The sequence below is a fragment of the Apteryx mantelli genome, chromosome 1 (genome assembly GCF_036417845.1).
Source record: "Apteryx mantelli isolate bAptMan1 chromosome 1, bAptMan1.hap1, whole genome shotgun sequence".
NCBI classification, from domain to species: domain Eukaryota; kingdom Metazoa; phylum Chordata; class Aves; order Apterygiformes; family Apterygidae; genus Apteryx; species Apteryx mantelli.
Genome location: NC_089978.1, coordinates 17,428,961 through 17,717,318, shown reverse-complemented (window position 1 = coordinate 17,717,318; position 288,358 = coordinate 17,428,961). Strand labels below are relative to the sequence as shown.

Here is a 288,358-nt window from a genome sequence, read left to right as displayed (position 1 = left end):
TTGAGAACTGAGGTGAACTACCACAAGTAGAGAAAGCATACAAAATTTTGGATTAGAGTCAAGGTTACTGAAAGGAGACCTTGTTCTATAACAAGAATATATTGTGTAAAGTGACATTTTCATATGTCTCAGTTTCTGGTACATACTTGAATACAGTCATTACTTTATACATATACCAAGTAAACAAAAGATGCTTATCATATTAAATAACATTTATTTTGCCTTTTTGTATGTTTCTTTAAATCAAATCCTTATTTTCCACCTGGTAAAATGTGTTACACTGACATACTGCATGGAACATTTCAGGTTTATTTATGCGATGGACAGCTTGTATGAAAATTTGTCTCATAGACCCAGTCTGTGCATTTTATTGCTCAGGTAAGAAGGAGAAAACACAGAATGACCTTTGAGCATTGTGCCTTCTTTTAAAGTCAGATTGATGGCTTCTCTTCTTTTCACTCTCCTGTGCCTTTTTCTCAGTAATGCATAAAAGCCTGGAATAAAATCTCCAATGTGTAATGCATAGCTAATTTTATTTTTTTTACTCCAAACCCTAGCAATTCAAAGCCAAGTAAACACCAGCAGGCTGCATTCACTTACACTATGCATGTTGATGCTAATTGCAGTTCCCTAAGCATTTTACATTGTTTGCACAAAATAGCATTGCTCTGCCTTCAAACAGTCAGTTCAATGACAGCTGGAATGAGTTTATCTCATACTGCTTAGTGTCAGGTGCATTCGTACAGCTTTCCTGTCTCCTTTTGAGGGCTAATTAAGGCATTCTTCTCCCTTGTTTAATATTTACATTTAAACAGCTGCATCTCATTTGGATATAATGCAAAGATGGCACCTGGCTTTCTTCCCCTGAGTTAATTCTGGGTGCTTTTTTTCCTCCCCGTGCCTTCACTAAAGTTCTGAAGTGGTTATTTTTGTGCTTATGTAGGGAAATGAACTGAAGCGGCTGTAAATGGAAAGAGCTGCTATTCATTCACAAACAGGGTGCATCTTCCCAGGATCCTTAGCAGCCAGTTTCCTTAGGATACCCTGGATGAGAACAGAATGAAAAACAGTGTCCTTGAGGCTTTTATCAGGCGGCTGCCTTTGTCAGGCCCCATTCTCCACTGGGGCTTGTTCGTTGTTCCAGGCCATTTAAGCATTATTTTTTTTTCCCCCTCCACATGAAGAAAGAGTTTACAGGAAAAAAGAAAAAACAAAGCCTAAACATTATGGCACTGGCTGCACATCACAAATGTACATGTAGCAATTCCTTAAAATATATTATGTCTTAGCAGGAAGTGGTTCAGAGATGCGGTCTGCCCTGTCTTCAGAGGTCCACAAAGGACCAAGTTCTCCAGTGAGAGTTTCTGTGTACAGAGATCGGGTTGGGACTGCAGTCCACGCTTAAGGCACTAAGCATTGGAGCAGATTCAGCACCACTGTTCATGATGATTTAGGGACAAAGTAAGAGTATACCAGATGTATCACCTTTTCTGGTGCCTTCCACTTTTGCAGACCTCCGCCTCCACCAAGACTTCTTCCTAAAATTAGGAAAAACAAGGCAATAATCTTCCCAAGAAGCTTTGAGAAGATCCAAGGGCTCCATATATTTCTGTGTGATAAACAGAGGTCTTTTTGTTCAATTTTATATAACTTCTTTGTCAGTAAAGAACAACTGGGGACAACATCTATGAACTCTATGTGTTTTTAAGCAATAGTGTGCTAGGCTGTGATAATCCAGATGGTCAATAATAATGGTGTGAACGCATATAAGAGAACTGGTGAAAGAGGAAATATATGTTGTAGTCATACATTTCAAGGCCATACATTTATCACCATAAATTAATTATGTCACTTTTTTGTACTTGATTTTGTCTCTAAGAGGGGAGGGGAAAAGAAAAGGCTTTTACCCTTTGGAAAACATTAAAATGGGAGGCAAACAAAACAAGGAGAAATACTCTTTCTGCCATGTCCACACAGTTGTTGACAAGCTCATGATTCAGAAGCCGGACTGGACTGTAGTTTTGTAGCTGTAGCCTTCCCGTGCTTGAGACAGCGGAGTCATGGGGAGCAGCAGCAGCTCGTCGTTGCGCCTGAGAACCACTGGAGGGCAATGGGAGACACAATTAGCCAAAGAGTTTCACAGATATTTGATGACGACAGGGGAATTCTGATTCTCGGGGCTATTCCTGGGGACTGTTCCTTGCTCTGCCGGGAAGAGATCAGTCTGGAGCTTGATCCCCCTCTATTTTGCCCCAGGCCTGTCTCTCTCCTTCCTCCTTTCCCCAGGAAGAACCAGAATTAACCACCCTGCCCACTCTTCTTCCCATTCTTCTCCCATTCTCACGCTTTTTATACACATCCCTGTCCTCTGCTTTGTCAGCCTCAGTCCTCCTCCTGTGTGACAGTTCCTCAGAAAACCTGTCTTCCCAGACCAACACCTTTTTGCTAGTTCAGCTCAATGACTTCACCTTACCTGTCCAGATCTCCCTTTCATTCTTCACCTTCCTCACCTCTGCCAACATCCAGACTGTTTGTGCTGGTACACACACTTCCTAACAATGTCTTATTCCCCTCTAATTTCAGTGAAATTTTTTCTCCTTTCTTGCTTCCCCAAGATGAGTTTGCAGAGCTTTAAGACATCGACAACTGATGGGGAGAGATGGGATCCACCTCACTAAGCGGGGCACCTGTGTCGTTGCCAACAGGTTGGCCAGCCTGGTGAAGAGGGCTTTAAATTAGGAAAGATGGGGGAGGGGAAGAGTTATAGACAGGGTAGTCAGCAAAACGCGGCTCAAGTCGGGATGCCTCCAGTGGGTGTACGCAGCCAGGGAAGTGCGTACGGGACATGACTGAACCAGAAGAAGGAAGTATACAGAATGTGGAAAGGGGGACAGGCCACTTGGGAGGAATATAGGAACATCGTCAGAGTATGCAGGGATGAGAAAAGGAAGGACAAAGACATTTGGAATTAAATCTGGCTAGAGATGTCAAGGACAGCAAGAAGGGCTTCTTCAAATACACCAGTAGCAAAAGGAAGACTAGGGAAAATGTGGGCCCTTTGCTGAATGGGGTGGGTGCCCTGGTGATGAAGGATACAGAGAAGGCAGAATTACTGAATACCTTCTTTGCTTCAGTCTTTACTGCTCAGGCCAGCCCTCAGGAACCCCAGACCCTGGAGGCAAGAGAGAAAGTCTGGAGAAAGGAAGACTTTCCCTTGGTTGAGGAGGATCGGGTTAGAGATCATTTAGGTAAATCTGACATTAACAAATACGATGGGATGCACCCATGAGTGCTGAGGGAGCTGGTGGATGTCATTGCTGAGCCACTCTCCATCATCTTTGAAAGGTCATGGAGAACAAGAGAGGTGCCTGAAGGCTGGAAGAAAGCCAATGTCACCCCAGTCTTCAAAAAGGGCAAGAAGGAGGACCCAGGGAACTACAGGCCAGTCAGCCTCACCTCCATCCCTGGAAAGGTGATGGAGCAGCTCATCCTGGAAGCCATCTCCACGCATGTGGAGGACAAGAAGGTGATCAGGAGTAGTCAGCATGGCTTCACCAAGGGGAAATCGTGCCTAACCAATCTGATAGCCTTCTGTGATGGAATGACGGCTGGGTAGATGAGGGGAGAGCAGTGGATGTTGTCTACCTTGACTTCAGCAAGGCTTTTGACACTGTCTCCCATAGCATCCTCATAGACAACCTCAGGAAGTGTGGGTTACATGAGTGGACAGGGAGGTGGATTGAGAACTGGCTGAATGGCAGAGCTCAGAGAGTTGTGATCAGCGGTGCAGAGTCTAGTTGGAGGCCTGTAGCTAGCGGTGTCCCCCAGGGGTCAGTACTGGGTCCAGTCTTGTTCAACTTCTTCATCAATGACCTGCATGAAGGGACAGAGTGCACCCTCAGCAAGTTTGCTGATGCTACAAAACTGGGAGGAGTGGCCGATACACCAGAGGGCTGTGCTGCCATTCAGAGAGACCTGGACAGGCTGGAGAGGTGGGCGGAGAGGAACCTCCTGAAGTTCAACAAAGGCTAGTGCAGGGTCCTGCACCTAGGGAGGAATAACCCCGTGTACCAGTACAGGTTGGGGGTTGACCTGCTGGAAAGCAGCTCTGCGGAGAAGGACCTGGGAGTGCTGGTGGACACCAAGTTAAGCATGAGGCAGCAATGTGCCCTTGTGGCCAAGAAGGGCAATGGTATCCTGGGGTGCATGAGGAAGAGTGTTGCCAGCAGGTCGAGGGAGGTGATCCTCCCCCTCTCCTCAGCCCTGGTGAGGCCACATCTGGAGTACTGCGTCCAGTTCTGGGCTCCCCAGTACAAGAGGGATGTGGCACTACTGGAGCAAGTCCAGCGAAGGGCTACAAAGATGATTAGGGGACTGGAGCATCTCTCTTACGAGGAAAGGCTGAGAGAGCTGGGCCTGTTTAGCTTGGAGAAGAGAAGGCTGAGAGGAGATCTTATTAACGTGTACAAGTATCTGAAGGGAGGGTGTCGAGAGGATGGGACCAGACTCTTTTCAGTGGTGCCCAGCGATAGGACGCGAGGCAAATAGGAAAAAATTGAAACAAAGGAAGTTCCATCTGAACATGAGGAAAAACTTCTTCACTGTGAGGGTGACAGAGCGCTGGAACAGGTTGCCCAGAGAGGTGGTGGAGTCTCCTTCTCTGGAGATATTCAAAACGCGCCTGGATGCAATCCTGTGCAATGTGCTCTAGGTGACCCTGCTTGAGCAGGGGGGTTGGACTAGATGATCTGCAAAGGTCCCTTCCAACCGCAATCATTCTGTGATTCTGTGATTCTGTATCTTCCTTCTCTCTTCATAAGGACTCAAACAGGATTAGGTCTGCAAAAAAATCAACTAAAAAGATGTCCTGCTTGAGTCCATACCACTCAGTAGAGAAGTGTACTCAGGACAGGATTTTTCAGAAGATTTAGTTGTGAAGCTATAGCAAGTCTCAACACATGTAAATTGCATTTTTTCCCCAAAGGCTCGTAACTAGGCAGGTTTTCAAAACTGACAAATGGCACATCTGGTTTTGGAGGGCAGACCTCTCCAATTCAAATTTCAAGTCTGTGTATGAAATCATGGGACACTAGAGTTTCTAAAGAAGAAAAGCACCAAGAAACCATCTGTCTGACTTCATATAAATGTCTTTTTCTGAGCTAGCAATCACTGAGCATCGACAACACTACAGAGAGAAATAGACAGGCTTTTCTAAGATAATAGCCCAAATACCTAATGAAGATTCTGCTCATTATAAAGGCATCCTAGTAAGAATACTTCAGATGCAAACCTCTAAACTATAGATATCAAAAATTACGTGAGATGAATCTGATATCAGTATTCAACTTAAGCAACCTCTTTTCCAAATTGCTTCTCAAAAACACCTGATTTACTGAACATTCTACATGGAGAAATTTGAGTCATGAATATTGAACATTACCAAAGTTGTGCTCAACTCAGAACAGCATCCTATGGAAAGTGTCAGGCAATCCTTAGAATATAAGCTGCTACTTACTATACAGGATTTTATTATTCCTCTTTTCAACTGGAAAACATCAACCTTTTATGTTATAACATAAATATACTGTCTCTGAGGAACAGGATTACATTGAGCCCAGTCTGTTCGTTCTCATAACCCATTCTGCAAACTCAAATATTAAATATATTAATGGTATATACAGGAATGATTTACATTATTCATTATGTAAAAACTGAAGCTATTTAAATAGCCTATCCTTGCACAAAGGCTTATGACCAACTTGGACTATATAGCAGAGTTCGGAACAAAGAGTTGGTGTTATTGATCAACTTTATCATGGGAAAAAAAATGAAGAATAGATGAGGTGGTTGTCATTTTGTTCTGGTTTTAATGAAACTATTTTCCACTGGAAAAGTCAGCTCCATCAGAACCTCAGCTTGCCTCAGGAACATATTGATTTTAACAAACAAGTATCAAAAGGCAGTCTTTAAATCTCTCAGATTAATTCAAGTGATCTTAAAGTGTTTCATGGAGAGTAACTAAATAATTTCACTGAATTTGAGTAATTGCATTCAATAAATGTTTCACTGAGAAAGCAAAAGCATTTTATTTGGGTTTGTAAACTTCGTTCCACTTCAACTTCTGGATTATAATTTTTATACTATGTCTGTACTTAACATTTTCCTCTATGTAGGTTGGCTGACATCTTTCACTATTAAACCCTCTTTACATTTATTAATAATGGAACTTGACTTGGTCTCTCTTTAAGGAACAGTTCAGTCCTCACCAAGGCTGAAATTGGGGGAGATAACACATGTTTTGAACGACATTCAAAAAATCATGGTGATGTTTTCTTTGAGCAGCACAAAAGCCATTCCACAGGGCAAGAGATAGCATCTCCAGGAAAATATAACCAAAAAAACATCTTTTGAAAAGTTGTTTTTCACATATACTAAAAGAGGCATTCTTGAACCTATTGCAATGCTGTCCAAACTGTGTATCCTCTCCCTGCGCAGCAGTCAGTGAGAATTCATTCCTCTCACCAGCCATGGGGCATATGAGAAGATGTCAGTGCCATAAACATGTAGCAACTGAGCATATTCAAGGACACAGGCGTATAAGAATGAGCCAGGCACTGAGCTTGAGAGGTATCTTCTCCTCTCTGTGACTGTCTTTCAGGCATCCAGGCTGTACAAAGGGAGAACCAGTTTTATTTGAATACAGAAGAGCAAAAGCAAGATAGGAAAAAGGAAAAAAAAAAGAAGGATACTGGAGTGCACAGACAAATAGTGAATTGGACTTGGGTAGGAGAGAAACTATTAGAAATTGGACAGAGAGAGAAGAGGAGTAAATATTGGATATGAAAACTGGGGCTAAAAGTGCTGTTGGTAAATGTACAGCTATCAGCTGGTGAAGGTAACAGGAGATATATGTGGTAGTGGGGAGATAGGGCTAAAATCTCTAGCAGCTTGTCCTTTCTGATAAAATGCATGGACAAATGGTCAGAGAACACCAAGGAGGTGGAGTAAGCAGAAAAGATGAAGAGGGTACAGACAAAGAATTATAGGACTGGGACTGTGCGAAGGGCAGAAGACACTAAAGTGAGTGACAACACTGACAGAGTACCCTGAGGGGAAGATGAAGACTGAGCCAGGAAACCTTCATTGGAATAAGAAGTTTCAACAGGCTTATATTGGGGTGGTCTGCAGGGAGTTTCTTGCAGCGTGGCTGTGTTGGCAGAGCTGTATCAGCAGTGCTCCGGTGTTTTCTGACACTGTGAAAATGCCACCTCCCTGAACAAGGTGAATGAAGAAGACATGAGCACTCTTTTATCAATTTAGTCACATCTACCCCAGTTCTAAAAGTCTAAATCTGTTGGCTCTTAGAGGGTGCAGGGATTTCCTCCATTCTTTTGAGTGCGTAGATCTGACTTTGCAACATAGATCCAACCTGGGAGTGGGTAGGCAAAATGAAAGGAGTCTGGAACAGAGAGCCAGAAGAACTGGGGAGGTAAAGTGAGACAAAGACAGAGCAGAAGGGGACAAGGCAGAAATATCACACAGAGAAAAGCTGGGTAGAGCAATCTGTGACTACTCACACACTCTCCTCCAGAACCTAAAATAAATCTCCTAACTCCAGAGCTTCCACATCATTTTCCTGCCTGCTAAATGCCTGAAACATTCTAGGACAACACCTTTTTACCTTTTATTTCTTGTCCACATGAAGGTGGCAACCTCATGCTAAAAGGATGATGGTCTGTGTGGAGGCAAGTTTCTTGCTTGAAATTATATATTGAGTTCTGGTCATCCTGTAGGAAAAAGGACATAACAAAGAGAAGATGGTTCCAGAGAAAATGACTTACAAGAACTGAAAAAGAATGAAAAATGAATGGGGCTGTTTATTTTACAGAGAAGATAAATTAGAAGGGGCAAAATAGAGACATGCAAACTAATGAGGCGCGCTCAAGTGGTAAATTGAACACTCCTGTATATTTTCTCCATTACTTTACCATAACAGGGGGACATCTGGGGAAACAGAAAGGCAGCAGATTTAAAGCCAATAAAAGGAAATGTGCTTTTCCTGCTTAGCCTATAGAACATCTTCTCATGAGGCAGAAACATAGCCAGGAGCTCAGCATGAGTCAAAAAGGGACTGAACATTTGCATGGATGAGACCATCCAGAGTTACAGGCATATAAACTGTGAACAAACGTAGAAATTTGGAGAGGATGAAAGCCCCTTGCTTCAGGATATTTACCAGCTTTTAAACAAAACAATAAGAAAAGAGCTTCTTCCTTAGGAATAGCCTGTGAGATTTCCAGCCCCCTATTACTCAAAGCAACTTTATTACCTAATCCCATTAAATGACTCTTCCCTCTTTTTTGTGTTTTCTATATTTATTGTCAATAATCATATATTCTTTGTGCAGGCTGTTCCTCATATGTACACTTCTATCATCATCTATGTTTGAACAGTTCTCGTGGTGTGTTGGTGCCTGGCAGACAACTGTTGTCTAAACAGATGTCTACAGAGTCTAACGACTCCTGGTGATTTCTGTTAGTGATGGGCCTTAAACACAATGTGCAAACTACTTTTGTACCCAAAGTTAGAACTGCTATTGTTAGCACCCTGAAATAGGTGTTAAACATCATGCTTTAGTTCAAAATCTGCTCTCGCTCACTTAGATTAGGTCTAGAGACGTCATGCTGAGAGCAGACTGTTACACAGCCGTCCACAGCTATAGGTTCTTCTGCCCTACTCTAAGGAAAGCTCAACACTGCTTCAGGCATTGGCCTAAGCAGCCTCCAGGTTTGTACCCATATGGCAACTCTTGTGGCAAATTCACAGCATAAAGTGATATTTGAGGAGTAACACAAGAAAATGTTATTGTCAAAACCCCAGTCTTTGTGACTGTGAACTTTCAGAGGTTCTGATTCATCAAAGAACCAGATAACATGAGTTCTAACAACTATACACATGCTTAAACACTTTACTAAATCAATGTCTTTTATTCCAGCTCTCTCACCTCTATTTTCAGCTTCTGTTCACAAATCAAAATGAAAGATGAATATTCCCTTCCCTTAAAAATAAGGCAGTCAGCGCTTCAAAATGATATACGGGCTCCTCAGTATGCGCCAGGACAGGATCTTCAGTTGAGTTCGAAACTTCACATTCCACCTGAGTCCCAAAGGGATGCCTATATTAGTCTTTTGGTTCAGAGACAGAGTGTGATTTTGAGGAAAATTTTCTGATTATCTCCACTTACTGTGCTTTGGTTTGCATCACAGAATGGTCTCAGAGTGCATGACCTGGATTCCTTTTGTATTAAACTAAACCGGAAGAAGTGCTCCTGGGAGTCCACTTAATGCACTCCAGCTACAAAAGGGCACTCAGTTCATGGGACCAGTTTAGCCCTAATATAAAACCTCTGAAAAGTGCATAATGTGGGTGTCAGGTCATAAAAACCAACAGTTACTTCTACAGATTCTATTTGTCCACATTATTCAATAATGGAGATATAGCGAAAGTCACCAAACTACCCAGACCAAGACAGACATAACAGAAATGACTACATAAAAACAATTGTCCAACTGCTTTTCCAGATGCAAGATTCTTAGGTGCTCAAGCAAAATTACAACATACTGATGGTCTGTTTTTCTTCAGAGGTACCAAGGCATTTATCAACACGATATCTAATCAGTGTAAAAGAGGAAAAAAACAAGTGTCCTTTCAAATTGCTATTTTAAGTACTATTTTAAGGTACTATTTTAAGCATCTAGTTTTTCTTTTCTTTAACTTGAAAACACTTGTACTTATGATTGCTATCAGCACTCGCTTAGCAGGTAGTTATATGCCTAACTACTAAATAGGATCCTTAATTTTGGTACAGTGCTTGGGGGATGCAAGGCATTATGTGACTGCTAAGTATTATTAAGCTGAAGAGAAGACTGATTAATGAGGAAGTCATTCTGCCTTTTAGCTTTAGGATGCAAGGAGCTGTATTAGCTTTTCATATAAAAACCTTATGGGGAAATCCTGTTTTTGTGAATACCACAAGCTTCTGCTAATTTCCTTATATAATGGCATGGCACCAAAATACCTTCCCTGTTCATCTTTAAAATAACTATATAGTTTGCTGTAAGAAGCTGGTGTAAATTGGATGGTATAGTACTTCATAAGATAAAAATGGAAGTACTGATTCTCTGGAAAATAGACAAGAGAGCCTTGATTTTTTCTTATTTCTCTATTACTAGCACTTGTGATTTTTGTTGTAACATTATCAGTGTTTGAAGTTTGTGAACAACACTGTACTGTCAGCTGGCTGTAAGGAAAGCATTTGAATTACCTGCTCACCTTCTAACTTGCCTTTTGATTTCTAGCATGCACAGGTCTGATGCAGCTGAATGCTCAGACCACTTCTCACCAGTTTTACAGCAGTATGATTCAGCAATATCTCAGTATGTTGCAGTGGCAGGTCAGAACCAGACCCATCTGGGACTGATTCTCCATCACTATTCCAGTTTGACCCCCACGTTTTGGGGTGGCACTGTGGAATTGCCACTGGTGTAGACTGATAACGGAGGGAAGGAGCAGGAAGAGATGAGCTGGGCTCTGCTTTAAAATTAAGGCTTCTCTACACTGATAGAAGACCTTTCACAGAACATAAATATATGCTTAAATGTAAGTCTAAATTTAGAGACAGCTTCACGATATTTGAATGAAGTGAAAAGTTCTCCAGATGTGTCTGTAGAGAGAGCTATGGAGGACAACTATTTGTGAGTTACTCTATGTGCAGACATACTTATTCAGCATGGAATATGATACATACACATTTTATTCTTGAATACCTTTGTGTAGGTAAGACTTTCATGTAAAAAAGAGGAAAGTCCTAGTATCTCAAAGGTAGAAACTACCAATGTTCAGATTTAATGATGACTCAACTTTAACTCAGTGCTAATAGATTTGAAAAACAGTCCCCAAAGAATATTGCTTTAGAAATGAGCAACAGCAAATCTTTCAATTGAAATTGAAAAACAAGCATATTTTCACAGATTGTGAGGCCACAAAAGGCACCTTTGACACAGTCTTCCAGTAACACAGGGCCCAGAATTTCCCCAAGATATCTTGCATTATGACTTTGACTTCTGATATTTTCCTATCCTCATTGTAAAAATGTATTTAATATTTTTAGCCTGAACTGATCTGACTTCAGCCCAGTAGGAATACTTACAGCCTGTTATCAAGTTGTCCTTAGAATTTCTCTTGAATAGGCTAAATAGGGTGAGTTTATTATGATTCTCACTGAAAAAAATCATTACTAAAATCATACTCCAGATCATTCATAGAGCCCTTTACTGAGTGGCTTTCCTTTGAGTTTTTGGACACAAAATGGTCCCTGGGCACCCCATACCTCACTGCGTCCCTGTAGGGTAGCAATACCAGATTTGTGCTCCTGTTCAGTCATAGCTTTCCTATGCATGTTAACTCCCTCAGCTATAACATCACCCTGACTGTTCATTGATCAGCGTAAGCCTTTTTCCAAGGCTACTGCTTTCCGCAGCACAGTCTCCCACACGGCAAGTACAATCTGTGTTGCTTGCAGATGTGTGATCTTGCACTGAACAGTTACAAGTATTCTAAACTCCTGACAATTTCCTAGCTATGGCTTCTATATCTTCTTCCAGCTCACTCTGTGAATATTTATGGGAATTAATTTTTGAAAATGGAATTTAATTTACTTTTCCTTAAAAAAGTTCTATATGACCTCTGACCTAAAACTTTTTATTGTTACTGTAGAAATAACTTTGCAAGTAAAGCATTTGTGCTAATGTCCCTCTAATGCTGCCAAGAAATATATCCTTAAATAAATACAGGTTTCATTCCAAACCTTGTTTTGGGACCTCAGAGAGCCATGAGTCAGATTTTCCATGTTACTAACATTCCGGCTGTTCCAGGGTGCCAAGATGGGACACTGCTATTCAGCCCAAGGACTAAGTCATAAACTTTGCGGTTTGCAACTAGACCAGTTGAAACTATATCATTTCCTAATGTCACTGTCCATCAGAGGCCTCCTACCTGCCACAATGCTGATATGTTTTTGTGCAGTTTGCTGAAATGTTTTTTTGTAACAGAGTCTCGTTAGGCAGCATAGCTTCTGAATTTGCAGGCCTGATAAGACTTGCTATTGTGTTCTACAAATGGCTTCTTCTGGCAGCAGCTGCTCTCAGTCCTTAACTGTGCTGGCATTCAATTAGGCAATGAGAAAAAATGTTTCCCGTCACCCACATTAATACAGTAAGGTATTATAACAGTGGTAACTTCCTTTGGGCATTCCTAGCAATAATTCAAAAGAAATACCAGCTATTTTCTTTGGGTACTAATTGCATTGATCTAGTTCTGATTACCAGGATCTGCAAACAGCTTCTCCAGTGTTTGGAGGATCTAATTATTCCCAGAAGACACAGTTATGTAAATCTGAGATATAGTAAATATGTATATGGACTAAATATTCCTGCAGTTCATAAACCTGTACTTCTCTCCTTTTATTGTAGAAAAATGAACTGAACCATCAGAGCTCTCTGAAGCATGAGCAGAAAGAAAACATAAGAAATAGGGCTTTATCTGGCAGACAGATATACTGTGTGTATATCTGCTTCTCCCTGAAGCCTAAAGATGCTACAAGAATTCATAGCAGTATAAGAGGCAGAACAAGGACACCGAGGCACTGCAAAAAGCCCCTGCAAAGAATAGATGGTTAAAAAAAAGAGCTTCCAGATTATCTCCTGTTTGACACAGACAAGACTGTTTTGTAAATGCAGCATCTAATGCTGTGTGACTGGGGATAAAAACACAGCAATTGTCATTGCCACAAATAGCAACTCATCAGCTTTCTCATATTCATGTCCAGTCCTTCAATCATTATTCAGATACCACATGCATACAGCTTAATGGAAATTCTGCTGAAGTATAAACTGTTGGATTAGCTGCTGCAAAATCCTGAAAAATTAGAAAAAACAGCCTGTGCAGAAATGGTAGTGCACAAACAATATCAATAACATTTGCATTGTCAGCTGAGCCAGAAAAGCTGGGAGCGAGAAAACAATAGGGAAGGCACTTGATGATCATGCCGTTTACATCCTCAGTGCACTCACTGCTGCATGGGATTTTTCTGAGCTGTTCCTGCTGTGTTACCTGATAAAAGAAACCTTTCTGGGCACAGTATCCACTACCTCCACACTCAGGATAGAAAAGAAACAGATTCTTGAACTTGTCAGGATTTGAATAGCCAGCAAAAATGTTTGCTGATCAAGGGATTTTTTTCATAGTTTACTAGTATGTTATTGATATGCCTTCTATGGTAGAGTTTATATAAAGCAGTACTGCATTTCTGAATTCATTAGTGTATACTGTAGTGGAGGAGTGACTACCATTCATGACCCATGAACCTCATATCAAAACCTTAGGTGTCTCAGAGGCATGTGTCTCCAAGACTTAAGGGAAAAGCACATCTGGTGGTAGTTCACAAGTGGGTGATGACAACTGCTTCCCAAATTACTGACTCTCTATTGCAGAATAAGAACAGCTGAACATTCATCTGGGATCCCAATAATACCCATCTCATCACATCTTCACATGGTTTGCTTCTTCCTATAACTGAGATTCAAATTTGTTCCCATGCTAATACAGTCCCAGCCTCCTCCTCAGCTGTGAATGACTTGAAAGCCATAGGTTTTCCAGACTAACTTAATAAGCATGCAAAAAGACAGACAAAATAATGTTCCTATTTTAGGAGCTTCCCTGCTATGCTTAGAACAAATAATACCAATATTAATACTACTAATAATAATCACAACAATCACAGGGACCTAGGATCTTACAGTATTTGTAAACTGCCAGTCAGTTGACCTGCAGTGAGCCCTCTCCTCTCTGTGCTCTGGTGTGCTGGATCACTGTGACCAACAAAGAGAAAACTGGTTTTCTGAAGCATACATTGGGAGAATCTACCCATAGCAAGCTAATTCTAGGCATCTACCCTCCCTTTATAATCAATGAAAGACAATACACACTTTTAGAAGTAATTCATAGTACATAGACATCTATTTTAGGCTTGGATGAATTGTACTCTAGAAGTAGTCAATTGTATCTGCTGAGTAAAGGGAGTTTAGCATGACCAGCTGAGATGTTAGCAACTGTATTTAAGGTGTCTGAAATTAGGTGAGAGGAATCCCTCTTAGGAATCCAGCTCTTTGCCTGCATTATTTGTTCCTAAATGTATGACCTAGCATTTAACTGTATTAAATACATACTGTTCAAATGGGCCCAACTCACAAAGTGGTGTGAAACTCAGGGGTGGTCTGATTGACTTGTCATTACTGCTTATTTAGTTTCACTAGTTTCTGAATTGCTGTATATATTGGCTGTATAAATCTGTGCAGAATAGTACTGGAAACATCCCATTTGGTGATGACTCTTTATGATTTTGCATTAAGACATAACATCGCTTCTCTAGTGAATCCCAGCCAAAAAGCAAGTTTCCTCCCTTGCTCTGTAACGTTAAGAATATTGACAATGATCTTGGCAGCTGTCCTCCTTCAGAGTGTTTCATTAGTAAGATACATTCAAGGATCTCTCTTTTCAAGAGCTTCCACACAAGGTAGCAAAATGGGACCTCTAGGAGTTATTGCAGTCCCATCACAATTACCACAAAACCCATCGCATGAAAGGTAGCAAGACAAAACAAGCTCCCTAGCATAAGCAACTATTAAATTTCTTCTAAATAGTTTGCAATGTTTTTCAAACATTTGTTCCACTCTTGGTGATATTTCACAATTTCTAATACATAAAAGCTGTTACTCCTAATCAAAGCTTTAAGCCATTATTAATGACACCAGTATCCTTTTGTTTCCAGTTTGGCTTTGGTTCTGCATCCCTCAGAAACACTGTGGAATGTTCTTCTACTTAGGCCCCAAAAGAGAAAAGGTTCAAAGCAGACTTACAGCCCTGAAGTCAACAGGAAGTAAATGCCTAAACGTCTGGGTCATAGGTTTCAGTAATAAAAGTCATCCCCGAAGTGTTACCCAGTGCAGGCTGACCTTCTAATGTCTTCATAGACTGGTAGATCCTGAGAAGCCTTGGAGTAATCAAGAATTGCATGTTTCCCAGCTGAACCCAAAGTATGTGAAATAACCCTGAGGTTAAGAACATTTGGCCAAATTCTTCCTTAGGATGTCAGTGGAAATACAGTATAATTTCATTTAACTCAGAATTAAGAAAAATAGAAGCACCCTAATGAAATTCTCATAAAAACATCAAAACACAAAAACACAAATACTATTGCAGCAAAACAAAGTTTCTTGACTGTTTCCTCGTGCTCCAGAGGGAAACAGTTTAACAAGCTGGAAGCAGGTCTTTTCAGCTGGGGGAATATACATGATATTTTCATGTTGTAGAGATCAAACATGCAACAAATATATTAATGAACATGACCTATGTAACTGCAGGAGCCTCATTTTCATTTATCAACAGAAGACAATGTACTATTGCTTCCAGACCTATCTGTGCCATACCCATAGCCATCACCAGACACAGCAGTGACAAAGAGATCTGAACAAGGGAGGCACAGAGGAATTAATCTAAATAAGGGCCTGTTTATCAATTTCTCAGTACCATTAGCACAGCATGCTGTTAATTTTGCTAATTTTGTTAATTTATGGAATTAAAAGGACCATCTTCAAGTGGTCACTAAATTGGTCAAACCACCTTGCATAACTCCATTGTAAGCACCTTAGAGTGTTTAGCACCATCCAACAGAAAGACCCTTTTATCCTCTGTTTGGGCTACATTACATGAGGTTTGTTTTCCTTTTTCAGAGTCAGTGGAGAGAGGAGTAAAAAGACATAGGCAGAGCTGTTGGTATAGTCAGACAATGCTGCTTCATGCCACTGCTTCGTTGAACCTACCCTAACACTCAGCTTCAGCACTCTGTCTAGGTATGACTGGGCCATGGCTGAGGTCAGCCCAACTGTAACTCAGTTCAGATAAAATTAGTTCAGATAAAATTGCCTGAGTAGAAGAGGTACTCCAAGTTATGGTGATCAAGAGCTTAGTAAGTTATCACTAATGTGACTGCTCTTCTTCTAATCAATGAATAGGATATCCAAAGTTTCAATATAAAGATTTAAAAAAAAAAAGAAAGAAGATTGTGCGGAATATAAACCATCAAATTTAGAATATAGACCGATTTTAATTAATGGTTTTCATGTGCATGACACTTCCTTGAAGTGTGTCTTATTATATTACATGGTAGAACTGAAACCCCAGTATGTAAACAGGGTAACACATCTCAGAATGATATTCAAAGGCCTCAGGGCTAGGAAGCCAACGTCCTGGGAAAAGACAACCATTGAATCAAAGACCTTTATGTTACATTCACAACTGTACATGAAGTTATTTGTTATTACTGAGCATTTCAGAGGACAGGGTTCTGAATAGCTTCCATTACAGAGAGTTAATTAGGAAAAGCATCAAAGAAAAAACAATGAGTTTTGGGAATATTAGTTTACTGGTAGAATACATATGTTTGGTTAAGCATGTACAGCGACCATGCATGAATATGCTGAAAGGGAATTTTTACTTTGCATCTGTTATCTATGCCAGTGCCACCAAAACTGCTGGCAAGAACATTTTTAGTGGTATCCACTCTGAACAGACATCTAAATTTGGGTATCTGCATATAAGTGTCTACATTTGGAGTAAACTTCCATTATAACCAATACAGATCTGGAGTTCAATAGAGTTTCCAAAAGATAGGTATTTAGTGCCATTCTCAGGTGCCAAGGTACCTGAGATGTCCACATAGATAGTAAAGACCTATTGGACACCCATACCTCCTTGACTGGTATTGAGAGCCACGTGGGTACATCAGGCACCATCCCGAATGGTCTGGGTGTAGGCAGGTAAATCACACCCTGGATTTCCACTGACTATAATGTGAGCTTAGTCACTTCACTTACATGCAGACAGCCACATCTAGCTACCTACATTTAGTGCCATAGTGGCACATTGAGTCTCATGCCTTTCATCCAAAATCTAATTGTGAGCTTGGATCCTCTGCATTCAAAATGTTACAGATATTTTGCAAGTATGGACAATGCTATTAGTGATATGCACCAATGTGACTTTGCCTTTGTCACACCTACTGTGCTGGACACTTTAACTAATAGGTAAATGAGGTAAAAAAGTTAGTGAATGTGGAGGCAGCTATCAGCAGATAAGCAAGAAACACCATCATTTGTTACCAGTGGATAGGGAGAGACAACAAGGATAACCAGGGATTTTGGGGTTATATCACACAGCATTACAGCACCTTTTTAATGGTTACTGACAACTCGCAGTTTAAAGTCTTCTTTAATGGTCAGTAAAGCTTGAAGTCTTATTTTGTTCTGCATAGCCATGAGTTTGCTAATATTAAGCTACCTGCTAACAATAAATAATGTAAAATTCCACAGAGATTTTATGCCTTTTTACTGCCTGAACAGTCATTTGACAACTTGTGAGGTGAGATCAGCATATTAGTGGAACAGAGAAATCCTGTGATAGCAACTGGAAATGTGAAGAAATTCAAAGGAAGTCTGTAATGATCTGAGAAGAAGGTACCAGGAAGAGGTGGTAGGTACCTTTAATATGGCCTGCTCAAGTGCAGCTGCCGTGTCTACAGGCTGGAAGCAGCCTTTACTTCAGCTTATGGATTCTGGGCAGGCTGGCAAACAGACAGGTTAGGATATATGGTTTAACAGTGCAATATGAGGTAAATTAGCGTACAGACCTAGGACTCTGATTAGGGCTTACCATAAAATGGAAAAATCTCCCACACAATTTGGTATTTTACAACCATTCAGGGGCATCTGAACATCATATCTGAGAGAACCTTTACTCCATTCCACATGAAATACTGGCTTTCTTCGATATGTTTTCATTCCAAAACAGAATATATGCTTTTAGTACTCTATGAATTGCTTACTACATTATTTTATGCAATAGATTTTGAAGAAATAGTCATACTGTAATAATTAATGTGTTTTCACTTTCTGTGAACACATGATTGGATCTTTTTCCCAAAGTAAAATTCAGTGGAAATGGACATTTTACCATATACTTTTTTTCTGAAGAAACTTGCATGTCCAAAGGAAAACTATTTCACTTAAAGTTTATGATCAGTTCTTGAATTTTTATAAAAATGTGTCAGAACATTAATGTCAATGCCCAAAGAAGTACAGGCATACCTTATTTTATTGTGCTTTGCTTTATTGCACTTCACAGATATTGCGATTTTTACAGATTGAAGGTTTGCGGCAACCCTGCGTCGAGCAAGTCTATTCGTGCCATTTTTCCAACAGCACGTGCTCACTTTGTGTCTCTGTGTCACATTTTGGTAATTCTTGCAGTATTTCAAACTTTTTCATTATTATTATATCTGTTATGGTGATCTGTGATCAGTGATCTTTGATGTTACTATTGTAATTGCTTTGGGGCGCCACGAACCACACCCATAGAAGACGGTGAACGTAATCGATAAATATTGTGTGTGTTCTGACTGCTCCACTGACCGGCTGTTCCCCCGTCTCTCTCCCTCTCCTCAGGCCTCCCTATTCCCTGAGACACAACAATATCGAAATTAGGCCAATTAATGGCCTCTAAGTGTTCAAGTGAAAGGAAGAGTCGCCCATCTCTCACTTTAAATCAAAAGCTAGAAATGATGAAGCTTAGCGAGGAAGGCATGTCGAAAGCTGAGACAGGCCAAAAGCAAGGCCTCTTGCGCCAAACAGCCAAGTTGTGAATGCAAGTAGAAGTTTTTGAAGGAAATTAGAAGTGCTGCTCCAGTGAACACACGAATGATAAGAAAGCGAAGCAGCCTTATTGCTGGTATGGAGAAAGTTTTAGTGGTCTGGATAGAAGATCAAACCAGCCACAACAGTCCCTTAAGCCAAAGCCTCATCCAGAGCAAGGCCCTGACTCTCTTCAATTCTGTGAAGGCTGAGAGAGGTGAGGAAGCTGCAGAAGAAAAGTTTGAAGCTAGCAGAGGTTGGTTCATGAGGTTTAAGGAAAGAAGCTGTCTCCATAACATAAAAGTGCAAGGTGAAGCAGCAAGTGCTGATGTAGAAGCTGCAGCAAGTTATCCAGAAGATCTAGCTAAGATGGTGGTCTGGAACTGAACCCGCAATATCTCCAAGGTATGCCTGTATGTTAGAAAACAAAGTCTTTGGCATATCAGCTACAATCCTTAGGCAGAAAAATAGATTTTCTTGCAATGGAAAGCTGCCAGCGATAAGAAATTAATTGTGCCAGTTCCTGAAGTAAATCTTACAATAGTACAGCATTCAGATGGTCTGGACTTAACTAGCTAATCAGTTATGGGCAATGTTCACCTAAAGGTTTTATATAAGAGTACACTTTCCTACAAGATTCATGGATGAAAATGGGTTCTGCAGATTTGGTAATAATGTATTCATTGACCTCCAGTAGTGTCACAATTTCTATCTTTTTATCAGTTCTTCAAATGTAAGTATTAATTTTCTATCATGTAAGACACTTTACATGGTTTCTTCTTGCCATTAGCTTTAAAAATTATTCTGCAGTGAAAATTATATTCAAGCTGGTACTTCCATTTATACTCTTATTTCTAGGCACTTAAAGCTCTTCAAAGCTGCTATCTTTGGGACTGAAATCTTCAGAAATCTTTTTAGCCCCTGTCCTTTATAATATTTAGTGGGAAATACTTGACCAAAAACATTCTGTTACTTTTGCTGTTGACTGCTACCCATGCCTTTCTGGAAAAGCCTTTTTTAAAACAACAAAGGTTTTGGACTTGACCATGTAATCCTGCCCTTAAACAGCACGTTACCTTCCATCACTTTTGCAATAATGGGCTGTTCTGAAACTGTCAAAATCTCATTCTCACTTCCAGCTGGGTTAGACGAGGATATTTGACAATGTGTCTGCTGGTGTATGTCTTCGTAAGCTTGAAAAACGGTGAGAGGCCAGTCCAGAGAACCTTTGCTTGTAGCTATAGTTCCTTACAGCCTGCTCTCTCATCTTCCAGAAATAGTCAAGTGCTTGCTTAGAGTTTAATAACTAGCCTTAAAATAAGCTACAGAAAGGCTCAGTGGGTGAAGAAGGAATGTTGAATTGCTCGACTCTTGGGATTTTATGATAATTTGTTATTCAGTGCAAAAGCAAAATTTATAATAAAAATGATTCACAAAGAATAGTTTGATTGGTTCTCTTCCTAACAGTGACAGGTGTGATCTGAGTTCAATTTACATAAATCATAGCAGTTTCAATAAACACCCAAACAATAAAGGATTTCCTGTTCTGTAGCAATATCAAAGAAGTGTCTAGTTCTGTAAAGTAAGGACTCATGCTCGTGATTCCAATGACTTTAGCAGGACTTCCTGCAAAAGCGATAGCTTGCAGAACAAGATTTTAAAGGTAACCCCATGATTTCACTCAGGTTACCACTGCTATATTCCCACCCAATATTAAATAGCCTGTCTGACAGGAAGATCCAAGCAATTTTTCTTTCCCTCCCCAGAAGCAAAAACATAAGGATGTAAGTTATTCTTACAAACATTTTTAAAGACATATAGTTTGGTATATATACATACTCTTCCTTTGAATAGTAACACAGTAGTATGATTGGTGCATACTGTTCTGTTTCTTAAGCTTTATTTTGCCTTTAATTCACCTGTCCTTCTGTATTACAGTCTGAGTCCTTCAATGTTTTGTCCTAGGTATGCATAAGTTTTAAACTTACATATCTGATGGATGCAAAACCTACTTAGGATCATTATCTTCCAAAACATTTATTCCTGGATGAAGGCAACCAAGTGCAAATCCCTGCTCAAAAGGAAGAAAACCAGCTTGCTTTAAAGGTGTTTGACCCACATATCTGCACAGAACAAGGTCCAATCAACTCCTTTTAAAATAGCATAACCCTAAAATTGCTCAGATCAGTGAGCTGTCCTGAAGACTTTATCACTTGTACTTTTTTTCTGCAAACAGCAACTGGAATGAAGAATCCAAGTCTTTTGGGGACAAAATTGGGATGTTAAAAGCAGGTAGAATAGATTTTGTCCTTTCTGCACAGAAATGACAAAGCGCATTCATTCAGAATATACAGAAGGCAAAAAGAAGATTGGAAGGGCCAGACACTTGTGATTTGTGCACTCATAAAGAGTTTCTGAATTGTCTGATTCACTTATAGCACCTCACATTAAACTCAAAGAGGCAAAGAATCTCTCCTGACATGTCCTCTCACCTCCGCAGAAAAGTGGGAACAGAACTTTTCACAGAAAAATCTGAAACTTGGCCCTTGACATATGAAAGCATTCAGGGCTAGGTTAACTCACGGCCAGGCTAGAAAGAGCCCACTGGGCTAGAAGAACAGATCCACCGGGGCATTTGCTGCCCAGGTACACTACCTTCTCTGCCAGACTTATCCTGTGAGTTTTCCTCCTCCCCTTGGAGGAGGGAAGCTTCACTATGGACAGAGATGGTATATTCATATCACATTACCCCATCCTGCCTTGTTTTCCCTTCTGCAAGCTCTGCCGTGCTGGCTCAGGAGGGAACGTTGCCTGTGCCGGCAGCACCAAAGTTCAGCAGTCCTGACACCTTGCAGGCAGAAAGTCAAAGGCAACACCAAGGCTTCCTTGAAATCAGGAGACCTTTGCTATTAACTTTGGGGAAGCCAAGATTTCACCCTAGAGGTGCAGAAAGATACATACACGCATATATGTAATGATATGCTTAGATATGCCTGTATGTAATTCCTGCATAGGTCCAGCTTTTTTTCCTTTACATCACTAAAAAAGCTTTTACCTTCTCCGACACAGTGCCCAGTCAGCCCTTGTCTTTTGGTGCCCAGACAGATGTAGTGTCTGTAATTCCTAATGTGTTTCAGCTTTTTATATCTGCAGTGAGAACTTTTAAAAACAGAAGATAAGCTCAAATTCTAAAGGCAGCAAAAGGAGCAGCTGAATATCCAAAGGTGCAAGGAGAGGCAGAGCAAGAAAAAGAAAGAATATCTGGATTCACAGCTGCGTGCTTTTACTTGTTCAAGAAGTGTTTGCTTTTAAAGTTGTCAAAAGCATATCATGATGGCCTAATGGAATTTCAATATTACCCTTAAAGTCCTCAAATATACTTTGAAGCAGAGTAAATTTTCTTTATAAACTATCAAAATACATTTTTTTTTTTTAATGTGTATATGACTTGCCAGTGTACAAAGATTTTTCAGGTAGGACAGTGCCTCCTGACACTGCCACTCTCTGCTGTTGAGAATTTTCTTTAGAACTGTGTTCTCAGAATTCACTTTTTAAAAGACTCTGTCAACAGTCCTTTTTCTTATCATGTGGCCAACGAGGCTGTTTCCACCTGGACATCCAGAAATCCCTTAAGTGTTCCTTTCCCATGATGGATTTGTCAGGTTGCTTGATTGAGAAGTTCCACCTGAAAATTTGATTTCTTGGCTTCACAGGCAAAATCTGGTGTCTAAAGTCTAACAGCTGAATAGCTCGCGTTGACATCAGTCTCCCTATCACTTCTGAAATTTAGTCAGCTAATTGTGCCTTTTTGGTTAATACACTTCCATTGGACTAATAACATAATCAAACTAAAACACTGAGAGGTTCCATGTAATAAAATATATCCTGCCTCACTGTGTTTTTAGGATGACCTTGACAGTGAGTTTTTTGCTTAAAGTAATTATTTGGATGGCTACTGTTCCCTCCAGAAATTCAGTTCTCTTTCCTTATCTGAGAGATGAAGTATTGCCTCAGTCTTTTGTCAGCTTTGTAAATCATTGTCACATTGTGCTTTTCCTTTTCTTCCCGGGTTCTAGTGGAAGGATGAATGCCTAATGCAGACGAGAGCTCCTGATTGAGGTGAGCAGGATTCATATGAATAGTTACCAGAAAACTGAAGTCTTATTGAACCAGGACATATGAACCCTGGAAGAGGCACAGACACATCAGCATAACAAAAATAAGAACCTGGGACACAATCAAAAAGATGAAAAAACAGGACTTTCCCCATAGCAGCTTTCTTTTAGCCAAAATTCAAAAACTATTATGTTGGCCAAGAACACAAACAATCCTTTTAACTTGTAGAGGTTCTTATGGTGATTCAAAGCCCTTGCAGGAAAATAATTCATAGTCCCATTTTCTTCCACAGTCTTGACTTCCAAATTGGACCACACTTTCCATGAAGCACCATGAGAGACAACAGTGCCCCGCAGGCCATCGTAGTGTGATTTGGTCACTGAATTGGAGAGAATGTTGGAGAATGCAGATATAGACAACCAAACTACCACCCTGAGGCTCTGTGGCAACAAATTATTTCAACACCTCTATGCTTCTCTATCGAGGGTATTTGTTTTTGCAATGGAAAATAGTGAAATTTTCCATGGCAAAATCCAATTTTGCTGTTAAAACAGTTTCATCATATTTTTGTCTTCCTCTACTCCTCCACCTTCTCTCCCATGGAAATGTCAAATCCTTCAGGAGGAAAGGGCCTTCAGAAGGAAGAAGATTAGAAAGACTCCTAAGATCCTGTTCATAGGACCTGGCAAGATGCACACAGTACATCTTGAAGCTCCCATTTATTTTTTGCTTATTTTTAAGCTGCTCTCTTTTCCATTTTCTACAATAGCTGCTACTACTTCCAGCTGATGAGTTTTTACAAATATGTTAGACCTCAAAGATGCTGTAGGCCCACACAAATACCTCTGCGAGTTAAGCACAATACTTTACACCATTGCAAAAAAATTGGCAAAATATTCAGGGTAAAAAGGGACATCTTCTAAAAAATCAGATTTATTAAGCATCAAGATTCAAGCTTGTAATTTCAAGAAAGTCAAAGTGCGGTATATTAGAAAATCCTAGAAGGCTGGAGTTAGAAGTCAAGAAGCAGTACCTTTCTTTTGCAAAACTTAGGGCAAAAAAGTACATCTCATTCCTTTCTTCCTTCTTTCTAAACTTTTCTATTTTGGGGATAGATCTGATTTCTTGGCTTCACAGGCAAAATCTGGTGTCTAAAGTACATCTCATTCCTTTCCATCGTCTAGTGGTACATAGTCTGAAACTAGCCCTTCTTCATATTGAACTTTTCTAGCCAAAGACTTGAGGACTACTTCCTGCTGTTAAATCTGCAAGGTGAATGACCATTTTTCTTTTCCTGAGCTGAATTTCTGATACAGTTGGTCCAAGCTCAGTGCAGATAGGAGAACAGTGAACTGTTTTAACAGAAAAGAGCAAAAGCTGCTGAGAGAGGAAGGATGTTTTTCTTATCATTATTTACACGAAAATACTGTGATATTAACAGCAGGATATGTTAACATACTCAACAATTTCAACCTCTTTAGAATCTATGCTTTGCAAAAACATCTTTGAGAGTTGCTTTTCACCACTGAGCCTTTTTGAAAGGATCTTTAGAAAGTAAATGAAAGAGAGGAAGTAAAAGAGTTTTTTCATGTATTTTGTAGAATATAAGATTAAGCAAAATTCTGTATGCTGCTATTTCATAAAAGGCAATAAAGTCCAGTTCATATTCCCAGCTTTTCATTAAAGATATATAGAAACAAATGACACTAGAGGGTTGTATAAGAGTTTTGCCAGTAAAGCTTTTTTCTGCCTTGCTCCATCACTTATGCTATATAGGCCATATATTTTACAGAAAACAATTTGTGAAATGTGTCAGTTCTTAAAACATTTATAGAGAATTTTCATATCCTTCTTCATACCCAGATAGACATACCTGGTACCATGGGTCTGCCTAGGTACACCTCTGGGGGAGGGAAAGACAAGACAAAAATGTAACTAATATGCTTTAAAATTTGTAAACATCTATCAAAAAGCTTGGATTTTGCAAGGTACATACATATTTGATTTTATTACAGGCTTCCATGAGATAACTGTAGCATCAAGAAGTTTTTGAGATGTTTCATTGTACAGAAAACAGTCACAACTTTAAAATCTCCGATGGAGGCAAATGATGACTATTATTGCTACGGTGCTCACAATACACAGCAATACACTGTGCAATAATGCTGGACTAATTCATACTTCACATTGCTGTGGTCAATGCTGGAGCACAGTGGCTGAGCAAAACAGCCTAAAACTAAAGCTAAAGGATAATGCCAAAATCTTTTCCATGTGAGCTTGAGATCTCTGGAGAGGCCAACACGGCAAAATTTTGTGAAAGATACCCCAAACCATTGCTTTCCAAGAGGATTTCAATTCCTTTCAGAATTTCCACAACTTCATAAACACACTTTATGGAGCTTCTTTGATTGATTGTTTGATTTCAGCTTTATGCACATATTTGCTTCACAGCCTGCCAGTCTACGATCACCACATAAAACATTAACTAACTAATTCTTTTTCAGCATAGTTCCTGGCTAAGGACCTCTTACTGTAAAAATGCCTAATTCCACTGTCCCATTTGGCATGCAAAGAGCAGGTTATCAGTTCCAGAGACAGATGAGATGTTCACATTATCATCACTGCATCTCCCAGATCTTACAAAGGATACAAACTTCAGGAAAGAAAAAAAATATATAAAGGTCATGGAAGAAACTCTGAAAACAAGCTGTGGCTTGCTTGTTTTAGAGGTGATGTTGCCTCTACACTAGCTTTAAGTCATCCATTTTTCTTGTGTTGTACATGAAGTATAATTCACAATACAGAAACACCTAATATTGCAAAAGTCAATCCCAGAATGGGATTAATTGACTACTTGCATGCATCTAAGGCAAAATGTACTCCTGGCCCCCCCAAAATTTCAAATTTAAATTATCAAGACAGGGCCATTAATCAGAAAAATTATTCCCGTGGAGAACTGAAGCAGAATGAACTGCACAAAGCTAGGAGTCAAGACCAGCTGTTCTCTAGCACAGGCTTGGGCCTACATCACAAAATTATCTTCCCTTTCTGACCCTGGATGTAAGGTGATGTGGCTGCTGCTGTAATGTCAAGTTCTGATTAATTAGCTTGAGAATTTTGTAATTCTAGAGGCTTGAGTAAGTTCACTTAATTTGTACATAGTGTGCCAAGTGAATAGAGAGTACACAGAGCTCAAGAACAGGCACACATTATTGTTGTCTAAAGCTATCTAAATACAAGGTTTATTTTTCAGTTCAGCATTATTAATGCCTTCCCTATTATTGCTTAACAAGAGGAACAGAATGCCTTTGTCTCTATTGTTGTCTTCAGGCTTTCAGCAGGGTTGGAACACATTCTCTGTTCTGCAAGTACATTCTGGTTCGAGACTAAATGCAAACAAATGAAGGTTGAAAATATTTTTTAAAAGGAAACTTGACACATCAACCCTCCTGCCCCTCATCAGCAAATCAGTTCTTAGCTAGGACCTGTCGGTCCTTGCTTTCCATCACAGACGTTGTAGTCAGATCTCCCTCTGCCGCAGCATCTCCTGCGTCTCTGTGCCGATATGTTGAGGACTTCTTTTCAGACACATCCTAGTATGTTCTGCCGTGGCCATACCCTGTGCAAGCAGACCAGAAGCCCCACACACCCATCAGCTGTTCCCACCACACTGACCAGAGGGGTGAAGGCAGCAGAACAGGGCCCCAGGCCCCCTGCCCTGTTCCCCCCACAGGCATTCTCCGTTAATGTAGTGCTAATCAAGCTACAGCGGTGGGTGAGGGTAGGAGCAAGGCCAGAGATCTTTGGTAGTCACTATCTGTGAGTACTGTACAGGCCAGAGGGAAAGCTCTTTGGGTTGCTCAGAAGGGAGGAAAATGGGGAATCCTGCCTGCATGACAAAGTAAAAGTGGGGTAAGATGCACAAATGCTTTTTGAAAAAGGTTTCTGTCCTTCCCAGAATCCCTTCCTGAGGCTTTTCTACTGAAGAACATCTAGATTTGAAGGCTGAACCTGGATGGCTTTTTGGCAAAGACCTTCCTGCGAGGTGGAGAGGCCTTGTGTTGCTCTGACCAGCAAGTAAAACTAAGTTATACAGGCATAAACCTGGAGTGACTATGTTGATAACAGCAATATATGTGAAACCATGCATTAAACTAATTTTAACCCACCTGTGACCCTGCCTGTTCTCAGTGGAAGCTCTCTCTTTGCTTAGAGAAGTATTTGGCTAGAGAACTCTGCAACAAACCACACAATTGCTTAACTTGGCAAAAGGTATGGGACTTAAATACCAATGGACATTTTTCCTCAGGCCAGAAGCATAAATATCTCCCTCTGCACACTGAAATACACTGCACACTGCAATATACACTTTAATTCTGAACGTGTTTGGTGAGCACAGATGACTTAGTCTGTGCTGTAAGAACTGGAAACGGTCCTGGTCGCATATGGTCCTGAATAGCCAGCAAGCTGTCTGCCATTTCTGCATTGGCGAGAAAATGACTCAATGGGCTAACGTACCTTGTATAGCTTTGCATATTATGTCTTCAGACTTTATTTAGCACTTTAGGTACACACAGAAGAGTAAAGAGAACAGAATTGTAGTATGAAGCTCTTGCAGGCATAACTTGTGCTTCTTAACAGGCTTGTTTACGAAATAAAAATGCAAATGGCCTACAGGATACTATTTAGCAAATAAGAGACTAAAAAGTGGTGTGATGATTTACTATTGGTCTTCTAACAAGGAAAACTGTCCATTATTGTATTCTTGTATGTTTTTTCCCTAACACTTTCAGTCTATATGGGCTATTCAGGACAACAATCACAAACTTATTTTAACCCTATGTCACTTTCATTTTACTGGCCATGAAATCAAAACTCAGAATCTTGCAATAGCTAGGTGAAGTTAGTAGAGAATCAGGCCCAAAGCATTTCAGCATTATCTCATTTAAATATCTAATGTTCTGAGATCCGTAGATGTGCTGTAATCATTGATCAAACAACTTGCCAAACTGCAAATAGAGATCAAGAATATGTACTTTCAAGGGAACTTTCTCACTCAAAGTTTCATAGGTGAGAGGCAAAGGTATATGTGTATTTTTTTGGTGGGGGGGAACTTGAAGATATCTTTTGAAAACTAGAATTTTGCCTCATTCCCTCCTCCATGGTGAGATTAGAGCTCTTATTTCTTTCCATGTGACTTCCAGCAAACCATGATAAGAGAATTCTAGACAATTTTCCAGAAGAGCTACATGTCTTTCTTCCTCACCTCAGCCACACTTATGCAGATAGTTCTCCATCGTTCAGCGAGTGTAGTAATATCATCTTTTTTTTTTCTTGACTCACTCTGGATGTCTGCAGCAAAGGTGTCTACAGCTGAACTAGTCATCACAGGCCTTTTATAGTCAATAGAGATCTGATTAATAGAGTCAATGGAGTCTAGATTAAGTTCTTTGTTTGTTGAGATAGTCAATAAAGTTTCTTCGACTAGAACTTCACTGTTAAAGGAGATCAGGGTGATTACTTCACACATAGATTCCTAGTGCACAATTCAGTTAACTAGACATAGATGTGTAGTGTCATTTTAGGTGCTGTGGAATAGCCCCCTTGACCTCCTGCTGCCATTTCAGAAAGGCATGAGTCTGCTATAAGTCCCATGTCATATACATCAGCATTCTGCAGATTATATTGACGCTGTACAACATCTCCAAATAGGCCTAGACGTTTCTGCTTTGGCAACTGGACCTAGACCCTAAGGTCAAGTGAGATGAATCGTACCTGTCAAGTCAGGAGAGCAAGTGAAAATACACAGGGCTCCAGCTGATCTGCCAACCCAGGGACAGAGCCTTTGTGCCTCACAGAGTGGTAGTCAGACCCAAGTCCATGTCATACTACCTACCTCTGGGAATATCCATGGCAAAGGTAGGAAAAACTTTTTGAACACATTTGTTTATTATTTGCTGTTGTTCTTAGTCAAATGTGTACTGCTGCATTGCCTACCACCCCCAGTTATGAGAAGGTGGTTTTTTTTTGTCTTTGGCTGTGTACAAAGAAACAGCTCTTAGGGCCTGCCACTGCCTTCAATATTGTCTAACTACAAAGGGAGATGAAAGAGGAAGAGAAACAGAGGCACAAAGACATGATGAATCCAGAAGTAAAGTAGTAGATCAGCAGTCAATGTAGAAGCAGATATTGGCTTTCCTAAACTCAATCTTAAGCCCAGGTATTGGGCCACAGGGCTGCTGTACCTATCTCTTTTCCACCAAATTCCTATCCTTACCCTTCTCACGCCCTCCTCCCCCCTGAAACAGTAACGGAGATTGAAGCCAATTCTTTACATTTTTTTAATTTTCTTTCCTGGCATTAGCTGTGCATATACATCCACTTCTTGTTTCCAGGCTGGGACAAGGTTTTTTGTGAAGTAGTCTAGCTCTCTCTCTGAGCTGAGCCCTTGCAGGCTGCCTGCTGTACGGTGCTTCGTTTGCCTGTTAATCACACTCTTCCCTGCTGTGAGTCCCAGCAGGCTAACTGCTGGCACAGATTTTCACATTTTCTGTATTGGATGATTACATGGAAGGACTCCACACAACTAAAACTGACTTTTTAGAAAGGTCCTGTTCTTCCTGGGGTGCTGCAGCTGCATGGCTTCTAGCCATGGGCCCAAAGACCAGAGACTTTGTCCTTCTCCAGTGCCAGCCCCTCTGCAACCTGGGCTCCTCTCGCTGAGTACCAGGCAGGTTCCCGCAGCTCTAGATCATGCCAGCAACCAAATAATCCCCTGACACTCCTACGTGTGGAGGGATGAAGGAGCCCTCATACACTCTGCTCTCTCTCTACATTAAAAGAAACCTGATTTCTTGTGTGAAATTGAAAAATTCACTAAATAGTCAGAAAAACATTCATTGAAAGTTCCCAGGAGCAGCAACAAGGGTATTTTAGCATCCCACCCCACACACACTGTCATAACTGATCTCATTACTGGGGCAATGCATGCAGATGAGAATTTCATCATAATTATGGAGGTGGAGTATGAACCAAAACAATGAAGGACTGAAACAAAAGCACCTTAATCACTGTTATATTCCTAGGTTTACCCATGACACCTAATCTGCACAGACATTGTGTACAGAGGTTCAGGGAGAGAGGAAGAGATGTTAGGATAGGGGTTACTCTGGAGAATTTCCCCATCCCAGAAGGGAAGCTGAAGCACTTGTGAGACTAACAACCATACTACTAGACAGTATAGTGAATAATAAGAAAAATACCTCGGACTTCCAATAATAAGACATCCGATACCTTTTTATGAACTATTTCTTTGCAAAAGACATAGAACTCATTGGAAAGGGGTTGCTATTCTATTTGTTTTCAGAAATAACCTCAGCTTCTGAGTGCACTCTGGTAGTGCAAGGAGCGACAGAGGACAATACAAAGTTGTGTCTGAAAGCAGAACAGGAAGAAGAGACTGGAGGAAGTGGAAATATTTTGTAGCCACCTCCACTTAACATCTCATGAGAAGCATGACCTCTGGATGTGCACAACCTCTCCAGTAATGCACTAAATGGATCTGAGCCAAAAACTTGCAGTCCCAGAGGCAGAAGGCTATCCACTAAGTCACAATGACACTAACGCCCTTCATTAGGACCTGGGATTTTAAAGGCAGAAACTGTTCTCTTCCAAAGTACAATGCACTCCATTTTTTAAATGCTTCCCATTACCTCAGTGTACTGCTTTCTAATCTTTATCACCATTTTTAAAGACTTCTCAGTTTTTTGTTTTTTTTTCTTCCCCCTGTGTTTCAATGGGTTTCTAACAAAGAGAATTTTGGCTGGAAAAACACAGTACTTTTAGGTTTTAATATTGCATGCTGTAAGTTGCGTTCAGTGCTGCATAAGAAACGCTAACAGGTCACTTGACTTAAGAGTTTTAAAAAGTAGTTATTAAATAAGCCTTTCTTGTGTTAACCTTAATTGAGCAGATTTAGACTTTATGTGTAAGACAGGATCAATGATATCTAAAAAAGTGGCAAGAACATATCAGGAATATTCTGGTATTTTGTAAATGAAAAAAAAAAACCTATCCAGTTGCCCACTTGTGATAACTCAAGTAGCTGCCTTCAGTTTGTCCCAATTGTATAAAACAAGCAGCAGAAGTAATAACCTTGAGTTATTATCAGAGAACCCCATAGTTTCTCTTCACCCTTTCTTTCCCTTCCTTTGGCATCACTGAATTTGGCCCTGCCTGGCTGTCAGATTGGTGGAAAGTCAGAGGGCTATGGCTGAAGTTACCGTAGACTGGAGTACTTGGCTAGGGCTCTTGTACTTTTATACTGTAGCATTCTATACTGTATACATTCTATAAGCATGACGCAACAAATAATACACTGCATATCATAGTAATAATAATTGTGATATAATCTGACATCAGGTACATTTAGAATCATGATATAGTGCCTTTTTTCAGTGTATTGCTTATTCTTGTATGAAGCTTTCACTCCCCAATATAGTGAACACTTAAATATATAGAAGAAAGGCTCAGTGTTAGCAGAAAACACAAAGGACACCACTCCGGAAAGCTCTAATTGCTTAGCAGCCCCGGTGCTCCCTTGAATGGGGAACAAGGTTTGCTTCAGACTCTGCATGTTGAGGTGGGAACAGAAGCAAAGTGCCTCACCTCTTGGATATGCACTCTAACCACAAAGCTATTATAGAAACAAGGGACATCACCAGCCTCTCAGTCTTGTGAAAATTTCACTTTCGTTTTTTTTTTTTTTTCTGCAGCTGTCTCAAGTGAGCCACATTGATCAGATTGTTTCATTTAATTTGGAATGGTTTGAGCAAAATCCAATTTTTCAGTTTTCTTCTTTGCAATAAGGGAGGAAAACAATATTTGGTTCAATCTAAACTGCTTCCCCTTCCCCCATTCATTTTTGCTACCCTGCTTAGATATTTATTCTGTAACTAAACCAGAAAAAAATGGGTTTGTTTTTGGTTTTTTTTTCTTTTTTCCCCCCACAACTCTAGTCATTAGTTAATGAGTGGATTATATGAATTAATGAGCTTAAGATGCAGCAGGGAAGATTTCAGATGTGGGAAAATGAAACCAAGAGAACAGACAGTCAAGCTAAGATGTTATTGTATAAAATGCCAGTGGGATACAGGCTCTTGTTTGTAGCTGAATCTCCTACAGCTAAGCTTTTCCTCACCCACCTGGAGTTAATTTCTGTGCACAGTTTAAGTTCATGGCAAAACAAATTTCAATTTCATGCATCTAAATTTGCTTCTGTAACTGTTTATTTGATAAGTGCTCACATACTTATCCAATAAGAGAACAAATATGGCCTTATATCATTTCCTTCTGGCCTATGAAATTAAACGGTACTGCTTAAATAACTAAAATCTGATTCATCTGATCATCTGATCATCACAACATACAGGCCACACAAATCCCAGTGAAAAATCTGAATTTCATGTACAGTAAACAGGGAAAGCCAGGCACCTAAAGGACCTCCAATGTAAACTTTCTGTGTACTAGTAAGAAATGCCCAAAAGAGAATGCAGTTTTCCTCTTTCTCCCAGAACCTATATGAGAGAGAATTACAGTCTGAGAACCCTTCCTGAATTCACAAATCCCTTCAGACTGCTGGGCTAGCTCACCTTTCTCTAAGGGCCACCCCGACCAGGGGAACGAGAGTCTCACAACCCTCCAGAACCTACCACAGTTTCTCACCAGAGCCCCCCTGCAAAGGGCTGTAGGCAAAGACTAACTGGTCCATTCTCCATTCAGAAATGGAAATAGAGATGAGACAACACCAAGTTTGATTTCATAACTTTGTAAGGGTGAAGCTACCCTCTTACAAAAGGGTTCCCTCACTACCCCTGCCCTAGTTTGGTATGTGAAACTTTGACGCTGTCAGCTGAGCAAATGCAACAACCCCTTGCCTGACACCAGCAGCTTCAAATTTCCTTCCACCTTTAGATCCCTTTCTTCAAGGAGGCTTGACAGGTCACTGTGTGCAATATCAGATACTAGGGGAAAAAAAGGAAGGGAGTGGCAGGAAAGGAGGTGCCCAAATGGACCTCATCTATAATGTAAGTTTCTTCCACAGAGAAGGCAATGATACCTACCCTTCTGATGATGCTAAAACATACAAAGCTGGAAGTGGTGCAAGGATAACACCAAACAGGGAATGTCTTGCACATTTCCAGGGCTGTAAGTTCATTTTCTCAGTAAAGAAGGGGCTGCTAGAATTTCCAAGGGTGTGGTGATCAAGTCTATCATTGATTCCAGTTGTATGCAGGATAGAACATACCAAATCTTTTCCAAGAGATTTAAATTATCCTCTGTACTACTGGAGTTTCGACTGCTATTCTTTTTCAGAAGAATTTTCTTCAGCTGTCCAAATTCTACACTGTGTCTGTGTGAGTAGTTATGGCTAGATGGCATCATTGTTCCCAGTGCCCTTAGAATCTATGAATTTTAGCCTTTTTATCATGGACTTTGCAGATAACTGTTGCCAGCCTTATCTACAGTTTGGTCAATACCTGTAGTTCTAATAAACCACTCAATATGGCACTTTTAATATAACATTATTCTCTGCAGCATTTGTTCTTCAGTTTATTTCAAACATTTCAAATGCAGTGTCAAGATGAGTGACCAACCTGAAACTCTTGGAAGCAGACTGTTCAGCTGGGTGTGATGGTCAGGAAATCAGGATGCAGGGTTCCTGCTGTATCTTAGGCTTTGACTGATTTTGGCACATCCCCATTCTCTGTCATGGTCTTCCGTCAATAAAAAGAGATGGTACTTTCTGAGAAAAACAACATGATAGAGTGTGAGATATTCCAGTACCTGAGAGCTATATAAACACCTAGGGTAGGTCACTGAGAAAACAGCCTAATAAGGAAAACACAGCTGTCACTAGTTCTTTCTTAATGTCCAAGTCAGCTTTGAATTTATAAAAGCAGAAGGAAAAAACAGACCAAGTATTAGTACTGTAAAATACTGGGAGACATCAACAGAAGTGTTATTCACTATCTGAAGCCAAGCAAGGTCTGGAGAGATAATATTTTTTATCAGACCAACTCATACAGTCACAAAAAAAGAGAAGAGAATGGACTGTGGGCATGTAATGTATTTTTCACATCTGGAAAAGAAGCATGAAACTTCAGAGCTACATAGGAGTTGAGAACAATTGCTCTGAATTGAGCCAGTTATGTCAATCGGAACATCTAAGGGAAAGGGGAGTTGACACCTGCTGAACAAACAACAGGAAGGCTAAGGAAGGGGAGAGGTGATTATGGTCATTTCCATAAAAAAAAATGGTTATAAAAGCACTCTGTACTCTTGAAAGGACTGTTTATACTATGAGGAAGCAAGGTAAAATGAGGGCAATTCTATAGACAACAGCAGACCAACGTTTTCTGTTTTGACCAAAAATGTTCCCAGCCTGCAATGAGGAGGAATTCAAATATTTGTGCCTCTGCTTCATTGTTGGACACTGCTTATACTGCACTCAATAGGACTAGTAACAGAGTATGATCTGAAAAGTAGGAAATGCTTTGTGTATTTGGGATTTGATGGCAAACACATCTTTCTTCATCTCTTTCCTGATGTAAGCATATTGGCCATGTGAAAAATGAATCTCCTGTAAGTTGCCCAGTTACATTAAATTTAGGAACTACTTAACATAAGAGTCTTCTTTATAACAGTATGTTAATATAGCTTCTCCTGGGAAAAGTTACAAAAAGTTACACAAACTGTTAATATTATATTTTTTAAAGCTGTGCAAAAGATTTGGTTTTAATTTATTCATTAGTGAAGATCTTACTATTTTTCTTTCCTTAACTGGCTTGCTCACTATTAGAATGTCACTGTTTTGTAAACATCAGCCTCTATAAACCATTATTACCATTATCACTATCATCATCATCTCATAGCACAAGATCTTCTAGTCTCAAATATACCAATTAAGAGTCCTGCCACATTAGTGCAATTCTACAATAAAACTTACTGGAGTCAGAGAATGTCTCTCAAGCAAATGGCTGTAGTCATTTGGGTCAAGTAAGCAAAGCACTAGCACAAAGCAAGAGCACGCTTAAATAACAAGGAACGACATCTAAAGAAGACAAGCAATGTTACATGTGCATTGCTCTAGTCTGTGTCAAAACTGTAGTGAAACTGTTATGTAAGTAGGGAGGTGGTGCATATAGCGAAAAGCCTTACCAAGCATACAAATTTTCTATGAATTTACTGGTGCATACTGTTCCACCTTTAAAGGCAGCTTTGACCTTCGAAGCAATCTCAATATCTTTTGAGCATTTTTCCCACTAGCTGTTCTAATACATCTATTTTTGTCCCTGATTGGCATATGTGTTGGCCATGCCAAAAGACTCTCACTTTGGGTTATAAATACTGGCTGCTGATACTATCTGATTCCTACTACTATTCTGCATCATTTACACTGGTCTAAGACAGAGAAAATGAGAAGTATTTATCCATATCAAAAACATATTACTTAGAGTCATCTAGCCTCCATTTTCATGTTCAGAAGTTTCTTTTTTTCTTTATGCCTCCATGAGCTAAGTGAGCCCAATAGGATGTAGCTAAATGGTGTTATCAGGTCAAACAGACTAAATATAATTATTCATGGACCAGATAATTGTTCTGAGAAAATTTCATTGACATTAAGCCTGGAAGCTTTTACTTTCCATTCTATTTACTTCTGTTCTGAGTATAATGGAATAAATGTTATGTACTGGCAGAAAGCACCACTTGGGTGCATAGCACTCTTTTTCATGGAGATATCATTCAGAAAGAAAAGGCATGTAACACACAGGGTTACTGCTAGCCCTGTGTCCTGAGGCATCACCTGAACTCAGTAGGTTACAATTCAGGATGCAGTGCAGCCTGGATGGGCAGAAATAAGCCACAGCTTGGTCACCCAGCCCTGGCAGCTATTGTAACAGGATGCAAACTGGAAGAGAAGAAGGCAGAAACTCCTCAAGCTTCACTGGTAAATCCATGCAGAGATTAGCAGTTCTGAAAAATGGAAAGGAGCATGACCTGTAAGTCTGCATCATCAGAGAAGGAAGATCCCCTGCAGCTCCACTCTGCTTTCTTTTATTTCCAGATACATTAATATGGCCCCTCCATAGCCAAATACTGTCACTATGCAAGAATTCTTGCAAGTGTGTTGACATCATAAATTGTATTATCCTGAAAGGGCTACACTGCCCATGCCCACCCCCACCACACAAATGCATACTCTCACTCATTCACTACCTTTTTGTCTGCCTTAATTGCTTGAATCAAAACTGCAGCGCAGAGCTCTTAGAAAGCAGCAGCAGCTAGGCAATAGGGTATTTTTCAAGATTTAGGTCCTTCTGTTCCCTCCCACAAAATGTAAGGAGAGGGAATTAGATGGCTGTCTATGATCAGATCATCTATGTTTTACTTGTCGTTGTATTTTACTTTGTGATCAAAGCATTTTTTTGCTTGTTTATTATTCCTAATATTTTTGAGAAACATCCTTTTTCTTGAATATATGTTTTTAAAGTGAGGTACTAATCCCTAAAGTCAGGAAAAGGAAGCTTTGATAGCCAGAGACAGCTAGAACATAACTGATATGGTATGGTCATTATGAGTTTGTTTTAAGCCATGCATTAAAATTCTGTTGATTTAAGTAGCCATGTGTGTCTAATTCTGCTGTTTGAGCCAGAGAGTTTTCAGGCATCTGCGAGTAATATGAATATAACTTTCTATTTATTTTCCATGTGAAACAGTTTATCAGTCTATGATGCTGGAGTTTGTTTGTTTGTTTGTTTTTTCATGTAATGTTCTTTTTTTTTTCCTTTTGCCATGTGCTTATGTCTATATACCACTTTTCAATCCCACTCCATTCTGGCATGGAAATAACCTTGACTGCCATTCACAGAAGCTAAGACTACCATGGGCACTGCAAAATTTCAATTCCCATCACACAGAGCTCTTGGAAGCTTTAAAATTCCAACCTCATTTGAATCAGATTTCCTGAACAGTAAATAAAATTACATGATAATTAAGGTGGTCTCCCACCTCCTGTTAGGCCCATGCAACTCTGAAAAGGCCAAAGTAGCTGCCCTAAATTTAAATCAGCTGAAACCTTGGTCCTGAATTTTTCTCTTAAATAGAGCTAAGAAATGGGATATCAGACATATGTTAGAACAGATTTCTTCCACAAACAGACAGAATTTTTAACCTTTAAATTCTCTGGGCATCTAGTAAATCCTCCATAACTGCATATAATGCACCTATTTCAGTAGGAGTGGTGACATGAAGTAGCTGCACTGGTATTGCATAGTACATTACAGGATTCACCACATCCTCCAGCTGTATCTTGTCATTTGAGAAATGACATTTGAGAAAAATGAGCTTATCCACATATCTAAGATTTCATGCTAAATTTCAGTATATTCCCTCTGAAATCAGTGCAATTATTGGCTTTGATGACTGCACAATGGGCTTTTATATAGACAACAATTTCATCTCTGTAGTATGCAGCATGGACATATGTCTATCAGATGCCAGTTGGCTGAATGACATCTGTTGATATACAAATAATTGCTAATTATTTATGATATATTTAATACAGCATTTTACATAACATTGGGTCACTGATCTTTAGTAAGGTTATGAAAATTGAACATGAATTGAGTGAAACTATTTATCAAATAGTATTTATGATTTCATACATGTTAGAGAGGACTTTCAGGTAATGAGAATAAATGCGAAAATATAAAGAGGAAGAGGCAATAAAAGATGGAAATAAACTTTCTAATCATCACTGGTTTTGTGAGAAATAGAATTTCTTTGCATAGCAGAGAAAAAAAGGTCACACGAGAAGTGAAAAGGCTATAGAGGAGAGCCTTGAAGTGCTGTTAGATGTCCAAAGGGAAGTGAGAAGGAAGTGAAAAGACAGAACAAGTGCATGTGGCACGCGATACTTTCTTCAACACTTTGCAATTGAACACTCTACAGCCGAAGCAACATCTTACTGAGGATGTTCAATCAAGGATTTAAAAAAGGCAAACATGTGAGGCTAAAGGACTTCTCTTACATAGATTTTGCTTTTTTTTAATTACATTTTTAATTGACTTTGACTTTTTATTGTCTGGCATTTTGATGCCTCAAGTGACTCTCTATTATCAGATTAAGAAAAAGCTGTGGCTTGTGAGGGAATGTCTTGGAGTCACAGTATGCCCTCCCAGGAATATCCATCACATGGAAAGATCACTGCCTCTTTAGAAGACAGAGTCCCAACCAAAGACTTGGTTTTTACTTCCACTTCCTCATTTATGGTACAAAAGAGACACTAAAGCACCACTAAAGCAATTATAGTACATGGGAGCTTGCTGTTTCAACAATATGAGATGGTACATGATTTAATCTTGAGATGTCTTTGATACTCTGCTGAAGTAATACAGGATTATATTCATATGATGCAATTATCTGTAGCAGTTTCCAGCAACACTACTGTTGCCTGAATACTACAGTACACTGGGCTACTTTGTACTTAAGAGCTCGAGAAATCTTTACAAGTTGGGGGCTGTGTTTTGAGTGCAAAGCACAACCAATAACTGGAAGATAAAAATGACAAAATTGTACCCTTAGTAGAAATGCATGTTAAACCCTAAACAACAAAAAAAGTCTCTTTGAGAAGTTGCTAGAGGAAGTATTTTCCTTTCTTCAAGAGAAAGTCACATAAATATAGCTGTGAGTAAATGTATTGGATATTCTGTCAGCACAGTAACATAAAAGTGGTTGTTTTCCACATGCAGTTTGGAAAGGGAATTATAACCTCCGCCTTCATGTTCTTTCAAGAACTGCTGCACCAGAAGATAAAACCTCAGAAGGTCAGTCTGGTCCAAGGAAAGACCTCCAGCCCTCTACTGAATAAAGGCCTTTAATGAATCAAGCTCTTATGCTGAATTTTCAAAAAAACATGAGACTTTCATTTCTTAAAATGCTCAGTCTTCTTCTGGCTGCTTGATTTCCTGCACGCAAGGCTGTACAGATATGTATGTAACCTATTAATGTGTTATAGCGCATTTACCTTCTGCGTTGTTTTCTAAAAGGTGCTCAGCATATGGCCTACTTCCAAATCACATGGTCAATGTTTAAATTGTGGAGTAACCATATTAATTTTGTTTTAAGAATGACGTCTATAGGATTTAAAGATAAAATATATTTTAGTATGCAGACCTATTTGTTGTGGCCAGTAGAAATTTTATGCATCCATCCACAAAAGCTGGAAATTGATTTTCTACTTGAACTCCCAAGGTTGCTCAGTAATTGTAAACTATTGTAGAAAGATAATTTCCATTATATTTCCAAGCTAAAGAAGAAAGTGGTTTGGACATCCTCTCACCCCCACCCCCACCCCCTTCCCCCACTTTTTCTAAGGAAGCTGTGAATTTTCTCTTGCACTTTGGAAAAAAATATATAATAAGCATACTAATTAAGTACTTTTGTGTGTACACATATCTATGCAACTGACTGTGTAAGGCTAGAGATCAATGATTCCAAAAGAGATGGATTACCTATTAAACATGACTGAATTACATAAGGATCATAGAACTGGGCCCGTAATTTTGTGTGAAACTGCTCAGGCTTTGGCATTCTCAGTACTTAGCTGACATTATTAAGTCTGTGCCAATATGCATGTCAATATGCATCTTCTTTTTCCAGTTCCCTTCTCTTTTTCTCAATTTGCTGTATTCAAAACATCATTAGACAAACGTTTACTTATTTTTCCTGCAGCACCTTCAGGCAAACATGCAAACTCCTTCACACATATAAACAAAGCCAGCACTACATAATCAAACTGCTTCTTCAGACGAGAAAGTGACAGAGACTGCCACTGCAAATGTTATTAAAATATTTCACAGGCGTGGGGAGAGTGTGGCAAGCGATGCCAAGTCATTGTCTTTTAGGACAGAGATGGTGCCTACATGCCAAAGCCAACTCTACATGAAGGACTGGAAGCAATCTAGCCACTGTAGCACAGTTCTCTGCATAAAGCTTTTCACTTGGATTAATCAGTCTGGATATAACCTTATGCCGTCTTGGCTAAACTGCTTTCAACTGTCCAAACTAGTTTAGTCTGATGTTCAGGCATCTCTATGCAGTGTGCAGTACAGTCCACCTTTAGAGGAACTAGACTCAATGAAAATTAAAAGGACCTGCAGGACTTGTTTATTTAGGTGATTTGTAAAAGCTCAGCATAATTAAATTACCGTGTAATTTGTTCACCGTACATTTGAAATGCAAGTGTTTGCAGGGGGGGGTTACCTTTTCAGGGAAAGATGTTATTTACAGTCAGAGAAATCAGAAATTACTTCTGTGATGAAATAATGAGTCTATTATTCAAAAAGGAAAAGATCATTAGTAAACAGACTGCTTCCTGTAATGATCATTTTGTCATTCAGATGGCTCTAAGGTCAAGCCTATACTTTTTTCTCTCCCCCTCCTCCCTTTTTATATAATTACTCTAGCAAGGTAATTTTTCTAAAAGTCTGAAATCCACCTTAATTCTTTAATTGCAAGAGTAAAACAAATTAATTTCCATGCTGAGGAAAATTACTTTCTTAGCTTAGATTCACAGCAATGAAACTATTTAAAAATTGCTTTTATACTAATCGGTATTTCCTTTTTTCTCCTCTTGCTACTGAATGGCTTAAAATTTTATTTTGCATATGGGCTTGTACATGTGAAGCATTTGTTCTGCTATTGATAGCAAATCATTCAAGTGAGGATATGCTGCCAAAGTCCAGGGCAATTTGCATACAAAATAAATCAATACAATAACTTGCAAAAGTCTGTCCTGGGAAAAGTGGCAGTCCAGCAGCTATTCAAAAGCCTTTTTATGTATCCCCCTCTCTATCTATTTTAGTTTACAGCAGTGCTTGGTAGAGTTGCAATGGTTAAGTCTGTATCAGCGTTTTCATTTTAAATCTCAGTCTTAAAGGGATGAGAACTCAGATACAAAAATTCCCTCTAGGCTGGTTTGACATACGGTTTCCGACAATATTGCCAGTGCAACATGATGGAAAAAAGAACAGTTAAAATAACTCAGGCTGAATCTTGTATACACCTAACTCCACCTAGAACTCCAAGTCCCTGTTGCTAATGACTAAAGTAATTAGTCTTATACTTCTGGCATTGCAGTAGAAGTCCCTGTCGGAGTCTCAGATCCAGGACAGGATTTCACAGTTGGAGAAATGGCACAAACCCAGAAGGAAGAGGTGACTCCCTGCCCCTCAGAGCCTCCAGCTCAGTCCCTGGGAATTTTCCACTGTAAAGAACCCAAGACTTATTCCCCAACACAAACAAAGCCCCATTTGAAAAAAATGAAGTAGAGGAGACAGTGGAAAGACAACAGCAGCACAGCACAGAAAAAAATGAGAATAAAATGAGCCTTGCATTGTAGCATTATCTTGACTGGATCAACTTCCAAAAGTGTGTAGGTGCCTACACACTAGATGGCACCTAGGGAAATTTTCAGGGCATGCAGGTGCTCAACACACAGCTCCCTTGCCTCTAGCAGGCACTGCAGATGGGACCAGGTGCACTTCCCAGCACTCTCTGGCTCAGGGTGGACATTGGAGGTAGCCAGGACCCCTCTGTCATTGCTGGGACCCTCCTCCCTTTCAATCCACACTCTGTTACTTTGCCCAAAGCCGACCAAGATCTCCTTTCTCAAGAACAGCAAGATACCTTCCTTTGTCCAAATCTTGCAGGTTCACTTCCCCCCACATGGCTGATGTTTGCAACTCCCTCTTTCTCTGTTCCACCAAACAAACTGCCCATCTTCATTTTCCATATTCTCCAAGATGATTTCTCACTACATTTTCATATGAGCATCTTCATGCCTTCTCCTGTGCTGCTATTCACTCTTGAGCAGCATTTCCTACGAATGTTATCAAAGCAATTTCCTTATCCTTAAAAGTTATTTCCTTATTCTTCAAAGTTTCAAAGTCACACCTGAAAACATGTGACAGTGGGTTGGTATCCACTCAGTCTACAGTAAAATTTCACTGCTTTCTTGCACTCTTTCTCTTCTACATTGCATTTCAATATTATCTGAAGCTCTTTGGAGCAGGAGACCTCCTCTTCTGTGGCTGCACAGAAGCGTGTTGGGATCTGAATCTGTCAGTAGGTGCTCAGGTAATAGCAGTGCCAACAACATATCTTGCAGGCTAAACAGCCTTGTTTAGGAGCTTCTAAGCCTTGTGGAGGAGTTTCTAAGGCTTCTAGCTACTACTGTGAGGTCCTCAGAGCCATCACAAGCACAGAAATATCACTTCAAATTTACCTATTCTGCCGATCCTGCTCAAAATGAACATGCACTTTGCTCCCTGTACCTCACTGAGCTTATCTTGACATGAATACATGACCTTAGCTGTGTAGTTGATGCATTGAGAAAAAAAGCTTCTTTTAACCAGATGAAACCATAGGAAGTTGAAGTGAAACAGATTAAACCATCAATAATTACAACTTCATATCTCATTTATCCTAGAATACCTAATGGCTCCTCAGTCTACTATAGTCTAATAAGCCTTCAGATTGACCTCTTATGAGTCAAACCATGACTTTTATTTCTAGTTCAGTTATTAACTTGATCCTTTTTATTGTATTTGTTATACCTGGAACGTTGCCAAAAACAGTTATTGTTTTAGGAACCATAACACTGTAATCATCAGCATGTTCTTATTGCAGGACCTCAAAATCTCATTGAGATATTGAGGTCTCACTGCATTCAAAGAATAACAAGAGGCCACCCCCTGCCCTAGACAACTTTCAAGGCAAAGAAAAACAGAAGACCACCCCCTGCCCCAGACAATTTTTGAGGCAAGTGTCAGAAAGGAGAAACCAGTTGCAGCAGGCCAAAGCAAACAAGCAAAAGTTAGGGGTAGTGTTCTAGCGCTAGGGAGCAATTTGTAGCAATGAGGAGTTTTAGAAAGAGAACAAGAGACTCGGTTCATTCTGTTCCTGCCAATGCCAGACAGCAGCTGCAGCAAGATCAGTGACAGCAGGCAGAGAGGTCCTGGCAAGCCCCTTCTGCACTACCTGGTTCATGGTGTGGTTCACGGATGCCTACACTGCCGCAGTACAGGCTGAACCAGATACCCTGCCACACTGAATGTTTCCAGACCCAATCTGGTGCGTTCATGCAGCCCCACCATGTGCCCTGTGACTTACTGGCACAGGTGATTTTTAGATGAGGGACACTATACCATGTTTCACTTTGTGTAGCCATATGGATATCAATGCAAAGCCTTGATATCTTCCAACACAAAGTCTGAAATAGGAGCTTTCTTTCTACCCACTATTCTAGGGAAAATATTTTATGAAGTTGACAAAGCTGCACAGAGGCTGATCAGGTCAGAAACCAAAGGTCCTGTCCAGTATTTTTCCCCACGTTTCTTCCTTTTTTTTGAAACCTTTTTCTTTGAAAGAAGAATATCTCCCTCCCCCCTAAATAAAGTCTTCCACCTGACAACTAGGGGAAAGCAAGATAAAATTACAATAAAAAACCACAACCAAAACTTCTCTATATTTAACCATACAAAAATTAATGCAGTTGTAACCATGAGAATTAATTCCACACAGCATAATTCCACTAAGATGTTCTCCACACATCAAAAAAACGTTCAAAACCACATGGGCTTGGTTGCCATTTACACAAACACCACTAATTGCCACTTTGGCAGTATAAAGGAGCTTTGAAGTGGGTATAAATTCTTATTCTGCATTCTTATTAAGGCTCCTTTCATCTGTCAGAAAGGTCTAAAAAAAAGACAATAGTTATGTCTCTACAAACTTACAATCTCACTGTAAAACACATTCAAACTCACATTAGCTATTTATCTCAATGTAAAATTCAGGGCACTTACAACTTAGGAAATTGCATGAAAGTAAAGACTATCTATCTCTTGCCTGCTCCAAGATTTTACATTTAAGTACCTGTCTTATAAAGAACACTCTTAACAGTGAAACTAGTTTTCACATAAGGATATAAAATCTTGAATCTCATTTATTTTGTTACATTTCAATAGGGATCCAAGTTGTTATCCCCAGGTTTGGCAGTAATGATCACTTCACTATACAGTGGCAGGCTTTTTAATAGTAAAGGGCTTTGGTAACTCATCCTCATTTTGATCCTGCTGGCCCCAGTTCAGAAAAGCAGTTATACATCTTAAAGAGGAACATGTGATTAAATCTTTCTGAAGCAGCTCTGAATCAGAAACAGCAGTAAAGGGATTCTTGTTCTACAACATATGGTGCTGGTGAGGTGCAAGTTTAGGTAAACACCTATATATGTCAAAAAACTTTCAAATGAGGCAGGGCAAAGAGGTGAATAAAAGCTGCCTATGCCTTTAGAAACAGTTGGTCCTGACTTGCAAGGACAAATAATTGGTCCTGCAAGAATCACTGGGCTGACTGTCCTCTGACTCTTCTCTCTTCCATCCTCACTTTGTTCTCTCTTCAGCAGATGTCCTCCTCGAACCACCTTGAAAAGTCCCCAGGTGCTTCCAGGTGTCACTCACTGCCAAGAGGAACCTTTGCCGGTTTTACTGCAGCCCTCCACCTCTACTCAGCCACAGTTTAGATATCATTGAAGTGAAAAGAAGAAAAAAGGGGGAAAAAAAATAAGTTACTTTGATTGATCCTGAACTTCAACAGTAAAACTTGCTAGGTAAATTGTCTAAAAGGTACTGCCCTAAGACTATCAGGAAACCACAAAGCAAATCCCACCTACTCAAAATGGTCAGAATTTCCTGACATCACTTATCAGATGCATAGGATCAGTCCATTTAATTTAAAAAACCCTCAAAGAAACAAGATATAAATTGAGTAACAGTCACATCTGAATAAATCCTGACAGATGCTTCCAGTTGATGAGTTAGTCAATGACTGCATTGTTGGAAAGAAAGTTCAGTCTTTGTACAGCCTGGGGAGGATGTCACCAGCCAAAAGAGTATAGGGAGAAACAAGAGAAGTTACTTCAGAAGGCAATTCAGAGCACCTTAGATTCTGTCTCCTAGACTAGTCTGTCTGTCTGTCTCTTTCCCCTGACCGTGGCTAAAGATGGAGCTTCCTATGCCCATGTTAGTCCTTGTTGGTAACCCCTCCCTAAGTGTTCATTGATTACTGCTTTGAACATGATCTAATCATAGCTGGCCACTTGCCGTGTCTGGCTAGCCACTTGCTATTGCTTCCATTTCCTCAACAAATGTTTTGAATCCAAAGAAATTTTAAACTGATTTTCAGCTGTGTGCCAATACAAGGAGAATATCTAGGCACACAGATATTACTCTGTGTGCACAGGAAAACTCTGATGTGAATATTCTATGAACTTGCTTGTCAAGGAAATTGTTTTTGCTTGAATCTTAATTTTAAGCGACTAAAGGGATCACAAATATCATCTTGGTGATTGGCTTTGTATCACTCTTGCAGCTCTATTTCTCATTATGTGTCCCTGGATAACAGTGAACAATTCATCTCTTTCCCAAGAACATATTTTCCTCAAATAATACTTGTAGATCGTTATTAAAGGCAGAGTAATTGTAAGTTAACCAAGCAATATACATAAAGTTATTTTAATCTTTTTTTCATAAATCATTTATCCTGGCCCTTTAACCACTCAGCTAGCATTCCTCTGAATACCTGCCAATTTGAGAAAAAACTTTCTGGTATAAAGATATTTAGAGCTCTATTCCTCTAGATACTTTCTTAGCAGACATGGATTGAAAACAAGGGTTATCTCTACAGCAAGAATACTTTTCCATACTACTTGCTGGAGAACGTGGTTGAATAGTTCATAGCTACATCACAGCAAAAGAAAGTAAGCAGGAACCGTAACAATACTGTGTAATTGGGAATTGTGATCTTCCAACATTAGCCGTTAACAGCAAATATATCCCACTGGTGCATCACTAGTGATAATCACTGCAGATTTCAATTCCTGATCCCAAATGAGTTAACTGACTGACTGTACCTACATTTTCTTCTATTGATTAGTAAAACCATAATCTTATTCCTGGAAAATACTTTGTCAAGATATACTGAATAAAATTAAATGACTATTTAAACTATTCACCCATCTTTTCTTCTCTAGATTTTCTAGCAAGGCTAGCCTTTATTCATAGAGACTATATAAATGCAACATGACAATGCTCATCATGGTGAGGGTAAGTTGGTTTTAACAGCAGTGTTGAGCTAGTCAGGAGAGAAAATTTTAGTCTATAATTAAGGGAAAAAGAATTATTTTCTGTCATAGCAGTCCTGGAACATTTCACATCTTAAATTTAAACAAATGCCTGCCACTCATGTCACAGAAAATTTATCTTCCAGTTTTATCCCTCTGGATATTTGCCAGCATGGAACCTGAGGACTTAGAAAGCAGATCTTTTAGTGGTACGTAATCCTGGCACCTGGTGTCTTTTAAACCGTTGCTTGTCACACCAACACAAACAGATGTTCTTGTCTATTTGGCAGTGCTGTTGTAGCAGGTTAAACTGTCTGTATCTGTTTTTATAGGAAAGAAAAATCTTTATCATTTTTCTGATCATTATTTTTCCAAGAATCATTAATCTGCTTGGCAGTTTATGTAACACAGAGCAATACATGATCTCTTCTCCCCAGCCACCCATGTCTTATAATCTAGATAAATGTGCTGCACATAACTTAAATTAATTACCCTGGCTGCTGGTAAGAAGAAGAGACTTCAAACAATTTCAATATCTCTCATTATCTTTTTTTTTTTTTTTTAAGGGAGTGACTTTCTTCAAGTTCTTGGGTCAATCAAGGTTGCCAATCAGGGGTTTTTTTAAGAACTGTAGGCTCAAAAAATCATGATGGAAAAATCCATTAATTTCCATCTCTGGCTAATCAAAAGTAGCTGTCCTAAGAAAAGTAATAGCTACAGACATGGCAACCAAAGCATGTAAAATCTCTGTGCTTCCTTATTGTAACTGTCTTAATTATTACAGATATCTATAACACGGAGAGCAATCTTATCCTCTTTCTGCCTTTATTTTACTAAGATAAAGAAGCCACAGTGAAAAACTCTGACTGGACAGATGCTCCACTCCCCTGATCGTACCAGTAACTCTTTCCAGCACTTGCCCCCTTATGAACGAACAGAATTGTGCAGGAGACTTTTTGGGCAGCCTCACCAGGACCACAACCTTAATGCTTTCCTGTCTTTCCTGAAAACAAAATAAACCAAGCCAAACCAAACCTCTTCTGTTATGTTCTAGACATAAAATTGCATTTTTGTAACATCATCACTTAGGGATAAAGGGTTATCATACTATCAACTTTCTTCCTGATGTTTTTCATCTTTTGAGATCCATTACCCCCAATAACATCCCGGCTTCTACTAGAATTTTGTATTAAACCCACATTCATTGGCCTGATAAAAGTCATTGTAGGATACTTAAAAAAAACGGTTGAAGCAATTTCAGAGACGCTAATGATTATCTTGGGGAATTCATGGAAGGAAAGGGTGATGAAGTACCAGGAATGTGGAAAGGCTGAATATAGTGCTGATCTTTAAATAAGAAAAAAAGTAAGAGACAAGGAATTGTACACTGATCACTTTAACTTAAATTCCCAACAAATTACCTAGTAAGTAATTAATCATCAGGCTACTTGTAAACACTTAGAAAGAATAAGGAAATGAAAAATGGCCATCATGCATTTGCCAAGAACAGCCTGTGTTAAATCAATCTAATTTTCTTCTGCAACTGTATATACATAAATAGCAGATGCTCCAGTCAAACATGAGCTATCTGCTGTTTGAGAATTTTGACTCTAAGTATCTCATATGATACTTTTCACAATCAAATTACACACATATTATCTAGACTAAAATATCACAGACTGTTTTTTTACCATGTCTTGAAAATAGTTACCAGTAATCAAATGAAAGGAAATTTGCAAGAGACATGAAAATGGGAATGACTGCAAGTACACCAGAGGACAGAATAAGAATTCAAAGTGGTTTTGACAAACTGGAAATAATAGATGAAATTCAAAGGGGGATAAGAACCAAGTTTACACTTGTGCAGGAGTAATCCACTCAATATGGGATAGAGAACAACTGGTTAGGGATCACATCTTCAGAGAAGAGCCTGAGGTTATAGTAGATGACAGCTGGACATGAGTCAACAGTGTCACACTTGTGAAGAAAAGCAGCGTCCCCCAGGAGGCACAGAAGGGAACACAGTCCGCACGATGTGAAGCAATCCTTCTGGGCCTAGGCAGCTGCAACGCTGGGACCGGGTTAGAGGAAAACCTTTTAAACAAAGAAAACCCAAAGGAGAATGACAAGAAAGATGAGAGGACTAGAAAACTGGACTTAATCAGGAAGATTGAAAAAAATTAAGCTGTTTGGCATAAAGAGGAGAAAGCCAAGGAAGTATCTGATAATAAATGATTGCTGCAACAGAGAGGGGAATAATCTGCCTTGTGTGCTAATGACAGCTAGTATAACAGATACAGGGTTGAAATTGTATCAAGAAAAAATCAAAGATTTAAAAGGCATTTTTCGCTTGGTGAAGATAGCAAAGTACTAAAATAGACTGCAAGGAGGAAGGGAAGAAGTTGTTTCAGAATGGGCTAAATGAGCATATGTCAAGGTCCATCTTTCTTAGGGAAGACAGTGGACTACATCACCCCTCTCCCCCACAGGAAGTTACTCCTAGTCCTATTTTTCCGTTATTCTAAACGCATCACTTTCCCCTTGTACTATTCCATTTCTTCGCATTTCCATTACTCCAGTCTTCTAGCAAATCCATTTTCCATTATGATATCCCTGTACTATTTTATGTTGACCATGATTCCCACCTTTACGCAATCAGCAAAAATCAGCTCCTCTTTTATGTACCAAGGTTGTTAACAGCACAAATGGTAAAAAAAAAAAAAAAAAGAAAAGAAAAAAAAAGAAAAAGAGGTTAAACAAGATCAGTTACAAGACCAAACATTCTCTGTGATCTGGACACATATAACTAAGAGTAGAGCTGAAAGAATGATAAACTGATGATATATGAATTGTATCAGAAAAAATATATTTATTTTTCATATGTGAGTTATGCCAGTGCCAATGAGCCTGTTGACAACAGCTCTTTGGGACAGAGTCAGTTCCAGATTAAGACACCTAAACTGAGGTAATGTGTGCTAAATATCTAAACTGCCATTATAACCAGCTGAGATCTATGGCACAAGTCTGTGACCCATGGCTAGGCAGCTACAGTTGTCTGAGACACCCTAAGGTAACAGAGCTGTTTGCACAGGGCTTGCAGATATGACACAAAAGCTATGGGAGACCTGCACCCCCCAGCTGGCACAGAAGGCTGCCCTGTGTACGAGGGCAGCTCACAGCCCACGAGATGTCTGTACTTGAGCTCTGAGGCTTCTGGTAGCATCTAGGATGGAGGAGGGCAGTGGGAGAGGGCAAAGCAGCTTCTGAGAGCAATTTTTTGTCAGAAGCATCAAGCAGGGAGTACCTGAGATTCTGGAGACATCTCTCCACCGCTCAGAGAGGGAGCCTGGACAACTAGCTTAGACTAAAACAACTAATTTTCGGGTACCTGAAGACAGTAAGATGAACCCCAGAGTAGATGTTGAAACAGAAACAAAGTGACAGAAGATAAGAGGTGTCAATCTGGTAGAGTTGGCCATGGCTTTGAAAACAAGGACAACAAACTTGAACTTGGTGTGAAAGAGAGAGACAATTAAGAGATGTAAATCTTTGACCTTTGTGCTCAAGGCCTTTGAACTGAATAAATCTTATACCCACTAAGCCAACACCGTTAAAAGTCATCCCAGTCAGAACAAAATATCTATGAAATAAAAGTTACCCAGACACTACTGCTTTTGGAAATTATGAAGGAGGAAACCATATAAATAGGAAGCTGATATGATAAATGCATAATGTTTCTTCTTTTTTTAATCTTTTCCTCTTCCCTATCCTTTTTTTTTCTCTGGATATGGACTAGATTCTTTTTCCCATGGCATAGAAAATTTTTATATTAGCTAAAACTCATGAAATCATCCCTTAGAATGGATTATCAATAATAGCATCAGCTTCTGAAAAGTTAATAAAATGCCCATTTTCCTTCAGAGATGTATTTCCAGTTTTAGAGTTAACTGTCCTACTTTTGAGCACTGGTGAGCTATTTACTGCTGTATCTTTCAGGATTTGCTAGACTGATTTAATTTGATAGATGACAATTTATTCTTTCAGCATCTCAGTGTTACTCATTTAACTGGAGTAATACAATGGATGTGAATTAAAATATCAGTGCCTTACACTGCTGCTTGAATGAACTAATACTTTCTAGCAAACCACATACTTGATGTAAATAGAATAAATTATTAATATCAGTTCCAAGTTTCCTAATCACTTACAGAATATATTCTGTTTTGTGATTTACATGATGTAACTCTAACAAGCTTTCAGTATCTTATAACCATTTATAAACAAACAATAGACTACTAAATGTAGTTCATAATATGCAATAGAAATGCCAAGCTGGAAAAATAGCTACCTTAAACAACAATTTTAAAACTAGATCTCATACTTGCACAGGAGTTTGTGATCTGGAATAATTACAGATGCAGTTTTTCTCCTTGTGCAAATCACTTCATTCAGTATCAGTTGTTAATTTAATTCGTACAATCACACATCAATGCAAAAAGGTAATGATATAATCAGTTACTTATGCCTATAAATACATGGCCATAATGGCTTTAGAAAGGGCCAACTATCACTCAGGCAAGCTGCATAACATGTAGTTTGACATGAAAATGTAGCCATGAGCAGCATTTAAATACCTTACTTCAAGAAAAAGTGACCCCAAAAGCCTACACTTTGGTGGTTGCCTCACCATAGAAGCATTTACCACGTCATTAGCACATGTCACATCACTGCTGAAAGCTTTTGTGAGATGGAAAGACCATGTGTGCGCAGCATAACTGTTCCCTGGGGAAACAGTAGCCAAGCTCTTGCCTAATCACCACCAAAAGCTAGCATAACTAACTGCCAGGTAACTCCTCCGGAGAGCCTAACATGTTAAACATCCTCAGAGCATGCTGGCTACAGCTCTACTAGTAAAGCAAAGGAGCCTCGGCTTGTTCCCTGGCACTGAAGCCAACTAGCATGGAGCCGCCCACTTCCGTATAACTAAACTCTCTTACCTCCCACAAACAGGTGGTCACATCTGAACTGCTTCTTGCAAATGATCCCCAGCCCTTGCTAACCCCCAGACCAGTCCTGGGCTCTGTCTGGAAGAAGGCTAGTAGGCACAAGCCAAAACTATAACTGGCTTTGTGTTAAGTTACACAGCATTGACAACTTTGGGCTGGTGCTCGAACCAAGCCTTGCTACCGGCATGGCTACAGCCTACCTATTCCAGGCTTCACTCTGTCTCCTGTGGTACCTGTTAGGAAAGGACAGGTCTGGCTTCTAATTTTTGATCTCTGGACTGAATCCAGTTTAAACTAGCCATTCACTAGGGAAAAAAAAAGGATGAAGAGGCCTTACATACAGCCGTACATGGTCACATATACTCCAGGACATTAAAAGAGTACAGACGCTAACGTACAGCTATCATTTCCTTTTAGTTAGCTGTAGAAAGCCGCCAGCTCAGCACATGGCATCTCTGAACCCCCCAACCCTCTCCCCTGACTGCAGTGGAAGGTCAGGCACCTGTTATTGATTCTCTAAAGCATCTTGCTATGCAGTGCCTGAGCTGGAGGCGCTTAAGAAAACACTCTAGTTCTTCCCTTAGAGAAATTATAGAAGAATAGTTATTTAACAGTTCTGAAACAGCAGGGGAGAATTTGCTTTCAGGATTACTCTCTGGAGTCATGAAGCCATGGCAACATTGTTTACTGAAGCTTATAAAAAGTTATAGTGAAGCACTACTGAATGTTACTTTCAGGCCAAATCATGCAGTCCTTCCTTACTGTTTTCTGAGGCCTCAAATCAATAAGCACATGCTTAATTCCATCATTATTAGGCAGATAAACCTAACCTTAAAAATGTGCATACACACCTCCTAAATACAGTTACTTTCTCAAACAGAGATCATGCTGCAGAGCTGTGATATCACACACATGGTTTCACAATGCCTATGTGCAACTGCATCAAGATTTCTAACCTTTATATATGAAGTGAGATTAATGCAACCTGTTTGTGTAAAAGTCAGGCACCTTGACACAGCTCTTCATCAACACACAGTCGACAGTCAGCGGTGGGAGGCAGGCTGCAGCCAAAACCTGCTAAGGGGCCCTGTCGCCCACCTCCTGGTCCCAGGACCCTGATCAGCCACATCAGGGACTTCGGGCAAGCTGCAGTCACTGCCCAGGCTGCATGCCTGGCTCCCTTATTGTGGGGCTGGGATGCAAAGCAAGGCCTGTGCAGGATTCTCACCTCTGACAGCTCCAGGGCATAGCCAGGGCATGTGCCAGACCAGATAAACTGGGAGCGCTCCCAGTATACTGACACAGACACAGGAACCCACAGAAGTGGCTCAACCGTTTTGACTGTAAGATATCTGGGATACAGAAACAACTGTCTGGATGTGCTTCTCTGTCTCCAATAACTACAGAAAGATATTGGACAGTTTTAGACCAGACAAATTTTAAATGACTGTGTCAGATTAAATCTATCCCATGTTATGGAACAAAAAAACCCAGTAAATTTAATCCCTACACTAAGGCCATGTTCTCCCTATTGTGTCTGTACAAACCCCATCTGGCACCCCTGGAAGATTTGTTATGGTCTCAAGGGAATATGAAGAGCAGAGTTGCAGAGAGCCTCTTCTGAATCACTGTGAAACCCCTAAATTAATGCCATGGTTCCAATTTTCTCCTGAAAAAACTCTGATTTAGCTCAGCTGAATTCAGTGGAGTTATACCTAATCTACTTCAGCACTTGAGAAATGAAGCCGCATTTCTGAGAACTTCCTAGTACAGGTTCAGTGTTGCAAACCCCACACTTTTCAATCCAGTCTTATTTTACACACTGCTGAATATCACTTTTAATCACCCAAATATTAATAAGTCACAAAGGGTCTTCTGCTATAACTTTGTTTTCAAAATGGAAAATAAATTGTTTTAAAATCTGGCCTTTCTTTGTATGCTTCCCCTTTAGTCAAAGCTCATATACAGATGCTATTAAAGCTCATCATATTATCCTTCCAGACTAATTTACCTGTGGGTACATGCAAAGGAAAAGTACTTCAGTATGAAAAATGAATGCAATATACAGTAGGAATGATCTCAGCATCTCAATTAACTTGGCTTCTTCAGGGCTGTGGAGCAAAATCAAATTTTATTTTATTTACTTATTTATTGCCTATGGTTAGCATGTGCTGTTCCAAAATGCCCTGGAATTGCTGTCAATAAGATATGAAAAATCTATGCATATGTCCATATGGTTTATTTAGGCAAAAGTGTGCATGTTGTGGGAGATTTTTTCCTAACAACATGGTCACACTGGCAAATTCATCTTTTAGTTTTCTGAATAATCTGATGTATTATTCCATAAAAATATTTAGGAGAAACTGATAACCTGATTACATCCGTCTGCATTCTTCCCATCCTTGATACTGCTATAAGCCCAGATCCCACCTCTTCAGACAGACCATTAATCAGAGTGACTCATGATCATATTTGCAGAAGTCATGCAATTACTTAGGTGTAGATTTACTCAAGGAATGAACCCCTCATTAAAAATGTATAAGGCTCTAGAAATACAACAGACAACATTGCTAACAATTTTACGCACGATGTCAATTTGATATGGCATGAAACAGCCTTGTAAAGAAGATTCACTGCTGATTGGTTTTAGACACCTTTTTACCACCAGGTTTGCAAATAAGCCTGGATGCAGTACCAGCACACATGACACAGTGCCAGCAGCTTTTCATTTTTATTCTTTGCTTGATGAAGTTTAAAGATGACAGCAAAAACTCTAAAATGCAAAGACATGACAGCCACACGGGAACAATCTAAATCATATGTACAATGTGCTAAAGTGATCTGAACCCACCTACTTTAATACTCTACCAGACTTTTGAAATACTGCAGGAAATGGGAAAACCACATAATAAACAGCGCGTGTTCTGTTGTTGTCTTGTTGATCCACCCCCATTCTCACTGTTAAGTCTTTCAATTCTGCAGGTGTCTTTGTGAATCTCTGTATGCCTTTTCATAAAGTTGAAGTTAGGGATTTTTCAGGCTCAATTTATCATGCAGTTGAGTGTGAGACATTGGATTTTTTCCAAGAAATTTATAGCTAGGTGACTAATAACTTTTTAGTTTTCAATGACCAGCTCAAACTCAGCCCAAATAGGAACACAGTAAGTTATGACTACCTGAAAGCTGGATACAAGACTGCAAAAATGATTTGATGGTTTCAGCCCAGTTCTTAGTAGACCACTGTTCTCAACAAACCCCATCACAATAGGCACTAATAACTCAAAGATTAGACTGGACTATGAAAATTATTTTCCTTTAGACAGTCATCTTAAGAGCATGCATCAAACATACCAGACTAGTTCTACAGATTTGGCAGGATATTTCAGGTGTCATGGAAGTCCTATGAAGATGTGGTCTTTCATCATCTCATAATCACTGGGGCTTTTCATGAGCAATACTCTTCAAAAGATAGAGTCTAGCATACATATCTTGTTATTTCTTTTAATACTGATGTTATTTTGCTATCTCTTTGGAGCTCAAATCATAAAAAGATTTCCATGGCCATGCCAATACACAGATATCACCTCCTTAACAGCCAGGTATGAAATACTCTCAATGTGTGTATTCTCTGTGTTTTACAGCTACAGTTTATATGCATTATTAGAGATGGCTAAGAATATGTTGTGTATTATTAAGTGATTGTGCAGTGCTTTACAGAGTTCTACCTAAATTATCTTATGTGATTACCAAGTTAGTTATAGTTAAATGCCTACACTACTGGGGCATATCTTTTTTTTTTTAATTAAAAAACCTTGGTAGATAAAATACTGAATTTTGGCTTACACTAGTGTATGGCACTTAGATCTAAGAGACCTGCGTTGTATTCCTGACTCTGCTTTTGACTGTGTGATTTTGGACAATATTTCTTAAAGCTAAATCTTCATGAGTGACTTGTGATTCCAGATGTCTCATAGCATATGTAGACCTTAACTTTCAGGGGCAATGAGCTCATCTGGCTGCAAGTGCCTCTGTAGATGTTCAGCGCACTGGAAAATTGGGCTTAAGTCATCCAGCACAAAAATTGTGCTTGTATTCCTCCTACTGCCTCATTTTACTCCATTTGTAGTTATCAGCATTTAAATTCCACAATGACAACCGTTCCATGTTAATACATGATAGCATACATTTTAGTACTAGCTGCAAATGGGAAACCTATGTTACCACACACAAAAAAAGCAGAAAAGTGTTTTCAGATGGCTCTAAGTCAACAGAGAGAGGGTCATTATATTCAATGGGTTCAACAGGAAGCTTTGTTTGGCTCCTGCCTTGTAGACTGTTCTACTCATCACCACAGACAATTGCTTTTACTTTCATGTTACAGCATCCTGCAAAGGTGTTTTTATTCAGAGTCTATTCCTTTTTCTGTTGCTGTAATACTGTGAAACCCTTTGCGTCTGAAACCTGGAATTTAATAAGTGCTGCCCCAGAAGTTTTCCCACAGTATCCTATTAGAGTTAAGATACTGAGCATTAAAAATAACATGGCCATAGACATCAAGGGGAAATCATGCAGGCAACAGGGAGTGGTAAACATACAGGTGGGATACTTACAAAGTCTAGATTTTTATCAGTATTTTCATCCTTAAAAGTTGCATACCTTAGCTAATTTAATCATTTTAGTGCATTTTGTAATATTAGTTGTATTTTTTAAAAAAAATCTTTTTCCAATATGTTTCTTTTAGAATCTGTCCAGTTTTGCAGATGAAGAATTAAACTTCTGTTTCTTTTTTGCAGACTAAAAAATTTGCCTGACATAGTTTTTGTTCTCTGAAGACACTAAAAGTGTCACACTTTTCTCCCTTCAAACTCATTCAGTAGATAAAATGTTTTGCAGACAACTAGCATGAAATCTAAAGAGGTACTTAGTTGTCTGAAGTGCAACTTAAGCAGACATTAAGTGCCTATGTTCAAAAGAGCTTCCCAACTTTTCCTATCTCCTTCTTATACTTCTTTGTTGCATATGGCTTATCAGTTCACCAAGCTCTCTGAAGCTCAGGTGCTTGAAGTTCTGCTCCTAAGGACAGTCAACAGCTACGAAGCATATCCAGCAACCAAGCTGACAGATTCTTTGCTGAGAGAGTAAGAAAGAGACAGCCTTGCAGCTGAATGATGTAGGCATCCGGTCCCAAAGTTAGCCGCCTTCTGCCTGTTCTCCTCCTGTTCCTTGATTCTTGTATTTCCAGCTGCACTATGGGCTTGGCTTTGGTGGGAGGGGTGAAGGATCCTTCCTGCCTTTGCACAATGCTAGAGTTTGGCATTCTTCTGAGAAGTAGGAGATTTGATTCCAACCAAGCAAATGCAGGAATTTTGTTTCCTAGAGGAAGCTCTAACAGCAAAGCTCTCATGCAAAAGCAGAAAACAAATTGTTCTCTTCCACTGTGTATAGAAGAGAAGACTTTACACCCAGACTCCTGACTGTAGTGACATGGAAATCCAGGAGAAAGGTGGTTTATCAGATACAGTGTTCTCTTTGGCGTTCCCTATCCACTGATTTAGACGTTCTCCTGCTTAGTCTATTCACTGTTGCAAATCCCATTTTGGGGCATCCACCTGTACCCATTCACTGTGCTTCAGCTTTGTGAACTGCCCTCCTGAACCTGGGCCACTACATCTGCAGTGCTGCAACACCGACTGCCATGGCACGTAAGTTCCTCTGGGGGATCTACGCTTACGCGGTTACATTGTCTGTATTGTCTGTCTCTCCCTTTTAAAACCCCAATAGTTTTTCAGCTCACTGACTGCTTTTGACCACATTTCATAGAAAGGTAGACATCTTAAAAATAATTATATCTATATATGCACAACTGTAGGAATAAATGACCGAGTAGAGACACCCTATAAACACCCCAAGTAAACACTATACTATAGCATGAGCTAAAGATTTGATAGATACTAGAGAACATAGAAGGGATGAGATTCCACCTTCCCTCCCCTCTCCCGTAGCATACCAACCACAGGAAAGCTTCATTTGGATGTCACCTTTTCTTAGACATGAAAAGTAATCAATCAGCCATGTGATACAAATCCTCACGAAACTAGGCTTCACTAGTTTCCCATAATCAGAGCACTTCTTGTAGCTATCTGTTCCTGATATTCCTTTTTCACCAGAACATGAGAAGTGGCCACCATGTAGGGTAGAAGGAATAATAGTCAACAGATAGTTTATCTGAAGGACACTGATTCTCTGTGCTCACACACTGTCAGTTCACAGCTGGATTCCAATTAATGAAGTTTTTCACCAGTTATTTTCACTCTTTAAGAATGTATAGGAACACAGGGTTGTATTTTTTAACCCAGACTGTGGTTGCTTGTTTGGATTGGGCCAGCAGAATCAATTCTTATGCGATCTGTTTTCAGACTAAATTTAAAAGGTTCCCAAATTCACAGTGAATGACTTGAAAATGCCTCACTGAATATTTTCTCTCTGTCTTAGGGCTAGGGAGACAAAACATGCTGGCATGTAACTGGGAGGCTGATGGCCAGCACTTATATCTTTGTGTCTTGACTCCTTATAAACAGGTGTTCTAGGAGGAAGTGCAGAGTTCGTAATCCTAGAGATTATCAGATTGATTGGAAAGCAGCACACGCTGAGAAAAGGGGTAGTACATATAACAAAAAATATATATTGTTTGGAGTGATGGAAAGCACAAATTAAGTAGAGATGCTTCTTCATTGTCCTGCTTTGCTTGTGAAAGTATTTAGGAACTATATACTCTGCCTCAGATTCAAATGAAACATCTTTGTTAGATTTTCCTCAGCCAAGAAAATAAATATATTGAAGATAAATACTTGTTTACTTTGATTACCTAGGATTTTTTTCCACTGTTATCCATTAGTAGCTGCCAGGTGGGAACTCATCATTGGTTCCCTGTGAAGACAGAAAACCAGCCCTTAAGATGTCTTTTTTCTGCCATTGTCTTTGCCACTGAACTGAATTCTCTAGAAAAACACTAGTAATACAAACTGATTTTTCATTTAAGTGGAGCAGTATGAAAAAAAACTAAGGAGGTACTGAACCTACTGTGGTACTGTCCATGCACAATAACTGTTGTCTGTCTTTTTTATTTAAATTGAAGTGGGACATGCAGTACCATGTATTCTTCCAAAGTCACAAGAAGGCATGCTCCTGCCTTTGAGAAACCTGAAAAAAATCAACAAGACAAGGTTCCTCTGACATTGAATTACATTATGCTGGCGGTATATTACTGTTATTATGAATGACTAATCAGACTCATTAGTGCATAATGTGATGACCATTCATGGTGCTCATACAGAGACTGGAGGAAAAACAGTGGTCTGCTACTTGGAGTGCAAATCTGGGAGGTCAGAGACCAGCATTAAACTCTGCTCTCTGACAGTTTCATGTAAGACAAATCACTAATGTCTCTTGCTATCTAATGCCCAACTGAAGTGGTTGAGGCACTGTTTCACACCCTGAAGCCAGGTGGATCCAACCAGATCATGTGTACATTGCTTAGGATCAGCCTTCCTATTTATCTAGGATTGAAGTAGTTGGAATAGTCCAAAACCGGGCCATGGAGTGAGCTAAGAGTTAAGCTGTTAACAGGTCAGCTGTGGCTGATCAAGGTCACAGCACTCAAACTAATTTTCTGGCTCTGTTATTTAATAGTGCAGACATATGTCTCTGTGCCTCAGTCCCTGTACATGCAACAGGTATAACAGTGCTTTCCTACCCTCAGTGAATGGTGGCATTAAATGAGAAAGAGCGTCTGTGAAGATCTTAGACATGTATGGGTCCACACGAATGACCTAAATCAGTACTCCTCAATTTACTTTGGTCCTGGGGTAACAACACCAAACACGCTACCATCAGGCTTTTCTCTCCCTGTCAGCTTCAGTTCTCACCTTTCTACAGCCACAGAAACACTGGAAGATTTTACAGGCAGCACGTTAGTTATGAGCAGGGACTGGAAGCTATGACCTTAGACAGGAATTGCACCTTTTTCAGCATGCAAGTAGAAAACCACCTCTGGTCTGTGGGTATAACAGCAAGGGCAGATGTGCAATTACATACTTTTCCTTAATTCTGTGTTACTACTGAAGAACTAATTTTTTTTTCTTTCAAACATTCTTCCAAAGGAGTTATGCCTTCAGTGTTTCCTGGGAGGAAACAAGAGGCCTGCTAGCCTTTGATAAGAAGTGGCCTATTGAGGTGAAGGGAGACAGTCCTGCTCTCCGTAATTCTTTTATCAATTTACAGCTGCTGCTGTGGAATAGAAAGCTTCCCATTTCCTGTATCAGACATCCCTCATTCATAATTTGTTCCAAAGTTATACTTAGCAAACACAAAATGAAGGAAAAGAGGCAAGAGGGCAAGATCTCAGACTTGGGAGATTACAGTGGAGAGGTCAAACCTCACGGCGCTGGCTCCCTGGGTAAAGGGCCCCTGAGAAAAAGCACTCCCAAGGGAAGCTCCGGCCTCCCTCTAAGAGAAGTGGCCATCGGTCCCTGAAAGCCTTTGCCTTGGGCTTGCTTGACAGCCCTGTTCTTTCTCTAGAGATCTGTTGTACAACACTGAAGAGGTCATTTGACCTCGGCTCTCCATGTAAGATAACACAGGAGTAACTACTAGCCTAACTCATACAGGCAGCAGAAAGAAAAGTGCACGGTGAAGTACTCAGATTCTATATGATCACGTAGAGAAAGGCAGGGAACAAATTTTGGCTTCTGTTGTCGAAAAGCTGAGGTTTGTTTTTCTTGTTTGTTTGTTTGTTTGTTTTTCTCCAGTGACAAAGCATTTACCACCTCCTTATAAAATTTCCAAAAAGACGAAGCAATGACGATCATTGCAGTGGCACAGCTAGGCAAGCTCAAACTTGGTAAAAATGCCGACCTGTGTAGAAACCAACTGTGTCTTTTCTCTATTACAATTTCACAGTGATACAAATAATGTGATTAATGATCTTACTGAAAACCACACCTTTTTGGCAGTTGAATATATAGCCTTAGAGCTTTCAGTTTTAAACAATTTGTTACTACTCTGACATCCTTTCCTGGCAACAGAGTTGGGGGTGGGTGGGCACATATTTCTGAAAGAGAGATGGCTGCAGGTGGCAGAGATACCAGAAGGGAAGAGTCAGCTGAGCTCAGACAATCCCTGTCCAGATGTAGCAGCATGACTGAAAAATACCGACAGTCTTATAACTCAATTATAACTTCTTAGCGTTCTTTTCCGCTAATGCATACTAACATACCAGACCTAACTTTTTCATGCCAGAAGCAGAGTTCACTCAACAGTTATTTTCAAGTTCTCTGCATAGGGTGTGTGAGTTTTATTCAGAGGATTTTAGGCTGAACAGTAAGTGTTTGGGAGAAGGTATTTCTAAATACTTTACAATGACTATCTTATACTGTTTTTGTTTTATATGCAATGCCACCATGATTAGATCTAACTTTATTGATTTCAGTGAAGATTAAATCAGAAATTTAGCCCTTTGGAACAGATCTTGTGATTCAAGTTTGGAATGAACACTTCTCATAGTTAACAATACATTGTTTTCAGTGGATTTGATGTCCGAGTTATTTCTCACTCAATACAGGATGACCTTGGCTACCAGATAACAGTGGGCCTTGCCTACTTAATAGAGCAGACAAAAGGCACATAAAGACACTGGAATATATATAACATGTATTAACAACGACTAAACCACACACTGCACAACTACAGGAAAGAACACTTGTGTTCTGTAATCCTTCATTATGACTGAGGGGTTTTATTTCTTCTAGTGGGTCAGTAAAACTGGCATACAAAGCCTCTGTCTCTGTGGAGTGTATAAATCTAAATGAAGTTTCCCTGAAGCACTGAGAGATTACAAGCCAGAGAAAAATGGAGAAAACAGACAACTAATGTAATGGAAAAGTAAAACCTACGCCTACAAGAAAAATGGAGAGTGTAACTTTCGGCGGCATTTAAGAGAACCAATTTATGGAAACGATGCAGAACCTGGAGTAGCAGCAGACAGGAGGCCACACCACCACTGCTGGCACCACAGAGGCACAGGAAGCCATCTCCACTCCCAGTTCCACCATAATGGGCATGAGATTAGAAAACTGGAAAAATTTGACCTATACATGTAAGAAAACTACTCAACAACAGTGGAAGTGACCTGCTTTGTGAAAGGAAGGATTAAAGCATTTCTTTTTCTTCTACTCTTCTCCACATTATTTGTCTGGTAACACCAATACCTGAATAAGTGCACATGGATATCCCATGGACAGCATTTATGAAGGTGAAATCAGTCTTTCAGATATAGTTATGTCAGACACAGGAAAAAAGGGTATAGCAGTACATGACCTGGTTTCTGATTGTAGAATGGGGATAATAACTCAGAGACACCACATTCTTTACAATTCACAATGCTGCAACTGAAGAAATTATTTCTGATCATTCAACTTTTGGTACAGCTTCCCCGAGCATAGTGAGAGTAGTCTTTTATAATCTGAAAGGCTATGTACAAACTCCAGAAGCGCTGATGATATTATCTGACCGACCTGAAGTTGCTTCGTTTGAGAGAACAGTGCGTAATGTGACAGTCTTCCTAAGCTGTATTTTCTAGACCAAAAGATTTTTCAGACTTCAAACAAAAGGGGAGGAAAGAATTTATTACATCCAAGAGATAAGATGTCTTTTCTAAAATATGTTCTTTCTACTTGTATGTATGTTTTGCCCCAAATAAAGGGGAGAAAATCTAAATTATTTAAGTTGCAGTAAAACCAATATAGTTTGCTTCCTTTCCCTGGAATTTATAGTCAATGCAAGGTAAACCTGAAGCAGGGAGAAAAAAATCAAATTATTTTTAACAAAGCTGTATTTAAAGTGAAGCTGCTGTAGCCCCTGGTGACATGGCAGTTTATCAGCTAATGTGAGCTGGTGTGTAAGAATGTAGCTCCACTGATTCCAATCACTCCAGTGAGTGAGAGAACACATTCTTATAGGTTGATGCATAAACTTAAAAACAAGCAGTTAAAAAAGTATTTGCCAGAGTAAAGACGTACATTACATGAAGTTCTACATAATAATGTTACAAGAGCTCAGATGTGCACCCAAACTGTCGTTGCAGACAAGCATCTTTATAATGTCTATTAAACACAGGATCACAGAATGGCTGAGGGTGGAAGGGACCTCTGGAGATCATCTAGTCCAACCCCCCTGCTCAAGCAGGGTCACCTAGAGCACGTTGCACAGGATTGCATCCAGGCACGTTTTGAATATCTCCAGAGAAGGAGACTCCACAACCTCTCTGGGCAACCTGGTCCAGCACTCTGTCACCCTCACAGTGAAGAAGTTTTTCCTCATGTTCAGATGGAACTGTCTGTGTTTCAATTTTTTCCTATTTGCCTTGCGTCCTATCGCTGGGCACCACTGAAAAGAGTCTGGTCCCATCCTCTCGACACCCTCCCTTCAGATACTTGTACACATTGATAAGATCTCCTCTCAGCCTTCTCTTCTCCAGGCTAAACAGGCCCAGCTCTCTCAGCCTTTCCTCATAAGAGAGATGTTCCAGTCCCCTAATCATCTTGGTAGCCCTTCGCTGGACTTGCTCCAGTAGTGCCACATCCCTCTTGTATTGGGAGCCCAGAACTGGACACAGTACTCCAGATGGGGCCTCACCAGGGCTGAGGAGAGGGGGAGGATCACCTCCCTCGACCTGCTGGCAACACTCTTCCTCATGCACCCCAGCATACCATTGGCCTTCTTGGCCACAAGGGCACATTGCTGCCTCATGGTCAGCTTGGTGTCCACCAGCACTCCCAGGTCCTTCTCAGCAGAGCTGTTTTCCAGCAGGTCAACCCCCAACCTGTACTGGTGCATGGGGTTATTCCTCCCCTAGGTGCAGGACCCTGCACTTCCCTCTGTTGAACTTCATGAGGTTCCTCTCCGCCCACCTCTCCAGCCTGTCCAGGTCTCTCTGAATGGCAGCACAGCTCTCTGGCGTATCAGCCACTCCTCCCAGTTTTGTATCGTCAGCAAACTTGCTGAGGGTGCACTCTGTCCCTTCATCCAGGTCATTGATGAAGAAGTTGAACAAGACTGGACCCAGTACTGACCCCTGGGGGACACCGCTAGCTACAGGCCTCCAGCTAGACTCTGCACCGCTGATCACAACTCTCTGAGCTCTGCCATTCAGCCAGTTCTCAATCCACCTCACTGTCCACTCATCTAACCCACACTTCCTGAGCTTCCCTATGAGGATGCTATGGGAGACAGTGTCAAAAGCCTTGCTGAAGTCTAGGTAGACAACATCCACTGCTCTCCCCTCATCTACCCAGCCAGTCATTCCATCATAGAAGGCTATCAGATTGGTTAGGCATGATTTCCCCTTGGTGAAGCCATGCTGACTACTCCTGATCACCTTCTTGTCCTCCACATGCTTGGAGATGGCTTCCAGGATGAGCTGCTCCATCACCTTTCCAGGGATGGAGGTGAGGCTGACTGGCCTGTAGTTCCCTGGGTCCTCCTTCTTGCCCTTTTTGAAGACTGGGGTGACATTGGCTTTCTTCCAGTCCTCGGGCACCTCTCCTGTTCTCCATGACCTTTCAAAGATGATGGAGAGTGGCTTAGCAATAACATCCGCCAGCTCCCTCAGCACTCGTGGGTGCATCCCATCAGGGCCCATGGATTTGTGGGTGTCAAGTTTGCTTAAATGATCTCTAACCCACTCCTCCTCCACCAAGGGAAAGTCTTCCTCTCTCCAGACTTTCTCTCTTGCCTCCAGGGTCTGGGGTTCCTGAGGGCTGGCCCGACCAGTAAAGACTGAAGCAAAGAAGGCATTCAGTAACTCTGCCTTCTCTGCATCCTTCGTCACCAGGGCACCCACCCCATTCAGCAAAGGGCCCACATTTTCCCTAGTCTTCCTCTTGCTGCTGATGTATTTGAAGAAGCCCTTCTTGTTGTCCTTGACATCTCTAGCCAGATTTAATTCCAAACGGGCCTTAGCCTTCCTCGTCGCATCCCTGCATACTCTGACAACATTCCTATATTCCTCCCAAGTGGCCTGTCTCCCTTTCCACTTTCTGTATACTTCCTTCTTCTGGTTGAGTTTTGCCAGGAGCTCCTTGCTCATCCATGCAGGTCTCCTGCCTCCTTTGCTTGACTTCCTACTCATAGGGATGCACCGCTCTTGAGCCTGGAGGAAGTGATGTTTGAATATTAACCAGCTCTCTTGAACACTCCTTCCTTCTAGGGCCCTCACCCATGGGATTACTCCAAGTAGGTCCCTGAAGAGGCCAAAGTTTGCTCTCCTCAAGTCCAGGGTTGCGATCCTACTTGGTGCCCTGCTGCCTCCTCGCAGGATCCTGAACTCCACCATCTCATGGTCACTGCAGCCAAGGCTGCCCCCGACCTTCACATCTTCCACCAGTCCTTCTTTGTTTGTTAGTACAAGGTCCAGCAGCACACCTCTCCTTGTTGGCTCCTCCACCACCTGTGTCAAGAAGTTGTCACCAATGCTCTGCAGGAACCTCCAGGACTGCCTGTGCCTAGCTGTGTTGTCTTTCCAGCAGATATCGGGGTGGTTGAAGTCCCCCATGAGAACCAGGGCCTGGGATCGTGAGGCTACTTCCAGCTGTCTGTAGAAGGCCTCATCAACTTCCTCTTCCTGATCAGGTGGCCTGTAGTAAATACCCACAACAGTGTCACCCATGCTAGCCTGCCCTTTGATCCTTACCCATAAGCTCTTGACTTGCTCTTCATCCACCCCTAGGCACAGTTCCATACATTCCAGGTGCTCTCTCACAGAAAGAGCAACTCCACCACCTCGCTTTCCTGGCCTGTCTTTCCTAAAAAGCACGTAGCCATCCATGACAGCACTCCAGTCATGCGAGCTATCCCACCATGTCTCTGTAATGGCAATGAGATCATGGCCCTGCGACCGCACACACATCTCTAGTTCTTCCTGTTTGTTCCCCAAGCTGCGTGCATTGGTGTACAGGCATTTCAGAGAGGTGATCGAGCATGCAGCTTTCCCAGGAGGGGTAAAAGAGGGTCCTCCATAGCCACATCCCATGAGCACTTCCCTGGCTGCATTCACCTGCTGGAGGCATCCTGACTTGAGCAGTCTTTTGCCAGCTACCCTGTCACTATAACTCTCCCCTCCCCCATCTTTCCTAGTTTAAAGCCCTCCTTACCAGGTTGGCCAACCTGTTGGCAAAGACCCGCGTGCCCCGCCTTGTGAGGTGGATCCCATCTCTCGCCATCGGTTGTCGATCTTCAAACAGGGTCCCATGGTCGTAGAAACCAAAACCCTGTTGCCAACACCAGCGGCGCAGCCAGTCGTTAACCTGGAAAGTCCGTCTCCTCCTCCTCTCATCCATCCCCCTCACTGGCAGGATTGAGGAGATGATGACCTGGGCTCCCAGACCCTTGACCACCATCCCCAGAGCTCTGAAATCCTGCTTGATGGTCTCCACTTTGCCCTTGGTGTCATTGGCGCCCACATGGAAGAGCAGCAGTGGGTAATAGTCCGAAGAATGGACGAGCCTTGGCAGTCTTTGCATGACATCTCACACGAGCCCCCAGCAGGCCACAAACCTCTCTAGACATGAGGTCAGGTCGGCAGATAGATGCCTCCATCCCCTGCAGCAGGGAGTCCCCCACAACAATCACCCGCCGCTTCTTCCGGGCGTTCCGGCAGGGCACAGGGTCTGTTGTCCCAGGTACTTCCCTTGCAGCCATGCCTATCTCCTCCTCATCCTGGAGGGCACTAAACTTGTTCTTCAGCTGCAAGTCTTCGGGAGGAGTAGGAGCCTTTCTCCTCCCACGAGCAGTGACCAGTTTCCAGCCTTCTTCTACGATGTTATGATGTACCGTTCACACGGCACAGAGCCCTCCGGCAACTCCACTGCTGCGGGGGGCTGGGACTCCCGAAGCTGCACAGTCTCCAAAAATACCCTGTCTATCTCTTGCTTGACTTCTCGGATGCTGCGCAGCCTACTGACCTCCTCCCGTAACTCCCTTACCTGATGACACAACTCATCAACAGCAGCACACCTCCTGCAGGAGAGCTGGCTGCCAGCCCAGGCCTCCTGGAGAGGCCCCAAGCACTCCCTGCAGCCTGAGACCTGTAGAGCTGCATCTGCTGTCAGAGGGTCTGTCTGGGTCCAAGTCTCTGACACAGCAACCCCAGCAGCCACTGGGGAACGCGCTGTGCGGTGTGTCATGACCATACTTGAGGAAGCGAACACCACAGGGATCAGAAACGAAGGCACCTTCGTGCGCCCTTCTGCGCAAACTGCTGAGCAAACTGCTGCATCTGTTTGCTGCCTCTGTTCACTGCACTCAGACATTGATAGTGGGAAAAGGCCCTCGTGTAAAGTGAGACAGGACATTTTCCATGAAGGGCATAGGTTTAACAAAAGCATTTTTTTAATTTCCATTCCCATACAGATTTCACCTTGTAGCATGCTTAGTTATGCTACATGTGAACATGGAAGGTATATTTTCCCTCATGCTGTTCAAGAATGGTATAGCTACAGGTTTAACTTCCACTCTTAAACTGACACAAATTGCTTTATCATTACTATTTTATTTTTACAATCATTCCAACCTAAAATTTCCTCTCAGCAGTGTGGCTCTTTCTTTATTAGCCTTTTGAAAACATCAGGTCAGAAAATTCAAACTGTAAAGCAGCCATTACTTGGTTATTGATGCTAACCCTTTGATAAGTCTGGGGAAGTCAGGTACATTATGTCTGGGCCTTTGAACAATTTCTTTTCCTTTTCATTCCAGCAAGTAATAACATCAGAGAGATCGAGCTAATTCTTCCAGTTTCTAATCAGTATTGCGGACACATTTATTTCAGGGACGGAGCCTTTCTGCAGCTATTGAGAATTTCAAGTTGAAAAGTTAATGATTACAAAAATGTTACCGAGATGACATAGAGCACCGTTCTGCTGCCTACAGTTTTGCAGGAAAACAAAGTTACTGGAAGTAGCAGTTGTTCATCCTGGTGAAGTAAAACATTATTAAAACCATTTAGTATGCATGAATTGACATTTTACAGAAGAAATTATGCTTAAATGCTACTAGTCATAATCAGTATAGATTTGTCTGCACTGGCCAGTGCCCTTTTTCCTCATCTTTCAGAAAGCGGGAGATGGCACATTTGGTGTTGAAGGAACTCTCATTAACCTATTCCTCCAAGGGTGTGCTTCCCTCATTCAAGTAAGAAGCTCAGACCTCAAGGCTATCCTCCACATTAGCCCTGCCTTTTCCTAGGGTGTTATTTTTAACTCCTCTGAGAAGATAATTTTGGTTTCCACCAGTCAGTTCTCACAGAGAAGGCAGAGAGAGTAGAAAGAATAGTTATTTTCTGTCTGAACATGTGGAAAGTCAGCTTTTACTGTTAAATGATTAAACTTGACTTTGCTTTCTGTTCCTCTTCCCTTATGGCAGAACATCATGGAACAACTGAAAAAGTTATTTCAGTTTGCTTTCTGAGCTCCATGGAGCTGTTAGTGATCACACTCCAAAAAACTGCCCTTGGTACAAGCCAGGATTTTCATATAAGTACCTGGTTCCCAGAGCTCAGACTCTAAGGAAAAAATAATAATTAAAAAAAAAAAACAACCAACAAACACAAGACTTGACAACACTGGAAATTTTACAAGTACTGTACATTAGGGGAGCACACTAAAGAGCTTAAAAGCTTTCCTTCTTTTAAGAAAGAAGAAAACCTCTCTCCTCCACCTACAAGACCACCCTGATGCAGGGTGAGGGAAGAGACAGCTATTGATGCTTGAGAAATTTAAATGAAGCAGAGCAATTCTTGCATCTCCCTTCTCCCAGCATCAAAATAATTATGCAAAAGGAAATGGAAATAATCATTGACCAAAACTTCCAAAACCTTTAACCAACCTCAACATTTTACTATATTCAAACATTGGTTGAATATTTTTCACTTACTAGATCTTTTCTTCTTTATTAGCTCCAGAGTACTTCAGCAGCAAAGGAATTTCTGAGCATTTTGGCCAACGTGTCTAAAATTATATATGCAACTGAAATGTTTTTCAAGGTTCATGCAGAGGTACAGCAATGCAGATCTTAAAGACCATTACAGAATTCTATCAGAAAAAGTTTCCAGTAATTTCATCTGTAATCCGTGCTGATAAAAATACAAAAAAAAAATCTTTAATAATCACTCAGCAGACAAACACAGAAGTAAAACTATTCTTTATAATTCTAACACAAACTCATTGAGATTACATCTGCAAAGACATGTTGGAGTGATTTATACCTATCCTGAGCATTAATAAGCAAAGACAATATTAAACCTATCCCTCCAGTAGACTTCTATACAAGGACTGCCATGCACCAGTGTGTGCTCTGTGAGAATGCCCAGAAAAAAGCCAGAAAAATTGGCAAGAGGGTTATCTGCCATATTCCAGCTCATTTTGATACACCAAGGTTGGTTTAAACTCTGAAGCATGAGGTTTAGTATCCCTTCTAAAATTTCTGTTAGCATTAACTGCTATAACTCTAAATAAGCAGGTCCTCTTTGTACCATTCATTGTATTATAGTTTATGAACATGTAGGGTTGAAATTCAGTATTTCTGGAACTGCAAATCAGATGCAACTCCATTAAAGTCAGTGGGTTCTGGGGTTTCATTCCCTTCCACTCTAAACTTATAGAGTCACAACTCTCTTCATTCTGTTTCCTCTTCTCGTTCTAGGCAGATGATGTGATTACTTAGTCACGAAATCTGAACTTTCCCATCATTTCTGTAGAAAGACTGCAGACTTGTCAACAAAATGTTCCTTTTTATTTCCCAGTCTTTCCTCTTTTGCAGTAATTGCAAAGGAAGGTGGGCGCACAGGCCTGAGAATCAAATTGCTTCTGCCTGGTGATGTTTGCCATTGGAAAAGTCTGCTGTGGATAGAATCACAAGTTCTCTTCCTCTAAGCAGAGGCAGGGCCAGTTTTCCCAACCTCCTGCAAAGCACAGACTGGATCTTTCTGGATTCAAAACTGGATCCTTCACTTCTCCGACTTAGAGAGCTGGTATTAGACAGAGCTGGTATTTTTCCTGAGATGGCTACTGTCTGATGGCTTTTTATGCCATCACCTTGTTCCTGTCTTCTTGAAGCAGTGCATTTCAAGGGCTTTAATTAGGTACATAGCTCCAAATAGTGACCAGCTTTGTCCCCCACAAACATTTTGAGAATATTATTTACTTATTTACAGCCTTTCATTGTTCCAGCTTTTGAATTCCAGTCATTTAAAGCATCAGCCTTTTTTGCAGAATACGAAATTCAGTATTAACATCTGTTTTATTCTTTTTTAGATACGGAAAACAACTTTTTTTTTTTTTTTAAAGATCTCTACTGACTAAAGTTTCCAAAATAGTGTTTACTTTCTCATGTTTGCAGTGAAATTAAAAGTCAGTACTATCACAAACAATAGTTTGCCAATAAGTATAAACTACTTTGGCCTTTCCTGGTCCTTCTAAGACAGCTAACTCCTAGAATAAATGACAGTAGCATTTTCAAAGCTGCTAAGTTATTCTGATCCCACTGAAGCAGATACTGTCTGGCATGAAGGATTTTAGAACTGGTGAATCTGAACAGACATGAATAACTGAGTGAGCAGAATTCACTGTTAAAACCTTGATAAAGAGCTTAAGATAAAAAGGGAGATTTATACTGAAATAGAAGCTTACAGTAGCAGAGCGGTTTAATTTACCCTGCCATGTAGTAAGCAAAAAGGAATGTAAAAGGTGAGTAGATAGATCTGACTTGTAGATAGATCAATACTTTGTTGATCTCTGGCCACAAAACAATTAATCTTCGAAGTGCAGGGCAAAAGTAAAGGGGAAATTGATGTCAAATCAGTTAACCACAATCTGAAATTGAAAAAAGGATGCAGTATTGATAATGATGGCTAACACAAGTTCCCCCTATTAAGTGACAGCATCCATTGCAATATATTAATTACACAATGTAGTCAGTTTGATCTCCCAGTCTAACACCATAGCAGTCAACTGCAGCAATGTTTCCATCATTCTCTTAAGAACTTCATTTTCTTAGCTGAGGCTGAACAACTTTTTAGAGAAAAAAAAAATCATTTCAGCTATCAACCATAAGCTTTGTTTATCTACACAATTTGCTTTATGAGGGGAACAGAACTGTTCAGGAAATAAATGTAGGCACAACACTATCGCTATGTTAATATACTTGGAAATTCAATTTGGAAACTATCTTTAACTGTCATGTCTCCAGACAACAACCAGTAAGCTATAAAACCCGTATGCATTCAAGGGTAAAAAAGAAAAAAAAAAAAAAGTGGGGGAAGGGGAATAGCAAAAAGGAGAAAAGGAAGGGAATCAGATAATTAAACTCTTCCAATAATATGTTATTCTTCCAGAACACATATGAATACTGTATGTGTATTAAATTGATAATGGCATTTATTAAAAAATGCTACTTGATTCTAAAAGAAGAACTGTATGAAATGACAGGAATATTCCAATAGACTGACATTTTTCTGCCTTCCAAGCATCTCCTCAAGCAGTTAAAAGTTTCTTTAAGGAAAGTAAAACCTAGCAAGTCTCTCCTGATCCTTTGCAGTTTTACCACGTGTTGCTCAAAGACTAGCTCAGACATTTTTTGCTCCTCATCAGAACACAAAAACAAGACTTTTCAGCATTCCTCATGAAACTGGGAAGATGAGCAGACACACTGACCATCCTGGGCTGGGATTCACCTCCTCTAATTTTAGGCACCTACCTGTGATACCCAGGTGAGAAGCATCACCGAGGCTCCAATACCACTCAGGGAGATCAGTGATTGTGACCCGTGTTGCAAAGTGTAGTTGGAGGCCTGTAGCTAGCAGTGTCCCCCAGGGGTCAGTACTGGGTCCAGCCCTGTTCAACTTATTCATCAGTGACCTGCATGAAGGGACAGAGTGAACACTCAGCACATTTGCCGATGATACAAAACTAGGAGGAGTGGCGGATACACCAGAGGGCTGTGCTGCCATTCAGAGAGACCTGGACAGGCTGGAGAGGTGGGCGGAGAGGAACCTCATGAAGGTCAACAAAGGCAAGTGCAGGGTCCTGCACCTGGGGAGGAATAACCCCATGCACCAGTACAGGTTGGGGGTTGACCTGCTGGAAAGCAGCTCTGCTGAGAAGGACCTGGGAGTGCTGGTGGACACCAAGCTGACCATGAGGCAGCAATGTGCCCTTGTGGCCAAGAAGGCCAATGGTATCCTGGGGTGCATGAGGAAGAGTGTTGCCAGCAGGTCGAGGGAGGTGATCCTCTCCTCAGCCCTGGTGAGGCCACATCTGGAGTACTGCGTCCAGTTCTGGGCTCCCCAGTACAAGAGGGATATGGCACTACTGGAGCAAGTCCAGTGAAGGGCTACAAAGATGATTAGGGGACTGGAACATCTCTCTTATGAGGAGATGCTGAGAGAGCTGGGCCTGTTTAGCTTGGAGAAGAGAAGGCTGAGAGGAGATCTTATCAATGTGTACAAGTATCTGAAGGGAGGGTGTCGAGAGGATGGAGCCGGACTCTTCTCAGTGGTGCCCAGTGACAAGACACGAGGCAACGGGCACAAACTGAAACACAGACAGTTCCATCTGAACATGAGGAAAAACTTCTTCACTGTGAGGGTGACAGAGTGCTGGACCAGGTTGCCCAGAGAGGTTGTGGAGTCTCCTTCTCTGGAGATATTCAAAACGTGCCTGGACGCAATCCTGTGCAATGTGCTCTAGGTGACCCTGCTTGATCAGGGGTGTTGGACTAGATGATCTCCAGAGGTCCCTTCCAACCTCAGCGATTCTGTGATTCTGTGAGACCTTGTCTCACAGATACATCACACCTTGGTTGTGCTGAATCTTCCTGTAGAGATGTCTATGGTGCTGGATACTGAGGTAATCTACAGCAAGCTTAATTCAGACACCCTACAAGACATCTACGTTTAGACAGAATAAATAAGGCCTGAATATTCATGGCATCAGCTCATCAGATTTGGGATAAAACACTCACTGCATCACGGTCACTGTTCTAAACCTAAGGCAATTGGCAACATTGGCTCATGGGGTGGGACACCTCAGCAGATGTCTGCTGTGAGGCTAGTTACTCAAGACTTCCTTTATGTAATCAACATGGGGGAAAGGGTATTTTTTAGGGTACAGTTCATCTGATCCATTTTAGCTGTCTACTTCAGCATGAAACAAACCAAATCTGAGCAGCTCCCACTTCTCTCCACTAACTATAAAAGGAGGTTCAACAACCAGCTTAGACGTAAAGAGATACTGTTTTCTTCCAGAACATCTCTCTTTCCAAAAGGACACCATCTCACTGACATCCTCTATGCATCCTCAGTAAGCTGTCATTATTCCTCATTATAGACAGTACCCTATACTCTAAGAAACAAGAGCAGAGAAAGTATGATTTCCTTTTCTTTTTATTAAAGGACCAGTTCTTTAACTGTTGCCTCTATCATCACTGATCCTTAAATTAACACCTCTTGAGAGGAACAGGACAGCGAACTATTACTTCAGGCTGGCTACAAATTCAGGAAGACTTTTTGCATCAGATACATTTTTTTCATGTTTTGAAACTGTGCTTCAGACACATCAGTTAGATCTTTACAGACTAATGAAATGCTTATTAACCCATCACTAGCTCATTTTATGTCTATAATCCACCTTGAGGAAGAAACAAGAAATAACTACAGTTAGCATACTTGAAATTTGCAGTAGAAAACCAGTGGAAAGAAAAGAAAACAGACAACAGAAGCGCATAAAAGGCCAATATCATCTATTAGAAATTACTTCTTAATGTAAAGGGCAATTTTTTCAATGTAAACAGCCACAAGAAAAGATGTACTACCTCAGCTATCAAAAAGGGTATGTTTACAAACATAGCTCATCTGGGAAAGGTATAGAAGGAAAACTGTGGAGCCATCATCTTGATCTACCTTTATTGCCTGGACAGACTTATTCCATCTTAAAATACTTATCTACTTTGGCAAAACTCTCCCTGGATGAATCACTGCACTAGGAATCAGGGAACATAGGGTCCAGATTAAGTTCTGTTTTTGCCTGCCTATATGACCTTGAACTATTTAATTAAGGCCACTTGCCCAGATGCAGATAAAAACTCTTATCAGTGATTTCTAAACTGAAGCATATATTTTAGCCAAAAATTACTTCTGACAGGGATGCTACTGAGTACCTTCCCGACAGGAATATTCTCAAGTACCTCTATGTACTTGATAGTGATAGATACAGTGATAACAAGATCCTGTTCCTACTTCAGAGGTACTTACTGCTGAGCCCCCGTGGTGCATCCTTTTTTCCAGTTGCCATAACATGTCAGAGGAAGTGCCGAATGTGTGAATACCTCCTCTGAAGTGTCAGAGCAATTGTCACTAGGCGGGTTCTGGAGTCAAACAGTGACAGAACACATCAAAAAGATAGACAAATGCATTAATCAAGTAATCAGATTACTCAGCCAAAGGGTAATGCCAAACTGAAACCACTTTACGCCAACTCTTGCTGGATAGTCAGTGGTGATTAGCTCATCAGTGGTTACAGGCGGTATAAGCTTCAAAGCAGCTACTCCCATAGCTCTGCCAAGGGGACTTTTGAGTCAGAGACACACAGGGGATGATCTGGTCACAGAAGAAACACAGCCAGAGCAAACAGCTCAGATAAATGTTAAAGACTGAAACCCTATTTTTACACTGGATCTCATGGTTTTTATTACTTGCAGGTTTTCTTCCATGGGGTCACAGTGTGAGCTGGAGACTTGAGAGACCAGGCAGTTTACTCAAACGCTCAATAAATGATGAACAATAATTTCTATTCTCTCAACTATGTACCAAACCATCTATAAATTTGGGGTCAGATTCTTGGCTGCTGTAAATTAGAATAGTTCTGCTTAAGTCCATAGAGATGCACCCATTTACATCTGTAAAACAATCTGACCTCCTCTAGTGATGAGATTTTGCCTGCATATTGCTCAGGTCAGATTCACTTGTCTGTATTTTCTTGGTTTCTGTCTTTTAATGGTTGTACTTTGCCCTTTTAGCCAGAGGGAGTTAGCAAGTGAACTCAGAGAAATATGTTATTTTTGAATATGAATCACATTTATGTCCCATCAGTTCATCAACATTTCCTTTTACACTAATAAGCTATTAAAAATCTGTGTTAGAAGATCACTAATCTTTCAAGGGATTAATATGTAGCTCATCCAATTCTATCACTTCCATGACAGTGGAATTTGGGAACAGAGCACATTTCATTTAAAAGAAAAAAGGAAACATACATGCAAAGAGAAATGTATTGTCAAGACTTGCAAGGGCCTATGTTGTTATTTCAGATATTTATTTATTTCACTGTGACCCCATTCTTTCCACTGTTTTGCCCTGTAATGACATCAGGCTTTTGACATGATTACAGCCTTAAAACTGCATAGCGTCATAAGGTCAAAGAGGGGGCAGAAAAGCAAATGTTAATAGTCATTACCCATCACAACAGCACTTTGTAAGAGCAGGTCATCTGCTGTGTATCTGTCAGATGACGGGCATGAACAGGAGAAGACCCACTCTGGCTGAATTAGAAGAGCCTTGCTTGGGTCAAGTGATTTCTTGTAGACTGACGTTGTGAGACTGGTGCTCAGACTCTGTAACCGAGGTCTTAGCTACCAGAAAGAAAATAAGTCCATGTGCATAGCAACATGGATTTCAGAGTGTTTATGAAGTACCAGAGCCTAGCCAGGGGAATGCATGTGCCCTTAGCAGCCATGACAGAGTGCAATGAGAAAACTGAATCCTCTCCAGAGATAAAGGTGAATGAAGCCCTTGCTTTCAGCAGAGAAAAGGGAGTTTTGGTTTCCCGACTTCTTTGCTTTAATACTGCTTTGCACCCTTGGTGACCTTGGTGGGTGTATTTATCTATAGTCAGTGACAGCTAAACCAGCCTTCAGGTTGCAGCATCCCACGTCAAGTTAAATGCACTGAAACCTCCTTTCTCAATTGCAATCTTTGCTGCTTCAGATACCTTTTGTCCTTCAAGATGGATCTTTCCATCCAAACCCCAGTCTATGATGTTCACAAGTTATTCACAATACACAAATGGTTCAGGAAAACCATCCATGCAGCAGCTTATATAAGAGAACTGAAAAACAAATAGGCTTACCAAACATTAGTAGCCGACTCTGCTCTTTACAGTAATCCATCAGCACTATTACTCTGGTGAGAGGCAGCAGCAGGAAATACCTGGATGCTGCCTGCTCTGCACACTGCTGGGACCTGATAAAACAGTACTTTCCTTGTGGTACCAGAAAGTTAGCTGGACCACAGAGGTGAATTCTCCAAGGGATCTGCAAAATATTAGCAGCCTCTTTCTGAGACATTTGGAACCACACTGAAAAAATAATTTAATGATCTCCTGCTGCCTTCAGCTGACATACAATTCTGTGAGCTCTGCAGACCCATAGAGAACAGAAGCATCTCATTTGTTTCCTCCTACTGCCATCCTAACTTGGCCATATCGCTGCAGCAAAGTAATAAAAACCACACTGAATAGGAAAATGGGCTGCTATGGAGATTATTTTAATGCATTATACACAGTATTCTCCGATAAACTTTCAGCTCATGAATTATCCTGAGCAGATCATAGTTTTCCCAATGGCACAGTCATTATTCAAAGTTCTTTGTCAAATCACACCCAATAATCTAGCCTGAACAGCAAATTAAGAGTGTTCAAAATTGGAATAGTTTTGCCTGGACACTGAGCACACATTCTGCATCAGTTCCCAAACTGTCTGCATGTAACTCATTGCAGGCACTCATTAAAAGGAACTGGATATTTAACTCCCTCTCAAAACTCTGTAATTTTAGGGCATAGCCTCGTTTATGAAGAGGCAAAATAAACCTCTTTCTGTTATTGTGCAGAGAGACAAAAAACATAACTCCAAAGGCCTCTGTCTGGACTTTCCAAATGGGCATGGCAGTGCAGGGTTAGGTAGAAATGTGGCCTCTGTCAAGCTGCTGTCTCTCAGTTTCTAAGAGGAAGCAAAAGCACAAAAGAACAGTAAACAGTTCAAGAGTCTTGGAAACTCATAAAGAAGAAAGAATGAGACAGCTTATCTCAGAAAAGAGAGAAACAAGAGGAAGGTGTAATAAAGTGTATAAAAATCACAGTGGGATAAAGCAGAGAGGATTGTCTTCCAGGCAGGAGGACATCGTGTCATCAAATCCTTGGAGTGTACATCTTTCCTCACCATGTGGGCAGGACACCTGAGAGAACATACGGGGGCTTCAGAGGCCCCTTTTGGTCTGCCACCAGACGCTGTGGCAGCAGGCTGCCCTTCGCTCTGGCCTCCCAGCAAAACCACAAGCCATTGTTTCTGCAAATGTCCTAGCACAGAGACGATAAGTGAATACACATGAATTTTCAGAACCAGTGCTTTGCAGCATTTACCCGACTCCTGTGGCTACGTTATATTGCTGCTAAGCAGCTCAAGTGAATCTTTGCCAGGTGCCCAAAACAATGAAAAAGTTTTGGGGAAAAAAGTCACAAAATAAAACAAAGAAACAAAACTTCCTCAACACTAAGCAGGTGCCAAAGAATTTTGCCTCCTTTTTTAAGGGACGAGCAAGACTACTTTTCAAGCAGAACCACCTTCTGTTTGCTGGTTTACTACAGAAATATTTTCCACAGAGCAAGCAGGAATTTCAACTATTTCTTATCAGTAACTCGAGCTGGCTGAATCATTCAAAGAACATCTGTTTTAAAACCATTCTATAACATATTGCAGATTTTAATGAAAATAAAGTATGAAAAATCAGTTACAACTGGATATCCAAGACATTATAAGGGTAAAGAGAAGCCTATGAGGGGAGACAACTGGCAACTGGTTTAATACTGTAGCTAATTTTGTCAGACCAACTGGACACTTTGTTTGACACATTCTCTACTAGACATTAATATTGAAGTACTGCCTTTCCAGTATTTAGAAGTGGAATGTATTTCCAATCAAAGGGTTCTTTAAGTGTATTTCACTCCAGATGGCATTCGTGTGGGAAGACTTTACCTTCCGTGTATCCATGTGACTACAACAATGATTAGTCACTTGACTATCTGCTCCTGATTAAGCAATGGTTCAAATGCTATTCTTACTCTTATACTTTGCAAACTACCAAAAATTTTAGGAAAAGAATATCAAAAAAGTTTTTAAAAATGGGATATAGAGGGGGAAAAAATAGGTATAATAAGTCTAGAATAAAGACAAATATGAGGAACTGGTAACAGCTTACAGTGCAACTCCATAAACAGAGGACATGAAGAATGGTATCAATTATTTGTCAAGAAGGATTAATCCATACAAGATGTGTACAGGCTGCAGCTGAGGAAATTTAAGATCAACTATTAAAAATACATTTGTAACTACAAGAGTAGCTTTTACTGAAATATAAGCATCAAGAGATCCTCTTTCCCCCCATGAACAGAGAAATCCCAGACCTGTTACTAGGTCTGAGATGGTTCAGACTGCCTAAACCAGTTCTTCTGTGCTTCCATCAAATGGACTAAATGAGACCCAGGAGCTGCTCCGAGCTCAGACACATCTGTATACTCACCTAACTAGCAGTCCTAATTAGGACTGCTACAGAAGAGGCTCAAGCTGTATTTGATGCATTGTCGCAATGGAGAAAATACTCCAATTTACTAAGAATCACTAGATATTTATCAAAAGCATGCAACAAACAGACTCAAGCAGCATGTGATAAACAAGGAGTCATTATGAATGAATGGAGTTAAAGCCAGAACAAAATATAAGATCACATAATCCAACCTCCTCTGTAACAATGCCTATAGTATTTTTCCCAGTTATTCACCCAATAGAAACATGTCCACCAGGATGTTTATCCAGGCCATATCTGAAAATTCAAAGAGATGAAGAACCCATCACTCATCATGGCAGTTTGTCCCAGCCCCTCATCATCACTGCTGTCATCATCATTGCTGTCAGAAATGCAAGCCTTAAAATATAGCTGGCTTTCACTAACAGCCTCAGGTTCTTGCCTCTTCCACCGATATTGATCCTGCTCTGAAGGCGTCTGCATGATGTTTGTTTCTAAACCATGAGTAACATACCAACATCAACAGCTTACCTCCTGAAACATGTTTGAAACTGAAATTTAAAACTGAGCACAAACATCCAGTTTTATGCAACAGCAAGCCCCAGAGTGACAAATGTCCAGAGCTGGTGCCACTGGAACCACCTGGGGCTTCCCGACGGAAGGTGCCTTGAAACTCTCAGGCTGCTCTCACTGGGACTGAGGCCAGTGGACTCTGCAGCTGGTGGGCAGTCTTCACCCTTGAGTTCCCTCCCGTAGCACCCCAGGACCTGCTGAAGAACAGCCGGTCAAGTTGCAAAGAAGCATCTCTGAGGCTTAAGTGCTCCCTATCAGGGCAAGGACGTACAAGACAAATGTGGTTTGGGGCAAGACTGCTAATTAGAAGTATGGCTTTTTGCTAAATATTCCCGCTTTGTGAAAAACCTATTGAGAAAGAAACTAAAGTGCTAGACTGCAGGGGAGCATTAGAAGTACTAGCCAGAGTCACCTTTAAATTCATGATGTTTATGCCTTCCTTAATGATAATTATTCTCATCCCTCTCTAATACCCCTGTGAAAACATTGTTGGGTTACACTGGTGTTATGTCTGGACATTGCCATTCCATTCTGCTGCTATTCTTACTTTTTCATGTTGTTCTAGTAATGCAGATAGAGCAAGCATTCCTTGTTTTTAACATTGAGCAAATAACTGCATTTCCTGGGAAGAAAAAGAAGGGAAGAAGAGAAAGACCCACATCACCAGAATGGGGGTGGGGGGAGAGAAAAAAAGGAGAGAATGAACATTCCTTTGTTTAGCAAGCTTAAAAGAATGCACTTACATGCTTGTAAACTCTCAATCTTGATATCTTATGGTCTCAATATAACAGACATTAAGAGGTTCAATTGCAGCCGAGTTCTAAAATCATTGCTGTGTTTCTTAAGACACTTGTCTATGTCAGGCAGAAACGGGTGCACTCTGAAACATCCCTGAATAAAAACAGCATTGTTAAATTCAGTCTGAGATGCATTTTAACAAATGAGATGAGGATTTTCCCCTACTTTTCTGTTTAGTTAACTGTATTTTGATAACACAGCTTGTCTCTTCATAAGATGTATCATGAAGTCCTCAGAGGGATAAACACATTCAAATCTATTGCAGTCACTAAGATGAACACATCTTACTCAACAGCTATATAGCAGCTTCTCTAAACACAATCCAGAAATGCAGTGCTGGGCACATGCAAATGACTGTAAAACTGGAATAAACATCATTTGATAGAGGTAAAAGCAAGATTTGTCATGCTGGGTATTTATTGCTAATACAAAAATAGGAGTTATTGTGTGAACAACACACAAAAAGCCTGACACAAAGCCTATTAAAAAGTAATAGAAAGATTCCTAATGTCGTTAATGGGCTTCAGATCACATCTAAAGCACTTTTGAAGTGCTTGATCAGCTTCATCACTGAAATTCTTAGAGAAAGACAGAAGAAGTACAGCTTTTATAAACACATACAGAACAGCACAAACTCTTCAGCCTTTTTAGCCAAAGTGTTTTAATTAGCTGCTTGTGCAAATTATTGTGCTGCCTCTCCAAAGTATTTATGAAATACCAAAAATTCTGCTGGTCATGGACTTTCAATGAGATCTTCCAAAATAAAGAGAATATTGATACAAACTTCAAGATTACCTTTGGGAACAATCATTCTCCATATTCATTTGATTCCTGGACTCCTGCAAGGACTTTAATAAGAGACATTTGATCACATAACTCCCAAAGGGAGGTAACATATTCCATGCTTCTGTCCCTCAGTACAATCAATTCTGTCTACACCATTCTTGACCATTGCTTATCCAACCTGTTTTTAAGAACTCCAGTGATGTTGTTTCCACGGTTTCCCAAAGCAATCTATTTCCCTTACCATTAAAGGTACTTTCTGTTTTCTAAACTAAGCCTCCCCTGTTGCCATTTCTGCCCATACATCATCTCTCCAAGTCCACTGTTAGCAATTTATTTCCCACCTCTGTGCTGCAATATTTTCCATAGTTAGAGTATCATATTTCTCCTCTGCTTTCACTTCTCTGGACTAAAAGAATACAACTGAAGTCTGTTTTGGGGAATTTTTTTTTTAATATTCCTATCAGCATCATAAACTAATTTTAGCTGCTGGATAGTAATTACCATACTTGGTTGGATATGGATTCCTGGGCATGAGATTCATACCATACATGTATCTTATCAGTAATTTTTAGTAGCATCCAGCATTCCAAAATACTTGAAGAGATTCATTTGTATTGAATGGATACATGAAAAAGGTGAAATAGTGGAAGATTCATTTGATCTTCTAGTGGTAGCATAATATGATCCCTATGCCTTGTATCACAAAAGCCGTCAGCAACAAAGAAATGAAAACACACTTTATTGATGCTAATGGCATCAAACATCCATTTTTAAATTCTTTGCAAATGTTTTCCTGATGAAGAATTATGAGTCATTGTTTTAGACCAGGAGAGAGACAAAGATGCCATATCACCAAAGACACGAAATCAATTTGCCGCTAAATCAGTTCTGCATTCAATGAAGCTATAATAAATTAGCAGGGGGAAAAAAAAAAATCATGCATTGGGGGGCTAATGTATTAAATAGGTCACAAAAAGAGTCTGAGCCTATAATTCAATTCAGTTGTAGCATAAAGGTCAAGCAATGAGATATTAATAAAGCACCTTTAATGACTGTTAGATGGCTTGAATGTGCTTTCTGTGGCATTTAAAAAAAAAAGTGGATTCAGAGCAGCATGTTGTACACATACATATCTGAGTATATGAGATCTGATCAGAATGTCTCCTATATTTTGGAGGCTTATTAATCTTTTAGTGAAAAATATATTAGATTCATACTTCAGACTGTTTTCAGTTTCATTATCAAAAATCTCCAGGTATAAGAAGAACAGACTTTATATATTAAAAATGTGCTTTCCTATAGTGTTGCATTTTTGCATATCTATTAGACGGATGCTCTATTCCATCTGAAAGAGGATAACTATTAGGCTCCTAACATTTTTTTCCTTTTCGCAATTTAGTCTATGAACAACTTATATATGTTCAGTAAATCTAGTCTGACTGTGTGTGGTATGCATGTGTGCATGCATGTGAGTATATGGTAGGCTTTTTTATGGAATGAAGTAACTCATGCACAGATAAGAACAGATTAGTTATAAGTAAAGATCGGTAAACTCAGATTTGGGGGCCTACTCTCATCCTCCATTAAGGTTGCTTTGCACAGCTGTACCAAACCAAAGCAGGAACTATGCTCTCATCGTACAGAAAGTGTAGCCAGAGAAAGGTGGAACTGGCCTGAATGCTACTGCCCTAAATACTGCCCTACATACTGCCCTACATGCCCCTTCATCCTGGCAGCCTGTATTTTTTGTTGTTGTTTTTCTTGCCCACTAAGACTGGACAATGACTGCACTCAGCCCTGCATTCAGGGCTGTTTTGTGGAATGCAACACTTGACAAATACTTCAGATTAAATGTTTCTATTGGGATCAAACAGCAGCAGGCTCAAGGCATACACCACCTAGAGCAACTCAGAGCTTTCCTTCTTTATCAGCATCAGCTCAAAGCTTCTTCACAGTAACCAAGTTTTGTTCAGCATTTGCCCCAGAAATCAGGGATTGGAGGCAGACAAGGGTCATACAAGTGAGAGAAGGAGGAAGAGAGGGAAGGGATGAAGCTGAGATAAGGAGTTAAGAAAAGACACCTGAAGAGCCAGACTCATTGTTTTGGCTGTGGAGGAGAAGATGGATAAGGTGATGCCAGAACCTTCTGCTTTCAGGAAACATCACATCTCCAAGGCCTTTCCAATGGTGGAAAAAGGAAGAATTGTTAACCTGGCTTTCAAAGCTCTGGCATAAGTTAAGTAAACAGTTGTGTCATGGCTGTTATCTCATCCATGACTGGCAACTGTGGTAAGCTACTACAGGTTTTGCTTGTACACCAAGCCACTTCCTGGCAGCCAAAACATGCAGAGTTGTTGTTCATTCTAGTTAAGAACTGATAGAAGGCTCTAAGATGCATCCTAGTTCAATAAAAAGACAGGTCCCTGCCCTTGGAAAGCTTCAGAGGTTAAGACAAAAACAGATGAGTTACTTCCTAAGGTCTCAAGAGTTAAGGGATGAAAAGAAACTCTTAGATCATCAAATGTAGCCCCTCCCATTACAACCAGCATACAACCCTTTTTGTATTTGAGGTCAATCTGAAAAGCAGTTTGGTTCCTTCTCCTCCTCCTCCTGTGTATATACATAGTGCTTCTAAGCCCTTGTTTTGCTGGGTTAACAAAGACATGGTGGTTTTGTCATTTAAATATTTCATTGTCTCTGCTAAAGTACCTCCCCCAATGGCTCCTAACATTTTTGTCCTTTTCATAGCTTATTCTATGATCAACTTACATATGTTAGTCCATTTCCTTCTCAGTTCTCTGAACTTGTGTTTCGCTTTTACAGAGAAAACAACACTAGTTTAGATGATACCCTACAGTGACAGAAAAAAGCAGAGACCGCAGCTGAGCACCTTGCAAGGTCATTCAGAGAGATAATACAAACATTGGGAACTTATCCTCTGCACAAAACTTGAGTCTCATTTTAAAATGAATCTGCAATGGAGTTCCAGTCTTATCAACTCCAGCACACACACCCTTTCCCATTTTGCCTTATCAAGCTAACTTTACTATTGACTCTTTAAATGCTGGGTCACTGCTAACTAAGACTCTAGAGACATCTTGACCTAGAAAGGCATGCTCACAGATGAGGCACTTTGACCATGGTGAGGGATGTTAATCATAATATGCATTCATAAAAAAGAAGACAAAACAAAACCCCCCAAAACATTGCAGATCTCTAGACTAACTTCTAAAGGTGTCACCTAATGACAAAACATCCAGAGCAGAAAATCTTCCTATAACTCTCCCAGAATTGACATTCTTCTCTTTCTTCTTTCTTACTAGTTTCTTGAATGGCAGGAATAAAATTCCATAAAGGTAAAGATTTTGAAAAAGTAAAAAGCTGCTTAAGTGAATTTTCCAAATAATTTTCAAAAGATACCCCAAAAAACCCCAAGATGCTGAAGTCTTTTGGAATTTCAATTGAAACTGTGTTCCTGCTGTCTTTTGAAAAAATCTTACCAATTATCTTTGTATCTAGAACTGTAGAGCAAGGAAATAGCTGTTCCCTTTCTTAAGTTATCCTTCCACTGTAAACTATTTTTAACATGGTGAAGAGAGACACTGCTCCTAAATTCATCCACTATCTTTCTATTGAATTCTCTCTCACTTTTATAATGGAGAAGGTCTGAGTCCAACTGACAGAGTACAGATGTTCCCATTAAAGATGTTCCACAATCCAGACCTTCCCTGCTCCCTCTAGGGTGACATTACCTCCAGTGTCACAAGGTCTATATATCCACTATTTCAGGAACCTGTTGAATCAAGGCTCTGCAAGTGTAGATATGCAGTTTTAAAGTTTTTTTTTTTTTAATATTGTGTAAGACAGGTAGCTACTAGACACCTAGGAAAACTCACCTATTTTCTACCTTTATGATTTTTATGGCTTTTGGATCTCTGTCATCTTCCCCCTAAATAAAGGTCCCTAGATTAAAGCCTGAAGGGCTTTTTATGAGCTGCTGCCACTCTATGCCAACTGCAGATAGACTGGATGTGCCTTGGCCACCCTTTGTCTGGAACAGTTTCTACCAGTTAAGGAGACATAGGGCAGGGTTTCCTGGAAACAACACACACACTCTGCACTCCCCAAATTCTTTTTTCTCACTGGGAATAAATGAAGAGGTTCAAGAAAGAGCAGTAGCCTGGTATGATTAAGGAAAACTTGTTTGCTTCAAATGGAAAAAATGATTTGGTGGGGTGGACACCAAGTGCTCTCATGTGTGCTGTGCTCTGGACCAAAACACTGACTGTGCCTAGATTTCAACATTTTTATAAGAAGAACTCAGACTTTCAAAATAAACTCCTTCTTAAGATTGATTAAATCTTGAGGAGAAGTTATTTTAAACTTTTGGGCCAGAGAGGCAAAATTATTTGAGGCTAGGTCATACTTTTGAGATGCAGATGCTGGAGCTGATTAAACTTCATTCATTTCCTCAGCAGGAGGTAGGGCAGACTAGAGAGGTAACAAAACCTTTGTGCTGCAGGTGATGGGGGTGGGGAGGGGAGAAACTTGACTGTGGCTCCACCTGCTTGGGGGAAAGGCAATGGAGAAGCCTTGTCTCACCCAGCTGCAAATAACTGGCTGAATGCCCAACATCGCACAGAGAAAGTCCTCCTCATTCCAGAAACTTCAGCTGCATCAGATTAAGGTAAGGGACATTTAACAATACCAGTATTTGTCTAGCATCCTAAAATCAATCACATGGTCCCAGGCCCACAGAGTGACTGGTATCTAACTTCCGCTGAGACACTGCGGAAATGGCTCTTTGTATTCTTTTCACAAGCAAAATTATTTCAGGACCTACTGTTAAAATATACTAAAGAATTCCCTAATTATAGTTTGTCATGTCAATAACCCTCAGAGTTACCACAGGAACACCATATGGCTGCAAATGAGAGAAAGCCAAGGGTTTGTTCCATCCTGACATGATAGTTCCTGAACTACTTTCTGTTGGAGTACATCCTGCTCTGAGTAAAATGCCTGTAGAGATCACCTTAAGTGTGCTAATAATGACCCATAAAGCAATATTGCAAAAGCAAGCTACACCACCACCAAAGCTTTGGGAGAGATCTGTCCCTTACTTTTCTTTAAAAATAAAGTCTCAGAAGGGTTTGGGGCCTTAAAAGACAGGCCTCACAAGAACAAAAACTACAACATGCCTTTTACAGTAGCAAAACTCAGAGTGACTACGTAAAACAGAACAAGAATAAAGGGGCTGTAAACAGCTCTTACCTATCATCCATTATATCCTTCCCTCCAGGCTTCACTTAGCTCAACAGCTTCCTGACTTGTGACAATTTACATAGTCCTCTCCTGACTCCACAGGGAATATCTCTTTCCTCTTGTCACTTCTGCAGTCTGGCTCTATGCTTAATCCCTGTCTCCTCAGCAAGCTCTCAGTCCCTGCTATACTGCATATAAGTGAATACTCCTTTCCACAGCTCCCTCAACTCACACTAGTCAACCATGATCCCCTGACCATGATCAAGTGCATCTCCTTTGCATTACTACATCCTCAAAAAAAAAAAAAAAAAAAAGAGGAGACTGGCAGACTATAAATTCCTTATATATAAAAAATTGTCAAGTAACACAACATACAGATACTGCTGATCATGCAAGAATTCAGAAGCTGGGAAATTTCAGAAAAAAAAAGGTCCATCATGTAACCTGAATTTGCTTTCCTTTTTTATCTGCATGATGACACGGTCTTCAGTGAAGGTATCCCAAGTTATGGGCTGTATTTCAGCTTATTTGTTACACAGGATGCATCACATTCAGTTAAAGAAGAACAATGTCAAAATGTTGTTCAGTATGCTGCCATCGTATTGGTTTTTGCATGGTACTCATGTTGTGACCCAAAGATCATGTACTTGTTTTCCTCTCTGGCTTTTCTCCGATGAATGTCACACTCATATAACTTCACAGACAATCTTTACAAACCCCTTACAAGGTAAACCAGTAATATTTTTATTCCCAGGGAGAGACAGGATCTTTAGGCACAGAAAGTCAAACATGTCTGCAAAGTCGGGGTGCCCAATCTGAGAATCTTAAGACCTGGTTTTGCAGGTCTCCTAACATTATACAGTATTTTATCTCTTATATCTAGTGACTTTATTTTTGTAATATTTGTGTACCAAAAAAATCCTTAGGGGTGGTATTAGTCTCCTGTCTATGCAGGCAACTACACTACAAATACATTTATAGAGAGAGATGTCTGTCTACATAGATATATAGACCACTGGGTCAGTGGAGAGTGATCAGTCCTTCTACAGCAGGTGACCCCTTAGGCCTTAAATGTTCCTGTTTCTCTCCACTGACTATAATAGGAGCTTAACATGATCAGTTCCAAAGGAGAAAGGATGCTTCTTTAGCATTACAGCCGGGTGGTTGGGGCAGCTGCTCAGAAAGCTGATGAACTAAGCTCAGTTCCCTCATTGCCTGAAGTTTGCTACCTCCCAACGCTTCGATCCAGTAGACTAATATTTCACATACTCATGTAAGAGGGAGAAGTCCTGGGTGTCACTAAGGCTATTTCTGAAGTTTGCCTGAGACATTTATTGGATAATACACATAAACAGTACCCCTGAAAGGTTTTTTTTTTCTTTAATTTATCATTTTGTATTCTATCCAACATGATTCCGAGTCCTAAACAGCAAAAATACATTAGTACTGTTTTTATAGCCCCCCTGGGCTCTTGTACCATGATGTAACACTCCTTTGTTAGGATAAAATCTGAGCAGGAAGGGAACATGTCAGGACTTTAATATGAACAGACTTCCTTTCTGCTTTATTCTGAAAAAAAAAAAAAAGTGCTTTCACACAGCAGCAAGGTGAATGCAAAGGTCAACAAAAATAAGCAATAGATTGTTCCTCAGACTTGCCAAATCTACTGTTTTCCCCTTATCAAGCCCTTGCCTTAAGAGAACTTTCCAGGAAACTCTTCCAGGTTTTCCAAACCAAATTCCACACACAGAGATGTAATATGAAATGTAAGATATGTGTCAGTGTTTGTTAACGAATACCTTTGGCCTCAGAAAGTTTTAGTCATTTTTTCTATGACTTCCTTTCAAAAATCACCATTTAGATTGTCCAAAACCAAATTTCATAGATTCTTCTACACATGTCGAGCAAATATAGGGTTTTTTTCAGCATTTGTAATATGTTAATCCTCAGGCACCAAGGAAGTTCAGGACCCCTTCTTTCTAGGAGCTAGGACATTCTCTGACAAGTCCTGGTCCAAACAGGAAACAAAATATGCCAGGCCTTTACGTGGCACAAAGTATGCCACCACACAGGATGCAGAGCTGCAGCTCTGTCCATTCCCTTTCTTATCTGTCCCTGCCTTTCCCATGTATCTTGGCAGAGAGGTCTCTGCAAAACCTGCTTCCCTGCTGCCTGTCATCTGTCATCTGTTCCCTTGCAGAGGAGCACCAGGCTAGTAGTCATGGTTTGTAGCCTCTAGCAAAAATTACAACAGATATTCAGAGATAGTGTATGTGAAATACACTACTTTACAAATATATTTGCTAGTAGACCTTGATACGGAGGCTGAAGACCCCAAAGATGATGGGGAAGAAAGGGGAATAGTGAGATGAGCATGAAGTGAGAAAGAAAGGGATGAAGATACATAGTATGTAAACCAAGGAAGGAATTAGGGTCATTCCTTTTTCATATCCTTGCCCCTCAGTCACATTGCCTTCTTCGTAGGACAATGTAAGATATCCATCAAAAGCTTCTATCAATAAAAATAACTAATAACATCTATTCCCCTAGTATCTAGTTCCCTATTATTCACTATTCCACACTATTCCCTAGCATTTTGATATATCATTGCAGGCCAGAAGCATATAGGCAATCAAAAAGACTGTATTCTCCATCTATTCATTAAACTCTTTTGGGATACGTGCTTAAATTCTTTCATTCAACTTCTTGTTCTTTCCTGCCACAAGGTTATGATTTTTAAGGGAAGAACAAAACAGCGCAAAACTAATTCATTGCATTAGTAAGTGTCATCCAAATATCATTTCTTCTTCTCTAGCAATTAATCTGTGCCACTGAATTACTTCTCCTAAAAGTTTTTCTCATGGCTTTAACATAAATGAGATTGTACCACAAGCATATAGGTCCTTCTGAAAGGGCACTGTAATAATATATACCAAAAGAAATATCTGATTAACACCCAGTGATGTTCCCAGTGTTCCCAGTTTCCAGTAAGGAATGAAACCAATTGTTGCTAATGCTTCCGTGTTATCTGGTACTCTGTGTAACTATGCTTCTGTAAGGTGACTCTAATGTTCTGACTAATCAGAATTCTCCTGTGTACTTTTCTGGTTAAATACATAGATCTATGCAAATCATTATCTCTTTTTCCTATGTTCCCCAATTTCAGCAGTATTCCCAGATTCATAGGCTGTGTATGAATCAACTTATGGTTATAAGGATGGGAAGAGGAAGGACTCTCCCTTTGAATCTCATTTCCAGTTCTCCAGACCAAACTCTTAACTCAGTGGAATTACAAAGAATATAAATGAAGAGGGACAGGTGAGATGGAGAGGAGAAAAGGCGACTAACTACTTCTGCCATCATATCTTTTAATGTAAAGAGTCTTTAACAAGATTTAACTGGTTCCATTTCCCTATAGAAATAAAATAGTTTTGCCTTTTGATTTATAACATTGCCTGAACGGGCATAAATGACCCCAAAGCTATGTTTATTTTGTCTTATTCTGTAATATTTCATTTAAAAGTGATATATTTATTAGCGTTTCAGCTTTACCAAAAGTCCAAAAAAAAAAAAAGAGTTGGCTGGAAAGGATGTTGTTGTTTTTACTTATTTATTTGTTTGTTTGGAATTTGACCAGTTCATTAGTCATAAATCTTGCTAGAGTGCTATCACTTATTTTTAAAGTAAGCAGTTCCACCTGACGCAATACCAATGCTAATAAAAAAGTCCAGTTTGTTGGGTCAAGGCGATTTCAGTTTTCTGGGATAGGTTCCTTCTGATGAGCACTTTGTAAAGATGGCTGGAGTGCAACTTTGCAGAAAAAAAGCAAAAGAGAAGTCAAGTTTCTTAGTCATACAAATGGCTAAGCTTCTGCAGGGGAGGGGATTGCGATCAGCCAATGAAAATGGCCAGCATTCAGACCATAGTCAGCTATAATGTGCCTACCCTCATCTCAGCATTTGATATAATGATCATCGTTGAGGTTTCAAGACACCAAATTAGTTATTTTTGTGTTCTCACACTACTTATTACAAGCACTCTCTCTCCCTCTCTTTCTCTTTAATAGCTCTTCTAATCCAATATTCACATAGTTTTCAATCTCATATACGTGGTAAAGGAGTTTCATGTACCTTACAAATTTTGCCACTGTATTTCTGCACATGAAATTTTGGGTTTGATCACACATTTTCTGGATGCTGCTGTGCTGTTCAAGGTACAGTGAGTCAATTCTAACTCTGCCTGTCATGGGTTGTGACCAAGTCCCTGTCTAGAAATCCATTACCCATTTAGAAATGTTAGTACACAATTGGACATAATGCAACTTAGCTGCCTCTCAGAGGATTCAAAGGTCAGTACCTAAGCTTGTTCAGATGCACAAACGAGGAGTCCCTCTGTCCCTCTCATTGTGAGTGTTGAGCTGGCAGAAGTGGGAGGTTTTGGAGACATATATTCTGAACAAAGTTTCACACAAAGCATTGATAGTGGTGTACATTGTGGCAAGAAAAAGCCCCTGAATCCACAAGCAAAAGGTTAGAGCCTTTACCTACAAGACAGATCTGGATTACAGTTCACACTCTTTCAATAATGAAATGAAACTCTGGTCTATCTATTGACATTTGAGCTTTGTTACTGCTAAACAAAATTCACAGATATTCCAGGTCTTACCCATAATTTACCTGCTTATCTCAGGTGAAGTTAAACAGCTTCACTACAACAGCTGGAGAAGCCCCCATCCTGGAATATCTCTAATCCAGGTAAGCAAGCTAGTGCTGCAATTCCCTTGTATGGAAGAATAAACTGAAACTGGAAGTGTTTTACACATGTTGGATGAGTATATTAATCATTGGATAAAAATAGGTGGATGCAGTCCTTCAGGAGATGTTTCAAGATTATGAGTCCTTTTCTTCAGTATGGAGAAAGTTCCCTACATTCTTGGGAAAAGGTGTAATTTAAAACACATTCCATTCTTCAGAGAGTATCAGATTCCTGTTTTCCATTGGCAGCTTCCTACTCAGATACTGGCTTTTGTAAATCCCATTGCTTTCCACCAGTCACTACATCTAAGTCCTGATCTTCTATGGATACTTACAAAATGTATGGAAAATATGAGCCTGGGAACTAAAATTCATAACTACTGGAGCCACAGACTGAATTGGTTCACAGCCCTTTACAGTTTTCCTCTGTCACTTCTCCCCTCTGCTCCACAGGTGCTAACCAATGTTTTTTTTCAGTCTGTTTTTTGTTGGTGACTAAATTACATCCATATCAATTGTTCCCAGATTGCATTTAGCTTGATACTTGCTGTGTTTCTGCTAAAGAAAGGCTCGTTCCCCTGAAATCTTGTCTGTTTTTTTTTTTATTATTATTATTATTATAAAAGATAGGCAAGTTAAAAAAAAATCACTGATTTCCACAAACTTTGCTTCCCTTTTGTATGGGGATCTACATATCTAATGTAAGAATTTGGTAGGTATTCCTGTGCAAGAAGATATGTGCTTCAGTATCTTTTTGCTAGGGGATTGAAGCTAAGCCCATATTACTTTCCTCAGGGATGTTTTCAGATTACAGTTCTCAGTATCTCATTTTCAAGCTGACCCTGTATCAGGCTATAATTTGGTCTCCCTGGAGTTCTGGTTTCTGCACATAGGGTATTTGTGTGGTGCAGAGAGGAAACCTCTATGTTCTGGGGTTTCGACCTCTGTGTAACCCATGACTTTACACACTGGCATCACTTTGTTTTCTGTTTTCTTCTCATATCAATTCCTAATAATTTCTAGAATTTGATTTTTTTTTCTTTTTTTTTTGGCCAACTGCCAAGCACTGAGCTCACTTTTTCATGGACCTATCTATCATAACCTCAGATGTCACTCCTGCACCCTTAAGGGTCACCTCAGAGCCCATCATTTTATACATGAAGCTGAGAGTCGTTTTCCCTACATGTATCATTTGACATTTATCTACACTGAATTTCTTCCTTCATTTTATTGCCCAGTCACTCAGTCTCATAAGATCCTCCTGCAGTTCTTCATAGTGAGCCTCTGCCCTTTTTAGTTTCAAAAACTTCACATCATCAGCAAACTTTATCACCTCAGAGCTCACTCTCTTTCCAGCTCATTTATGAATATGTTGCCTGAAGAACAAATGTCTGCTCTCTAGAGCGCAGCTCTCAGTGGAAGGCACTGTGAACCCTTCAACACTTTGACTTTAGAAAAAAGGCATCCACCTGAGATTTTCATGGTGGAAGTGCCTGCAGAATCCGGGCACTGCACAGGGTGGAGGACAACGCAAGCCTTCGCATGGGTGGTCCCACACAGACAGGTGCAGTGGGCTGCAGTGACTCAGGCAAGAGAAAGGGTCTCCACACAGGCGCTTCATAGGAGATGGCAATGTAATAATTCCCAGTAATAATTCCTAGATAATGTGGAAGGGATTGCTCAACAGCGTGACTGCATGCAGCTTGGTTTAAATGCTGTGCTCATAAGGAAGATGCTCTGGCCGCTACTACAGAGGTCAGAGCCATATACATGGCCATCTTGTTTCCAGACTTTTATTTGAAGGTAGATCTCTCCATTCTTTGAACTATTTTCACTGGGGATTAGACTGGGTTTGATGTTGTTATCCTGCTGTCCCATTGCCTCAAATCAAATAATACAAATCTAGGAGCAAAGAGCATGTGTCACACTGAAATGGAACTATTATTGGATGGAATTATTATAAAATAGCATCTTCATTATCATTAGGGAGATGAATTGACACTTAAAAAAGCAATCAGTCATGAAGGTGATAATCAGCTAAATGTATAATCCCAAGACAGAGCTGCAACAGCTAATGAGCAAATGTAAACTTTGTCTCTATAAGCAAGACAATAGCAAATATGATTTTACCTCTGTCAGGAGATGACAAGGCTACTTGTGAAAGGCCCCTAATGCCTTCGTTTAAAAATATATGTTGAAAAACTGGCATGAAAACCTTCATGGTAGTAAAAGAAGAAATTCAGTCTACTTCATTTATCTAAAAAAAAGAGTAAGAATCATTTGAAAATCACAATATGCAGAATTAAAAAAAAAAAGAGAGAGAGAGAGAGAGAGAAACCCAGAGATTCAAGCAAGAGAAAATTAAATCCAAAATAAGATGAATGCTTGAGCTTAGAAGCAATTCATTGCTGGAACAAATGGATGTGATAGATGCTATCACTTCATATCTCTGTATCATATCTATCACTTCATATATTTCAGTTGGGAGTAGATATTTTTCTAGAAGTATACTCTAATTCAAACAGAAGTTATATTCCTGTTACACAGTCTGTGTGGCTGATGTTGCCTTTGTTATGCTTACTACTGGCCTTAAAATATGCAAAAGTATGAACTCTGCTTCAGACATGGGAGTGATGTGTCTAAACATTAATTAATGTTTTGGGGAAGCTGTTCAATTAGTCAGAATATATATTATCTAAAACTAATTTTAGAAGCAAAAAGGTAATTATACTACATTTACAGATTCTCTAAAGTGATGAGGCATCCACAGTCCTTTATTTCTATGTCTTTGTGTTCAAACCCCAAAGTCTTTTTCTCAGAGTGGCAAGAAGCTCTTTACCCATTTCAAATCACTTGTTTGGGAAAATGATTCCTATTAGCATGAGCTTTCATGCTATAATTTTGATATCTCAGAATAACTTATTGCATAGTATTAACTCTCAGGTATACTCCAAGTTAGAAATACATAACACAGAAACAGTCATTAGTAGTGTTTACTTACTTCTTCTCTCAAGCACCAATATGTTCATCTTCTGATCAGATGATAAGATAAAGTCATTTCTGAAGAACTAGATTTGAAGGACAGTAGTTGGTCATAGTGTAAAGACTTATCCAAGCAGTGACTGAGAGCTTCATCCCACATTCTTCCTTATTTTTTCAATATTTCATAGAGAAAAAACAATTCTTTCCCTGCTGGCTGAGATTCAAACCAGCCCCCCAGAACCAACATTCTCATATCTTTCACAGGTAATCTGATTTGAAAGACATGTTGCACCCAACTACTCTACCATTGTAGCTTTAATTATTTTGGTACAATTTCGTAATGTAGTCCATAACTGTTGTGTTATATGGTGTATTTCTCCTGAAAAAACTTTTATCCTGAGGGATTTTGATATTTGTGTTCATATAACTGAAAAATAGTGCATAAGTTTTTCTTTGATCTTTTGAGTTTTACTGAAAAAAGTGCCATTTGGGAATGGATTGATTAGTTTTAATCACAGAGATGGATCTTTAGATATCATATATCTAGCATAAACAATTATTTTGCCACTTGACTATTTTATGCGAGTCATTAATAATAAATAATTTGGAACACAAATATAATTAGGACACCAAAGGTATGTACTTCATGTATTTACCACATGAAGACAGCTGACTATACTTTTCATTGTTGTTATTAGTACCTGCAACAACACTTCAGCTCTTATTTTTCCTTGTGAGTTTTCAAATGTATCTAATATCTACTGTGTTAGGTCTTGACACAGCTTTTTTTTGGTTCCGCAAAGCAATCATCCACATGATTAAACCTACATGCTTAATTTTCCAGTACATCCAAGGGCTTTCAGTATTATATGTATTACAGCATTATACTTCAATGATTACATTTAGATGCTAGCTTGTGTTTTGCCAAATCAGGGCCTTCCTTACTATATGCAACATCAGCTTCCTAGAGCTAGAACTTCAGTTGAGGTAAACTAGCATTGCTCCACTGATTTCAGTGCAAAATTTTTTTTTTTAATATAATTAATTTTTATTACCTGAAGCACTCTCTCTTACTGTTAAGACTTAGAAAGGTCACATAGTAAAAAAGATCCCATATATTAACCCATTCTCTAGTACAGTTATCAAAAACTAGGGAAAAATTTTCCTGTAAAAGATGACTGGTTGACTCTAGCTGTTCAGAAAACCATTTGTTCCCATTTGATTAGGTATCATCCCCAGGTTTCATCTGTGAACATAATGCATTTTTTTTAATGTCTGTAACAATCCAACAGTAAGTCCCCTCAAACAAATTCCACATTACATTTGAGAATAATGTTGCCTTACTAGGAAAATCTTACCATTACATGATTTTCCTCACAGTTTATGAATATTTTCCTGATGTCTGACTTTGATTCTTTTCCATTTTATAACTCCAGACTTATAGCTGTGAATTTTATGCCTTTGTTCCACCCTGCCTATCTTTCTCTACTTCTTTCTAATGGTGGATTACAAAGCTAACGGCACAAAGAAGACCACTGCACTGTCAATTATTCTTTAGGAAAGGCTGTTAACCCTCAGAGGCAATGATCAAATGCTTACTTTTCAAATATTTGTTTTTTTTCCATCCACTCTATGCAATCCAGTCTAGCCAGGATATGATTCAGTAATGGGTGGTGTTACAGTCAAAGAAAGGCTTTTTTCCTTCTTCTTTGTATGCGGATTCTTCTCCTAATTTTAGCTATGCTTTTCAGTGCATCCAACAGTTTAAGTATACATTTTTAAGGGCAGATGAAACATATCTTGCTTCTCTTAAGTCAATGTGATTTTTTTTTTTAGAGAGGAATAACAGAAGGTTCTCTATAAAACATATACCAAACTAATCAAAAGAAATGGTTAGTTCAACAGATATAAGAGCATTGGTTTATTTATCTGTTGGTTTTGCAGGACTGTGTACTCACAGCATTGTCACGCAGTGCCCTTTAAAGTATTGAGATCCTCTGTCAGTTATTCCCAACTAGTTATGTGGCTAGCAATAGTAAGATCCATAATACATAAAATAATGCCATTCCATGGAAAGATACTGGTCTTTAAAAAAAAAAAAAAGCAGTCTCAGTGTGCATTGATAAATAGAATGAAAGTCCCACATGTGTTTTGCTAACAAATAGTATAAGTGGATATTATGACAATTAAGAATTTTTCAATTTTTATTATTATTGTTGTTTTTGTTGTTGTTATTATGAGGGTAAATTTGATTAAAAGAAGTAACTATCAACTTTTACACTGCTTAAAAAATTAATAATAACGGGCTGGATGTTTTGTTCCAGAATCTGTGCTATGGAGTGATGTCTTAGTGAAGTGCTAAGGATGGATTAACTTGTTTAGAGGAAGGTATCTGGTGCCATTTGAAATGCCCTTGGTATCTTGCCAGGCCTTCAGATGCCACTCCAGAATAGATGGTAATATAAATAGATAAATAGATGGTAAATCCATAAATAGATCATAACATGCTATAGCAATATTTCAGTTAAAAATGTCATAAAACAAATTACTGGACTTAGATATTTACTTGTTTGCATTGTCCATCTTTCTTACTAAAAAAAATTCATTCTTTTATAATAGACTGACTAAGTATAAAGATTATGTATCTGCAAATTACTGTACACTCTCATTGCTTTATTATCTGTTCATGAACTTGAAAAAGGTTGAGTTTTCCTCCTCACTGGAAGTCTCTGTTATTTGAAGAGATGGTACTTAAAATTCTGTACATGCTCTGTCTTCCCTTTCCACAGCAATGAAAATGAAGAAATTGATCTATAAAATACATTCCACATTTAAAAAAAAAAAAACAAAAAAACTTTTTTCTGCCACCTTTTGCACTTTACTTGATAACAATCCCTTTTCTATGAAATCCTTCTTCTCATGCTTGTAAAGTATGATAATGTGAAACGATTAAAGTAATTACCAAGAATGACATCTTAATTTTCTAAGTCCTGTCTTGTTTCATATTTTAGAGGGAATGGAGTTCTTACATTTTAGGGGTATGTATACTTAAGCCGCTGTTTCAAAAAGAGCTAGGTCAATGGATAATATTTATTATGACTACTTTATGACCTGCATTAGATATATTTCTGGGGAACATTATTGTGTCGGGAGGAACCATCTAGGAGCAGCCATTTGTCCCCTTATACCCTTGGCCACAGCAGAAGTAGCCTGCTTTACTTCCCAGGGCTTTCTGATCAGGTTTTATTTCTTTTCACCTCCTGAAGCAGTTCTAGCTTCCCCATACAGGTCAGGTGAGAGGTTCTCTGTCTGGAGGGAAGGATGGGCCAACAGTTGATGATCGAATACCCCAAGAAGATGGGGGAGGTGGGAGGGTATTGGTGAAGGGAATAGGAAAGAGGTTCTCACCCTATGGCCCCATAGCACCATTTCTCCCTTTCCGTTGGCTCCTATACATACACCTGATGGACATGGGAGAGATCGCAAAAATAGCTCCTGGTGCAATGTCTGAACCCAGGTCTCTACCACCCTGTTGAGTGCCCAGTGACTCAAGGTGGTGATTTGGGCTTTTACTTATTCCCTAGTCCTGTGTGTCTCCTGCTCAGTAGCAGAGCTTCACAAAGGAGTAATTAACACACACACACACACACACACACACACACATGCACACACACATGCACCCCCCCCCCCCCATCTAATCTGCTGGATAAGACAGTCTCCCAGTAATTCAGGGATGTGGGCTTGAACTGCACAGCTGAAAAACATTCCCTGGGGAATATTCCCAGCATTATATTCCCTAGGGGAATATTTTGACCAGTGGTTATTATACACAGTATGTGTGTGCAAGGGAGCAGAGAACTCCCTCGTCTGGCAGAAATATTTGAAAAGACACTATTGAGAGAACACCGTATTTATGAGGACTCCAAATCTCTTAGGCAGTCTCTAAAACTCCCCACTCAACTGGACCTCCTAGGGACTCATGCGGTATCTACACTGCAGTTTTCAATGGGATCTACAGATGCGTGGGCTAGTTTCCAAGTAACTAGTTCAGGCTCCAAAAGCAACTTAGCTGCAGTAGTACAGAACTCAGGATGTGCTTGCTTATCTGTGCTCTGCCACTATTTCCACTGTTCACACACTCGCAATCAGAGATGTGTAGTCTGGTTTCTGGATTATGAATAAATATAGGTGAAAGACAGCAGGGAGTGCTGAGTTTCTGCTTCTGATGGAAACAATCCCTAAAGTACAGGTCAGAATCCAGGTCTCATATTTTCCCACCTAACATCCTAATTGCGCTCTCTACCACCTAGCAAGTTCTTTTTTTTTTTTTTTCCCCTGCATTCAGCAGAAAGAGTGACGAGGTCTCCTCACATACTTTGATACTTTGAAATAGCTTACAACCTGGTGATCACAGGATTTTCCTGGCTGGTAGTGACTGAACCTCAAGGAGTCAAAGGAATTGAACTTGGGTCTTTCACATGTTGGGCAATGCTTTAATAACTAGGCTGTTGCACAAAGGGAAAACTAGTACTTCTTCTTCTCAAAGTCTGTTTGTTTGAGAACAGTCATCATTGGGTTTAATGCTGTGCATGATTCTGTAGGTCTTCTTGAGGCAGGTTAAAGGCACGCCTACTGGGCTGGGACACTTACGAGTATTGACTGTGGGAATACCTACTGTCTGGAAGAGCTTACATTATGAGTCTGATGCCAAACCTTGCAGCCCCCACAAAAGACTGATGTGTCTGGTCATGCACAGAAGGAGAACTTAAAGTATGTGGAGAACCTTACTGCTGAGAGGGATGAGGTTAAAGTCTGCATTTCTGCAGTTCAATGTCTAAATTCCACCAGGTCCCAGTGGAGCTGCCTGAGCCTCTTCTATGGATTTGGGCCTTAATATTTCCAAATATCAATTCTACCTGAAAAATAAAGTAATCAGGCTCTCCTTCTCCATTAGAACACTCATATTCCATCAGAACCCCCTGAAACCAAGGGCCAAAAATTCTACAGGTTCAATAGTGACCTGAAGCGATTCAAAACAAAAGTCAACAAGGATGGGTTTCTGACAGCAGCAAGGCAGCACAAAAACTTGTCTCTTTACAATGGCATCACTTAAACCCTACAAAAGTTATCTCCTTATACCACTTGGCAAATTTGGTAAAAACATCTATAGAAAGAGTAAAGGGAAAAAAGAAAGAGAGATACAGTTGGAATATCCAAAAGAACATCTAGTAGATTTTTAGAGGAATTTTGAGTTGGTTTATCTCTTTGCAAATAATCTATTTCTAGTCACTGCATTTTTTTTTAAGGCGAACAGTATGGCACTCTAAATACATTTTCAAAATCTTCATATTCTTTAAGACAACTATATTAGTTCAACCTTTTAAAATTTACTGTTTTCTGTTTTCAACCAATTACAGACAGCAAGCCTCCAGCAAATGTATTGTCTACCACTGTGGTTTAGCTTGGTGCTATTTGTTGATGCTCACTTTTAAAAATAGTTTGAAAGTCCATCAGAACTTGGCTTTTTACACAGCAATGTGTGTATGGCTCTGCATGCTTACAGTAATACAGCAATAATAATAGTCTAGAAACTGCAATAAAAAATTTGCATTGTGGCATTAAAAGTTGTCATTGTAAATGTTCGTACGTTCTTTTCACAAAACAGTACCATATGTCTTTAAAAAGAGGAGGTAATTGTGTATACTTTATGGGTTTTGACATTTCTGTTAGAAAAGTTTTTTTTTTCCTTAATTTCATTAAGAAACCTTCATTGTTTTCTTTTTTTTTTTTTAGTGTTTTTTTAAACCATTGGTGTTAAAATATGCTGAGGAGCTGGGACACATAGTAAAGCACTATTAAAACCTCTTGAGTCAGATTCCCCTCTTCTATGCTTCTGCGGCTCATTAACATTCCCATTCAGCAAAAAGGTTAAGTGTGTGCCTAAACTTAGGCTTGCAAGTGGTTTCATTCATTTCAGTAGGGATGCTGCAGGGTTTAAAATAAGGCTGAGGCCCTTTCTCAGATTCAAGACCCCATTAGTTTCACTGTTTTGCAGGTATGCTGTACCAAAGTGCCCCAGAACAGCTTCTAGCAGCAGTGCTGTAATCACAGCCATCTAAGACCATAGACAAGGTCTGTAAGTGATCGTAACAGTTTTTATTCGTTCAACTAGGATAGCTGGAAAAGTAGTAAAGCTTTTGGACACACAAGCTGAAGAAAAGCCTTTAGATACAAACATTTACTATAGTATGGCTTGCCAGTATTACAGAATTTCTGCCTGCCTTGAATGAATATGCAGTGAGAAAACTGAGGTGACATCACTGATAGGATGCAAGTTACTACAGCCCAGCTGCAAATGCTCACTCAGCAAAACATATGGACTCTTTTTGCAAACTACATTTGGCTTCTCTTTGCCTATCCATAAAGTTTTAAAATTTGTATTATAAAACTGTCTTATATCTCTTGTAAAATTTATGCTACTATAAATGCAATTTAGCATTCAATGATAAGGTACTTTATATCTGACGTAATTTGTAATATCTGTTATAAAGCTACAAGTCAAAACAGATTTTATTATCTTTCCCATTTCTACTTTGCTGTGAAGAAGGCGGATTTTGCCATCTCTAGCTTTTGCAATGTCTTTCTGCTGTCATCCATAAAGCAGCTGCATAAGACAATAACATATTCTTCAATGATAAATATTACAAAATAATTGAACAAAAGACTGAAAAATACTCCCAACAACTAACAAATAGCAATGAAGTCTAGTAGCAAGACGAGCTTTGGAAAAATTCCACTTATGCCTTAAGAATAGGGAGTGTATCTATTTATACACCGTCTGCCTAGACCTCTAGGAGACAATCCATATATTGAATCTCAGGGAAAACACAAGAAACAGTAACATTAAAATTGCACATTGCTAGGACTTTATAAGAAATGTAGGCAACTTTATAAAAAACTATTGAAGGTAGAGGACTTAAATTTAAGACTGCTAGGTACTTGACCTAGCTCTTCTATTCATGTGCTTTATGACTTCAGTCATTTAACACCTTCAAGCTTGCATGTACCAATCTGTAAAGTGACTGTCCTGAAATCTGCATAACTCACAGGGCCCCGTACGCTTCATAAATAGTATTTGCAAAGTAGATTGCTATCTTAGGATAGCAGGTGCTTGATAGGCGAATATGACTTGATTCAGAAAGGCAGCAGAACAGATGATGCTGAGAGTTAGGTGCCCAAACACCCTTAACAATCTGTTCTCTGTACTATAGGTCTATTTGAACTTAGACACTTGCTTATACACTGTCCCAGACTGGGACAGGGATGGTTTTGCTAAGTGTGGCAATGTCACTTCCAAAAAAACCACAATCACGCTAAACAGTATATAAAGAAAGATTAAGGAACCTCTACTTCAGAAACACCAATTCTCACACTGCTCTGTTTTTCATCGTATGTCCCCTTCGATACTAAATCTGAGCTAATTCTAAACAGAAATATTTCCTAAATGACTGGTTCCATCCAACACATTTTTTAACCTGTTTCAAGGCAGGAGATTGGCCTAACTGATCTTTTGCAGTCATTTTGCCCTTTTTTTCTCTGACATCTAGCCTATCTTCAGAGAAGATTCAGTTCAGTCTTGCATACTAATAGCAGATGAACTCATTCGTGAAGTGAATCAACCATCTTTGACTCAAAACAGAGCCAAATTCATCACCCTTTTAAATCTTGAATAGGAAACTAAATGCATGGCAAATTTGTTCACATAAAATACTGTGGAAGCTACTTTGGGAGAAAGATATAACATTTATCCTGAAGTGGGCCTTACTGCAATGGTAGCTTCCATCTGTGCTGGTGGGAAAAGCTTAGGAAGATGCTATACATCAAACTTTGTAGACATTCTGTTGGATCATGTTGCTGTTCTGTAACTTTTATTAGTGGAAAACACAAAAGCTCATAATTTTGAAGAAACTGTCATGGTGCAAGAATTTCCCACTTTGGTGTTTATTAATGGCTTTTATTCTGAATATGGAAGCATGCCTATACATTTAATACTCTTTTCTCCAATGAAAACTGCTTCACTCTTTGGTCATTTCAGAAATGAGTAGGAGCAGTTTCCTTTTGGCCAGTATAGTTCTCACTTCCCATTTACACAGCCAACACTGTCTCCTCTGCACTCTGCCTGATCCTTCCCCTATGAAGGAAGTACAGCCACGGAATAATTTGACCACAGTAATATTCTCTTGTTCCCATCATTCTTCAGGACTGCTGAAACCCTGGATATTTGCACTATTCATGAAGCATCCAGTGCTTTCTGTTTGCTTTTAAATTCCTAGCTTCATTATATTTTGTGGCAACGAATTCCACAGTTCACTTTCTTATCTACTCTTTCCAATATCATCTTTACTGTTCTCATGTCTGCAGCTATGCTTGCTCTGGTATCACTGAAAGTCCTATGAATTTGGAGTCAAAGTCTGAAAAAGCTCCTCAGAGCATGAGATTAGGCATCTACAGATTGGGGACAAAATAAATTATACACAAGAGCATTATATTCTTCTCCTATACATAATAATGCTACCAGCATGAGAGGGAAACTAGCTTACTAATGTCATCTTAAGTCTAAAATAGAGTTTCAACAGAAAGCACAACCTGGTATCATATTCTATTCCTCTTTTATGCTGAACAGACTGTCTCCTCTGATGTAATGCTGCCAATCTGCCCTTTCCCTTTTAGCCAGACTAATTTTTATGCATACCATGCCCTTTGGGTCTAAATCTGCTTAGTAGTACTTAGAGGCCAAGTTTCTAGGTGCCTTTGAAATACTAGAGAAGAGAAAACCAGATAGATTGTTCAGGGTTCTATTTACGTTGTATCTATTTTAAAAGAACATTAAATCAAGGATTTAAAACACCCTTGTTAATTACCACTTTTTTATAGTTAATTATAGTACAAGAAGGCAAAATAGCCTACTGAGTCATTTGGAGAGATTGTGTGAATTTTGGTCTTCTACAATGCTATGTCATGAACTGTAAGTAAGTTAAACAGAAAATTCAAATTTATGATCTGCATGCATGTTCAATGCTGCAGCCTTTGCGTTCATGGCTAGTACCTGTGTACACAGGATAATAGTCTCCTGCCTTCTAAGAATTTCGTGAATTCTCACTAGTTACAGTTTGTATAAAATTTTGAAGATACAAAGTCCTACGTGACCGGAAAGCATAAGTATTCCATAGGATAGAAGGCTATACACCTGCAGTACTGTTCTGGCATATGGAAATAGAGAATTTAATTCCCTACTTTACCAGATACTCTTGTGTGATCTGGGGAGGTTACCTAGTCGCAGTGACAGTGTCTATATTGTACCTGAGCTGCCTGGTCACAGGAGTGTCCTGATGTGCTCATATACTCCAGAGACCTTGTTCCTGGAATTTACCTCGTCCTTGCAAGCAACCAGAACTAGGACTGACTAAAAATCCCATCTGTCTTTGCAAGGGTTGAACCAGCTCCTTCTAGAAAAAAAATTGGGCTCTCTTGCATGCACCACATTAGTCCTGTGATGTTACTGCAAAGGCAGGCAAGAAATACGAAAATGGCCAGGCACACGGTGCTGGGATGGATTCTTTGTCATTGCAGAGAAGGGTGCCTTTGGGTGCACTTTACAGTGCAGAATGTACTAGAGATTTTCCTACTGTGTGCAGTAGCTGGCTTACCCTAAACCTGGCCCTAGTATCACTCCCTGTAGTAAACAACATGGTCAGTTGGTGAATCTGGGTTCAAATCAACACTGCTCTCAAAAAGCAGTGTACACAGAGCCTATGTGTTCCAGTTGTCCTTCTGTAAAATGATGATAGATTAGAATTAATAATACCTCTCAGAGATATTATGGAGATGAACATATTTTGAAAATTGTGAGTGCTCAGCTACTGTTTTAAATGGGGACTGTAAATGTATATTAGTGATTGCAATTACATCAATTTCATATAGTATACTACATAAAATGTACAAAGGAAATAGGAATTCATTGAAAATAAAAAATAAAAGTGGCCTGTTACAATGTATTTATCTGTAAATATAACTATTTGCATAATGATCCAAGAGGAAATATAATGGTAGTTTTAAAATGCATCCAGATGGTGTCATCTCTAAAGCACTCAAACATTAATCCTTATAGTTGATAGAGTCAGATCTCCAGCTTCTCCAGCATGTTCTCCTGTGCTTACAACTCTAAAAACATAGTCACCAAAATCATAAACCTGATTATAAAAGGAATATAATAAATCTTCTTTTTCCATTCCCTTGGACAGCTGGGATGCAACCGGGTTCATCCATGATGGCCTCTCCCTATGCTAATCAATATATTAAGTCTTAGCATCATAAAAGATGAATCACTGGTGATTTCATGAATTGAAGATAGGAAAGGATGGCTACAAGGTCTTCATTAAGTTGGTGACGGGCATCTGGCTGATCAGATAATAAATCCAGAAAAACAAAGTTTGTAAAGCCCTGTTCTGTAGCAAATGTTTAATCTATCAATGCTAACCTTACACAGGGGCCTATTACTAATCATATTAGTCCCACTGACTGTGAATTAGCTACACATTTTGAGCTAAAGGAATGGTAATGCATTGTGCTGAATAGGGATGCCCTAATAATCAAAGGACTGATGGCCTGATCCACAGACCACTGAAATGAGCAGAAAAATTCCCTTTGGTTCTGTTGGGATTTGAATTAAATGCTAACAAAATGTGTATTGAGGAAATTGGTTATATATGATTTTGTCTTGGTCAGTAATTGCAATTGAATTTTATACTTCTTCCTCTGTAGATCATTGTTGATATTTTATAGCAAGGTACCAAAGAAAATTACTTTTCTTCCATACCTTTTAGAGAAGAACTCATTTTGCAGCAGATGACACATGAAGAAAGAGCTAGACCACATAAAGGCAATCAAATATAACCACAACACAGGAATTTCCAGTTGTCTAGGGACAGTTTTTGTCCTTTAAGAGAAGTGATATACATTACAAGCCTTATAATGAAGATGAAAATGTAATGATCTCCAGTATAAAACCAAGTTGATTTTCAATTACATTAAAGCTCATTATAAATCATCTCTTTTACAACATGTTTTACAGCAATCCAAAAGCTTAATGAGAAAGCTTTATGGGAACATGGTGATGGTGCAGTGTTTTGATTCCAAATCACATTATTTTCTTTAATGAATCAAATACAGAGTGGAAAAATTCGAAGTAAAATCCTGAGGAAAAATGAAGGCACTAGAAGGAGATTCAGTGAAGTACTAAATGGGAGTAAAATGTATGAAACCTTTAAATGTCATCTTATTAAGTAGGTGAATGCAGTGCAACAACTGTCTTAACCAAAAAGAGTTAGAGAAAATATCAGAAAGGCCAAGCATTGAGATCTCAGTATTTGGAAGGTTTGCCCTCTGTACCTTTTACTCTACAAACGTGTGGGATGAAGGGGCAGCGTTCAAAGGCTAAGAATACTATCTCTCAGCACAAAAAGAGCAAAGGGATAAAGAGAATTCAAAAGATGACAGCCTTGGATGAAAGCCAGTCATATAAAGATATCAGTGCAGAATAGTAGAAGAGACTGGCAGACATCCCAAATCAATTAAGGAAGATTACTACGACAAAAGCCAATATACTTGTCTTCAGAAAGCCTAAAATGTGGATAACAGTATGAGAACAAGACAAGAAAATGGAAGAAAATATGAATTTCGGGAGCAGGGAGGAAAATGAAGGGAATGTGAATTATAAAACAAAGAAAGGTACAAATGCACTGTGATATTACAAACTCTGTTTGACACTTCTGTATGACTTGGGACAGTGTCTCAGATTGCTCGTGACAGACAGGAAATGCTCAAGACAGACAGGAGAATAACTCAACAGGTGTGGTGCACATAGAGACACCTGTACCTGCATCCACGTAGACTGTCACTTGAGGGTTAGTACTCATGAAAACATACAAATTGGTGTAATTCCTCAAGAGCTTATTCTGCTCAAACTGTGAGATACTCTTACCAAATCAGACATGTCCAAGATGTGGATTTCCATTTGTTTTTAATGAATAATGTTTAATGGAGACTAACCAAAAACTGCAAATAAACTCTTGCTCATAAATCAGTTCTGCTTGTAAATAAACCCAAGGATACTTCCATCACTCCCTCCGGGAGGAAAAAATGATCATGTGGGCATCTTAAAGCTCAGGATAAGAATAAAGTAGCCTGTAAATTCTGCACTTGATAGTCCAACATATGTTAATAATCAGTTCTACTTACCTGGGCTACAGTTGATGGTTTGCAATCATATTGAGACCGTATCTGAAAATATAAATCAGTTGACAGGAAGTAAAGATACAAAAATCATCTACTGTTTAACTTATCGTGAATAGTGGACTAACATTCCTGATTCAGTTCTTTAAATCATAATTTCTTCCACTGTAAGCATAAACCGAATTCCAGCTTAAGGAAACACTTCTTCCTTGGGTTTGCTTTTTCCTTCATGCTTCTCAAATATATAATATAAGAACAATGCTTCTCAATTTTCACCCAAATCTCTGTTTACACTAAGTGTAATGGACTTATAAGGGCAGGCAAACAGAGATTGTCCCTTACATTTAATTTGCTTTTTCTTCTGTGCCTTCTGCAACAGAATTTAGTAGGGTACAATATTACTCTGTCTGTAGAAAGTTATTATCCTTACTTTGTATACGAAAATGCTAGGAAAATATGATATAAAAACAGTCAGATAGTAAATCATAGCTGGCTACCTGTCTCACAGTCACAAAGCTTGGTTACCAGAACTGATTTCCTATTCTTCGCTGACTAGATCAGATGATGAAACATAAAATGGGATCTCTCTCTTCTCTAAGTATATTAGCAGACAGAATGTATGAGTTCAGCTGTGTACAATAAATTAGTCTGCCAAACAGTAAGTAACAAGTACTGTGTGGATAGATAAAATTGTGTCAGTCTTAAAAATACAGTCAAGATGAATATGTAATTTCCAGTATTGAATCTTACACAAACACTGCTTTTTTTAGTTATTTAAATAAATTCCTCCTCTGTCAAAACTGTGAGGCTTTATCAGAAATTATTGTTCAAATGCTTCTGTAAAATCTTCAGTAAAACTTTTAAATCTCTTTTTATTCAAGAAAGAAACCTGACCATTTTATCCTCTAAAAACTGTTCTTTTCAGATTTCAATGACACAACTGATTTTGTTCCAGATTACTTTACTTTGAAATCTCATTAAGACTGACTGAAGACGAGTATAACGTATTCCATAGTCCTGAGTTTAAACAAGGATATTTCTTTCCTGGGTAAATATTTGTAGGTTTCTTTACTGCAGTTTTTGCTCGGTGTTTTAGGTTTTGCACTGGCAATGCAGATGTGCTCGGTCTAAAATAGCTGTGTATAGAGATCACTCTGTGGAAGGCCTTGAAATCTTGATTTCTGCCATTCAGACTTGCACTGGGTAAGATCAAGTGACAGACTGCTAAACACAATTCTTTCCCACCTACACTGACTTTTGATACAGGGCAGCTGCCAATATACACATAGCAGATCTACTCAAAACATCTTTCTCACACAGTGAGCAGCCCACAGCCCTTATTTAAACTGAGAGTGTGGAATGGTAGTAATGCAAATGTGTCCATATGAGATATTATGTAATTATGTGCTGAACTGGCCAGTGTTAATGGAGTGATTAAAAAGCTCATGGTTCATTTCTCCTCTCCCCTCCCAGGTAAATTTGCAACTGCAATACACATACAGTTGTAATGCATGAATATCTACAGTGCCTGCAGATGACGCACTCCTCTGAATCTAATGTTTTAACATTTGAAATTTGGTTACCCAGAATTAGTAGGCATTTTTGGAAATACAGATCTAAATCAGTTTTCTGGTGTCCTCCATTAAACTAAATTGAAGCCAAGCTTAAAATTCACATCTACAAAGTCAATTTCTAATATATTAGATGTTAGTGCCCTGCTTAGGAAGGTCATCAAATTCTCTTAGGTCTGCTCATACAGTGTTCAGCGAGTTCATAATGGATAATAAGAACCTCACATGATTTTCCCCTGTTTAATGGAAGTTTCCACTGCAAAGAAGCCAGAGTGATCCTACAGCAACCTATGCTAGCTCTGCTGCCTGCCTCTGCTGCCTTCCACCATCCAGTGCAGCTTCAGAGTAAAAGAAGTGCAGGACAAAGGAAGTTAGGAAGGAAAGGCAAAGGTAGCTAATGCTGTTTGGTGAGACTGTAACACTCATTGCTAACATAATATCTCCTAAGACTTATACCAGAAGGACACATTAAAGGTGCCTGGTAACTTAGACCTAAACTCTACCGGAGGAGCCTATGACCCAAGGGGTACAGCCACCTCCTGCCAGACCCTGCAACTGCTCTGCTGTACCTGAGTTTTTTAAGTGACCATATTCCACAAGCATTTTAAGTGCACCAGCCCCTAACACCAGCATGCATAGTCATTGTCATACATGTAATGGTACAGTACAGCTTTGCCAGGAAAACTCAGAGACAAAATTTTGCAGACATTTTAGCCCAGTGAGTTAAATATTGCATTGGGTTGCCGTTTGTTACCCGATACTTACGTGCTGTGTGACACTGCACAAACAATCTAACCTATCTTTTCCCTATCTTTAAAATGTGAATGTTAACACCTAAATAGCTTCCAGAGAAAGGCTATAATGACTGAGCCATTTTTGTAAACAACTTGGAAAATGAATTGTGCTTATTAGCTCCAGAGGAATGCTGAACAAAGAACTAGAGCTGAGAGGTGTACAGGCATACAGAGGGTGACATACAAGCCCTTTGCTTGCCACAGAATCTGCAAAGGTTGGAAATTTCAGAGGCAGAGCTGGTAAAACCACCTATTACTAATTTGCCCTCCTTTCCTATTATAAGACTGTCTTTTCAAACTTTAGCTGTTTGAATTGAAATGTAACATTCCAAGTGTCTGCCTCAGGCTGATGTCTTTTCATTCCCAGAGAATAACGATTATACTGCTATTAAGATTGCCACGCCAAGCTTCCAAAAGCCATTCTGTACCTCCTTAATTTGGTCCCTTGTGCCTATCTATTATGAAGCCATTAACAAAATAGCATGATCGGAGAAAGTTTTTTTCTCATGTGGTCTCTGCCTCATTCAATAGAAAGGAAGTCACTGCGGATGTAGGGATTCATTTTGCCAGCCTTCAGACATCTGCAGCCTTGATGTCTGCACCTGAACTAGTCATGCTGGGCTTCTTTTCGTGTCAGCAAAGAAAGAAACAGGTACTTCTAGGGTGCAACTCAACATATTCTTAGATAGACATCTAAAACAGATGAACTACATTCAAGAAGTGTCAGTTCCTGTCCATGTTGCTGACATATCTATGGTTAGATGCAGGATCTTATTTGGCAGAATATACCCCAGGCATTTAACTTAGGTGTTACAACGTATAGTGAAGTACCAAATCATCTCCTTTCTCAGATGGGATTAGGGTGTAGAAAGATTAAAGTAAACAGTTTCCACTAGTTTTAGATACTAAGATTTATAATACTTGGAGTTAATAGCACTACACATATTCAAGAAACAACTTCTGTTAATTTCAAATACAGCTATGTGTGCTCTGCACTTCTTCAAGTCAAACCCTACTGTTCCCAGCTGGGCACCTAGAAAATGAGAAACACAGTGTCAGAAACCAGCTTTGAGAAGTCTGGTTAACATCATCTGTGTGGCGAAACAAACAGGCAGGCACAGAAATCCTTTCCTCAGTAGAGGACTCAACTGTTTTAAGGATTCAGTTTTCTTTTCCTGCCACCTCCTGCCTCACTCACTTCATAACTTTCAATTTCTGCAACTCCCAACTTCTGCACCAAATGAAGCAAAGGTTCTACAGACAATCTCCATTTTTACTGTAAAATCATGATTCATCTTCCTCATTCTGTGTACTGAATCTTCTAAAAAAAGTAGCTTGCATATCTGATATTTAAAACTTACATCCTGCATATGCAAAAGGAGGCTGAATTTCGATACACAAACCATTTTATTTCTGACATTTTTTTACTTCTGATTGCTGTGATTGCTTAGGTTGAAATTCATCTGCCCTAACTTATGTTTCCTGAAGTTAGACATCTACATCCACACTAATCACCCATATCTGTCTTATAGTCAGTCGGGAAAGAGAAAAGCCACTCCAGTGGGGGAATTCATCACATCCTGAGGTACATATGAGTAAGACGTGTTGGATGACTCACCCTCTGGTGGCACCTGTTTCTCCCACAGACTACAGAGGGAGCCTATAGTGTCTAGATCTGATTTAGCCTTCTAAGTTTTAGATGTCTATGTTTAGAGAAGATTATGCCTACCATTATTAATACAGTATATAAATACTTTAAAATGCCCACAATGACTGTAGGTGTGCACAAATCTTTCCCTTGTTTGTCTTTTTCCAACGCATGTTTTTATCTTGTTTCTCTGTTCCAGAGGCCTATGGAGAGGCCTCGGTATTTAATTTGGAAAGTACTCCTGAATGAAAATGGAGCTAGATAAATGACAAAATATATTTTACTGCACATGATACTTCCTGGAAATACATTGAATTAGCATGCTTTGTTGGGTTCTCTCCCAGGAGACTGATTTAGTCTAATGATAGTGCAAGGTCATTAGCACAGTATCAGCATAAATTCTGCTTAACCAATGCCAGGTGGCTAACTAGTTTATGTTAATGTATGGTGTGCATAAAACTGTGAACTTAACTCTTTTGTACTGCAATGTGATCCAGAAGAGTTGGGTAGCCTGAGTGTATTCCAACTAACTTGGAACCTGAGGTAAATCATTCTCACTGCTGCCCCTAAGATGAGCTGAAGAGTCTCAGGCATTGCCATCTAAAGCTGATTGGACAGAAATTTTCCTGAACAAGCTGATTTACAAACTGAAGATCTTTAAAAGAAACAATTTAAGATATGCTTAGGGTGCTTTCTCCAAGACTTACAGATCAAATCTATTTCAAAATCTGGTCTCTTATATATTGTACTCTGCTGTATATAGTTTCTATTTTCAATCTGATGTAAAATTACTTGTGCTGTATATTGCTTATTGCAAGCCTGAATTTTCCCTATCTGTAAAATGATGTTGGAAAATTCTTGAGTGGGAAAGAAGAACAGAAAACACCAAGACTGAGATTTTTGGAGAATCAGATTTAGTAAGTATTTCCACTGCACATGGGCACCCAGATCTCAAAGAGGAATAAAACTATCTGCCAAAGAAAGAAAGAAAAAAAAACCATAGTCATGACTCAGAGTTTCAAAACACTGTAGACAAGAAGATTAAGTGGTCTTTGGTAAAGCTGAAGACAAAGGATAAAAGGTAAGCTGTAACTGAGGACCAGAAGAAGATTTACATGGCTAGAAGGTTCAATCATTACAAAATCCCGAAGATCTTAGACTAAATCTCTGAAGATCTAGAGGTCTGAATAAAACAGAGGTCTTTGTACAGGGCACACATGTATGATGGCTGCTCAAAACCTCAACTCTCAAGAAACCAAAGGGGAATCTTTAATCACCAAAGGGAGGCATTTAATCTCTGACATATCTTCTCAACTGAGAATATACCGCAAAAGAGTATGATAGAGAGACAACAAGCTCATGTGCCATTTTGTGGAGCCCAGACACAAGTTATTGCTCTGAGGTTCCAGGACTGAGGTGCATTTCAGTCCTTATGACATTGCTTCATACAGTATGTTCTAGATTATTTACAAAATAATGATTTGAGAAGTTTTAAAGTATTTGCAGGTACACTGAAACTGTGGTGAAGAAGGAAAATGCTCAAGTCACATTCACTTCTCTCCCTCCTGTCCGAGAGGAGATGACATAAAATAGTCTAGAGGTGAATGTCTAGGCAGGATAACAGAGAAAACTATGCTATACTGTTCTCTGTCTCTCTAAAACAGGATGCCTTATTTCTTAAGTAATATCTACAATATTCCAAGACAGAAAACATGAATTATCATGAAAAAAATCAGTCTGAAACCTCTGATCCTACAAGTCTCATGCTACCAGTAATAAAACATTCTTGGGATTTCTTAAAATTTTAGGTAACAGTTTATTAACTCAAAAATATTATATCCAAGACAAACAAAATCTGTTTGGCCTCATTTTGACAGATGAAAGAAATAAAAAAGAGTGGTTAGGTGGAAGTGCTTGTGACTTGAAGACAGCTATTTTGTAAAGTGCAAATCATCAGTAACACGCACTTTAAAACGATTAGTTTCACAAAACTGAAAACAAAAGACCAGTCACATTGCTTAGAAAACAAAGCTTAAACACAAGTATGCACTATTATTAGGAAATGTTTAAAAACATTTTATTAGATAACTCACAATACCACTAGAACCACTATTCCACAGTTAATGACATATCGCATATAAAATGAATCCACCTTAAAAGAGAACTGAGAACAATTGAAAATTATTAAAGGGAACAAGAGCACACAAGGAGAAATGAACAGCCAGGAGAGCTAAAGACATAATAAAGACTTTTTCAAATATTCAGGGAACAAAAGTGATCCTAACAATGATAATGATGCTTATTAGGTTGATATGACAGAGAAAACACAGATCTGTTAAATAGTTGAGAAAAAAAAGCAGATTATATAATTATATTGTATGAAGTGTTCATAAAATACTTTCCAGTTCAATAGTAAGTAATGGGGTAACAGTAACTAGTCAAAGGTAGATGTTTTTAAAGTAGTAGGTTCGGATTACTTATATCCAAATATATAAAAGAATGAGCTGAGGATCCTGATAAACCATTGCTTTTATACACTGTACAAGATCCAGAGGAAAAAAGCAAATCTTTAAAAATAGTCATTAATCACTTAAATTACTTAAAAATGATGGTGCTGGATTCTCTGTCTCAAGACACTATAAAATTGAGTTTCTTCCTATTTTAAAATCAAGTTTTGATTATTTTTTTTTTCTAAAAGACACCAAGCGAGCTCTTGAGAAATTGAAGCAGGTCAGACAGCAAAACCCTTTGGCTTATTTATGCAAGAAGTCAGACTATATCATCTCAGAAAGGTCTCTTCTATCCTTAAAATGTACGAATCTGGGAACTGGGATACAGAGGAAATTCAGTCTTTTTGAAGGTTTTATTTTCTTATTAAGAAAAACTTATGAGAAAGTCAGCCCATGATTTAGAATCTAATTTAGATCTAAATGCTGGCTCTGTTGACAACAATGGAAAAATTCTTATTTAACCTCAGGAGGGCAACATTTCTTCCTTCATTGTGGTTTATAGTGTGGTTTTGGAAGTATGTCTCTCAACTTTACGTGCACACTACACTTCCAATGGCCCTGTCACTACTACCACTGGGAGAGTTTGAGTGATATGGCAGTTTCTCGAAAGGTAGTAAATGAGCCTGCTCAGCTTTGGACATCCTTTTGCCCTCCCTCCCTATGTGTGTGTCAGTGGTGCAACATTTCTCTCTAACACTTGCAGTGGAGAACTAGCCAGAAGTTGCATATAGCCAGCAAAAAGTCATTTAAGAGCTGGGAAGGGAAGCAGGGGTACAGAAAAAGGGAGACAGGCACAGTATCCCATAACAGCGCAGACACAAGAAGGAAAACCCAACTACTGCATGACTCGAAGCTGCCTGCAGCTGTTCTCAAGAATGCACCAGACTAGGGATCATGCATAGCTGGCTGCCAGAGGGAGGGCGAACAGCAGCACCATTTGCAGGTCTGTGGCCCAGATCTAACGTCCAGAGTGTCTTAATATTAGTTCCCATGAACCAATGCCAAGTTCATGGTGTGCAGCTGGTGATACCATGCAGCTCTGCCCGGGCTTTTGTCTGACAATTTGGACCCCTTAAGTGTTCAGTTGCGCCGGGGGGGTTTCTTTGTGTGTTGTTGAACTGTTGGCTGTAGCTCAAATAACAAATCTGGACCATGGATCACTGTGCTGTTCTTCTCCTCCAACTTGGTGTCCGCAGCGTACTGTGATTACCCTAGCAACATATAATGACTCTAGTCTACCTTTCCCTTGCTTTCTTTTGGTCTGTCAACATAGTTACATTCATTTATTTTTGGCTTATATTTTAGCAATTTTGAGACATTTCTCCATATTGCTCTATGCATGTCTGCTCTTTCTCAAATCACTCACAGATTATAAACGGGGGGATCATTGTCATCACTTGCCTGCCCTCCTATAAAACATATGTCACAGTGCTGACCTGAATTAACTCCTGGAAGGTGATTTTTTAGTTGCCAGTATCCAGTGAAACTGCAGAACCACCTAGAAATTTCATATCATCTGTGGTTTGTAGTATGACACGTATAAACATGCTCCCTGTCACCATCACAGAGCTTTTAGAAGTGATCAGTTGACCCCAGGAGTTCCTAAGGTACAGCTTCAAACTGATTGACTGGGTCTAGGAAAACATCAGATTTTGACTTTCAAATTTGCAGTGATGAAGAATCTACAACTTTGATAGTTCCATGGCCTCCCACACTTAAAAACATATCTTTTATTTCTAATCTTGATTTGTCTGAATCCAGCTTTTGCCTTGATATATTGCTGTCTGCTAGACTGAATACCCTTCCAGAATCAATATTCTATCTCCCATGGAAGTAGCTTCAGGCTGTGACCACTCTGATTTTCTCTTTGATAAGCTAAATGGATCGTGCTCTTTAAGTTTTTCACTGAATGTTGTGTTTCTCAACTTCTAACCAATCCTGTGGTTTTCCTCTCAGTGTTCTTCAGTTTATCATGATCCTTTTTTCAGACTGCGTTCACAGGAATGTGATGCAGCAGTCTAAGATATAGAAGAAATGCCCCTACTCTAACTGATATTCGCCTCTAAATAAATACCCACAGATCCCAGTGCTATTGCACAAGGATCATGGCTTTTGCAACTTACTCACCATATTTCCACGTTCTAAGGCATGCACGCACAGCAATTCTGCACCCCATGAACAAATTATATGCTGCAGGAGCATCTCCTAGCCAGCATATGATAACAGAGAGGGCTCACTCACTTCCTTGATAATCCATCTCTGTGACCTTTCCTGCATCAGTGTTTTCTAGGATTAACTAACTAGGATTAATCCAGTAACCATGAATGTATTTGTTCCTTATGCTCTCTACAGTCAGTGGAGAGGAACTGGAACTTCCGGAAAAAATTAATCCCATCCTAGCACAGTTGCCTAAAACTGATGGGATAAACTGCCCTCTGATTGCATCTGGTTCTCCCCAAGAACAACAATGTGACTAGCTTACACAGGGCACTTTCAGAAGACTAAAACATGGTGAGATGATGCCATCAGCACTGGGTAGCCCTGCCATTGGCTATTTTAAAACATAAGCTATGCCAGTGCTCAGCTTTACATTCTACCTGGCATCTACGTGTCTGCCTCCATATAACATTATCAGTATAAATCAGCCTATTACCTCCCCAAGCTTTTTGTCATCTTAAAATGTCATGAGTAATGACTGCATTTTTCCCAAGTCAATAATGGTTGAAAATAACCAAAAAAATAGCTTAAGTGGGGCCCTCTTACAAAGAATCCATTTACTAAGGTTTCCCTTTTTATTAAACATTTTTAAATCTGTCATTTAACGAGTTTTGAAAACAGTTAGTATGCCTGACATTCATTTCACATAAATTATATTGTGTGGTACCAAGTCAAATGCCTTATGAAAGCTGTAATTTGATGCTATTCTGTTTGTCAACCAGATTTCCAAGTTAGTATGATAAGACTTCCCAGGATGATTAGCATTAATTATATTTTTTCCTTTTAATTTGTATTAATTGAATCTCATATCAACTGTTACATTATTTTATCAAGGTCTCAGTCATGCTGACAGATCTGTAATTACCTAGGTCATCACATTTATATTATAGTAATATCCTTTTATGCAGTCCATGTCTTACTATGGGTCTTCATATAGAAATCATCTGATGCTTTAAATTATCCCAAATCCTTAGCATACATTCTAGTCAAGGTACTAGAATGTTCTCCGGAAAGCAAAGGTCCAGTGATCTGCTAATAAAACTGTCTGAGAATAATTCAAATTTATCACCTTTGGATACAGGGCTCTATGACACCCTATTATAAAGATATATATTTATAGATAGATAGATAGATAGATAGATACAGATATATACTTATAGTGAATCCAGAAGCTGTAGCAACAGCCATTGAAATGCAAGCATTTTTACAGTGGCCGACCAACGCATGTCAGTCTTACACATTCTTTCTGTCCTATCCCCAAATCTCTCTGTACGTCACATGGAAAAATCAAGGATTTCATTGCGGTGTTGTGGAAAAGGTCAGGATATTGACAACCTCCTTTTATCTTAAAAGGAGCCAGCACTTGCTCTCTGAGGTACCTGCATTCAGAAGCTGGCTAGGTAGCTGGGATCCTATTGTCATTTTGTGCTAGTTCTCCATGTTGTTATTGGAAAGAAGTAGACACTTGAAATAGACTAGATGAACACAAGACATCTTCAGAGCTCCCCCTACCTTCATTGACTGTATATCCTCTGTCTGACTTTCTGCTTGTACTAAGATGGTGGGATTGGCCACCTTCCCTCTGTCTCCCCATTTCCCCCCTGAAACGGCACCTAAAATACAGGCACATCTGCTCACAAGTGCCCTTGGTGCCTTTCCATTATCTTCCAAATGGGAGCTGGATTAGGTTTGCTGTCAGTTTGGGGGAACATGAAAGGGATAAAGAACCATGAATTATGCATAACAGAATTGCACCCTACTGGTTCCTTAAGACATACAAGATGTTTCAGTTCCATTGTCATCCTAACGTGCTCTCGGAGAAGATGTTTCATGAAGCCGGAGGCATCCTCTGAGTGTAGTAGGAACCATCTGATACTCCTGATACAGCACTGTATGGACATTCTTCTTCCACCAGTGAGGTGGTGTTTCACGTTGTGAAAAGGTCCAGCAGCATGTTATAATTTGTGAGACTGTGGCTAAGACTTTACAAAATGCCTTAAGAAATGAACTGAGTAGTTAAGGATTTATTAGAGAAATGTTATAGCCTGACTGTTTTTTCTATGACTTCACTGATTATTTTCACTGTAGCTAATGGAGGGGAAAAGAGTATTAAAACAGCAATCTGATCACAATCCCCTCACATACCTTTGGTTTAGACCTAAACTCTTCTGGGCAGCAATACAATCTTTTAGTAGGAGACCCGATTTAACGAGGGTCTAAATTAGTAGGAGTTAACTTTTTTTATAAAAAGTTTTGGACAGTTTTGGCATGACAGAAGAGCCTATATAAATTTTTCCGGGGGACAAATGTGTTTTTCTAACTTCTTCACATAGTGGTACTCCCAGAATGTGTTTTGACTAGTTCTGCTAATTTTAAGCCTCCTAGCCAGCCCCCGTGCAGCTGAGGGATTCGGCTCGCCGGACGCAGCCCAGCCCCGCGGACGACCGCGGCCCCATCAGGCCGGGGGCGAGGGGGCGGCGGGGCGGCGGGGCCCCGCTCCGCGCGGGCGGCAGCGCCGCTCCGGCTCGCCGCCTCCTCCGCGCTGCTGCCCCGCCTGCCCCGGGCCGCCCCCTGCCCGCGGGCCGCCTCTCCCTCCGCGCCCGCGGCCGCCCCGCCGCGAGTGCGGGGCGCTCCCGCCGCCCCAGACCGCGGCGGCGGCTCGTGCCGAGCGGAGCGGCGCGGAGGGGCGCGGCGCGGGCGCGGCGGCGGCGCAGCCGGCACCCGGGCGCGGAGCTCGGCGCGGCGGGCGCGGGGCAGAGCGGCTGCGGCAGCCCCCGCCGGCGGCTGCTGCCAGGGGAGGGGGCGGAGGTGACCGTCCCCGGGGTTTCTCACCTTGCAAAGTTTGGCCGCCACTAGACACGCAGCGGAAAGTTCAGCATGCAGGAAGTTTGGGGGAAGCTCGGGGAGTAACTCGGGAGCTTTCGCTGCACTTTCGGGTGTTCTTTTTTTTTCTTTTCTTTTCTTTTCTTTTTTTTTTATGCACACAACTCCCCCAAGCAAACAAGCAGCCCACAAGAACAAGCAAAACAAGTCAGGGGGGAGAGAGCGAGAGAGGAGGAAGCGCCCTCGGTGGAGAGAGCCGGGTTTCTTTGCCGAGACGCGGTCCCATTCACAGCGGATCCCAATGCAACTGCTCATCCTCCTCCTCCTCTACGCTGTAGTCTGCGCGAACTTTTGCAGCCGTCAGGGCACCACTGCCCCTGCCCAGAGCGGATCTATAAAAGCCTTGCGATCCTCTAATATCAGGCGAGATGGTAAGTGTCGCTCTGCCTCTCTTCTGTACGCTCAAGGGCTAGGTTGGCAGAGAAGCCCCCCAGACCGGCGCGCTCCCCCCCCTGCCCGCCCGGCCGGGGCGGGAGGAGGCCGGCGGGGTCGGCCCGCGCTGGCGGGGCCGGGTCGCCGGGGGGCCGGGCGGGGGGCAGCGGCCCCCAATAACTCGGGGCGACTCGGAGGAGGCTTCCTGGGGCCGAGCGGTGCCCCCCGGGCAGGGCCGGGCCGGGCCGGTGCCCCCCGGCACCGCCGAGAGCGAGCAAACACGGAGCGGGGCCCCCAGCCCCAGCTGCCAGGGGCGCACACGGGGGACGGGACGGGACGGGACGGGACGGGGGGCTTGGCGGCCCCGCTGGGCGCGGGGCAGCTGCGCGGAGCCCCTCGGGGGAGGGGGGCGCGAGGCGCGCGGGCGGCGACCGTTGGGCCCTGGGGTGCCCCTGAGGCAGCGGCGGCGGCGCCGCCCGCGGCCGCGCAGCGCCTCTCCCGTCCCCCGCGGTCGTATCGCCCCGCCGACCCCGCTGGGGGCTTCCTCCCCTTGCGCCCCCCGCCACGGAGCCCAGCCGCCGAGCCGGGGGCTCCGGCACCCCGGTGGAGGGAGGGGCCGGGTTTAGCCGTGGTGTCCCCAGAGGGCGAGCGCCGAGCCTGGTGGCAGCGGTGCTGAGGGGACGGGGGTGCCCAGGGGCGGGGAGGGCCGGGGAGTCAGGCACCGTCTGCACGGTAAAAACAGGGGTTTCATCCTCGGTGCTTCGGTGCCCGCTTCCCGCCGCCAGCTCCGCAGGATGGTCGCCTCGGAAGCTCGCGCACCGTCGAGGGCCTGCGCGTAGCTGTGTGGGACGCAAGTGCCTCAAGTGCGGGATCAGTGCGGCCGCGCGCTGCGGCCCAGTGATGGATGAATGTGGAGACTGCCTAAAAATAACACCGCTGAAGTGATGCGCTTTTGAGTCCACTTGTTCATGGTTAAAGATAAAGCCAAGTCTTCTGGTGTGGGAAGGGTGATGACCCTCTGGTCTGGAAACAGCCTGTTGCGTTCAGACTCCATGTAAGAGGTCCTGCTTTGACGCATCTCACTATAACTTCCTGCAGAGGGAAATGCAAGATGTTCTCCCTGAAAATGAACAGAGTTAAATTTGGCCCTAAAGTCTCCCAGTTGCCAGAATTTGTGTTTTTTATAAACCCTTTTTAAAAATCCAATCACTTGAACTGAGACATTTCCAAGATTGCACTCTGCATTTGCCAGTGTTTATTTTTCAGTGTGTATACAATGTGTGTAATGGGTGTATAGTTAATTTAGGAAGATGTTTTTGTTTCAGCTTTGGAACCATATTAAATTCTATAATCTTTTGTATGCATTTCCTAGTAACAGGAAGGCATAGAGAAGGTGAAGGGATTCTTTAGAGCTGAGATTGTCTGGAAACAACACAGAATTGCAGTTATTTCTGTCCCTGAAATCAAATTGAATCTAATACAAAATGTATGTGTTTTTAGTAAGTTCATGCATCCATTATTTCTGTTTCATCCTTTAAACTATTGCATATTTTATCAAGCTTCATGACTTGTTAGCCTGCAATCTTAAACTTCTCAAGAACAGACTATCTCTGAACTAAGCTAAGAGAGCTTCCTTCAAAGTCAAGCTCCAAACAAGTTTTTTCATGGAAGACTGCAATGATTTACTTGAAACTTCAAAATATGCTTTATTCTGATTTCCTCTTCAGAATCAATGAAGAAATCAGTAACCCCATAATAGCTTATTACCAGTGTGGTGGGGGAGTGTTTTACTCCACAGAAGAACACTTTCTGTAGTGACGTTGCTTCTTATCTTGCAGTGCCCAAGAAGAAGAAGTCTATGTGAAATGATTAGTAAATTGCTTTCTTCCCTGTTGTGATTATTTAACTTTATGATTAAGCTTTGTACCTTTAAAACTAGCTTCCACAACTGCTAATGACTAAACTTGCTGGGTACCAGGTGTTCCGGTACTGTGGTATTTGAAAACAGCAGATGTACATGAGATTGCTTGTTACTTTTGGTAGTCAGTCCCACAGCCACAGCCACAGCAGAGCGCACCCCCACACAAGTCAGACACCTTTGCAGTCCTCCTGCAGATGTGATCCATGCAATGAGTAGGTAATCCAGATATTTCCGAGGAACCCACATGCAGGACCCCTAGCAAACAAGCAATTGCAGCCTTGCTCTCTCCTTGCACTGGGAAATCCAGGAGGTGCTGTTTCTCTGCAAAGGACAGAGTGTTCTGGTAGTGCCAGTGGAGCTGGTCACAACATCTAAAGCAGGTCAGTTCCTGGTAGGCATGATTTTACTCAAATGAACAGAACCGTTGCTTGAGTTTGTTGACTGAAAGTCTGATTTGTGCAGCCAAAGGTTATGAGCTGTATTCCGAGTGTTGAATGCATGTGACCAGCTCACAAACAAAGTGTTTATAGACTGTATTTGGCTATAGGCCACTAAACGTATTTCTGTATTTTATAATTTTCGGTGGTGTTCGTGCCTTGTTTTAGTCTGAGATGCTGATATGGAATACCATTAAAGACATGGGGATTGCATTGCTGAGAGAGACAAACAGTATTTTTTGCTTTGTAAATATTTGCAAATGTAACAATTCAGAATAGGATCTAAGAGTACACAATGCACTGGGGGTAATATGTTCCAACAGTGTTTCTCAAAATGCACAGCAGGGATAAAAACTAATTTAATATTATGTTCTGGGTTGATGATCATGATTATTATGTTGTGGAATTAAGAGAGATACTGAAGAGGAAGTCAGGTCCCTTCACCTCTTAAAAAAAATATTGTATCTTGGCAAGTCCAAGACCACCTGCACATTTTATTAAAAAAGAAAACAGTCCTTTGGATTCCAGTTTTATGTTACCTCCAAGGAGGATAAATTAGTGATACTGAATACACAGAGTTTTAATATGGAGGCTTGGTGTTGCTTCTGGCCAAAACAACCCTTTATACTGTGCAAGATTCAGGATTGTCTTTCTTCTTTTAGCCTAAAAGAGGTTGGCCTATTTGTAATTGCACTTAGCTATGACTAAAGTTGCTCTGGAAAGAAATTTACAGATGAAGGGCAACAGATACAAAAAAGTGTTATTTAATGATTACCAAACCTAACCAGACTGTATTTCCTGCTGAAGATATTAAGAGTATAAATAACCTGCTTACAAGACACATCCTTCTGTCCTAATTGAAGGACAGACGTTGATGACTCAGCTGTCCAGTTCAGCAGCAATCAATTTTTAAAACTGTCCTGTTGCCAGCCACATTTATAGTGCACATAATGGTATTTATTTAAAGTGTTTGTTTATGTCATTATCTGTTAAGTCCTTTGAAGTTCATCAGAATAACACATAGAGGGCTTTCCAGATGATACCATCATTCTCTTTGCCTCAGTTTCCCAATCTGCAGTATTGGTAATATTGCCTAAAATAAGTCTGATGATACTTTTTTTTCCTGATATTTTGGTTGTCTATGTGTAGTTGTAGATGTCTGTGGAGATTAAAAGTGCTAAATAATATTATTTACTTATTGAAACACCAATTGTTCATCCGCATCTGTTACTGAAAAAATATTTGTATGAATGCTTAGTCTAGGTAGGTATGCCTACTCTACATACTCGGATTAAGCATCACTATGCATATTTTAAACTTTAAAATCCAAAGGTTAAAGAAAAGGCAGAATGGAACAGATAGCATAGTGTCAAATCATTTCAGTATGTAAACAATGGAAAGTCATGTATATTCAGTATATTCTGAAGTTGATTTGAAACCATAACATCAGACTGCTTGAGATAAGATTATAGTCCCTGTGGTTTTCATTTTGAATCCAAAAAATAAGAATTACTAAACTTTAGTTTGCTTGTGCATCACCAACATAAAAAGAAAAATTGTACTTTATCGTTGTGGGGAAATGGCAACAGCTTTTGGCTCTATGATGGCCTGTGCAAAGGGCTGTGTGCCATTAACTCTACCTTTCCCTTTCCTGTATTGTCCAGTGCCTAAACACAGGGAAAAGCTTTTGATAATGTGAGCAGTGTTCTCTCACTAAATAGGTGTTAACTGTGCTTTTGGGAAAAGACAAGAATGGATCTTTCTCATACCACTTTAAAATGGCTCTCGTACCACTAGTGGTATATGAACCTCAATTTCGGAATGCATTTATTGAGTTCTTCAATAATAGGGTTGTATATATATTTTATAGGACTCTGGTAACATGAAACTGTGTCAACTGGAAAATAGCTAAAAGTTATTTGCTTTCATAAGTCTGATTTTTCTGAATGTTTTTATGACTTCTGTAGAAAATGTATATTCTGGTCTTCATCAGATTAAAAAAAAAAATAGTAATTTGCCTGTACTACACTTTGTCTACAGTTGTTGAACTTTGATGATGTCTCTTATCTGTATAATTAACTGTTTAGACTGAAATAACAAAGGATATTACCTGAGAATTACAACTCTGACTCAGCAGCAATCAGAATGGTGGAGTTCTTCCAAGGAGCTTTAAGACATGTTTTATCAGGTAGATATGTAACATGTAGTGGAAGCCCCTTCATTTGTAAGCTCCCCAGCTAGTGTCTCAACACTTTTAATTTCTTTTTGTTAAAATATATTTGTACAAGACTTAATTAAACCAATTAAATATTAGAAAGCTTACAGGGAAGACTTGATAATTCTATTGCTTTGATTCTTAGAAACTGAGTAATGCTGAAATTCTAAAATATTGGGGGGTTTTTTCACTGTGATCCCACAGAGAGGTTGTGTTTTATAAAACACCTTGGAATAGGCATAAATACGAAAATTACAGGGAATTATTAGTGCCCTGATTATGCAATAAAACTCTTCATATGCTTAGCTTTGAGCATCTAAGTAATTCCATTAAAGTCAAGTATTTCAGTCCTGCAGGAGTCTATAATAACGAAGCTCTGAGAGTATATTTCAAAGTATAACTGTCTGGTTAAGCTAATTGTAGCTTACAATGATGCAAGAGTACAAGTATTTGCAGAACTTGTCTAATATTCTGTTAAATATAGAGACATTTAATGTGTAATACAGTCACACATAATATAGAATGTATATTTTATATATTATGTATTACAGTATGTTATATATGCACATATATAATACATAAATCAGAGGACACAAGTACAGGGAAATGAAAATAGGCACACCAAATATAACTGGTTGCCAAATTAGCCTTAAAGTCATAAAAAAATTGTACTCAGTGAATTTTTTTGGAATACTGGAAAAAAAAAAAAAGGCGTAGTATCACTTGTCAAAGTCCTAGTCGAAGAGTGAATTGTAAGACAAACATTTGGTCTTAACTATTCCAGGTGGTTAAGATTCTCATTGCATTCTGTCTTGAGCATTGTAACTTATGGAATCTGATTTGAAAGCAAAAGTTATTTTTAAAGATGTTGTTTGCCAGCTTTCCAGGTTGCAAGTAGAAGTTCTGAAAGTTTACATGCTATTACATTTTTATTAAGTAAAAAGGAATTTACAGTGAAAGGGATTATCCAAGACAGGTATTCTCTCAACAAAATAATTGACAGATTCACTATGTTACATTGCCGGCACGCTTTCCTTGGACTAAATGTAAATATTACGTAAAAGAAAGAACTCTGCAAAATGTATATTATTTATACAGCAAGAAACCCCTTTGGGAAACAGTAAATTAGAAGGATAGGGAATGGCCTTCATTTTGTAACGCTGATTGTAGTATATATACAAAAGATGCAGCAGAAGTCTGTATTTGTTATGCTCCAGACTTTTCATATGAATAGTTGTGTTTATATTAAAATGTATCTGCAGCAGATTATAGATTGACCCTCTTTAACAGCAAATAAAGTAGCTTGCAGGGCTGGCTCTAAACACAAGCAAAGGCAGCAGATGCCTAAGACATCAGAGTCCTGAAGGCCACCAGACGACCAGGTCCTTGTTGCCTGCACAGCGATAACACATCTCCTGCTGCTGACAGAGGGGTAGGGCTATGAGGAATATGGCAGCGGTCACCTTTCCCATCTCTTCCAACCCTTTGTCCATTTTTCCCACTTTCCCCCCTTTTCCCATCCACAGCAGTAGCAGGAACGTCAGGCCTGATTCTTCCACATCTCTGTTCCCAGCTGTGTCCCTTCTTGCCCGGTCCCCCATTCCTTGTATAACAATGCTCAGTTTTGCCTACCCAGCTGAGAAGCCTTGAGTTAGCTCTGAGTGTTCATAGCGAGTTCCCAACGCTAAAGAGGGGCTGTCTGCCCCTACCTACTGTGGCTCCTGAGGACCCATGGAGATCTGGCTCTAGGTCTTAAGTCCTAGAGTGCCTAGAAATGGGTCTTAAAAAATAGTATGAGGGCTCTGTGCTGGCGTTCTGTGCAATAAGAATTTACCCAATAATGTAGGAAAAGATACCAGTACTCACTTTAGTTGGTTGACTGGAGCTGTATCCAAGAATGGCCTCCAGAAAACCTGCTAGGCTGATTACATTATATCACATTTTGGATAAAGGAGGCCACTTATATTACTGCTTCTGGTGAAGATCTCAGGCTAAAATATTGGAATGGGTTAGGTTACTTGGCAGTTTGTTTCAAATCAATCTCCTGTTTACAAAGCTAAGGAAATGTCCTGTTTACAGTGTCAAACTGGCTAGATTTTCTTTTGGGAGTATGGGTTTGGCTCTAACGTTTTTGGTAGGGAATAAATACTACATGATTTTGAGCTTCCTATTGTACTTGAGTAATCTGCAGTTTCGTGCTTCCTTTTTGATCTCTGTCCCACGCTGTGAAGGCCAACATCCCATATTTTTGCTTTGGCAGTCAGAGCTCCGTGTACTTGGAGATGGTGCAGGACAACACACTTTTACCTTCTGTACAAACTTCCTGCCAATGTATTTTAGCCCTGCTGTGCTTTGGGACTTGATGATGTTAAACTCTACAAAAATATTTATTAAACATTAGGTCTGTGAAAAACTTGAAAAATAGCAGGCTTGACCTTCGTTGCACTGAAATCAATGACAAAACTGTTATCAGCTCTCATTGCATTAGGGTTTGGCTCACTGTTGGCATTAATTAATATAGGATGAAAAAAAGCTTAGGAGTTTAGTGATGAGTTTATTATGTAGGTGAATTTTAGAATACTCACATTTAAGATACTCGGTGTTTGTGTGCTGAAAAAAAATCCTTTGCACTGTTGATGAAGGAGAAACTGATGTAGCTACACATCTTGTAGCAAAAGCACAGAACAGGACCTTATGGGTGCAATGAGTCCAGTTGTTTTTTGTCCTATACTGATAAACGTGTGTGTAATCCATAGGATATCCTACAGGAGACTTCAGCTGCAGTGCATTTCTAAACAAAACCTTTAGGAAACCTGTCTGTATTTTTCGGTGTCTTTCATTGTTTCTGTTTGTTTTTTAGTTTAAAGAGGCTCAAAGTGTAATATGCGTGGGTTTTGGTATTGTTTTTTCTTGGATCAGCTGCAGAAGACTTTGCTCATAGTTGAGTGTTTTTGTAATCTGATGTGACTTTAAATAAAAGTGGATTGAGGATAAGGCATCAAGTTAGGGACTAGTTAGGGAAAAGGCATATAAGTAAATACATAACATGTTGATTACACAAAATACTGTGGTATTTGTGAACTGTTTTTATACCCTCGTGCGCTTAATTTTGCAACCAGAAATTTGCTTGAAAGATAAGCCTTTTGCTTCAGCAAACCTGTGACAGCAGTGTTGCATGAAAACAGCAAGTAGGTGGTAATAATGCCTTTCGATTCAATGCCATTCTGTGTGGAAATGGACCAACACAGCTCCTTAATCACAATGTATCAGCAGGGATAAACGCTGATAGGAATGATTCCACTAACACATCAGGATTTTGGCTAAAGAGTTTAAAACCTCATCACAGAAGCCTATGGAGAATTTGCTGCTTTGAGATAAATAGAAAGGACCAAAGTTACTGTATTCTCACTATTTCTTTTCCTGGATCAGGTTGTAGGCCTGTTCCCTTGCTGCTGCAAATCACATTCACATTGCTATGTTAGGTTGCTCATGAGGACCATTTCAGTGATCCTTGCACGGAAGTGCTGTATCCATGTCAACACAGTGGGATGTTGGTTTGCTTCCTTCCTGTCCATACTGTGTGACCTGGGCTTCCTAAACCCATGTGCCAGCGTATATCACTATTGTTGCTGATAAGGTGACTGTGTAGGCATGAGGGAAAGATATTCTTTGTTCCGTCCATCTTCAGAAGAGCTGGGGAACAGTTATTTGCCTGGATAGGCTTGGCGTTATTTTTGTTTGTAAGTGACACTTGTCACCCAGGAGAGCTTAGTGACACACTATGCATTTCTCACCAGTCACCATTATTCATAAGATCCTGAAAAGCGGGAGATGAAGTTAACCTTACCTCCTAGGAAAGAGATGAAATTCTCCCATCATATGGCTGCTGCCAGTGTATATGTGATCTGCTTTATATATTTTTAGCACTTGCAGATGTGAACATCCAAAACCAGTGCGCTGACCATGCACATTATATTTACCTGACAGTGCACTCAGGGGTATCATGAATGGTGCCTTTGGGGAACAAACGCTAGCGGGGAAGCCTCGTGACAATCTCACCTTTGCAGTGCTCTTGAGTTATTCTGAGGTGCCTTGTGTCTGTCCTTAGACCTGTGTGGCAGAGCCATGTTACAAGCCCGTCCCCCTACATGCAGCCTGCATCCCAACAGGCTTACGGGGGTAATTCATTCAGCCACACGACTGTGTGGAAACAAGAGCCACACCAGGAAGGAAATTCGCTCACCCCACAGAGGAACTTTATGCTATATTCTGGTATAGCTTTGAGTATGGATCCAGAACCTGCATCATTCCCAAGTGATACGCAGAGAGGGAGCTAAAGGGGACCAGCATAGGTATTCAACCGTCTCTCTCCCCACTCCTCTACCACTCACAACATGCATCATAGGCCTTCCCAGTGCAATGTCCATGAAACTGACACCATTTTTACCCTTGGCAGTAGTAGTGTATGGTGATACCTTGTGCTTTGCTGCAGGGGTCAAGCCCAGACAACATGAACAGTCAAAAGTATCCCCCGCCAACACTCATTAGCACATTGACAAAGGACTAAAGATACTTAGCAGGGCGCAGCATTCCTTAAAATACTGAGACCTTGGTGTCTGAGTTGTCCTACCTCCTGTCCGCTTTCCTTCTCATAGCTACCATTGCTTTTGCAGCCTAAGAGCTGTGTGAGGGACTGAGGTAAAATAGCAGGAGATGTGGATAGCCATTTTGGGCAACAGAGAATCATGCAAAAGAGTCGTTCTATAGCATGCGTAAAAGGCAGATGTCTTGGCTTTCGCATGCTTTTGTGAAAATAACTCCTATGGAGTAGAATTAAAATGGCAATCCCTTCTCCAAAGAAACCTGAGAACAAAGTACACAAGGCTGCTATCCTGGTTTTTGTTTCTTTGGATGTGCCTTGGATTTGGTTGCATCTAATGCATAAAGAAATACAGAAGAGCAATGAAAAGGAAATAATAATGATATGTTGGCTCAGTTTATTTTTATCTGATGATTGATTTTAAAGTCTTTTTAATCAATACATACAGAATATTTTTTAAAGCTTGCAGTTCCTGCTTTAATTTTTGTACAAGGATCTTGGCTCAAAATTTCCTTCTCCAGCCTTGCTATGACAATGCTGTTTTCTGAAGCTACTCTTTTTTGTGCCATCGTCAACTTTTGTAGGACCTGAAGTCAGATCTTGTCAGGTAAATTGCTTTTCCGCTTACCTTAGGCAAGACATTAGTCAGAATATTGACTGTGTAAAGAAGTGTCACCTATTTTTCTTTTCAGAAGAGAGATGGAAAATATTTCCATATGTGTTTTTGCAGTGAAGTAATTGCAAATTTATGTACATATTGTTGTAGTTTGGACAAGATATTTCTAGCACTTCATTTTCAAAAAGGCCTTCGTAGATGATTGGCCAAACCAGAACAGAAATACTCAGAGCTGCCTAGTTTCTTTTTAGAGACAGTAGCCAACCTGTGGTAACCTGATAGTGCTTCTGTTTCTCTTCTGTTCACGTGGGTAGGAGATAACCATTTCCCTTGTTTATTTGTTAGAAGTCAATACCATTTGTCTTTCATTTTATTTTTACTGTGACTAAAGCAAAAAGCCTGTAGTCAAGGGATAAACTACAACAAACTCCACAGTATTATCACTGCTTTGTTGTTTTTATGGTCTCATCAGTTTTAAATCTTTTAAAATGAACAGATAAAATAGATCAGATGCCAGATTCTGAGCATTTGAATCCAGGCAGTTCTTTAAATTGATTATGACAGACATTTTTACCTTATGAAGCAACAGTTGGCAGAGGTTTTCAGAAGGTGTAAATGGGTCTGCTGAAAGAACTGTTGAGAAGAAATCCAAGAAGATCCCAGTAGGGACGTTACTTTTATAAGAAAGCTACATGCCACATCTGAGATAGACCTTGCTTATTTATGATGGATACTAGTAAAGAATTCATACCCGTAATGGTTGCTGAATGATTTCTCATGGAAGGCCCTTTTTTTTTTGCTGTACATATGCATGAATCCTGTCAAAAAGTTGGCAATTTTTGACTTTTCAGTGCTGCAATCTAAAGCCCAGAAAAACAAAATTGAAAATAGACTTGCAATACTGGAAGCTGCGATTTCTGGTACCTTTCCAATCATTGTATTTAGTATATTGAAAATGAAGCACTGCCCTCAAATCCTTAGCCAGATATTTGCCCTTATAGGCAAATTCTAACTGAAAGCAACCAAAAAAAAAAGGAAGAAAAAAGGAGATTTTAGCAAGAGGCTTTTTCATGTCAGTTCCTGCCAAGAAGAAAAGCATTGACAGACATGGCAAAGCATGTGGTATCAACCTGAAACATGTTTTAAAAATGGAATTAAAAGTCACATTCGGTATGAAATGAAACTGACTGCAGTCTTACTAAATGTACAAAATAAAATGAAAGAACTAAAAATGTCACCTTTCATTTTGTTAGATTCATTGCTGGATCTTGTGACAACTGTAGACAAAGCAATATTCAGAGATAGTGTCATTTAATTTTTTCAGTGTCTTGTTACAGGATAACTATCATTTTTTTGTCATATAATGCAAGCTCTGACTTCGGGGTTTATAAAATATAATAAACCCCCAAATGTTGTTCTAATGTACTGTTAAGTAGCAAATACAAGCAAGTTTCTTAGCTTCTTTAAAAAATTCCCATCAGCCTTAAATCAGTGAGGTGAGAAGTCAGAGCTCCAAAGCTTTCTCCAGTTGATATGGGTCTTTCTGCACCATGTCATACTGCTGTATTGAAAACAAGTATACTGAGCTGGTGATAGTATGGAGGGAGGGGGCAGATGGGAAGGGGTTCAGTGAACTGTTTAGGCTTATTAGGAATGTATACGAAGAGTGACTCTAAGGAAATCCTTTCAGGAAAGAAATCTCAATGTAAATATGCACCCAGATTAAAATTTTTAAAATACTAAAAATGTACATGTTGGGAAAAAATGACAACCAGTTTTTCTGTGCCTGTTGATGGACGTGCAGTGTCCTTGGGCAGTGGACTCCAGAGGGTCTGATTGGAATTCATTGCAGAAGGAACTGCAGGGCTGGATACAGACGTAAGAGGACTGAGGGGTAAAAGTCGCGTGAGCTGAGCATGCATGGTGCCATGCATGTAACGCATGCCAAAGGGAGGAGGGGAAGGAGCTCCAGCCCTGCCTTGGTTTCCCAGTTAATCTCCTCAGATGTACAAACACACTGCAATAGAAAGGACATGGCTGTAAGTAATGTTGTAAATAATGTTGTCTAAGGCAGAGAGGCTGTAAGAAACTGGATAGTGTGTTTAGGAGTGAGGGGCCTCTGGTTAAGGCTCCTCTGCCCCTTACTGAAGGACCTCATCCACGTCCTGCTGGTGAAGATGGAAGGGCATCCCTGTATTTCAGGATGTGCTGGGTGGCACTCCCTCCTGCCTCCTCCCCACCTCTGCTGGAGGAACTGAGGCCACAGCTTAGTATCGTGTCATCACACAGTCTTCTATTATCACCAAATTTGATTTTTTTACAGCTCTTTCATGTGATTCTGCAGCTTCTGTTACAAGAAACAGAGGCCGTGTTCAGTCTCTTCACTCCTTACTGAGTAGTGTGGGAGTGCCAGTCCATAGGGGACAGTGCACCTCATGTGAGGCATATCTTTTGTGTCATTTTGTGCCGACATGTGTGCCATTTTCAGTTTCCACAGAAGACTGTCATTGGATATAGATCCTGTCTTTACCTTACTTCCCAGACCTGGAGTGCTGCCACGTTAAATATTGTGTGATTGTGCTCAATTTGTACAAAAGTAATTTATTGTAATTGTGACCTTATTAAAGTAGTGTGATTTCAGCTGCTGTTCACCTCTTATTAATGATTCAGTAAATAAAATGTTAATCTACTTTACAGCTTTTGTGTTGCAAAAGTTCAGGTATTCAGATGGCTTAATTAGCACGTAATTTGCGCTCTACACTGAGTAGTTCCTCTAATCTGACAATTTTTAGACATCTTTCCTGAGAAGATACTAATCGTAATGAAGCTGTTAATGCCTCTGTAGTTTAAGTGAGGTCCATGTTTTCAATATTAACTGGTATTTCTAGTTTCACATGCTAGGGATTTATATTTGATTTTTACTAGAAAAGAAAAGGGATAGAATTGGTTAAACCATGTATAAAATACTTATTGCCTTTTCTCTTCTCCGCTCTGGTGGGCAGAGGAGAAATATTACAGGAAACACGAGAAGCAGTGTCTTTTTGTGTGCTCCTTTCTAAATCTGGTAGCCAGGGACCATCCTATATGCAAAGAAACATATGGTTGAGGAATCTTGAGAGAAAACAGTTTTTGGCATTGTGTTTCATAAATCCATCAGGTTCACTCAATCAACACTGAGGGAGCAGCTGATACCATCTCATTTTAAGCACCTAAATTATGAGTTCTTCTTTTATGAGCTCTTTTACCCTCTGGTGGTGACTGTCTCTCCCTGTGATTATTTTGGCAGCCTCTAAAGTAAGATGTAAGGAGTTCACCTCATCCAGCCTCTGTTGTCCTCTCCTTAGAGAAGGACCCCTGTTACCACGGTGGTGTGGCCTCGCATTGATGCTGCCACTGATAAGGGATTTACATGAAGGTCTTAGGGCTTCTTTGGAGACATTTCTGGTTTCCAGGACTCCCAAGCAGATCTAGCTGTGGACCTTGTCATATTCTGTCACCTTCTCCCCCATCCTGTTTTCCTAAGGGAGAGAATGGATGGTGTTTCCTGGCCTGTGTGCTTTTGTGTGTGTGTGTAGCAGTTATTTTATCTATGGAACAGTAATAAAATGCCATGCAATATTACTTGATTCTAGCATTGCATACTTTCACAGATTTCTTTCTACAGAAAAATATTCTGTGTTTTCACAGACCATTCTAAAGATAATATGCAGCCTGTATGCTGTAACATTTGTGTTTCATTCCTCAGGCTCTTCCTACCAGAATAATTTCAGAATAATCAATCATTTTCTTTTTGCCTCTGTTTTGAAAAGAATCTCTGCTGTGGAGCAAACACTGATCTAATTCATGTAAGAGAAAGCTCTTACATCACTATAGCTAGAATTTCTCTCAAATAGTGCAAAATATTATTTATTTATTTATATTAATTTATTTTTCATATATTTATTTAATTCCACTATCCCTCCCTAATATGCATGGGATCTAAGCTGATGCTCATTTCTGAGTATTTGGGACCTAAATCCAAATTTGAGTGTCCAAAGGATACAGTTTTTGCTTAGAGGCCCTGCAACCTTCTATATAAACACTATACAAAACATTTGATTGCTCTAATAGACATCAGAAAAGCTGGTCATTATTTTTTGCCTCTACAGTTGTGGAGTTGTCTAGACATAAAACTTTTATACTACAGTAATAAATGTGTTGTTCTCAGCTATAATCATGCTTTATACTTCAGTGAAAATCCTTTTAATTCTGTGTTGTTTTGAAGAATTCATGTCATATTATCTTGATAAAAGTAATTGTGTTGGGAAGGCTTATATACTTTTTATGTTGTTTCCATCTGTTACCTTAAAAACTGAATGTCTGTCAGGCTGCTGTGCTCTAGAGACTACTCTGCACAGCTCCTTATAAAATCTGCAAATTTTTCTCTACGATCAGTTTTTGAGAGAGTTGTTTCTTAAGTGTAGAGCTTGACTGTGGAATAAAAAAAAGATAAATCAAAAATGCATGCTTTCTAGTTTGAAAAAGAAACACATTTAAAATCATGAAAGCTTATTTGAAGATGTGAACAAACTGTAATACATCGAAAGCTATAATAGATAGTATTGCGTAACTGCAAAATGCTATTTGATTGAGCTCTAAAATTCTACTACTTTAAATATCACTGCTTTCTTAATTATATACGGAACTAAAAAACATGTTTTTCTCCTGAGGTCAGCTAAAGTTTTATAACCATATCACAATAGGATGTACTTCATTAAATACCTCTATTTTCAGTGTTTACAGTGGACTGGATGCTGGTTTTAGCATTTTTTTCAATACCTAAGTTTTAAATTGCTACTGTAGAGAAACTTGGCTTTCATTATTTCTGTTTTCAATTTACCTGGCAAGTGCAGAGTGAATATTTTTTTCATTTTGGTTAGAAATGAGAAATCAGTTTGGACATTAAAAAAAAATACAGCTACAGAAAAGCTTGTTGTCTCTTTCAGTCCATAAGTAAAATACAGGAAAGGACAAGAATTACTGATTGTAGGAGCTTAAAATGTTTGAAATCAGCATTGCAGAGAAGAGCATTCAAAATACAGATGGGAACATACCTGCATAGATGCTCTGAAAAAGACCTTAATTTTTGCTTAGTTTTATTTTGGGGCCTATGAATCATTTTGGAAATATGACCCCTATTGTGTGAATAGGAGCAATGGGAGTTCATTAATAGATAGGATTTCCTTTATTTATTAAAAGAGATTTACATGCAAAATATCTTATGATACTTCTTCTGTTTTCAACACAATTAAGATAATTTTATTTAACTAAAATCTATTTAAAATGCAGAGATTTGCACATTTTAATTAAATTCTGATTTCTATCCAAATATAGCCTGATGCAAATCACAGTCAAAATGATCATCTTCATTATTATGAATATGTTTTCTGACATTTTAAAAAGCATAAAATTCAGACTGTGCAATAAATATATGGTGAGACAAACTAGCTTAAAGTATTAGACATAGTTCATCTTCCTAGTGAGTAGAAAGAATTACCAGATCTAGTGCTGAAGATGCATTTAATTGCAGACAAATATGTTCTTAATGGCTGTATTTTTAAACATTCATTCAAAACAAACAAACAAACCTGAAAAGTAAAAATGGAAAATCAGATTAAAACTAAAGTTTTAAAGCTAGGTTTCCCAGTAGTAGCTTTAAATTCCAGCTGAAATCTCTGTTATGGACCCATCCATATTTCCAGCTCCACAGTAGGTCAGAAAACATGTAATGAAGTCAGTTACTTTATCTCAGGTTCTGGCCACAGGCTTTTAAAAAATTTGTGCGCACATGTGCGTGCGCGCGCGCGTGTGTGTGTGTGTGTGTTTGCCTTGTGCCTAAAATATTTTATACACTTAGGCTTAGATTCATTCCACCTTAATGTAAGTGTTTAAATGAGGCAGAAATATAACCTATGGAGAGAAGGAGAAGAAAGTTCATTTTATCAAACTTTGCTGATTTGTAAAACTGGTCATCTACTCTAAGCTTCTTTTATAACTGAGGAGAAAAAAGCACCAGAAAAGCACCCAAAGAGAACCATTTGTATTCGATATCCATCCCAAGTAGGATGAATTGCCTTCTGCATGTGCTTCCTTTTTGCACTGAGTACAGAGGAAGCCCAGGGTAGCTAGGTCGCTAGCATAGCACGCTCAGATAAGTACCTAAAAATGTGCCACTCTTTATCACTCAGAGAGAAATGGGGGATTGGTATTCTTGATCTCTTCTAAATGTGGTGTCTTTAGGATAAGTATGTTCAAGATTTTTTTGCAGTGATGAACAATTGAACTGTACTGTTTATTTTTGACTAGCTGATGATATCGGTATGTCACTCTGGGAGTGTGGGCTTCAAGAAAAAATTCAATACCACTGCTTTTGTGATAAAATGTGGAGGGTTGTCACTGCTCTTGGAGTAAGATCAGGTTTACGATTACATTTTGTTTCCCTTTTTCGTGATTACAGGCAGCTATTAAATACACTTAGACCAGCATATATTTGCGCAATATCTTGTGTAAGCAATTTTTATATGTACAAGGTCAACTGAGATTAATATGTATCACCACTGCCAGCTGTTTTAGACCTTATAATGGCATTGGGCTCTGACTCATGGAGAATGAATTTGATGTTAGAGGTTTCTGGCAAGAGCTGAAATCCCTGCTTGTAAGGAAGTGGCTCTCAGTGACGCCTGGTTGAAGGTACACAGTCACGAAAGTTGAGCCAGAGGTTGCTGCAGAGCTGAACATACTGTGGTGGGGGGTGAATGTTGCCTCCTGAACTGCAAAGAACATCATTAATCTTGTTCTTATAGCAGCACCCCTAGGAAGATACCTTTGTGATGGCTTGCTTGTATGAACGCAGAAGTGCAAACATGAATTTTCTTCACTTTTTCAGCCCTTTGGCTTTCCTTTAACTTCTGAATCTTTACAGTTGTGTTTGTCTCATGATACTTAACTGAAGCGTCATTTTCCCCTTTCCCTCTCTTCACTCATCCTGATCAAACCTACTGAAACTTAATACTGACTCAAAGACCTGGGTCTATGGATTTCTTCCCTGGACCTGCAACAACCCTGGTGTGACAGCTGGGGGTTTATTCACCTAATAAGGTACTAAAGATGAGCAAAGGAGAAGGTGGACAGGATCAGACCCAGGATCATATCCTCTGTTTTTTTTTCAAATGCTTATAAACCCTTTCAAAAATATCATCTCTGGGCAGCCATTGCTCTCGACCTCATGCAAAAAGAAGATACTTGTTCAGCGCCCAAATAAAAACCCTAACCATCCCCGTGAGTAGTAATGTTCTTGCCCTGGCCTTCCAATTTTTATCATTTCCTCAGTGATGTGGAAAACACGTGAAGTTGTGTAGGGGCTTAGCAAAGGGCATGGAGGGTAGTTGGGACGTAGGAAAGTTATCATGGTAGGGATGGGTGATGTAAGGTTTAGAAGGAGAAAAGTAATTTTTGAAGAAACACAGCTGTACCACAGGTGGTCTTTGACATGTACCCATGTTCCAGCACATTAAACTGTGGAATTTTATATTTGATAACTTTTCCTACTTGTGTGTTTTAAGATATCGTTTTCCCTTGTTGATAGGTGAAGGTAAAAACAAAGAAATAATAAAACACTCCACACTTACATTTAGAATTTATGTTAAAATGAATTTTCTTATTTAAAATAAAGCCATATAAATACATATATGAAATGTCTAAATCATACTGTGTTAAGGCCTAAACTTTATTTAATATATTAAATTCAAATAAAATGTAATTCTTTGAGCAGCAGAAGTAATGCAACCTGATCTCTTAAGGCTTTGTACCTCATTGGTAGGCTGTGCTGTGAAATGTGAGCTGCATTTGAAACTTTTCCCAATGTTAAGGCATATAGTTATGTTCTCCATCTGGATTGCCTAGTGACCAATAAGGATAAAGCTCATGCTGCTTCCCTTTTCCCAGTTAAGCATTAATATGGTCTCTCTTCTCTACTTTTTGCTGCCTGTCTTCCCAGAACTAACAGAAATGTAATACCTTTGAGGCTTTTATCCTCAATTTAGCCAAAAGGTTGAATAGTTATCAGGGGAGCTCACAAACGGGAATGCAAGCATAGAGCAAATTCACACTGGCGTAAGTATCAAAAAATAGGTTTTGCATATACCTAAGAAGTCCATTTATGAAAGCACTACAACATTACGTCAGGCCTCAGCTTTGCCTGAACTCCCATCCCAGTGGAGTATGTGATAAAGCTAGCAGTGACTTCAAGGGGAAAAGAATATTGAGAGCTTTCAGAAATTCCCATCCAGTAATATTTTTATTTCTCAAAGAGTTATAAGTGTTTCAGATAATAGAATTTAGACCCGTAAAGGAAGAAAGCAAGATTCATAGGAGAAGAGGCGATCTCTTCTTGCAAGTGATAATGGTCAAGAGAAATTAATGAAGCAAGAGTCCAGAGGGATTGTGTGCCATAAAGAATGGAGATAAGATGTGTATATCTAAACTTTGCAAGTAAAGGTTCTTAATGTGCAAGTCCCATGTGAAAGGAGAACATATACATGACACGTATCATAGATTACAGACTGCATGGGAGAAGCAGAGATAAATCACATTTTGGATATTAGACTGAGATATATATCATTGTACAAACACAAGTTGCCTATAAGGTTTGTTTAGCATTGTGCAATGACTCTGAATACAAAACAGCTGCAATTAGAAACTTCATATTTCTGGACATCCAGATACTGGTTGATATGTACTGCATTTACAAGGCAGATGAAACACGATAGCCCAGGAAGCCCCACTGCATTCTCTTTCAAGAAAAGATCCCTACCCATTCTTATTCAGCCCTTTACGTTATTTCCTTCCAGCTGCTGGTGTTAAAAAGTATTTACAAGCTTGGACTTTCCTTTCCCACAAATAACTGATAGCTTAAATGATATAATTATTTATCACTTGTCCTTTCAAAGTTAAACTTGAAAAACTTTAGATTCTGATATGCTGAAATCCAAACTTGATGAAATACGGACATGTCCAATGGGAACTTTAAGTCTTGCTTATTTGTCTTAGAGCTCTGAGACATCTTTTATTAGGATAACTGTATTAATATATTCGATATATTTGGACAAACAAATTGCACAAAAAGGAGATGGAAGAGCTAGTGAATAGAAATGCAGAAGTCAGAAGGTATATAAATAGCACTGCAAAAAAGCTGAGTTGGATTCTTTCCTTGATCCTCTTTGGGAATAGATGATGGAACCCAAGTTAACTGAAAAACAGTATTTCTGTAGTGGTCTTGTAAGGATTTATTTACACAATAAATGCACTTGTGAAAGTTCAGGTGATAGAAAGCCTGATTCAAAATATTTCTAAAGGGTATCTGATTGCATCTAATGTAAGACAAATGATTTAATAAGTTTTAGGCAGTGCTGAGACACTTCTGGATTTGACCATATGTCCTGGAAGATAATGACATTACTACCATTGTTTCTAGTGTGCAGAATTTGCTGTGAATGAAGTTGATTAGAAACTATCATTCAATTTACTTTTCTAATGCTATGAATCCAAATAGAATATATATATATAAAAAAAAACTAGAATCAAGAAGAGTTTTCATTTGATATCTGATATTACAAAATCACTTACACATATGGCAGTTTTAAGTTGTCCTCTGAAGAACTTGGCACTAGTACTATCACAAGACAGAATATCAAACTGAATGACTGAATGGTCTGTTCCAGCAGTTCCTAGCAAGACATACAAACCAACAATAACAAGAATTCCTTCTTGGCTCTTATTATTGAGCTTAGATTAAACAAAAAAGCAAATACAGATGTGTAGAATATGTTGGAAATAATGCTTTGGACAAACAGTGGCTGTTTGTCCCATGCTCTGATTATTATCTGTTGCCCAACTGAAAAAAAAACAAACTTTGATGTAATCTGAACCAAAGGATCTTAGCATCCATTTTCTTCTGGTCTGAATATCAGTCCACTGTGGGGAAGGCTAGTTTAAAATGAAGAAACTAAAGATAATTACAGTATTTTCTATGTTGATTTTAGTCTGCATCTTCAAAGCATTTAACAGGTATTAAAAATAAAGCTGAGGTTCTCATTTCTCTTTCTGCATCTCTCCATCATTTCTGTGGATGCCTTCATTAGGTTCATAACTTTTAGGTGACTTTTGTGTCATCCTTAGTGGCTTGATCTTGAGAAACACTGAGAATTGTGGCTCAGGTATAGCAAAGCATGTAAACATGTGTTTAATCCTGTGAGTAGATTGCAGCAGTCACTGTCCTTAACATTTTACAGGCCTGTAGTCTTTCCACTTTAAGCTGTGGTCCACTTTCAAGGTTTTTTTTGTTTGTTTGTTTGTTTTGGCCTGTGTAGCTGGTATCTTCTCAGCTTCAATGTCTTTTGCTGTCTCAGTTCATTCTTCAATTAAATAAATTTCCTTATTCATCCTCCTAACCATTTTTTGTCCTTCATTTCACTGTGTAGCCTTTCTGTTCTCTAACTTTCATGGTGTCAGCAGTGCCTCATACCACCCACAGCTTGTCTTTCACTTCTCACACGGTTTTGTCCTATGCTGTATTCTGCCATATCAACATTTTTTCTGGGGCCTGAATCTTTGTCCATGAACAGAGCTGTATCTGTCTTCCTGCTAGGCAATATTTCACCCCTCTTGACATTTCCTGTGAAATCCTTTGCTAAAATTCACTAGATTTGTTCAATGTAAAATGTGTGCTGTTAACTCACCCCAGTCCTTTTTTCAGTTTATACTGCAGTTGGAAGGGCTGCCTCAGTCCAAGTCCCCAGATGCAAGTCAAGTGAGCTCCACCTTAAAATTAATATATTCTGTGTTACTGCTGCTACTTCTTAGGAGTTGTACCAAAACTGCTTAGTAACCTTTTTCTAGTTCTGGCTGTGATTTGGGTGTGCTGAGTTGATGTCTGTTTGTTCTCAGATGAACTCTGTCCTCTAGCTTAAATAGTTCTCTCTCCTTGGAATTGACTTCTTGGTGCATTTATAGAAAATGATTATGCTACGTATTGATAAACTGGCCCTTGCTAAGAGGAGGATGTTCTTAGTCATTTTCTTTGTTTCCTGTTCCCTTTCGGAATGCAAAACTAGCACTCTTGTATCCAGTTTTAGTACATGAACACTAATACTGCTGTACAAGCAAGGACAGTGTATGAGTGGTTGAAAACTAATAGCAGAGAGGACAGATAAATTAGGATTGGGGTTGCTGAGTTATTAAAATGCTTTTCTGAGTAACAGTAAGGCATTCTGTGAGCAGTGCACCAATGAAACTTGGTTTCTTAAGGATTGTTTTATCTTTACCGTGAGAGCCATTATGGATTCCCAAATGTCTGAAAAGGCTAATCCTGTTCTGCAATCTTTTTCTGAGTGGGATCATTAACAGAGTCTCTTTTCCTAACTGACTTGCTTTTCTTTCTTCTTATCTTACAGAAATAGTATACATATTTATATTTATAATAATATATATTATAATATTATAACAATGCAATAATAAATAAATATTTAAAAAAATCTTTAACCCTCTCTTCCTTTGCTAGATTGGATCAAATTATCTAGAAATTTAACAATCCAGTAGTGAGGACTGACAAGAAGACATGTAGACAGAGACTGTGTGTTCACACAGAAAACCAACTTTAAAGTTCAATTTCTCTGTAAATATGCTCTGACTCAATATAGAATCCCTTTGAATACTGAATATTACTGTGCATGCTTCAAACATATTATAGTTTTTATATGAAATTATAGCTCACCAGGTGCAAGTCTTGTATGCTTAAAAATGCTAAGATAGTTTGAGTAAAAATAAGGCTATATGTGCAAACACTTTAAAGGCCTTTGAACACTCTAAAGTCTTATGCCTTTATAAAGGAGAAGATCTCTCTGATCCCTGTGATACTTTGCAGAAAGTGGAGATAATGTTGATATTCTTTAAATATCAGGCATATACAACCCACTGAGCTGGTTAAGTACCAGAACTGGAAAGCAAGAGCTCTAAAGCTTTGCAGCCCTTTGATTTTTGCTGGCTTAAAGAGGAAGAAAGTGAGTAAGAACATTGTCCATTGACTCCCATGGTTTCCTGGGTATTAAATACTTAGCAGAATTCTCCATCAGAGCATATACCACCTTCCAAGATCTATTTTGAACATCATCTTATCAAGAACCTTCCTTTTTGGCCCTGAATCAAGACAGCTCTTAGGTGCATACTTCCATCCCTTTGGCTTCAATAGCATTAAGCTCATGTTTAAATACTGTCCCAGAAAGGGATGCTCCTTAATGTTTTTAATTTTTTTTTGAAAACACTGACACAATATGGCAGAGGATAAATGGCAATGTTACATAAGCCCCTTGCTTTATCTAACTGTTTTCATTACCTAAAAGGAGAATTGATTCAGTGCAATTCAGGGATTTTTCTTCTTTGTGTCCATGCATGTACATTGTAAATAAGAGTGTGATCCCAAAAGTTATGGGAACCGGTTGCCTAAAGGTGAAAATCTGTTTCCAGGATATACTGTCAAGTCTTCATATTTAGCAGATCACACAGTGTGCTGCTACGTGCCAGCAAGTAGAGCTAAGAAGGCTCTAGGTGAAAGTTTCATGTCATTGCAGGGTGAAACGTGACCAATATTTTCATTCGTTTGTTCAGAATAACCTAATGCATTTGGTATTATTAAACTTTGCTTTTTAAGGAGAAATGCACTGTGATCTAAGAATGAATAAGGCTGCCATAAACTGTACAATAAAAGAAGCATGTATAGTGGTTTTGGTTTTGGGTTTTTTTTTGTTTGTTTTTTGTTTTTTGTTTTTTTTTTAATGTTGGAGAGGCTTTCAGGTATCTTCCTCTTATATTTAAGCCTATTTACACTGCATCTGTTTATTAGCACTGTTCTCAGTGTGGCTGCAAATCACTGTGTGTATGCTGAGTTGAAACCGTTATCTCACCATCTCGCTCTGAGCTCTGAACAAAGGCTCTGTGTTTGAGTCTCTAGGACCTTCCTCTAGTTTCATGTCACTGTAATTTGAATAATTTCAGCAGAACTAACATGCTGTAAAGGAAAGCCCTGATGAATTAAGCATGTCAGGCTAACATTGGCATATCAAATAATGTCATTGTAGCGGACTTACAATATTGTTATAAACATAGGTTTATTTATCAGCCAGGGAAGTTATTCTGCAGAAGGAGTTCCTGGAAGCAAGTTTTAGACCAGAAGAAACCACTAGATTTAGTCTGACATTCTTCATTAAGCAGACTATAATATTTCACCAAATGATTACTTCATTGCAGCAACACATTTTTGTTTAAAGCAAATTTTTGTTTTAATATTTAAAAATCTTACTTTTATGTAAAGACTTGAAGTGATGGAAAATTCATTGCTAAGTTATTCCGGTGGTGCAGAGTTAAATTTGGTCTCATTTTCAGTCTGAATTTGTCTAAACTTTTCTTTGAACTGTTGAAGCATGTTATGCCTCAAATATAAATATTTGCAATAATGGCAACAGGAACAGAAAATGTGTATTGTCTAAGAAAATTTTCAATATGTGAATTTGCTCTAGTGTGAAAGACTATTTCCATCTTTTTAAGGCAGCAAGACAAACTTGTTTTTTATGTCAGTTGTATAGTTTTGTCAGTTTTTGACTGACTATAATTCAGATTTTTCAAGATAACTGTGCCCTTAATTAGAAAACTTTAAAACATGATATAACATGAAATCAAATACAGCATGTGAGGTATATACTAGGATGATTTCCAGACTCAAAGCAGCTTGTGATCTACCAATAAGCATGATCATAACACAGCTGCTTTGCCAGGAATACATACTTTGCCATATATCTTTGACCCTCCAGTGAAGTTTGTTGTTATATAGAAAATTTCTCCCTGCCCATTTCTCTGGGTCTGTTCCTTTTCATTTGGGAGAACAATGGAATTAGCTATTTTGCAACTTGTAAAAGATTACCTATTTCTCCTGTCTTCCACCCGGTAAGGTCTGCTGCGTCCCTTCCGACTTCTGCTCCTCTCTGCCCTTCTCACTGCCAAAGAAAGTCTCACATAAAACTTGTGAATGGTGGACCCTTGGGATTCACACTTGTCAGTCCCCAGAAACCTGGATTGTTCTAGGACAGAGGCAGATCTACAGCTGTTCAAACCCCAGGCTGCTGAGGGGGTGATTTTATATGTAGAGCTTGTTTTTTTCTTCTCCTAGCATGAACAGAGCTCTGTAAGTTTGATTTGGGGAATATCTGCATAGAACCCTAGAACTTCTTTTCTCCAGCCTGGCCCTCCTGAAATCATGTTAAACCACTCTGTGAGCCATATGCCCTTGCTTAACAGTAGTTTTTTGTTGTGGTAGAATATGGTTTGTCATTCTGGAAACATGACTGAAACATCATGAACATGACTGGAAATTGTATTTGTTATTGAGGCTTTCAAAGATCAGAAATACTCCAGAAAGTTTAGGATTTCTGTAGATTCTGGAAAGAGTGAGTTTCAAATAGGGAGTCTTTCAAAAAGAGAGTAGATCGTGGAGGTGGCAAGCTTTCTGCCAGGAGAATATTTCCAGTGTTGCCTGACATGCCAGTGACACAGTGAAACTTTGGCAGAGGTCTGTCTGTGGGCAATGTGAAGTGTTGTGCTGGAAAATGCTAGCATGTGTTGTCAATTAGTGATTACAGGAGAAATGCTGATGAAACAGTGTGCCAGAAAGGATGAAAAATAGAAAGTGATATCATCTTCTTTACATGGACACTGAATGGAATGCAGACTTGCAGAGGAGGCACATGCTCAGATGTTCCCTGAAGCTGCCTTACAGCTATTTTTTTGCCCTCGTTGAAAAAAACAGTCCTACTGAAAAGGAACAGACTTGGTGACATCTTGGGATTCCTCTTATTTAATATTAATCATTAAAGAAATGTGTATTTGAAGCTGATCATCTGACTTATCTCCATAGCCAATGAACAATGACCTGCACATCCTGAGAAGGCATTAACCCACCTAAGATTGATTTCAGACAAGGTGATATTAATCCCCTCTGAATCATAAAATGCTCTTTCGTTCTTTCAGCTAACCCTCTGACTGCTGTTTTTTTCTGTGGGACTCGTTTTGTGCATCAGAATTCTGTATCCCTCAGCATTTCAGAACACATTAGCTGTTTCTTAATTTCTGTTCAATCAACAATTTTTGATTTCCTAGCTTGATGATAAACGCCTGTCCTGATTTACCATAATTAGGATAATTTTCTTAAGAAAAAAGATGGCATGACAGTAAAATTATAAATAAAAAAGCGTCCAGCTGCTACCGTGCTAGGTGCTTTGACTCCTCACATCTAGTGTGTGTGCTGCAGAATGGATACTGTACTATGGGAGAGCAGCAGATTTGATGCTGGGCCCCATCCTAAAAATCAGACTCTTTGTACTAGCATGCAGGGTAAATTTTGATTAGTGGGTTTCCTCTGTCTACAGCCTGTCTTCTGCCTTCTTTTCCATATTTTGTTGTCCTAGTCCCTTGGGGAAAAATGTTAGTTTATATTACTTCTCTGCTTTTTTTCTGTGTCTTTGCAAATCACCATGCTAGACCATGTGTCTTTCTGAAGAGCTTGTAGCACATGCTAAATGTTGCACAACTGGGAGCAAAAATGGCCAAGATGGAGGACAGCATGGAAAAGCTGAAAGCTACCATGAGATGCCAATTTCTGTGTTTGTGTTTTGTTGCCAGAGAGAAGTTAGCATATTTAATCTATGACAGAAGAGTCTGTGAAAAGACAGAGAGTAGAGGATGCAAGAGGAATGAAAAAGAAACGGGAATCTGAAATATTTACTAAGGACTTGCCTCCCCGCCAAAAGCAAGCTCAGCAGCCTGTATTAAACTTGCCTGTCATTGTAATTTAGCAGAAGGGAACCTGGTGCCTCATGTCTTGCACAGCACAGGCCAGAGAAAATCATGCAGTAAAAGTGTGTTAATGTGAGTGGTAGAGACTGCAAATGGGAATGAAGGGAGTAGAGTAGGTGTGATCTTGAGTGACCTCACTGCTTTTTCCCTTCCTGTTCAAAAGTTCTGGCTCATGGTTGCACAATCTGCAACTTTCCTCAAATAGGTAATGTATTTTGGGTGACAGTAGATAAGATACAAGAGAGGGATATTGCCAAATAAAATTTGTCCAATTGAATTTGGTGTACTGCTTACTGGAGGTGAAACCAAAAGTGAGTCCATCCCAAAGAACTACTATCATGTATTTTTTTCTGTAATATCATAAAATTAAGATTCTGTATATGCCATATGTATTACAGAAATGATTATAGAAATATTTTGTGAGAGTTAAAAAAATTCCAGCATTACTTTTTATGTCTTCTTACTTATAAAAACAATAGCGTTAAGCTGAATGAACAATGTAAGGGGAAAAAAAACCCACCAGACATCACTTTTCAATAACCCATTATGTCATTTCATTAATCAGATGCATCAGTTGAGAAATGTTATCTGGCCAGTTGTCTTTAGAACTGTGTTCTAACGTTGTCCTGTAGATACTAAAAATAAAATAAGAGTGAAGCAATGGACAAATCACTTGCCAATATAATGTTTAAACTTCAACGTCACATTTTTTTTAAATATTACATATTTATAGGAAAACTGATCTTAGACATTTTTATAGAAGTCTTAGAAAAAAATGAACCACTTCTATTTTCTGTGTTCTTGTGCACTATAAATAGGTTGGACTAATTTATGAGTCATGCTAAATGCATTCAAGGCTCTTTTCATTGATGAAGCATAAAGAAAAGGCACTATTAATAACTAAGAAAATAAACAGAAATGCTTTTTGAGAACTTATGGTGAAACATAAGAGTAACTCTCAGCTCTGGAGGTTCAGCAACTGGAGCCTTTCCCCACTTACTAGCATCATGGTTTTCTTTCTTTAAACTCTCTCATATTTAGATGTTCATTTTACACTTCCTCCATTTAGTTTATCTTTGCCCTTGTCCTCATTGTCCTCATCTATTCCTTCTGTCCATTTCTCCCTCACTCCTATGTTTTTCTTCTCATTCCTACACAAGAGCTGCACTGAAACATCATTGGATGAAACAGAAAGTTACATAAAAGTCACTCTTAATATGTTTTTTTCCCAAGGAGAATGAACTGACCTTCCATTTAAAGTTGTCCCTCTTAGCTGCTGATCTACTGCTACCATTCTGTAGCATGCATATTTCTTTCCAAGTAATAATGAAAATAGTAGGCTCTGCAAGCGGCAACATTCAGTAAAACATCCCAGAGGCCAAGAAGTGATGAATTGGTGAGGGAGGCACACTCTGTGCCTCCGCATGGCTCCCTCTCTGAGCTAGAGAAAAGCAGTGTCAGGGGCACAGTGAGAGCTTCTTTACCTGCAAGTGCACAGAAGATGCAAGTTAGACCTGTCTATGGGCAGTTTCAGATATCAGCACCAGTCAGTGCCAGGGCTGGGTGTTTGTCCTTTATCTATCCTAGATAGAGGATTTACTTCTACACCCAGTTTCCTGAATTCTGATACCTGTACATTAAGAAATTCACTATAGGTGGGTTTGGTTTAAAATATTCAAGTTCACTAAATGGCTGCTGCAGCAACACTTGCCCTGTGAGTAATAGACATGCCTTCTGACATCATTCAGAGACATTACAGCTGTTCAATTCTCTTTTTTCCTTTTGCATAAAGGAGGGGAGAGTTTCAGTGCCTCGGGTTGAATGTGAATATTTCTATCTTATCCTTATTGATTTCCTGTTATAACTTGTAGCATAATAGTGATAATAGCTTGAGCACACTGTTTTTCTCAGCAATAAACCATGTGATAAACTACTGGTCTTTTTGTCTCTTAATTTGCCATGTTGGCAGCCACATTAAAGCTTTTTGCATAGCACGGTGATGACTTTATTACTTTATTCAATTAAAGCAGCAGACAAGCTGCATGAAGGACAGAGGTACAAATGTAGTTCACATCTGATGCACAGCAAATCTAGTGTCTGGAACTGGATATTTATTCTTATGCACAACATCAGCTTTGGGTTTATATAGAGTAGTGCTTGGTCATTGCAGGTTTTGTTGTTTAAGCACAGTTGGATCTGGTTGGTATTTTGCCACTGCCAAGATACTAGGTTTTATAGGAAGAACATAATACTGTTGAAGTAATACTTAATCAGTGTTCTGACATGGCATTGCTGGAGACATAATCTTATGTGTAAGAAATAAAAGCTGGAGAATTGCATTTTGCATCATGACACACTTCAGAAGAGAAATTGATTATTGTTTGCTGTTCTTTGATTTTCTTTGTCCTTAAACTATGATGTAGCCTTTTTCCTCAGTAGCTAGGTTTAAGCAGTGGCATGCTTAGTGTCATGTAAGTATTGATTATAACATTTCAGTACTACTAGAACTGAACCATCTCTTCTCATCTCATAAAGATTTATTATTAATTTGTGACATGGTGAGTGGGCTCAACTTTCCTCTCTTTAGCTATCTAGACTATCTTTTTAGTTGGTGAAAAGAAAGAAACATCTAAGAAAGCAATTCATTCCTACTTGCCTAGGAAATACCTACATATTTTAGGAGAAAAAAATACTCTGTAGCTGCTTGTTTCTTTTCATTGACTATAGAGAAAACCTAGGCATTTAATTTGGACTGGATAAGTAACTTCAGATGAGTTATCCTGTTTAGTGAACTCGTTTCTCCCTGACTACAGGGACTGCATTCATATACACCCAATGTAATTTTGTACTAGCTTGATCATGCGTTGCCAGTAGCGGAAGCATAGAGCTTGGGACAGGCAAGGAAGCTTGCCCAAGAAGCTGGGTAAATGCTTTGGTAATTAGTTTGTGCTAAGTTTTATGCTGCTGCACCTGCACTGTTACAGCTATGCAGATTAGGTAGTTTAAAAATAATTCAGTGGTTGCCGTTGCTGCAGACTGTCCTATAGTCATATCCGTGTTCCTCAGTCTCTGAGGTGGGATCCATCTGGAAGATACTGCATATGTAGTATCTCATCTTGGGAGACTGTGACACCTGGCCTGTATTCATGTAAACTTAATATCATGTCTTTGAAGCTAGTATAGCGTAAAAGCTTAGTAGAACTGGCTATATCATCTGTTATTCCATCTTACCCTCAAGGCTGTACTGTTTTAATAGGTTATTTTAGTACAGGGATTCTTTTTTGAAAATGTCAGGTTGCTGTGCTGGAAGCTGTAATAGCTACATCTTTGTGCAAGTTCCTACGAAACTGTGCTCTGAAGAAGTATTTTTCTTTTGGGTTTGTTAAAGGAGACCAATTGATGATACTTAGCACATGCCATGTTTAAAACATAGTTAACATTAGCTAATTAGTTGTCTCAAACTGCTTGCAAGTTGGTAACTGCAGAAAGAGAATTGAGGCCAAATGACCTGTCCAGGATCATAAAAGGAGTCAGTGAATATTACAAAGTAATTCCTGGCTTTCATGCTGCAGTCACTTGCATGTACAGAGGTTATTTTAACTTGTGCAATGGCTGCAATAATGCAAGGGTCAGACCAATGATTATAAAAATCAGAGCAAATCTAGAGACATTTTCTCTGCTACGCTCTTCCAACTTTCAGTAATTAATACTGTAGAGAATTGCTGGGCTGTAGATTGCGTTCAAACCCTCATATTTAATAGTTGGTGATGAATCCATCCTCTACAAATGTCTAATCCTTCTTTGAACTCATTTATACTGTTAGCCTCTTCCGTATCCTGCAACAGTGAGCTCCACAAGGTAATTACATGCTGTATGGAAACTAGTTCATTTTGCTTGCTTTAAACCTGCTGCTTGTATTGTGCTTGTGTGCACAATATCCACTTCACTGAAATGTGACTTCCTTCCATACTTTTCCCTGTGCAGAGGATGGCAGAGGTTATAAAGTATCAGAGAGTAAGGCTCTGAGTACTTGACTATGCTTGTGCACACAGTTACCATCCTTCTGTCTCTCATGAGCCAAATAACACACAGTTGGAGTGACTTGCCTCTTTACTGGAGATTTCCTGGCTACAGGCAAGTAAAGAAATATAATCCTCTTGATTTTAACATCAACCCAACTATTTCTTGGCCTGATTTCCTTTGGCATAAAAAGCTATCAGTGGCACTTCTGCTGACTTTCTGGAAAGAAACTATTCAATGAAGTGTCTGACCTTCCCCACAACCTCTGTGTTGCAAACATGCTGTACCCTTTTCAGCCTAGGAATGAAAAAGCATTTAATCCTAAAACCATGAGACAGTTATTTCAGTTAGTCTTAATTAAACCCCTAAACCTCCTTACTCTTGCTAATTAAAAAAGAGAAAATTAAAGCTATGTATAAACAATCTTTAATACAAAAGCAATTGTACTTTTTATGGTGGATAGTGATAGTACACAAGGTGAGGATTATTATCCTTGGAGATCTGAATGGTTTCTATTGTTTCTTTTTAATACCAGATTATGTTGTATGTACATTTGGTACTGTGTTTTAAGGCTAGACTGATTAATTTCCTTTAGCCTTCATGAGAGAAAGAAATGGGGAGAAGGTTGAGTTCCTTGGTCAAACTCAGCTGTGCCATTGGTTCATCCTGTAAGGCAGTCTTTGCTCTGTAGTGGATCCCTGGTGCCGGAAGTGGAACATGCAAGTCCAGCAGCATGTTGTCTGCTGAGTAGTGTCTTCCCAGCTCTGTGAGCATTGCCCTGGATTCCTCAAGAGCACTAAGAGCAAGTTTTCAAGATGTCTCCTTGGTTGTTGGTCACTTTCTAGGCAGAGTTCCCTTTTTGTATGAGGATGGCATTTTTCCTGATTCCTCTAACTGTTTGTTGGAGACCTTCCCCCATGCCTTCCCACAGCAGCTGCACACAATGGCATGTCCGTGCAGCTCAGCTAATGCTTTTCAGGATAGAAGACTTCCCCTTTCTCTCATCCTTATAGTAGGGGAGGTGGCAGGTGCTTCATCTCTGCACTGTGCTGGGCAGCTAGCCAGCCATTCAGGGGCCACATGTTTCACCTTTTGAAAGGATCTAACAGTGGAGGAAAAAATATCATAACAAGACCCTTCGATTCTTTTTAGACTGCCATTGGGCTAACAGATGTGAATCTCAAATAAATTCTATCTGACATAAAATGTCTGCTGAAAACTCATGTAACTTTTAATAGAAAATAGACAAAAATATACTTTATTTAGAACATACTCTAGACTAAAAAGCTGCATACCTGTTATATTTTTATCTGTGATAGGTCAGAACACTAATACAAAGTTTATCACTGTCCAGTAAATCCTGTGGCTTCTTAGAATAATTCCTCTTGAACTCCTAACATTTCTGTAAATCCAAAATGTAGAATTCCTGTTCTGTAGGACTGATCTGTTAGAACCTGGCTTACTTTGTAGTGTTTTCCTAATGGTTCACTGATTTTCCCCAGTGTTAGTAGTACCTCATTCACCACCCCAAAGACTAAATTCTGCCTTAGGATAATGATTCTTTTTGAAATAATTAGTGATCTTATCCCAGGATAGATGTGGGCAAATTCAGGAGAGATTGCTGTGTCAAGCTTCCACTCAAGAGAAGCAGTCTGAACGTTCACAAGGGATGGCCACACACCCACCAAAAATAGAAGCTAAGTCACTAGAATGTTGTTTGTGTTTGTAATATTCTTTGCGCTCAAGATACATAGGGCCACCCTAGAAGAAGCAAACAAGATAACTACTTTGCCTTGGGAAGCCAACGTACTTCAGTGGCTTCTGTTTCCTCAGCAAGGAGCTGAGCATTGCTCAGGCCCTGAATTCAGACCTCCTTCTGCATGTGGCTAGAAGGAATCATGATGCCTGAGCTCCAGAGAGCAGTGAGTGAATCCTTGTCCAGTGTCCAGCACTGCTAGATGTTGGCCCCGCGCAGAGCTGGTGGAGAGCGGCAGGGAGGGATCTGGGCTGCGTCCAAAGTGCCTGGTTTCTGAGTGGTGACTTTCTCTGCATAGGGAGCAAGGGAGACTGGGTGCGATGCCCCACTTGTCTTTTCCTGGCTGTAGCAGCCTTGGTGGGCACCTGAGTCCCTGGGAAGCAGGGGAATGGGTAGGCACCATTCCTTTATTTTGCAGTTGGTCAGGAAAAAAGAAAGTCTCACCGTATTCATATGCTGTGGAGTAAAGCCTATTGTTTTACTTTTTTGGCATGAAGCATTGAAGTACACATGGTTGTTTATACAGGTAAGGCCCTGAATACTTTCCATTTTGTACTAGTAGAAATAAAGCACATCAGTGTCACCTGAGCATTTGTGTTCCACCACTGATAATAGTAACTCTCACTGATGTTTCTTTTCCTGTAGTACTGCAGGTATATGGATTTTCTAGTGCAGAACCATGTGATTCCAGCAGACTTTCTGTCTGTCACAAAAAGCGGTCCTTTTCTTAATGACCGAACAATTTTTAACATGACCAAACATCACTGATGTACTGAAGTTTTTATGAAGAAGTGTCTGTAAAGGAAATTTCTTTGAGTGATTTCTGACATTGAATTGCTGCAGATAGTGGGCAGGTACTTCTGCAGGTGAGTCTGCCTGTCCTTCATTTCCAGCACAATGTACAGAGAAATGTTGGCGTAGTGAGAGAAATGTGAATCTATTTGAGGATATACACCCTGGAGGCTGTTAGCTTCATCACAACATTTAAGGCTTCCCCAGTGATGGTACTTTATCTCTCTTGTGCAGCAATACAGCAGAGCTAAAAAATGACTGCACAGTTGAGTGTCGGGTGAATCTTTTTTTTCTTCTGGATACAAATTAAGCAGCATAAATTTGTCTTCTCAGACTAATAAAGGGCCTGTGATATTTTAAATTTACTGCTTGGAGAGCTTTAACAGAAAGCAAATATGACACTAGCCTGATCTGTAAAAGAGGAATCTTTCACACTAACTTGCCTTTTTTTTAAACATGTTTTTTTTTTCCTTAGTCATAGCAACCGTTTACAGATTTGAACCTGCTTCTAGGAGAGCAGTGAAACAGTCCTGAATGCCTCCTCCTGCCTCTTTTCTTCTGATGATTTTAGTACTAACATTTCAGTCAATTTCACTTAAGTATATGGCATTTTCTGTAGTCAAAAGTACTCATGAAACCATAAGTGGCTCGCTCTTCCTGCATGTCTGCAAGGAAGGTAGGAGAACATTGCTCCTGTCACTTTAGAGACGAAAATCAAAGTAAAGAGGCTCCTGGCCAAAGTGCAAGTATTAAAAAGACTGCTGTGACTTTGCTCAAGTTCAAGTCAGTGGCAGAACAGGGTTTTGACGTCAGAATTACTACATTCGTTTGTTGAGCTGACTCTTGTCTGACTCTTTCCAATAGCTAAGCTTGCATCTCATGTATTTGCAGTGCAGTCCTGGGGCCTCTGTCCCTTGCCAGGACTCCTTTGGTCAAAGTACTTGATCAGTGATCTCTGGACATAGCTCTCCATGCTCAAGGACTACAAGAGAGAGGCTGTAGGGTTGCACTGCAGGTCCCCGTGTCTTCCTTACAAGGCACCTTCCCCAACAGCAGTTTTGCTCCAAGAGCGAAGTCCACCCCTTCTGCAAGCTGTCAAGTAGCCACTTGAAGTTAGCATCTGTTCTGTGACCCAGAAGCACCAGGTTCACTCAGATTCTTGATCTATACATATTCACAGTACAAAAAAAGAATAATGTATCTCTTTCTTACTGGATGACAATTATTTTCTCCTACTTGTTCATGTCTCAACTTGCATGTGGACAAAACATCAGACTAACTTAAAAATGTTCAAAGGCAGCATTCTTAAAATGTTGTTAAGAGTCAGAACTACCTTAAATATATGGTATATATTTTGGCTTTAGATAATTATTTTCCCTAAGTTTTTTCATTTAAAACAAAATGATTAATTAAACAAAAGAACATTGTCTGTAATTAATGACTTAATCTGTTTATTTCTGATAACTATGTCTTCAAGGTTTTAGAACTGTAGAACTCATCCTCTTACCCTGTGCCTTTATTCAGAAGTTGAAATTAGAAAGCAAGCTATCTCTGAAGTTTGTTTTTCTTTTTTCTCAACTCTTAGTTGGTTTCAACTTGGAATGAATTATTCAGTGAACCAAAAATATTTAAATAAACTGTCAAGAAAGATATAATATCTCTGTATTTGCAGAAGAGACTAGTGGTGTCAGAATCTGTTTTAGCATTTCTAATTCCAGGTACTTAACCACTGTCTCCCATTTAACTTGTTACTAATAAACCACTTCAGTTATTTGACTTGTTTTAAAACAAGCAAAAAATCCATTTAAAACTGTTTGAAACAGTACAAGTATGTACTGTTTGAATTATTCAGTATAAGCAAAATGGTGTTAATATTTTATGTTTTAATAGATGTCATCATTTTCAATATGATTTTCAATAGGTTTATTTAGAGACAGATGCATTCAAATGCAATAGCATAATTTAAGTAAATAATGGTTCGGTTCTGTTTGGTCTTTTTTTAATTGATCCTTACCCACCTGTAGTTGGTCAAATGACATCTTTGAGAGTTAACTACATCAGATTCTAATACATAGACCAAAGGCAGCTAAAGCTTGTGCAGAAGGACAAGACCTTAAGTACCTATTCAGTTGCCAATGATCCTGAGGTCCTTTCTATCCAGATCCATCCTCACAGGCAAGCTCAGGAAGTGCAGGCTAGATGAGTGGACAGTGAGATTGAGAACTGGATGAATGGCAGAACTCAGAGGGTTGTGATTAGAGGCGCAGTCTAGTTGGAGGCCTGTAGCTAGCGGTGTCCCCCAGGGGCCAGTACTGGGTCCAGTCTTGTTCAACTACATCAGTGACCTGGATGAAGGGATAGAGTTCACCCTCAGCAAGTTTGCTGACGATACAAAACTGGGAGGAGTGGCGGATACACCAGAGGGCTGTGCTGCCATTCAGAGGGACCTGGACAGGCTGGAGAGGTGGGCGGAGAGGAACCTCCTGAAGTTCAACAAAGACAAGTGCAGGGTCCTGCACCTAGGGGAGGAATAACCCCATGTACCAGTACAGGTTGGGGGTTGACCTGCTGGAAAGCAGCTCTGCGGAGAAGGACCTGGGAGTGCTGGTGGACACCAAGTTAAGCATGAGGCAGCAATGTGCCCTTGTGGCCAAGAAGGCCAATGGTATGCTGGGGTGCATGAGGAAGAGTGTTGCCAGCAGGTTGAGGGATGTGATCCTCCCCCTCTCCTCAGCCCTGGTGAGGCCCCATCTGGAGTACTGTGTCCAGTTCTGGGCTCCCAATACAAGAGAGACATGGAGTTACTGGATCAAGTCCAGCAAAAAACCATGAAGATAATGAAGGGACTGGAACAGCTCTTGCATGAGGAGAGGCTGAGAGAGCTAGACCTGTTTAACTTGGAAAACAGAAGACTGAGGGGGGATCTTATTAACATGTAAGTATCTGAAGGGAGGATGTAAGGAGGATAGGGCCAGCCTCTTCTTAGTGGTGCCCAGCAACAGGACGCGACGCAACAGGCACAAACTGAAACACAGCAAGTTCCATCTGAACATGAGAAAAACTTCTTTACTGTGAGGGTGACAGATGGAACAGGTTGCCCAGAGATGTTGTGGAGTCTTCTTCCTTGGAGGTATTCAAAAGCCATCTGGACACAGTCCTGTGCAAGGTGCGCTAGGTGACCCTGCTTGATCAGGGGTGTTAGACTAGATGATCTTCAGAGGTCCCTTCCAACCTCAACCATTCTGTGATTCTGTGTGATTTTTTTGGAGTCTTTCCTATGCAGAGATTAGGAGAGCCAGTAGATGGAAATCAGGTGTTCTTGGCTCTGTGTCCCATGCATATCCCCTGTGTGATCTCTCACATTATTTGTAATATCCACGAATAACTTCAGCCTACCTTTGTGAGGCTTTTGTTTTAAATTGTTCTGTTTTGGGATTCTGTACCACCTCCATTTCACTTTTTCTTATTGTGCATAAAAACTACTCCTGTTAAGGTGTATGTATTCTCTAAAGCAGTGAGCTTGGTAGTACCCTTCCGAAGTAGTTTTTTGGCCTTTCTCCTTCATTCATGGGCATGGAAGAGAAAGTTTTTCTGTCTCAGGTCCTACTGTCTGAGTGTCCTTTTGACTTCTGCCATTTCTTCCTCCTTTACTCATCATTCTTTCCTACTCTGTAGTACTCTTTCTTTCGCAATATTTTGCTGAGGATCCCAGATGTTCATCAGGAATGGCTGTATTGTCAAAGTCCATGTGAAACAGCTAAGCTGGGAAAACAATAGTTGAATAAATTTGATGGATTGAGTGAACATTTAATGAGGATCAAGGGAGCAGAGGAGAGGGGCTATAAGGAGCTCCTGAAGTACTGAATTTCCCCTCTGGCTCTCCTCTCCATCACTTTGTCTGATATAAAAGAGCTGAAGCCAGCTGCCTCCTAGCATTAGAACACAGCAAGTTATAATGGCAGATTCTCATCCCTGACACAGTCTGCAAATGCTCTTCTGTCAGCATAGAAGCACCATCGCATGTGGACAAGAAGAGAAATCCCCTGACTCAAGAATGACAGAGGCCAGGAATTCAGTAACTTCATCATATCCCCACCACAGATCCTACCATAAAATTTAGAATGCAAGTCTGCGTTCGCTGCCGTACTGATACAAGAATGCCGGATCTCAACAGAAACCACAGGTTGCCCCAAACCGATGCAGACCATTTTTATTCTAGTCTTGTTTTGGTGGCTGTTTTGCTCCTTGCGATTGTCTTGAGCTTGTAGGAAAGACGCTATGTGAAGAATGACACATGCAAATGGGAATTTATGTCACTCAACTTCGTCCATTTAAAAGTAAATTCATCCCATTCTAAGATGCACAGAGGAGCAACTTTCCAGAGGAGCCTGTCTTTCTCCATTGGCTTGAGAGAAAGCCTGGAGATGACAGGCATTGACAAGATACCTCTCATTTCGGTCACTAGACCTGGAAAAAACCCACCTTGGGTAACTTAACATCTTTATTTCCGACTTTTTTGGATGAAAAGGGAGAGAAAACTCCCTTTGTGGTTTTGAGCTGCTGCCTATCTTACAACTCAAAGTGTGAGGAGAGAACAGGCACCTCAGGACTGCTCCATTCCCCTGAGGGAGAATTTTAGGTCAGGGGTAGTTACATGACACAGGTTACACAGTTCAATCTTTCTGATCAGAAGACTTCAGTGACCAAATAAGTGTTAGCTTTGCCCTTTTTTTTCTGGAATTTGTAACATAAAAATCTTGGATCTCTGTGTAGGCCTGCATTCCTCAGTATCATTATGTTCATTTCATTGTGGCTTTCCTTGTTGAGAAACTTTATTGATGATCTTTCTGCTTCCAAACCTATGAGCAAATAGTGGCCAAAATATCTGTGTCAAATCTGTTCAGCTGGGAAAATGCCAGATTTATTATCTTGGTTGCTCTGAAAGCCCCAGTCTTTCCATCTCTGTCATATCTCTAAGCGGTCGTGCCTGTTGCTCAGGACTCTGCTGGAGCATGTGCCAGACCCAAAACCACACTGGGGCTGGCAGCTTTTCCTCTGACACATGGAGCCAATCTCTGTCTGCAGCCTGAAGCCCAGCGAGGCCAAGAATAAGGAGAGCATTGCTGAAGGGTAGGGGGTGAATTTCCTTTGGTCCAAAGGAGGCTTTTTTGGATTTTTCAAAAGCAGCATACCGTTTGCTCATTCTGATCCCTGGATGATACTGGATAGTTGCAGCGAGAGAAACTGTAGAAGTGGCCAGAGTTATGGGGAGCCTGTCAAAAGCAAAACAGTATCAAGTTGTGGTACTTTGCCAAAATGTGTTAGGCACAGATTTTATAAAGCCTTCTTGTCTGCTACACCAATATAAAAGATGAAAGTAGGGGTGACCACAAGGTCAGACAGCAGACTGGAGGTTCACTCCAGCTGAGAAGCAGCAATTACAGTCTGACCTGGAGAGGCAGAAAGGACTGCCAGGCCCTTTGAGACCTTTATGAACAACCACGGTTTGTTCTCAGAAAAATATATTTTATGACTCTTGTTTATTTTTCATTACATTCATGAAGTGAGAGATTCTTCACATCTCAGTTAATAGTTGGAGTAAAGAGTGTCCTTGGTTTTTTTTTGTTTAAAAATGTAGCTATATATATATATATATATATATATATATATATACATATATTCAGATATAAAAAAGTTGGCACTGATGCAAGGCATTTTGCAGTCTTCTAATAACCCGATCGTAGAACTCTCACAGCCTGAAATGTCCAGAATGGTTGTGCTTGTCTTATGGGCCTCTTCTTTCTCACTTGGAGTCAAGTAAGTGACCTTTATTCATGTGAACAACTCCTACTGTAAGGCAGTGGTCTCACTGATATCATATAAATTAAAAGTATTCAGGAACAGAGGAAACTGCAGGTTTATATTACTGCCATTTAGTTCCAGCAGTACACCCCTTACCAAGTCCCAGTCCCCAGAATACAAAAATACTGGTGTAGATGGTAGAGTGGATCAGGTAGGTCACAGTCCTTTGCTCACACATGCAACTCATCAAAAACTGGAAATAGACTGCAGTGAGGGAACACAGTAAAGTCATTTTGCATAAGCAGAAAATGAGGAAACACCCTGGGGATGGAAGGGTCCATTCTGAGGATGGCATACACCCTTTTTATCGAGTGGCCGTTGTATCCTACCTCCCTTTGAGGGGTTTCCCTTTGAAATGACAGAGCTGCCGCTCAGCCTCCTGTGTTTCTAAGAAGTCAAGGTTGTGAACGCTCCTGTAAAGCTTGGCCATTCCCTCCTAGGAGGGTTGGCCAGTGATTCCCACTAGGACACTAGTGACCTAGCCCTGTTCTTGTTCTTCTGCTTCAGGTTTCCTCTGTAACAACTGCCAGATCTCTCTCCCAGTCAGAATGAATTGCATCTAGCTGTAGAAACTTTAAAGTTAAGTATCTAGGCTGGAGCATTTCAGTAAATTTCCTCTACAGTCTATGTAAATAGGTAGCCATCTCTATAAGGTAATTCATCCTATTCTAAAAGAGATATTTAAGGCAGATGGTATGAACCATCCTCTGGATATGATATGTCTGTCTCTTTGGTGACAACAGAGGGAGCTTAAACTTGATGCCTGATTTTATATGATTAAAGTTGGGCAGAAGAGATTCTACCCACTAAGCCTTAATTCTTCCTCTGTAAAATGGAAAGAATAAAGCTCTGTTCCTAACAAGGGTGTGAGAGTGTGACTGTATGGATGTTTTAGGTTAATGATTTAGATACTTCTTTGCACTGAAAGAAAATAAAGCACTGTAACGCTGTGGTGCTGCTGGTTCCACAGATAGATAAACAAGGTTCCTTGTGATTTCATCAAGTGCTAAGTGAAAGGAGGTCAGACACATTTAGTTTTCTTTCCTTTTTTTTAACACTGGTAAGATTTTCATTGTTTAAGGAATTTAGTGTTTAAATGGTTTTATTTGTAATTTAGTTTGTTAATGATGGGATAAGGAGTGATGTTAACACCATGACTGAGGTTTTGTTTGCTGCAAGATGTTTTGCCCCTGTTTTACATAAGGAAATGTTCATAAATGCCTTACTATTTTTGTAGTAAAAGTTAGTATTACTTTAATGGTTAGCTGTGCTCAAGAAGAAATTACACCTACTGTGCAAAATTGTTATTCTGAAGCAAAATCCCAGATACTTAGTACCTAATTTGTGGAATTTACAGTTTTAGAAAGCAGTTTATTTACATAATATTTCATTAAAAAAATAATATTTACCATGTATTAGAAATAAAAACTAACTTGTTTTTATCATGAGGAAAGGAAAAGTTATAAATTGTAAGTGTACATTGGTCTTTTTTTGAAAGCAAATCTGTAGTAGACATAGGGTAGTAAAAATTGACTCTGCTATCAGAGTCTGAAATTCTATAGCCAGATGTAAAAATGTGTGCTAGAACTTGGATATCTGGCTAATATAATGGATTTTCAAAGGCATTATGATTGTGCAAAAAATTCTAAATGTTTGAAATATTTGAAATATCTGCATTATATTATAGTGGAACTAACTTGCTTATAACTGAAACTCTGCCAGCTTCTCTGCAAGAGAGTGGTCTGTTTTACATTCTCAAACACATGCCTGCCTTCAACTACAATACATTTTTCCTTTTTTATCCTTAATATATAAACATGTTATTCAAATATGCACATAATTTTTAAAAAATGAGCTAGCTTTTGCCATTAGGACACTTGTAATAAAGTATCCATCCCACTCAGTATTTAGGCAGATGTCTGTAACTAAGGTGAGGCCTTATTTTTCTCATATAGTGTAAATTCAGTAATAATATGGCAAAAGATGCCAGACATACCCTGGAAATCAAAATATGGTTCTGTATTAATTGCCTATGAGTTCTTTCTCCTTTCACACCAAAAACACCAAGAGACTTGAATTTCTGTTGTGGGTTCTTTTTTCTCGTGTTAAACTGATAAATAAGAGGGAACCTGACCTGTATTAGTTTTGTAATAGTAGCTCACTGTAGATCCTGCATAGATGGCAGATAAAGCCCAGAGGAGGTTTGAAGGCACTAAATATTAGGTCTGAACAAGAAGAGATGAAGAGAGGAATCTGGTGGCTGCTAACTTGGGAAAGAACGTTTAAAACCCGTTGTTCCTAAAACTTCGACTGGGATCCTTAGTGATCATATAATCTTTCTGCATCTCAGTTCTCTGTACAATGCTAGGTAGCAGGTATTGATTTTGAGGATTACTGGAGGATTTTCTTCTCTCATTAGTACAAAACAATGCCATATGATGCAGTAACATCCCTTTTTCTAGCACAGACCTGCATCTTCTCTTGCAATAATACTTCCTTGCCTTACAGCAGTTTTGTGAGGATACGTGATAACAATCTTAATGTACTATGGTAATGCTGAACACAAAAATACCATGGATACGTCCTCTTATAAGCTCTTTTGACCTATTGGGACTGAAATTTAAACTCTGAATATTTCTGTTCAGTTGTGGGTTTTTTTGTGGAATATGCTCCTACACAGATAGCATTGCAAAAGGCATTAAATACATAATTTGCTATTTAGCTTTGAGCTGGACTGGGAGATGATAGGATTCTGTCCTGAAGTTGAATCCATCTGGGTTGTACAGCTAGTAGCTTGGAGGCAGTAATATCCCTTGGTAAGGATTTTCTTCTTTTTGCTTATTCCTAATTTACTAAAAAGGATTTTGTATAGATCAACTTTTCCTGAAAGTGGGTTTGTGTTTTTTTTTTTTTCCTCCCAGAAAATCCAAAAAGGCTCTTCCCATGAAGCCCACTAATATGTTTTTTCTCTCCTGGAGCCAAATGATATTTGTCATCAACGGAAATATGGGGCACTGCTGAGACAAAGGCAGGTTGAGCGAAGATTCTCAGACCATGCTCCACCCTTACCCAGTCATTTAGAAAACCTCATCAGGAATAAGTTTGTGAGGATTGCATTAATAGCAAATGTCATCCAGTTTGGTTTGTAGGGAGCCTCAGATGAAGCAAATAATTTCTGGCCTGTTCCTCCTTTTTCTCTGCCCAAATATCTGCTAATGCCACTGAAATTTGGTTCTTTACCAGGTCTCAATACTTTGTTTGATTTCAAATCATCTAAAGAGAAGGTCAAGATTTATTTTCCTGTAGTATTATATAGTGACCTAAGGACCACAATACTATCTAGCAATTATATTTTAAAAAATACTGTGTTTGGTGTCAAGAGTAAATGTACATTTTAGGTTGAGATAATTTCAGTGCAAGACATATGGCTTATTATTACTGTTTAATGGAATGCACTGTGACAGGTCCAGACAAGTTTTATGCCATGAGAAAGTAACTTAACTGATACTTTTATTTGCAAGGTTTTGGTGTGAACTAAGCAAATTATAGTAGAAAGTCATGAAATTCAGAAACGCTAAGTTAGGCTTCTTTTTGAAGCTCGAGAGAAGATGAAACAGTTCAAGCAAGCAAAAGCATTCCAGTGTTTGTAGTTTGTCATGTCATTGATCTTAGTTTAGTTGGTAATTGCTTTTAATGCACTGCAGATTCCCTCATTTTGTTCTTCAGTCTCATATAATGTTCAATATTACGGTGTTCATCACCAAAATTTCACTTATAGTCTTGTGGGACATCGTAGTGGAGCATTATATTGAACTACTATATCATTTCTTCATTGGTATTTTTTAAAAGGTGAAATTATTATATAAAAGAAGATAATTCAGTTTTCTCTGAATGCAATCACAAAACACTTAGCAATTTTTAAAAATGTATTGAAACCAATAGATATCATTGCTTTATTTCAGAAGAAGAAGCTGTCACAATGTTAAAAGGTCCAATACCAGTTTAAAATCTCTGTTTCAATACGGTGATTCACCTTTTAACGCTGGTAACAGCATGTATTTTTAATCCTAAAAGAGTAATTGTTACATTCTGCTGTTCTACTCAGACAGACCAGTCTGAAAGAATAAAAGAAAAGGATCAGTCCCCAGTCACAGGTCCAGTCTTTGGTTCTTGCACTGTAGAATAATGTTGCTGTGCTTGTGTTTCTGATACAATAGAGAGAAGGTTAATAGGGTGCAAAAAATCACTATAAAAAAAAGTAAAAGCTGTTTTGTCGGAGTGTGTGAAACAAGCTGACATGAAAATGTACCCAGGTTTTATTAGTCTTCCTCAACTTCAAATATATTCACAAACAGACCTTCTAGTTTTACTGTGGCAAGTGAATGCTTCTGGGCTGATTTGTATACTACATGACATGTCTGGAGGAGTTATAAGCTCCTGAAATGTGAATGGTTTTGTCTTTGTTATGTGTGTATGTGTTGAGGGGTGGAGGCAACGAAATTGCAAGTTGACCTTTTGATATAGCAGCATTAGCAATTGCTGCTATAATAATCATCCTCCTTTCTGTTGTTGAGACACTGGAAATTACAGCTATACACATTGCTCCTGATTTTATGCATGAGCTTGTTTAGCAGCCATCCGTCACTGAAGTGCATGTTGTCTCTTTATTGTGTCTTTTAAACAGTCAGTAGCATGCACACTGTATTTGGTGGTGTATAATGTTGAGTCCAGGCTGACCAGATAAAGCCATCATCATATGTGCATTCTTGCATCAGCCAAACTAAGTTGCTCCACTCCTCTGCCCTTGATGAGAGATGATGGTGAATGCTGCTCCTTTTACCAGCAGAGAGAAATCATGGCCCTGCCCCAGCACTGGTCAGCTACAGAGCAGAACAGTATCTGACCTGTATTTTCTTTTTTTTTGGGGGGGGGTGGGGGGAGGTTCTTGGGACTTTTTTATGTTTGGAGTAAGGAGAGAGCTGGTGCTGGATGATCATGGTGAGAAGAGAGGTCAGTGTCCCTCTGTAGAACTAAGAGTTACCTTATTAATTGTATATAACGTTTAGTGTCTTGGGTCAGTTAGTCAGGAACTGCTCTCCTTCTGAGGTCTCTAAGCTCATTAGGCCAAATCTGGGTCTTTTTGCAAAGTCCTTATTAAAGCAAAAGTTCGATTACTTTTCTGTGAACATTTTGCCCAAATAAAGTTGTGTTAAAACAGGGTAATGATTCCAGGAAAGATCAGAGTGCCAGTGGGCAGGCAGAGGGACCCACAAAGCTGAAGAAAGCAAAAGGGTTTGCTTGGAGTTGTGCTGTGACTTGTGACTAAGTTATAAGGAAATCTGAAGACCGAATAATTAGTGTGATGGAGTCAGGGAACAGAAAGCCATGAGTGAATTTTGAGAAGAGTCAAAGACAAGGTCAGAGAGACAATCATGAGAGAGAACTTCCAATAGAAGTTAGTGGTAGGATAGAAAAAAAGTAATGAATATTTTATAAGATTGAAGATAATAGGAGTGGTGCTTCATCATGCTCATGGCATAGTCACATTGACGTTACCATGTTTATTGGCTGCCTCACCTTGGAGGCCTAGACCTGAATAACTGTTGGCACTGAATTAACTTTGTGGTCCTGGAATTGATCCCAATGGATCCAGGAGATAGTGTGTTAGGAGGATATTGTGGAGAAAACTTGCATTGTTACCATTGCACTTTGTCAGCTTAAATACAAACCAATCAATTTTTTGCAGACTTTAATCAATTTTTGCAGATTATTGTTTTACATTCCAGGTTATTTTCTCCTCTCAGTTTCTCACAGTGCCCAGCTTTCTCTATATCCACTTTAGGACTCCTGAATTCAAAACTGCAGAATTTGTGTTTGTTTCCCTAGCACATAGTGACCACGTTTGTAACAAAGAGACAGGCAAAAAGGAATGTACAGAGGGATGTAGAGCAGTGAGAAGACCTGAGTGAAATTTGTCTCATGAGGCTAGTGGTAAGACTTGATTTGATTACAATGAAGCCAGGATTGCAACTTTGGATTTTATTTCCATCATGGTCGTTAATTTGCTGTCAGTTCCCCACATGTAAAGTGAATATCGTGACACCTTCCCATCGTTGTACAGTACTGCAGGGGTCACTGGAAGGAAAGTCCATACTTAATATGAGTACTTACATGTTTTAGTAAGTATTGTTTTATTGCTGGCTTATCATGGGATAAAAAGTGTGGGGAGGTTTCCCAGCTGTTTTCAGACACCTTCTGAGAGGACTCTCCCCTTTCTGACAGCTGAGGCCACTTCATCCTTTCTGTCATTCTGTTTGTCCTGTGAAAGAAGACTGATGGCTGCAAAGTGCTCAACATCTTTAGTGTGTGGCATTAATTCTCCATCTGTCTAGCATCTTGCAGCTGTTACAAATGTATAATTTCTCTGCAGGATAGAAAATCCTCACTGCATCTGCAGATCCCAGGGGATTAGTGGTGTTAATATGGGGCCACTAGCTAGACAGGATATTTACATCTAAAGCAGGGCTTTTGGTTTATTATCAGAAATACACAAATTTTGAGGTGAGTTTTCTGTTGTGGCTTGTCTTCATCTATATTTTTTTAAGTTGTTGTACCTCCAAGTTTTTCAAGCGGCTTTTTATCATCATGGAAATGTATCTCCAGTTGAGAAGAGCATATGGGCAACTCACTTCAGACGCAGCAGGGGAATTAGGTTTGTGAGCCTATTGTATGAGCAAGCTGGATTTAGGATCCGTAATTTTCCTGTCTTTGAAATGATATTATGAATTCAGCCAGAGTACTATGCTTTGTAGAAGCTGTAAGTCTTGCACAGTAGTTTCTGTATGTGTGTACTGTTATTGTACAGTGAGTACATAGGTTCTGTGCCTCAAATACATTTTTCCTCTGACTATGAGCTTTCAACACATTTCTCTTGGGTCATTCAAGTTAAAAACTACATTTTAATATAAATACTGAAATTATGTCTCTTCTGTATGTTGTGCATGTCATAATTTTGCATAGATAAACAACACAGTTTTAAAAATACACAATTTAAAATAAAAATAACAATAACTTGTAAAAATGAGCTTGGGAGGACAGGAGACTGCCAGTGAAAGTTACTAAAAATTTTTTGGCAGACACCAAGTTAATACCTCTTCTTCCCACTAATAGGATTTAGTTCAAATGCTGGTGGTGCTTAAACAATACCATGTGTTCAAAGAAGGGAGTATGTAGCAAAGGAAGATGCAGGTGTGGAAATATATGTATGAAGAGGCTTGCCAGATTTGTAGCTCCATCTATGCAATTTCCCTTAATGCATGATTGCACTGAGTTGGTGGCTTCGCCTGTGCACACGTCCACCTGGGCAGAGGTACTGCATGCTGAAACCCAGAAGGAGCAGGTGGTGAATTACAGAGCGTAGGACTATGACGTTAGGAACAAGTCATTTAGCCACTGGTGCTGTTCAGGAAGAGCTCATGGATATGCACTTGCATAGAGTGACCTGGCAGCTGGGTTCATTCTGTGGTATCCTATAGAGGGCTTCCTTCAGTTTCCCATCCCTCCATCTTAAAGACCATCTGCTCTTCTAACAGCATTGGACTATCTTCCCCCTTCCTATACAAGCAGCTGCTTTCCCCACTGCTGCGCCTCAGGGCAATGACAGCTTACTCCCACTTTTCCCTACTTAAGTAGGTATCTCGCTCCTTTGGCAACAACAGATTACTCCTTCTGTCCCCCAGAAATAGCAGCCTCCTCCCACTCACTCCCTCGGAGACAGCCAGCATGGCCCATAGCTCTGTGAGCCAGCACTGGAGGAGGCAAACAGCCGTTCTTATGCTCCACAGGGAAGAGGCAGCAGGCCGAATGGAAGTGCTGGATTTTACCCGCAGACTGCCAGTTGGGCCATGCTGCTCTAGCACATTCCAGTTGTGAAAAGTGTAAATTGATATGTCAGGAATACAGATGTGGTTTGCTCACTGGCTCTTTGTTTTCCAACATTCTTGATACATGCTGTATGCATATCACTCTTTTATTCTTTTTCTTTAATTAAAAATTATTGCATAAGGATTAACTGCTTTTTTGCTGTGTAGAGGCTTGGGTCAATTCTCTCTGTTGACCAAAGAGCAGAGGTTCTGGTATAACTTCCATGCAATTCTAAATGCACAGTAATGTATGCCTATGAAGGCATCTGCTGTTCTACTGACTGCTTGCTGGAAAGTCATGGGTCTTCATACTTTAGGAAGAAAAGGTATCAGGATACTAGAAAACACAGAATCACAGAATAGCTGGGGTTGGAAGGGGCCTCTGGAGATCATCTGGTCCAATCCCCTGCTCAAAGCAGTGTCAGCTAGAGCAGGTTGCCCAAGACCATGTCCAGTCAGGTTTTTAAATGACTCCAAGGATGGAGACTCCTCAACCTCTCTGGGTAACAGGTTCCAATATTTGACTACCCTCAAAGTAAAAAGCTTTTTCTTCCATTTAAATAAAATTTCCTGTATTCCAGTTTGCACCCATTGCCTCTTGCCCCTTCACTGGATACCACTAAGAAGAGTCTGCCTCCATCTTCTTTACTCCCCCCATCAGGTATTTATACACATTGATAAGATCCCCCTGAGCCTTTTCTTCTCCAGACTGAACAGTTCCAGCTCTCTCTGCTTCCCCTCATATGAGAGGTTCTCCAAGCCCTTAGTCATCTATCTGGCCCGTCACTGGACTTGCTCCAGAAGTCTATGTTTCTCTTCTAGCGGGGAGCCCAGCACTGGACACAGCATTCCAGATCTGGCCTCACCAGTGCTGAGTAGAGGGGAAGGATCACCTCCCTCATCCTGCCAGCATTGCTCTTCCTAAGGCAGCCCAGCATACCATTGGCCTTCTTTGCCATGAGGGCGCTTTGCTGGGTCATGGTCAGTTTGTTGTGTACAAGGACCCCCAGGGCCTTTTCTGCAAAGCTACTCTCCAACCAGTTGGCCCCCAGCCTGTCCTGGTGCATGGGGTTATTCCTCTCCAGGTGCAGGCTGTAACATTTCCCTTTGTTGAACTTCATGAGGTTCCTCTCTGCCCACCTCTCCAGCCTGTCCAGGTCCCTCTGAATGGCAGCACAGTCCTCTGGGGTATCAACCACTCCTCTCAGTTTTGTATCATCTGCAAACTTGCTGAGGGTGCACTCTGTCCCACCACTCAGGTCATTAATGAAGATGTTAAACAGTACTGGCCCCAGTTTTGGCCCCTGGGGTGCACCACTGATGGCTGGCCTCCAGATGGACTTTGTACTGCTGATCACAACCCTTTGAGTCTGGCAGTTCAGACAGTTTTCGGTCAAATTCTAACCACTTACCTCATTTGTACTTTGTCAATTGTCTGTCCCATCCTCATGTTATGGGAGACAGTGTTGAAAGCCTTGCTAAAGTCAAGATAAACAACATCCACTACTCTCTGCTCATCCACTGAGCTAATCATCTCTTCATAGAAGGCTATCAGATTGTTTAAGCATGAGTTCCACTTCGTAAATCCATGCTGACTACTCCCAATCACCTTCCTGCCCTTCTCATGTCTGGAAATCGTATCCAGGATTAGTTCCTCCATCACTGTCCCAGGGGTGAGGCTGAGTGGCCTGTAGTTTCCCGGATCCTCCTTCTTGCTCTTCCTGAAGATAGAAGTGACATTTGCTTTCTTCCAGTCCTCAGGAACCTCTCCTGATCACCATGCCCTTTCAAAGATAATTGAGAGTGTCCTTGAAATGATATTGGCCAGTTCCCTCAGTACTCACATGTGCATCCCATCAAGTCCCATGGACTTGTGTATGTCCAGTATGTTTAAGTGTTCCCTAACCTGATCCTCCTCCATTAAGGCTAAGTCTTCTTTGTTCCAGACTTTCCCACTAGTCTCAGGGGCCTGGGATTGCTGAAGGCTGGTCTTACCAGTAAAGACAGAGGCAAAGAAAGCATTCAGTACCTCTGCCTTTTCTATGTCCTTTGTGACCAGCTCCCTGCTCCCATTCATCAGTGGGCCCACATTTTCCCTCATCTTCCTTTTGTTGGAGCCCTCTTTCTTCTAGGACCCTATCCCATGGGATTCTTCCAAGCAGGTCCCTGAACAGGCTGAAGTCTGCTCTCCTGAAGTCCAAGGTTGTGATTCTGCTATTTGCCTTGTTCCCTCCTCTCAGGATCCTGAACTCAACCAACTTGTGGTCACTGCAGACAAAGCTGCCCCTGACCTTCGCATCCCTGACCAGTTCTTCCTTGTTTGTGATTATCAGGGCCAGCAGAGCCATATTAGATCCAGCAGAACTGGACACAACTGAAAAACTGCCTAGAATGGGAGTTTTAAAACTTACTTTTGAAATGAGTTGAACTTTCTTGAGCCATTGGTAGCTTTTATTTATTACATTCACTTTTTTCTCTCTTGAATGAAAGGCTGTTTTAGCAGGCACCTGCATGACACTACAAAGGTTTGAATAACAAGGTTTTCAAAAGGGTTTTGTAATCTCTCAGGCCTCCATTTTTGAGACCTAAAGTTTTAAGGAAGGCTTAGAAAACACCATACATGTCTGTTCCACATTTCAAGCTTCTTTTTCTCCAGTTGGTTACCTAGAAATCACTATTCCTTGCAAATCTTGGTCCATGTGGTTTATATTGTTACAAATGTTATTGTACGTGACATTTCATGAACGCTTCTTAACTGATCCACTCAGTATTATCTTATAATTCTTTGCAATGTCATCTACAATAACAGAGCCACAATATAATTATTCCTAGCCAGAGTTTTCAACAGATTGGTATTTTTAGGAATTCTGTTTCTGGATGATCATTTGGAGACAGTGGGACTTTGGATATAAAGCATGCAGGCACAGTGCTTTCTGAAAAGCCTTTTTAAAGATATGCCAAAATTAAGGACATAATGAAAATAATATTTTTATTTCCTCACATTGCAGGGAGGTTGGATTGATCCTGTTGACATTTGTTTGTGGTTATCACACTGATCTCATTCTGACCTGTTACCAATACCAGTGTGGGCATATGTCTTCCTGCAATTTGGCTTTGGCAAGACACATTAATACAGAAATGCCTCAAATCCTGCATCTGATGTTGCTTTTACCAGGTTTAGTTCCACTGTCTTTCCTAGAACTGCATTCTTTCCCAAGGACAAGTCAGTGTTTGGCTCTTAGCTTTTTCAGAAAATGCCAGTGGTGATATAATCAGTTCCTTACTGTCAGTGTGTCAATTCTCAGTTGGCTAGCGCAGGAATAGATTAAAAACTTAAGTGGGTGGAAAAACAGCTTTAATTAATTAAGATGGTTCATAATTATTTCTAATGTTACTGTTCTCTGAGGACATAGATAGTCACCCATGAATATGCTGCATTAGTTTAAAAAGAATAATTTCTCCAAAAGGGAAAGATAATTTTGTATAAGAAGTTAACCAGTAGCAGCCTATTTAGCTGCTATTTTTAGGAAAAGGGGGGCTATTAGCATGGTTCGTAAATGATAGGTTACACTAAGTAACCTAATCCTACCTTTTTCTGCATCTGCCTGAACCCGTGGACCTTAGCTGGTGAGCCTTGGTGAGCAGGGACGGCATTTGCCCTTGGGTATGTTCAAGTAAGTAAATTCTTTATTGATAAGAAGCTGTGCAGCCCGTAGTGCTATATCTTTGTCTTATTCAACATCATCCTCTTCCCTAAGAGCATTTTTATGACAGTCCAAGCTTTTGAGTACTGTCCTTTTCCATGATCAAATTCACTCTGTCTCTAGAAGCTACAGAGACTAGAAAATCTGATATCTCTTAGAAAATTAAGCTCCCGCATTCATCTTTAGTATCTCTTTCTACATCAGCAGCACTCCCTCTGGTGAGTACTTGCCAGAAATGCTTTCATTGGGTATTTATAGCATTATTTCTTTTGTAAACTAAATCTTTTTTGATAGACTTTGGCTTTTGGGCTCATTTTTATTCTGTATCTCTACTTGGGTAGTCAAGACCTCTGACATGCAGTAATCCACTGGAATGAGAGAAGAGGGTTCAGTTTACTTTAGGTTTATGCAAGTTTTAGGATATAATTTGAACAGGGTTTTTTTAGTATCATTATTATTTGAGTCTTCCAGATCTTTCATAATGTAATTTAGTAGTTCATGGCTTCAAAGTATTTTGATAATATAAATTAACCAACTAAGCAAACAATCGGGGTGAAAATGAAGATTAAATACATGAAATGTTGAAAATGTTTCAGCAGGAATGTTTCTTTAAGCTGTGTATATAGATCATAAATCTCAAAACACTGGGAGGAGGAACTGACTGCTCATCTATCTATATATATACTCCCTTGCATCAAGTTCTCTGATCCAGAACATTGGGTTGCCCAGATAATGGTTTAAGTAAGCCAAGACTGACCAGTAAAACCATTAAGTTTGTTTTGTAAGTTGTGTTGTCCTTTTGTTGATCTTTGTTCCCATGTGTACATGATGCCTACGGTGACTTTGCAAACGTTGGCAGTTTCTCATCACCAATTATTTGAAAATGTCCTTATCTTGAAGAAAAAGGAGAAATGGTAGGCTTAGCTTGTACATCATACCTAAGGACCACACCATATCTGTCCTACTGACTGTGCCTATACCCCTTCCTCACCCGGAATTAAGTGTACACTTTCTTTTTTTCCCATGAGAAAACTTTAGCGAACATTGTGTAACAGTCTATTACACAACTGCAAATTTAGCTTCTTTTGGAGTCCTATAATTTGGTCAAAGTAGTGGCTTTCCAAAATTCCTGGTGTCTGCCATAGCAATTATATGCAGTTCTAAGCCTTGGGAACTCTCTGTAACTGATAGCCTCATCCCGTTCATTTTGATATTTTTTTTACCCTTGACTTTAATATGAGTCGATCTGGGCCATAAAGATTTTCTTATATGGTCTCTAGGAAAATACTGCTACATAATAACCAGAATAACCTTAATAACCAAAGAGATGAAGGAGGTGAGTCTAGTTTTTTGTCTTCTTCAGCTGATTCATGTTGGGATTTTTCCCTTCTTCCTCTTTCTCTGTTTCATTATCCTCCCGTCTTCATTTCTGAACTGGTGACATTTGCAATAAATATGCAAAAATCCCTACATTGCGATCACTGCAGAGACTGCAGCTCTCCTAGAAATACCTGCGGTAACTTTCAACTAGTGCAGTAGTCAGCATGCCGTGCTGTGCTCTGTGTTGTGGTAGCTGCACTGTTATTAATACTGAGATAGCTAATTTAAAGATAGCTCAAATATGTTCTCTTGAGTTCTAGTGACTAGAGTGTTGACTGTGAATAAGTACTCTGATTACACGGTGAATAAGTATTCTGTATAATATATGGGGTATACCCAAGAAGATAATGGAAAATGGAAAAGGAAGACTGCTTTTCTTCATTTTGTTGGCATTCAGTTTGACTGCTGGAAATGAAAAAGGTGAGGAAAATTATGGGAGGGAGGGTCAGGGCATCATCATGATAGGAATCACAGCATTTGTTTCTTCTTGTGATATGGTAGCATTCAAATTCTGAGCATCACAACAGTGTGCATGGAGCTGATGCATTCTAGGAGCAAGCAAATATAACTCAACCAATGCCTCGATTTGCTAGCAGCTCTTGCAGCTGGGAGGGAAGGGCCAAGCCCACATTAAAGCTGTTCGCGTTTGTACACTGACTCAGGATTCCAGAATAGCATATTGTCTTGCAGGCCTTTTAGAGCTGATCCAGTGAACTTTGCTCCACATCTGCAGTCCCACATCTGTTTCGTTAGACAGCTGTAAATAGTTTAGAATCACCATAATAAAAAAAGAAACCTTTTCAAAGGAATCTGTATTTTGGCAGGGAATAAAATGGCCACTTCAGCACTGGTAACAGAAAAATCTGCCTTTAATTGACAGAAATAGCTTTCTCCAGATTCGTGTCTAGGCACAATATATGAGAATATGTATGCCCTGAAATACCCTGGGGATTAGCATGGAGCATAGAAATACAGTTTAATTTTTGATATTTTATAGTCTTCCTTGCTGTGTTTCACTGTATATTCTCCTCCAATTTCATGCATTTCTATACAAATTCTCTCTCTCTTCTCTTTCTCAATAAAGACTTGAGAACTTTTAAAAATTATTTCAGTTTCTCTGCTAGTATGTTTTACAGGACCCTTGTCTCACATTATGAACATAAACTCTGTGGAATAGAGTCCCTTTGGCACCCAAGAAATTCCAGAGGCACCAATCTGACTTGCAGCTACTTCAGGTCTATTGAAGTAACTCTGGAATGCAAAATGTTATTTGCTGAGCTATAACACATAAACGTGGTCAGCACAACCTCTGTATGCTCTCTTCCTGCTCTGAAACCAATGCAGAAAACAGAAGCAAAACACATTTCACCATTTTTGTCAAGCACCATGAAATATTTTATAAATCTCTAGGGCCTTCTGAAGTTACAGACTCAGCCTCTAATAAGAGACAGTAGAATTGCCTTTGGGCAGTGAGGATTGCAGATTTCTGTAGCTGTCTTCCTCTACAAGCATTCTGTCTCCATCTGTTTTGTGGGAGCTTACATCAAACCGTTCAGCAGTGAATTTACAAGCCATAAAACCACATTATTCAGTTATGAAGTAAGAACCTCATCACCATGACTTCAGCAAGTGCTCATAAAATCCAGAATCAGATTTATAAGCAGAAGTGTTGCCTGTTATGTCTAACATGTGGTTCACAGTGATAGACTTTCCAGATTCCTTCAACAGCTAAAGTAAAATTCTTTAGAATTTAGGATGTGCGTTCTTCAGAGTAGGCATATTTTGAGTAGGCTTTCTTTATAAAGGACTAATTGGGTTAAAAAAAGAAGCATGTCAGGTGGAGCCCTTAGCTCGTGAAGAAATGTCCGCTGGGACGTGATTTTCTATGCTGTAAATGAACTTTTAGCTTCTTTTTTGTTTTTCCTGGAAGCAATTGTGATACAGAAAGCTGCTATTCTTTCATGCCACAGTGCATGTAGTCCCGCAAAAGATTTGCACTGGCACAATCAGAAAGCAGCATACATGTAAACAAGCAGCTAAGGGGAAGGGGATGGGATGCTGTTCCTGAAGAAGATGCGTCACATTACTGCCCACTCCACATGTTCCACACGCTGGGGCAGTTCTCAGGTTGGCCATGAGGAAGCGGTTTGGCAGGAGGATAAGGGAGCTGCTGAGGACACTGGTCCCATCTATGCGGGAGGCTCGTAGCCTAGGAATGGGGTTAGGAACATGGTAGGCTTTGTGCTGCCGCTGGCAGAGTTGTGCATGGCAGAGACGGGAAGGCTCATTATCAAAGTCTAGATTTAGTCCACCTAATCCCACTGGAAAATTTCCAAGTCTAATGTTTGCTCTTGGTAACATGCCTCTGCTGGCCTCCTAAAGCCTATGGGGAACTCTGGGCCCAGGATGTCAGGCTGTCCAAATCAGGCAATGATCTCTTCCACCACGCTGCAGGACTCCTCTGGTCTGTGCGCTGACCCTCAGGGTCAGTGAAAGGGTCTGTATCATGTTATTTAGCCTTGCTGGTAATTGTTCTCTTTATTGTGTGAAAGACGGAGGCCACATTTTTCTTTTTCTGTTTCTCTGGAAGCCCACTAGGTCTCCATAACCTTTCAAATTAATTGCTCTTGGCTCAGAAAGTTTATTGATTCCCCTCACACTTGAGGCTGCATTTCATAGTGTGTATTAGTGACCTGCAGAATTTTGAAGAAGAAATCAAGCCATTTTTTTCCTTGCAGGAATATGAAAAAGGGTGAAAGCCCCTGAGATTCCATATGTCAGTCACACATATGTACAACTGAAGAGTAATCACACTGATTATTCTGAATATTTTAAGAGCTGTTCTGAGGCAAAAAAAAAAAAAAAAAGTTAAAATAGTCTGGAGCCTGTTTTTAGGAATGAGCTGTGACAGAGATGCTGAGAGGTCTTTCACATTACTTTAAAGTAGCTGTTGCACATTAACCATGCAGGAACCCTCCAGTATTGCAGATGGTTTTAAAAGGCATTTAAAGATCTAGGTAGGCACCCTGAAAATCTTGCCAGGCCTGTAACCGCATATGTGGACACTTCTACTGCTTTACAAATTAGTCCTGTACTGATTCAGTAGTCATGAAAATATTCTGTCTGTGATTTAATTCATTGGCATTGCATGTTAATATTAGCATAATTCATATCACTGCATCTGGTTACATAAAATCCTGTACCTCATAGAATACTGGGATGTTATCTTTTTTACTTAAGTGGTGGTCTGGTGACCAGAATCAGCAGCAGTTTAAATAGAGTCTATATCTGCTTCTGTTTACCGCAATTGCCCATCTGTTTCTTTTCTATTATATGCAATTATTTGTCTCAAAATTAAGGAAACAAATATAGTCTGTTCCATTTTTGTAGGAATGTTATTCAAAGTTAGATTCCAGAGCATTATGAAAATCATATAATACTGAGTATAAAATTATGCCAGACAAGGTTACAAATGGGAATATTTTTAAGAAAAACGCTCAATACATAATGAACGTACAAAAGATGATACTTCCTGACATTATTAATATTTGGCTGAAGGTCACAGTGACATGAGGTGCGAAGGTTGTGAGAGGGACATGTTTTATATTTTGCCAAATGCGTATTGTGGCACAGGCATGATCGTGCTGGAGACACATTCGTGTACCTCTAAGAATTTCATTCTAAGATGACATAAAGCTTTGCAGGGTGGGAGTGATGCTGAATTATGTTTCAAAATGAAACCAAATGTGAAACATAAAAGGGGGAGTGGAAGTAACTCTTAAGAAAGCAACTTCAGAAGTGTGAGCTATGAAACAAGGACCGGACAGTGCTATATACTTCCCAGAAGTGTTGTGACCATTTCCCATATTCTTTCTGGAAGTGTTCTGAATATTTGTTTTGCACCCCTCTTGAAGTATGCCAGCAAAAAAGTTGGCACAACCTCCTCTTCTGCCTACTTTTAGTCTTCCCACCAAGTGAATGCATTTTGAATAGTGATCTCATAATGTTGCCTTAGCACATCAAAAATTATGGTATGAACAAGAAGAAAAACAATGGTGTGAAAACATATTAAAGCAGAAGTTAGTAACATGCATAAAAAATAACATGTTAAGTCAAAAACATTTTACCAGTGTAACATTAAAATGTGATGATATTTAAAGGAGCTAAAATGTTACTTTCGTGCTTATGAACACCCCATAAGTATTATGAGTGCCCCAAAACAAGGGAAAATTTTCTGAACTCTGAAGATCAATGGCAAGCTGTGCACCTTTCATTGTAGCTTATATCTGAGAAATTTTTATTTAATAAAGGATAGCAAATACTTTTGTAACGCTGTTTTGTTGTATTATCCATTCAGTGGTTTAAAATTGCTCTAGTGCTCTGTGTGGGCTCTGCGATACTTTGTGATTATTAATCATTGATTAGGATTAATTAGGATTACAACATTCCATAGATATCATAGCATTCAAGAGGAGGTTAAAACAGATACATAAAGAGGCCATTGCTGCACAGTGGGTCTGTGGCAGATACGCCTGCATTCGCGGTGGTGGAAGCTAAAGGCTGTTTGCATTTTGTACAGAGTGATAAGTGCTGTGTGGGCATGGGCCCTGCTTGGGCTAAGTATAATAAAGAAGAATGATGCATACTATTAAAAACTGAAATTAATTAAACTCACTGCAGCAGACTTGTGGGCTTGGGTGTGTCTTTTCCTCCGGGATTCTTGTAACTTGACTGAGTCACATAAGAGTCAATGGGACTCTGGAAAGCTGCAGGGAACACCGGCCAGCCTCTTTAACTCTCTCTCCAAGAAAATCAGCAAGATCATTGGAACTGGCAGCTCAGATCCCCGTTTCCCCCATCCAAAATCCTAGGTAGATGTTTAGCACATATCTGAAGGATATATATCTGTGCATAGGTTAATTCCTTGTTGATTAATTAGTAAAGTTAGAAATTTAGTACCATCTTTTAAGTAAAGCATAAAAAATCCTCTCTCAGTCGTCTGACATAGGCCCACTTTGCTTTAGATGATTATTACTAAATTCAAAGCATTTGGTTCTGTCATTAATTTTTAAAATGTTTACTGCATTTATTTTTTTCTGTTAGCTTCTGAAAGCATTTATCAAATCTAAAAGAAGGTATAAGTTTTCTGTTGATTTTATCATGGCCTTCATTTCAGATAAGACAATTCCTACCTATTTCTTTCTATAAAAATTGCTCAGAAGTCAGTTTTATGCTGGCACATCAGAAAATGAGACCAGTTGTACTTAGAACAACACTTCAAAGATTTTATTGATTTTTGTTTTTTCAGAGGAATGTTTCATCAAGGGCTTTCAGTGAAGTTCTGTCTTCAACACTTCTAGTGATATATAGTGCTCTAAAAAGGCAAAATGTTGTCTTCTTAAATGATTGACCTTTTAGGGCGAAGGCATCAGCAACTGAAGTGTTTCAAATACATAGAATAAGTTGAGACTTATGTAGTTTATTTAGTAATGCAGATTTTTCTGCTTACTGCATTTAGAACTATATTATGCAAGAAGCAAAATATTAAGATAGTTTTTAGTTAAAGATATCTTCTTTGAAATTATCTGTGATCACCTCTTTTCTGTGTGTGTGTGTGTATGTGCGTGTGTGTGTGTATGAATGTTTGCACATTTTTCGGTATATTGAGAAGTCTGAATGGCATAATGTGCTAAGCATTTCATATTTGTCTTATTTTTTACATACAAAAGTTCTCAGGTACTTTGTTTGGTGAGATTGTTTTTTTCAGGTGTAATTAATACAGCATGTACATTTTATACAAGATTACACTTACGAATACATGGAAATGATCTTAAAGTCTATCTGGTTATGGGTGGAGAGTAGGTTGAGGGGGAGCAAGGAAGGGTGAGGGAAAAAAAAAGTAGTGTGAGATATGGGTTTTATTTTGAATCCTACAAGATCTGGTTATATTACTCGAGATGAGCCATGGCACAGTTATGCACTTTCCCAGAGGAGTGCTGATAAACCTGTATAACCCACTAAAGTAGAGACGGTACGTGGTAGAGATGGTTCAGGGAAACTATTTCAGAGGCATTTATAGTGCTTTTTAAAAATTGTTGAGGATTCTTCATCATATCTATCTGCCTTTAAAACTAGGTTCCATTCATTACCACGGCCTGGGTTTTATCCTTTTAATTTTGTGCTTGGATTGACAGGTCGCGTGCTGGCCGCCATGCCCCCGGGGGAGGAGTGCATGGGAGCCACCCTGCGGCACCCCTCCACCCTCGCGAGGGTGCTCGCCTATTCAGCACCCGCCTGGCACGGGGATAAACCCGGGACTGGCCCGGGAAGGAAAGGTCGGCTCAGCTCAGCTCAGCTCAGCTCAGCTCCACTCACACTCCCATTGAGCACCCTCCGGAATAACATCTGTTATGAAGATCTTGTTCATTTCCCTCTCTTTTTTAAGATTTACGACTGTGCTACACTGTGGCAGCTTGGGATGAGTTTTTCCAAGATGAGTATCTGCCTTAGGTCATATTTTAATTGTTTTGTTTGGGAAATGGTGACCAGAAAATTTCAGGCATTTCTGGGAATAAAACTGGGTAAGAAAGTGTTTTCTTTCTTTTTTTTTTTTTTTGATCATGATAGATGTGGTGACTTCGAGTAGCTCTAACTCCTCTGTATTTTCATTGAGACTTGAAATTTGTCAGAGGATGGTTGGTGAGGGGATGAGAGGCTGAATTTCTGTTAAGAAAGTGCTTTTTGATGCCTCCCTCCTACACTTGTCTGAGTTAAAAGATGTGCGCTTGTCCATGCTCAGTGGACACTCCCTGGCACTCCCACGAGTCCAGCCACACGGAGCATATCCCAGTCAAGCCTAAAGAAGATTTTCCCTGCAGCTGCACCAGGGCTTCCATGGACCAGACCTAGCAATTGAAAATAGGGCATTTTGTACTTTCATTCATTTCATTTTATACTTTTTTGTATTTGTATTCCTGCTGACTCACTTGCAGCATGGAGTAAGAGGGCTGCTGAGCTGCAGACAGGAGGCACCACTTCTACCAGCGGGTATCGGGAAGAAGGGTCTCTGCTAGGAGCCCTACACTCTGCGTCCTCTGTCTCAAAGCAGGGGGTGATGTACACAGCCTTGCATCAGGTGTGTAGTCTCCGGAGAGATGCAAGGGCTCGAGTACGTGCCCCTATGTGGTCGGCTGCTGCAGCGTTTAGGCTCTCAGGTTCATCCCTCAGAGACTCCTGACTCCCTCTGCTGACTGTCTAGGGAGACTAGGCTTCCTAAATCATAGTACAGGGGCAGAAATCTGATGTTTAGACCTCAGAATACCCAAATTGAAGGCATTAAGTTGGAAATCAGACTCCTGCCATGAAACCCAGCCAGCAGTGGTCACTAACGGCATGGTTCCTCTTTTCGTGTGTGCCTAGTCTAAGACTGTTTTTGATCTGTGGAAGTGCTTAGTGGTCCCACTGACTTCCTTTGCAGCCGTTAGCTGTGCTTTGAGCATAGAAAATACTGTATAAAGCTAGAGGCTCTGAAAAACAAGGTCGCAGGAGTGAGTGACTGGGCACATGGAATGAGTGGATACATTTGGCCACAGTCTCTGTGGGTCCCGGTTTGCCTTCAGACACTGCAGCAATAAGAACAATTGAAAAGCCCACAAGGAAATAAAGAATTCTGTTTTCACAGCAGATTTGAGCAGCGTGTGGTAAATGAGGCACGGGGCCACACAGTGAACACTGAGGATGAAACAAAATGTTGAATAGCTGCTTAGTACATGAACCCTGCCCATTCTGCACACTGAATGAGACAGGGGAATATAGCATGTGGCCAGAGAATTTACGACGGCGTTATAACAGACAGGAAGAAAGGGAACAGAAGTGAGATTCAACCGGCAACTCCATTCTGACATTTTCTAGCTCTTTAGTCCTCAACTTAGCAACTTGTTGTTCCTGTCACTAAATGAGTGTGTGCATATGTGCACGTGAGTAAGATAGATATGTCGGTACGGATACATACATATGTAGTTATCTCCGTGTGTTTCTGTGCATCAGCCGAGGATGCAGCCGTGATCTTTGTGGGATGGGGGCAGCTGTGGCTGCTTGTGTTTCACGTGATCTGGAGCTGAGGTTGTCTTGGTGCTGACAGGAAGGAGCACAGCCCATTCTTCCTCCCGGCCTCATGCCCCTTAGTAATCTCCCACCAGTGCCTGCCTCTAAAAGGATAAGTGTGTTACACTCCTAGAAGTGTAGCAGTCACCTCTCAAGATGTATCTCAACATGTCCTACATTACCCAGAGCATGACTGCACATTTGAGGGCTGGGTAGCTCTGATATGTAACTCTGGAGAGATTTCAGATGAACTAGACTCTCTGTCTTGTGAAATTGAAATGTATGCAGATGGCATTTTTTCTTACATAAAGGCTGATCACACAGCGTGGGACTGGCAGTCACATTTATCCTTATTAAAAATGGAATAAAGAGCTAAGGTTTGCTGTCGTTCCACAGCAACACCAAATGGTGGCATGGAAAAAAGTGTTCAGGCCTTACTCCTGTTAACCTCTTTATTCTTCTTAAGCTCTGCTAGTTTGTGCAAGGGTGGGGTCTTTTTTGTTGTTTTTTTTTTATTTGGTAACGAGAAAGGAGAAAGAAATACTTGCAAAATCCAAAGTTGTGTTAATGACTTAGAACAAGCAGTCAAACCTTTCACAGCTCATGTTCTTTGAAAATGGAGGCAGAAACAATCCATTCCTACAAAATCTAGTGAAGCTGTCAGTGTTGTCAAATCTTGCACCATTGTAAAAGCTAATGTCAAGTCTATTGGAAGCACATAAGATCTATGCCTTTGATTTTGAGTTAGTGTAGGGAAAAAAAATGCAAAAATGTGGTATTGTCCAGAATAAGAGGAAGAATTATGAATCCTTTTTTCTCTTTTTCTCTCCACAGCTAGGAAGGACCAAAGTATTCCTGAGCTGGTTTATTCTGGCTTTCTGACTAAAACTTAATACAACTCAATGCAAACCATTCGCTTCAAAACATGTATGAGAAGCCATCTTTATTCCAGAATGGACAGTTTATTGACTGCTCTGCAGGCAGACCAGATAGGAAGCTAATCTCCTTCTCCTAAATCAGAGCAGCTCTCATTATAGAGGTGGTGTTGAATTACCCAACAGTAGCTGGTTAAAACTTGCGGGAGCAGTCCTGGAGATTGTCAGCCCTTCCAGTGAGGTGAGGTACTGCCACAGTCTCACCTGAGGTACGTGGCTGAAGCAAGGAGGATTGCAATTCAGAAGTTAGCATAGCGTGTTGAATCTTGCCCTGGTGCTACCAGGTCTGCAGTGGACAGGGCAGGTAGGTCAGAGTCTCCTGAGAGGGGCAAGGGGAAACCTGCAACCCTCTGCCCTCACCTACTACCTCCTGCTTGAAGGTGATCATTACTGTACCAAAGCACAGTCATCTGGAAGTGAGGCAATTCAGTTCTCCCTGCCAGCAGAGACAGATAAGCGTCTTAATTAATCCTTAATCCGCTGAATGTAAATGGAGTGTAGGCGATAAGTTTAGTGAGACACCTTACTTTTAGAGACATAAAGATAAAGAGACGTGGCCCTATGCAGTGTGTTTGTTTCTCAGTCCTGAATTTGTTTAGGTCACATCCTCCAAAGAAAAATCAGTAGTGTCCTGTGCCGTCAGTAAGGTCAGGGATGTTCATTGTCCTAAGAGCTGTGAAAAAGGAAAAGGGAAAAGGGAAAAGGGAAAAGGGAAAAGGGAAAAGGGAAAAGGGAAAGGAAAGGAAAGGAAAGGAAAGGAAAGGAAAGGAAAGGAAAGGAAAGGAAAGGAAAGGAAAGGAAAGGAAAAACTGGAGTCCAGGACAAGTAATGGCAGGTTAAAACAAGTTAGTATAATAAAGAGCGGCTAGAGTGACTGACCATACTTGTCAAAATTGTAAAGTTTTCATAGGTATTACATGCAGGACAGTGTAAGGAAGTATAAAGGAGTTCCTCTGGGGTTGAAGGGAAGGTGCCTTTTTGAACATTAATTAGTAAACTATCTATGGTGGTCTTAGATAATAAATCATAGGTCATAGCTAACCACTGCGGTTGTCAACATTTTGATAGCATGTAAGAAGTTATGACTGAGCCACAATAAACTATACAGGGCTTTGGAAGTTAGAACAAGTAACTGATGTTTGATATAATGGAACAGAGACGGTCAGTAAATGAATTATAGACAGGGATGATATGGTCAAAGTCATAGGTCTGTGAAATGATTTCTGCAGCAGGTTTCTGAATGGGTATGAATGGTGCTTGAGTCCACATGGTATGGGTAGAGATGACAGCGTAGGCTTCATTTTAGCTGTGGAGAGGATTGAGAAAGTATATATCCTATTATCTAGAAAGAATCGATATGACTTATGCATGGCATAACAAATATAGGATCTAGAATAAGAGCTGGTGTGAAGATGCTGCCAACACTACAGGCCAGAAACATGATAGCAAGATGACAATAAATGAAAAAGATGGGACTACTTGTTTATTTTTCTCCAAATCAGTAAGTCTTTTGTTATAGATATCTAACTTTAATAGATACAGTGAAGATCAGCATTTTTCAACTATTAATTGAAATGAATTATCGTGAATTTGAAATATTCAGGAATGCTGTGATGCCTCACTCCTTGACAGTGGCAAATATGCAATTCCTGATGTCCTCTGTTGTGTTACTTGGAAAAGTATATGAAGACTGCATTGAGCATTGTGACAAGGTCAGATTTTATAATTTCTTCCAGTTTTTTCCTGCTTAGTATTGCAGAATTTTTTTTTTTTCAATCCTCAAATATGTGACACTTGTACATGCTTTGTGAGTGGTGCATAGGTAAACAGCTTGGCACACTGTTAACAAGCATGTTTCCTCAGTAATGTCATATATCCAAACTGACCCAGCAGCCACTTAATAATGATAACCTGTGTTACTGTGTTCATACATAATTAAATATTTATGGCTAGCACCATATGTTTGGAGCTAATAAAATCTTCACCCTAATAATAAAATGAACTCCCATTGGAAACAAAGCTTTAATCACTGAAGATATACACAGGCAATATTTTGTTTTCCTCGGTCTAAAGTCACTGAGTGCTGTGAGTCTTGCATTTGCTTGGGATTTCAGTGTGAGCTGCAATGGGGCTGCTTTTGGAGTTGCTTTGTGTTTGTGTGTGGATGTTTGTGTGTTTTGGCTGAGTGCCTCGCACTACTGAAGTTAGCGTTCCTTCTTCTTTGTGTGTATGTGCATGCCCATAGACAGAGGCTTACATGCATAATTATCAGAACATTGCCTGCTCGCCAGAGCAGCAAGAGGGTATGAAATATTTTTGCTTAGTCTCTTGCACAGACTACTGGTGTAGCAGTCACTCTTGTAAGTGTACATCACTCCTGTAAGTGACAGGTGTATCGAGGGAGCCAAACAGAGCAGGGGTAGTTTGCCTCTCTGTCTCTCCCCTCTTAGAGCAGGGTGGATTCCTGCCTGTGACTGCTCCGTTCTGATCCTTGAACAACCCTACCATGCCTTTGGTCAAGGTTAGTGTTGACTCTGCAACTTAGCCTTGAATAAGGGAAAGCAGGCAAATGTGGAGTTTCTGACTCTTATCCCTGACAACCATGAGCATGCCCTTTTAAAATAAATGACTGTCATATGTTTGGTTTTAAGGCACCTCTGAGGGCCTTACATGGGTGATAAAACTTAAACTCATTTTTATTAGAACAAAGCAAGGGTTCCATAAAGGTCATATTCATTCCTGAAATCAGAAAACTGAATCACCTTCTTAAGGGTATTTCTTGCCATGGGAAGAGATTTTTTTTGTGTTGTAATGCAGTATGGCTGTTTTAAATGTGCTCTCTGTCACTGACTATAGCATTAGTAAGGCTCCAGGACTAGAAGCCAGTGCACTGTCCAGTTCCGCAATTAAGTCTTCTTTGGTTTGTGTGTGTGTGTGTGCCTGTGGGCACGCATGTGCACCATTGCTTATGCCCATCAAGACAGCTTTGTCAGATTAGTGTCCTGACCTGGGCTCTGGACCTCAGGACCCAGAACAAACCAGATGAGTTGTGACTGAAAGAGTTCAGTCATCCCTTGGTCCATCACAGGGCTGGCAGAGCTACCTGCAGCCCCCTATGCAGGGCACATAGGACAATCATAGTAAGCCCATTACTTTAATTTTTGATAATCAAATGCACACAACCTGATCTCTGCTAGGTCAGGTTAATTCTGAAAGGGGAGGGAGAGAATTTTGCATATATTATTTATGTGTGTTAGAAAACAAGGAGAATGCAGTGAAACTTCTGTTCTTCTAGACATTTAGGTTTATATTTAACATTAAGGGCAAAAGCAGTTGTTACAAGTGCTGTTGAGAGACTTCAGATCCCTTATGAAAATGGCAAGAAGTCTCCTCACCTCAGTCTTTCTCAGAGAATATATGAATAACTATGAATAGCTGGCTCTCAAGGTCAAAAATACTGGTTATTAAATATGAACTTGTGAAAACACCTATTTAAAATAAAAATGTATTCTGTACTGTATTCCTGACTACATGTGATTTGAATGTGTTCAGAATCTCAAGGAGTAACTGCCTTGGTCCCATAGCAAGTTTTTGTGACTTACATTATAAAGCCAAGGTCCTGCTGCAAATGAAAAGTCTTGGAAAGATTCTGGCATTCTTCTTTTATGGGATAAGAGAAAATTGTCTCCCCTATAATTAAACTGCACATACCTGGTTTCTAAATTGAAAATTTTTGCTTCATTTTACCTTTAACTTTTACCTTTAATTTAAGATGGATTTTTTGCAAAAAATTAACTCGTCCCTTTTACAGTGATAGCTTTATTGCATGTTTGCTGCTAGTACTGTTGTTTTAAGACATTTTCTAGATAACACAAACCTTTACAATGCTGCCATCAAACTGATAATTAATTAGTTCTAACCCTCCTTTCTTACTTATTATTGCAATTTTCTTGCTACATTAAGTTGACCCTACTATTTTTCTAAATGTAGGTTCCATGTGACAAGTACATTAAAATTACTCGTAACAAAAGGATTAGATTACATAATGTTATCAGCTCTTTCTCCTGTACACATGGACCTTTTCCATCAACCAAATGAGCATTGATAAACATGTGTTCTTTCCAGTGCTTAGGATTCAGAGGAGAATAAATTGTTATAGTTGCTCATCCATTTTCTGCTTTTTGTATATATGTGTACTTTCAATGCAGGCTGCGGGAAATGTTGTTGGGATCCATAATGAATAGTGGCAGGTAGTCATTGCAATATATCTGTCAAGCACACACATACACTGTCACCCTGGATAAAATTGAAGGAGAGAAGCTGATCACTTAGCTATACAGTAATTTCTGGGAAAAGATGGGATTCCTAGAAATAATTCAGCTGTGAACTCCTTTCACTTCATTCCTTTGCCATTCAGTTTTTTTGCTGCTGTGAAAGATGGCTATATTAAATACTATGTACAGTCCCTGATATCTTTTTATATCTTATACAGGCAACAAGAGCTGCTACAGAATACCTCCCCTGCCAGTCTTCCTCAGACTGCTGTTTTACCACAGCAATTGGAGAATTAGATTCATGCCTGAATCTAGTGGAGAAAGAATGCCATCACCTTTTTGGGGGGGCATTTTAACTAATTTTGTTCATTATCCCTAGGGGCATCTAGAAGAAATCTCATTCATAAAAATGTGCTCTATACTGCTGATAAAGTCCAGCCAGGAGAAATTTCTGTGTTTAAGTTATGAATATTTCCCTATAAAAAGCCAAAGAGCCGTACCTCTTTCCCATACATCAGTATTGGATATCACAAAGATTAGATATAGATATAGATATACACACACATACACATATATATGTGTATACACTCATATATAATATATAATATATAATTAATATAATCAAATAAATAGTATTCTTATAAATCAATATTTGAATGTAATATATAATAATTATATATATATACATGCACACACATGCACACACACACACACATATATACATTTCTTCGTTTATCTCCTGATCTCTGCTCTTCACATTTCAGGTAAAAAAAGGCAGTTTTGGCATCATGTGGTTTCCACACAATCATTACAACATTCAGTCTGAATATGACACCAAGAGTGGAGCTGGCCTTGATGATTTATCACCATGAACTATTGCACTGAGTAAAAGCCATGTGCTTGCTGGTTTTTTTTTTTTTTTTTTTTTTTTTAAGATTATTCTCCCAGTTTTGCTGCTGTCTTACTATATGATCTTGAATAAGTCACTTAAATGCTGCAGTCATAATACCTTCTGATTCTGTTTGCTGGAGTGGTCTACATGCCAGTACCAAGTACTCTGAGGGATGATGTTTGCAAGGGGAAAGGCAGAGATAACAGAATAGCTCAGTATAAGCTGAGAAGTTGTGTAAACAAGAGAGAGACCGCAGGAAACCAAACTTAATTTGTTCTGCTGTTCACAGAACTGTTGTTTCAAACCTAATACACTTTAGTTTGGGGCTATGGCCTGTATCCTGCCACAAGTTATAGTAGATGTTCATGATGCTCATTTCTGGTTTTAGCATCTGTGAACTGTTTGTCTGACAAAAATGTGTCTATTGATTCTTTGGATACATATCAAGATCTATCTCTTCTCCCCATCTGGGGGGTGGGGGGGAGGGTTGAGACTGTGAATATGACCTGTTGATCATGTATTTAGACAGTGATTTGGGTTTGGTTTGATTTAGTTGGTCAGTTTTTCTCCTGTACTGTATGGATGCTATGGGGTTAGTTATGTGTAGAGCTGGACACATTCTAGAAACCCAAGTATTTGGCTGTATTACTGCTGTAGCTCATGCTGCAATAAAGAATTGGGTCATCTTGACCACCTCTAGTAAAAGTGTTTACTCTGTTGCTAGGAGGCTGAAGCAGAAAGACATTATTTCCAATACCAGTTTTCAAGAGGAATTTGGAGAGTGGAGAAGCAGGAAGCTTAGCATTTGGCCATTTATTGTTCTCGATCCTCGGTCCTCTCACGGGAATGCAAGAACACAGGCAGTTAAATGCTGCTGGTTGTCTCAAAATTGCTCTTAAAAATCTTCGGTGAGGCTTTGAGAAGAGGAGAGCCCAAGCTTTATTTCTTCTTCTCAAGACCTTCTATCACTTCTTCAGCCATAGATAGTCCTTCTGCATCAGGATCGTTCTGCCTCCGCCCAGGCACCTTTCAGGGTATTACTGTAGCTTGTGTTAGCACATTTAAGAACAACTAAGAGACATGAACAGTAAGTCCTATTTTTTCTCCCTCCCTCATCCAGTTTCTTTTTCACAGTGATATTCAGCAGCTGTTGCCTCAATGATGCACATAAAACACTGGTAAATGACTTAATACTGGCCTTAGTTTTGCTTGCTACTAGATTCTCTGCAGAGAGAATTTCTCTTTGGGAAATTATTTATCTTAGTATTCCAGAAAGCTGTTTGATTGTTACAAAAATGAGTTTCAAATGCAACCGTTAGCTTTTATGTACAGGAATTAAGTAGTACAAGGCCTTTGTGTGCAAGTTAGTGTGCAAGGGTGCTGAAGCAAACCATGTGGGATAGAGTGAATTCGTTTTCAGATGCTGAGGTCTTAGCCCCTAGCCAATTTGGGGTCTGTTTCTCTACCAGAATTGCAATGGAGTTCATTATCAGAGTATCCAGACTTTGCTTGCTGCAGCAGAGCAGAGCAGTCTCATATGGGAAGTTTGAGGGAATGCTGCATGTAAACCTCATGTTTACAAATGCAGGTGTGCGCTGACCAGCCTCATGGGGATGCTACACAGGTAGGGGGTGGAAAAGGTCATGAAAAATGTTGCAACAGAGCATGATTGCTGTGAACCAAATGGAAAATATATGAATTTGAATCCAGCCACTGGATGTAAAAGCCCTAAGGCAACAATACGCATCAACAGCAAGTATTTTCACATTTTGGTGCATGGAGCTAAATAGACCAAATTACCATTGCCCATGGTTTCTCCCTTAGCAGGAGTGTGAGTACTACAAGAAACATCACATCCTGAAGAGCGGCAAGGCCTTGCTTTTTGATTCTGTGTAATGCTTCTACAAAGTCAATAATTTTTGATAATATGAGCTCTGTCAACTGCTTCTCTTTTCTTTCCTTTTTATTCCTGTATTTTATGTATTATTTTTTTAAACCTTTGGAATTTTTTGAAAGAAAAGCAGTTTCAGAGATTAATATAGTTTTTCACAAACACTTCCTAGTAGAAAAAAGATGCAAAATAAAATTAAAAAGTGATTAATGTTAAATGCTGTTATTTTTGTTCCCTTCTGGGTTTGATGAAAAGGTCTATTAAGAACACACACAAATTTGTAAGTAATAATTGAGTCTTCATAGTTAAGTTGCCATGTTTTAGTATTGCTTTTTCCTCTCTTCCTACTGCTATTTTTGCACTGATTTTGCCATAAACAGAGTCCCATTTTTCAGCCTTTTTCCTTCAAAGGAATCAAAGTCAATCAAAAGTAAGTTGCATCAGTAATGATACCACTGCTGGAATGTTATTTTTTAAAAACATTTTAAGCATGTGCTGCTACCTCTGAATGGACACAGATTATTGAACAATAGTAAGATAATACAGGCAAATCTTAAATCTCTCAGTGTATTGAAAATACTAGCTTTCTTCTGACTTTAAAGCTGAATACTTTTGTTGGGATATGTTCAACTCCTTTGATGTTTAAATATTAGATGTTATAGCTGTTTCAGACACCATTAAACAGAAGTGATACTTCAGTTCATATCTTGGTGCTTGGCAAAATTCTCTCACTAGTGTGTATGCCCACTGAGGGGAACTTGTGCACCTCTGCCTGGTTCGGACACTAAAACTTTGAGTTCTGAGATTGAAATATATATTGCTTTCAGTTTATACATGATCCACAGTCAAAGTTTTGGTTTTGTATTTAATATTCTTCCACATAGTTTTTTTTTTTTTTATGTTATACAAAACCCAAGGGAATCTTTCCATTGACTTCAGTAGGATTTGGATTAGGCACACAGGAGTCTGAAAAACACAATTACTTTGCCAAGCAGTTATTTTCCTTCATTTGTTTGGCCAAATATTGATTTTGCTCCCCTGTGTGTTCTGAATACAATTTGGAATTAGTGTCTGCTTTTATTAGAAGACAGCTTTAAGACAGAGAAGAGTGTCATATCTTTCCAAAGCATCTTTATTGAGCAGCAGCATCACAGCTGCCAGAGGAGCTTTGCAATCTGTATTTGTTAATTAGTGCTGAAAAGTACTCAGAATAAAATATGTATGATTCTATTTATGGCTTTCATTAAAAAATGGGGTCCAGACCTGACATCTAATTTGCATGCTGGAAGGAAGCCTGCTGTTTAAGTCAGGAGTGTTTTAACCTTTCTCCATTTTTCCCAAGATGCTGGTGTTCACTTCCATGGAGGAGTTTTGATTCCAGGATTCTTGGGCATTTATTTCACTCTGCCCTTCATGCACTGATGGATCTCTCATGACAATGAGTGAGGCCACTAAAAATTCACTTCTAAGATGCACCAATGTGACTTTGCAACAAATGAGAGAGGCCTGATGAAAATACTTGGTGCCCAAAAGCATTTTGCTTTTTTCAGCCATTTCAGATAGTCTAATTAAAAAATCTTACCATTCCTTACAAACCTTCTCTTACATCCTCAGACCATTATGGTTACAGCATTTTTACCTTGGGCAAACACTGGACGTCTAATTAATAGCGAGTGTGCTGTGACTGTTGCTTTTTGTATATGCTCTTACGTCATGTCATAGTTTCAGTGATCTCCTTTTCATGCTCCGTCTCCACTTTCCCTCTCCTGCCTCTTGTCATCATGGCAGCTTTTGCAGAAGGGCTTTGTATAAGCATAAGGGGCCTAGCACAAGAAAGAGCTTGTTTCGTGAGGACTTTAAGGCACTTCCATGATACATTTTAAGGCAACAGTCATGTGATAAACAGGCATCTCTGCACTGATGGTGTCCCCAGGCAATTATGGTGAGCTCCTTTGCCAACCACGGGGGAAGATTTCCAAGAAGCTGTGGGCATGTATGTCCCCAATCTTACACTGTGCAGCAGACACCAGCACCAGTTTATTTTCTAGGCATTGTGTATTTATGGTTAAGTTAGGTGCAAAAATCTTGTCTGGACCTTTATATGTTCCAAGGGCGGGAAATGAGAAATGTGTTGCCTATCTCTGTGACCACAGATATACAAACAATCTGGTAGTTTTCTTTGTGTGTTTGCGGAAAGAAGGGAAGGAAGGGAAGGAAAAATCACACAGCAGATGATGTGATTGATCAACATGTTAACTATTGTAGCAAAATCCCATCTGTTTATATGGTTTATATCTTTCCCAACCATGAAAATGAGATGGGGGAGAAGAGAAGCACAGAAACAAAATCCAGCATGAGTGAATAAGTGGAACCCAATCCCGTTACTGCTGAAACTAATGCAACTTCAAAGAGAATAAGATAATGTCCTAAGAGAGAGGCTGCATGAACATTCACAAATACCATCTGCTGCTAAATATATTTGGCAAGAACAGTGGGGCTTTTCTCATCAGATTTTTTTCTTTCTTTCTGAGTGGGCTTAAGCCCCTGAGTATCTTCTGTAATAATCAATTTCCTTTTTAATGACAAGGAGGATCTAGAATAAAGGATATTATAACAAGAGAGCCTTTCATAATAACTAATTGCAACTTGATTGTGGTTTGAGTTTTGCCAGTTCCTGTCTGTTTGGTTTCTTCTATTCATGCTGGCAATGGCAGTGAAGTGGATAATAAGAACATTTTGAGAGCCAGGCCTATTCTGATAATTGTATTAATTCCTGTGAAAATGTGAAGGCACTTAAAAAAAAACTTGTGCCCTGACCAGATTTTGCTGCAATAACTATGTTCTGTCTGCCTCAGTATTTTTGTAGTTTCTATGACAGACATAGTTGAAATAGCATTAATTCTAGTATAAGTAATGTTTATGGCTACTATAATTAGTATTTACTTCCAATAAGAGGACTTTTTAAGTAATGGAAGTAAAAAATATTATTCTGTCAATCAGTATAAACTGATAAACCTGTACAAAGCTATTCTAATTTAATCATAGACATGCACATTTAAAAAAAAAAGAAAAAAAGTCATCATAGACGTAGATAAACAAATGTCTTACCTGTGTATGCAGATTGTCAAATAATGGCTGTGAATGTGTAGTTCTTCTGTGCACAGAAATTCAAACTGTCAACATTTTTACTTTTAGCACTATATCCAGTGCTCCATGATATGCTTGACCAAAAACTGTTACAGCTTGCCGGATAATACCTATTAGGTCTTATAAACTTGGGATCAGGTATAGTTTGTGCTCAGTCACTCTGTGGTATCTCTTGGATGTGGGTTGCGACCAAGCTTGGAGGGATAAACTCTTGCAAAAAAGTAAGGTGCTTTCAGACTGTCAGGCACCTAAGAAAATTTTTTGGATCTAGCCCACAGTTTGGGGTACAAAGAATATGAGTAATGATGAATGCATTGATTCTCCTGCTAAAATCATCCAGTGTCCGATTCCTCTGAATTGTAAGAATTTGTCTTAATCCCAAGATAATCTAGGTTCTCACTGGTGATATCTATTCAATATTTTGCCTCTTAGGACAAAAATCTGTTTTCCATTATATTTGTCAGCACATGCCATAACAGAGCCTCAGTCTTAGTCTGCTGGAAGTTACTGTGATATTAAAACTACTGCTGCTACTATGACTATGCGAATAATTTATAGCTCTAACATGTCTCACATTTTTTCTAGAAGCCAAGAAATGTCCCTTCTTTTTTCTGCCACTGTTGCATTTGGAAAGTAATAATACCTTTAATGTTATCCTTCCACTAAGGTTAGATATAATGTCAATGCTTTGACAGTCTTTGCCTCTTACTCCTGTAGTTCCTGAGGGAAAATACAGTCTGCAGGCTTCGTTGTAATCAACCATGCATTATATTCTGATACAAAATCATTCCTTGTACACTTTTTTCCTCTCTAACAGTTAGTTCAACTTTTGAGTTTTTATCTTTTGGGGGAGAAAAAAAGGAACCCCTGCAGCCATGCTGTACACTCTCACTGTTTTCTTATTAAGGAAATAATCCCATTTCTTTTAATTTCTCCTTTCATTGTTTATTTTGTTTTGAGCCTGCAGTTGGCTTGACTTTTTGTCCTTCTTTAATATGCCTTTTAACAATGGGCTGTTGCCAGTGTGCTTTTTTGGAACCAGCTCATCTAAACTCAGTTTTTTTGAACTGACTCCTTCTGCCCTTGGATTTCTTAACAAATTGTTGTAGTACATGAAGACTGATAATTTTGCACTGTGACGTAAACAGCAACCTGTATTTGGAGAATGTGAAGAACTCAGCACATATCTAATTGATTCATAGGCTTTTAATGACTAGTTATAATTTCTTTCAAGACTAGCTTCTTAAAAGCATTGTTTTTATGACCATATGGAAACCTTTCAGATGATTCAAGGAGGAAAAAAAAAAAAAAAAAACTTCAACACCTTGTCCAGTAACCTCCTATTGGCAAGATTTTAGGTGAATTTTGAATTAAGAGCCTTGAACTATCTACATGTCAGTAACATGGTGTTAATGGCATAACTCTAGCTTAAAAAAATTCACAAGTGATATGGCCTCTTAGTAATTTTATAAATGATAGACTATGCCTTTTTAATGTGAAACTCCTAGTTCAACATCTGTGTTCTACCTCTGCGTACAGTAGCAGAAACTTTGTTCAGAAGGAAAGAGAAGAATAATAGAAATTATGTTGCCTTGGTTAATGCATTGGTAACTCTGGTAAAGGGCTGAATGTTTTCTTTTGCTTTACAATAATGGCAGGGAGCTCAAAATTTTTGTTAGTGCCAGCTAAAGAACAACTGTCTTCACTGCACTCTCAGGGTTGGGCCCCAAATCCAGGCCCATAAATCAGAGCAGCTCCACTTTAGTCAATTGGATACTGATATGCACCAGCTGATGACCCGATGTTTTTGTACATCATAGGAGAATCCTCAGTGCAGGTGGATGAAACTTTCAAGGGTGCCTAAACACATCTAGGTAAATGTTTTGAAAATGGAATTTAGTAGGCTTCTGCAAAGAGCTCAGTGCTTTTTTTTTTTTTTTCCTTTCTGTCTCTCTTTTGTTTTATTTTTTGCAAATTATAACCCTACTAAAAATGTGAAATGTAGTGAATAACATTCAGAAATTTAGCTGAATTCAGCAAGTACTTTCAAGGCCATAAAATAATTCAGAAACAACAAAACTTGTTTTGTATGTTAACTTCTAATATTTGCTTAGAGATGCTTTTTCAAGGTTAAGTGACCTGAAAATGAAATGTTTTACTTTGGATCAAACAAGTGTTTGATATAAAAAAGTATCTTCCTCTCCCCAATTCAACCTGTGAATGAAAAAGCATCCGTTATTTGCTCAACTCTACTCTTAGGTCAGAGAGGCACAGTTTGAATTTTTCCTCATATCTGTAGGAACTGAATTAGTTCAATTTATCATGAGTTCAATGTGTCACTGTGTTGGGCATTTACTGCTCCTGCTGTCTCTCAGATTCTGCATCGTGCTCTTACAGTTTTCTGCTTTGGCAGTCTTCTGCTGCTTTGGGTCAGATCCTCAGCTGCTGTAAGTAGCTGGAACGCCATTATAATCAATAGAAGGATGCTGCTGATTTGCACAAGCAAATGCTCTGCTCCCAGACTGTCTTACTGCTTTATGAAAATGGATTTGGTGAGTGAGCTCTCGCTGTTAATGTCTGATCTGAGTTTATTAGCATCCTAATATGTCTTAGACAAGTGTTTTTTAATGGTGTTTTCATTTTATTTCTTAGGAGAATTTTATGTTTATTCTTTCTTTATTACTTAAATGCTGTATTTAAGAAACAAATTGTCCATTGAGACGGGTTTAGGGGAGCATTTGTTTCTTTCTTGACAGAATATTTCTCTATATCTGTTAAAAAGTGGGAACAAAAAAGAAAAACATTTTATTTAAAGCTTTATGTATGAAATAACCAAGTAAATGTGCTTATGGGTAGAGCACAATTGGCAGATAGGGGATTGTCAGTCCCTTAATTAAAGCAAATGAATCAGAAAGACTGATGGCCTTTACCTCACTGCTGTACATCAGACGAAACATACCGTTGGTGCTGCCCACCCTTAGCAGGCATGTGACCTGCGGGTCTGCTGGAATTTCAGGTATTCTTCTTGTGTTCTAGGAACGCATTCTGCCAGTGTGTGCTAGCAGTGACCCTGCTGCACCTGGCACATGGGGAGGGAAGGGAGCCTTCTCCTTGCCAAACATTTGTTGCACAAATCTTGACAATGTTTGCATGTGTCACTGTAGATTTCAAAAGTATTTAAGGACCTGTAGTTCTGAGAGATACAGTCCTGTGCTCGTGGGGGCCTTGGGGCCGTATGTCACTTCTTTCAGAGCCTGTGTCTGAACCCAGCACAGTGCTTCTACATTGCTCAGGGAAGGTGGAGTGGACAGCCTGTGTAATAGCATCCATCACTCCATCACTTCCGTAGCCCACAATGCACTCAGGGAGCGTAGCAAGGGAGACAGCTCTATAATGGTGTCCTGCGTCTTGTGCACTGAAAGGACAAAGACTGGTTTTGCAAATCTGGTATGTGGAAGAGAGGTTGGGTGAAACTTCTTGGTACAATTCCCCCAGTGCTCAGGCAATTCCCTGTGCCCGTGTATATTCTAGTCCCCTGTACCTGAGTCTAGCATCGTACTGGCTGTAGCTTCCCAGCTCAACTACTAGGACTAGCAGATAGTAGAGAAATGGCGGAGCATGCAATGAATCAATCTTCATAAAGGTAGGTGAGGTTTATGATGTAGGAAGTTTGTTTTAATAACAAATCAAAAGTGAAGGTTTGAGAAAGATGGAACGGTTGCAAGATGAGGAGCACCCTGAGAATATAAAAATTAACCACTTTAAATCAAGTAAATCAATACACAGGCCAGCAACTGATAGAACAGTAGTGCAGAGCTATATAAAAAACACTATTTATGCTACTTAAAACTGATTTTAGTAGCACATAGTGCAGCTGTTACTTACCAAAGATGTCAGTTATTTAATTATAGCTTATACTAGAAGATATTCAAGGCCATAGTTGTGGTACTTTCTTAATTACAGCCGAAGCTATAAAAAAACAAGAACATTTTACCATAGGAAACCCAAAAATGGTTGTTGCCATTTCATGTTGTTAAGTGATTACTCCTGGATGTCTGCTGTGAAGTTGGACTTCTGAGGTCTCTAAATCAAGAAAGGTTTAAGCTTTTCTTCTTTGATGGACTGTTCTTCTGTAGTTTCCTTGGAATGAATTGAGGTAAAATTTGCAGGAATGACTGAAGCAGGTTGGAAGTGCAAACAAACAAAACAAAAAAACATTCTTTAGAATTCTTTTCAGCAAATAAAAAACAGAAAAATACAGTTTTGACATGAAATCTGTCATAAATCCTGTTTTCATATCTGTTCTGCCAAGCTGAGTCTGTTGCTCTCCTTTCTTGTGTCAAACACGTGAATTTTAACATATTTTTCTCCTTTGGGCAAGGATTCAACCTGGCAAGAATAAAGTGGCTTGTAACTGCCATTTTCCTAGCCTTAAATGCAATAAAGGAACATTTCTTATTCCTCCTATTTTTTGCTGGAAACTGACCAAAGTATAGTTTTAGGCAGTGCTGTGGTGGTTGCTGAGGTTAATAAAAAAATCTGGAATGATAGTAAACTGTGTTATAAATAGAGGTGGACTTATGCTAAATTTTTTGTCTTGCTGAACCATAATCCTAGATGCTATCAAATTTGCACAGATAATAGGGGAAGTCAGTTCTTTGGGTAGTCCAAAGAGTGTAAAGGTAACCTTCTGTGTTTAAAACATTATCTTCAAAGAAAGTCTGCTGTGGAAATGGTGCAGTATGTCCCTGTCTCTGTTCAATAGCACAGATACAAAGTGGCCACAAAATGAAATGATGTGAGAATATTGTGTTTATTGGACTTTCTCACCCTTTTTATCGCAGTCATACAGCCCTCTTATCAGGCTCCTCTCCTGGCCAAACAGCTGCTCAGTGCTGTCTTAAATAGTAGTGAACATGTAGCTGTGCCTCTCTAATAGACAGGACCTGAGTGTGTGATGTCGATCTAGATCTGTAGTATCAATACTAGTACAGAGCTGGGGTGAGACAGTAATGAAATAGTCCCCTTTGGCTTCCGCAGCCAATGTAGAGCATTAACTTCCCACCCATAGGGCTGCTTCAAGAGCAGCCTGGAGGCTGCATGCCACGATGCGCCTGGCATGGCTCTGAGTGACCCGGGTGCCCTGCACGCAGGTCCCACATGCTGCAGGAGACCTGCTCTGGTCATGCCTGAGCCAAACTCAAACCTCCTGTCTGGTGGCCTTGGTCCTTGCTCAGCAGAGTGGATACCACCATTGTTCGCTTCTCTGCTTTTTTGGTCTGTAATTTAGGTCAAGAGGAGTAAAGGACAGTCTGAGATTTCTCTCTTAAATCCTCAGCCCTGAAATATACTGGCATTTCTCCTTAGACTTAGGCTTTCAGCAAGAAAGGGGCAAATTGAGTTTGCTTTGTTCACCGTGTTTCTCTGTAAGTTTTAATGTGAGGAGGTGCTAACAGTGTCTGCTCTTAGTGTTATCGTGTGTTCTGAAATCTTTAAGAGAGAAGTGTGCTGCTCGTGATCCTGCTTGCAAGATCTGGAGACAAAGCTGGCTGAATTTATCATTGTAACGGCTCAATTCTTTTTCTGTCAAACGTTTCACTGAATCTGCAGTCAAAGGACAACTTTGAAGCTTGGTTTTACTTCCAGTGCAATTACATTGGAGACTCCTGTTTTCCATTTAAAAGTGAAAGTTCATTGAAGAAAGTGAAGGATTATTTAATTACTTCTTGATTTGCCAACAGTGTACTCAGCTCTGTTCAGAACATAAAGACATATATTGTCTATTCCCCATAGAGCCTTAGCAGAGTCCTAAATATGGTTTTCTCCACATAGATTTCAATGTGTTTTCATCTTCTCATGAAATATCTTTTGTGGCTCTAACTTCTTGCCAACAAAGTTAAAAGTATGCAAAAATATTATGATAGGTTTGAGAACATGTGCAACAGACAGTTCCAGTTCCATTCTGATCACATGTTTCTCAGTTGAAAATATATGAGGTATATTTAATGGGTGAAATGGGCAGAAAACCTTTCCCTCAGGAAGAAAACCTCTATGTACATCTTTGTTTTATTGGGACTTATTTTGCTAGAAAAGGGTTCTGCCTTCTCCCTCAGTTACTCACTGATTTTATTATTATTATCATATTGTTATTATGTGTAGTCACCCCAACAGTTTAAGCAGCTTCTGGGTAGAGAAGAAAACTGGCTTTCTAAGGACATTGCCCAGTTAGGGCTTTGGAGTAGAAATCCAGAAAGCTATGTCTAATTCCTTGTTCCATCACTGGTTTGTTGAATGATACTAACCATGCCTCCCTGGACTTCTAATTCTTCCATTCTTTATTGTGTAAACTGTAAGCTTTTCAGAGGAGAGGTTTTCTCTCACTATGTTTCCATAGCACAGAACATAGCGTTGTTCAGGATCCCCAACTGCCCCAAAATGAGTAATGAAATTGTTAAGTTCACACAGGCAGAGAGCAATAGCAATGAGACATCCACTGCTGAATACATAGAACTGTAATGCAATAACCCTCTGACCTCAGCGTTACCTTTACCTATACATGTCTTTGTATGCTTCCATTGCCTCTCCAGCTTCATGCACTACAATTAGGAAGCAGTAAGATAACAAAGTTTTGAACTAAATGGCTTGATTCATGCAATAAGTATCACTAAATAAATTCCACAGTCTGTAATAAAAAACACATGATTCACATTACTCACCATTCTTACCCTCATTTTAGAGCTGTGACCAACCAACTTCCTAGATACGAAGCACTGTACTAATGGAGCTGAATGCAGATGCGATGGATATAGCAAGGACTGCATGGGGGAGCAGTACCAGTTAAGTATGATTGGTAGCTTAGCTCTCTGACTTCTCAGGCTCTTATTTTTTGGTTCAAACACCCCCACGTAGCCTTGAAGGAATGTTTTAGATCACTTCCTCTTGGTAACTACCCAAACAGCCAATTTTCCAGAAAGGACTTGGGAAGCTGGGATGTGTAAATTGAACTTCTGGAGCCAATACCACTCCAATTTTTGTTTCAGCTTTCCATGATGAGTATGTGGCTGTGCCAGCTAGAAAGATAGCTGCTTGCATGTGGCACAGCCAGTCACCAGCTTGAGGGCCATGTTGATGTACACCAGCATCCTCTTCCCAGCCATTGTGGCTCATATATATTGGTGGTGAATGAGCTCTCCCACCAGGTATTTTGACCACAGACAGTTTCATTCTTTGGTGAAGGTCTAAGGAAATCCCTAGATGATCCTTTGGTGCAAGAACATAATAATAAAAGAAGGCTGCAGCCAAGAATTTTATGAATGTGCCTGGAAACTTTGTTAAATTGCAGTATCTATCTACATGACAGCTCTGCAGCTTTCTGATGGCAAACCTCTAGAGAAAATCCTAGGCACTTACAGGAATGATCCTCTGCACTTAAAGTACTCAGTACTTTCAGTATGTAGAACTTAAATTGCTTTCCAGACTGGGAAAATGTTGTTTCCCAAGACAAGGGCACAGAGGTTTTGTCTAAATGAGAGAATGCATTCTCCAAGTCCAGAGGGGTACCCTGCTTGTGTACATAGCTGTATGTTGCCCCAGGCCTGTGGCTTCCATTAGAAGAAAACTCAGGTGTGGGGGAAGAATGGGAGCCATAGTGTGCTCTGGTCTAACCTCCCAGAAACCCAGAACAACAGGGCACCTTGGAACCAGAAAGTACAAAAACGGCTGACTTCTGGTCTCTGCTCCAAGAACTGCTTAAGCATTTTGTTCTGTACCTGCTTCATGCAAAATGTACAAACTGTCTTGGAAGCATGCTTCAGAATCCATGGGTCCACTCTGAGGAGACGGATATGGGTCTGAATTCTGTGTCAAACAAAAGAATTACAACACAGGCTCCCATCTCATTGCAAGAAATTTAGCTGCTAAGTTACTGTAGAAAAAGGAAAGCATTACCAATTATCATATTTTGATACATTGAGATCTGCCTGTTTTGTCTGGAAAAGAGTGCATCCAGGGCTGGCTGATCCTGTTCTCCCCAGATATTTTACAGAGAGTCTGGCACCTGACTTAGTGCTCTGGGTCTCATTCCAGGTACCAGGTACTTAACTTGTGGGCACTTGGATCCTTTTTGGTTTTGTGTGATTAGCTGATATGCTGACCCTAAGTGAGTACTCTGAGGCCTCGAAGTATGCCAATGACAAACTCAGGACAGGGAAACAAGGTCTGCTAGGATACTATTACCAGTCTTTCCATTATAAGAAGAAACCTTTCATTCTCTTCTGGGTATTTTGGATTTGGTGCTTCAATACTGACATAAAGAGTAAAGAAACTCAAGTTACAAGAGAAAATTGTCTTGATCTGTCTTTTGAAACAGCCTCTTCTTTTACAGCCAAATGTTCTAACTTACGACATTACACTAAGTAATTACTTGTCTATCTGCTACAATTTATTTAACGTAAGAAGTCTTTCCCCCTTTGACCTGATTTTCTCTTTTCTTTCTTTAAAGAAATTCCTGATCTTGTTGATTCTTAGGAGTGCTTGACTCTGAAATTGTTTCTAATATAATATCTAAAAACAAATTATATTTTAGGATTATATTTTGGCCATGCCACACTTCTGAGGCAAAGGTGTCCTCGGATCATAAAAATCTGTAAAATAATGAGACAAAAATAAAAAAGGAAAATGTTGTCTTTGCACCAGGAGGACACGAAGGAAACTGCCCACAAAGACCTGCTTACTTAATGCCATTGTTTAAACAGGAAAATTTGGAGTGCCTAAGTCCACATGCTGTCATTCCTTCCCTAGCAAAAAAATATGAGCCAAAGTCTGGTATTGATATTAATGCTGAATAGCAGTTGCATCTATAATTGGTATCATCATGTCAGAGGGACTCCACATGCGCTGTTCAGCATCAGAATAAATTTAGTATGTGCCACTCTGTTCATGGAGGTGTCAGCACTCAGTGCAAACTTCTGCTTCAGTTATCAGGTTTCCATTATGTTCTCTGCAGCACCAGGAAAGTCATTTCCTTCTTTATTTTTTCTCACACTTTCACAAGGTTTTGTGGATTTTTGTTCTCATGATGATGGGGTTATTTGCATTGGTCTTATTCCACATCACCAGAGCTACACATTCCTGATATACACATTTCCTTTTCATACTTAATTATAGAATCCCAAGAGAAAAATACATTCAATTTGCTGTTGGTGTAAGAGTCCAGCAGAGAGATGCATTGCAACATTACAACCCTAGAAAGAATTGGCATTTAACAAAGTTTTTTATATGTTGACCTAACTAGGATATACGTGTGTTATTTTTCTATAGACACTTTTTCTTTAATATGAGACATTCAGCATGTTCTTTCATGTACAGCAAAATCTCTGTCAAGAAGTCAAATAAAGGCAAATAATACAATTCACACAAAAAGCAAACATGTCACAAAGTTCAGTATCTCCTTAAAAAATAAGTAAGAAATTGTTTTCTAGGTGTTCACCTGCAGAACACTGTTCAAGTCTGAGCAGGATACCCACCGAGGATGACACAGAAGGGTCACAGTCTTCATCCCACTGAATTCCAGACCAGCTTGTTCTTTTGGGGATACTATTTCTGTTAGTACTGTATTCAAAATGTTGTTAATATGGTGACTATTCCGCAGTAGAAATAATATTATTAAATTAGGATAAAACAATACTTGTTATAGTGAGAAGCATTGTAACAGGCTGTCTCTATGAATTATATGTCTGGACTTCCTTATGAATTGCCCACTTAATATTCTCAGGAGTGGACTTTGCTGAGGTACTGTTTAACAGTAGATTGAATTTGTAATGCCAAGACTCACGGGGTTTCTCTGCACAGGAACACACACAGATTACTAACCATTCTGTTACAAAATGGATGATGTCTTTGAACTGAATTTTAGATTTTTTTTTTTATTCTCTGCTACTTTTTGCACTGGTATTCTATAATAGTTTTGCTTCTTTCAACTACAGCTCAATTTTTCATTGTTTTGATATACCCTATACATGATGAAGTGTATTCTTGCGAAGATCACCACACAGCTCTGAAATTCAGAGGGAGCTGAGTGTGTGCATGTAAGAACTGAATTTGGCCTAACATGCACAGAGCATCTTTTGAGACAGTGATAGCACAGGTCATGCTCTGGATGAAAACTTTGATGATCTCTGGAGTTTCTTTTTTGCTGCTCATAAAAAGAAAGGGACAACTGACAAGAGAAGGAGCAGATACCTTGAGCTGCTTATTTGAGGTTCAGTGGCAAACCAACCGGACTAAGAGTCTTTCATCAGCTACAGTGGGCTTTTGGTCCACTTCTTAATTGCTCAGTTGCTAGGTGACAAGTAATGCGTGGGGTGGTGTTCAAATGCTGCTACCATATTTAGGTCCTGATCCAGCAAACTCCTGAAGTATGTACTTAGCTCTAAGTGGGTGTGTGGTCTCCTTGAAGTCAGCTGGACTACTGAAGTGTATAAAGCTGAACACAACCTGAAGTAATATTTTGGATTGTCTCTATTGGCCTGATACACTCTTAGGTATGCATTCTTATATGAAAATGGCTGTTTTCTCAGCTTAATGCTGCCATAAGAGACAATTTACAGTTTTTAGCCTGGCCAAGGGTGTGCTCTTCCTGTCTCATTTATGGTGATTCTAATCCTTTCTTTCCTGAGCTGCTCACACATTTATGTAGGGCAGTTCTGCATTCTTGGAGATCTGTTGTTGAATTTTAGTAGGAGCTGCTGTATGTTAGGCCTTGATCCTTTTAAGGACAAAGATGTCTAAGACAGGTACTACCATATAGTATTATTTTCTTCCTTAGGGAGGAGAAATGTAATGTTGTGTTAGGATTGGTTAGGATTCATTTTATTGTTTATATTAACTAAAAAATATATTTTTTAACAAGGTGCATGGCCTTACAATTTTATATCTGCCCAGCAAGCTGTGACCAACTATGAAACACGCTATTTCAACCATGAAGTCCATCATCTTTTCCTCTGATTTACACAGAACCTTATGGATCACAAATAAAGTTTCTCCTTTTTGCAGAAGGGTGGGAGAATAAAAAAGCAAATGAATATCTGAGCAGGCTGCTGTAAATACAGCTTGCTTGGCATGCTTGTCCCCAAGATGAACTGATTTGTGGCCTGGATTCAAAAATGTTTTACTGTTATTTGCTTCTTACTCTGTGGATTCAGCTATTTAGATAAAGCTAATTTTCAACTGAAGGAACTGAAGAGCTATTATTCTCCCTGAAGGTTATCTCATTTGTTTAAAAACTGGTGGCAAACCATTGACCACTGTATTTGTTTCAAAGAGAGCAGCAGTGGGGGAGGAGATTGTATCTGGGAAACTCCCACATGCAAACTCCCAAGTTTCTTTCCTGAAAGAAAACATCATCTAATGAGCAGTGAAATGAACTTCATGTGCTTTCCAGCATCCGTCTCCTGAGCTATAACAGAGGAATAGGTCATCAGGTTACCTTCTGTGGGGTTTAAGAGGGTCTATTTCTTGTCATGAAATGTGTCAGAATATAGTATTCTTCAACCTCTACCTTCGTGTCAAATTTGGTTGAAGTTGTCCAACAGCTTCTACAAGTATGTGGGGAAGAAAAACAGAAGCAAACACATACGCAGAACAATAGCTTAGAAAGTGAGGCAAAAAATTCCAGAAACCTTAGAAAAGTGAAATAAATATTTCACAGTATTGGGCTGGTCCTTAAGGTCATTCTCTGAATTATTCTTCTTAGGAAAGTAATTGACACTTACAGCCTCTCTTTGCTCTGTGGATGTCCAAGAACAGATGGCGGATTAGCTGTTATCAAGCAGTAATTGCATTTTGGTTTTGTTTTGATTTTAAGTGAAGGAATTCATTGTCTGTTGAAGGATGGTAATAAAAGCAAACTTCTTTCTGTAGTTGATATGTCGTGACTGGGAGCTGCTTTAACAAGAAAGCGTCAATACATTGCAAAAGCTTACAAGGAAATGCAGGCATCCAGAGCAAATAAAGGACAAAATTTGTGTTTCTAAATCTTACTGCTCGTGCAGGGTGACATTAGGAAAGTGTGCCCTTGCTGGGAAGGTGAAACATCGGATGTGCTGGGCACCCACATTAGGGAAAGTCTTCAGACAAGACTATTTTCTGAATACTGAACTGAACTTCCCTCTGTGTTTCACACCCAGATGCTCTGCATCGGGGGGAGGGAGGCAAGCACTTCTAAAAATCCATCTGCTTTGAGCACTTAAGTGGGAGCTCCTCTGCCTTGGACAGCTGGACTATCATGTATAACATTATGTTTAAAATTAGTGTTTGGGTGAAAATTAAGAGGGGAAGAATGAGAGATTAGTTCAGATAAATAAAATATAGAGCAAGCTGCTTCCCAGTCAGCTTAGTCTCTCTGCTGGGAATTGCCTCATTGAGAAGGATGTCTCCCAGCCTCCTTCCCACTCATCTTTCTTATTAGATGGTCTCCCCCCCACCCCGCATGTGCAAGGATATCTTTGTAGCTTCTGCCATCCAGAATATCTTCCTTGTTTGTATTGCTTAAATGGCCTCTGTTTTTGCCTTATGACTTAACGCTTTGTTTTATTCATGGTGAAATGATTTTATATGCTTTTTAGTAAATGTGACAGGCAGTGTATTACCCACTGTCATCTTTTATTTACTCCCATAAAACGTTTTGGAATACGGTTAGTACATGACATTCAGGACACCATGTAATACTGCATCATATTGAATTACAAGATGGGACAGTTCAATGCTTTGAAAGAGGGTGTTTCAGCCTCTTCCTTTGCTTATATCTTTTCTCAAGTGCTTTTTGCCTGTCTTTCTCCATGGCCACTGTTTGGTTTCCATGAGTTCCCTCAGAGTATCTGATGAGGACAGTGCTTGTCTGCTTGGAAAGGTCTTGTCATTTTAGTTTCACATCTCAGTTGCTATAAGAAGTACAGGAGTTGCTCAGATCACCTCAAGCTGTTTCTCAGGTGCTTGGTGATTCATAAGGAGCCAATCTCCAGATGCTGAGTTTGTGCTGACTGTGGGCCTGTGTCTATCTAACTCAGTTAGCTCTCCAAAACTGCACTGAAAATCCCGTTAGAAAACTCTAGTGCTCTTGGTTCCAGACCTGGCAGCACCCATTCAGTAACACACCACTTCAGATTGTAATGTATGATTGAATGAAAATTGAATGTAATGTGTGTGGAGAGAGAGGTAAGAGGGAACTGGACTGTTTCAAAGCTCTTGAAAAGTCTATTCCAGTGTCAGGTGAGGGCTCTGAATAATGACTTTGCATTTTATCCTATGTGAAGAGTTACAGAAACAGTATTTATGGCCATTCTCATCAATCGGAGTTTCTTCTTGTATGGAAAAGGGAAATCTTCATACTGTAATATTTTTATATCTCCTATTTTACTATATTGAGAATTCTGTCCCCTTGCTTCTTTCAAGCCTTCCCTCTATGATGAATTACTGCAAAATTACCATATTTGTCATGATAGAGATTAAGCTTTTTAACATGTGCAGTTTTATTTCTCCATTTACCTGTTCAACTTGGATACTGCAGAGCTCTGCCAGGCATTAGATTTCAGTGCTGATCTAGTCAACTGTGATTGACTTGCTGGCAGAACATCCCAATCTGAGTGACTCAGATTTTAAGTTAATGAAAAACTGCAGTGGAGCCTATCTTCTTGGGTTACAAGCATGCTAGTAACATACTTTCTCTACTGATGTGCTGAATAAAGCACACAGACTTTTTGTTTTGAGGTGTATAAATGAGGACATTTAAAAGATACTGTTTCTAGCACTCTCTCAGCAGCTGAGAACTCCAGAGTAAGACCTATACTAAGACTGGCTAGAAACGGGGAACCTTTCAATCAGAAGTATGAATCGTTTTGAACCACAGAGTGAAATGTGTGCTGATAATGGGAGAACTGTAAGAGTTTGCTGTCCAAGAAGGAAGAGCAAAGTATGTATAAGGTTCATCCTACGTATAGGATGAATTCTGCCATGTTTTAGTGCAGTAACTTTTTCTCTGAATTAAGGCATGGTTGCTTCATTCAGAAGTTACGAATTTGCTTCCATCAAAACTGTTTTATTTTTATCCCTTTTCCCAGATATTTTGGAATCAGTCCTATGAAATACTCTGTCCCCTTGGGTTTGCTAGGTACTTTCAGAGTTCAAAGGTCCTCAGCATTTCAGCAGCAACTCAGTAGGATCGGCTGGACATTTTGTTTCATTCCAGATTAGGGGAAAAAAACAGAGAGGCCTTCTTATTATTTTCTAGGAAAAAAATAATTAAAATAAAATAGAAAACAGAATTGAGTGTAGATGCTCCTGATGAAAACTGCAACCAAACTGATTGGTGGGTGGTCTCTATTTTCACTGAATTGTCACTTTTCCAATGTAAATTTGCTTGGTCAAAAAAGAACATAACAAAACAAAACTGACTAGTTCTGTGCTTTGTGATCTGCAGAGTCAAGACCGTATTTGCTTGGAAAGGGTGTGTCAAGGGATGTGGTTGAGAACATTTCATCTTGAAAGAAAGGATCTTAAAAAGATGTCACAAATAGATCTTTGGAGATAGTTTTTACAGGGAACCCAGACTTTTATCTTCTAAGTTTCAGGGTGTTTGGAAACTAGAATTATTACCTTGTCAGAAGAGTACAATGAACTGTTGACACACTACCATGCTGTGCTTACAGCTTGGTGCAGAGAAGTATTTACAGCCAGGAATCAGTGAAAAGCAACCTGAAAAATAAATACACTTTCCATGAAGTTTGTACCATTTCTCTTAGTACCTGTTTTCCATGAACATTTAATAAATAAATAAATAGCTTTTATTTAAAGAGCTTAGAAGGCTTCAGTGAAACATTAGATTTTATTTAAAAGACAGGACTTTGATCAGTGTGTGTGACAGATGGTTGTGGCTGGTCGCTTACTTCATTTTCTCATTGTTTTGTACTTCTGACATATTACTAGGCCATCTTTCTGAAGTTTTGTGGGATGTTTTGGGGAGAGAGGTTTTCATTCATAATTGCTTAGGAAAATGGCATTGAAATTCTGCATTTTCTGCTCTTTATGCTTCTCTTCCTTGATAGCCAATTCAGGAGAAGGCACCAGTTTTAAATTTCTGTTGATTGCAGTGGAACTGAAGGTTGACCTGACCTTCAACGCAGCACTCAGGGTGATGTTCCGTTTAAGATCAAAACACCAGAGTTTAGGTGTTTGCATGAAAGCTAGCATCTAAGTTCCCATTAGTCAGTAGAGATTCAGTCAATACAGTTGGGTAGCTGAGTCAAGACCTCTCTCGCAGTGTGGGCTGCAGTGGCTGTGTTGAGGAGGAGCTCAGTATGACCACACATAGGTGACCACCTGAGACAGCACAGCCAAGACAGGACTTCTGCCGGTGTTGGAGAGTGTGCTGCTGGACCTCCCTTTTCTCTTCTGGAGGGGCAGCTGGAGACAAGGCAGGAAACAGCTGAGTTTCTTAAATGATATTAGACATTTATCACCCTGTAAGCAGCTGAACGGAGCCATAGGTCTCCACGTGTTGCAAGGGGAACTTGGTAGCCATCTAAGTAGCTATCTCACCTATGGAGCCTTACATTTGAATGTCTTAACTGGGAGCTGAATCCCACCAGGAGCTGCATGTTGCCTTGAATCCTTTTGATCTTCAAAATTTCACTACGCTAAAATTGTCAATATGCTAAAAACTAGTTTTTTTGCAGTTATTTGGTGCTGGGTGCCAAATTCCACTTTCAGTAACAGCTGAAAAATCCAAGTGCGTGGTGCAACTGAGAAAACATTTTGACTTTCAGAGAGCTAGGTCTTCACTAGGAGAATTGCCACAGTTGCTGTTATCCTTGGAGCTCGGGATTTACAGCAGCTGAGGCTTTACCTCCGTACAAGTAAACTTTGGGAACAATTGAGTATTTGCTCAGGCAGAAGTTGTGGAATTCTAATTAAGGACGGACTTTGGTATTTCTCTTGGAGTTATTACTCAATAAAATGGTTGGTGGGCCAGATTCTGATTTCAGTTACATTGGTGCAAGTACAGATTAACTATTTGTATTGATCTGTTGACAGTAAAAGATTCATATTGTATAAATGAAATTGAAGTGTGGACTAACACCATGCTTGTGGGAGGAAATACTTAAGCACAGTAAACACACTTAGATCTGCACATACACTCCTGTAGCCTTGTTATTGTTGCTTTCTTTCAGAGGGTATCTCTCCCCAGAGCACCAAATTTGGGAAGCAGGGTCGTTTACCTTTTTACTTTACTCTGTCTCACATCATTGTTTTCATGTTTTCAGCTTCCATTACGGTTTAAATTCTGTCTTAAAACTAAAATGATGAGGGGGAAATTATATAATTAAGAGAAATGTAAAAGTAATGATATATTTATCATAAAATAAAGAATATATACAAAGCGTACTGTTGTTCTTATTGTTTAAAAGGGGGTTGAATTAATGGGAAAAAAACCACTGTACTTCCTATTTAACAATAACTGCTCCTAGACCCTACTTTTTATAGACTTTAAATGCAAATAATTCATGCTATGTTATAAACTGTTGTGTTTTTTGCCTTCCTGTAACTGGAACAACATACTAATTTTTACAAGTTGTGACTACTAACAGAGAGCAATCACCTCACAGACTTGTACCGGAAAGAAGAGACCATCGGCGTGGCGGGAAACGGCTGCCTCCACAGTCCGCGCTTCCCGAGCAGCTACCCCCGGAACCTGCTGCTGACCTGGCGGCTGCAGTCCCCCGAGAGCACAAGGATCCAGCTGGCTTTCGATAACCAGTTCGGACTGGAGGAGCCCGAAAACGATATCTGCCGGTGAGTGGACCTCCATCTTGTGCGGCAACTCGCAAAGGGCTCCCCTCAGGGGCCCATTTTCATTTAACAAAATGGCCACCCGCCTGCGACTGCAAACGGCCCGTAACTGTGGCCGGGTCTAGGAGGGCCCTGCTTTGCATGGCGGGCTGGGCTGGATGTGCAGCCTGAATTTGCCTATGAGTCTTTAAATAAACCTAGCTGTGCTAGACTTGAAGCAGTTTTGGTGGGTTTCAGTCCTTCTGTACTATTTTAAGTACAAAGCACTTGTACACTTCTTCCCTCAAAACCAGCTGCCTAACAACTCAGGTATTACTTAAATAAGGTTTTGTCCTTTGTCACCTCTGTCAGGTTTCAGCCAGGCAGAAAAACATCTTTTTCAGTAGGTGTAAGGATCTGGGAGATAGGCGTGTGTGAATATGTATGTATTCAGTTCTTCAAATTAGTTGTTTGTCTTTAATGTTATTCTTCACTGGCACAGTTTCCTTTAAAACCTTTAAATATAGGTCCACAAACACTGGTATACTCTGCGTACTAATAGACGCTAGTATCATCTGGCTGTTTTGGCTTCCCCTTTTAAGCAAAAGCAGCCATAAGCTCAGTCAAGCTGGCTGATGAACCCAAGTGGATAGCTGCTTTGCATTAGCAGCCCGGAGCTGAACCTTGCCAGCATTCACTAAGAGTATAAATCCACGTTTTTTTGTTTACATTTCTCTTACTCAATTATCTGGTCTGTGGGGGAGAGCAGGCTCACAATTCACGTGCGCTCCGAGAGCCAGATTGCTGCAATGCTGCTTACGTGAACGGCTCAGGTCTCAGCTTCCAGCACTCTGCCTGATCATGTTATTACTTACTGCCTTATCTATGCAGAGAACTAGGTCATTAGGATTTCTGCACACCCAGCCTCAGCTTATCTTATCGTCTTTGTTGATTAATTTGCATTTATAGGGTCTGGCAACTCTGCAGGGCTTTATAGGGAAGTTTTTGGAGTTTTTTTTTTTAATTTTCTGCATTACCAATAAAGAGAGACAACCATTTCTTCAGGTTTCTTTTCCATTTAATAATAAAAGACTGCAGACTGAAACTGGCTCTCCTTCCCTGCATGTTTATTGTCTTGGCAGCTTCTGCTCTGCTCTGGTGCTGCTGGTCTGAGATCAACAGCAGTGTAAGTAATGACAGTTACCTTCTAGCACCACAAACACTTTCCCAGATTGAGAATCTAATGCATACAGAAGCAGCCTGTTCATATTTACATAGAGAATAAACTGTGGCTGACCTTAAACCATTTCAACCTTGAAACATAGGGCTAATTTACTGTGGAAAAAAGATGAAGTATGCTCTTTTAAAAGCCATTAAAGGTGGTGACATGGCAAGGGGAAGTCAAGTCATTATCGACATTCTGGATTTTGACTATCTTGGAAAACAGTCTGCCTGCTTTTTCCAGCACAACTAATTTATGATGCAGAGAGAAGCAAAGACCTTCCATAATCTATAGTGTCTATAAAAGCTGGAAAAATATCACATTCTTTTCTGAAATAGAACTTTCCCTGGAGTTACTGGAAGATTTTTATTTACATAGTATTATTTCCAGAGTGAGGAATTTCTCATGGACACAGCTTGTAATGTTTTTAAGCTTGTTAAGTACTGTATACATAGTTAGATTTTTTTTTTTAAGTATGATATGTTGATATGTTTTTCAAAAGTAGGTCCCTTCTTTAACTTTATACCCTGATGATCTTTCTGGTGCTGCTTTAGAGAGACAGGGTCTCTGCACCTTTGCTTCTTTTCGTACTTGCTTTTGACCTTATATTTTCTTCCAGAAACGTCCTAGTGTTTTCTTTCAATTTTTCATTAATGCTAATTATTGCAATTTGCATACTCTTAGGACTGAACTGATTGAAATTCAGTCAGGCTGAGGAATGAAAAAGTAAATTTTACCAGGGCTGTTTCAGAAGGATGGGAAATATTCAAGGTTTTACAAAATTTTCTAGATGTGCTATTAGCACTTCCAAAGGCACTTGATAAGAGATGATTCTGAAAAGCAATTAAATTACCCAGCTTCTGAGGCTCTTTGGATACACGGAAACAACTGAGATTGCACGTACTTTCATGATCCTTGCAGCAAAGCCACTGCTGTTGAAAACAGAAGTGCTTCCTCTAAAGTCAGTGGATTTGCACCAGTTTTTGCTGGCAGGTAGTCTGTCTCCTGACCTCAGGAAGTGTGGGCCAGACAGGTAATTTTCACTAAAGTATACAAGGTCATATTTAATCTTCCGCTGAAATTTTTGCAAGTTCTTGTCTTATGGTAAGTGTTAACTGGACAGCCAAAAGACCGGGCCTGTTCAGCATCTGCGTTGCAGAGCGAGAAGCTGGACATACACAGCGGTAGGGCAGGAGTTATGAACACTGGCTTTAGACAGCCTAAGTGTCTCTGAGCAAAGATCACCTTCGAGCACAGCCTAAAAGCTGTGCACACTTGAACTTGTCCCCACCAGACCAAGGGGAGGGCTGTCGCGCTGCCATGGGGGTAGCCCAAGAGGGGACAGCGCAGGCAGCTGGGGAGCCCTGTCCGGGCACAGGAGCCTCGGGGCCTGGCTGGAAAACGGCAGAGCAAGCCCGAGGCAAGTTTACCTTTGTGTGGAACGAAACATTCTCATGGCATGAAAAATGTTTGTTTCAGCAGAGTTTAGACAGATTCAGTGATTTGGTTATGGTAAATCTGTTATTTTCTGTTCTGTGTAATTTGGGGTTTGTGAACATAAAAGCAGTAATGCTGATATTTTCAAGCTGTAAGGTACTTTACATTTTTTTCACATGGCCTCTCAGCAGAAAAAGAAAACCAGGTCTATTATTTATAGAGTTCTTCAGCTCCCACAAGCTGGGTAGAGAGGCATGCATTTGATCCGCACACCCAAGGGGATAGGGGAACTCTTTGATAATGCATTTCTAGTAAGAATCAGTTAACAATATTAAACGCCCTTTTTGGAGGGAGCACATGCTTTGATAATAACAACCTTTCCTGAGTAAAGACCTCCAAAGTTTTAAGGCTTAACTGTACTGTGGAGATAGTAACTCTTTCCGTTTCTTATTCTCCTATCTCTGCACTCCACCTGCCCGTCTTGTCATCAGCTCTCCCTCACCAGCTGCAATATGTGGGGCCTAATTCTCACTCCACTGACACTGAGGGACTATTTCCCATAGACTTAGTAACATCAGGACTTTATTTTCCGGCTTCCTTGTTATTCACCAGCAACACCAAGGAAAATTCAATAAATGACACAAACCAGTGAATATATAGTGGTAATGAACACCGTCATTGTGTGGCCCTTCAGGTCCTCTCGTATCTGGTGACTAAAGTCAACTACTCCTAACAGAGCTGGTGTTTAGGCTCAGGGACTCCAGTGCTGTGATATATATACCTGACAGCAAGCAAAGGTGTGACCTTGCACAGGGAAGGAAATGCTGCTGCCTCTGCCACCACGGTGTGCCAGACCTGTTGTCTTTCCTTTGGTGCTAGCACCCAAGCAAACAGAGTGCAGGCATCCCTGCTTCAGCTTACAGAGCACAGGCCAGTGATTTTCTATTTGAAAGCCTGAAACAAGTCTTTCCAAATGATCGAACTGGAGCATCATGCCACCTACAAAATATATTCTGGTTACTAGCTTCTTAAAATGTCTTGTCACAGGAAGCCCTTTCTCCATAAAGTTCTGAGTAGGCAGACCATAAGCCTCTTCTTTCTCTAAGTCAGCATGGTCCAAAGGGCAGCATATGGGCTGGCCCCAGGACACATGACATTTCCCTCCAGCCCACTGGTGCACCTGTGGGGGGACAGTGAGGAGCACATGGAGCCTCAGCAACCCAGCACCTCCTCTGGCAGGTGCTCAGCTCCTGGCCATCATGGCAGGGCTTTTTGTCAGCAAGGGATGTGAGAGGCAGAGGGCAGTGACTGCTTCTGGGGGTCCTAAAAACCACCTTTCAGGAGCATCTACTGTCCCTTGTCCCCCATCCCCCTCCCTTTGCAGCAGCAGCAGCAGCAGCCCGGCTTCAGCTCCATGTGGCAGGCACGAGAGGAGAAAGCCAATGGCGGCTGCTACAGGGGAATTGAGGACCACCAGAAAGTCCACAAATGCTTGTGGCTGCTGAGTTTGGGCAACATGCCTTAAATAATATTTTGTCAAATCTCTAAATTATTTATTCGCCACGTGAAACACAATGAGTATATTTACTACATTTAAGTGCCTCACATCACTATTTCAACATGGCAGAAAATATTCTGTCATGTTCCAAGAGTAAAAAAGGAGCCATTTGAGTACTCAGACAGTAACTTGCAGTTTATCGTATTTTGTGCTAAGGAAGCACGTCCACCATTTGTAGTGGAGAACAGTGGACAGTCGTCTTTATATCTCAAACTGTGTTCCTGTCTATTTGCAACAACTGTATGTAACCAGAGTTAGCAAAAATTAATCCATCAAACTGCTTCACAGGTATGACTTTGTGGAAGTGGAAGATATATCGGAGACCAGCACAGTTATACGAGGACGATGGTGTGGACACAAGGAAGTACCTCCAAGAATAACATCGAAAACAAATCAGATAAAGATTACCTTCAAATCTGATGACTATTTTGTGGCTAAACCCGGATTCAAGATTTGTTATTCCCTTGTGGTAAGTCACCTAGCTATGTAATGGATGAAGGACAGATTGTAGTGTAAAAGAACATCAGTACTTGAAGACTGGATGGTGTAGCTAACTGCATTAGAGCAAAATACTAATTGACTGAAAGTATTTTCATTCCAGCAACTACATTAATAGAGATCAAAGTAGTTCTGACATCCTGTCATTAAATATAAAATAAAGTCAAGTCCAGGCCAAGATTTACACTAATAACATGTTTCAGAAGCACTAACACTTTCTGCACTGAGGCTGCACTTCCAGTGCTTTGACAGATGCTGCAGAAATAGCAAAGAAATGGCTGCGTTATAAACTTTTTTATTTTAATTTGAGGTCAAATAAAAATACCTTCAGGGGTTATGGCTGTGATTCTAAGTTAGATACAGAGTAGTTTATTCTACATGCAATAAAATTCTACATGCAAGACACTGTGCTAAGACTAAGACTGTATTTTTAACCTTGTATAAATATGTCTCTGTATATGCAGTTGCATTACCGGTGCATCGTGTACAGTTTCAATGAGATGAAAAACCTCCTGGGTTTTTATTTTGATTTTGTCTTTAGGAAGCAGGAATACTCATTACTCTAAGTAGATTTTGATACAATATGTATTCCTTGTATTGTCCTGAATAATATTATAATGCTTTTGGTGCAGTGTAGCTCAAAAGAGGCAGATTTTGCAAACACTCAGGAAATGGTAAGCAGTAATTTATTATACTGTCATCATTATGTTTTCATATCCATCACAATTCTTGTTCCATTTTTATTTAGTCCACTGTTATTTAACATGAATAAGAAAGCCTGGAATAGCAATAATGTTAATGTTGTAACAGGAGAAGTCTGCTGTTTGAGTCATTTCACTTCAGCCTCTTGACTTTGTGTGCATGTGTGCCTATGTATGCTAAACAGAGTCCATAAAAAGCACATTGTCAAGACAAGTCTAAAGCTGTAAAGATTGTGCTCCATCGCATTTGTTAGGCTTCTAGTGAAGTAAGGCATTGCACTGTGAGTAAATCCCAAATTCTATTTACTCTAATTTGAAGGTAATCTACTAAGACTAAAATTAGGCGGAACAGTCTACAAAAGACCACTGGGCATAAAAATGAAACAGTGAAAAAGCCTCTCTTTACATTGCTTATATTTCAGTGCTGCCACAAAACCTCTGCTGCATTTAGCAAGCTTTATTCAAGACAACATACAGCTAGTCTGATAGTATTAGGCTTTCCAAAAATGAACGTTGTCATTCAAAACAGAGCGTTCTCTGCACTAGAAAGCTCAAAAAAAGCTACTGTATCTATCTGATTTCAAAACTATGAGCAAACAGAGAATTTTACAGTCTAGCAAATGTATTCACAAGAATATTCTCCAAGTGCAGCTTCTAAATGAAATATCCTTTTTTTTTTCTCTCTCTCTCTCAGAAGAGAACCGTACAGGTGATTAGTGGCATTTGTATGTCACAGTGAAGGTGCGGAATGTACTTAGCTGGTTTTCAGGTTCCAAATGGTCCAACCTAAAATCTGCAGGACTAATATTCAAGACAGTCAGCCCTTATTTGATAGTCCCCTCAGTCTCTTAGAACTCAGTTCACATAGGAGATATGCTGAGCACTGCTGACCCCTGAAGGTTGAACTCATTGTGCATTTGTAGGCGGCAAACCAGGGAACATTAATGAAGCAAGCAAAAACATATGGTATTTTGTATCAGATGAAATGAAAGACCTTTAAATTGTTTTTTTCTTTCCTTTGTAACCTTCTCCATGACAAGGTTACTTTGGGGGCTTGCTTGGAAAATTTTGTACAACATGTATGCAAATCTTTATTTAACTCCCTGTTTTTTTTTCTTATATTTGAAGTTTGGCTCTGCATGGCTGTGGTTTGTTTGTATACCAGGCTCTGACTGATAATTTTCCAAAGAAAACTGAAGCAAGCAGTTCACTTGGATTTATTGATCAACTGCATTTTTTGAGCTTGGTGCCAGAATGACTGGGTGAATTTTTCTACATTATGCATGCAGCCAAATAGCATCACAATGTTGGTTGTCAGCCCTCCCATTTATGAATCTTCACTGAAGTTAGTTAAGTTCACTTACTTTGATGCAGATAAGGTTTTTACTTATTTCAGCACTCTGCATGAGGCACAAGTGAGGTACCACAGAGCTTAGCAGAAACATACTTCATTATCTTCAGGTACTTATGTGTTTGCATTAACTTCACATTGCAATATCACTTAAACAAAAAGAGACTCATTTTTTTAAAGAGAACATAAATTACATCTGTGTCCATGAAACTCACATTTGCCCCTGTAAAAGAAGGCATGTAAAGTGCCAATGTAAGACAAAGATGTTCAGTCACTCACGAAGGGGGAATTAGAATTCAGAATGACCCTGGAAAATTGACTGCAAAAACATGTTGATGTTTTTGTTGATGTTTTTTAACTGTACAGAGCTCAAAGTTGTACAGATGCGTGGAAATAATTAACTGCCCAAATACAAGATAAGGGACGACAGGCAAGGGAGCAGATCTGTGGTGAAAAATCTGAGCATCTAAATGCAGTATTTAGCATCTTTTGCTTGCCAAGCCTGGTTCCGTCTGCCCTTTTCCTTACTCCTCCTCTCCCCACCTCTTGGCACCTCTGGCCTCTGACCCTCCCCTCTGTGGATCAAGGGACAAGGAAGGCTGAAGGGGAGCAGTGGGGAGTTTATGGGGAAAGAGAGCCAACATACCTCATTGCCTGTTTCTGATACCCTCTTTCTCCATGAAGCAGAATGACTTCCTGGGGCTGGAAGCTCCAAGGTGGAGCTGGCACTTACTAGTGCTGCTTCTTATTACTGCTTATTACTGAGTGTGCCTCACAAAGCTGAATAGGAGTCAGTAGTGTCCTAACCTCACTGAAAAAAGACAGTCATACTCTGTCACTCTCCGTCACGGTGCACAAATAGGTAAGTATGCACAGCTAGCAGCTTGCATCTAGTCTATGGACATTTCACATTCAAAACCCAGAGTTCACATTCAAAACCCAGAGCTGTAGCTGTGTGGTTTGTCAGCTTTCCCCAAATATCCATACAGAGAAATGTCTCCCTCGAACATCTTTTAAAATTGTCTTTTCCTTCAAGCTTCACAGACCTAGAGCAAAACTGGTCTGTAGGAAGCCCAGGACAGCTATTATGCATGAGCCTCACTTAGCTGCAAATTTGTTTGAAATGCCTCCCTGCCATTATCACTTAAAGTGCTTATTTCTCAAACAAATATTTTTTACCTTTCTTCATTGAGTTACCTTAGAAACATTAGTTTCAAGTATAAAAGGAACTGAGGTATCCCAATCTTTTTTTCCCCTCACATTTTATACAATTTATACATAGTGTTTCACAATGAACATTTCAGAAATATTTGATGCAGGAGAAAATAAGTTATCTTAAGTTTCTTACACAGTTGTGAGAGGGAAGGCAGGCACTGTCAGGAGGGAGGCCCCTGAGTTGCAGACCTTGAAGTAGATAATGTGAATACTCCAAACGGGCCAAATCTCCACTAATATATAATTTCATTCCACTACTGCTTTCAATGCAGTTACTTCAACTGAGAGATCTTGTTTGTAGTAGATACTATACTAAGGCTTGTAGCAAGTAAGTATTCAGTACGTATTGGGAATACAGCATCAATTACTTTGAGGTTTAGTGAGGTAAATTAAGCTACACTGTTACACATGGAAATAATCTTCTCTTGCCTGAAGTCATTTTGTACAATCCCTTTTTTTTCTGACATGAAATTCTTTAGGATTCTTTCTAGAATTGAGTGTTAACAAGATTGAACCCCACATTTTACAAGTATGTTATCATAGATATATACTACAATAATCAAGGAGGTAGCTCAGGAACATGTTCCAACAATAAAGGTGAATGTTTCCAATTAAAATCCCCAGCCCTGCATCTAATTCCAATTTAATGAGACAACTAGAAAATGTTGAGTCCCATTTGATAATTAAAACTATTAAGTTTATTGTAGAAGGCGCATATTTGCTATATATTTATAATAGTAAATTGTTACTGCCTTACTAATTGTTTTCTTAACCCTAAGTGAAATCCATATTTAGGAACAAATCATTGTTGGAATGAAGTGTTTCAAGAAAACTTGGAAGTGTGTAATCACAAAGAGTAAGGCACTAGAAAATATGTATATGTACAAAGATATACATACAAAGGTGTAAGGTAAAAACATATGTAAATGTATTTATTTTTACATCTTTTTATATATACATACACACCCATATATATGTTTTTACCTTTATTTTCTTTTTAATATACTTCATGATGAGGAAGCATCACATGGCTTTAACAATAATCTTTGCTTGTCTTGGTATTGTAAACCAAAAATGATGTACATGTGGTGCTAAGCAGGAGAGCTCCATAATAAGTGCAGTTGTCCCAGGATAAACTTGTGTGTCGGAATGATCAGTTCCTAAGTAATTTTTGCTTGTTTGAAATGACATTCCTCGTATGCAGGAGTCTTAAAGAAATGAAAACTTTGCGTTTTGATTCATCATGTGGAATTTTATGGTGAATTAGTTTTTGCTAAACATCCAGACTTTGGGTTACCACCACTCGTCTTTTCGAAAAGAACATTGGTCACAAAATGGGAAACACACCACAAACAATCTAATAAAATGTAATTGCTTTCCACACAAAAAAATGTTGAGCAGAGAAACATAGTTCAAACACTAGACCTAAACTGATACTTGCCTGTAAGCTCACAAAGAAACACTAAAAATTAAAAGCACGATCAGAAAATTAAAGCATTCAGAGTAAGAATGATCCCGATACTCATACTCATAGGTGAGGTTTTGTTTTCAGTGACTGACTCCCTCTTTTTTTTGCAGATCTGTTTGCACAAGTAATGCAACATCAGAATGCAATTTTTAAATAAGTCAATAAATATTATCTGTGGACACTTCTTTGTAAGAGTTAACATGATAGCAAAATGATTCAGCTACCAGAATGAATACAGATTTGTAAGCACTATAAAGGACAATTAATTCTAGTCTGATCTTGTACATATATATCACCAGCCATAGAACTGAATCCAGTTCAGTAGTTGCATGGGTCTTTGCCGCTATGCTTTTGTTTTAACTTGGTGTGGTAGAATTTCATTTCTGTCTCCAAGACAAAATATGCTGCCTGAAAACCCATATAATATATTTCATGTGACAACAGACACAATAATGGTGCATGAATACCTTCTGTGCTTTTAGATAATCCACAGAAGGAATCCCAGTAAATTGCTGGGGTAACGAAAGGGGAGGAACAAGAGGAAGGTATGTCTTAGTTAATAAAGTGGTTGAACATGAAATAGAACTCATAATAAAGAAGAAAGAAAATGTACATCTGGAAACTTTATCAGTTGTTCTCCTGATATTCTTTCTCTGATTTAAGTTTTGATTACTTGTATATACTAAACAACAAAGATATTTTTATAAATACTACCCATATGCAAAACTTAATAATTTATATGATGAAACTTTTCTTAAGTTCTGGCATGAAACTATTTTCTGTGTTTTGCTCAGGGCATATCCTCATAAAATTATCAGCTAGAGGCTTGTCTTTCAGGAGAGAAGCAATTAACTCCTTTCTAATTAGATAAAACTTACCCAAAATCTTTAACATCCCTTCCCCAATTTTATTTATTTATTTTTTACTTTTATAATATTAAAAAAAAAAAAAGTAGATGGCATGTTAAAAGAGCAATACTGTCCCTCAGTGCATCTTGAGACATGGAGCATCTTAGAGTAGCTGTCATATGGAGAGGAGTGCTTTCCATTTAATGAAGATTGCTGAGAACCCAGCAATCCTTAATCTGCTGCTTAATTCATCTCACAGAGAAAACCTGTACTTCACCAGAGTTTGATGAGGAAAGGAAGGTTGTATGGTAAACAAGGTAAGTTGTATGACAGGCAAGGGCAAGAACATTTCCCTTCTCCCAGTATTCAGAGTAGCACAAACGATCATGAAAGGTACATAAGATGCAAATCTGGGAGTTAGATAACTAGGTGATAAGGATGCTGACTTACTCCACATGAGAAGGCATGTCTGGATGAGCAATTTCACTGACAGGATGCAGCAGTCTTTGGGATCATCTGCTCCAGGGGTAGTTAACATTCCTTATTAAAGGATTCATTCCAATATTTGCATTTAACCAACATCCTCAGGTGAAAAGCCTTGTGTGTTTTCAGGATAGTGATCCACCAGCCAGCTGAATCTGGTGTTTGAGTCAGAGGAAGTCTGGGAAGCAGCAGTGAAGGGTATGATCTTTCCTGGCCCAACTCTTAACAGTCAGTTGTCCCAGGCTGCATCTGCTTCCCAGGTCTTCCCTAGATTGTAGTCTAGTGTAGTCATTCTCCTGTCAGAAACCTGATGTAACCCTGAAAGATAGGATTAGGCTGGTAGGAAAGGCAGTAGTAGATTGTAGAGTTAAGATGCTTGGGAAGGATGGTTTCAAGGAAAGCAGCCAGGTCTCTTCTGAATGTCTGATGCGCTCTCTATGTTTACTCCTTTGGTGCCAGACAGGTTACTAATAAGGCAGTCCCAGTACTTGTAGTATGAGACTCTCTGGAGTTTATGTTTCATTGGCAGTCTCCCTATGTTTTGTTGTAATTTCTAAAGCCACTTGTAAGTCAGAAATGACACTGATATGGGAGTGGTGAAGAAAAGAAGGTTACAGGGTGAAGAAGAATCCACCTACCAGCTTGGAGTTAGAGGATGCTACGAGTACTTAAAGGAGAAGATCAAGTTAGGTCTGGGTTTGCCATGTTGAGCCAAAAATGGAACATCCAGGAATGGTAATGAAACAGTAGCAGTGGTAAAAACAAGGCAGGAGAGTTAATGCAGGGAATATAGTCCAAGTATAGAAATAAAAATAACTGTAGATACAGCAAGCACATAAAGTGAAAGAGGCAGGTCCACAGAGAGAGAGAGAGAGAGAGAAGGCGGCAGTATGCTTCAGTGAAGCCAAAAGGTAGTGGTCAGAGAGGCAGAAGAACCAAACAAGTAAAGATTCTTGAAAGCTGATGGGGGGGGGGAAGGGATGGAGAGTGTGTGATTGACATGATACATTGTGAAAGATGAGGAAGAAGAAGTAGCCTTCCCAACTTCACCAGGAAGATGTCTAAGTGTCACTTTTTTATCATAGTGAAGTGAAAGCAATTTCAGTTGGACTGAGAAAGGGAGAATGGCAAATAAGGAAATGTCATTAACAAGGAAACAAAGGGAAGGATTTGTGCAAACCAGAAGAGCTATGGCAGCATGAACAGGAAAGAAAGAAGGCAGATGAATCAGAGATTTAAACAGACAGTGGTCATGAAAATAGTAACGAAAGGGAGTAAAGTCTAAGAGAGGAATGGAAGGCAGGTGTGAATCAGAAAGGAAGCAGAGCAAAAGGTCATTTTCACAACATCAGTCTCTGTTGGCAAGACCCCTGACTGTGGACCCAAGAAGCAGTAGGGCTGGGTTTTGGGATGCATCAGAGATGAAGAAGGCAGTGGGAAGCATGTCTGAGGAATTTGGTTCAGGCCAGGGAAATACAGACCTTCTGGCAAGGAAGATACCAAAGCTAGAAGAGAGGCCCATAAGTACACAGTAGTTCCTGGAATCTGTCAGACTTCAACTGATAAAACAATTGTTTTAATCAGAAAAGAAAACAGACCTTACTGTCTCTGTTTTCCCAGCTGCAAGTGTGTGTGCCTGGCAATTTTTTTGTTTGAACAGCACGGTGGAGAATTGGCCATTTGTTCTCCTCCTTCTCTGATTGTTGACAGCTCAGTTAAAGTGTGGCTCCCTTGCAGGACATTGTCATAGATCTGTCTTAGCATAACAAAAATTCTGTTGATGTCCAATTCCTGTTGAAAAAGCTACATCTTTAATCAAATAGTGTTATGTGCTGTTGGAGAATTTGCCTCAACTTGCAGCAATGGAGGCTCAAGGACATGAAAATGTACTGCTTTACATCTTCAAAGGATTACACAAGCACATGCATGTTATTTTGAAAGCCAGTATCCTGTCCCAGATAATAGACTCTAACAAGACTTTCAAAGCATTATTCATTTAGGACAGCTTTAGATTTTGAAGATCTGCATTTCCTGCTGGCAGTGCTTACCTGTTTTAAGAATTCTTGAGGAAGTCAGTGATCCAAAGAGGAAATTCCTACCTTTTCCAAGGTAAGGTAGAGATATAAAGATGAAAACAGAAAAAAAGACCATTGTGTGCTGTACAAGAGGGTTACCTATGATATGCAAAAAAAGGTCTTATTTTAGTTTTGTGGTAGTTCTCAAAAGCCCCGTAAACAACTGTGTAGAATGTAAGGATAGAGAATAAGGGCTGCAGGAATGCTGTAGTTGTTGGCAAGTGCATAACACCAGCAGAATGGTGGGTTTGTTTTTTTTATTAAATGAATAAAGCGAACCCCAGTCTCATAGCACCTAGCCATGATCTTGCCACTGTACTTGGCTGTGTGAGGGAATGTGTGAAGATTCATGGTGTGTTGTTTTTCCCTTAAGCTTCAGTGTTCATGCTGCTTCCCAGCTTGTAATCAATTCATAGTCCTCACATAGCTGGATGCTTCAATTTTTTTTCTGTGTGAAAGCTAATATTTTCCCTGTTCTTCAAATGTCAGTTAGAGTTAAGCAGGCTCTGTTAAATAAAAATACAAAGGAGTACACTCCACAATAGACTTCCAGTTAGCCAGAGTTTATGAATTACTGGTCAGTGGCAAAATTTCCTCTTCAATGAATAGGAGATGAAACCCATCCCAAAACTTGTTGGAAAGATCCTAAATAACCATTGATAGTAGGAAAAATAAATCAATGATTCCTAATGATACAGAAGTCTTGTGGCTGAGTGGTGGTTAAAAAAATGGATGAAGGATATTCTAGATATTTTTGTACTAAACCTACTCTGGGCAAATTGATTAGTTTTCAAAAGCTTTTATGGTTTCAGGTTTTTATAGAGCTTGCCAGTCTTAAAGTCAGTGAAGTTACTTACCCTGTATGTTGGACAGCTTTTTCAGTATATTCATAAAGCAATATTCTTAATTAAGATGAAGCATGTATAGCTAGCAGAAAGTTAGGCAAGATTTGTCATTGAAAATTGTAATGCATGAAATGAAAGGCTACATTTACTGTGCCATAATGAGAATACCTGGGAGAGGGTAAAGGCCATCATGTTCCCTGACCTGGCTTCCCATGTCTGTGTGACCATACAGAAAATATTGAAAGCTTGAAAATGGTATTTCAACACTGTAATAGGGACAGCCCAACTGAATTCTGGATACAGCTCTTGTCTGCTTTTCTATTATGAGATATCAAGAATCTTCAAGGATCTAGGAAAGACCTCGTAGGTAATTTTTCTGTTTAGAGTTGATCATTATGAGGATACCACAAGGACAGGAGGGATATGCAGTAGTAGATTGAACATGCCACAACCGTCCCATTGGTGCTGCTAGTAGATGCATGGACCTCTCTGTGCCTACACTAAAAAGAAAGGTTAAATCCAACCATTCTCACTTAAGTTTACCTGCAAGCTGTACCTCAATATGTATAAACATGAGGTGATTTTACACTGTCAAACTTTGTTTAACAGTACTCATTAAACTGTCCATCACATTACCTGTTTGGCTGAAAAGTGGCATTTTTTCAGATTGTTACCTTGGGGACATAATGCTGGGCCTGTAAATCCTTGTTCTGTCTTTTAATTCTACTTTAACAGCAGATGAAGAATGTTAGCATGTGGAATGATAAAAATATACTAAGAGTTGATCTCTTATTCTCTTTGATAGCACTCCAGGGTGTTTTACAGAAAATGTAGTACTAGCTGACAAATTGGGAGGGTGGCTGGAGATTACATGTTTGATTCTGTAAACAGGTTAGTTAGGTGCTAAGGTTGTGTTAGAAAACTACAAAAAAGCATTAAGTAACTCCTGGTGGCTGCTTTAGTGTGGTAAGGTTGGTTGCTCCTTCCACCGATGCCATAATGGAAGAGAAAATGGTTTATTCTTCCCAGACTGCATTTCCAATTGAGCAGTCCTTCCTCTAGATTTTCCACAAAAGCAGAAGGTGCAATTTCTGGTTCATTGCTGTTTTCCAAGATAACAAATATGCCCCCCCCCAAAAAAAGAAGGTTTAATTCTCTACTAACTTCAACGTGTACTGACTGTTCTGGAGGAGAGTAGGAAGTCAGTCATGCTTTCAAGTTTTTCTTTTGTCTGAGATCCAGAGAAAGTGACTGTGAATTGAAACATGCTAGACCTCCAACCTACCCTTAAAACCACACTGAAGAACTTGTGAAAACCTTCACAGCAAGTATTGTTTTCAGTTGTCTTTTACATCAAAACAAGAATGCTTCAGTCTTGTAGAGAGGTGGGCTTCTAGGCTCAACTTTCAGTTTTTTATTACACCATTATTATTTATTTGACCTTGTATCAACATGATCTTATAAAGCCTGTCATAATCTTGTACTATTGTAGCCCAGGTTTGCATTGCAGGGTCTATTTCAAATGTAGAACTGTGCAGTATGTTTTTGTCATTCTTGGCAAGCCATAAAAAACAATGCATTATGTACAATGTGTGTTTAATTTCTTACAGAATGAATCTTTGCCTTGTTTGTTGCAACAGCTGTAACCACTGGAAAATACAGCCCTGGAACAAATGATCCTGGTTGTTTGAAGACTTCCAAGTCTAAATTTAGGGAGGATCGTAGGCTTTTTTGATCAATAATGTGTAATGCAGCCAAATATAGAATGTGAGAATTTAAAGAAGATGTGAGGTCATTTAGTCCGTTTTTCTCCAACTGCAGGAATTTTCTGTATTTTAATTTACTGGCTGTTCATCTAGCATCATTTTTAAACATGACAAGCATAGGAACATGTCTCCTGGGAGATTAAACCATAGACTAATAAATCACTATCAGAAAGGTGTTTTTTTTCTTTAGTAGTTAGTCTTAATTTTCCCTTTTTTAATGCTGTACCATTGCATGCAATTATATTTCCTCCTAATTTATGATAAGGAAATCTGTTCTTTTTGTTGTGGGTGTTTATCTCCTTCAGATATTTGTAGAGTGCTTTAGTCAAGCAATAATGTCCACATTTAGCTTTTAATCATTCCAGAAAATTCAGGCTATCCAGTCCCCACACAGTTTTTGATGTTCTTTACAAAACTCTCACACAGTTTCTCAGCTTTTTACAATGTCTTTGTAGCAGCGAAGGGAACCGAATCTGGTGATTCAAGTGTCACTGGGACTGTATGTGGGGAGAGAATTGCCTACCTGTTCATGGTACCATGCTTGGGCAGGTCTATATGACAGTGGCAAGTTTGGTTGCCATAACACCATAAATTTGTCTTTTAATTTGTTTTCCTCTGTCAGCTCAGTCTGCTTTTAAGCTCCAAAGTTTCCTAGGTTCCTCCTTCTATTCAATATGTAAATTTGGAACACATTCAGTTGCATTTTTCCAGTGCAACCTTCTCCTTATTGGAGTCTGATAATATTTGTGGTGTTTCCATGTCCTCAGTGAAGACAGCAGTGAGGCCTGCTGTGATGCCTTCTCATGGCCTCGGGTTTTCCCATCTCTGAGAAGCACAACAATCCTTCATAACGTGCCACAGTATTAACTTGTAAAAGGAGCTGTAGAGGTGCCCTGTCTTGTTAGCACTTGCCATCTGGGATTCTGTACTGGTATGTGGACTGTGTTGCCAAACTGAGATTGCTAAACAAAGGGGTTTGTCTGCCTCACTGCTTTATTTGGATGCATTTTTTTTCTGTGCTTGCCAGACTTACCTGAGATTCCCTCTAGTTTAAGAAATTTTATGAATACAAGATGGAAAACAGCATTACAAAGCAGGAAGGTGAAATAGCAAACCTCAGTTCTAGATCGTGCTGAGCCACTGAATTTCTCTTTACTCCTCTCAGCTAGTCTGGTGGGTGGGAAAAGGCCTGTAGCTATTCTCATCCCTTTCTACCGCCTCGGGCTGCATTGTAACTGAAGCTCTCAGGATGCCTGCACTTCCTTTTACCAGTTTTTATTCTTAATCTGACTCACTGCTATTCCAGGCTTATGTAATCAAAGAAGGTCCTTCCTCCGCGCTAGAGAAGCCTGTACGCTTGCAAGCTTGTGCTGTTCTTTACTCAGCTCTTTGCTTCTAACTTAAATGACCTTCATGCTGTACACCGTATTTCCAAATACAGTCGCAGTGCTGTATAAATCTGGTTTGTATTTTCTATGCATAATTCTTTCTTAAATTTACAGCTTCTGTTTTGTATACAGTCCATACGTGTTATCATAATAACACAGATGACAGATATGTTATGGAGTGTTTCTCTTTTCCCCTTACACAGGCATATTCACACCCATCTTTTATTAGTGGCAGGGCTCCTGTCACTTTAGACTTGATAGGATAAATCTTATTATAAAATTTTTGGCTACATGACATTGTTCTTATATAAAATAAGCCCCTGTCTGGTCTGTTCTACTGGACTAAACCCCTCCTCAGACCCAGTGCCTTGGTTTTTTGTCATAGTTCTCTGCCTACAATCCCTTGTCCGTTTTTGAACCCACATATTCTCTCCAGGCTGAACTGATTTTGAACATAAGCTTTATATATGCCATGCCAAAAAAACAGATCTATTGCATTTCCTATCTTCTGTAATACCAAGAAAAATGCAGTGCTGGGTTTTTTTTGATGGTCAGTTTGGTGCCCAGTCAATGCTTAATTAGAGATGTTCTGATCCTGTAGCTACACAGGACCAGAATTTGTAACTGCAACACTGGAAGCTAAAAATATTTTTTAGATCTCTGGACTTTTTGTATCTTCTTGTCAGCTCATTTTCAGTAGAATCAAATGCCATTCAATTTTTGTGTGATCCTTGAAAACAAGATTATTTCATTTTCGTAATTTTTGTTTGGGGAAATATTTGAAACATACAAACTGACATTTTGTGGCAGGCAAAACTTATTTTCCAGGTTCCTTTGTGCTCTTAAGCTGCAGATGCCTTTTGTTTAATAATACTTCTTATCTTGTTAACTATAAAAATGCTTATTTTTAATCAATATTGATGTTCTGATGTATTTCTCAGATTATATATGGTAAAAAACTGCTTCTGCAGTGGGAGTTTCTTTAAAACTGAAGGTCTTGATTGCATGTTCTTGATTCCAGGAACTTTTGAAGCCCAGCTGTTGGTCATATAATGACTAAATGCCAAAGCACAGGCACGTGGTTGTTTGCACTCTTAGGTTTTTAGCACATCCCTGCCATGGTTTTGACTGGTGAGGGTGAGCATGGGCCTGGGGCCATTTCCAGTATGCATTTTGTTGGGGCCACTCTGTTTTGAAGTATGATAGTTGTGTCCTAGGACACGAAGTATGCCATGTCTGATTCATCTCTACCTCATTTTATTTACTAATACAGATGTAGCCCAAAAGTTCTCACACAGAGAACAGTCTTTTCTTTCACTTTCTCTATACTCACTGACAGCACCATGAGTGATAGCTAATACCGTCTGAGAGCCATGGGGAGTTCAATGTTTGCAGACCTATGGGTATTTTTAAAAGAGCATCCTATCTTTGGAAAAAGATCAAAGGAACAAACAAATCTTTAAACTTAGCCTCATTCCTTCTAGCTATTTGCCTAAGTTTTCAACAAGTATAAGACAGGGTAAAACAATGGCTTTTGGACCACAGAAATATTTCTTATATCAAGGTCTGGCAGGTAAACTTGAAACAAAAAAAGTATTAAAAAAACTCAGACATGTGGTCTGATTGCTTCAGCTAGGAGGACAGGTGGTCTGATTGCTTCATATGCATCGTGTTACACGCTGAAAAATGCTAATGATGGAAATATGCTGCTGAAAACTTTGCTATCTCTAGCAGTAAACAAAAATTGTGGATGCTGTGTAAGTATTGGTACCTACACCAAATAGAAAACAATTGCTGTTTTTACAGATGAGGTGAAACTTTTGCACCTGAGTGAAAATGAGATTCTCAATTCAGGAGCCCTCCAAATGTTCAGTGTAATATACTCCCATATTAGTTCTGAGCCTCCTGTCCTCTAGACATGCATGATGAAAACAAGGCCCTCTGAGCTTATCTTATGCTCATGATTAACAATCAGAGGGCCTGGATATATCAATCATGTTCTCATTCAGGCCTTACATCCCTTTTCTGCATACACATGAGTTTATGCAGAAAAGTTGGTATTATTAAGCTTTGGTGAAAGAAGAAAAAAAAAAAGCAGTCGGGACACATAATTGAAGAGAGCAGAAAATAGGACACTGCTCCTTTTATAAGTAATTTATCTCCATCACAAATAGTGAAAGTAAACACTCTGCTTTCCCATCTTAGCAGCAACCTTCTGCACTGGCATTGTTAGCACAGTGCTGGTTCATGTACATTTTCCAGGTGCATTAAGAAATAGATTAAAAGCAAAGAAAGTGCTTATAATGCCAGCAGCTGAAATCTGGAGGCTGCACAGATGCTGGTTTTCTGATGCTGCAGTGTCTGTTCAAGAGAGTTTGTCATCCTGAACAAAGATGGACAGAGTGGCCAGGAAGGCTGTATTAAAACTAGCAGTAAAATATCAACAGACTGTAGTTTTGATGAAAAAATGATGTCTGGTGTTCAGGAAAGACTCGCTGAGTTTTTGAACCACAGAGCAAAGTCTTTCCTCCTGAGGGTACAAGAGCACTTTTCAGGTTTTCTGTCCATAAGTCTTCATTGCTGACAGACATGGAAAGTACCTGTGAGACAGCCTAGCCTGCTCAGAATAGTACTGCGAAGCTATTACGGCATGAGTTTGGTGCCACCTTGGCACCTAAATAAACAGGGTATAAAGCTACCTCTTGCAATTTCATTGATACTGGTATCACAACTAGACAGATTAAAAGTGACTAGATGTGCCTGTTGTCTGGGGGCTATCTGTCTTTGGTTTCTAGATAAGACTCTTCCAAGCACAACCCTCTTCTACAGCCGTAAGAACCCGGTAAAGACACTCAGGTGTTCCCCCACCACCAGTGAGAAACTGTCCCCCCACCTCTGTCTACCTCCCCTGGGAGCACTGTGAGGTCTTGTGATGTGTGATGGTGTCGTATCCCTCTTGTTATAGGGAGAACCTCCTCCTGTCACCCCAGTGTGACGTCCTCGGGTGTGCAGTCCAGTCACCTTGTGTGTCATGCCACCACATCACATTGTGGATTAGCTTCACATTTTTCCTCTTTCCTTAGCCCAGGCTCTTGGCCTTTCAAATTTGTGTGTGCTATCAAATGCACTATCTGGTTCTGATTCTTTTTTTCTCCATTTACATTCTTCTAAATGAAGGCTTATTTTTCTTTCCTGCCTCTGCTTCTGACGTCTGGTATTCCCAGCATATTTCTTTGTATAAAATAGAATTTACAACTTCTAATTTATTTTGTTTTCCAACTTCAACTGCTGTGACATTTTCCAGGTCATTAGTATAAATCTGAAATAAATAGTTCCTCTTGACTTCCATCCCTTTGAAAATACTTAGCCTATTGTAGTTCTATAGCCATCCTCAGTCTATTTGGTTATGCTTGTATTTAATCTGAGTTTAAATAAAATGTATCATGCACTAATTCTGATCCAGTATATACCTTGCTGTCCCTGAGATCATGATTGCAGTTCAGTGTTTAGAAGGATTTCCCAGATTGGCTTTTGGTAAGTTGATGCAACAATTGGTAAGGCGGTTTAGTTATATTGTCCACAAAAATGTGGCAAATGTAAAATGTTTTCTTTTTATCTAGTCTTCATTCTTAATGTTACCTATAACCAATAGTTGTAAGAATAGCACATAAAAGAAATTAGAGGTGTGACTCTTTCTAAGGTACTTATATTTAGCTTGAACAGTAATGGCATTTTGTGGGATCAGAACTCGTGCTGGCAGTTCAATCTGAATAGTTTTCCTTACTCTAACTGTTAGACTAAACTCAAGTTAAAAGAAATTCCAAATAAGCAGTATCCTTTGCTGTTTGCAGTAAATCAACAGCTTTTGATCCCATCAGAAAACTAAAAAAGCTAGTAGAAGATGGTACTTGTATACTTCAAAGATTATATTTTCTTGTTATTTTTTATGATTAGCATCTTAGAAAGTTATATAGCAGTCTTTTTTAGTTTTCCTTAAAAACTCAATACCTTCCAGTCAAAGCAGGAGGGCGAACAAATTGTTTTGCTTTGCATTATCTGTGAAACACGACACATGCTTCTGCTGCATGCTTACTGCAGAATTAAACAGCATCCTCTGGGAGAGAGCTGAAAAACAAATGGAACCTTCACAAGAAATCAATAGGCTGGGATTGCTGCTAGGACAGCTAATGTCCCTTACCGGTACCTTTTTATATTGTGTCCTCAGCTTTAGAATTAAATTTGCTTAGCTTCCATTAGAGTGTTTCGTTGTTATTATTCCTTCTTGTTTCTCCCAAATCTCATCTGAAAATGTGAATGTGCGTATCAGAGCACTTAGCATATCATCATAACAGAGCCACAGAAAACTTGGAATATTAAATTAAATTAGGCTGTATTTGTAAATGAATATTTTCCGCTGACTATAGAATGTGCTTACATGTATAAACAAAGGTAGAAATCCAAGCAGTAGGAAGACAGAAAATAAAAAGCTGTCTCATAGGAGGTTTCCTTCCATTAATATTTTTTTCCTTCTAGCCCTCATATTAGGACCACTCAGTACATTCCTTTTTAGAATGAGTCATGTCAACAAGCAGGACCCGAAATAACCAGCTGTCACTGCCTTCTGTTAATTCTGAAGGACTTTTTTGCCCACCTGGACACTACAGGGCAAGTGAAGTGTCAGCTTCTTTCAATTTTGCTCAGGGCAGATTCGCCTATTGCCAGGGAGGCTGCTTCCAAAAACCTGTCTGTCAGCATGACAGAAGTTCACCAAAGTCCTCTCAAGGGCATTGGATTCTGAACTGAGGATGAGTTTCAGGCTCCGGGGTCACTCCTTTCAAGCAGGGCGAATTACTGAGTCATGAGGCTGGTCTGAGAGCTTTTCTGCCTTGCTGTTCCCGTACGCTGCTCTGATCTTCAGCATAACACCCCTCCCCGAGGCCCGCTCCCACCACCTGGCAGAGCCAGCACAGGGATTCGCAGGCTTGCAAGCAAGCAGCTCCAGTGGGGCAGGACCATGGCTGGGGACTCTTAGACACCACCCCAAGGTGACCAAGGATTGCTTCAGCACCATCTGTTGCTGCTGGGAGATAGGCACTGCAGACCAGAGGCCCTAGGTGGGAAGAGTCACCTCAGCAAGCAAGGGTCTTTTTCTCTATAATAATCATATAAAGGGAGCAGTGAGTAGCCACAATCTTAGCTTAACATATCTCAGTTACATCCCTTAAGTGAGATAAGGTGAACCAGGGCTCCTGTGGAAATACCTAATGCAATAATGGCCTATAACACAGACATGGGGAGAGTGGCCAGGGCAACTGCGCGCTCATTAGTCTGACCTAGAAAGCTTATATGGTACTTGTCATGAGAGAAGGAACAGGAAGATATAAGCAGGAAATAGAAAGGTACAGGAAAATATAAAAAATTCCACATTGTTTATCAAAGGTGCTCATGCCAGACTGGAGTGATAGCCTGAAAGGAAAATTCTGTATAGCAAATCTAACTGGACTTCAGAGGAGCATCTCCTGCAGTGCTACACAGGAAACAATTGCTTATTCTGGAGGAGATGGCAATTAATAAAAGAACCACAGGGCAATCAAAGGAGTGACAGCATGCTGTAATGAGAGGGAGTATCAAACCAGAGAGAGCTCGCCAATGGGAGTTCCTCAAGGGTCAGTCTCATGGCTCATTTTATTTCCAGTCTTTCTTAGGGACCATGGCAAAACCTGTCAGGGTAGTATTTTAATGAATTTTGCGGTGCACACAGAGCTGAAGTGCATCATCCGTGAATGGGACAGTCAGAATATCACAGAAGAAGAACTGGATGACCTTGAAAACCAGAGAACTGGTTTAGAATTAAATGCAACAGCCCAAAGAGAGAGGTCACTCACGTAGAGCTTAATAACAAAAACATTTGCTGTGAAGTGGATCTCACCAGTTAGCAAAGAGGGGAGAAGAAAGCTCCTGGATGTACTAGACATAGAAATTATCAATGAGGCACTAGTTATATCTTTTCAGGAATACTATGTACAGTTTTGGTCCCCACAGTACAGTGCAACTGCATCTTTCTTGGACTGGGTTCAGGGAACAACTACTGGATGGTGGGGGAAAAGAGAATATTTCTTACTGAGGACTAAGACAACTTGGCTTGCTTAGTGTAATAAAACAGAAGTTGAGAGGAGGTATAGCATCTCTTCACAAGTACTGCAAGAAGCAAACCCAAGAGAGGAAGAAAAGGACAAGGCTGGCACTTACGTAAGTGCATAAAGATAAATTTAGCCTGGAAACAGTCATCCAATCTGAGGAATTTTGAGGAGCAAAGAAAACCTAACTAGGTTCAAAATGGACAGTGAGCTGTTTATGATGATGGCGTTGCCTGAAATAATCAGGGTGCTGGAACTGATGACGTGGAAGATCCTTTCAAGCTGTGTGTCCCTGTGTTTAAATTCAGAGCTGAAACTCTCCATTCAGGTAAAAATGGCAGAGGAAGGATCGCAGAGTATGTACAATGAATTTTAGTTGATTTATATTTTGTTTACAATTGCTTAACTGCAGTACACACCAGAGTAGCTATTAGAAAACAAAATCCCTTGTACATGGAGAGCTAAGAACAGGCCTCCATGATAAACAGAAAAATTAAAGCTAATGAACACTTTGCACAGCATGCTGGTGAAGTCCTGTGCACTCTCTCATGGGCTTGTGCATCAGATGGGGAACTCACACGCAGTTTAATGTTGGATGACATCTGATTTTTCAAAGGCACAGCTATTGTCTTATTTGGGCAAATATGCTCTGACCTTTTAGAGAGATCATTTAAATGTCAATGTCTTTGCTTCTTTCATAATATGCACCCAGCAATGCCTGCTTCCAAAACTAGGTGAAGGAGGAAGAGAAGTATTGACCAAACACAACTGTTCTTTATATTTTTTTCTTCAATTTTACTTTGACATTTCATAAATAATTATATTAAACCGCAGTTAACCTAAGTTATTATTACAACTTTAAACTTTGGAAATTTTAAGTACTCTGTGTTTCCTTTTCAACTATAACCAGTAAATATGTCAGAACAGATCAAGAGTGATTTTATATGTCATTTTGCACTAGTATTAACTTAGTTATAACTGATAATAAGGTTGTAGCTACTGATATGTAGCGTCAACTGGGCTTCAGAAACTCAATTTATATCTTTTTCTACAGAGCAAGAATCATGCTATCACATTTGGGTTCGGGCACTCTTTAGTGCCTGTCTGACCTTTTGTTACTGACTGCAGAGTAGTGGTGTCTTAGATGGTCTGCCTTTATAAGACTACACTAAAAATAGAAAGAAACATTCAATATGGTTAAAGTTATTTGTTCACTTCTTATCTGTTCCAGTAATAGTTGCCATCAGTGGTAAAATATTATCTTACTTCCAGTTTGAATATTACTGCCTTCAGATTACAGCCACCTGATTTTGTTAAATGCTTGCGTTGCTAGATAAAAGAGCAGGTTAGCATTGTTAATAGCCTCTTGTAGCTAACTGCAGATTATTATCTGGAGAGACAAGGTTAAGTTACCTCTAGCTCTTTTGAAAGATACTGGCCTCCATTTATTTTTTCATTGCAAGGCATGATTTCCAGATTACAGGTAATCATTGTTGTATGTTTTCCAAATTTATCATCTTTTATTTTAAAGCCTGATCACCAGAAATGACCATATTACCACTACTATAGATAAGAAAAATGCAACCTCTCAGTTCCTAGTCAGAAGCCTGCTGTAGGAAAGCAGCTATCTTTCAACATCCTTATAATAACTGGTAATAAATATCACACTGACAAGAAAGTGAAACCTAGCAATGTAATGGATTGAAAGTAAGGTAAAAGAAAAGTATTTCAGAGGATACATCTCTATTTTTTTATTTATCTTTAAGAACGTAAATAGGAGTATACTAAAATGTTGCATGAGAAATTACAATGAACCAGTAGAAGTATACCTACTTGAGTACTTATCACAGCTTGTTTTTGAATGGAATGACTTTTGTCTATTACTTGACTTAACACTGTTACTGCTATGCAGTGTGTTTTGAGCTTGGGTTTTATTTGCTTAAAATAGCTGTCATTTTATATATAAAATATAATATCTGTAAATTCAACGTTCAGAGAAAGTATTGATACTAAGGCTTGTTACAGGGAAAAAGAAAAAGAAAGATCTCATGCCCAGATTAGAGTAACTTGATATACCAACTACAATTATAAGTTTATCTGCTTATCACCTGTCTGTCTGCAGGTGATTGCCTTGCTCTGAATGCAATAGATGCATGTTCCCTATTTTTCAAAAATGTTTGTGAGTTTTCTTTTATTAAATTAAATGTTAGGATAATCTCATCTCCTTTTTTTCAAGTTATAATTTACCTCAGGTTTACCTTACAGATCTTCCGTTGTCCTAGTCTTTAAATCCTATGTTCTAGTGAGAGATCCAACTTCTTTTTATTTCTGCACTGGATGTCTTTGGACACGCCCCATTTCACCTCTGATTTTATTTTGCAGAATCTTTGTTGCCTCTCAGTACAGATTGCCTTAGCATATCCCCTTTGTCCTGTACCTCTGCAAACTTCTAAAGCTGCTGCTCTGTTGTACAATTTGTAGCTAGAGCATCTAAATATCACAAAGTTAATGTGCATAGACAAAGCTCAACACTTTCAGTTTCTCTATGCTTATTTTTCCTTGGTTTTTTTTTTTCTTCTTCTTTCTCATGTTCTTTTTCAGTTGGCCAAAGTACATCTGCATTTTTACCTTTTTTCCCCTCACTTCTTTTCTCCTTCCATTACAATGCCCTGTGGAGAAGGCAGCTCCTTCAGGAGAGGACCTCATTAAACAGGCAAGCCATGACCATCAGTCTAGGATGCTATCTGAGCTCTCCTTGATCACAACCCCTTTGTGCACCTTACCTACTTCTTGAAGCTGAGAGCATCACCTCGGCTTTTATTAGTTGTAGTTTATAGTTGTTTTGGCAGATAGATAATTTTTACCTAACCTAATGCAGTTACCTTTGAGACCTGTAGATTAGGAGAAAGAGTTGAGAGAAGCGTATGCAGAGCTTAGGGCTTTTTTTTCACTCAATGGAGAGTTGCAGGTATGTTGTAACTACCCTGTGGCAGTTATTGCCTATCCTAGGCATCAGGCCTGGTAGATGTCAAGCACAGAGATGACGAAAAATAGATTACAGTGATAGAGTGTGCAAAAAAGCAAGAATCACAGAAATGTTAGAAAGTGTTTCTTGTTCTTAATTTGAGGACCAGGCAGTAATTCAGCTTGGCTGAAAGGGACTCATATACTTTGCTGGATTCATGATACAGTAGAGTGAGTCATAGACATCTTCCTCAAACTGGGGTTTTACAGGTCACACCCTCATCCCTGGTGTCTTCCCAACAACTCCAGCACCAGCTGCTCTCCCTGTTCCCACTGACACTGCCAAACCACAGGGTGGCTTGGCCCTGGAAGAGACTGCACTGCTACAGGTTGTGGAGCTGCGGGCTGTAAACCATCTCCCTCTGCAGCCAGCTCTATCTCTATTTTTCAAGTTTCATATATCCTTGAGAGCAGAGATTATGCCTCATGATCTCCACTTGTGAAAGCCCTTGGTGAAACAAAGAATATTCCATATGACTCCCTCTCGCTTATCTGATGTCATTGGTCACAGACAGGGTGTGGACAAAGTCAGTCTGTGAAGGAAAGAATAGCTTATCTTTGTCTGAAACAAGGCCACCAACAATACATCAATGCCCATATATATTTAACCCTGAGGACTGATTCAGGGTTTGTCTCCCTGAGCTATAATTTTGAAAGCTGAGATATGGAAATAGTTTTTCCTCAGTAAAAGTAGCAGCTATCAGAAGATGATTGGTAGTCCTGTGGCTTTACCTGTATTTTTGGTGCTTGTAGAACAGCTAATGTGATGCTTTGCTGAAGTCTCAAGTAAGGTATTGTTACCGTGACACTCATACAAAAATAAAAGCACTGTTGTCAGAGTGATGTAGCCAAATTATTGCCACTCTATTTTTCTAGTACGCAGTTGAAAAGAATGTAAAATGTTTGTGTTTTAACTAAATGTTTTAACGCCATTTTAAGTAATGAAGAAAACAATAGCCAAGTGGTCATGTGCAAGTCTGCATAAACAAGGCAGTATGAATTCAATAGATAGTACTGAAAATAGATTTGTCCTTCAGGTTCTGTTAGGGACAATGGTAAGAAAGGAGAAGAGGGTTTTGAAATGATGAGAACCACTTTGATATCGTTACTTGAAATAGCTGCGAGCAGAAGCCATAAATAATAATAATCTTCAAACTGTAGAGGTTGAAAGCTCTGAGAAGCTAAGAATGATTGCAGCTGCCTTAAGTGATGGTGGAACAAAGCCATCTAGTCATGAATAGTTTATGCAGATGAAATATAATCACAGAGTCAAAATGTGCAGTCATCAGGTTTGAGATCCAAGAAGCAGGTGGTACACATATCTATCTCAGGGTTTTGGAGTGGTTCCCTGGCACCAGCCATCTCAAAGAATCATAGACTAAAGAAACAGTTTTGATGTCTACAATTAGATAACACAAGGGGACCATCACTTCAAACACAAAATTATTCCTTGTCTGCAGTCTTCTCCAGACATTCAATGAGGCAGATTGTCCCTGTTATAAAATAATGCTTCAGAACTCAATGCCACTTTTTTTCTGGAAGTGCTAAATGGAAAATAATGATAGAGAGGAAATGATTTCCAGGTTTTGCAACTGACAACTGTTACCAGAGGATCCATGAGCATTTTAAATCCATTTGTATGTACTTTAAAGTGTGACTTATGTAGAGCTGGGCAATGAAATTTACAGAGAATGGGGCCAACGTAGCCAACTGATAACATTTTGCATCTGTATTCTTAGAAGAAAATGGCCACTCTAATTAATAACAGTTTAATAGCTCTGCAGTTTCGTCACTCAGTTAGTGACACTATAGTTTGATGGGCTAACTTATGCTACCCATAAGTACTTAAGAAATCACTAAAGCTTTGATGTCTCACATTTGAAGAAAAATAGCATTTTAAGGAAGAAGAAATAGTAACAATATTGAATAAACAATCTTGTGATTTTTAGGACATTTATATAGTTTTCTATAGGAAATGAAGATTATTAAAGTAACCATTTATATGAAGTTTAAATTTGAAACCAGCTCTGTTTCTTCTTGACTAAGGGAAAAATTTATTCATGGACTAGCAGATTATGTCATCAGTTTTATCATTTGCATTAGTAAGAAGTAATTGAACATGTGCATATGTGTTCGATCCAACATAGTACTGACTCCAGAGAGCATCAGCTGAGCAGCTAGCCTTCCATTTTCCCTTTTAGGTTGCCAGATTAAAAAATGCACAGCAGATACTAACTCAGTGTAAAATGGTGAGCCCAGGCATTGAGCCCTGTCTTCTTTAAATCTTTTAATTACGAAATTCAGTTATAAGAAATGAAAATCTTGGTATGCTGTCTTTTCCATCCAATTTTATGACCTGCCTATTCATGTTGATCATCCTGTAATGCTGCCTTTTTTTTTCTGTTTTTTCATAGTTTAATTGTTCCAGCTGGAAATCAGCAAAACTGAAAAAAAAGTTTCATTCATTATTTAAGTAATGATTGCCCTACAGTGATTAGAGAAGTAGCCTTGGATTCAGCTGACCAACTGTCAATATCTACAATTTTGATATCTGTATGTAAACTAGTCACCTCAGGCTCCCTTTATAACCAATGGAAAGGAAAAAGCATTTTTAGGATGCAATTCATGTTAACCAAAATTAGGCCTCTAAAATTGATCAGATGAATTCAACCCTAAAAATGCTAGTTTCAGTTGACTGTAAATGGAAACAAGGCTGACTAGATTAGATGTCTGCCTTGTAGATGTCTGAAGGTAGATGAGATGAATTCCATCCCTGTATTTAAAAAACATTACCAGCAGGTTGAGGGAGGTGATCCTCCCCTATACTCAGCACTGCTGAGGCCACATCTGGAGTGCTGTGTCAAGTGCTGGGCTCCCCAGTACAAGAAAAATATGGATTTACTGATGCAAGTCCAGTGAAGGGCCACAAAGTGATTGGAGCATCTCCCATATGAGGAGAGGCTGAGAGATCTGAGGCAGTTCAGTCTGGAGAAGAGAAGGCTCATGAGGGAGATCTTATAAATGTGCATAAATATCTGATGGGATGGTGTAAAGAGGATGGGGCCAGACTCTTCTCAGTGGTGCTTGGTGACAGGATAAGAAGCAATGGGCACAAACTGTAGCACAAGAGATTTTGTTTGAACGTAAGAGAACACTTTTTCACTGTGAGGGTAGTTGAACACTGAAACGGGTTGCCCAGAGAGGTGGTGGAGTCTCCAACCTTGGAGATATTCAAAACCCAAGTGGACACAGTCCTGGGAAACCTGATCTAGGTGACCCTGCTTGAGCAGGGGGAGTGGACCAGATGATCTCCAGGGCTCCCTTATAACCCCAACTGTTCTGTGATTCTGTGATTCTATGAAATTAATGATAAATGCTCTTTGTGTGTGTGTGTGTGTGTGTGTGTGTGTGTGCGCGCGCTTCTCAGACTTCTAATATGAATGTACTGTGGCTGTGGTTTTTGACGTAAAGGAGATGGCACCATTCAGTGCTCTGCACAGATGAGCGAGTTCAATACATCACAAACACCAAAAGCAGCATAGTCATGTTAGGACTACATTTCAAACAGATTAGATTACCCTGCTCCTCACCATGGCTAAATAGTCCCAGGCTACTAATATGCCTACATTGTGTCTAGAGTGAGTCAACTTGGGTAACCTCACAGAACATTGCACTCTGATTGTAGACATACAGAGGTGGTGTTTAATATTTGTGTTAGAAGATGAACGTAATGTAATGTTATGCAAAGCACCATACAGCTTATTAAAAATACTAATAACACCTATCCTTGCTCCAACAAGCTTACAAGGACCTAGTTTATAAAGAATGAAAAGGGAGGAAACTGAAGATTAGCATTATCCTATGAAAAGATTTAGGAATGGCACATGGCAAAGGCCTCTTTTATGGAAGAGGGTTAGAAAAGGTGAAAGTTGTAGAATGCTGAGACATTTTTTAGGTTCTATAGTTAATTTAGGACATTGCCTTAATGGTGATTTTTCCTGTGGGTTTTTCCTCTTAGGATGATTTCCAGCATGCAGCCTCAGAAACCAACTGGGAGTCAGTCACAAGCTCTGTCTCAGTAAGTGGTTTGTTACTATTTTGCCCATAAATGAATTGATGAGCTGGCTTCAATTCACTTCACTGTAATGGAACCTGCACAGAGGAACCATGTATTCAACTTCAGGCAGAGGATGAAATAAGTGTTTATCAAACTCATCCTAGGCTTAGGCAGGAGTTTTTGAAGGACAAAAGATTCAGGATATGCCAGCAACTGTTGTAGCCATATGAGATAGCCATTGGGAAACATTTCTTGCTTTCAGACTCATCTTGCCAAGAAGAAAATACAAGATACGAACTCCTTAAGATTTTAAATTATAAAATGTCTTGACCTAAATGGAAGACTATAGCAAGCTGGTAGGAGAATGGATATGCCTTTTCATTGTCAATACTGAAGGTTTTTTTAGTATTTGTAATGAAACATTGCATTTTAAATCTCTATATTGAGCAATGAAATGTGACTCAAAAAAAAAAAAACACAGGGAAGTTAGTATATAATCTTTTCTTTCTCTTCATTACATTTGATCTGTCATTGACCAAAAATCTGTCCGTCACTACATTTCTCAAGTAAAGTTAAATTCTAGGTCCACATTGTGGGGAATGGCAATGCAGCATCAGACTTAGTAATAATAAGCAGTCCTCTAATGTGTGCCCTGCTGGCTGGTCAGCACCATGCTCATGGCTGATTGCTCCTCTTCTAACATATAGAAGGAGGATAAATGCTGAAAGCAGCCTTGACAAGGAAGACTGATGTTTTGAGCATTCATGGAAGATGATTTAGTGATGGCACCTTTGTTACAGTAGTTGCCAGTGGAGTAGCAGTAAATAAAATATGGATAAATTCTTCTGATTGGTGTTCCAGGCCAGGCAGCGAGTAGAGAGAAAATTCTGGATTGCTGAAATCAGAAGAGGTTAAGCCAATCTTACCTTGACTTTGCAGCTGACACTTGCTCTTCATGATACAATTTGTTGACGGCCTTGAATTAATTGAGCTGAAAGTTCTGAGTAGTAGTGTTGGCAGGGCTGAGATCTACTCAATGTGCCAAGCAGCAGATACTAAGAGACTGTCTTGCTGAAAGACATAAACTCATTTTTCATTCTAACGTGTTTTAACAAAGTGAGTGCATTTTTTGTCTGATAGAATATTTTATTTAAAAATATGGTACACTGATGTTTGAAAGTGCAAGCTGAGGGCTCCCTCATCAGGTAGCTATGAAAATGAGATGAAGTGTAAAACGCCATATTTAATTATCCTTAACATCATAAGGAGCCCAGTACAACAAACAATAATCCATTATTCTTTTCATATTAGAAGAACTTGATTTGTTTTATCTTTTACATCTACTCATTCCTGAAAAGTTGTTAATGTATTAGAGGCAGGGAAGTTCAATACCAGTATTACAAGTAGAAAGTTGATGCTGAAGGTCACACAGAAGCCTACAGCTAAATCAGAAGCAGAACCCCAGTTTCTTTGTTTTTCTCACACCATCCTCTATCTAATAAAGAAATCCTTCCTTCTAGCCAGTATTCATTGCAGCCAAGTAGTAAGCATCACTAGTCCTTTTTTTTATCGTTAAGGAAAATAAGGTAGAGAGGTTGAGTAATTTTGCCAAAGCCACCAAGGAAAAAATCTGAGAACATCCAAATTCTTCAGGAAGGAAAAGTTTGGGGATTGTGGTCCTCCATGGTAGGAAGGACAAACTTGGACCTGTCAATCACTGGCAAATTGACATATTTTTCTGCTGATACTATGTTAGCATGACAGTTTTAAGTTTTCTCCCTCAAACCTGCAGGCAGCCCAAAGACTCATTTTAAGATCTGAGTACATTACAACTCTCAGAAAGAAAATTTGAGGGCAAGCAAATAGATTCTTGCTTGCTGGGGATCATATCACAAAACCGTATTTCTTGTTTTTCTTCACAAGGGTAATAACAATACTTCTGCCCTTAACCCGGCATGACAAACACAAAGAAAGGTTAACAAAATTCCCTCCTTATTAGGTCAGTTTCCATTATTTGCAAAGTAATGTTATGATGATACTAAGATACACACTGAAGTGCCTGTCGGCTCCACAACAATACGGAAAGATAGCATCAGCCAGAATATCATAATAGAACAGGGGGAAACGCAGTAGAAATTAAGGGAAGGATCACTGACAAGAAAGAAAAATACCATTGTGTCCCATGAAATTAAAAATGTGTTCAATGCTTTTAAGAAACCTAGAAGAGGTGCATAATATGGAAAAAACATGCTAGTCACTGTTTCTTGCATTTCACTATTCCTCTTGCCGTTTCTTTGGATGCAGTCACAGAAGCCAGATTACAACTAGCACAAGCTCTTCTAAACCTAGCATTTCATTCTTGGCAGGACAAAAGAGAAGCAGCTGGGTTGGCAGCTTTGAAGCTACTTTTGGGTTTGTCACATGATGTAGCTGCCAATAGGTTATCTGAGCTGTTGTAATAATTCCTATTGACTTGGCTGTCACTGAGAAAAAAGTTAAGCTTTCTTCTGTGTGTGAACTAGGTTGCAGAAATCTCTTGAGTAGGAGCTTTAATATGAAAAAGTGGGGAATCCCTGCTGCTTGTATTAGTTTGACATGCCCTGCAAATTCACAGTCCGACCTGCAGTTCTGTAATGAAATGCTTAGTCGAACACATGAAAAAAATCTCTGCCATAGTCTAAGTCACACACCTCTAGCCTGCTGGCTAGCACCCCCCTCCTTCCTGTGCCAAAAACATGGGCTTTACTTGCATCTCTGAGAAGGGGGTTGTATACATGCTGTGGGGCAGTCTCTGTACAACAGTATGCTCATACGTGTTTGAATTTTCTCACTACCACTGTGTTACCAGAGCAGAACATTTTTAATGCTGCTATTTTGTCAGCATCCTTGCATCTTCTCCCTCCCTCTCTCGCTTTTGGAAGGGACTCAGGGACTGAAGTTTTCCTCTTGGGCTGTGATCACAGACAGGTCATTAGCTCCACTGAGCTTTCTTCAATAAGCAAGTAGCATGTGGGTGCGTTTTTCTTTTGTAACCTCAAAGACTATGTTAGTATACTGTGTGATGACCGACTGCAACACCATCTCTCCGGCAGCATTGTTTTAGATAGCAACACTTTTCACTTTACTGACATGAGCTTTTCATCTCATGGGGCTCCCATCTCTTTATTCCAAATCACTTAGCAGAGATTCTTTGTTGTATGCCTTCCTTTTTAGTGGGTCATGAATTTTTAGAGCCATCTGCACTGTGTTTTAGTTAGCACTGCATTGTAGAAGCCTTAGAGTCACAAGTGGACCCTCTGAAATTTCTTGCGCTGCTGGTGATAAGTAGGAAAGTGCAGTTATGCTTTCTTGACCACACTATTGTAATGTTTTCATTTCTTTTCTTTCTTGTGTTTAATAATTTGGACTGTCCATACTTTCAGCAAACATATGCAGTAAAATGCCAAGGACTGTAAATTCTATGATATGATTAGCTGACAAAGTTTTGTTTTAAAAGACATATATACTGTAAAACTATTTTTGTAACTATTGAAGGACACAAGCCTGAAAGCAAGTGAGTAGCTTTACTCAGGTGAGTAGTCCTTTCCATTACTGCCCAGCTGAGTAAAGTTAATCACAAAGATTAATATTTTAATATGTGTACTTACTTGGGAGATCAGGCAAAAAATTATTTTATTGGGACATTAATTTTAAATGACATGTTTCTGCTACATGACTTTAGAGCTTGGTTTTCAGGGGAAATGGGGTTCTTTCATTTTCCAGTTCCCACCCCCACCATGTTTTAACTTAAAAAAGAAAAATTCAAAACTTTTCTGCTATATTATGCTTCTTATTGAACAAATCAGGTATTTCGATTTTGGTTCTTTAGAAAGTAACAGATCTGCATTAATTGTTTTTCCTGTGCATATTTTACCCAGATATTAGGAGGTTTTGTGCTTGGACAAGGAAAAATGTGATATTAGGGTACTGAATATTTGTGATTTTAAATAAGGATTATGAAAAATGTTTAAAGTTCATTCTAATAAAAATGAAACCAGCGCTCTATTTTATTTATGTCTAGTTATGTCACAAATTCAGTGGCAGTCAAATATGCTCAGACAGTGACACTTGGCCTTTCTTGCTTGGAAATAATATTCCATTTGGTATTATGTATATTAGGTATGTAAATTATATATATTATTGTGAGGATAGTACTATGTTGGTAATCCCAGTTTTCACTGTTACATTGCGGAGGTCCAAATATCACATTTTTTCTCATTTGCTTTAGTAACTTTTATTTTTGGTAAATGGATGGGGGAATTTGTATTCATCAGTGTTTCATAACAGATTTAATTCTTAGTAGAAAAGGGCCATATTTTCAAGTCCTTAACCAAGCCAAATTTGTAGTCCAAACGACCACCTAGAGAGAGTAAGTCTAGTGGGATTGTTGCCTTTATCTTTCTCTGCTGTGGTTTCTGATCTGCATATTTGGGATTTATCAAATAGAGCTGGAGGCACTGTGAAGGCACCATCCCAGCACAAGACACCTCCATTCTGTGGTAATGGCCATCACAGAGGTTTCAAAAGATATTTCCATTATATCTTTGCATGTGTGCAAACTGACATCCCTTTTGAGGGATTGGTGTACAATGACAATTCCTGCGGAAGACAGGGGTAAAGCTTTGCATTTTTCCAACCTTATCTGACCTTTTTTGAAATAGCCTGCACTTCCAGCAGTAGTAATCCTGCCGCTCCCTGCACCCTCCTCTGGGGTTTGCTTGGGAGTTGCCTTGGTGTCTCTCTGCCTTGAAAAATATAACATGGGCATGCCACAGACTGGCCCAGCTAAGGACTTCAAAAGATGGCCCAAAGCAGCTATTTCAGTCAGCAATGAGACAAGATTCTCAGTAACTATTGTCAAATGTTTTGAGCAGTGCTGTAATTTATTCCAAGTACACTGAGATGTATGTCACTCTTAGGGGGTATCCTATCCCTCTCCATCAGTGACTGACCCTACTCTCACGGCGGAAGCTCTGGATCAGACCATTGCTGCATTTGACACAGTGGAGGATCTACTCAAACACTTTAACCCAGACTCCTGGCAAGAGGATCTTGAAAATTTGTACACGGACAGTGGCCACCATTACCGAGGCCGGAGCTACCACGACAGGAAGTCCAAAGGTAGGAAAAGCCACAGCGCACATACCTGGGGCAAAGCCAGAATTGTCTTACATGCCTCACAGAAATATCCTTTGGTCAAGTAACATATTCTGGTGCCCTTGTTCCTTTTGGAAACATAAGGCACACTACCACCTGTTACCACCAGGAATAAGACATTTAATCCTTAATCATTTTCTGAGTAGGATCTCGCCTGGGAAAGCAGGCTGAAAACTGCCCATCATTATGATAAATGCACAAATAAAAACATAGGCCCCTGTGTAAAGGGCAGATGGTTCTCAGCTTCACTCTCTTAAACATTATTTTGTGTGTAAGGCGTGGGGCTCCTAATTACCTGCGCTATCATCCTCCTTTAAATACCCTGCTTTGGGATTGTTCTCAGCTGAGTAGGAAATAATCACTTTTATCACATTGTGCTTAGGGAAGCATCTGGTGCAGACACCTGTATGTGCAGCTGTTTTTTTAGGATGTGAACATCTCACTGTTTTTCATTATGTTGGCGGGAAACATTATTATGGTTTAACATCTTTGTCTGTAATTGAACAAAGTACACATTTCTGGGTTGTGTGTCTTGTTTCCTTCCGTTCAAATCGTCCACCAAATGGTAAAGCAAAGGAATGTTAAGCTAGCAGTACAAACCCATAAGGATAAAGAAACACTATTTAGAAGAGACAGTCATGCTCTGGACTAACCACACACTGGAGGGCCTGATGAAATTGTTTTTTATGTGCAAATACAGGTCTCTTAGGATTCTGTTAGGAGGTCTGTTAGGATTCTTCAAGATGACAGTTACTACAGTTTTCATTGAAGATCTGTAGTGAAAGGTTTCATTTAAATTGAATTCTCTTTTTAATATATCTTCCTAGATATGCATTTGTATGCATTCTGCTGTATAATTTAAAAAATATAATGTCCAATCACAATTTTGATTCTGTGAAGTCTTCAATTTATTTGCTTCCCAAATCCCATCCCCGCTATGCTAAACATGTGCTAAGCATGGAAAGAGGATTTCTTGTTTACACTTACTCAGTTTATGAGTCCTTAATGTACTTTGATCTGATAAAGGACATATATGTTGCATTTATATTAGGAGAAATACAGTTCCAAGAATGTTCCCAAGCCCTGAAATCCAATCATCATATTGCTAAATTGTCAGCCTGATCTCTGCTTACTTTTGGACCAGGTCAACAGTCATTCTCCCAGATCATTGCTGAGCACGAATCAGGAGTTAGCAAAGACCAGCTGCCATTCTCAGTACGAAGTCTGAATGTGCCCATCCAGTTCTGGAGGGTAAGAGAGTTTGTTGATAGAGAGGTGGCCTGTAGACCTTAGTATAGGAGACTGATCTCAGGCACTGACAATGTATTGACAGATGCATGACCAGCTTGGCCTACATTTTTCAAAATAGGTTGGTTGTCTCCATTTTGGGGCTCAGCACCTGAAAAGAATCTGTATGAAAGGTCTCAGCACTCATCCACTGAAAAATCAGACCTCTTTACTTTGCTCCATTTTGGCATGTCAAAAATTCAGGCAACCACAACAGTCAATGTTTTGTGAAAATGTCACCTAACATCTTCCACAGAGATTGCATCACTTCCAAGATCAGTTTGATCTCATTTAGGGGCTTGTGAGACATAATCAGCTGTGTGTCTCTTATTCCCAGACTGATGGTTATGTATAAAAAAGACATAAAGAAGCTGTTTTGATTTTAATAGAAACTGATGAGAAATCTGGATCCTGGACCAGTTCTGCTCTCCACATTTCATTTAATTCTCAGATTATACTTAGCCTTGTGCAAAACCACATATATGTAAAACAGCACTTGCTCTTTTATCTGTGCTGATCATATAGGCTGCAGAAATCAGTCTGACCTTTTCTGGCAGGTTTCAGAAAGTTTAGATGCATAGAGGTTTCTGAATTTAGTATAAATGTAATTCAGCTTCTTGCCTAACAAAATACTATAAAAACATAAAGAGTTTTCCAGTTTATTATTTTAACACTTATGATTTATTTTATCAGGATTTTTTGTTTCAGCTACAGGAGCAAGCAAAAACACTTTTACAACCATTTTGCTTCCTTTTGTCTTCAAACTAAAAGCCAGAAATGCTGACTGTTGGCAACCTTCTGGACAAAAGTACCTCACCAAAATCAAATCTTTACAGAATTCAGTTAATTTTTTTTTTTTTTTGTCATAAAGTTTTGGTGAGATTAAAGGCTTGTTCTTGGATGATGTCAGGAGTAGGGAATGGCTTTAACAAGTCCTTAAATTAGAAATGCTCTGTGGCTTTTAAATATAGACACTCTGGATCTCTGAGGAGAGAAATAACCTTGCAGGAAAGAGAGCAATAGATCTTATCGTCATTTATTTCAGATATCTGTCTGTTTCTGCTTCCAGTTCGGATTTATTCTTTATCCCTAAGAATAGCCCTGAGGCTGATTGGCACAATTTGTTGTAATCTCTGGCTATCTTTCTCAGCATTTTCAGACCATGTCATCTAAATGATATAAATGAATACCTAATGATTTCACTTCTATCCAACTCTCTGCCCATACCAAATGGTCCCAGAAAATTGAGTTTAAGAGGTGGTGTTGCTAAATATCAATTCTGATAACAGGACACATGATAAATGGAATTTAAATTGTACTTTTTCTTCTCCAAGGATGGAGACTCCACAACTAGGCAGCCTGTTTCAAAGTTCAACCACCCTCACAGTAAAATAGTCTTTTCTTATGTTTAAATGGAATTTTCAATTTGTGCCCATTGCCTCTTGTCCTTTCAGAGAAAAGTCTGGCTCCATCTTCTTTACTCCCTCCCATCAGATATTTATACACATTTATAAGATCCCCTTGGATCCCTCCTGCAATAAACTTAAAGATGAAGACTGTGTTGATTAAATCTGTATATATGATAAGTCCATTCCGTCTACAAAATCTGATCTCACACGTTTACAACACTGATGCAACTCTATTGAGTTAAATGCATTTCTTCCTATTTACATTACTGAAGTGAGAAATTGCTATCAGGTGTGTTTGACATTTGAAATTTAATTCTACATATGTGCACTGAGGTTTGCCATTAAATACTCCAGTATAAGTTAACTTAGTTAATTGTAAGTTAACTATATATTCTCTATGAAACCCAGACTGGAAAAAGAGGACTGAAAAGAAAGGGTGTGATATAATTTGCATTATAATGCAAAGCACAGGCATACATAATTTCAAAATCCTTAAATGAGAGATCTATCTATAAAATATGGTTTGTTCCTCCTACATGAAAATAGGACAAGTAGGTGTTTCCAAATCATTTGCAGCAGGTATAAATATACTCAAAAAGGTTTGCTAGCCATTGCTGCATTTCAGAAACTCTCAAAGTATGAATATTCAGCCTTAGGCTCTTCTAGACTATTAGGAAAAAGCAGGTCATATGAAATAAAGTATATTCCTTAAAATAAATCTTTTTGCACTGATGTAATGTGTTGTAGCTGACCTCAGTGTCATAATAATTTAACTATTACAAATGTAAGGTTTCTCTAAAGGGATATCAGAGCCAGTTGGGTTATTTAATACTGTTTTAGCAAGAACACAAGTAGATTGAAAGAAGAAAACAGCCATTCTTTGCAGTTATCTTGAACTTCTAGACAAATAGGTTTTTATTTTTATGGGTAGTCATAATAAATGTTTATAAGGGCCTGAAGGAAAGCTGTTCATCATGCATTTTTGAAAGCATCAATGTACCTGTTTGATAATATTAGAACTTCTCTGATATGCAGAGGATCTGTAAAAAGTTTCAATGATCAGCCACACATCATTTAACTTTTCCCATGTCCTTGTTGGTATGTGTCTTTTATTCTTCACTCCCAATTTTTTCATCCTCTTGAAAAAGGCTTCAAAAAAAAACCAACCAACCAACCAAACAAACAAACAAAAACCCTCTGCCTTTGAATTAGCCTATGTGCAAAGATCTAGGAAGAAGGAAAGGAGGAAGAAAAAGTTCACTGTTTCTCAGAATATAGGTAGATCCAAAGGTCTAGGGGATGGTACCTAAAGAAAGAATCATCTTTAAAAAGAAATGCTTTTTCACAAACAGACCTAGGAAATGGGAACACACGTGGATACATTCTGGTAATGAACAAGACTACACAGGCCTCTGTGCCTCCATTTTTTTTCTTAGCTCATTTTCTTTTGGGGAAACAGTTTGCAAGAAGCTTTGGCTATCAGAAGAAATTAATCAGGTGGGACATTCTTGCAATAGTCTCTGTCTGCAATGACAGCTTTAGAAGTTAAATAAATAAACATTTGCTGGTATAGCCAAACTGCTCTCTAGAAGGGGAGTAGTGAGATGAGAGGCAAGCACAGAGACCACAAGTCTTTGTGGAATGTTTCTAACTGCTATTGCCAAATAGGTTCCCAAAGTCATGCAAGTTTCACCATGCCATTAACAACAGCTTTTAATTATCACTACTTACAAAGATCTAGCAAAAAGTTAAACAAAATTTGAACTCAAGAATGTCATTTCTCAGGGGTTTGCAAACAGGGGCCAATAAATTACCGCAGACGTCCATGTACTCTTCCTTGAAAGGTTCTGGGATGAGTGCCAGCAAATTTCATTGCACAACACAAGGAATGCAGGCACCACAAATGCAGAATACCCCCTCATTCATGGTAAATACGAATATCATGAGCAGAAGGAATACCTTCTCAAATAGCTGCTAATATAAAGTAATGTCTGCTCTTAAAAAGCACTATACTTCTTCCTCCTCTCTTCAGTTGGCAACCAAGTTCCATGTTACATGCATATTGCACACATTCATTTCACAATCTAATTCAGATCTACCTAATACTCTTTCCCCACTGTGACAAATGAGATTTTTCCTGATGTTTTACATGATTCTATTGTCAGTCACTCAGAGCATGCTCTACTGCAGTGAAAGTTTTTCTTAAGCCCTTTTTTAAAAAGCTAGGGAAATTTACAGCATATTATTTATCACTGGAATAAGCTGGTTCAATTCCACTGATTTCAGTGCAACTATGTCTGCTTATGACATTGATGGGTTGGCCTGCTTTTGCTTCCTGACCTATACTACAGCTGATAATTGGTTTGCCAGTCTATAATAGGCCCGTACATTGTGAACTTTGTTTCATGCAGACAGTTATAATCCCACTGAAATTATGATCTCTCATTCTTCTAAAATAATAGTTGCAGTATTGAGGAGGTTTATCTTGGCATTGTGATTCAAAAGTAAATCCAAACCACAGCATCTTTTCCCCAGCTCCCAGTAGAAGAAGACTTGGACAGTTCTCAAAGTTTTCAGGTAAATTTAACAAAGTGTTTATTACAACATCATTAGGTATGTGCAGGGAAACACTAATTGCTATTAGCCATATGCCTTGAAGACTTAAAGCCACAGGGTTTGATCAACACTTACTGTGGAGAATAATAATTTCATCAGTATTAGTGCATTTAGTTGATTTAAGCAGTGGAAGATTTGATTGTTTACTATACGTATGGGACTGAATCTTCGAACTCAGTTTCAGTCACGCCATAACTTCAGTCAGCTACAGCACTGCTCTGAATTTCTTTGACAGCTTGTGTGATGCTTCTCCTCTACCTGAGACAGCTTTGACACACACCTTTATGCTAGTGGAGCATGAATACTGGGGATAGAAGATCAAAAACATTTGTAGGTCTCTGAGAAATTTCAGGCTGTATAGGAGGATTTTTTTACAGCTGAGAGTCAAAATCAAAACAGCAATACAGCCTTTGTTACAAATGGTAAGCCACACATAAAGAAGGAAGAGAATCAGACTAGAATTATCTCTGGACCTGTGCATAACACACCATATTCCTACCACATTTCAGTCCCATCACTTGTTCATGCACAAAATTTGAACCTGCAGTGAACAAGTGCGGGCCCCTTGCATATGTAAATCTCTTTTTAGCTGCCAAAAAGAGTGTGAGAGTTAGAAGTTCTAGCAGAAACTGCCCCTACTTTGCATGCCTTCAGCAGGAGGCCCAAGCAGATGTAGCTCGCTTTGCTTGACATCAAGGAAAGGATGGTCAGTGGCTGGGGAGTCTCTACACCATTATACATTCCCTGTATAATGTGGTTAAGCCCCTTCAAATGAGAGTTAGGTATTTTAGCATTTTTGAGGATTCAGGCCTTAGTGTCTCTGCATACATATGGTACTTAATGTGGTCTGTCCTCAAAGTAGTCTGGTGCTGAGTATGGTCCTGAAATCCAGTTCCACATATCCATATTACCTTCGTAACATACTGAAGTCAGACTGTTTTTAAACCTTATCTGTCCATATGGCTGGTGATGTCAATGCCCTTTCAGGAAGGACAGCAGGCATCTAGGCACCTTGCCACTTTAGTATCAGTCATAGATTCATAGAATACTTTTGCTTACAAGGGCACTCTGTGGATCATCTCATCCAAACTGCTGCTCAGAGCAGGGCCAACTTCAAAGTTAGATCAGGTTGCCTAGGTCCTTCTCTAGTTAAGTTTGAATATTTCCAAGGATGGAGGTTCCAGAGCCTCTCCAGAGAACTCATCCCAGTGTTTGACCACTCTAATGGTGAAGAGCTTTCTTTATAGCTCACTGGAATCTCTCTTGCTGCAACTTCTGACTCTTGCCCCTTGTCTTTTTGCTGTGCAACTCAAAAAAGAGTCTGGCTCCTTCCTATCCATAACCCCTTTTAGACAGTTGTAGGCAGTAATTAGAGCCCCCTTTAGTCTTCTCTCCAAACTAAAAAAATCCATTTCTCTCAAGCTAGCCATGGCTGATGTGGACCAGTCCCCTAACGATCCTGGTCACCCTCCACTAGACTCCCACTTTGTTGATCCTGCCGGGGTGGCTCAAAACTGAACACAGTACTCCAGATACAGCCTCACAAGAGCTGAAAAGAGGAAGTAGTCACTTCCCTAAAACTGCTGCCTGCAGTCTTCCTAATGCAGCTCAGTATGCAGCTAGCTTTTATCACTGCAAGAGCACATAGCTGCCTTATGTTCAACTTGCTGTCTGTCAGGACCCCAAGAGTTTTTACTCAAAGCTGCTCCCTAGCCTGTCTCTCCCCTATCTGTACTAATACCTGGGATTATTCCATGTCAGGCGCTGGCATTTCCATTTGTCTCTGCTGAACTTTGTGAGGTTCTTGCCAGTTCATTTCTTCAGCTTGTTGAGGTCCTTCTGAAAGGCAGCCCTGCCCTCCATTCTATGGGCAACTTTCCACAATTTGATGTCACAGAATCACAGAATCACAGAATCGCTGAGGTTGGAAGGGACCTCTGGAGATCATCTAGTCCAACACCCCTGATCAAGCAGGGTCACCTAGAGCACGTTGCACAGAATCACGTCCAGGCGGGTTTGGAATATCTCCAGAGAAGGAGACTCCACAACCTCTCTGGGCAACCTGTTCCAGTGCTCTGTCACCCTCACAGTAAAGAAGTTTTTCCTCATGTTCAGATGGAAGTGTCTGTGTTTCAGTTTGTGCCCATTGCCTCGCAATGTCACTGGGCACCACTGAAAAGAGTCTGGTCCCATCCTCTCGACACCCTCCCTTCACATACTTGTACACATTGATAAGATCTCCTCTCAGCCTTCTCTTCTCCAAGCTAAACAGGCCCAGCTCTCTCAGTCTTTCCTCATAAGAGAGATGTTCCAGTCCCCTAATCATCTTTGTAGCCCTTCGCTGGACTTGCTCCAGTAGTGCCACATCCCTCTTGTACTGGGGAGCCCAGAACTGGATGCAGTACTCCAGATGGGGCCTCACCAGGGCTGAGGAGAGGGGGAGGATCACCTCCCTCGACCTGCTGGCAACACTCTTCCTCATGCACCCCAGGAGACCATTGGCCTTCTTGGCCGCAAGGGCACATTGCTGCCTCATGGTCAACTTGGTGTCCACCAGCACTCCCAGGTCCTTCTCCGCAGAGCTGCTTTCCAGCAGGTCAACTCTCAACCTGTACTGCTGCATGGGGTTATTCCTCCCTAGGTGCAGGACCCTGCACTTGCCTTTGTTGAACTTCATGAGGTTCCTCTCCGCCCACCTCTCCAGCCTGTCCAGGTCTCTCTGAATGGCAGCACAGCCCTCTGGTGTATCCGCCACTCCTCCCAGTTTGGTATCGTCAGCAAACTTGTCGTCTGCAAACTTGCCAAGGATTCACACCATTCCAATGTTCAGGTCATTAGTGAAGATGTTTAGCAGTACTGGCCCCAGTATTACCCCCTGAGGAGCACCACTAGTAACCAGCCACTGCTGTACTTGGAATTGCTGACCACTACTGTCAGAGTGCCTTGGTCTTACCAGTTTTCTAACCTGTAGTTCACCTGTCCCATTTATACCTCAGCAGTCTGGCTACAAGGTTCCTATGGGGACACTCTGTCAAAAATCTTACTAAAGTCAAGGTAAACAACATCCTCTGCTCTCCCCTCATCCAGAAAAACAGTTGTCTCATCATAAAAGGCTATCAGGTTGGTTAGTAACAGTTTGCCCTGGGTAAATCCATGTTGGCTGTTCCCAGTCACCCTTTTGTCTTTCATGTGCTTAGACATTGCTTCCATATGGATTTATGCCTTAATTTTTCCAAGGACTGAGGTTAGGCTGGCTGTTCTGCAGCTCCCTGGATCCTCCTTGCCCTGCTTGTAGATGGCCATGATATACCATATAGGAATACTGTCGCAATGTAGCAACCATTTCTTATCACCCAGCTTGAATCTGTGGCTAATGCACTAAAAAAGTGTAAAATGCTCAGATATAACAATGTTAGGGGCCATGTATGAATTTGGAAGAGACAAAGTTTTAAAAGAAACCCTAACAGACTGTCTGTCTTTTTAAAATTAGTCAGTGACCAGCAGAACAGGATTTCTCTCCTCTCCAATCCTCTCATAAATAATGTCCCTTCTAAATAAAATGTGATATTAGCTGCAGTCCCTTATTTCAGTGCTTAAATCTGGTTAAGATCAATGCTTCAAGATAAGCACATACCTTAGCACTATCTGAAATAAGGATGGATTTAAGCACAGGCTGTAAGGGGGAGGAAGGGACAAATGCTGTACCCCAAATATCCAGCTTACTGCTCCAGTGCATCTTTTTATGTCTACCTTGCCTATAAATTGAATCTTTGAAACAGACACTCTGTAATAATACTTTGAAGTTATTTGCATCCAGTCTACAGAACCTTTTAGTTCTAGTTTTAAATTAAGGACTCCAGTGGTTTGAGTCCTTGATAAGTAAAGCAGCAGGATTTCACACCAATCACGCCAAGGCTCGATTACGTTTTAGTCACAGCAGTGAAGTGATGCATGAAACTGACTGTACTGTATAATCTCATTGTTATATGGATGAGGAAATGGACTCACTCCAGACAGTAAAACAAACCTAAGACAGAGAAAAAAACTCCTATCGCAGCTTTCAACAGAGAGAGTTGTTCAGAGAAAAATGTGTTATTTTGTTAGGGGATTGCAAACCATGTTCTTAAGTTAATTAGGCAGTGGAAGTTGTTCTTGGTTGGCAGTGTGATCCTGTCAGAATACAGTATATGCTATTCACAGAAGATGTTGCTTGCTTACTTTGTCCCACCAAGCACTGGAATGCTATAGTGCAGAGTCAAAAAGAACATAAATGTTTACCTCCGGATGAGTTTTGTAGAGGATAACTTGTGTATCTCTTAATCCCTTTACTTAATCTTTCCTGCTCTGCTTGCAGTTATTTTCAGGATTTCAGGATTTCCACTACTGAATTTGTTCATTTAAACATGGACTCTGATATTGGAGATGTGATATGCTCAAGTGCTGAGAATTCATAACTTAAATGAAATCTCTGGGATTTAGGGGTCCTGAGAACTGCTAATAAATCAGGATGAGAGTGCCTTGAATATAAAACCAAACAGCAAATTCATGCACTTCCATTAGAAAAATTCCCTCTTTTTTTTCAAAGTAGTTCATCATAGAAAAATACACTAAATAAAATGTATTGTGTCATTGACTGATTTTAGAATTCCTGAAAAATGCATACATCCAAAGCTTTGAGCACTCACTGAAAATAGCTGATTCCTTCATACTGCATAAAGCGAAAATTACCCTAATTATCTAATTATTCTCTCCTATTCTTTGAGCAAGTCAACAGCTCTCCACAGTCCTGAGTCAGATACAGCTTGAGAAGAGACCCTGCCAAAGACTTTTGAAAGTCATCAAAACCAGACTTTAGAACACTAGTGAGCAAAGCCTTTCCTCCAGTGACAGCCCTTTACCAGGGTGTCCCTTGCCATTTAAACCGAGCAGCTTAAGTATTGAAGCCAATTTGTGTAACACTGCAATGGATATAATATGCTGTCTGCAGAACTCCCCTCCCCTCCCACCCCCCTTAAAATGCAGGCACTTTCCCTCTCTGACAGACTCGTTAAGAAGACTTATTTCTGTGTTGACAGCACAGCAGTGATAACAGATACCAGCTCAGTGCAGCAATGAGAACTGTTGAGCCTGAGGGGAGATTTCACCCATGATAGAACAAATTTGGTTTACTCTCTGATCTTCCCTTGGACATAGATGCCAGTTCATGTGACTTGGGTGTGGGCCCTATTTAATGACCAGTCTGTTGCTGGAAGCCTTGTTTTCATTGTTACAAAGCAGCAGGTGTTGTAATTAAGGGCTGAATTAAACCTTTGAGCATTTTATTCTGACCTGGTCTAGAGATGCACTATTCTCAACTGCCATCCTAAGTCACTCTGTCCTGATAGGAACCTGCTAATTTCAGTATCCTTACCCCTGGATTGCTGTGGTGCAGTGTATAGATATTCTGGGCCTTCCCCTCCAGAAATCTTATTAATCATGAAGGCAGAATATTTTCTGCCCTTTCTATTGTTTAGTTTTTCCTTCTTGTCAATTGGCTCAGATGAATAGTAGCCAGATACTTCTCATGATCTGTGAGCAAAGCTGATGGTGAAGGTCCTGATGGGAATGTTTAGAGGAGTGGGAAACACTTCCCTGCAAATGAATTAGCCTGAGAAACTGGAATGAGAAGGAGTGACCTTGAGGAATGACAACAGAGAACAAAATATCATCTGTTAAAACAAAGAAATCAATATTTGCTGGTCTTCTAGGTCCTGACTGTGGCCATTCTGGGCATATTTTTCTTTCAGTGCATGACTATACCAGCAACTCCATTGATTTTGCGCTTATATCAAGAGGATGATATATAACTCTTTTGTAGAGATGCTTGCTCTCTGGGGAGAACCACAGAGATTTCATGGCAAGATGTATCACAATTGCTATAAAATCCCAATTTATCTGCTATATTCCCTTTGACTGAGATAACACCTTTCCAGAAGAGTGAAGCTGTTATGACTTTGTATAATAGTACTTACAGCATTTACATACCCTTACCTGTTGCATATCTACCTTGAACCGAAGAATATCTCAAAGCCGCAATGTAAAGGTGCATGATATTGAACAAATTACAACTTTTTCCACAATTTCTGTAAATCATTTTCAATATTCAACTTACTTTTTGATATTAATAAGGGCTGAGCCACAGATGGTATAAAATGTTGTAGTGCTCCTGACTTTATTGGAGGTTTTCACGTATTTATAGTAAAGCATAAGCATAACTCAGGACTAGAGATGGAGTTGAGGTATTAAACATTTCTGTGGAAATCTGATGTGTTCACAAACACTCTACTGTTATCTCAGTTCTCATTTGAACCATCCGTGTTTTTCTGTTGATATATCTATTAGTAAATATTGGATGGGGTGGAAGGAGATTATTATTTCTCTCTTGTACCCTCCAGTCATTTTCTGTATTTTGCTGTTCAGCTTAAATTACCTTTTGAGTGAAATTTACTTTTCTTTAAAAAAAAATCCATGCATTTAATGATTTGTCAGTGAGACACGGTGTTTCTGGTTTCCAGTTTTTCATTTTTTTCTGAAATTTGAAGATTTGAATCAAAGGAAAATGAACTCTCCAAGTTCTCAAGCTCCGTAGCTTAAAATGCATTTTAATTTTGTTTCTGGTTCTGAGTTTCAATTCAGAGGACCTCACTGCTTAACACAGGATCACATTTCCTCCAATTCTGAATAAATTATTAAACTTTTGAACAGTTAGCCGTTGACAGCATCCAAAAGAAAAGAATAAAGTAGGAAAGAAGAGGAAACAAAATCAGAAAACTTCTAAAGAAATAAAATTCTTTAAATCTGTTACTTTTATCCTTATCACAATTGTGGAAAATATTTTTTTTGTTTTCTTTTAGCTTTATAAGCTAAACCTAGAAACAGCACTTAAACTCACAGTCAACAGTCTATACATTATTTTTATGCTTGGCTTTACTACTAGTTTAAATGACACATCTCACAAAGATACTAGGCATTTAAACATCAACCAACTCCTGGCATTCAATGCAGCTCATTAATTTTAATTAATTAATTTTAATTGGATATATTTGTATGCCTATAGTGGTAGCATTTGCAGGCCAAAATTAATATTGCTTTAGCAAGATACGTGTCTAGACTCAATCTGTAAACGATACGGACAGGCAATTCAAGAAGGTAAGTTATGTCACTTGTCTTAACTGTCTGAAATAGCAATGAAAGGCATCTCTGTGTTGACCACAGAAGTGCATTGGTTAACTGTTTGCCTGTTATAAGCCTATAGTTAGCCAAATGGAATTCTGCCCATTATAAGAAACAATAGCTTATCATCTAAATAGGTAAGATATAAGCAGGGAGGGGAGAGAGTAGCAGAGGTGGAATACCTCACCCAAGGATCCACCAAATCAGTGACAAAGAAGATAAAATAACCAGTCTTCAGCTTTCAGGACAATATTTTGCTGCAAACCTGTCCTTCAGCTTTATAGTCAGTGGGAATTCTGCTACGGGATTCAGTGGGAGCAGGAGAGCCTGGATGGCCACCTGTAATGATTTAAAATTGGTGGGTTTATCTTTTCAGAAATCACTTCTATACTTCATATATTTTCCAATCAGTGCCACATCACTTTGTGTTATTGGCTGCCTGGGGAACAGTATAAACCATGGGAATGTCCCTCTCAGACCTTACTAATAAAACCTTTTTTGCATTGCAGTTGACCTGGACAGATTGAATGATGATGTGAAACGTTATAGCTGCACTCCAAGAAACTACTCTGTCAATTTAAGGGAGGAACTGAAGCTAACAAATGTAGTTTTCTTCCCTCGCTGCCTCCTTGTCCAGCGCTGTGGAGGAAATTGTGGCTGTGGGACTTCGAACTGGAAATCCTGCACATGCATGTCAGGGAAAACAGTGAAAAAATATCATGAGGTATTTTCATTCTTTGGTACTTCTTTTGGTAATTCATCGCTTACATGAATTCTGAATGCTTTTCTCAGAGCTGTGTGCTGCCGTATTGATTATCATGTTGCATCTGCAATGTGAAGATAGGTAGAAATCACTGATCACAGTAAAATCTCATGGCCAAAGATGCTATTGAGAGAGGCAGATGTTGACCAAAGCATTTAGGTGGGTGCCCACTGTGATCACCATTCTGAGTGGGAAAGGAGGATCTGCCTAGGCTTCTAGGCAGATTCAGGTAGCCTGAGTGTGAAGCCTAGACTTACGCAATGGCATCACTCTTGCTGGCTACACTAGATACTAGGTTGGTATCTCTTTGGTGCAGCATTCACATCTCCAACTACAGCAGAGCAGCAGAGAGACACACACCCACACAAGCAGCCTGCAAAAGAGCCTAATTTTATCTAAGTTTAATATTAATGGCTTAAAGTACCACATTAGAAGACATACGTAGTGCATAGCTTCAAGATACTGTAGTTTCTGTTTTCTCAGAATTTCTATTACTTTCTTGATTGACTTCTGCCTTTGGGATATAGCATATACAAATGAAGGTTCAGTGAATTACACTTGGAAGTGAATGAGTAGAGTAAAAGGAGGTTATAAATGTGTTAGAAAGGGATGTTAACAGGTATTTCCAAGTACATTTAGAAGAAATTGGAGGGGAGAGCTTCTGCCACTGCTCAATGTGGGTGCTTATGGCAACCTAGTGAACCTTATTGCAAGAATGAGGCTTAAGTTGGATGACTTTCCCAATGAAGGACTGATGCAACATGAATGTTTACACCAGTGGAAATAGGAGTGCAGTGACATTTTCATCTTGAGGTATTTAACTGCTTTTCCCCTTGTTTACACTATGTCTTTCAAGCTTCTGATCACACTTGAAAAAGACAATTAAGTCACTTGTAAACTCTCTTCCTTTCCAGATTTATTACTTGTAGGAAGCTGCTGAATCTTTTTGCCTTAACTTTTTTCCCACTCAGAAATTTTTAGGAAAGCAAAATTTGTGCGTAAGAACATTATAGTATAATGTCCATTGTATTTATTTTTTAATCCATTCAAACCACACTGGGGAATAAATCAACAAGGAAAGAACATTTTATTTTCTTGCCTCTAAAACAGCATTTTCAGCACCAAACTGTGAACATATCACAGAATCACAGAATGGCTGAGGGTGGAAGGGACCTCTGGAGATCATCTAGTCCAGCACCCCTGATCAAGCAGGGTCAGCTAGAGCATGTTGCACAGGATCACGTCCAGGCGGGTTTTGAATATCTCCAGAGAAGGAGACTCCACAACCTCTCTGGGCAACCTGTTCCAGTGCTCTGTCACCCTCACAGTAAAGAAGTTTTTCCTCATATTCAGATGGAGCTTCCTGTGTTTCAGTTTGTGCCCATTGCCTCGCAATGTCACTGGGCACCACTGAAAAGAGTCTGGTCCCATCCTCTCGACACCCTCCCTTCACATACTTGTACACATTGATAAGATCTCCTCTCAGCCTTCTCTTCTCCAAGCTAAACAGGCCCAGCTCTCTCAGTCTTTCCTCATAAGAGAGATGCTCCAGGCCCCTAATCATCTTCGTAGCCCTCCACCAGACTCTCTCCATGAGTGCCATGTCTCTCCTCTACTGGGGAGCCCAGAATTGGACGCAGTACTCCAGATGTGGCCTCACCAGGGCTGAGGAGAGGGGGAGGATCACCTCCCTCGACCTGCTGGCAACACTCTTCCTAATGCACCCCAGGATACCAGATATCTAGGAAAGTTACTTGGCATTATCCTTTTTAGTGACTGAAAGTAGGTAGCTATATGCCATGCTGATTTAATTTCTGACACACATCTCTTTTAAGAATCTGCTTTGCCACTTGGCTTAAGTCTCAAAAGAAAATGAACTATATGGACTTTTAATCTGGAGGTGATTTGCGCTCATGCCATAAAGGCTTTAGCTCAGGAGAGGGTCTAATGGTAGCTGAAATAGCAATAGATTTAAACGGTGGTTTTAAATAGCAGGAGGCAGTTGAAGGTCAGAACTTTGCCTTACTGTGAGCAGAGTGGTTACTCTTTTCCAAGGTAAGAGATTTTTCTCACAATTAATTGCAGAACACAGCATACTGCACATCAGCTAGCACTGGAGAGTAGTTAATATTTTATCTAATTTTAGGGAAGATTCAAGGGATGACCCTGGTAATTACAGAGCAGAAAGCCTTATCTCAATGGTAGAAAAGTTAATTGGAAAAAAATTAATAGGGTTATAAAACACCTAGATGTGTATGAACTGATAAAATGAAACCAGAATGCCTTATATATGAATAAATATTTATACATCACCACAACATTGTACAAAAATGCTAAAAGGCCTGGTACTCCCTTCAGAGAGCTAGCAATCTACCAGACAAGATCAGTCATGGATTAGAAGCTGGTTCAGAGATAAAGAGCAAAGAGGTGGAATAGATGGGCAATTTTCTACATAGAAAGTGGCTATCTATGGGTGCCCCAAGCATTCTGATTAAGTGATATTTGATGTATTATCAATCTGGAAAGAGATGAACAGTGAGGTGGCAAAAATGACAGATAACACAAGATGTAATGTTCTTTAACAGTAGGGAAGACTGCAAGGGATTTCAGAGGGCCTGTGTAACTACTTATAAATGCATTGTAGAAAAGCACCAAGCATTAGGAGGCACAGTCTCAACCATTTATTCCTATTAATATTGAATGGGGGGAGGGGAACAGGGAGAAACAGGGGACAGAAGTTTGACTGAAGGTCAGGTAGTGAATCACTGTGAAGAGCTAAAGGAAAACATTTGTTTAGTGCAGTGGTGGTGAAAAAAAAGCAAGTGATAGTATTCTGCAAGAATAGAGGTGGATAGAGAATAACACACCAAATATTTATCATGGCCTTAGATAAATATGCGAGGTGCTTACATTTGGTTTAGACCATTAGTGCTCAAAATACAGGCAGAAAAGATAAATAGAAGTGGAAAATATACATTAAAGGAGATACAGCAGAAGATACATAACAAAACATCTGTAAGGAAAGAGGCTCAAAAGTTTAGGATCATTTCATTTAGAAAAACTGTGAATAAGACAGGACACAGTGAAAGATACAAAATAGTGAATAGTACCTTAAGGAAAATCAGGTCACCCTATTTAATCTTTTCTTTAAGGAAAGAACAAGGGGAATCTGAGTGAGAATAAAAAGGAGCTATCTTAAAATGATGAAAAGGAATTTGTTTTATTTTTTGCACAACAAACCTATATGGAATTTCAACACTTAAATTAGTGAATAATTTAGAAGGATTCGGAGACTAAAGTCTCCTGGGTCACATCAGTACCAAATATTGGCAGTAGCTAGAAAGAAATGCTGTTTACAAACATGTTATCAAGTATTTATTTATTATCAAGTATTTGGGAGCATCTGGGACAATGGATTCTCATACTAACAGGGTATTAGTCAGAATCAGGATGGCTTGACATACATTCCCCCCAAAATTAGTCACTAAATTCAGAAAATTCAATATTCTCAATAACACATCACAGCTAATTTATTTCACTGCTCCTTTGTTCTCTGAAAACCATTTGAATTAAAGATGGTGTTCCAGCTTTAACATTAAATGGCCTCTGTAAGTTTAAATTTAAACTTAATCCCTTAGGGATGAATTAACAGCTCACTGAGCAGAAATTTAGCCAAGCGGCTTCCATTAACATGAGTGGAAGTCATGCAGATAAATTCACATATGACATACTAAAGATGTGTCCATTAATTTTAGTTGAAAATATTTTCCACTTTTAAATCTTTCATTATTATTATTGGCTACACACAACTAATCATTTTTATTCTTTATCCTCCTTCTGCACTTAACTACAATTTTATTAAGAAATGTCTAGCAGTGAAATCACTGAGGAGGGGTTTCTCAACATGCCATTTTAGATCCATGTAGCTGGTTTACTCTTTTGGGAGACAATTTGAAACCCACTAACTTTAATCAAAAAGCTTTTAGTTGCATATGGAAGGACAGAGTTTTCACACTTTATGAAGTCCTCACAGCTGTTAATTTTGTTAAAAATCCCTGCCTTTTTTTTTTCAGGAGAATGTAGACCAGATTCAAATTACTTTGATTTACTTGCAAAAGAAACCAGAAGAAAGTATAAGATAGTGGAGCAAAGAAAACATTTGTAGTAGCTGAAACTGAATCATACAAACTCCAGGTCTCTCTTCCTTCCATGCTCATTTTGCCTAATCACTGTCTAGAGCTTCAGCTGCAGAAGTCCTGGAACTGCCATAGCTACTAGTCCTGTACATGGATATGTTTGTCCTCAACAGTGCAAATCTGACTGGAAATCATGTGCAAGTTGTTTAGTGTTTTTGAGCTACCTAGTATTCCTGGGTGAGAAAGACCGGCAGAAAAATGTTCCAGAAGCAATACTCTCCTTTTCAGCTTTGTGGCCAATGTCTCGCAGTCCTCTGCTCGGGTGACACTAATGCCCTGAGTGTTTGTTGAGAGAGACGGTTATATTACAGAGAGATTTCAAGGTTATCTTTTCTTTATTCTTTTAATGCTTTTTAGTTCCCCCTTAGTTCCTATTCAAAGTCTTACATTGTACTCATCACCAAGGTTTCAGAACACTCTCTACTAGTATCATAGTACTAATAGCTATCAGATGTAGCCTTTAATTTCCTCAAGCTGTGAGTCCTGCTCCAGTTCTCTGAACAGACTATATTGTTCTTTCCTATCATGTCCTATTATATGAAATAGTGCAACAGCAGGCGAAATGAGAAAATGAGAATGCCACAGTATGGGGGAACTTTTTCTTTATTGCCCTGGGAAATGCTGCTAATGAGACCTTGGGGCTTTCTTATTACCTGGAAACATGCCATAACTTTACCAAAATACTCATCAGTTTCCATAAATAAATGGGTTAATAACCTGAGTAAACAGCTAGCTTTATGGTGTTTTTCAGCAGAAGTCTTGTGATGCTCTGTGTTTTTTCATAGCTTCTGGGTTTGCTTGAGGCCAGAATCGTGGACAGATACTCATGACTTACCACATAATGTCATGCACCCTGCAACCGAGCAGTCCAAGTGTTAGTATTATCTCAAATGGCCACAGTGGTTCTGAAAGATATATCACAGGGCTCTGTACAAAGGAAAGGCAGAGCAATTCATGAAAATGAACACAGCACACCTTAATCAAATGCTCGTGTCTTCTGCTGTCTAACTTCCTAAGAGGGAGCTGAAATTAAAGCATGTTTGCCATTGCAGTGCATTTCTATGGAAATGCCTGGAGCTTCTTGTTAAAGAGAGAGGGGTCCTAAAACTGGAGATAATGTAGGCCAAAGGAGGCATGGGAGAACTTAATCCAAGACTTAATTCAGCTAGGACTGAGGCTGTGTCATCCACCAGCATGTTCATACCTCAGAGAAACAAGAAATCGGTTTCCCCATCTCATTGCTTTAACTGATGAGATGTGAAATGAGTTTCCATGAGGAATAAATAATCTTAAGGTAGCAACCAGAATTTGTCATAGTGTATAAACCTCCACAAACACTGTACTGTACAACACAGCTTAAAGGCATGTAAGCAAAAGAGCAGAGTGGTTGAAGCCGATTGCACCTTTTGCATACTTACTTGTGTCTCTTGTAAAGACTGATGCATTTATCACTGTGTGTATGTTAACAGTAGCTTTTTTTCCCTCCTTTTCACAGTATTACACCTTTATTCAAGTTTCATGTTAACTGGAGCTCGTCTTGTGGCTTCACAAGCCATGTATGCAGTTTTGAACTACAAGGCTTTGATTAGCGTTAGGCATGCTACTTTATAACCTCTTGCTGCACTGAGAGGGGTAGCAGGCACCTCAGAGTAGCTAAACAATGCTGAGTTTTTCCCCAAGTTCTTGGTGCATAGAAACAAACTTAACTGGTTCCATCATTCTAAATGGAAAACAAGACAGTAGGGAATGTTATTGTGGAAGAAAGGACAGGTGAGAAGATAAAGAAATGATACGAGACTTCAGTAAGACAGAGGTGTTGTTGTCATGGGGTAAAGAAGTGTAACTAATACAATTTGGTGTTGTCTCTGCTTTTTCTTCCCCCCACCCATTTTTTTTTTCAGAATAGGAAGCAAACCCTAAGTAGGCACCTGAGAGAATAAACTATAATTCTTGTTTGTCTTAACACAAGGAAACATAAGATAACTGGTTGAAAATGATACATAGGCTGCTGATGCAATGAAGGAAATTCATTAAGGGATTAAAAAGAGCTAGCATCATCAAATCAGTGTGCAAGGAATATAGTCTAATTTTTGTGTGTCCTGGAGTTGATAGTACATGTGCCAAGGAGACAGAAAGGTTGTTATGGTAATAAAGGCACAGAAAATAGTCTGACAAAAGAGTTAATGCATAGAAATGTTATACCAGAATAAGTGGTGGGATTTATAAACATTTTGTATGCCAGTAAAAGCAAACAGAATGAGTCAAAAGTGACTGCTAAGTTACAGGGTAAGCAGAGAGAGCAAAAAGGTATGGTGTGAGAATAAAGGTTCATTTTTGGCTAGATTAAAATGGAAGTCGTTGGGATGACATCCAGGAGTTAAGCTAATGAGACAGCAGGTGATACAGACCTGGGCAGAATGAGGCAGTTCTGGAAGGGGGAACATCTGTACCTTGTCAGAGAAAAGGCAATAACTGGAGCCATAATTCTTTAGAAGATCACCAAAAGTGAGGGCCTTGCTGGTGTCATGTATGTAAGAAACACTGTAGTTTTAGTGACTGTTTCAGATGCCTGCGTTTTAAACTAACTAACATTCTTCCCATGTTTGCTGTGTTACAATTTCTTGTTATTTCTTATTCATACAACCATTTCTTATTCATATAGATCAAAAAAATAGAATCAATAGTCCCATCTACATTTAATAATCCCGTAGTTGGAATGCTATCCCTGATTAGCAAAATGATCCTTTCTATTTGTTCCTTTCTATTAAGAAAGAATACAGCTTTGGGTCTGTGTTGTTATTTTAGGCTATTTTCCTACTAGAATAAAGGTCCTTATCCTAAGTTATGAACCACATTCCCACCATGCTTTATTTCTTATGCTAAGGGCACAGCTGAACTATGTGTGAACTTTGGATTAGATAACTTTCAAAAACTGTAGAGTGAGATTTCCCATCCGTATCAGAACTTGAATCTGTGTTAAGTGTTTTGCACTTTTGATGCTTCCTCTTTCATGAATCTCAGGCAAATACAATTTGGTTTGCATGCTAGAATGATGGTATTTTTAGATGAGCAGAGGGAGATTAGATAATGCTGCACAGCTGTAGGTTAAAACAAGTTCTGCAAAGTACAAATTTACCTACCTAAAATTGCATACAGATTTGCTCTCTGTCCTAAGTCACTGGAATGTACAGCTAAGCAAATATTTGGTAAACTGCACTTATGTTATTGATCATTTTTGATCTTCTTAGGCTTACGAGAAGGCAAAATGAGCTGTTTTGAACTGGGCTTCACATTTTTATTTGCATTTAAAGTACTGATCAATAATCTAACAAAGAATATTACTAGGGTTGGTACTAATAAATAGTAATAAATAAAATAAAAGATAAATAAAAAATGGGTATTAGCAACTAGCTACACCTTTTTGTTAGAACTGTTAGCCAGGTTCCATTTTATTCTTTGCTTTTTATTAGAACAAAAATCAGCCATCACAGATTTTCATGGCTAAATGTACACTTGACTTCAAAGGTAAAAAATATATGTCAAGAACCTCAGGGGATGCTGGAGGGAGTAGTTCACCTCATCTGGGTCTAACCATCTAAAGCTGAGAGTCCAGCCTTTGGGCTGCTTTCCTAGGTAACAGAAAAAGCTAGGCACCACCACCACATTCAGAGGTGGGTGTTTCAGGTGAATCGTTCTCTGGAGTTGCCCCTTTGTTGCTGCTTCTGCTGGAGAAATGCTGAGGTACAGGTTGGGGTGAACATGCCATCTGCAGGTGTGTCCTTTCCCCAACAGCAATCACCGCTCTGCTCTGCTCTCCTCCCCCACTCATACCAAATTAGAGTGCTTTTATAGATGGCTGAGATTAGAGGGAACTACTGGGCCATCCGCCGTCACCTCCTGTGCTCCACAGGCATTAGTGAGCAGCCTGTTGCCCCTAAAACAAGCCCAAAACTTGCGTTATATACCTTCTGGAAAGGCGTTAATTTTTTCATGTCCTCAGGCTGAGACTGAAAACCCCACAGTTCCTTGGAAGGCTGTTCAAGTGATAAATCAGCCTGACTTAAACACTTGTGCCTTATTTCAGTTTGAGTTGTTTTGGCTTCAGCTTCCAGATGCTGGTCGTTATGTTTTTGTCCTCTAGTTTAGAGTCCTTCAGAATCTGGCATCCAAATTCAATGCATAATCGAAGAGCAAGATTACTGGCAGGGAAAAATATCTAAGCATTTTCTTTCTATTTCATTCACCACCACCCCCAAGGAAAAGTATGCAGTTGCCACAGTCACCTGACCTTGAAACTTCTCTGATGTTCAGGCATATCTACAAAGAAAAATGACATATAGCATATTAGTGTTCTTCTATGGAGTCATCTGCAGGAGAAATGTTACTAGGCCACAGTACCTTTTTTCTTTGTACTGCTTATAAGCACCAAATCCAGCTCTGATGTTGCGTCTTCTGGCTTGTTTTTTTTCTTTAGTTCAATGGTTATATGACCATAATTAATTCAGCATTTGATGAAGGGGATATGGCTGTAGTTATATACTCTTTGTAAGGAAATGATCTGAACATCTGAGGCACCAGATTTTGATTAATACAGATGGGCATTGATCCTTTAATTTGAAAACTGCAAGCCCATTCCTTTATTTTTCTCACACCAAAACCAAACCTTTTGAACATTCCAGTTCTTTCTCATATCCATATTTTCTTACAGCAGCAATGCTACTGATCTTATCAAAACAAGAAGCAATAAATTTGTCCTGAGCACAGTTTCTTGAACTGTTTTCATTAACTCAGCAGTTCTTCACCTTTAAGGACTGACCATGTAATGAATAAACAGCACTATTTCCAGAGTAAAAGTTTTCTTTCAACTACTGTGGTCACCAGAAGTGGCCTCACTTCCTGATTCTTTTCAATACTCTTGTATTTAGCTGAAACTAAAACTATTAGATGGAAGCTAGACTGAAAGCTTTGAACATCAGTTCTGTGATCAGCTATTAAAGCAGCCCAGTTTCAGCTGTGTTCAAACACTGCTTTCCTGTCTTGTCTGGGGAAGTGTCTGCCAATTCATTTTTCTACTCTTATCAGAAAAGCCCATATACTGTTCTCATGTTTCTTAATATAAAACACAGGGAAAATCCCAAAGCTGTCAGGAGGTCTGTTAGCTTAAATACAGCCCACATCTTTGCTCTCATCACATTGCATATACTTTTATTTCCTCTCAATTGAAAAAAGCAGATCTACCTACCCATGATCTTGCAAAGTGCCAGTCATCTGAAATTGTCAGATTTTGATGAAAGGCTTCTTTAAATAAAGAATTTTATCATAGGTTCAGCTCCAGCAGCTGTACTTGATTTTAAAACTATGTTTTCTTGAAAAAAGTGCCTTTGAAGATGCAGTTTATTTTGAGCTCTGAAATAATCTCAGCAGTCCAATTGGGTTCAGTTCCTTTTTTTTGGATGTCAGTGTAGTCCAGTGAGTTGTCCTCATGTCCATCAGGATTTATTGCATATACTGAGGCAGTCAGTGTTTGAAATCAATTCAAACACATTATAATGTTGTTGTTTTTTTACAAAATTGGCATATCCCTGCATTTTTAACAGGGAAAAATAATCACATCTTCCCCACAGGCTAAACCACTGCATCTGTACCTTGCACCATCCTTCCTTTCAGTGTTACATAGATTGAACATGAATTTTGTCACAAAATGGAGGAAAATATAATAGACTGTGTTCAGTGCCCATCACTTTTGTTACGTCCCATGGCCTTTCTACGCTCCAGGCATTACAGTGGTGAAAGAATGGTCTTGTAATGAAGGCAACTCACCTGCCTTCCTTTCCACTTCCAGCTTTGCACAGAATTCCTGGTTAGCCTTTGGCAAGTCATTGAGACTTACTTTTTGGGACTTTCTAATTCTGTTGAAGTTGCCAATACTCTGTGTATCTGGTATCCAGCCCCTTATTCTTCCTCTCCTTCCCAAGACTATCTCAGTTCTTGTATGATGTTTTGAGGTCGAAGAACAAAAATTACTTTGTTAAAAAAAAGGGGATTTTTACTTGAGTGACAGCATGATCTGTGAATTAGGAGGCGTCTTGTTCAAGGCAAAAGATGTGGCTGAGATAAATAAATAAAGGTGATTTAGATCCCATTCCTTACTTGACCAGAGTGGCAGGTCATAGACAAGGCAGACTTTTCTCCATCCTTTGAATCAGAAGCAAGACAATTCTAAATGATCTAGAAGCTGCTAGGCCAAGTTAGCACAATTCTCAATAGCCTGCCAAGAGATGAGACATGTTAGTTCAAGTACATTATCAGTGTGTGGACTGAAGTGACTTAGGCCACAATCACCAGAATCAGCGCAACTATCTGCACCCACCTGTGGATCTGCAGTCTTGCTTTCTCTGTGTCCTGTTCCCCATCTGTAAATAAGTGATATCAAGGTGCTGAGGTAGAGTGGAAAGGGCAGATAATGCCACTGGCAATTTTTATAGTGTTCTGTTGTGGAGCCTTGAGCAAATCAGTTTTGGACCTGTAGCTATAGAAGATGGACAATGAGGTAAAACCTGCTTTGCAATGTACTGTGAGAGTCAGGAAGAAAAATGCTTTAAGAAAGTTAAAGTGTTGTTAGTCTTAACTCATTTGTTGTACTTAATCAAAATTAATACTTGAGTTTCAGGACAGAAGTTTGAAATTATTACCTCTTCTGCTTAACTACTGTAGGCATATAAAGGATAACTCTTCTTCCCACAACTTTACAAATTTAAACTTGTAGAAGAGAACAAACTAATGAAACAAAATAGTGAATTCTCTCCCCTCATTCTGAGCTACCGTGCTGATAGGGATATGAGTTCTTATGCAGAGACTCAGCTTCCAACAGTGGGTTCATGAAGCGTGCCCATATGCAGATTCCTAGTCCTTCCCAATTTTTTCCAGTTCATGATTTACATATTTACACTATCACAGAAGATGAGATAGGACTTGAAATTATAGTTGTTTTCCACATATCCACAGCGTAGAATCATATAATGGTTTGGGTTGGAAGGTACCTCTGGGGGTCATCTAATCCAATCTCCCATTCTAAGCAGAGAGAATTTCAAAGTTAGAGGAGGTTGCTTAGGGCCTTGTCCTGTTAAGTTTTGACTGCCTCCATGGATGTAGATTCCATAACTTCTCTGGGCAACCTGTTCCAGTGTTTAACCACTCTTGTCATGAAGAATTTTCATCCATGTGCCCAAATTGTATTTCCCTTGTTGCAACTTGTGTTTGTTGCCTCTTGTTCATCTTTTTTATAACCTATATCCCCCAACCCTCCTTTGCAGGGGTCTGTGGATTCTCTTGACTAGAAAGCATTTTTTTCAGAAGCCTCTTTTACTATAACCACATTCCCGAGGATGTCATTGTTGCTTTGTTTCTTTTTCCTCTCACAGTAACCTGTCTTAAGAAATTGTTTGAATTAAGGCACAGATTTTTTAAGGGAAGCCAACAAAAGTTGCATACTGAGATCCCAAAGTTTCGTTCATCTCCTTCCACCTCCCACAGGCATTTTATTTTTGGACCACTTCTAATGATATGTGCTTCAGAAATTTCAAACTGCATTTTAAAAAATATTCCTTGTTCTTTAGAGCAGAAACATTATACAACTGAGGGAAGGGGCTGAGCCATTCAAATATGCATGGGGCTGCAAAGACAAACCAAAAGAAACATGCTTGATAATTAGCATGCAAAGGGGCAATTCTGAACACGATTAGGGAATTGCATGAGGTAAAGATACCTGATGTAGGCAATAAGCCAATCTGTCAAAGCTCCAGGACAAACAATGCAGAAGGGTTTCACAGAGTGAAAAAAAATGCTGGAAGTATAACAAAAATTTGTCCAAATTAACAGAAAATAAAGTCTGGCCTCCAAGATAGCATCAAAGGCCCCCCAAAACATATAATGCAAAGACAGATTACTCTATCTTGAGAGTGTACAGGTGTATATGAGCAGCTTTGGCCTCCAGCATGACAACGATAAGAGCACTAGTAGTATGACCGAGTGGACTCACTCTTAACTCTGCTTTGTCTGTGAACAGTGCTTTCCATTGTTTTAGCTAGAAAATTTTTATCAATGTTTCAGGAGTCCAAGGACCTTGTTAGAATTGGACCCCATTTTTCCAGGTATGGACAAGAGTAAACAGACCCTGCCCCAATAAACTGGACAGCTGAATTCATAGAAATATAACAAATGGTGTGGGAGAAGTAGGGAAGCAGCAAACTCATTGTGTCAGTGACATGTACAAAGCTGCATTTCCAGTCCGGCCTGTTGGATGAAGAAGTAGAGGGGAAAGGGATGAATTAACACAGCCTGATGTCTCTGGGAGATGGGGCAGGAAAGGAGGAGGAATATTTGAACTGGGAAAGGAGGAAAGGAAACTCAGAGAAGCAGTCCAAGGAGTATGGGCCAATGGGCAGGGGATGCGAGTGGAGGCCTCTGGTGAGGCTGGTCAGGACAATTACGGCCTGTTAGTGCCCTCAGGGCCCTGATACTTTCATCCTGAAATCACTAACAGAGTTTTCTAAAAGGCACATTTTCCTTCATCCTCTCAGGTGCTGAAATTCATTCCGGAGCCTGGGCATCCCAGAAGGAAAGGCAGAACCAGGAACAACATGGCCTTAATAGATATACAGCTGGATCACCATGAGCGTTGTGATTGTATCTGCAGTTCAAGACCACCCCGATAAAAAAGAGGATACAACAAGACATGCTAATTGCAATTTACCGGACATTTACTTTTAAGCAGGATTGCTCTGAGGACCTTTACTCACTAATCATTTGAACTTTGCTACTAGCCTGCCTTTGCAATTAGCAAAAATGATCGCTGTGTTTCAGCATAGCTGTGCTGGTTAGTGCCATGGCAGCTAAACAGGTATATCATAGAATTATATATCAGCATCCAAGAATATAGGATTATGTTTAGCTATAGCTAGATTCTGAGTGTTGAGATTTTCAAAGCTCACTTATTGGCCTTAACCTCACAATGCTTAATAAAATTAATCAAAAGTTGTGTAGCTAATTGTGGTAGCTGGCAAGGAAATAACATGGTGTTTCTGCACATCTCTCACTCAACAGGTCCCTACACTCAAATTCTGCTATCATTTCTACCTGCTCAACTCCGTTGTCAGTAGAGTTTTGAGGGTGTAAATGAAGACAGAATTTGGTCCCATAAAAATACACGATGCTTAATCCAGCTCCCAAAAGGAACTTTCCAGTGTTCCTTTCCAATACAGTGAGATATAATGAGGAAAATCCAGGACTACATGAAATAGACCACCAGTAAAATCAAAACTCACTGTTTGTGCTCAGGCAAATCAAGTGCTGAAATTCGTAAATGCTTTGCATGAGCTAGGGCACTGACAGTTGCAGGGGGGTGCGGAGGACGGTACTTCTGCACTGATGCTCTGATACTGCAGGAACCATCATCCAGGTTTCTTTGAGAATGGTAACAGGAGGGCTCCTGCCAAGGCCCCAGATAAATCCACGTGTGCTGGAGCTTATTCTGGTCACCTTACCCCTGGACTGGTCTCTGGCTATTTGCCTGCAGTTGCCCACAGTTTCCCAGGATGAGCCCCCTCAATATGAAAAGTGAGAGACAGTTCTCACACGTTCTTTTCCTCACTGTAGTTCAAGGAGTACCGTGTTTCCCCGAGCAGGCAATGGGGATAGGGCACTTTGTTGAAAATATTGGTTCGTTTTGCAGTTGAGTTACTGGGAAACAAAACTGTGCTTGAGATTTAATTAGCACTATTTGGTTTGGGGTTTGTTTGTTTGTTTGTTTCAAATAAGGAATATTATAACTTCTTCATATATCCATTAATCTTAGTTATCTGAGGTTAGTTGTCTGATTTCAGCTATGTGTATTGCCATGGTTAAACTGTTGACAGTGAATTTCTTTTTGATTGCATTTTGCTGAGGCATATTAGCTCATTAAGCCATGTCTGTCTGTCATGGAAAATGTGCATCATTTATTAACTTCCACAAAAAGAATATGATTAAACACCACCTCGTAATAAACAAGCACTTTAAAAGCTACAGCATAGCTTCCTATATCTATTAAAATATTATGAAAGTGCTCTAGCTGAAAAAGGAAAAAGAGGTCCTTCCAAACTAGCTTTAAAGGTTTTAAAATACTGCTCCAAAAGTTGTTTGGTGTAAATTACAGGCAGTTTTAAGTCTGGAATAGAATTAGACTTTTGGTCATGAATGTAATAGATAGAATGGCGTGGCACATTTAATGGCTGAGGTTTTATACTTAATAGCAGGCACAGGCTGCACCAGTTCATTTTGTGTGTGTTGCCTCTTGTGTTTCTGCCTCTCGGAAAGAGCGAAGTAGTTTGACAATAGTGTGTCATAATTAGTGGAATCTGGCATATGCTATAATATTGAGAGCCTTTAAGCCATTCTGTCTCAGTAATCTACAATTTAGTAATAAAAGTGCCCTAATGTTATAACTTAGTCTCTTTATCAACTCAAGTATTTTATGAGTGCTCTATCTTTTATAATTTTAGCAAAACTTTCCTGAAGCATCCCTTAGAAATGTTGTATTACTTTATTTCCTGTACTTTAACATTTGAGATTCAAAATGTGTGGGTTTTTTGTTATTTATATTATTTTTTTCTCTCTGGCTCCCAGATGTCTATTTAAAAATGCACTTGAATGCTGAATTGGGAAGTGATTCATCATTTTTCAAAGCAATTCACGTTAAAAGAACAGCCCTGTAACCAAAGATTGCCAGCTTCATTTCTTATTTCAGAGCTGTTTAAAAAGACTTCATTCTTTTCCTGTCTCTAGCTTAATAGCAAGATTGACCCAGCCCTTCCATAACTTTTAGCTAATTTTGGAAAAAGTTTGCATTTGAGACCCTGACACTAGTGATTGTTTTTGAGACAATACACTCTCTCTAATAGCTATTCCTGACTGAATGGTGCGCCAATGTGGTCCGCAAAGCCCTCTGGCCTAATATTTGTCATTGGTTGTAGGACACATCAATTCTGTATGACTTTTTGCTTAGGGTGGTCCATTGATTCCCACCCCTCAGGGGAAAATGTGTACCAGGCATCCACTGTGCCTCGCATCTCCCATGCATTTATACATGTTCATCCAGTTTCCAGTGTGAATATCTGCGGCGTATTTCTGGAGGGTATTTACCCACCTAATTTTAGGGGTACAGCTGTGGCTAGGGGCCTAAGTTACCTCTACAGACAATGGAGAGAGCGAGAGGCTCTTCCAAAGCATTCTGTAGACCCCCAGGTTCAAGTCACCCGGTGTGGGAGCTTCTCTCTCTCTGGCAGATACCCAAAAGTAGATGGTATGAATGCCCATTTTAGAGACTAACCAACTAACTGAATTAGATACAGGCAGCAGTGGATGCCAGAGCCCAGCAGAGAAATTCAGCTGTAAAGAAAAAAGAGACTGGTATAATAGGGATTGTCCTCTTGCTTAATTTGGGGTTAATTTTCTTAAATATAAGCTAAACCTGTCAGAAAATTTAAAGTCTTTCTCCCAGGATACATAGCAATGAATGGGAACCCCTGACTAGAAGTCACTGCTTCTTGCTGCCATCTCCTGCAAAGACAGTGACTTCTGTGCTCCAGGCCAACGCAGAAAAGGGTTCAAGTATGGACTTTGTGTTGCAGTGTGGGGGATATAATATACATGTGAAATAAATAAAGCTTTCAGATCCCAAGCATCAGGCTGCAGTGTCCCTGATGAAATCAAATATCAGCAAAACTTGTTGTTTTTTTATTTATTGACAGAAATTGCAGAGATGTTTTTCCACACCTTTATTTTCTCTTTGTCTTTGTAATAATTGCTATGTTGTTTATGTATTGTTTTAACTTAAGAAACAATGTTGTTAAAAAAGCTAATCTGTTTCATCTTTATTGGTGGAATGGACACCCCCCCCCCCGCCCCAAATAAGTATAATTTTCAACGGAAACTCAAATAGATTTCTTATTTCAAAGCCACTCACTAGCTTTTTATTCAGTATATTCTTCTGGGATAGAGCCTACTTCCTCAAGTGCAATTTATATATATATTTTTTTTGTTATCTCAGTTAAATGCAACTTTTCTAGCAGTATTTTTTACTCTATGCCATATGTAATATGTGTCTTATCTTGATGAAAAAATAAATACTGCTTTTGAAAGAAGATACTCTGAGTGATTATTCAGAATTCAGATGAACTAAAATTATGATATGAGGACATTTCCACAACATGACACCATCCATGCTAGGTATCCTTGTGTTTTTTAGCAGCACCTCCCATGAATTACTTTGGAGCTGTCTGTACATCAAGGAAATTCAGAAGTGCTATTTCAGGACAATCCAGTGTGAACCGCAACCCAGGAGGAACTGGCAGGTTTCTTGTGAAGAAGCAGCAGTGGTGACAGTAGCGCAATGGTCCTGATCCCCCTCTGCCCACCCTGATTAGGACGCTCCAAGCCAATCTCAGCCTCAGCGGGCTTGGATCCTGGAGAGCTGCCCTGGCTGCTGCCCCCTGCTCGACTTGCTGAAGCTGCTCCCTGATGGCAAAGGAGGCCTCCTGCCACAGCTCTGCGTATCAGATGAACCAGGGCAGGAGATAAGCATCCGCTTGCAGAGTGCAGGGCAGCTGTAGGAAGCTATGTCTATCTCTCTGGGAAACTTTAACTTACCCTGGGCCAGGCATCTTCCCCATGTTGGGTGACAGCAGAACAGGAGCTATCTAGATCACGACTTTCATTTGAAGGTCCTCTTTTCAAGCTAAAGCCTGCATTAGGCCTTCATTGGATCTGGCACTGAATAAGGACATCAAACTGTTTCCAAATTAATTCTGCACTAGCTAGATCCTGTCTGATAAGGGAAACTGCAGCCAGCCTACAGTCTGTGTACCCAGCTTTGCAGCCCTCCCTCACACATATATGCCTTACTTACAAGGGTAATGCCAATGATCGGCAGGGTAAACTATTCAGACGAGTGTTTTTAACCTCTTCATTTCAGTCCTCCTTGTTCAAAGAAAGATTTTTTTCTTTTTTTTTTGGGGGGGGGGGGAATTTGCCTAACAGAGGAAATGGTTCTCTTGTCTGCAGTGAACAAAGACATATTTATTAGGTGAAGGAGACATCTTTTGCCCTTCAGAAATGCACTGAAGACACTGTGTAGACAGCAGCTGAGCAATTGCTGCCAAGTGTCCAACGGTGGCATAAAGCTCCTCCAGTCCAGCATTGTTATGTAACTACACAACTAATGGCTTGCTAACATTGTCAGATTGTCCTTGTGCTTTTACGTGAGTGACAGCTTTTATAAAACTGCAGCATGAAAAGCAGCTCTATGTCTCTTCAGCTGAAAAAGCATGTGGTTCCTGCGTTCACTCAGTGACCCATTTTCATTTCTTAAGATAATATATTTTTTTAAATATTCTTTTTTCATTTTAGAAGACAAAATCTTCCAGTTGATTTTATGATCTGCAAGCATGGTAAAAATACTTTCCTGAAAATTCATTTAAGATTTCCCTTACTCTTTTCTGGAGTGCATTACCCAGTCATACCGCTCTAATGCTAATTCAACAGATGTCCAATTTGTTCTTATTCTCTCAGGACAGCAGTTAATGAAAATTCAGAAATTAGTATTCTGGTCTCTCATTCCAGGAACTATAACTTTGTTTATTGATAATCTTGACCAAATATGCTGAAATACATAACCTCCTTAATTTATTTGGTTGTGCATTGCCATGCTTTGAATATCTGCCTTAAGTGTTTAAAGTGCAAATTAGATTCTGCATTTGCTTTCAAATATTTCTTCAAAAAGTGAATATCCAAACCAGAAAATATTCTGGCATAAATAGTAGAAAAGAAGTATTTTAGGTTTTACACTACCTTCTAAAACTGATTTTACTTAAGACCTTTTCTGAAATTCATTTATAGATGGCAAAAATTATATTTCAAAACTGAGTTTTTCAAAAACACTTCATTTATACACATTGCTTGTAGAAAGCTACTGTAGCACAGACATGCTTTAGTAAAAATAGAACTAGTTACATAATAACAGTTAACGCAGTATATGCTCCAATTTGAAGTCAACACAGGATTTCTCCTTCGCCTGAAATAATTTCAGTTTCAGGACCAGTATGAAGAGAAGAGGATAAAAAGAGGTTGGTACCATGTGCTTCTTTCATATATTTGGATTTAAGGGCTGCTGACACAACAAAAAAACATTAAATTTTAATGCATTAGATGAATCTAAATGCATTAGATAAATAATGAGAGCAAACATCTTAACCCTTTTGCTCTGTGTTTGAGTTCGGAGGGTGTCATCGTCAATAGCTGGTGCACTCAGATGAACATTTTTAGTCCAGTTTGAAATCAGTTTACCCTCTGACGGGCGAGTGAAGAGTTAACAGGACTGAAGTTTGTCAATTGATATGCAGAAGAACTGATAGCACAAGAGCTGACGTGCACAAAGCTGTTGAACAGAGGACTTAAGTCTACCAACCGATAGGCGCAAGGACTGATACGCGCAAGGTTGCGGAATGATTAACAAGACTGGAGAAGTGAAGTCTGCCACCTGGAATCTGCCCGGCCCCCCCCCGGGGAGGGAAGAAGCAGTACGGAGGTGTTGTGGTCTTGCCTCGCTAGCAGGGTCCTCCCGAGCAGACAAACAGACAGTCCTGTGATTGCGAAACTTGCTAAAAGTCAGCAAAAGCAGTGTTTGCCCAGAGCCCCAGCCGTATAAAAAGAGACTTGGCAGCTAGGAGAGTTTGAGCAGGGACGGAACGTGACCTGATCATCCTCTCCGGCTGGACCGTGAGTATCCCCCCCTCCCCTTTTCCTGGGACACTGGGTTAAGGTAACTCCTCGAGGTTGAGAGCCCTCTCACTAGGAGAGTGAACAAGAAAGCTTTCAAGTAGGGATAAGCAGTCCTTCCAATTAATAACGCAGTAATCGATGGTTTCAGGTTATCCTTTCTAAATTAGTAACTGATGGTTTTGTGTTATCCTTCCTAAATTAGTAATCGCATTATTTTAATGGATGTTACTAATCCAAGAACTTGTGTGAGGAAATAAACATCTTTTTTATTATTATTATATTACTGTCTCAGTCGTTGCTATCGAACCTTCATAGCATGACAGCATGACACCCTCTCTGAGATGTAGATGATTCAGAGAACTATTATTTGTATCATTATGATTTTGTTAAAGAAAGACTCTCTCTATCCACTGGCATAGTCATGGCCTTTTACCACTTTATTTCAACACAGGGCAAAAACAAGCAAACAAAGAAACCCAAATCAGTTTGGTTTGGTAATATGGTATTTCTACTCCAACCTAGTGTGTGAAGAATGAGGATTCCACCTTTAAACATGAGGAGCTATCAGGTACCATCCAACAGCAGTGGGAAACCCCCTTGTGAGGTGACTGCTTGATAAAAAAAGGTTGCAGACCAACACGAGCCTCTTAGGGAAGCATTCTGTGAGGGAAGGTAATCCAGCTCCTGTGCCGTACTCTGCAAATATTCTTGTTCTTCTCCCAGTTCTGTATCAAATACACTTTTTTGCTTTGCTGAATTCTTATTACTAGACTTTAGGTAGTGTTTCAACACTGAGAAGCAAAGGGGAGGGAGTTGTTTGCGTTGACTAAGTGGGTCCTGGAAACAGGAGACAGAGAAAAGGCTGACGATGTCTTGGACTTCTACTGTGGGCTCTGGTGAGCAGAGGGGCCAGAGGGGCTGGAGCGCACGCATGTCATGGGTACACACATCAGCATGTGATTGCTAGCAAATATCAGGCTGGACTAGCCAGCAAGTTGGATAACAGATTGGGATCCAGGTATTGAAGCAGCTGTAATAAGTCTGGCCTGGACGGTAGAGAGACCCTGGGGGTCTGCTGGGGTCAGCTGGTGGGGCCACAGGTCTGGACCAGCTAACGGGCACACCTGTGTGAGTGTGTCTGTGGGCAAGGCGAGGGGAGACCAGGGGATCCAGGGTGGAGGCAGTGGGTGGACTGGGTGTCTAACAGCAGCTACTGGAGGGATCCATAGGGCACGTGTGTGCACATGTGGCAGGGCATCTGAGTACAACTGGAGTGGGGCCCCGGGGTTCATGCGTCCAAGTGCCAGCAGCTGGGGAGACTGGGGATCCAGGGGCCGGCTACTGGATAGACTGAGTCTACTGCCAGCTGCTGGAGGGATCAACACTGTATATATGTATATGCTGTTTACACTCCTAGGCTTTCATCTTGATCAGCCAGAGAGGAGACCAGGATGAGGCCATTGGTGCAGTTTGTGTTTGTGTGAGCGTTGTGTTGTCTGTCCGTGTGGTAGCCACATATGTACATGTGTATGTAGAGTCTGTGTGTGTGCCTGTGCCAGTCAGGAATATGTGCTCAGCCTCACTGTTGGTGGGACGTGAGCATATGGAGCTGCAGCAGCCTCACCTCGATTGGGCTGCAGGATTCAGCAACCCCTCACACAGCGCAGCCAGGCGTCATAAGGGAATCTCTTGCAAATTGTGAAAAGAGTGGAGAATGTAGTATTTCTCAGCTTTTGGATGGATTTTCTCATCAAGTCATAAGAAGGCAAATTGTCTTCCTTCCACTGGAATACACAGACTGGGCTGCAGCACAACCCCCAGAATATCCTCCACAACTTGGAGAGTACCTGATATAAAAGAGACCTACATTAAACCATTCTGCTGTCCGACAGATGGCATTCATTGCAACCTTTACATCAAAACACCAACCGTTGGAGTCTGTCGCTAATTCACTTCAAAAGGTCAAGCAAGGATTTGTGTGCCCTCAAGGAATCAGTTGCTATATATATAGTAAAGAAGCTGCAATTTCAGTATTCAAATAACAACACATAGGCAAAATGCTGCAATTTTCCCAGTTAAGCTATATCTGAACATCAATTACACATCTGATTATTAAATGAAGATAAGCCAGTAGGCTTCCATGAAAGACTGATTTTTTTTTTTCAATTAAATTGAAGACACTTGGGTCCAAATTAAAACCTTGACAAGAAAAGGTAAGCAAATTAGTTTCACTGAGAAAAGCAGTTAGTGCATACCTGAAATCTTCAGGCCTGAACAATGTGGGCTAAGTCAGCAACTTTAGTAATTGAAATGGAAGTGTCCCTTAAAAGGTCTTTTGACATAAAGCTAATTCAAGGAGCAAATGAAAACTAGTCCCTGCATTTTGATATCACCAGCTGATTGTCACTTGGTTCTGGACAGCATCAAGATCTTTTTATCTTATCTGATCATATAAGTATTTGTCATATAAGTGTTGTGTATTTGGCATTTTAACAAGGTATGCAAAAACAACTTTTACCAAATAACACAACTGCTATTCTTTGCCCTTCACAACAGTGCCTATTGAGAACAGAGACTAAAGAGTACACGTAGAACAGAGTTAACATGGACATGCAAATGTCTTAATTAAAACAAAAAGAAAACATGTTTAGAGTGGTTTGCATATACGCTGCAGGAGTTTGTTGTTGGCATGTGTTTAAAGACAGCAATTAGCTTCTAGACTTTGAAATACAGTGTTATGTATTTATGCGCGACTGTGTTCTGTACTTATCAATAGCTGGCAAAGTGATAACCCACCTAAAAGCTATGTTTGTGATGCATCTGCTAAAATAACTGTTATTCCCACTCCTCCTCCCCCCCCCCATCTTTTCCACTGAAGTATGACCCTTCAAACTACACAAGGTTTGATAGTCTCTGGCACTGGCCTTCAGGGACAAATAAATAGACACTCTATGACTGGTTTGACCAAAGAAGTAACCTGATATAGTATCTTGTTTAGCTTATCAAAAAAGGCTGACACACAACATGGTTGCTTGCTCTCTATAAAAGCTTCGTAAGCTGAAGGACTAGGTGGGCACAAGATGAAATAGGCAAAAGCTGCCTATGTATAAATGTGTGCTGGAAATTTCAAATATCATGCTAAACCTTGTAACTTGGAAAAAAAATGTGGAAGATGCATGCTCCAGTAAAACCGAGTATCTGGAAGGTCATTGGAGACTACGAAGGATGTTTTGAATTTTCCCATGAGTGCAGAATATCTGATATGTTACTAAATAACTGAGAAATTTGCTATACAGTGGTAGTTAGAATAATCATCTATTTTATAGTGTATATGATACATTACACTGCAATTTGTTTTTTTTTCCCCCAATCTCAGAAAGGTTTCTGAGCAATTTCTATATCTACATTTGATTTCAAACAGTTACTCCTTCTCCATTTGATCAACAATGATGTAATTTTCTGGTCAAATGCATTTGGTTAATGTATTTATGTATAGATATACCCATTTACATATATAATTTATATTTTTATTTATACATTTTATAAATATGTATACACACACACACATACAAGTTCAAAAACAACAGGACAAAGCTTAAATCGTACTCTATCAAGATAAAATAGATCAATAAGCAAACAGAAATTTCATTCTTACACTATGAATTTTCAGCCGGCTGAATTTTCAGTCTTTCCTTGAAAATCACTAAAGGCTTTTAGTACAAGTACCATGCATGACCCACCCATTCCTCTCACAGTCTTCCTCTTCCAGGCTTGCATTACTTTCACAGAAAATTTTGATGTCTACTCAGTGCTATGACAGTTACTGTAGGTTGTTAGTCGTAGTTAATGGAAACTCTTCAGCTGAATTTCTTCTCATGAACATTACAGTTTTGCTTCTTCTCCCCAAGTCTTGGGAGACCACTAATAGCCATGATTTGTTTTTTGGGTTTTTAAATCTATAAGACATCAAAAACATTCCTTTGATGGAAAAACTCAGTGTATAAGAAAAGGGGAAATATTACTTCTACCTGTGGCCAGGTCTTCAAATGAAGCATTGCTGCTGATCTCGGACATCTACTAGAAGAACGCAGAAGCCTGGATCCTAGTGAAGCTCTTAGGGAACTGGTGAACTGTGTGAAAGCCCAGACGTCCTCCTTACCTCATTTCACTTGCACAAAGGCAATCCCTTGAGCAGTAGCTTGCTGAAACTCTTCCAGCACTTGCATTTTCATCTAAGTCAGTAACAAGTTCTGTGATCACAGGGTGACAAAATGGGCAGAGAGGAAACCAAAACTGCTATCCCATGTATAATACATCAGCCTTCTCTTGACAGAATGGGAAAAGAGACTTACACAGAAGATGAATGATGAATATGAGCCTTCTTTCCTGTAAAAGCAGCAAAAATGTTAGTCTGGCTTCAAGAATCTTTGCTTCAGTTTGATATTGTGATTGTGCATCAGTTACTTACTGCTGATGCTAGAAAATAAACTTTCAGTGAGTCTTTGATCCTGAGACTTAGCAATGTTAAGAGATCAGATAAGATGGGGGATTTCTCTCACTAAGTGCACATCTCTTTGGCTCAGCCTACCTTCCTTGATAGTCAGTGGAGAGAAATAGGTCCATGTAGGCCACAGCTCCTCTCACCCTAACACATAAGTCTGAACTAGGCCAGGAAAGACAAATGAAGAGAAGCACAAGCATTCCCTTGCCAAGATCAGGCAATAGGTCATTTCAGAACAAGTGTCACAGCTGACAAGTCCCAGGTTCAGTTCCTAATACCTGCAACTAACTGGCCAGTGGCACCATGAGGAGTAGGGATTAGTGGTGCACAGGGAGAGCAGCTCATACAAGGTAATACAGAAGGGTTAGTTTAAGTCTTGCTTTGGTTGCAGGTTGAAGACTGGCCCCAGTAGACTCATTTGTAAATGGAAAGCTGAATATCTGGGCTGAAGAATCACAGGTAACTAAACACACCATTCCCTTCGCTTAGGAAAAAGGTCATCTAGACTTACTGTTCTACTTAATTATGTAAAGATTCCCCACCTCCTCCTTCTGTCTGACACAGTATTTTAACACAGTATAGTTATATATAGATTTGAACTTAAATATGGCAGTAAATATGGTTATATATGCTAACTATGGTGTACACATATCATTTATAAGGCCAGAAGGCAGAGATATTGGCATGTTTTGTAGCTGACAAGGTAAATTTAAGCACAAGCACACTATTATATTGGAAATAAATCATTTTCCTCATTGAAAAAGTGACCAATACAATGCTATTTAATCACACCACCTATTCCAAGACAGTGTTTGTTAACTATACTGATTGTGATGATTACATAATCAGTTACTTAAAGCTAGAGCCTTATGAAGCTAAAAATAAATGACAGATTACTACAAAATCCTCTCCCCATGTCTATTGGCAAACAATATTCTCTGTTCACTTGCCAGTGACTACTGAATGGCAGGATGCAATATAACAAAAAAGCGAAGAAAACTGTGGAAAAGATAAACTTCCTGTCTACTAATGCTAAACTGTTAAGACAGTCCGAAGCAATAGGCGGTTCTAAAATATATTCCAACTAGTAAGAGGAAGATTAAATTCCCATAAAAGAATTATTACAAGAGAATGTAAATGTGGTGGAGACACTTACCAAGCCTGAATGCTCTTTGGAATTCAACTTAAAAGGATGGAGCAACATAGAGGTCACTATAAGAATTCCTCTTTCCTCTGGAACGGATGGCAGATGGATTTATCACACCTGCAGAGTACTCATTCTTTTCCGGCACAAAGCGTCATGCATCATGCCGTTTCTAGAACAGATCATTACAACGCACTCTTTCTAAAGATCATTCTCTGGCAAAATCCCAGCTCTCAAGCTTAGTTTGGATTCACAGCTCACAGCTTGGTTGGTATTCCTAACTGAGCAAAATCCAACACAATTGTTTCAATCCATATTTCGGCTTCCCCAAATCAGGAAATGTTCAGAAGCAAGATTTCATTTCACACCTTTCTTAGTTTTGGTTCCATCCACAAGTTAACTGGTTCTGGTCAAGAAAGAAATAACTATTCTTTTTTTCTGTAGTCCTACTGATCATTTTACATTTTATCTTGAATTTAAGAAAGGTAAGCTTAACAAATAATAAAGTAAACCTTATACCCTGATAGCCTCCCCTCAAATATTTATATTCTGTAGATATTTTCCCAAACGGATGAAGAACAAATCTCACTCATAAGCATTCCTCTGGAAAGAACAGTTGAATTTCAAGCAACTACATTTCCAACCTGTGTACAGCAGGTGATTTGCAAGCCCTGATCACATCTACTGTCCTTGTAGTGACCTTGCTCAGTGGAACAACATTGGCATTGGCCAGTGCTCACTCATGTGGAACCAATAAAATATGCTGGAAAAAGCTAAACTGAGGAGCACTCAGGGAAAGCATCAGACATCAGAGATGTAATGCCATTAAATACCTTATGAATATCATTCACAAGTTTTGTGAGGTTTTTTTTTTTTTAAAGTGACACAGAACTGCCTATTCTGGGTTCAGAAAATTTAAAACAACAAGGTGAGACATTTACTTATTTGGAAGCTGTCTAGTCTAGCTGATTACACAAGTCTCAATCACATTAATGGGTCTTGGGAGCAAAATTGATATTCAAAATCATTTTTGAAAATCTGATTTTCTGTAGACTGCTGATATGCTAAATTACCCAATGCATCACTACAAAGCCTAAAGAACTAATTCAGCAGGAAAACAGGGAGGGGATGGGGGACATAAATTTGAGAAAAGATTTTATTTTGAGGGAACCTGTTGTGAAGTAAGCCTGGTGAGAACTGTGTGAAGACCAAAAGCTGTGATGATTAACTCCCCATGACATTTAGGTATCACAGAGGGTAGGATCGATCCTATTAGTTGAGGAATGGGTCAAGTAGCCTGTTATAAATTATCCTTTCCCTTCTCCAAAATCTTCTCTGTACTTCTTACTGTGCTAAAGAAATCCTAGCCTGCAGAGGAGCAAATACAAAAGCCCTGCAGGAATTAAAGTGTAAGAGAGTTACTGTGGCATCTTATTTCTAAAGTTGTATTTTTTAGCAGCACTGGCAGTGTGATAGAGAAGACAGCATTTAATTTAGTTCTGCTCTCAATGTTTTAAGCAACTCTGGATTAATTTTGTTTTGATCAAGTAAACAGAGATAGTTTCCAGAGCATAAAGAAAAGATTGTGCTATAGTTCTTCATTTTTCAAAATATTTTTTTTTGTTTATGCACATTAAGTACTATAAGTGAGCTTAAAAACATTATCTCTGCAGTTTGTTGAGACAGGAAACAACTTAACCCAGAAAGACCACTTGCAAGAACTGTTCAGCAGTGAGTAAGAAGCAGCAATTGGCTGTTTATATACAGAATATATAAAGCATCAAGGTGTTGAGATTAAAAAGTGTTTGGATTAAAAGTATAATTTTAAAGATATAAACAAGTATTGTAGAAGTAAAAGCCTCCAAAACCTGGAAGCTGTGAAGGCAACTCATCAGAAGCTGAAAACAGATTAACGTAGGTGTTCATCTGGTTTTGGTTTAATGGAACTGAGTCTGTCTAGAGGCTAGAGTTGTTCTCTAAATCTCAGAAAGAGTTGTTTATGACTGAAATTCAGCAAAACTTGTGTGTGCATGCTTAACTTAATTTCTTGAAGGTAATGAGGTTTGGTAATGTTGTCACTTTGACTTAAGAGAGTCTGAGCTTCATCCAGAAAGCCAAGTTCCAATATCTTTGTTATCACTGTAGCAGAGATTAATTTCTTCTGCTTCACTTGTGTTGGTATTAACATTTACGTGTTCATGCAGTGATGTGGACCGTGGAAATTTCTTGATGAAAACTAACCAAAAAAAAAAAAAAAAATCTGAATCAGCTCTCTGAGCTGGTGCACTGGATGAATGTCATCATCAATGTGCCTTAATCACAAATTTGGTAATTTTATCATGTAATTATTTCAGTTAACTAAGCTTGAGTTTATTGTGTACTGTTTATAGAAAGAAGGAGGGAAGGGGAAAAGAGAGAAGGAAGGAAGGAAGGGAGGGAGGGAGGGAGGAAAGATTAGAAACTCATCAGTCTGGACTGAACACCGTTTTCATTATAGCTTTGTGATCCAAGAAGTACTACCTGAATGAGGAATAGTAGCTAGACAGGACATTACTGTTATTAACAAAACGTGACTTTTTTTCTTGTTTGAATGTTCATAGCAAAATGTATAGGCATTTAAATATGTAATTAAATGTTACCTGCCACCCCTGCTGACTGTACTGTAAGTCATGCCAATCACTCAATAAATTTTCTTTGAGTAATGTTGTGCTGCAGTCAGCAAGTGATTCTTAATACCCTGCAACCAAGAGAAATATACTGTGAGTTCTACCCAACCTTTAAAAGAGGTAGAGACTTTAACCACCTTATTAGTTGCCAAAAGTATACATTACCATCTTGGATTTTGAGGCAGGGCTCTGGAAAAGCTTGCCGGAGAAGAAATACCATCTGAGCAACCGATGCCAGAACTCTCTAAAGAGTCTACAGAACTTTGCTACATGCAGGAGGGGTGTGTTTTACTGCCAATAAAAACATGATTGCATTAAGGAGCTTTATCATATGCAACATTACATAAACTATGTTTTTTTCATGCCACAAATTCCCATTGAGATCAACTGGGCAAGGGTCCAACTCCTAGGCTATGGATTCTGTGTTGTAAACAGAGTATGTTACAGCAGAAGAGGATTGTATTTCAAACAAATTATTATTTCTAGTTAGTTTGACATTACCTCAGGAAGGATCCTGTTTCCCCACTGAAGTCCAAAGTCATACTTCCATAGTCCAAAATGGCCTCTGAGTACTCTTTTGAATGTCTGAGGACTCTTCCACTCCAGAGTGATGCTGGAATGATCCTTCCTGAGCAGAAGGAAAGTTTCCACAGTAGGAGATCCCAGCTAAGAGGAGATATATCTTCTGCTCATACTCCCCAAGAAAAAAGTAAGATACTGTAGTTAGTTAATGCTGTCAGTGGTATCACGCCAAATCATTTTTGTATGCTGGCAACTCTATTATTCTTCCCATATGCTTTACTTAATGCAAGACCAGTATGCATCTATGTAAATCCTGTTAAAATCAGTGATGCAGGCTCTCTATTCAATTCAGTAAAATTAAGAGAAATAAAAATACTATTCATATATTCTAATACTAAAATGATATCTATGTAAGTTGTACAGCCTTAACTATTGGCTTATTTATTGTGGAAACAGTCTAGCCCAGCTGAATATAAGCAAAGTTCATTTAATTTTCCTTAGGGATGATGTATTTTTATGAGTTCTTTCATTCCTCTAAAGGTTTCTCTTGACCTCTTTCCTGTCTGATTCTGCCAATCAAAGATTTTTTCTTGGTGTCTGCAGTCTCAACTATTAGCTCTCTATTTTATAGTTTTGATAACATCACTACATCCCTTTCTAGGCTGCATTTGGATAATCTGCAGAGATCTCCTCTCATCATGGCTCTACAGGAGGAGGGATAGCTCTGATGTTTGCAAACACTGACTTTCCCCTCTCTCACACTCTTACAATGACCAAAATGAAGAATAGAGATGATATAGCACAGATGGATCTTCTAAATGGGAGCAAGGTATTAAGATGAGAAGTCTGATGGTGACAGATGAAGTAAACTGCATCTGAGGTCAAGGAAATCAGTAAAATACAGATAGGGTTTGAGTTCTTCTAAGTGCATGGGCAGTCAGTAAACCTAACGTAATTTTCACTTGTTTTTAAATTGTGCAAGAGGTCAGAAGAAATCAGAAAGAATATTTTCCCCATTAAAACTGATGGAAGACCCAGAATCACCCTTGAAAAACCAAATGGTTAAATCTGATTGCTCTCTGTATGCTCCTAGCACAACAGATATCACTTTATTCCTCCAGCAGTCCACCTATGTACCCTAGCTCTGGGCGGTCCTACACAAATACACATCTTTCAACTCAAATAAGTTGTGTGAGTTTGAGTCCAAAAGTTTATGTTTCCATCCATTGCAGAGCACAAAGAAGGACCAGATTCATTCAAATTACAATTAGGTGTGGAAGTTTGAAAGCTGCATAAATACGGAGTCAAAAAGGTAAGACTAGCCCTCAGCAATCCCAAGCCCCTAAGACCAAAAGGGTGGTGGTGGGGAATGAAGACTTAGCCTTGGTGGAGGAGGATCAGATTAGAGAATATTTAAACAAAGTGGACATACACAAGTCCATGAGACCTGACAGGATGCACCCACAAGTGCTGAGGAAGTTGGCCAATGTCACTGCGAGGACACTCTCAATTATCTTTGAAGGGGCATAGCAATCGGGGGAATTCCAGTGGAGTGGAAGAAAGCAAATGTCACTTCTGTCTTCAAGAAGAGCAAGAAGGAGGATCTGGGAAACTACAGGCCACTCAGCCTCACCTCAGTCCCTGGGACAGTGATGGAGCAACTAATCCTGGATACGATTTCCAGACATGGGAAGGACAGGAAGGTGACTGGGAGTAATCAATATGGATTTACAAAGTGGAACTCATGCTTAAGCAATCTGATAGCCTTCTATGAAGAGATGACTGGCTCAGTGGATGAGGAGAGAGCAGTGGATGTTGTTTATCTTGACTTTAGCAAGGTTTTTGCCACTGTCTCCCATAACACAAGGATGGGATAGACAAACTAGATAAGTGGTCAGTGAGGCTGACCAAAAACTGTCTGAACTGCCAGACTCAAAGGGTTGTGATCAGCAGCACAAAGTCCATCTGGAAGCCAGCCATCAGTGGTGCACCCCAGGGGCCAAAACTGGGGCGAGTACTGTTTAACATCTTCATTAATGACCTGAGTGGTGGGACAGAGTGCACCCTCAGCAGGTTTGCAGATGATACAAAACTGAGAGGAGTGGTTGATACCCCAGAGGACTGTATTGCCATTCAGAGAGACCTGGACAGCCTGGAAAGGTGGGCAGAGAGGAACCTCATGAAGTTCAACAAAGGAAAATACAAAATCCTGCACCTGGAGAGGAATAACCCCATGCACCAGGACAGGCTGGGGGCCAACTGGTTGGAGACTAGCTTGCAGAGAAGGCCCTGGAGGCCCTTGTAGACAACAAACTGACCATGACCCAGCAATGAATCCTCATGGCAAAGAAAGCTCCTGAGCTGCATTAAGAAGAGAATTGTCAGCAGGTTGGAGGAGGTGATCCTTCCCTGTATTCAGCACTGGTGAGGCCAGATCTGGAATGCTGTGCCCAGTGCTGGGCAGCCCAGTACAAGAAAGGCAGGGACCTACTGGAGTGAGTGCAGCAAAGGACCACGAAGATGATTAAGCAACTGGAGCATCTCCCATGTGAGGAGAGGCTGAGTGAGCTGGGACTGTTTAGTCTCAAGAAGAGAAGGCTCAGGAGGATCTTATCAGTGTGTATAAATACCTGATGGGAAGGGTAAAGAGGACAGGGACAGACTCTTCTCAGTGATACCCAGTGACAGGACAAGAGGCAATGGGCACAAACTGAAATACAGGAAATTCTGTCTGAACACGAGAAAACACTTTTTCACTGTGAAGGTGGTTGAACTGGCAGATGTCATTGCTAAGCCACTCTCCATCATCTTTGAAAGGTCATGGAGAACAGGAGAGGTGCCTGAAGGCTGGAAGAAAGCCAATGTCACCCCAGTCTTCAAAAAGGGCAAGAAGGAGGACCCAGGAAACTACAGGCCAGTCAGCCTCACCTCCATCCCTGGAAAGGTGATGGAGCAGCTCATCCTGGAGGCCATCTCCAAGCATGTGGAGGAAAAGAAGGTGATCAGGAGTAGTCAGTGTGGCTTCACCAAGGGGAAATCGTGCTTAACCAATCTGATAGCCTTCTATGATGGAACGACTGGCTGGGTAGATGAGGGGAGAGCAGTGGATGTTGTCTACCTTGACTTCAGCAAGGCTTTCGACACTGTCTCCCATAACATCCTCATAGGGAAGCTCAGGAAGTGTGGGTTAGATGAGTGGACAGTGAGGTGGATTGAGAACTGGCTGAATGGCAGAGCTCAGAGAGTTGTGATCAGCGGTGCAGAGTCTAGCTGGAGGCCTGTAGCTAGCGGTGTCCCCCAGGGGTCAGTACTGGGTCCAGTCTTGTTCAACTTCTTCATCAATGACCTGGATGAAGGGACAGAGTGCACCCTCAGCAAGTTTGCTGACGATACCAAACTGGGAGGAGTGGCTGATACGCCAGAGGGCTGTGCTGCCATTCAGAGAGACCTGGACAGGCTGGAGAGGTGGGCGGAGAGGAACCTCCTGAAGTTCAACAAAGGCAAGTGCAGGGTCCTGCACCTGGGGAGGAATAACCCCATGCAGCAGTACAGGTTGAGAGTTGACCTGCTGGAAAGCAGCTCTGCGGAGAAGGACCTGGGAGTGCTGGTGGACACCAAGTTGACCATGAGGCAGCAATGTGCCCTTGTGGCCAAGAAGGCCAATGGTCTCCTGGGGTGCATGAGGAAGAGTGTTGCCAGCAGGTCGAGGGAGGTGATCCTCCCCCTCTCCTCAGCCCTGGTGAGGCCACATCTGGAGTACTGCGTCCAGTTCTGGGCTCCCCAGTACAAGAGGGATGTGGCACTACTGGAGCAAGTCCAGCGAAGGGCTACAAAGATGATTAGGGGACTGGAACATCTCTCCTATGAGGAAAGACTGAGAGAGCTGGGCCTGTTTAGCTTGGAGAAGAGAAGGCTGAGAGGAGATCTTATCAATGTGTACAAGTATGTGAAGGGAGGGTGTCGAGAGGATGGGACCAGACTCTTTTCAGTGGTGCCCAGTGACAGGTTATGAGGCAACGGGCACAAACTGAAACACGGACGCTTCCATCTGAACATGAGGAAAAACTTTTTCACTGTGAGGGTGACAGAGCACTGGAACAGGTTGCCCAGAGAGGTTGTGGAGTCTCCTTCTCTGGAGATATTCCAAACCCGCCTGGACGTGATCCTGTGCAACGTGCTCTAGGTGACCCTGCTTGATCAGGGGTGTTGGACTAGATGATCTCCAGAGGTCCCTTCCACCCTCAACCATTCTGTGATTCTGTGAACACTGGAACAGGATGCCCAGAGAGGTTGTAGAATTGCCATCCTTGGAGGTATTCAGAACCCAACTGAACACGATCCTGAGCAACCTGTTCTAGGTGATCCTGCTTGAACGGGGGGGGTTGGACCAGATGATCTCCAGAGGTCTCTTCCAACACTAATTATTCTGCGATTCTGTGATTCAGTGATTCAAGTGTAGAGGTCCACAACGTAAACATTCACAACTAAAGCAATGACAAGTACCTCACTTATATAACTAAGGGAGAGAACCAGGCATCCTAAAGTGGATTTCTACATTTAGTCAGATGAATTACACTCCAGAAATGCTTATTTCTCTCCATTAATTTTAATGGGACCCTTGATGTCTGCGTTGCAGACATCTGAAGATAGGCCAGATGAATCCTGCCCTCAGAGTCAAAGGTGCGTCTTACGTGGGATGGTTTACTCTTTGGAGATGTGCGTGGCTGGAGGCATGTTTCTCTGTTCATATTTCAATAGTAGTTTTCTCTGTTGTTTCAAAGTTATTTAGTTCACACAGCTGTCTTTGGTTTGTGTGGAAAGCATTGGTTCCCAGCACTTACGTCTAAACTCACTTTGATTTTTAAAAATCTGTCGAGGTTAAGAATATATAGCTTGAATGTAATCTGACACACATGAGCAAATGACAAACTCCAGGGAAAAGAAAATCATATAAACTGGATAAAGTGGTGGATTCTCTGCAAGACTGCAATCACTATACCTTGTCCTGAGGACCATACTGAGACAGTATTGTTTAGTATCTTCATCACTGATATGTATGAGTAGCAAGAGTACACTCCTAGCAAATCTGTGAATCTCTAAATTGTAGGGTAAGGAGAGGGCAGGAATGGCAGACACAATGAACAGGAGAGCTTGAATACAGAAGGACTTTCAGAGGTTTCAGGACCAGGCCAGGAGAAACCTCATGGACTTCAATAAGGAGAAGAACAAAGCTCTCTCCCAGGGCAGAATAATCCTGTGCCTCAGTACAAGCTGGGAAATGACTGGCTGAATAGCAGCCCTGCCTAAAAGGATGGAGAGTTAGAATGGGCACCAGGATGAACATCAGCCACTGATGTGCTCTCAATGCAAATAAAGCAAACTGGATCCCAGGCTACCTTAGGGGGATTGTCATAAGCAGAAAAGATGGTCTGGTCCCTCCATATTCATCACTGATGAGGCAACACCAGGAATCCTATGTCCACTTTGGGGGTCCCAATTCAAGAAAAATGTCAAGGAACTGGAGAGGATCCAGCAGAGGGCTACCAGGATGGTGAAGGGTCTACAGCATGTGGCCCAAGGGGAAAGGTTGAGGAAGCTGGGCTTGTTTAGTCTGGTGAAGAGGATGTTGAGGGACTATATAATGGTTGTCAGCCACTACTTGTAAGGGACTTACAGAGTCTGCAGAAACAAACTGTTCTAGGTAGTGGCTGATGGTGTAACAAGAAGCAACAGCCACCGTTTGTGGCTTGGGACACTAACGGGACGTTAGGAAAACCTGTTTTGCTATTACCACAGTGGGACACTGGCGCAGGCTGCACAGAGAGACTATGAAAACTCCAACCTTGGAGGCTTTCAAGACTTGGCTCAATAAAGCCATGGCTGACCTGATCTAGTGTCAGCAGTAGTCCTATTTTGAGTGAGAGATTGAACAAGAGACCTCCAGAATTTCCTCCCCACCATTTAAATGATTCTCTGATTCTAAAACTTCCATGTGGTGCTGATGCATAGGAAAAGCAGGAATGACTGAGGAATTAATTGTCAGAAGTTTTTGGTTAAGTGATTTCAAAACCTTTTAAGAAGACCAGTTATGAAAAGAATAATTAGTTTGTATCCTCTCCCTCTTTTACTCCCTTCCTTCCCCCGAGATAAATTGACTAACAGATGAGAGACATAACGAGTGGAATTCAGTTGCCTGAAGACTGGTGTCCAGGACCATATTTCTCAGATGCTCTAGAGTATCCAGGACTGGCAGACATTAATATAAGATCTACAGAGACCCAAGCCCTACTGGGGAGGCAGCTTGGAGCCTATATTTAGGTGACTGAATCACACCCTATTAATCAAATAATTTATTGTGGCTACAGGAAAGCACAATGCCAGCACAGCTAGGATAACATTTCAGTCAAGTTTATTTGTTTAAATAAGTTTGCTGTGACAAACATTTAGTGCTAGCAATAATTTGCTAATGCTGATTAGAACATAAAACCGTAATATCTCAATTAAAACCATTTGTGGGGTCTTAGGACACTTCCTTGAAAGATTTATCATCAAACATAGATTGGAAAGGATTTATGAATATCCTGGAAAGCACTACTACATTTCAGCTGCTATTTTCCTTCAACCCTGTAATCTGAGTATTCAGGACAGACAACAATGATTATAAATAACGGTCATCCAAATAAATTCTGTAATGCAATAATTTTGGGAAGAAGAAGATACAGTATTATCTGGCAGGGTTATAATATGCTGGTTAGCAACCAACAGAATTTGAGGGACAAATAAAACAGTCAAAGAAGAAAAACATAAGTCAAGCATATATCTTTTTGTTTCCAATAAATTATGCTTACAGTACATTTCAGCACTTTTGAGTGCTGAAAAGCCTGGAGTTGCAACAGTTAAGACATAATGAAAATATTTATTAAGAAAACCTTCGCTGTGAATTAGATAAAGAGCTGTTATGCCCACACTCTAGAGGGAAAAGAGATTCAAGATTTTCCCTAGGCAAAGCAGTAATTTAGCTAAGACATGGGGATTGCTGAAATTTTTCAATATTATTTCCATGTTCAAACACTTGTACTGTTTTTTCTTCTCAAAATAGTGTTTTGTTTTGTTTTGTTTTGTTTTGTTTTCTGAACTGTGGACCATTCAGAGACCCACAAAGATGTAAAGATTTAACTTGATCACTTCTGATTATATCCAGCAGGAAGCATAAATGCATGTATACAGATACACACATACACTATCCAGTTGTCAGTTTTGTTTATTTATCCTTGCATGTTTCCTAGGCTGTTTTGATTCTGAGTGTGATTCAGTTCCATTAAATAACCAGAGATATTCTCACTGACTTCAGGTCTTTTGTTACTCTTTAGAGAGTAATTTATTGACTGAAATAATGTGAGCTTCAGTCCCACTCACTTTCATTGCCTGGACTCTGGAATGAGAGCCC

The 288,358-nt window shown here is 39.8% G+C and overlaps 1 protein-coding gene across 3 annotated transcripts; it reads left to right on the top strand.

Annotated features, from left to right (window-relative positions):
* Window positions 1–116,775: 116,775 nt before the first annotated feature.
* On the top strand, window positions 116,776–269,443 carry PDGFD (platelet derived growth factor D). 3 transcript variants are annotated; one of them, XM_013956000.2, is made up of 7 exons: window positions 116,776–117,287; window positions 204,350–204,536; window positions 209,018–209,198; window positions 234,547–234,606; window positions 239,544–239,745; window positions 252,815–253,029; window positions 265,844–269,443. In XM_013956000.2, exons 1-7 carry the CDS (start codon window positions 117,011–117,013, stop codon window positions 265,976–265,978), a joined length of 1,257 nt encoding a protein of 418 aa, XP_013811454.1. In that variant the 5' UTR covers window positions 116,776–117,010; the 3' UTR covers window positions 265,979–269,443. The 3 variants fall into 3 exon arrangements, with proteins under 3 accessions (XP_013811454.1, XP_013811453.1, XP_013811450.1); XM_013955999.2 differs by having other exon boundaries at window positions 116,777–117,287; window positions 204,332–204,536; XM_013955996.2 differs by lacking the exon at window positions 234,547–234,606 and having other exon boundaries at window positions 116,777–117,287; window positions 204,332–204,536.
* The last annotated feature ends 18,915 nt before the right edge of the window (window positions 269,444–288,358 follow it).

Bases quoted from the DNA above. Each gene is read 5' to 3' on its own strand.
- PDGFD (XM_013955999.2), top strand. From the start codon at position 117,011: ATGCACACAACTCCCCCAAGCAAACAAGCAGCCCACAAGAACAAGCAA. The intron at 239,746-252,814 runs GTAGGAAAAGCC...TTTGCATTGCAG, and splicing joins CCACGACAGGAAGTCCAAAG to TTGACCTGGACAGATTGAAT. The intron at 253,030-265,843 runs GTATTTTCATTC...TCATCCTCTCAG, and splicing joins CAGTGAAAAAATATCATGAG to GTGCTGAAATTCATTCCGGA.